Raw genomic sequence first — 288,358 nt, forward strand, 5'->3', positions numbered from 1 at the left:
TCAACAAAGAAAACATTTGAGGATGACTTTCGTTTTTCGCCTGATCCTCTCCTACATCACATCACTTGATTATCAGAACATTTCTCGTCAATATTGCTACTGATCTTGTGGCTTTGATCTTTCTTGGCTCATTAGTGAACCTATGAATTCATCAGCAAGTGTCTGACCAAGGCAACATCAGTGGAAACCACCACTTTTTTTTTTTTTTGTAGAAATGAGTTAGAGAAACCGTTTTAGTGACTTTCCAAAGCTCCACAGAAAGATAAAATGAGAGGTTGGTGCGTTGTTTATGATGATATGGGAGTGTTACTGGGACACTGAAATCACCATCTGCTGCTAGTGAAAGTTAATTCTCACTGGGCACATGGTGGAGGCTTGCTGCTGAGGCCCCAGCAGTCCACGTCCCTCAGCTGTTCGTGTAATGTGATGAACAGTGTGTGTGTGTGTGCTTGAAAAACAGTCCTCTGCTCTGCAGCAGGGGAGAAAATGCAGCATCAGGGCATTTTCACTAAGTACTGCCACCGTCCCTGACATTAGGGATCCTGGAAACGGCAGGAGAGAAAATGTTTCTGCAGCATAAAATGCACTCATCACCCTGTGCTAAAGTGACTTTGACATCTTGCATAAATCGTGCTCAGGCGTGTGTTTTGACTTTGCTGACCAGAAACAACCATATTAAATCAGAGCTGTCATAAAATTACAGGGAACGAATCACTGCCAATTTCCGGAATTGAATTGCTTCTCAATCACAAGGTCTCACTTTCCTATCGAGAATAAATGTTGATTCAACCAGGGACATTTCAGTTGCTGTAATAGCCATATTACTATTTGTCAAGATATGGATTTGTACAGTTACTTGGCAGCAAAAATATGTAAATACTCCTTTATCTGGCACCTTATTACATCTTAGCAAATACTTGTCAGAGGAGCAAGACAGCTTTTCACCCCCGTGCCAAGTTGAGCTTGTACATTTTTCGTTTTGAAATGAAGTCACGGGCTCTAAAGAGTCATTTCTTGTCAAGCTTATGCACTGAATGCAATTAACTGTAGTGGTAATGTAGTTTACTTGAGACGGTTGCTGATATATACAAGTTAAAAACTGTCTTTCTCCCAATGAACTCTAACTGAAAGCTGTTGGTCGTGATTTAATAAGGTACAGACTAAAGGAGCATTTACAGTTAAGTAATGGAACTAAATCAAATGTGACAAAATCCTAAAGGGGATATTACAGTTACGGTTCCACTTTTGCTTGGTTTTGACAGAAATTCTCAGAACTGAAAACCTTATGTCCAACCTCTCTGGATTCATGAAAGATTTAAAAACAAAAACAGACATCTGCCTTTAGGCTTGACAACGCCTGCAGTGGAGGAGCTCCTGGTTCAGGTTCACTCTTTTGCCGAGGTCAGACTTCACAACTTTTTCTGTCTGTTATAATGGTCACCGTGGCAGAACAGGCGATCACAGAGCCATAAATATGTTCACTGACAGACAGAAGCAGCCAATCATGACGGATACAGTGACGCAGGCAGGACAACGCTGAGACTTCAAAAAGAAACAAATGATGGCATTCAAAGCCCTTTGTGTGATTCTTGTGTTCTCGTGTAGTAATCACGACACAACTCACAGCACTTGATGCTCCCAATCTCACAACCTACTGGCAGCATTCTGTTGTATTGTTGGTCACTATGCACTGCATGGGATAAAAAGAAATCATTTTCATGGCATGGGTGAATGGCCTGAATCTCTATGTGCCAGATCTGGCTATAATTGGGTTAATCATGTGCAGCCTGACCTCCAAATTACACAGCAAGAAGTTGCAAGAATAACAGGGTTACCCACAGATTTGTGGTTATTATTGCAAAATGGATCACGGTTGTTGCCAGTATAACCACTTATGTCAGAGCTACTGGTCTAATAGTGTTTGGATCAGGTGGTTTCTTTCAGACTGGGATAATGGTGGATGGTGGTGGTTTTCCACAGGACATGCAGACTGCATAAATTGGTGAAGACTTATTTACCAAAAAAAAGAAAAAAAAAGGTTGTTGAATCCCATTGCACAGGTCTGGAGCTGCTGACCAGGGATGCCATTCAGACCTGGGGCCTCATCTACCATGTGACACTATTTACTGAAACTTCCGCTCAGAATGTACAAATGCAACATTTCCCATGGTTTGTAGGGAAGTAAAATAAAATCTTGACTTGTTACTAACAAGCATTTAAAAAAAAAATATAACACTTTGAGAAACAGTTTTGTTTCAGCTCCCACTTCCTTGTTTGGAAAACAACAAAGGAAGTGGGTCTGCTGTGTCTTATTGCTCTCACCGACATCTGCTGCATGTGATCACCTTCTGTTTGTTTTTACCAAATCTCTGACCAGCTTTAGAACATAATGCATAGTATGAAGGACTGAGAGACTTGATTTCTGTCTAACAACGACTGCTGTTTACACAGTAGTGCTAATTAAACGGCTTCTCTACCCACGCAGCGCGGCACCAGCTGGTCATCTTACACGTTTAACAGTCAGAGTGACTGATCATCTTGTCTGTATTTAGGATTTATTGTGTGTGTATTGTTGGCTACTCTATATCTGATCATAGCCAAACGTTTAGCCATGTGAATTTCTGATGTGATACAGTATATCGTGTAGCAATTGACTGTAGATGCTCAAAAAGTGTGTTGAGGCAGTGGTTCATCACACTGGAGCCGGCAGCTGATGCATTTACACCCCAAGTGCAAGACCAATGATTATATTTTGGTTCAGACTATGATTTCTTTTTAAATACAGATGGTGCATTTGTTTAAGTAGTGAGTTGTCAGTTAAACACAGTGATGTGTGTGGCTCTTACTGCTAATGAAGCTGCTGATGCAAACGTGTTTCTTCCTTCTACTAAACTCCATGTTTTTGAACTTAAGTAGCATGAATTTGAAGCTACGAGATAACGGACTTTCATCGACAGTCGGCTCTCTGCAGTTTGGTGTTGGGCAGAAAATCCATGACATAAACTAAACATGTGAAAAGGTCAGGCAAAGTCAATTGCACCTCCTTCAGGTTGGAGTGTTACTCCACTGCTATTTACCTGCCATTTACTGCTGGCAATGTATTCTGAGTCATACATTTTTTAAATATCAAGCATTTCATGTAAATATTCATGATGATCGCCCATACCAATAGGACAAGTTTGTGCTCTGTAACATTTAATGATTAACTGAAGCAGCATGAATAATGAACAGCTTGTCCCCTGCCACTTCAGTTTCAGAGGAGATGAGAAGTTGTGCAGGCAGAGACCAGTGTCATTTGGCCATGATAATGTGTAGCTCCAGTGGCCACAGCAGAAAGAGAGACAGCTCTGACCCGAGGAGTAGTCTCTCCACTCTGCCCCTGCTGTGTTAATGGCTCAGTTTAACTGCTCTTCCCTGCACAGGAATTGCTGGCGGATTAGTTGCTTCATTCTCCCTCTGTGGCCCCTATTGTTGCCAGGTTTAATGGCCCCTTTTCGCCCGTCAGATAGATATGGGCTCACCGAGGAGAGACACGATTACCTTTGATTCAGGAAGATGTTTGTGGATAAAAGTCTGGGCTGCCTGCTTGACTTGCTTTTGCTGTGTGCAAAGGCAGAAACCGTGATGATGCAAGTGTCTCGCTTCAAACTCATGAATTCATTTTTTTTCTATTTAATTAAAATATTTAATCTTTATATAAAGGAAAACCTCTGACCCTCTGATTCTTTGGCAGCAGATATTGCTCTTAAGCCACACAGCAAACATGTGTCACGTTGTTCCCATACCTGTTCATATAGTTTCACACCATATAATGTGTTTAGACCGTGTAGCGATGCCAAATTTGAATTTTGTAAGATAAAAAAAAAAAGTGTCACTGCAGGAGCTTAGTGAGCTGTTTTCAAGACCATGTTCCAGGGCAACAAAAGGTTGCAGTGCGGTTGGTTGTTCACACAGACTTCAGCTTATGGTGGCAGTTGCAGAATATGTATCTGGTTAGCATTACTGTAACTACATCCACATCTTTTGCATATTGCCCTAACCCATTATTTTTACCCACATTTCTCAGCTACTTCCCTTTCAGTTCTCCACCATCTTTAAAACACACACAGGCATTTAAACCTGAAAATCCTATGGCTCTACCATCTGTACTGTTCCTGTGCGTATTACTGTACAATGTATAAGGATGAATGATGTTAATCTGTGAGGACATGCACAACCAATGCGTCCAAGTGACACAGGATACATGACGCAGTCTTTACACATACACATATTCATGGTTAACGGCAAGTATATCCTTGGATACTGCGGCGTATTTTAGACTGTAGTCTCTGTTGGGGGGATGGTGGGACAGCTGTTGTTGTCATTCCCTCTGGACAAAGACTCCTGTTCAGACCTGGCATGAACATGTCTCACGTGATCCACTGAAAAGTGGACAGCTTGAATGCACCCGCAGCATATTAAATTGAGATTTCATATACATAAGATCCAATCACAAGGCCTCACTGGGAATGCATGCAGGGAGAGATTCTAATGACAGACATGAACTGACAAACATAAAGCAGTGATTTAGAATTTGTTGAGTGAATTACTGAAAATGCTGCATTTTAAAATTTGCATTTTAAATGCATATAAATAACAAGTCTAAAATGTAAGGGATCGTTGGCAGAAAATGATTGCATTACCTACAGGTTTGATTCTGTAAGTACAAACAAATATCTGTTACCATTGTCTGAGTCCATGCAATGCTGATTAGGCCTATCAGTTCCAGATGACACTCCTGCTGCACACAGGAAGTGATTTGTCCTATGTTAAGACAGAATGGAGGAAACGGCAACATTGTGTGTACAGCAAAATGACTGAGAGTATAAAGAAGTGACTATGAAGTTTTGTAGTTTCAGAAATGAATTCTACTGCACACAACAAATCAGTGATAAATCGTTAACTTCATTATTCACCATCTATTTTTAATAATCATTAATCAGTTTCAGGTTTCTTCTCTCATCTCTTTTTGTTTGTGGAAAACACAGAACATTTGAAGTCATCATCATTTTGGGTTCTCTGAAACACAAATCAGCTTTTTATGGACAAAACAACCTATTAAGTATTCCAGAAAATAATCGGGAGATGAATCTACCTCTTTCAGCTTCTCTCTTTGGGGGCCACCGCAGTGGATGATCTGCCTCCATCTTGCTCTGTCCTTTATGTCGACATACTTGTTACATGAACTGTCCTCATGTCCTCCTTCACAACATCCATGATCCTACTCTGTGGTCTTCTTCTTTTCCTCCTGCCCAGCAGCTCCATCTCCAACGTCCTTTGTCAAATGTGTTGCTGTCTCTTGCATAATGCTCATTACTAATACTATCCATCCTGGTCACTCCCACGAAAATCTCAGCATCTTTAGCTCTGCCACCACCAGCTCCACCTCCTGTCTTTTAGACAGTGCCACTCTCTCCAAGTCATACATCATAGCAGGTCTCACTACTGTCTTGTAGACTGTCCCTTTCAGTTTTGCTGCTATCTGTCTGTCACCTGTCTCCACTCACTCCACCCTATCTGCACTCTCTTCTCTCCTCATCCAAACTCATCCACTTTGGCAACCCTGCTGCTTCTCTGTACAACCTGTCTCCCTGTCATTCACACACAGGTATTCTGTTATGCTCCTGTTAACCTCTTCTTCTCTCCAGTACATACCTCCACCTCTACAGGTTCTCTCCATCCTGCCTCCCCCCCCACCCCCCTTCACTACAGATTACAATATCATCTGCAAACAACGTAGTCCACGAAGACTCCTGCCTGACCTCATCTGTCACCGTGTCCATCACCATTGCAATCAAGAAGGGGCTCAGAGCTGATCCCTGATGTAATCCCACCTTCAGATTGAACCCATCTGTCACTCCAACTGCTCACCTCACCACTGTCCTCGCACATGCCCTCTCTCTCTCTCTCTCTCAAAGACACAGTGCAGCTCCTTCTGGCCTCCTCTACACGTCTCTATCAGTGCTTCCAGAGCAAAAATCACACTCTTTCTTGGCAGAAACCATTGCTGCTCGCCAATCATCACTTCTTGCCTTCACTGAGCTTCAGCAACCTTTTCCCACACAGTATGTTAATATCTGGGTGTTGAGCATTTGTGAAGCGCTTTGTGACATTTACTCTTCAAAGGTGCTAAATAAAATACATAAATACATCGCGGCTTTGTGAGGGCTGTGATATATCTGCTGAGACAACTGTGCAGTATGTGAAATACCTGGGAAGACGTAACAAATGAATCATATGATTTGGCCTCCTGGTGCAGGTTTTCTTTTGCCACGTGTGTCCGAGTGTGTACTCGTGGCCCTGTCTGTGGATTATTCAATGTTAATCATAGTTTAATATATGTCTTGTCTGTTGATTATGTCCGTATACATTTGTGGGTGTGAAATTTACCAGAAGGTCTTGACTCACATCCCCCACAAGACATAGCATCAAGTTTTCATGCCTTTTTTTCCTATTGGTTGACCTTTGCATATGTACTATGCAATAAATACAGTGTATTAAGAACCTTTTTAACCTTTTTTTTAAGTACATAAAAAAAGGTTAAAACAATAATTTAGCTATATTTTTTCAGCATACGCTTAACAAGAATTGAATCCACATGCCAGTCATTTAACTTCCGAAAGTTTAATTACATTGAACTAGAGGCTATACTTTCATTTTTGTGTCCCGCTATTTAACATAAAGTTGTAAATGATTTTATTTTTTTCCCACCCATAATGCACCTCAATCTGTTATCGCGACACATTTTACCTTCTGCAGCTGGTGTGAAACGCTGCCTTGACAAAGATGCTGCATGTACAGTGAGATACTGTATCTTTCATCTTAAAGCTGACCCAGCAAAATAAATAAATATTTCCAACATGACTGTGTATAAAACAAATGAGGTTCAGGCCGAGAAGCTGCACGTTCAGTAGATTTCATTCCACATCGACGAAACACTGCTCTTCTGCTATGAGGCATGTCCTTCAAATAAATGTGTTCCTGCTGCCAAGTGTGATTATGTTGCTCTCTCTTCAGACACATGGACAGAATGCTGTGTTATTTCTGGCAGTGACGGATGTGTGGCTGCAGGTGGACGGGATTTAAAGGCTGGTGACATTCGCTTGTCCCCTTTAAAACAGAAGGTCTCCCTGTGTAAAGGCACATTACACTTTTTATTTTAGATCTGACTTTGTTCTGCAGTGTTATAATCTGCGACAAGCACAGTCGGTACAATCTGCTATTTGCCTTGGAAATAATTACCTTAAAACTAACCTTCAACAACTGAAATGATAGAAATGACACTTTCCAATTGACCCTCTGACATTCTGTTCTTCAGCACTGCAGACTGTGCACAGCCACTATGTTGCAGCAGCTGTGCTGAACACAAGCATTGTATAATTACGTGAAATTGATTGATAGCACAGGTTATAAGGCTGGGTTGACTTCGTCAGACGTCTCCAAGTTAACTAGTAACCATGTTGTGCAGGCATTTTGTAAGGGAACTGTTTATCTGTAACAAATTATTTATGGAAACCTCAGAAATATGCAAAAATTAATATTCAGCTATTGTTGAAGTGTGGCTGTATGAGGTCATGTCATATCAACACATTCTTCAGTGAGTGTGCCACCACCAAAAGCCCATAGAGATTTTAACATCATGGTGCACAGGTGTTAGACCACTGTTGTATCCATCAGTGAGTTCAGTATGTTAAAATCCTTGGTTCAGATTTACTTAAGAGGTAAAACCTCACCAAACAAGTCAGTAAACCAGCATCCTCCTAGGCCTGTGAGTTTTAAAAAAAAATTAAACCCCATGGGGTTCAAATGTAACCCCAACCTTAACTTAACCACAATTCATATTTTACATGCAACCTTAACCAATATCTAAGAAATGAGGTTTGGACTCATTTGGTCTCTATGTCTGTCCAAGGTCAGTGTTTATTCATGAAAAGGACTTTGTCTCTCTGATGATTTCTTGTCATGCACCTGTCACATTTATAATGATTCCAGAAGTAGGTGTGTGTATAGTGAACCATGCAGCTCTGTTTAAATGCTCTATGTTGTGTCTGCTCTTAATAATGGTGTCTATGAATAGCAGGTGCAGAGCCCCGCCCTCAAGTTGAACTGTTACCTCTGAACTTTTTGGACTTTTTTATATTTGAAGGATTTGTGTTGTATTTTCATGGACTTTGGTTTTTCAGTGGTTCTGATTCTGTTGGTTTCTTGCTTTACTTTGTTGGTTATTTCCTTGTGTGTCCATTTTACTGGCTGTATTTTGTCTGATTCCCTCCTCTGTGATTGTCTGTCCCGCGCTGATGTGTTTCACCTGTATCCAATCCTCCTTGCCTTCCTCATGTATTTAGTCTCTGTGCTCCCACTCTCCACTGTCAGACTGTCTGCTTTAGTTCACATCTTTTACCCCCCTTGTGTTTTGCTGTTTTGAAATTTGGATATTGCTGTGCACCTCACCAGGTTTTGAACTACGTTTCTGAGTAAGTTTATTAAAGTCTCTACCAAAGTAAATAGGCATTTGAGTTTGAGTTCAAGTTGAGTTCAATATTCAATCAAATACATTTAAAACATTATGTAGCATTAAAGCTCCAGTGTATAATGCATGTTGCCAAAACACTGCTAGTGTTGCTACCCTCCCAGAATTACACCGTATTCACACTGTTCTCTTTCAACATTTGTTTTGGTATCTTACCACCTCGCTCATGTCTCAAAGAACCGGGGTCAATTCCATACTGCCTCACTTCACTAGGATAATATCTGTTATGCTTCAGCCTTGCCGCCGTCTATTGTGATTGTGAAAAGGAACACTCACACAGTCATCACAGACACAAACACAACAGAAACACAAGAGAGTTGTGTGAACACCATGGAGTGAACAAACAAAGGCATCGAGTGGCCGTCGTATCAGTACTGTGACGCGGTGTCTGTCTTGGTGGTGTATTCAGTCTTTGAATGATAATTTAGGTGCATGTAACGTTATCCCATCAGGTGTTTTATGTAATCATCTTACTCTGTGACTGTCTTAAGAAAAAAATATTAATAACACACCAATATTTCAGTCTGAAAATATAATTTTCCTTTAAATAATCACATTTTGAAACAAGTAGGTCACAGACTTGTGGCTGAGGAACATGGTGAGCTTTACTGGCTCACGATGTAGACAATGTAATTTAAACAGCCTGGGTCAGACTCGCTGCATAATGTATAACCTGATATGCAGCTTTTGCAATTTGCATGGGTTCGGGCTAAAGCCCGGCAATAAAGTAATAACAATAATTATTGCAATATAATTTTTGTAACGGTAACATACAAAGGTCACTATCAATATTTGAGCACTCTGAGAAAAAATACAGCATGACTGTAAATGTTTTACCTCAGATGTGTTAAATTTGTTTTCTGTCCAAAAAAAAGAGAAATAAATAAACCAGTTTCTTCAACGTTTGCAAAAATGTTATAATAAATATAGATAATCCATCTTTAATTTCCATCGGAGCTGTCACACAATGACAAATCTTCCATGTGAATGGACAATATAGTGCAATCTTCTTGTTGCAGATGTCATATTGTGATTGGAAAAAAACATTAACAGATGTTCTGTGTTGCTGTGTATTTTCACAAATGGCAGATTTGTGGACATCAGTGCTTCATCGGGCTAGTGAAGGTGGTTGAACAAGGGATGATAAGCACCTCAAACAACTAACCCACACCAAGTCTCAGTAACTTGTTAAGACTTAACTAACTCATTAGCTGTAAGGCAGGTCATAAGAATTGTCGGATGATTAATGTTTACAAGGGGAATTTTGAAGCCATGAAAAAGGTGAAAGGAAAAAAAGCGGGAACATTAAACAAGCTGTCTGTTCTTTGTGAGTTTCACAAATAATATTACACAATATTACAAAAAATAAAACGACACTTTTTAACTTTACTTTTAAGGACTTATTTCAACTCTAAATTGTTCCACTTTTCACTGTGAATCTATGGCATCAATCTAATCTTTCTTCCTTTCCTCTGAAGACTCTTTGTTGGTAATTAAGTGTTTGCAAGCTGTGCTTTCTGCTTCTGAGGGGATTTGGATGAATGACGAAGGTTTTCACTTTTTCAAGCAATGGAAATTAACAGCACATGCTTGTTCACCTCAGAAACTAACAAAATATGGAAGTCCTGGTTCTCCATTCACCATGAAATGAGTGTCACCCACCCGAAGCAGCCATACTCCCATCAGAAAGGCTTTTCCGGAGTGGGGATTTTTTTTTATATTAATGTCAGTGAGAGCCCTGAGCTGGAACGGTGAGGTTTCCCGGTCAAAAAGTCAAACATCAACAAATCCTCCTGTACATTTTTAATGCTGATCCATTTTCTGTGGAACTCTCAAATGATCAGTGACAATTTGTAATGTTCTACGCTTAATAACGCATAAAATCTTCCAGTTTTCTTCCCTTATTGCTATCCATACTGATCATGAGAATGAAATGGAAATTGGTGCTGAATTTCATGGCAGTGTTGTTAGTGTTGTGCATTCCTTGCTGTGCATATTCTCTTCACATTACCCTCGTAAGATTAAACGGAGTGAATCTGCAGCTGTCAATATTAATTCCATTCACAATCAGTTTATTTTGAGTCTGACCTTGTTTCACTCAGTTAAAGTGCTCTTTGTCTCCTTTGTCCTGCATGCACGTCAAACATGGCTCAGCCAAGCTGTCAAACTTATGACGGCTTGGCTGTAGCGAGTGAAAAACACCACAACAAGATTCTGATCAGGGATTTATGATTTGAATATTTATGATCATAAAGGACGTGATTGGGTGGTGTTATTATGGAGACAACTATGCAATCCTCAGGGTGAGCCTGTTCTAGTTTGCAAAGTCACTTGATGATAAATTACTATTGTGTGCACATTTGTTTTTACCTTTAAAGGAAACTTTGATTTTACTGCACAAACTTAACTCTGTTCCTTCACTTTCTTTACTTTCTTATGTGGTTGACATCTGTGATTTAGAATGAAATGTCTCGAGGCTAGGCTCAGTCTTGGAATTACGTTCTCTCATTTGTCATGGTGCATCATTAGGTCACATTTCCAACAACTTCAGGACTTTGGCTCATGTTCAATTGGCTTTAGGGCATGGCTATGATGTGATTGATGTTGGATGTCACACACGGTGACCTGCTGCTCTTTGGACTCTCAAGATCGGTCGGTCCCTTGCGTCTTTTCCTCAGTTCTACAATCCAAAATGAATATGGTCTCTTCTGGTTTTTAAAAATGCTGTTGCTGGTGAAACTGTAAATACCTAAAGAATACCCACTCTTTTAGCTTCATTGAAATTGTTTGTTCTAGTCTGGTCAAGAGGAAAACAAGTAACACTGGACCATTTTCACTGCGGTGTGAACATGGCCACAGAGCAGAAAGAGGGGGGAAAGTGACTGAACCCTGTTCACCAAGTGGTAGCATGGCCAGACTGTGTGCAGTGGTTCTTGAGTCAGTGAAACACAATTGAAAATGTGATTTGAGGTTAAGTTTAATTATCTCTACATTCAGGTTGGTTACCAAATTAATAATAATACTATCTTTGCACATAAAACCATGTCTACTGAAGTTTCAATGAGGAATACTGCTCCAGTTTATTGTCCAAAAGATGTTTCTCCAAATACCCCATCCAAAGAGACAGGCCTGCACTGCTACAATAACTTTATGAAGAGCAACTGGGGCAATCTATCCGTTGTTCCGAACGGGAAATGCATTCAGCTCAGCTGCATGTCTAATAGAAGCAGCCATGACACAGTCGCTTATTAAGACAAATAAGCCTCAGTACTGGAGCAGAGGTGCAGAGGAGCCTTATTGTGAGGCTGCAGCTAGAAGGCAAGAGCTCCTCAGCCGCTCAAGCTGCTCTCTTCTGATCTGAAGGGAATGGATAAATCTGTCACTGTGCTGTGTACTACTTGTTCTAGAAGCCACTAATTATTATCTCACACACTTCTGGCTGCTTGCTTAAAGGAGTGAACAAAGAGAAGAGTGCAACGTTAGTGAAGGGCCCATGTGTAACACTCACATGTACACATAGTCCCAGCACCACAAGGCCTTTTCCAAGGGGCCTACCCTCCTCAGTTGTACTTATTGTCGCCTCTATTTAAAGTGATAGTCCAGGATTTTTTAAGTGAGGTTGTATGAAGTAAAGACACGTGGTCAACACTACTGTGCATGCGTGCCTGAGACTTAGAGACTTGCTCTCACTGACACCATGGCTGCCATCTGCCACTTTAGCAACAGAACAAAGGGTTAAAAACTATACTGTGTAACTTTTAACTGTAAGAAAAATCTGATGGATTCAAACCATTGTCAAATGAGTCCACACCATGCTGATTAAGCAGGACACGGTTCGTTTTAGCGACAGATGGAACCGGTTGGAGTATGACTGAAAACCATGTAAGTGGTCACTGTCACTGTATGCACACAAGCGCTCCTTCAGTTAGGTGAAATGAAGGACGCAGCATACAAATGTTACATCATTTTTGTTCACAAAGACCAAACAGAGGAATAATGGCAATCAGCAACTGAAGGGTATGCGCTAGCACTTTTAGATGTAGTGGGTTTAAGATGGCAAAATGATATAGATGGTATTAGCTGAACCTTTGGCAAGGGGCTAAAATGTTTTGTTAGCATCCCCAGTGGCAGCCATGTTTCTCTGAGCCAAAGCCAGATCGTTGCCTATAATGGTAGCACACAAAGAGTGCATGTACAGCACAGTCACTTTTCCTTTAATGTATGTAAATAGACCTCATGTTGTAATGCCAGTCCATGGCTTTCTCATACAGAGGAGTTGAATCACTGAACAAAAGTGTGAAAAGGACAACAAATGTGTTGCTGAGATGAAACACCCTGTTTAGAGGCTTGCACTGACACAGTGAGTCATTCCTCAGTGGTGGGGGCGCAGCTGCAAGGCTGGACAACCACTGGAGGGATGTGGAGCACCTTGGCTGCAAAAGGCTGAGAACACCCAGAGGCATCCGGTGCGTTTTAAGTAGCCAGAGGAAAAGTGGAAGAATGACTCAGAACGGGCTGACAGAGGGCTGCTGATGCAACACTGTCAAACCAATGTGTGCTGAGTCAAAGCAGGGAGGCAGACACATCCGAGGCAGGAAGGATGCAGATTTCCAAGAATAGGCTTACAGACTAGATGAAAAGTTGCACATCACAGAGCGGAAAACATTCAACAATTCCGCCCGAACCCCCCTAAAAGGCCACCGCCTATACTCATGCATGATTCATGAGTGTTCCTTCATCTTTTTATGCAGACTTGGCTATTTTCAAAGAGCAAACATGTTGATGAGCAGGTCACTGCATTACTAATCTCTGTATGAGACTGATTCATTTACAGTGGGCTGCCTTCAGTTTTGTTTCGTTTGACAGGAAATCACCCCAACCCAATAAATATGAGATGGATTCAAACATTTTCAGGTGTTCAGTTTATGTTATGGACTTTACGCTAGATAAAAACATGGGTTATACTGTAGTTAGAATGCTCACCATACAAAGAACAGACCGTTATACTTTTAAAGGAAGACACAAACTTGCACTGCTTTGCCACATTAAAACCTTTACTGGTTAACTCCTGCAACTCCTCCACCCCATTTATCTGCTGTGCCCAGGTGGCACTCATCCCATCACTCCCAACATTGCATAGCACTATGGGATGGTAGTCGTCATGATGGAATCAATGTCAGAGCCTTCTAGAGCCTTTTTCTGTGCACATACATGGCAATACAAACATATCTGTTCTCTCAGTCTTCTCCTGATTGAACTTCTTTGAAATTGAGCCATTTAAAAAGTCGATTTGACCTGATATTTTCCCCAGTGTCACATAATTATTTGTTTAGATGCCTAGTTAAAAATAGAGACTGGAAATTGGCAGTGTATAATGTTTTTTCCAGGTACAAAACAACTTTTTTCATAAACATAACATTTTTCAAAAATGAATTCTACAATAAAGAAGAATTCCAAATATCACTACTCTATCCTGTATATAGAACATATATATTTATAATGATAATGCTGCATTTTTTTGCATTTGTCTCTTGAAAATCAACTATTTTACAATGATACAGAAAAATACTTCCTGGCAGAGTGCTTCAGAGTTACAGTTGAAAAAAATGGTATTGATTTAAGCGTGACTTATAATCAAACATGTATCTGTTGAAAATATCTCCTTAAATGATTCCAAAATAGTGTGAAAACTGGCAGTAAAAAACAGCCGGCTACATTATATTATGCACGTTTTACTCTACTTGTAATTTATGTCATGAATTTGTTGTGTTAGATTGTCATCTTTTAGTTTAGGAAAGGCTACATGAAGGTGTTTTATTTATAACTAGAATATGCTCAAATCACAGAGGAGGGGTCTATCTGCAGCCGCTCCTTTGGAAAACCACACTCACTGGGAATTGTAATGTTGACCAGAACACTGTTTTAGTCTCTTCTATGACTTCTTCTGTAGTTCTTGAAGTCCCACCCCCTGCTTCTAGATTTGCCCCCTCTTCCAGTTTGCAGATATGCTGTGGTGGCCTTTACATACCAGAAGGATGTAAATACTCTTTCACAACTCTCTCCACTCTCCCACTATTTCTGCCATTTCCTTTTTCTTCTTTGTGGGTTTATTCATCAGGTTTACATGGGCGAAGCCGAATAATACAGTATATGAAATACCCCAAACTAACTGCTAACACTGCAGCTTTAACAAGACAATGTCATGGGCCACTAAAATCAAACAATTTTTATGCTTATCATAAATACTATTACTTTATCTAATTTCTTTTATAATAATGTAATATCTTTATTCACCTAACACTGTTAACACTGGTGAAATGAATGGGATTCAAAAACGTCCTGAAACGTGTGAGAGATTTAATAAAACACACACACACACATACACAAAACACTTCCCCCCCCTTGACACTGTGGTGTGATTTCACTCTGGGTTATTATGATGTAGAAAATGAACACAGCCTCTGGTTTGTCCCACACATTTGAGCTCAATTTACCGCGTGTGTTCCATTGGCCAACACTAGGAGCTGTCCGTGGTGCTGGAAGCACGGCGGCGGAGGCTCATATGATCTCAGAGCAGCAGCAGCAGCAGCTCTCTCTCTCTCTCTCTCTCTCTCTCAGCCTTTCTCCCTCTCTCGCAGCCTTCACTCAGCAGAGTCTGTAGTCTGTGGTCGTGGTAGCGGACCGAAACTAAAAGCTCCCCTTGTCTCAGTGAATGAGTAAATTCACACGGCTGAAGTCCGCTTTGTGAAGAGCGCCCAGTGTGCGCGCCTGTGTGCTCGCTGATCGGCGGAGCTCAGTCAGTCTTTCAGTTCTGCTAAAGAAGAAGAAGAAAAAGAAGAAGAAAAAAGTGTTGATTCCTCGGACGTGCGTTCACACCGTGCCAACAACTAGAGAAGCGTAAACAGGAGCGAAAACATGAAGAACGCGATGAGAGATTGTTTTCCTCTCCTGCTGCTTGTTGTGGTGACGGTGCTGACGGATCCGGGCGCTGAAGGTAAGAATCGCGCCCACCAAAAAAACATTTTCTCGCCTTCAAAAAAACCCCCAAAAAACAACCCCGCAATCATTTATTGTAACATATTTATAAATATCATTGTGTCTGTTTTAAATTCTCCTCCTCGTGCGAAACGTGCTTGTAAGGAAACGCGAGTGCTGTTGCGAGCTTTTCCACCCTCGCTGCTCCTAAATGAGATGTTTTCTCTTGTGGATCTTTGTCTTCTCTTTCCGTTTCCCCCGGTGTTGGTCTCTCCATGTGTTCACACAGCTCTATTGATCCCCCCCCCACACACACACACACACACACCTCAATGTAACAAACACATGGTCCGGTGTCTGGTCACATTTCATACGGGATGTTTTTATCTCATGTTACACTTTATACAGCACACAGCGTCAAAACCCCTTAAAGTTAAGGCTCATTCACAGTTGCCTCAGGAAGTGTTCGGACCCCCTTCCACTTTCCCCCACACAACTGATTGATTGCTGTACATTTAGTTTTTGCTCTGTAAATCAATGATGTGTAATGACGAAGTGTTTCACAGATGCTCTGTGGGGTTTGAGTGTGGGCTTTGGTGGGGGTCACTCTTACTCTTAAAAACATGTTTGCCTCAGGTCATTGTCCTGCGTAAAATCACCTCAGTATCAGTTTTTTTCTCTGTATGTTGTTGCATTTATCACTTGTTTCATATAGATAATTAATCATTTTAGAATTCACAATTTAAATCAAATCAAACTGCAATTAATTCTATTTTAAATTGACTGATTATTTCTTCTGGCCAAATGGTCAATGGCCAATTATAATTCAATTAATTAGCAGATTACTTATTTATGTTCTCTAATAAATGTTAAGCAACTTTGTGGATCACATATCAGCTATAAAACGGTATGAGTCGTATTTCGACCATGGGTTGCACTGATTTCTGTGCTGTGTATACGAGTTAAACAAGCAATATGTGCAGTAATGGAAAGTTCTCATGCCGATGCCATTGGGCATCGAGGGGCTTATAGTTTGATGGAGTCATGTGACAAATCTTATCCATTATGTTTGAAATCTGTTACACAATGAACGGAAGGTTGATGCAAAAAAAAATTTGCAAATCCGATCACAATAGAAATTGCAAGTAGGCATTTTCCCCAAATCCTTCCAACCTAATAAATAGGTAGATAAATGAATGGTTAGTTGGAGAGTAGTATTTTATTGATTCCAAAATTGGGAAATTCTCATGACCCATACTGTGAAGTATGGGTCCTCCAACCAATCATATCGATCCATTGATATGAAGTGGGTTTCATTCTCAATCCTTTGCATGTCGAACTGAACGTAGTTCCTCTGTTCATTCATATTTTCAGTTTTAGTTCTTATTTTTTTAGCTTTATTAGATAAGATAAAGTTGCCGTGAAATGGGAGGGTGTGTGTGGTATGAAATGATCCCTGACTCTGACCTCTCTGGGTGCCTGTTCAAACAGGTCAGCCAGCCGGTGAGCTTTGTTCATCCTTACTGCTCGGTTCCTCATGAATCAAAAGTCCCTCTTGTCTGGTTTTTCAGTTGGGTCTGATGACCAAGCCTTTGCAGAGTTTTGGTGCTTCTTCTGGGGCCTTTTTGCTCCTCTGAAGACTCAGAAGCTTTAGTAGTGGGTTAAACTCTCCTCCTGATCAGTACTCCACCACAGTTTTCTTGGGGGAAGTCTGCAGAGAGCTCTTTGGTCATCACTGTTTTGGTTATTGTGCCGATGTGCAATGTGATTTGTGCGACAATGGTGGAACGGACTATAACTACTCAGGAACATGGTGGGTTTATTCATAAAGTTAAATCCACAAATTAATTAAATGTGCAAAAAGTGAATGGGCCAGAACACAGCACATAACAAAAGCAAGAGAAAACACTGTCCAATCGTACATCTTCTTATGTGTCAATAGTTTCCTTATCAGGTCTTAGTGTAACATTTTGAGAATAAAAGGATAAAGCTCGAGTCGGGGGGAAAAAAGGCTGATAAAAATGTCATTTTCAGGCCCTACAATAAATGAATAAATAAATGAATAAATAAATAAATAAATGTGTGCCAAATGAATGCAGCCTATCTTCTGGTCCTCTTGTCAAAGTAGTGGAATGGCTGATAGTGTTTTTGCAGCCTGCTTGCATTATTCATATCCCCTGACAAAATAGAGTTGGCTAGAAAACATGGCCGATGTCAGAGAGAGATGTCTCCCTGGATAGTTGAAGCGATTTGAACAGTCACTCAATATTTTCCTCGTCCTTGCACCACAAATTAAGTCCCTGGGATTTATTAATAAATCTGTTGTCATACTGTTAAGTCTGTGAATAAAAAACAATCCACACCAATGCCTCTCTGTATTGATACGAGAAATGGAGCTGGCTGAAAACAAACTCAGGATCGGTCTCTGCGTAGATGCCGTTCACTCACAATCTTGATATTTTTGTTTATTTGTCAAACATCCCTGAAGCTATTAGCATGAATTTTGGTGGAAGGATGAGGCGAAGGCCAGGTAAAAACCCATTATATCAAGTCAAGGATATTAACGGGTTTCACTTTGATGAACACTTCACATCAAGTTCTTAAAGTTATTTGGATGTCGAGGTAAAATTGTAGCATTCACTGTGCAGAGTTCTGTGAGTTTATTGTTTGGTGTAGATTATATTTCTGTTTGGACGATGCGTGTGTGTGTGTGTGTGTGTGTGTGTGTGTGCGTGCGTGCATACTGTGGCTGCTGACATGATCAGTGGTCATGTCAATTATATTGAGCTGTTTTTATTCCTAATGATTTGGATGATTTTTTTGGATTCTTCAGAAGCATATCAAACATAACAACACAAAAATAATATTAAACACCCTCAGGGGATTTAAAAGTAAGCAAATTAAATTCAAAACACTCTCCAGGACTAAGACACAACAAAACAAATAATAATTACTAGGGAAAAGTTTTTTTTGTTGCCACCAATAATGATTGTAAATTGGAAGTCATTTGAGCAGTGATGTTTTATTCTGTCGTGTGATGCAGGAGGATATGATGATTAAGTCAAATCTGTCTGTCATCATTAATTTTGTTTCCAGAGTAGAATTATGTTGACTTCAGATGACTGTGTTTGCATTTTAAAGCCAGGGTTCGTAATTAAAATCCAGTGTTTTTTGGGAGTGAGGGTTGACAAACAGCCTTGACAGTCGGGGATTGAGAAGTATTAGTCGTATTTTATGAAAGTGTAACATGCCACTGGTTGCGTAGTCTTGTAAAGTAAGGTCTGTAAGATAAGCTAGACTCTACTTAATTAAGGCCTGTATGCTAAGTAAGGGTCTAGCGAAATGGGTTCTGGAAGCTAAGCTCTTGTGGGGGTTTTGTCATCTCCTGACGATTCTTGTTTATTTAATTAATGTGGATGCATTGGTTGTGTGTGTGTGTGTGTGGTTAGTATTTGTGTGGAGAATAAACACACACCAATGTGAGTTTGTTATGTATTTCTGCACACTCTATAATTCCATACTGCGCTGCTATGTCTGTGTGTCCAACAGGGCCGATATAATATTTCCCTTAACAGAAGCCTTTTGTTTCTAAACCTAACCACATTCGTCAGCCAGAGAATTTTTTTTTATCATCAACCACATTTCTTCATTTGTGTGAAAAGAACCACAGCAGTTAAAAAACTATCACTCTAACGACACTTAGTTTCCGAAAATGTTACTTATGAAATGTAATTGAAAATGCCGTTTTCTGAACTCTCACACATAGACATTGTACGGCTTTGCATATACAGTATGTCTTTCAAGCCTTTCTAAACTGTCCACCCATCTTGCTCTAATAGTATCACTGACACAAAGTGGTACTTCACATTTACATCAGCCAACCTTCACCCTGCTGCCCGATTAGTCTGTGTGCAGCAGTGCCAAGACCCTACGGCCTCTTTTTCTGCCTGCCACTTCATGCTATGATACTGATTGAAAGCTCCTCACTGTCACTGATGCACACTACAGTGTTATTTGAGAGATTCACTCATAATAAAATGAAAAGGAACGCTTGAAATAAACGTACCATGCTTTAAATAGCTGTTTCCAGTTGCAGAGAGAAAAAAACAAACACTTATTATATATTATTTTACATCATAATTATGCCGGCTAGAGTTGATTATCAGTAGATGACCTTGAAACTTGACCTTGCCGAAAGGAAGAAAGTGTCCCTCCACATATGACAATGAATTTAGACGCAGTCCAGTGGTGCATGTTTTATCCCATTCACTGCAAAATTACACGACCGTGACATCATTTAAAGCATTTCCAGACCATAACTCCAAAGACATAAAGGCAAACACTCGCTGTGTGTGGATGTCATAACCAGAACCTATAAAGCAAATTCATTAGCAAACAAAAATACAAATCCGGGACTTGTCTGGAACTGGAATTCTACCAGTGGTGAATGAAGCTGAGAAACACACACACACACACACGTACATACTGTATTTATAAGGTCAATTCTCATTGAGGTGAGATACAGATCAAGACATGGGCATAAAACCTTTCCTTTTTCATTTGAATAGAAAGAACAAGATGTCCATAAATGTCCATAAATGTCCATAGATTCTAGATACTGCCACCAAATGCCACCAAATGTTAGCTCTCACCAGTAGAAATACAATATATAAGTAAAAACCAAATAATGGGTCTGGTCTGTTCATTAAGATTCTAAAAGTATAATCTTGTTTTTGTGAAGCTCAGTTCATTTTTATTGATTATTACATTACATCTTCTCATAGTCATTTATTCAAAGGCAGTAATTGTGTGTGATTCCTTTCCACATTTTATTATTAGAAAAGTATTCTCTTGATTTCAGGACGAGAAGAGTTCAGCATTAAATCTAAATCTAAAACGATAGCGGGGAGGATGTACTGACAATTTAGCAAGTTTTTTTTAGTTGTAACTCCATAGCAACTTGCACTGAAATCAGCTTGTTACAAGACAAACTGCACGACTGAAACCACAGACTGTCTGCTGCAGCAGTCGTGAGGGAAAAGTAAGAAAAGATTTCCATAGGTTCCCATCACACCAACCAGAATGTGTGTTGATGACATTCCAAATATTCAAATGCATGAAGCAAACACTCCCAGTTGGGACTTTTCAACACAAACTTGCAGCTTCAGTCAGATAGACATCTTTAAGTAAATCCTTAGTAGGTCCAATGGTAAAGTTTATCCATCTCTGTTTTTTGAATGTTCATTCTAGAGGTGCATTTTTTTTTAGTCCTTATTGTTCATTCTCTTATTGTCTTTGGACTTAATATGAATATATATAATTTGAACATCAGTCAAAATAATTGTCTGTGAATTACTTGCACTTTTGTGCCACTTATTCACATTATTCTAAGTGTGGAATAAAGGATGTAGCCACTGCTAGCGGTTGCTTTCATTAACCATTTTATTACCTAATTATTGCTTTCTGATGTGATTGTTGTTGACATGGCTTTCTAATTGAATGTGTGATGCTGCTACCTGACCCTGTCATGGCGAGGTCTGTTTTGCAAAGTGGTTTTAAATGTTAATAGTACATCAGTAACTGAAATATAACACAAAATACAAGAGCCCCGAAAGTAATTGTACATGTATGCTCAGCATCTACTCATACACTGTTTTATCGAAGAGCTTTAGAACATCTCAGCCTATAAACAAGTTATATATAGCACTTGTAAGCACTGCCAATGTACTAGCTATTAGACTGATGAAGTATCTGCGCAGTGCAGTAAATCACGGTGCAGACAGAGTCACTCGTGAGGTGACAGTGTTGCTGTTTCAGCTTTGGGCCGATTTCAGCTCCATGAGTGATCAGCCCTGTGTCTCCTTAATGGTTTACCCTCGCTGCTACGCTCACTGCTGATTGCTGCTCTGCTATTCATCAGCACCGCTCTCTCGTTCTCTCTCTGGTTTGTGAGAGAAGGCGTTCAGCGAGCAACGCTGGACCTGAAATCGCAGCGGTGTTGATGATGCCCTTGAGGTTTTGGGGTCACCATTTCTGTCCTCTTTCCTTCAGATTACAGCCCAGATAAATATGTTGGCCCCGACTGACCTATAGCGAGCGATGCCCCCAGAGTCCCACCCCATGGGCTTTGCTTGCGTTGCTGCTGCCTGTCATCACTGTCAGTGCTCTCTTAGGAGAGCAGCCTCAAACTAATGGCTGCTGCAAGGCCAACAACATTAACGGCTCAGTGCCCCCAAACAGACATCCCAGCAGTGATGGGGCTCAGGAAGCAGATGCTCAGTCCAGTTTGAACACCCACCATGTGCACACACACCGTTTTGCACAGCCATTCTTTTAAAGACACTCCACTGACGTTCATTCATTTGTAAAGCTAAAACCTCACGCCTGACCCATAGATCTTCTAGTTGATCACGCATGGCACATATGGGTGGACACCAATGTCACTGATAACTGGTATCGTTCAATAGAAGCCTGCGCTGTAGGTGACATCTGTGACTTATTGGTTGCAAAACCACAACGTGGTACTGGTTGGGAGTCCACGTTCTTACTAGTCACAACTGGTTTTCACTTGGCCTGACCTGAACCATGGCCAGTTCATACCTAAAATATAACCATAACCCAATTCACACCTTAGCTCTAACCTTACCCAGAGCCTTGGAAATGATGTCCTGGCCCCATTAAGACTCTTAAAGTCAGTCTTTAAACATCCTGAAGAGGTACCAAACATGTACACACACTGCTGGTTTTTTCACTTTTGCCTCAGCACTCCCAAGTCTTTCAAACTCACAACTCTGATGTGATGTTTTTTTTTTTTTCTCTGAGAGGAAACGCGTGTAGGTTTTTTAAAGTGTGGGAGTTTAGTTACCCACACACAAGTGAAGGTGCAAGGTCTGTGTCAACTGAACACCAACTGTGGTCGACTATTTCACTGACAAAATACAAATATTAGTTTTGGAATTGATGAAACTCTCATGCAAGGATGGAGCAAGGACAACTACAACCACCCACAGGCCACTGTCCTTCACAAGCTGCAGATTACTCATGCAGCAAATACATGGTATTTTACACTCAAACATAACATCAACTGAAAATATAAGGGACTGGCGTTCTGTTCTACTTACACCTCACTTCCCCCCATATGTCTGACTTTCACCATACTTTCTTGTTTTGGTTTTTTCTTGAGATCTTGTGGAAGAAATGCATTGTTTTTTTGTTCTTGAATAAGTTTCCTTCAAATCAAACTATAGCCAAACTAAGACTGAAAAAGTTGGCGCTTACTATGCTACACTCCCAGCAGATACAGATGAAGAACGTTTGAATATGTTCCTCAATATGTTTCCTTTCTAAGGTGTCTGGAGATTCTCATTCATCCATGTTCTCGTCATTACAGGTGTTAAAAAAATTTAATACCACAGAGAACAGGGTGAATTAGAAGACCAGTTCTGACCTCTCCTGATGAGGAATGTTGATGTCAGTCATCGGTGACAATACTGAGATGTGACCTCTGTGTCCTAACTGGTGTCTGTGGCCCTGAGGTTAATGCAGCCAATGTTTTCATTGAATTATTATTATTAGGACCTTTGCACCAAATGCATTGATAGTCATCATCATAATCACGCTGGTCGTCATCGCTGTGGCAAAATGGCTAAACAATTTTGAGAAGCATTATAGATTCATATTACTGGACATGATATATACTATGCCTTTGTTTTATACTTGTGATGTGCCATTCTCCATGGAGTTTGCATGTTCTCCCCGTGTGTGCGTGGGGTGTCTCCGGGTCTTCCAGTTTCCTCCCACAGTCCAAAAACTTGCAATATTGGGATTAGGTAAAATGGACACTCTAAATTGACCATAGGTGTGAGTGTGAATGGTTGTTTGTCTCCATGTGGCCCAGTAATGGACTGGCGATCTGTCCAGGGTGTGACCCCACCTATCGCCCTATGTCAGCTGAGATTGGCACATGTGGAGGATAAAGTGGTAGAAAATGAATGGATGGACACTTGTGATGCGTTCCTCCTCACAGGTTGAGGGGATGATCAATCTCATATTTAATGAGATACTGTACGTCATCAGACCTTGTTGAGGCTATGCTGCAAAAACTGTGGGTTACCGTCACATGGCATGACCAATTTTGAGGTTTTGCCATGAAACAGGAAGTTGCTGTAAGTCGTGTTTGATAAGAGTCCTGATCTGAAGACACCCACATGTCAATATTGTGACATAAATATGGAGCCACAGCTCCATCATCATCTCATCTCATTTGCTACACACGCATGCAATAAATGATATCTTCCTCATCTATGTATTTTTCTTTTTTGCATTTGTGGCAGTGCATAGCTGTGTGAGATTGAATCCTGAAGCATCAGCATAAACCTGCTTTTGAACATAAATAATCCAAGGGAGAACCAGACCTCTGTTCTATCATATATCATATATGATGATGGGCAGATATCAGATACAGGAGCCTCTGGGAACTTTACCAGCTCTTTGCTCCTCCTGGGTTTTTTAAGTTATAGACCAGTTCAGTCATTATTTCTCTTGTCTGTGTGATTTAGAGTCACGGCTCAAAGGACGACAGTTGGTCCATCACTTTTGTCCAAACTGAAATATCTTGACAACTATTTAATGGCTTTCTGTGGGAAATTTGTCCACTTCTCAGCTGAGGCATCTGACTGACTTTGGTCTGATGTAAAATGTGGTACCTTGATGATTCTGAGCTTTTTGGTTTTTGATGTTATATTAGTTTCTTTTTCACTCTTTTGTTGTGCCGTGCTCTGTGTTGTGTTGTAATGGAGCTGCCACGGGATTCAAAATTACAAAGACGTTGTAATGTATCGTATCACATCAGTGTTGTGTGTGTGTGTGTGTGTGTGTGTGTGTGTATATATAGCAGCACTATTTATAGAGTTTAGGTTGTCTAGTTGTCTACAGTAGTTTTATTCTTCATACATCACACAACATCTACTCTGTGACTAAATAAAAAAAAGAAGTTAAATTCCTGATTCACAGCTACACAGCTGCTTTTTGTGAACAAATCACGGCATGACTTGAATTTTGGAAAAGAAAGGATTACGTGATCAAGTTCACTCTTAAATGTTCTTTTTTTTAAGTAAAATATATTGGTTTATTTACATCCAAAGACTTGTTTGTTGGTGGATTTCACACATTACTAGTGAGAATGACTGGAGACAAACTGTGATGGTTGCTTGGCAGAAACTGGTGTTTTGCGGACGGCTCCGATTTCCACTCCAACATCACAAAACAAACACATTTCCTTTTAAGTCCTTATTTTTACAATGTAATCATAGCGATATGGGGAACAGCCTGTTTTCATAGCTGAAGGGCAAATGGTGACATCATTCTAATCTTCTTTTAATGGCATGTCATTTCCATGTACTTTGTGTGTGTGTGTGTGTGTGTGAGAGAGAAAGAGATATGCAGGCCTGCAAGAGATTAATCAAAAGATTTATTTTGTTCAGATTAAAAATAAAGCAACTTGAAATCTTTTTTTGTGACTTGAGAAGATGATTTTCACACAACACATTTTTGCATCATCTTCAGTTTTAAGTCACCATTGTGCCTCTCCTGTGATAAGCAACACTCTCTTCCTATCACCCCCACCGACACACACACACACACACACACACAGCCTGCTCCCACACCCTTCATCATCCCTGCCACGGCAGAAAAGCAATTTGCTCTCGGTGTCACTGATCTGATGCAATCAGCGCTGCTTCATGCTTTTGAATAAGGAAGAGACAGCCGAGAAGGACACTGTGTTTAATTAAATGACGCACTTTTGTGAATGTAATGATCATATAATTTGGGTGGTGGAGGATTGTGAGGTTCCGTGTTCCACACCTGCTGTACGATTATGACTGATTAACCTATCCAAACTCGCCTGTTGATCTCAACAAGGGCTATCCAGGCTAATTGTCTCCAAGCCTTTTCCTCTTTTGAAGCGCTCTGTTGGAAATGAGTGTTATCAAAATTCAGCACTACTCCCTCTCACAGGAAATGGGGGCACTGGGTTCTCTACACAAAGCTCCTGACACCTCCTGAGAGGAGCTGAGGAGGCCTAGGGGTGGAGTACTTTCATTTTCCCTTTTCTCCATCTATCACCCCTCTTTGCATAACAGCCACTCTGAAGCGAGCAGTGCGCTTGTGAAGTGTTTACCCTCATCTCTGTCAGTCAAGGCTGGTTTCCTGAAGGCTGCGTTCATGTGCTTTACAATATCTCTGTCTCCTCCCCAGTTTGAGATTCCATGCGACAGAGCCTCTCTGACTTAAATTAGAGACGTTGCAAGCGGGATGTGATGTGCTTTGAACCGCACCTGCTTTATGTGTCAGCGTCACATCCCACATTCTGTCATTTTTGAACATCGCTTCAGCTCTCTGGTGTATTTGTCTTTGAAAATCGCAGCGCGGCGCGGATAGACGCACAATGAGCTGAATGTCTCTCATTTGGCTGTAGCTCTGACAAGAGAACATTCTCCAAATCCAATTCCGCTCACAGATACACTTAATTCCACGTTAAGTCTCGGAGTAATTCCCCAGCTTCCCAGCTGCTGCAATACTTAACATGATCTAATTGATTGCTGTCATGCTGTGGCTGCCACTCAACGTCACGCCCCCAGCAAATAGGGATATTTCTTGCAAATCAATGGCCGGTTTGAGTGATGCTTGTGTTGACGTCTTGCCTCGGCCTAAAGAGCTAGCAGCACTCTCTGCCTCTTTCAGAATAATATCAATGAATCATGCAGCTCATATGGCCTATAACTGCCACAGACTGACACAAGCCGCTGCGGATTTAATGGACGGTGATCAGCAAGCAGGAGGCAACAAAATATTCACTATATATCACATGGTACACTAAATTTAATAACGCCTCACTTGAGCCCCCTCTTGTTTCAAAAGACAGTCGGTTAATTAGCTGCTATTTTAGCAGGCAACGCTGGATTATCTATACTCCAAAGGCCTGAGCTTATCTGTGTGGCATTTACTCGTGGTAATTTGATGCGAGGTACAATCTTACTTGCTAAAATACATGTAATAACACTAAAGGCTGCATTTATGGGAGCAGATGGTCTGGAAAAAAAAAATGCTCTGAAAAAATTGATTGTAGTGTATCATCTCGAGGTCAGTAGGCTCTGTGTTTTGAGCTCCTTGTCAGATGAGGATGGACAGATGCACGCGCTTTATATGTGATAGATGAGCAAAGGTGTCCATACTGTGTTTTTGAAAACTCTGTGGATGCAGAAACCTTTGGAAAATAATGACGCTGTTCCCGCATTCACTACATGATTGGACTGGATTCGCAGCGATTATTTTCTGTGACCAAAATCTCTTTTAGAGACCTCAGAGGAGAGGTTGTTGAAAAATTAACCTTATTTGGTCAAATTTGGACCTTGGCATCATTTCAGCCAACTAAAAGCCCACTGAAGCGTTCCTTCTCTCTCCCTGAACAACCCTGTGATTGGTCAAACTCTGGAAACAGAGCCCAGAGGAGGTGCAGAAATCAAGTTCTCTCTCAGATCACTTGATTTACATTATACTATTATGGAATAATTATTATTGTAACAACAAGAGTTCCTTCCCATCCCCAGCTTTAACAGCGCTGTGTCTTCATTTATAGCGGGTGTGTTTTTGGGTGTAAACACATCAGAGTGTCATGTTGTTGTCAGATTGCTGCAATCTTGTTCGATAGTGTTATAATAACGGCAAGAAAAGAAAATGATGTAATAGTGCCTCATATAAGTCCATGTGACTGTGTAGTTTGGTTGAAATTTGTATCTTTGCCCTTATTGAAACAGTTGGAAACTGAGCAGAAGTTTGCATTACATCTATTTTCTTTTTGGAGAGGACTTAATAGTTGCATAACGATGATTAATCACAATACGTGATATTAGGAAGTTAACGGCGCTGTACCGTGGCTCTGTGTATTCACACATGCAGATTGGCATCACGTCTCTTCACCGTCAAAATGCTACAAGAGGAAATAACAACAGGCTTTGACAAGATGTCTTTGTGATCGGCATCAATCTCTCGTTGCCTCCTTTGTCATCGAATCATACTGTATGCCCTTCTCGGACTCATTGCCCACTGCACGGCCTCCTGGTCCAGCTCTCTGAGCCCGAGAGCTGCATTGATCTGGCAGCAGCGGCGCAGAACCGGTGTTTGTGCAGAGAATAGGGCCTGTCCGCTCTCCCCTCATGCACTAGCACACTGTATACACCTGTCTAATTGGTGCTGGCGTCTGCTGTGCATACACAGCCAAGGTTCTCTCCCCAACGATTAGGACTCTGACAGGCTGGGCTCTCGCTCCCTCTCTCTCTCTGACTGCTGCTCCACATCGGGCTAAAGAGAGAAAAGTCATAGTTTGATCCTCATTGTCAAAGGCAAAAGACTTATGCCTCCATACATGTACAGTGAGAGTGTTTGGTGGGGAAAAAAAGAAGAAGAAAGAAACAGGCACTGTCTGTAAAAGCCAGATTTTTGTTTTGGAAGGAAGAGCCCAACAAGTGAGAAGAGAAGTGAACAAGCAAGGCCACCGCACTGCTTATATTGTAATAACATGTTTCTTGTTGCTCATTCCTGACGACGTCGTTGTCGTTCAGTGGAAACAAGCAACACACAAAAAACTCCAGTGAAGTTTTAGTCTGTGTTGTGGTTAAACTGTCGCACTCAAAGTCCAGACGGGAAGTCTGTGAAATATCAGTGTGCATGCATCTTGCAGCAGAGCAAAACAAGAGAGACACAACTATACACTGCTGACAACGTGTAAGTTGTAGTTTCTAAAAGAGTGACAAGTGCAAACCATTTGCCCACGATCATATGCCATTATCCATTTCTGCAAAAACACTTTCTGTTGTGCAGGAAAACGTTACCATTTTTTTTTTTTTTATTACATTTTCATATAAACACATTTTAACCACTTTTGGCTGCAGTTAGAAAATAAGGGTGTAAGAGTGAATAAGGGTTAAGACAGCAGATTGGTTTTAGCACAGCAGGAACCTGGTTAGGGCAAAGAAAAGATCATTTTCTTTTCTTAAAGCATCAACATCCTCTCTCTTTAATAAACTGTAGCGTCCTCTTAACAGCGGCTCTACGGATGTCTCACCATGTTTTTCTACACTACTGACATGTCCTTTGACCAGTGAGACTTTTGTCTTGAATACCTTGTACGGCCTGTTCAAATATCTAGCAGTCCAATAAAGTGTTGCTGGGAGAATGAGAAGTACTTAAGTTCATTTAATGAGTTGAAAACTGATTTTTTATTTTCCTTATATTAGAAAATTAGTCATTGTTGTTCTTTAACCGTCTGCTTAGAGGTGTTTTTTTTCTCATGTGGCTGTTCAGGGCCTGCGTAGCTGTGTTTCTCAGACTGATGTTCAGTTCCTCAATTGTGCAGCATGCTCTTCCACTTGGGTTTCTATACTAGGGTAGATTTTAAAATATGTTGAGACTTGTACATAATCCTGATGCTGCAGACAAATCATCAGCAGTGTTGACATGACTGCACCAATTGAATATAGGGGTGAAAACACATTTAGTTTACTGTATATAGAGAGATTCACTCATTTTACATGACTAATGTGTAATATTTGAGCATCACAGTTAAGCATGCATGCCTGTTCTATAGCCAGTCACTAATTAAACACATATTAAAATAATGAAATATGACATAAGGTATTCATAACTTATTAGTCCAGGGACTAGAATGACTTTGGTGAAATGCCAGACCAAAATGAACCCTTGTCTTTTTTATATCCTATAATAAAAATGTGTACTTTCTTAAAAGTAAAACTGGAGACGCATCTTTAGCTGGACGCCTCAAACTGCTTTCTGCCATCTTGTTTTCTCTGTTACTACTCAACAGCATGTTACATGTCATGTAATGTCATGTCATGTCATGAACTTGTAATTCAATTTCTAGTTTGGTCTGGGTGGGTCGGTCAAAAGAAGGCAAATATGACACCATTGTAGTATTTCAGTAAACTATGAACAACTTGTTGTCTGTTTGGTTTCCACAATATTCTCCTCTCTCTTCCTTCATCTTTCTCTCTCTCACACACACTTACACAACACACAACGTGTTGTTATGTCTTAGTGAGGACACCTCATAGATATAATGTATTCCCTAGCCCCTTACCCTAAACTTAACCATCACAACTTAGTGCCTAACCTTAACCCTTACCCTTATTGTAATCTAAACCCAATCCTAAACTATGTCTTAACCTTAGAAAAAGCCCTTTAAAGTTGTGGGACCCAGACAGAATGTCCCCACAAAGATAGGTTTGTATGTCTTTCTGGACCTCACAAAAATACAGGTACACACACATGGAGTGAGACTTCACCTATATTTTATTTTTTTTGCAAAAAAAACAAAACAATTACAAAACCAAAATCTTTCTGGAGGGATCCCTGTTCTATATAGGCAACCTTCTCCTCATGCTGACCGAGCAGTGTTGTGTTTTCCAGCAATCAGTGCCTCAAGCCAGCGGCACTCAGCTCAGCTGGTTGCAGGTAGGAACATGCTAAATCCTGGAACTGAACTCCTATTCCTTTTTTTGCAAAAGTGCATTTGTGATGATTTCTTTTGCGAGAGTAAATTACAGTAAGTTAATCAATGACGAACATGATGTGGAATGCTCAAACGTCGTCTCACGAACACTGTAAACGATCCCGTTGGCACCAACCTAGAGCCACGATAACAACACACAGAGGAGTGTGACATCACTCTGATGAAGACATTAATAGTATTGATGTTTGATATGTGACGTCACACTCTTGAGTGAAAGGATTTTTCAGTTGTTGCTCATCTTCCAGGGAAGAGTTTAGTTTTCAGTGTTCAGGGTTCATCACGCCGTCGCAACAAACAGCTCAATCATTGTAGACTTCACAGGTTTGGGCAATGGCTCAAGAAATGTTCCAGTTGAAGGAACATTGATTGGATCTTTTTAGATTGCTTACTTTGCTTTGGGATAAAGACCGGGCGCAAGAAGAATTTGGAGTACTTTCTACTGATTGTTTAAACAAAACTAAAGCCTTTAATGGACATGAAACTATCCTGTTTGAACATTATAGTGCTTTAGTAATGAAGTGATTGAGGACGCGGGCTATAGCTATAGATTATAAGATACAAAGCCCTTAGATCAAATATTTACATAAGTTGTCTAAAGATGAGCGATTATTAACTAATACATATAAATGTATTGTGAATTTACACACTTCTACATTTAGAAACCACAGACTGAATGGGAGCAACACAGGACATACACAGATGAGTCCAAGCAAATAATGATGTTGCTTTGTATTTGCTGATAGAACACATGTTTGTGCACATGCTGGCAGCAGTTATATATGGTGATTCTATACAAAAGTAATATTCAGCTTGTTGTGGTTTATACGCATATTTTGCAGCAGCTGCAGCTCAGGAAGCTCAGTCTGTGTGGAATAGTGATGGACAGAAATTGTCTGAAATATGCATTTATACATAAATGCTCTGTGAATGTGTATATGAAGAGGTCAATGTAAAAGGCTATATAAATATAGTCCATCGTATAGAAGTAATATAAATATTAAACATTTTGGAGAAACGACAAAAGGGCCACAAATAAAGTTATTTACATTTTTATTTACATTTTAGATTTTAGACATATAGCAATCAGTCTGATGTGAGATGTTTGTGCATTGTAAATATATTACAAAAAGGATTAAAGGCACCACCAGGGAATATAATCTCCTACACCACTTAGATTATGTTTTTGACTGCATTTGTCGGTTTACGAGCAGCATAACTCCAAAAGTAAAAAGACACATTTGGATGAGAATTTCTGGTTATGGCTCAAGAAAGAAATAGTGAGATGTTGCTGGTGATTTGGATCCAGATTTAGGATTTTATTTAAAATAATTTCATCCTTGCCACATACAGTAGGTGGGTGGAAGGGCACTGTGGGGAAATGAGCGGCCTTACTTAAGGTTTACAATCTCTGACTGCGTTCTCTTATTTCTGAGATTATTTAAAAAAATAAACACCGACAATTAAGTCTGAAGAATTAATTGTTTTCAAATCAAAATAGGACTTTGGAACTATGCAATTAGCAAATCTCGAAAGGCTGCAATTTATTCCTTATGTTTTTGTTTGTTCTATGCCGGATAACAATTACTGTTGCTAGTCAACAACAGTAATACAAATGTGTTGGAAAGAATTCATATCTTTGAGTTCTCGTCATTGCATTGAAATACAGTAGGTAATATGTTAAGGGTCTCATTTGGTAATTCTCTACCTAGTTTAAAACAGTAACCGTAACAGGTGGATAAGTGATACAGTGGAACATCCTTCACATGGAAGGTTGTGGGTTAAATCCCCGGCTTCATTAGTCTGCCTGGGAAAGACAATGAACCACTGGTGTGCCCGCAGTGTATGAATGGGTATGATGATAGATGTGTAGATACTGTACGTGTTGTATGTATGTGTGAGTGTAAAGCCGCCTTAGTTAATAGTCATGGAGACTAGAAAAGTCCCATAAATACAAACCATTACATGTGAACTAAAGTTTTACTTTGTTTTGAAGCTTTACCAAAACAAATTAAATCAGAAATGAAAAGAATTTGACCAAAATCATTCCGCCTTAAACCTTAACTGTAACTACTACTACTGGTCTAACCCTAACCTTAATCGAACCATAACCTCATCCGAACCATTCAACAGGTTTTCACCTTGAAACATAATAATATACATTATGGGGACTTGATTTTTATCCCCATAATGTAACAGATTTACGTCCCTACAACATGAGTAATATCACACACACATACATGTACATGTACATGTACATACTGGTTGCTTGTAGACCAAAACAGATACAGTACAAGTACAAACTGTGCAGATGGTCCAAAATGAATAAGAGAAAAATATAACCACATACAAATGCACCTCAATAAATATCTAACTAATTCATTTTTTATAAAGAAACAAACTGTTATAAGCTCCTTTAACTTTCTCTGCACTTGTCTTGTGGACACAGATTTAGTTTCCCTTTATTACTCATTCACTAAGTACCATTTTATATTACTCTGGTGTTTGTGTTAAAACTGTACGGACACTTGCTTTTTTATAATAACACTTTGACCATAAAATGTGAAGTCCATTAGACGCATAGCTTTTATTAGATGGAGGCTCCAAGCTGCAGAGGAGACACTGAACGTCCCATAGATTTGATTAATATGGTTGAGCAGAGATATTCTTTGTAAAGCAGTGAGGAGGCTGATCAGAGTTGTTCTGTTGATTACAGCACAGTGCATGTGGAATGGTGACATCTGTGAGGCCCGGGGGCTGTAATGCTCTCTTTAGTACAGTAGCACTGCAGATAATCACAGCCATGCTGTTGCTTGTTAACACTGAGCCAAGCCATTTGCTTTAAACTGAGGACGATATGAAAGCTGGGACTCGCACAAGCTGCTTGTTGCAAAAACAGTGGCGAGGATGAAGTAAAAAAATGGAGACGAGCAGAAGCTGCTCTGAGGTGCAACCTGGTTCTGCGCTCCCATTCTGCCCCTTCAGCTGTTTGTGTCTCTTCACGGATATTAGACTGATTATTCATTCAGCGGAATGTGTATGTGTGTTCGCGGTATCAATTTATATATTATGCTGTAAACATTAAGTCAGAGCCCTTGTGACACGACTGAAGTAAGAGATGTATTTCCCCTTAATGTCTGTTTTTGCATTTTAAAATACAGCTGCTCATAAATTTGTATTAATCACTTCAGGGTGCCATTAGAGCCGAATACAGTTCACGTAATGAACCAACAGTAAAATGCCACTGACAGTATAACCCCCGGCTTTCAGCCTTGCCATAATAAACATAAAGCATGTAAGAACAGAGACACAGAATCATGTCAGAAGAAATCAGCCACATCATTATTTACCTTCCGAGTTGTGCGACAGGCTGCAGAGCAGCATCTCGAGCTAAAATAAATGGCTGCCAAAAGCTCAGAGTTGCAAATCCCCATAAGTAACACAACTGCCCGGCTTTTGTGTCGAGTTTTCCTGAAAGCAACTTGCAGTGTAGTGAAGCGGGGCAATTGGGAATTTGTGAATAGCCCGGTGAAAGAACTGAAAATATTATCCAGTATTCTTTAATAAAAACGGGTGAATGTGCAGTCTGAAAGTTAGGAGGACTCACTCCTGACTGCTCCTCTCGCCATCCAAAATTGTCACCTGCTTCCATTGAAAAACATCTTCCTGACAGTGAGTGCTGTAAATTACACATTGTACAGTATAATCAGCAGAAGGGAGGAGGGAACACGGAGGCATAAAATGACTGAATGCAACAACGGGCTGCTGATAATTTGTGTGTCATTGGGGAGAAAACTTCCACATGATAATGAGGCATTCAATTTTCTGGCTCTTATTTATAATTATTGGTTACCATGGCGTTGGATTATAAAGGCACTGCATCAGGGGCTGTATCGGGTTTTAAACTGACACTGGCTAACATCTGTCTTCTACAATGGGAATAGACTTATTATTAATTCCTGGGTCAAATGACTCTGCGACACAGGCAATTTTTATAGGCTCAGATTCCAATAACACAATCGTTTAATGAGGTTATTTTACCATCTTCTACTTTATTTTCCAGCATGACATTGTGATGCCCACCAATCAGGCAGCAAACTGGAATTATACAAAAGGGGCTACATTGATATTGTATTGGTTATTCATTTATTCATTTATTTATTTATCAATATCAGTGTCACTCTCTCTGGATTTCAGACTCCTGATTACACTTTATTATACAAACACCATCCTCTTTTGTCTCTTTGCTCTTCCAGATATTTGAAAAACTCAGAATCTCAACTCAAAGTCCACACATTCATGTCATGTCACCGCTAAACTAAAAGGTGCAGAGGTTTCTCTTCAGTGTATAATTACCATACATTTAGAAGCACTATGCTTTTGTTGCGTTAGAATGAGTCCTTCATATTGGGTGCATGTCATGATGCACTGCCTTTCTCTCTCTTTCTGCAGAAACCAGACCCTGTCCATACAGAGGAGTTGTTACCAGAGTTGGAAGTAATGAATTACATTAACTCACTAAGTAATTTTTTAATTATAAATCCATTTATTGTTTGCTTAACTGCCAGCATTTATATTTAGCGTATGTGATAGGTCGGTTTCGTGTAAAACTCAGGCGAAAAAATCCACTCTGGATGTAAACAACACCAACATTTGCAGAGATTAGGAATCACAGAAGGTCTAAACATGGAAAAACGACCCACCCTGACAATAAAGTCCGGTCACGTTGGCTCCTCTCAGGAGTGTCATCCCTGTAAATACGGCTGACAGCAGCCAAGAAACCATCATTAACACAAACAATGCAGCGAGGTCGACGGCCCGAATGAAAGCGAGACGATTCCTTCTAGACAACCGCGTTGCTTTTGAACACCTACTCACTTGACTGCTGCCGCCATCATGAGTTATTCTGTCTCATTCATTCCACAGAGATACTGGCTTTTCATAGATTGATTGAAAGCCTCATTCTTAAAGGAGCTGTGCTGTGCAGCTGACAGCACCATATCCAGTAATGGCTTCTGGGCCACACTGCAGATAGAGTTGCTTTCGGTGTCATTCTTCTCAGCCCCTGAATGTAACCCCCTAAAAATTACACTAAGGATCTGAGCCAATGTTTTCTATTCATTTTCACTACACGGCCAACCTGTGGCTTGTCTTTCGGCCGATGCAGGATTGAAATCTTCAGTGGTGAATGGAGTACAAGGCCAATCATCACTTTATTCCTGAAAATGTATTGAATAGATGAATACAAGTTTCCTGCCCACAGACCGGTGCTCTCTGAAGTCCCTTGTTGCAGTTTGTGACATGTTTACCTTTCCTCGTGTGGTGCAGTGCAAAGAGGTAAACACTCCCCGCGCAACCTCGCCAGAATGTAAATGCATGTCAGCCAGGTGTCTCTCGGCGCTGCTGTCTCTTCAACCTTCTTTTTCTTTAGTGTTCGTGGTTGCTGGAGCAGGGAAACAGTTGCATGGAGAGGTACGATAAAATATTTAACACCGTAGACCTGATTCTGTTAGTTTCAAAGTAAATGTAGAGAGCACTGGTGGGAGAGCTGCACCGGTCCACAGAGGAAACAACAAGGTTTCACTCAGCTCTGCCTCATTTCTAATAGATCATTGTATAATATATGGTTATACCTGCAAGAACAGGAGGTTACAACACACTACAACAATCCTCACTTTGTAGGTGTCTTATTAAACTGGAGACGTCTTCCGTTGACATTCTGAAGTAAACTTATTATTTTATTTTATCTCTCAGAATTTCTTAAAGGGGAAATCTGATCCTCGAGCGATGCCGTTGGAGAGTCTCGGTCAGGGTGTGAATCTCAGTCTCTGCTGTGTCGGCATTGATAACATCCTTCATTTAAAACAGGGAAAGGGTCCAAGTTATCTTTTTTTTTTAATCATGTGACCTGGAGCAGTGTGGAATGTCTATGAGTAAAGAGACATGAACAATTACCTAATCATTGTGCTTTGTATTATGGATTGAATACAGTGTACTATACTATCCTGGTTACTAATGACTGCAATCTAATGTAAAGTATGTAATGATGTGTCCTAAAAATCATTTTCAGTCATTAATCATATGGTGGGATGATACACATCGAGTGGTTTCAGAGTGGAGATTATAGAATGCATTCAAATAACATAATACACATATTCAATGAACAGTACAATTATAAATATTCAATTAGTAATAATATGATCTTTAATAATGTGTATTTAGTATCATAGTTGGCCCTCGGCCTCACAGAAACAGAGTTCCCAGTTTGAAGCATGTTCTTCCCATGTGCATGCGTGTTTTCCACCTATCACAATCCAAACACATGCATATTGATGTTATTAATGTTGTTTATCCAAATTATCTGAAGGTAAAAACAAAAATGAGCTTATCAGAAACGCTCAATTGCAGGGGGAAATGAAAATAAATGTTCAGTGATGTTTCTGTTGTACACTGTTCTGGAAGAGACAGTCGACGTGTCACAAAAGATAAAAGAGGCGAGCGGAATTCAATCCAACCCATTGTCACAAAGGTTGTAATGGTGATGAGTCAGCATAGTGGATATGTTAAATGGCCTTGCATGGGCTTCTTTGAGTCTCACATCCACTTCCCTCACCCTATTCCTCACAGCGTGACCTTCCCACCTTTCTCAGGTGTCTCAATGGGGGTGAATCTCCAAGGAAAGGCAATTTAGAACAGCATTAACTGCAGCGTGACCTCTGACCCCACACTACAGATGTAAGCTTCCTACACAATGGACACATTCACATGGTCAGCTGGACACACACGCGCGCGCACACACACACCCCGGGGACTCCTTCACCCACTGACCTCTCAGCAAAAAGACGATTAGCGCAGGCGGTGCCGCGAATGCTCGGGATTTTTGTTGTTGACCTTGCAACAAAACTGCGTCGTGCTTGAGACGCTTTCATAATAATCAGTGCATATTGTGGGGGAGAGTTCAGTCAGACATGAGTGAGTGCGGTTCACTGTGTACATAACATTTGAGTCATTTTGGGATTAATATGTATATTTTTTAATGAGTCTCATCTCAGATAGATGGATTGATGGATGGAAGGAAAGGTTTGAGATGAGATAATGCTTTATTTTTCATTCACACTGAAATATGCCTTGCATCACATACGTCAACAATCAGTGGAGTCGCCCCCTGATGGCAATTCAAGAGAATACAGGTTTCATGCATTCCCACATTAGCTTTACATTCTGGTCCTGGGGACTTTGTCCATTTTCTAAACACTGATGGCAACATCCGACCACGAGACAGCACCAATATTTAAAATTTAAATCTTTACCGTACCATTTTGTTTTTCAATGATGGTGGTGGAGAAGCGATTAACATGCGTGTGCAATATACATTATTTACATTGTCATCAAGCTGTTCATTGACCCCTGCTGACCTGCAGTATATAGATATGTGCTGCATCTTCCTGGAAGAGGCCCCTCCCATCAGGGGTTGACATGGTTCATCACAGGATAAAAGTGATCACTCCGAACAACTTTGTATTGATTTGCAGCGACCCTTTGCTCTCAGTTGACAAATGGATCCAAATCATGGCAGTAAATTAGCCGCCACAGTATAGTAGAGTCACAGGATCCCCTCTGATAATAGGGGTCAAGCATTTAGGCCTCACTAGTCTCTCGGTGTACACCTCATTTGACCAGAGCAGTTTTTTGCACTATTTTCCACATCGCTGTGGAATAGTATCTATAGTCATAATGCCACTGAACTCTGAGATGAGTGTTCATCTTTGTAATCAGGGCTTCATGCACCGGAGCGCCACTAAAACATCCCTCTCTGTGTAACTGTGGACGGGTTGTTCTCGCTGATGCGGAGTTATCACATCCTGCATGGACATTCTCAGTCACATGAGGAAAGGTCGCTCCTCAGTTTCTCCTTACATTCTGCTCTAATGCAACAGCAGTGTCAACAAATGTGCACCGTCGAGCACAATTTCAGACCTTATTTACTGATGACGTGCACATAAATCCAGATGCGGATGTCACATGACACCACTCGGTTTAAAAGAATAAACGTGACAGAAGCTTCGGTGATTCTTTATTTGACGCTGACATGGTTTGTTTCTCCATTATGTTTTAATCTTATCCCGTTCCATACATGGTTGAAAAAGTCAGTAACAAAATAAGAATTTGGTGTCACAATTTAATCCAAAATGTCCTTTATTTTCCCAAGTTAGTCTGTGTAAGACAGACAGATTGACAATGATTCATCCATTTCAATTTTTTTATTTTTAGACTTTTTATTCGTATAATCACAGTTTTAACAGTCAAAAGAAAACAAGGTTTCACATTATTTGAAGAAACCAATCACCAAGCAGGAGTTAGTAGGCACACCGTCATAACAACAACAACAATGATACACAATGAAAATTGGGAAGAAAATAGTTTAAAGATGTATAAATACAATTACGAATAAATCCTAATTTGGATTTTAAATGTAGCATGATGTGCACCTGTGTGGAAGCGTCTGATGTTATTTAGCTCGTTCCCTTCATGCTTTGTCTTAAATATGTCACTGGTCCTCGTCTCAAACATCCACAAAAACTCATTCATACCCAATGCCATAAACATCTTAAATAAACAATGAACAATGGACAAATGAAACCTGATGAACAGTCACTGCACAGGTATCCACAGCTTTATCTTATATTCTATTCTTATAGTTTTTATACTTGTTCTTAAGATCTATACACACTGAGTGTTGCATTACTGCTTATTGTCCTGTCTGTATGCTGAGCCATTTGAGAAGTTTTTTCTGACTCTACAGTCCTGGTGCAGGAGGGAAACCGCTCCCTGAACGCTGCACACGCCTGTGTTTCTGTTCCACATACAGCCATCATGTCCTGTGTCTTTCACACGGCCAGATGTTAAAAACAGTTTACTCACGTGTCCTCACAGGCTGCAATAACAGCGACTCCGAGCTCCAGTTTCCCTGAAATGAGCATAGTGTGAATTGCAGTCGGCTGCACACTGCCTGGTGTTGTTGAGTGCAAACCAAATGCACCTGTAGCAGTTTTGTGCGCATGGTCATCTGGTGCATCTGAGTTCAGAGGGATCAGATTTGAGGAGCTTGAAAAGATTTTTATTTTTCCGGTAAGTTGCAAAATGAAGACTCAGCAGTTCAAACATGCCACCAGAACACAATGTCTGCTTTAGGAGTTTGGCAGTTGGAAGAGATGTTACAGAGACAGTTATTGAATTGAACTTTTCACTGTGTGTGCGCCCAGAAATAGAGCCCTCACAAAGTGCACTCTGGGGAAAGTGACAGCTTGTACTAAAATGCCATAATATGAGAGAAAAAAAAAACCCCTCACTTTCATGTTTCACTCACTTTCCACATCATTATTTACATCAGACATTTGGATATAGAAGCAGAAGCACAGAAGCTCTTTCAGCTACTCTTTAAGGTCCTGGTGGTTTTCATTTTAAATATGAACAGAGGCATCATGAATAATATGAGCAGCACAAACAAATGCTCTTGCACAGTAAGAGCTAATCAAGGCAAATTGAAGTTGCAGTTTGCAATTACCAAAGGCTGCAGTTTAATTGTCCAATATCTGATTGTATTATGTTCTCTACACATTTACAAAACATGATAAACACATGTTGGAAACAATTGATATCTGAATGAATTTTGGGATATCTATCAACAGAGATTGGATACAATATTTAAAATGATGATCGATGATCACCTGAGAAATTAGAATTGATGTTTTTTTTTTTATTATCTTCCTCTTCCATTGAGTCTGCCATGTTGTACCGGAATTCACTTACTTGCAATATACAACTTCACCTTAAGTTGCTTCAATGATATGTGCCACACAATCAATATTGAATTGCAGCTAAATTTAAAATCAAACAACAAAGTCACAAATCAAGTAACAACTGCAACACCTGTTTGAAAAAGTGGTCATTCAGGTGGTAGTTTATCACGGACACATACAGAACATTTAAAGAGTAAAAAAATGCACACAGAAAATGACCTTTTTCTTATTTTTTCTTATCAACGACTGAACGTGTTTAGCTTGCAGTCTCCTCAAGTTCACTCCCTTTTTTTTTCTAATTAAATAATTATTCAGAAATATTCAAAACTGAAACACATAGTAGATCTCATCCTCAATTATCACAGTCTAATTATTTAAAATATACTCAAATCAAAAAAATCATTTTGCAACATAACCACATTTGTTTCAAGCATGCCAAAATGGCACATTAAATGTTTGGGTTACAAAATTCAGTACATTACTTTTTATTTGGCTTTAGTGCTTCAAACAAGTTATTTTCCAGCATTTATGTTAGATATACAGTAAATATGAAACGTTAAATTCCCCTAACCTTTTCCCCTTGGGATGAAAAGTATGCCCCAAAATGAAACGAAAACACAAGAATAATCATGGACTTTTTGCATGAAACATTTTTCTTGTACAGCAGTTTAAATTATCTTTTTTTTTCCAGTACAACTATGTGTTTATGTAATAGTTGTAAAACACGTAGTAAACTTTAATCTTTGCATCAGTGCACACAGCCTGCTGCACAATATAAAACCTCAACCCGGAGCAAAAGTACCTCCCACGGAGGGTTGAGCAGAACAATAACTGTTTTCACACACAGCCTTTATGAAGCAGCAATTAGCTTGTTTCTCATGGCTCATTGACCTCACACTGAACCCACTGAGGTCTGTCTGCAGAAGCCCCCATTAGTTTCCCATTAAAATGTCATCAGAGCCAAGCCACTGCTCTGTCTCACCTAGGTCACTATTGCGAATCATTGCAGACAGCAGAATATGTAATACACCAAATGCTGTGTTACTTTTCACGACTGTAGAGTTTTATTTCTGTTCCGCCAGTTAACATAGCACGGTGGTATTAGCGCTGTCGTCGTTACAGCGCAAATAGTATAGTTCTACCAGGTTATTCAAAAACATGAAGAAAAAGAGAGAAAATCAAAGAGAAAAGCTTGTCCCTGTACTTGTCTGTTTAGGTTGTATGTCTGGTTTGCACGAGAATAAACTGACATACTGTGTGTAGCATGCGAGCTAGTTTAATACACAGCAAAGTAGATCGCAGATACAATTTTTAGTAAAGTTAAAATGGAAAGCTAAAACTGGGCTGGAATTTTGTTTTGTTTGAAAAATGCAATCGCAGTAAGAAGAGCAAAGGACCTATAAGACGATCCTGGGAACACCATAACAACCTGAACGCCTGTCTCTGCTATTGTCTATGGTGTTTTGGCATTTTTCTGTCGTAATCCTGGTTGCCCAGACTACTGTTTGTAAAAGTCTCCAAATATAATTCACTCTCTGTTTGAGTTTGACAGAACTAGACGACTTAAATTTGTTCTAAAGTTTCCACTTTTCCTTCATCGATGTCACTATGGGTCCGCTGTGACACAATTTCTCATAGCTTCTTGATTAAATTACAGTTATTCGCATAGATATGCAGTCTGAGTACCATTTACCTTAACCGTGCTTTCTTTACGGTGTGAATAATGTATTACAAATGCAAATGTTAACATATTTGAATCGTGTATACTCGTGTGTTGAGCTATGAGCCTGACACCTGGGCTATTGTGTGTACGTGACTGATGTATGTGCTGTGTTACGTGTTTGCAATGCTGTTACTGGCAAACAGTGAAGTAAAGTTCAGTGGGTGGGATTAGACTGTATTTGAAATTCATGCATTCTGATTAGTTTTAGAATAGATATTTTATCTTTTTGTGTTTATCTCCACCAGTAGCATTCTGATCTGAGTTGACGTTAGCTAAATAAAAAAAAAAGAGAGCAGAGAGGTTGAAGGTCATTTCTTTTTCACAGCAGAGGTTAACAGACTCCACTGCTTGCACTGCTGCCTTAACCTCGCGCATGGTGTCTTTGTTGTCGGACTTTTTGTGTTAGCTCATCTTTATAACATGAAGTAAAGAAAACCTAAAACTATATGAAGGATCAGAAAGGGCAAAAGGGTGAAAATGGAGCACAACGTGGGTAGCTGTTTGAAAAAAAGATGCAGATCCACCAATTTACAATCCTGAAAATACCATGGAAAACAGCAGCTGAATCACACCCGGTGAGTGTGTTTTTATTTGAATGCAGAGTGCTTTCTGTTGTTAACCAACACTGGGGTTTGTTTATGCAGGATTGCAGATGTTAATCAGCACCGTCTTGATTGTGATTGGTGGGGCTGTGGGTAATGCCGCCACAATCACCATTAGACATTTGCTTTATCATTACCAAGAGGCTTCGAATAGCTTCCCTGCAGGATGCCTGGGGAAAACATCATCAGCCCTGATGGATGACTTGTTTTACTCTACCCCGATCCAAAGCAAAAACTCTCATCAAGATCTACAACATTACAGCTGCAGAGACGGCCCTTCCATCTACATCTTGAATATAATTCACAGCCGGCATTATCCAGACTTTTATTTCCCTCTAGATTTGAACCGGAGTCTATAATGGCCGGAAGCATTAGATATATATTAAACAGACTCTTCCTGGAGATGTCTGCTTTGCTCATATTAATAGTGAGGGGACCTCTCTTTGCTCCAGGCAGTTACACTCCTGTCCGCTTCACAGTCATTTCGAGAGCTTCTTTTCTTAGCCCACATATACTGTACATCACTATTGATTGGTTGAGTCAAGCATATTAGCAGTGATGGATTGCCGTCTCAGTGCGCCACCTGTCACTGAAAACGAGGCAGTTGTCAGTAAGCAGGAGAGAGAGGCTGCAGTGTCAGCTGCTGGTGCTGTGGGTCACCTTTGGATAACTCTGAGCCACCTTTACTCCACGGACTTTTGAGTTTTAAAGAACTGAAGGCAGGACACACGCTGTGACATATAACCCCGTACTCCCACTGGCCAAACACCCATGTAAACATTAGATGGGTGTTTTTGGTAAGTGGGAGTAATTCGATTAATCCGCATTCAATTCCATGATCAAATGAGTCTGCAAGGCAAGCTGGTTTTTAATAGCTTGGGAATTAGTGGGAAGTAAACATGCTTTTTCATTGTCGTCGACTGCAAATTTGTCATTTCGACGCATTTATCCGAACTTTTATGTTTGGTTTATTATAACAATGCTTCTTGGCAATCAATTGTTACAAAGCATGTTTATTTCCCTTACACAGAACCACACATAGAACCATACACAGCCACAACAGCCTGGCACGTCGTCCTCATGCTGGTCACCAAGATGACAAAGCTGGGACATCACAGAGCGAGGTTTATCAGATTTTTCCACTACCCAGTTCCAGCACGGCTCAACTCGGCATGTTTTTTTTTTTCTTTGCATTTCCATTAGTGATAGCACCTGGTACTGGTACCTGGTTTGGCATAGGCGACATCTGACACAAGAATCAAACCAAACAATGCTGAACTGTAGTTCTGTACGTAAAAAACATTTAACATTTAACAAATAAGTCTGGTGTATTTAGTGACTGCACTGCTGAAAGTGGCAATCGCGAGCAGTGAGCCGCATCACAACCTCTTCCGCCATATTTCAGCTCAGTGACTGTGTCAGATGGAGTCTGTGCTCCAGTAAGGCAGGAAGTACTGAATGATTCTGTGAACAAATCTTTTTAATTAACTGAGTCTAATGATTCAGTTCACCAAAACAGCTGCTTTACAAGTCACTTGTTTGCGTGTGTCGCGTATGAAACAAACATCACGGCAGTTTCACAATTCCCGCCCATGTTGAGGCGGTAAAATAGTGATGGAAAACGATACCAAACCGAGGAGAATTGAGGTGTTCTGTGCTGTGCCGAGTCGTGCCGGAACCGTATAGTGGAAAAGCACCAAGAGCCTACCACCAGAATTTGGGAGTGAAGAGGATGAAATGGCCTGCCTGCAGTACTGACCTCAACCCCATTGGATGGCATCAGCTTGTGCATGCCATCCATGCCAGAGTGACTAACACAACCACTTTGGCTGACTTGTGACTAATGATGGTTGAAGAATGGGATGCCATCCCACAGCAGTGTGTGAGCAGCATGAGGCAAAGGTGCCAGGCTGTTGTGGCTGCGTATGGCTCTTCCACATCCTACTCAGGCCCGTGTTTGTTAAATTAATAAATTGTTAAATTGCCAATATGTCTTGTTTCTTCAGACTTCAATCGTCCAATCCGATAAACAACACCAAACAAGATGCAATAGCAGAATAAGCTGTTTGGCATTGACAGAGAAGATTTGGCACTTTAGCTAACCTTACTTTTTTACAACTTTGGACAATGCTCCGTATTTTGTTTTTTAAATTGACTTCTCTGTATTTGCTTTTATTAGCGCCATAAAATTGTTCACTCGCCATAAAGTTTGAATGAGGAAACAAAGTAAAATGTACCAAATAATAGCGTCTGTAACGTTGTGTAGTTGTTTTGTCTTTCCTCCGACTCATTATGTTTCTGTCTCATCAGAGCAGAGCAACCACCGGAAATGGGGTTCATTGCAGGTTAAAAACTAAGCTAATTTTAGTGTAAAAGAGGCAGTGTTATTCCAGAATGAGAGATAACAACAAAACACTCATAACACTGTGTATCTCTATTTGGATTAAAATGTCACATTCTAGTTTTGAAAATGACCAGAAAGGATAAAGTTAAGGCTGCTCTGTAATTTAAATACAGACTGTTTATCATTCACCAATTATTATATTAGTTACTTGTGAGTTTACTTTTTCCTTTTTTCTGTGACACTTCCTTGTGTACACACTGATGTTGTTTGTACTTTGAAGCCCATAGATGCAAATTTGACTCGTTATTATTCATCATCTGACCAACAGGAGAATGTGCACATTTCTCACACACCTCAGACCAGACAAATATGTGCATTTCAATCCAGAGGAGTGAAATGATTAATAGAAATCTTCTATAAATATTAAAAGAAAATCTAGTGATGTGTAAAAAAAAAAAAGGCTAATAATCTCTTATGTGTGATCAACCTCAGTCTTTTTAATAGCTTTTCATAACACTTCTTCTTATTTTTAATGTATTGTTTATGATGAGGCAGTGCATCTCGTTTGATATGAGAGCGTCACAATAAATCACAGATTACTGTTTTCAAGTTTGATTATCAAGATTTCACTGGATGGTGGCGCCAGGTATTTGTGTTTAATTACTTAATGGGACACGATAAATAACCTTCTGTAATGACAGTAACTGTGACAGCGCTGTAATGTAGAACCTCATCAGTGTGAGGCATTTAGTAAAAATGGTCTGTAAGCTCTGCTGTTGTTTTAATTAAAATACTGTTGGAGTGGGTGGGAGCGTTAACATACAAATAGCTTTAAGTGAGTAACTGTGGGAGTGAAAGTATCTTGATTCTCACAAAATACAAACAACTAAATAAATCCAACCTACAGCTGGTGTACACATGTTTTTTTTTTTTTTTTAAGTTATTGATGAACAATTCCCCAATAATCTATCAGCTAAATATAAATCAAGTGGTTTGAGAGTGAACTACACTTCTGCATCTCCTCCAGGCTTGTACTGGGTCACAGGTCAGGTTCAGGGATAGAAGATGCTCCAATGGGTTGCTCCACCAAGCAGCTGTCTGTACACGCCCATTCATTTAGTGGAAAGGTCACTATTACAGCAGTGGTAGCTTCCTTCATTGAAAAGTGAAAAGAGTCAAAAAGAGAGTTGGATAATAGAACAATTTGTCAGCGTGGGTGGAGCATTTCTGTGATGAAAACATTGCATCAGTTTCAGAGGCACAAGCATATGTCCATGCTGGTCTGGTGGGAGGGGCTCAGGATGGACCATCCTTTCCAAACCTGAAGATGAGACTCAAAATCATCCGTTTTTCCCAAAATACAGTGGATCCACCAGACTCACGAACACTGGCTGAGTAACAAAAATATGAAAGGGTTAATGACAACACGGTGAACACATTCCTTTGACTCACTCTGTTTGCTTCATGTCTTTCAGTCACCTGACTTTCACTGCAGGATTAATTAATACAGAAAACAAGGAGTTAAACATTGTAGGAATTCCACATTCACAAAGCCAAAGACTTTGAATATTTATTGATTTCATTTATAATAGATGCAGAGTCCATCAAATGTGTAAATACAAAACAAAGCCCCCTTATGACTGTAGACCTCTTCAAACTTAATTGTTTTTATTTAATTATTTCTATTTCTGCTTTAAATATGCTAAAACTTAAACGTTGCCACGATGCCTCGTTATTTGTGTTGTAAAAAAAAATGGATTGAACAGAACAAATGACCATTTTTGTGGTTGTGTGTTTAATCTGTCGTCTCAGAACATGACATTTCCTGCTTTAGTCAAGATGTTGGATGAATTGATTTCTCATCTGTATGATTTGAAAACAGTGTTTGTTGTGTATTTTATGTCACCATTCCCTAGTTGTTGTAAAATGTAGGCGTTTTGCATGCACATGTATCATGTCTTATAAGACATTTTCAGACTTTTATTCTGAAAGAATTGGGTGCAGGCATTCTCCAGGGTTTGTTTACATTATGATGAACGCACCAGGAGATCACAGGCACATTCACAAAAACACAAAAGCAGGAGAATTTCTTGAACATCCAGACGCGGTGGCGGAACCTGCCGTGAGCACGTAGGAGGCAGGACATTTGCCTACTCACTTACGGTTAATCATCCGGAGCTTTTCCTCCCGCGTTCTGACGTTGGCTCACAAATTTGACTGAGAAGCTGGCGACAGAAATTCTGGGAAATGTCAGACTTTTTTGTCTCACATACAGTTAATACAATTTCAGGAAAACATCCAGAATCCAGTGCACACAATCATAGTCGTGTCTGTGTGTGGCTGCAGACATTGTATCACCCTGTGCGTGAGAGCAGGAGAGGAGGCTCTGCACCTCGTTCCCACAGTGTCTGGGTTTTATTAATCTAAATAGGAGGCACCTCACACCAAGCCATTTCTCAGCCGGCTCTCTGGAAGCTTTCCATTAGCAAGGTGAAATCCCCTCTCGGCCCTCGGCTGACATATTACTTCAGTCTACTCTCCCAAGGTCACAGCATTTCACCAGAGAGACCGTGTGACAGGTGCAGCCTCTCTGGAGGCCTCCCAGACTGAGTGAGTGACACTTCGGTTGGGGTGAAGGAGGCGATAATATCTGGTGTTTATCCATCACCTCAAGGCTAACGACTTGTATGCTTAGTAAATCTCCCATTTGGCGTTATGTCTCTGTGCAGAGCCTGCACTTCTGTCTCTCACACTCAACATGTGGTGACAGCAGCAGTGAAGGGAACTGTTCAGATGTCTCAGACCAGGAGAATCTTCCATGGTGCACCTCACACTCTTCTTCTGAGACAGTGTGTTAATTCCTCACTTGACTTTAATATTACTCATAGAGTCAGTGCGGTTATTCCCATAGACCGAGTCAAAAATTGTTTACTGTATTTTTCCAGCCTTTTAATCGAGATTTATTAAATGCTGTATGAATAAAATGAAGTTGTGATTAATTATAGTCAGAATTGTTATTGTGCACATAGTTGCTCTTGTTATGATTATGTATTGTAAATGGGTCACTACGGTTTGAATCCAGAGTGTTTTTTCAGTGGCATGGGTTTCTCAGTCACAGGGTTTCTGAATACATTTGCGAGAAATGTTTCTTGTATTTTACTTTTTGCTCCAATCAGGAGCCAGAACACCACAAAGAGGTGGTCCTCTCTGCTCTCCTGTCCCTTCTGCGCCACAGTCACCTAATCTTAAATCACTCCTGGCTGTTGTGCCTGCAGTGTGTGTGAATGAGTGTGAATAATGTGTGACAGAAAAAGCCCTGGTCACAAAGTGTGTTTTTTTTAAACTTCTTAGATGGGATGTGCATGTGATTTACATAAAATGTTTTTGCTTTGATTGTATAAAGGACCGTATTTTATTTAAAAATACATCCTGATCGGGGAACAAGCGCCTTTCTGCATGGAGTTTGCATGTTCTCCTCGTGTGTGCGTGGGTTTTCTCCCTCAGTCTAAAAACATGCAGAGGTTAATTGGACACTCGTAATGGACCACAGGTGTGAGTGAATGGTTATTTGTGTTGGCCCTGTGATGGACTGGTGAACTGTTCATGGTGTGACCCCGCCTTTCACCCTGTGTCAGCTGGGATTGGCTCCAGTGCCTCAACCTGCAACCCTCATGATAAAGCAGTAGAAGATGAATGAATGAAAATGCCTGATCAACCCTGATGTATATACATATGTATATATATGTGTATATATATATATATATATATATATATATATATATATATATATATATATATACACATACATGCATATATATATATATATATATATATATATAACACATTGATTCACTAACATTTGCATGTTCAGTATGACATTGTAAGGAAAATGTCTTATATCTCCAAAGTATAAAAGTCCTTTGCTGTCATGTCTGATTGTATGTATGTGGTGGCAAAATGTACAATATTCATATTAAATGAAAAATGGAAGTATACACACACCATTCATCTGTAAAAGCCAAGGAACACATCTACTATTTTAAAAGGAGTTCATTGTCCTATAGACTCCCGCGACATCTTTGTTGATCCTTCAGGTCCTCGACACGTAACGTGTTAGTGAGACTGACTCTGTCTTTTACAGGGTGTAACTGTTTTGGCACTGAGGTGTCAGATATGTTTTACATCAGGTCGGGTTTTTTGTTGGACTTGAAACAAAGCCCCCCTAGATCAGACCTGCTATGATTCTTCCTGCCGCTATGACATCAAAGTAGATGAGTTAACCTCTGACCTCAGTGAAGGGGACTTGACAGCAGAACAGATAGAGCAGATAACAAAGACGAGGCAATAGAAATAGACACAAGACTACATAGCCGTGGTGGTACGTTGATGCTTTGTTGAGTGGGAGGCCTGTGTTTGCCTGTGAAATGTACATCCGGAGAAAATCAAGCAGAACTCTGCTCTCGATGCCCACTAAAACAACTGCTCACTGTCATCATTTGTTGTGTTGTTTAACGCCCTCACTCCGTATTATTTCTTTTAATTTCATTCATCAATGGCATTAGATGGAGTTGTAAATACTGAAAGTTGCAACTGTAAATGTACGCAATTGGAATATGCTGTATTTTGTGTGATATTACAAGATGTTTGATGTTTTATCGTCTTTGGCAAAAACTGTGTGGTTTGTCTCTTGTGATGTGATTGGCTGATAACAGTCCAGGGTGTAACTCACCTCTTGGTCAAATAATTGCCACCAGCTCTCCTTTTTTTTACAGAGGTGATTCTGCATATTTTTTTCAGCAAACACATTCATGTGTGTATTCAGTTCTACCTATTAACACAAGCTGTCAAGTAATTGGAAAAGCAAGATGTTAGAAAGCAGCGCCATGTTCCACCACGGTGATTTACAGACGCTTTAGCAGCAATGCTGACTGACAACTTAAGGATATGTATCACTTCCATATCTTTCTTTCTTGATACGTATATTTTTTGCCTTTAATCATTAGGACAGAGTAATTGTGAAATGGGATGAGAGAGTTGTAGACAAGTAGCAAATGGCCGCAAGCCAGAATTCAAACTGGATCCCTTCAGAAACAGCTGTCCTAGATGATCCATCTGGTACCCACAACATAAATATTCTAATATGAAATTTAAATAAACATCTGTAGATCAGCGGAGAATCTTCAAATACACTGTTAGTTGGAGCAACCTTTAACCTTTTATAGCAACAACATATGTATTCAAATATGCCAAAGAAGGTAGGTGCAGTAAAGCAATAAACACGGGACTAGACCACATAATGCTGTACCACAATGTTCCATTGATGATTCCTTACAATAGTCTGTTTAGAGCTCCCAGTTATTTTAAAATATGCATAAAAAATGTTTTTTCAGTGGTTGTGGCAGGCACTATACATTTGGATCCATTCAGAACTGGTCGCCATCATTCATTGGAGGTGGTCTCAGAACTCTTAGAATTAAACTAGATTCATCTTATGGTACGTCCTAGTTTGTACTAGATTAATCTTTTGCAGTGGCAGCATCCTTGTCTTTTCCACCATGCAGAAAGGAAACGCGAGCATCAGTTTTGTCTAAGTCGCTCCTCAAACTGTACGTCTTCATCAATGTTACCTGAAAGGGTATAAACGCAGACAGTATCTTGTGATTTAATGGAGCAGGAATTGGAGCGGAGAAGGGCTCTGCCTCTCGCTGAAGAATTTAGGTTCAGCGTTCGTAGAGGGAATACCGGTTGGTCCAAATCCTGCGCCGGTCCCTCGGGGCGCTGCTATTGAACAGGCTGGGCTGGATTAATGATCTTTAAAGCTGATCTTCGACTTCTGGCAGTGTTTGACTTTTTGAGCAGAGTGTGACCAGTGGACTTTCCTCTGAGACCCCGAGTCAGCCCAGCACACTCTTTAATTAACGGAAGTCATTGCACAGGAGAGCAATCCGTGGGCTTTACTTAATACCTTAAACACAGCTCAATAATACCAGCTGGATTTCAAACAGAGCTCCTGATAGGGCTCCATGGAAAGTCTCTTGGTCGGACCAACGGTGTAACCACATACATTTCTATATAAACACATAAAAAAAAGGCCCAAATCCAAGCTTATTTTAGGACAATTGTATCATAAAGAATTAGACTCATTTAAAGTAACAACTTTAAGTTATGTTTTTGAAGCATTCACTCATTCTTTATTATCATTTAATTGTCAGTTTCTCAAATTAATAGACTGAGCTTCATGCTGCTGCCAGTATTTTGTCTCTCCTCTCCATTAAAGCAGAAATAGCACCATTTATGTCAATGGAAATGTTAAAACTATTTGCACAGTGTAAGTGCGACAGAAAGGAGACACCACTTTGATATTTGTCCCCTTTTCTTTTACCACGTTATGTCTCAAACACCTGGACTTATTTTCACCACCTAAAAAAAGACGACTGATTTCACAGCAAAAAGAAAATGCATTAGGACTGCGACCAAAACAAGGAGGAGTGCTTTCCATGGTATCTGTCCACAATGAGGGAAATAGCAGATGGTGGATGAGTTGAATTGGCAAACACAACTCAACCTCACAAGAGAAAAACCATTCTGTCGATGGAAGGTGAAGGAAGCGAGTGATTGGAAAAGAGAAATGTGCTACATCATTCTGACTCCCACAGTTTTACAAAGTATAAATATTACTCCAACTGTAATTACCAGGCAGTATGTTTTACTAATCAACAACTTCAATCTTTTAGTAAACAGCTTCCTCCTGAGTCTTTACCTTCACCAAAAAATCCATCCCCTTTCTGGGAACGTGCATTTGTGACAACAAGGGGGACCTATAATTCACAGAATATATATATATATATATAACGAAATAAGAAAGATAATTATTGCACCTGCAAATAATGCATTACCATGTGGGCAAGACCGGACATTAAAAGCTAAAACACTGTACAAACAAATTAATCTCATTCCTTCTTGAGTAGTGTGATAGACATTGGGATAAATGAGAGCTTGATACAGTTGTTTTCTAATTTGCTTGCTCTATAGTGTCTGCCTGAAGGTAATGGATTAGTCATTTATAATCATTTTACTTCTCAAATGATTTTATCCACAGGAGTTTTCCGTTGTTGCGCTTCAGATCAAGACCATATTTATGAACATGTGTGTTTATATGCCACAAAGGCCACAGAAGCAAATCTTCAAAGAGAAGGATATGAGGAGTAATTATGCCTGTGCTCATCTGAGGGGTGAACCTCAGGACAGATAATTGCAATCTCTAAATGTGACTAATTCAATAACCTGCAATGAAATCTCTCAGCAATCATCTACCTTTTTAGCAGTACTTCCTGCTGCAGCTTTAATTATTCATGTTGGATGACAATTCCACGTTGGCTTTCATAAAATCCCTGGTGCGATTGTGCTGCAGTGTGTGAACCAGTTTTGGGGCCAGAATGTCCCAACCTCTGCCACATTTCACTCAAGTGACACTATGATTGCCACAGCAAAAGCTATTTTCCCCTGACATGAGCTGGAGCTCCAGCGGCTGACTTGAATCTTGGGTCAGTGACTTGTGACAGGCAGAGGGAGGAGGGTAAGTCTGTTTTAAGTAGCTGCAGCAGAGTATTGTGCCATAACTCAGCAGCCCCTCCAGACGTGGCCCGGCTCTTTTAATCCCAGTACAGGAAAGAAATGCCATTATACGTACAGAGCTTTGATCTAAGCAACCTGACAGTGCAGATACTCTACTGCTCTCCAAATCCCCACAACATAGCCTTTTAGCAAGCGCATGTTTATATAAGCTCATGAACTGCAGTCTCGTCCAATCTGGCATCGACAAAGATGTCATTCTTTTATATTTTCATAGCACTTCAGGTGAATTTAACTTCTTTTTTTTTTTTCAATTGATTCTCATTTTCAGGTTGCTAAAATGTGTTTTGCAGTGGAGGCCGTCTGTCTTGGGCCCATCCTACCAGATAAGCATGGACAGATGCACATGCTCCATGCTCAACGTGACAGATGACCGAAGGCAATCTCTCCCTCTCTGAAAGGATCACTATTTTCAAATCATGATCAAAAGCTCCACCATGCAGTTCCCTGCTCAGTGTTCACAGCAGCTGTGTTTGTCATAAGATATTTGGCTTCTGACCAGATCTGGAGATTGTTTTATCTGCTACCTTTGCTACCTTGTTTCCATTGATATTCTCCACCTGTACACTGGGATGTGTGGAAGATTTGCTACCTAGCCTTGGAGGATAATCGTGAAATCCCATTAAGCCTCTTGTGTTTACTGAGACAAAACAGCAGCCTTATTTAATGCCTCCCCTGTTTGGAGTCCTGGGTTTTCCTGTATAACTTGTGAAAAGATGGGGATGTGTTGATTACTTGCCGGCTACATGGCTCTGCTCCTCCATGAGAGAGAAATCAAATTGAATTTGTACATTTCTCCTCACAACCACAGGAACATCACTATGTACATTAATGCATCCTATAGGTATTAATAAGAAATGCCACATGCGTGATCAAGGTGTGCACTTGCCATGCTGTGATGTGTCAGCACATTCTTAAGCAAGGCCATTAACCACTGTGCGAGTGCCCTCTTAATGTAAGTCCCTATGTAATGCATTGTAAATGAAGTCTTCATAGAAGCCTCTTACCAAATAGTCCCAGTGCAGGAAACAAGACTGACTGTGGACGTGGAGGTGTTTGGAGCGATGTGTACACTTATTTTTTGGCTCCGCGAGGTTCAATTATACAATTCTTTTTTTAATTTTTGCGAGAACAGGGTGTGTTGTGAGAGGAAAACTTTAACCCTGATGTTTACAAAGATACACCCAGGAATACTAAAGCACCTTTAACAGGAATACTTTTGGATTTTGGAAGTGAGTTTACACTAATTGCTTGTCCTCTTCTGCCTCCATTAGTAAGTCACTTACGTTACCTTGTGACTTTGTCGTCTTTCTTTCAGTAGCAGAAACATATATATATATATATATATATATATATATATATATATATATATATATATATATATATATATATATATATACATACACTAACACTAAGGTGGATGTAGTGCTATGGTATAGTGTTGCAAAACCAACTCAACTATTGCAATTTGACTTATACGGTACCTTGTCAGATATTCATTCCCCATCAACGTCTACTAAAATAGACTCGCCCAGCAAAGCAGAAGGCTAAATGTCTAGTCTATCAAACAAACTATATATCAAATGGTAATGATCTAAAATGTGTTGTGTGTAAAATGATGTCTTCAAAAGAGGCTAAGAGGACATTCTAACAGTTGTCGTAATCTGTAATGTCTCAGGAGTCGCAGAAGAGCTGTGTGTGTGTGTGTGTGTGGTGCCAAGCCAAAGTGTAGATGTCTGAATCCTGTCATTCAGGTAACTAATGAAGCTCCAAGCACAGATAGTGGCACTGAGCCCGGCTGATGAAATGGGATGATATTGGATAAGTACGACAGAGAAGTAGATGGTTTAAAGCTGCTGTGGAGCAGCACCTCTCCTGGATACACAGTAGCCAAGGAGTCACAATAGTTGTATAGTGTTTTTCCGTTTTCTCCTCCTCACTGTCCCGGTGTTGCTGAGGTGTGGTGAGCAAATAAAAATGTCGTGGAGACAGGCAGGTGATAGAGTGGGGCAGTCCGGTGTGGCCCATCACTCACAGTAATGCCTCCATTACCTCAGAGTGAGTGCTGTGTGTATGTGAACATATAGTGAGTATAAAGCTGTAAGTTTGTCCCATCCTAAAACAGACACTCTGCACACAGCCAGGGACGTAGCAAGACCTTTTAACTCCATTTCTACTAACCGTGCATCCCTCGGTGGCAGTTAGACTTAGCTTTAATTAGAAGTAAAGCGCTGACACATAGGAAATACATGTATATTTGAAAATCTTTTTAAATTGTGTATGTTATGTGTGACATTTCTGCAGTATATGTAATGGTCAGACAGTCATAGCAATCATGACTTTTCTTTTGGCGTTTCTTCACCTGAGCATGAAACATTGGCAATAAACCATTTTGAACACTGACTCTCTTGGGTTCTGTAGTTTTCCCATCGTGTGTTAGCATCGCGTGTGTCCGGCAGCTATACTCTGTGGTGCCAGATGACAGTTTTTGGCATCCATTATGTACCTTTTTGACCTTTAACTCTCAATGCCATTTAGTACACTTAAGGGGGGGATCTCACATGGATATGATGCGAGTGGTGCAGCCACTTCAAAATGACCTTGACACAGCCACAGAGACCTGCAGTAGCTGGGCTGTGCGCAGAAGTGGCTGATCAAATGTACATGTGAAAAGTAAGCAGGTAAGCAAGCAAACATAAGCAGGTGCTGAGCTTTTGCCTTTGCTCCCCGATGGGAATGAAAGTCCATCACTAGCAGAGGATTAGGGCTGTAAACCTCCACTAAAAACTCCTGAAGCATTGTTATCTACCATGGTTCCTCAATGTGAGCTTTAGCTTCTCTAAAATAAACCAATCTCTTCCTTTACTTTCAGATTATTTCCAAATCTCTACTTACTGTTTCTAGCTGGAGCAAAAATAACCCCTACTATTTTCCAAAATTAGCAAGCATATGTAAATATAAACACATGTAAACTTGCTATTAATAGGCAAATAACTCCTTTTCTATTGTCTATTTTATAATTTTTTTCCATCAAGTGAATCATATTTAACGTCAGAAATATGCTGTCACAGACAATTAATCAGTCCTGCAGCAGAGCAACACACAACAGAGGAAGGTACAATGCCGAGAGACACTTCAATGTCTTTCATTTCAGACCCTCTTTCAAAATAAATGGTTTGCTGCTTAAGCTGCAGAGTCCAGAGCTGGACTGCCAAAACAAGCTGGATGAGGAAATTAGTGCATTTACTTGGATGTCATGTTTCCACTAGCCTAGTGCCAATCAGAGCCAGAGCTGATAAAATCCTGTGTCTGTTGCGGAGTCATTTTGTCCTGGGAGTGAATGCCAATTGTATCTATTCCCATCACAAACTCGAGATGATGAGCAGATGTTAGCGGGTGTTTGTGTCTTTACTGACCGGTGGAAGAGGGGCTTTAATGTTTCTATCTGGCTCATTTGCCAGATGAGCAAAGCTCATTCAGTAGGTGTCAGTTTCCATAAAACATTTAAGAGTCAGCACAAGCAGCTCTTGGTATTAAATGTTGTTGAATTGGGTTAATATTGCAGTCTGTAGCAAAGTGTCTATCAAAGATGCCAGTGGGTTGTTTTTATTAATTAAAGAATGCACTAGAGCCTCAGAGTGTGCTCTGTGTCTTGCAGAACAGTTAGGGAGCATCGAGCAAAGTCAAGAAGCTGAGGTTTTTGTGTAAGCAGGTCAACATGAGACTTAAATATAGCTGACTGTCTGAATGAGATGTTTCACACTGTGTTAAAAGCTGCTGTTGTTCTCTGTTGATCGGTGACCTCTCAGTCAAGTTCTCCTCAAATCAATCAGATGCTGAGCACATGTCCCCTCCCGCTATTTAAACTGAGCGATTTCACTACAAAGTGTCACGAGAGAATATTTTGGTACAACTCTCACAGTCCATTTGGTGCATCTGTGACCTAATTTTGACTTTGCGTACGATCCATCTTTTCTTTCTCTAAACTCATTTTTGACAGATGAATATAAATTATTAAACAATAAAAGAAAAATCCCTCCATTGAAACAAACTTTTTTTCCCCTTGAACAAAGGAGACGGAGCTGTTTTTCTTCACAGGTGTCACCTTGTCTTCTGAGGCTTCATAAAAATCTGCTTTGCTGATGCTGCACTCTGAATTATTTATTCAGCCTGCAAGTAATCTATTGTTCTTGCACACTGTGATGTGCCTCTGCCCTTTTCCTGTGACTTGTCATTGAGGAAGATTGTTTTCATACCTTTCATTACACATTCAGTGCTGTGGAGACACGGACGGCATGAGGTGTGAGGATTTAATGCTTAAGTCAGCAATGTTTGGCCTAGATTTGTTGCTCCATATGATGGTGGTGTAGACGGGAGCATTTGCTCTGTCGATGGCTGAGTGAATGTAGTGGTTGACGTGTTGTTTGTTGGCTTATAGGTTCATTTAAGCTCAACGTTGGATTCAGGAAACGTTGATTAGTGATATAAACAGCACTGTGCAAAGTCTCAGAGCGCCACCAGCTTTCTTGGTTTGTGATCACTGGCCTTTGGATTGGAATGATAAAGTTGGTCTCATATATATTGTACAACATGTGCATGCAATGCTCAAACATGTCTAGAATAAACCTGGTAGAGCAGACCCTTTTCACGGCAGAAGCTGTTTTCTGCACACATTTCCCTTATTCAATGAACGTGTTCCAATAAAAACAACAACAATATTATACTGCATGGTCATAGCATTATATAACATAAGTATAACATCGCCATAACGGAGCTCTCAGATATATTGTGAGTTTTGTATCTGAAATTGTCTCGCTTCTGTAACTATTTGTAATATCTACGCTGCTGATCTGGACCAGGACTCTCTGAAAGAAGAGATCTTGTATCTCAATGGGACCTTTCTGGCTAAATTAAGGATTAATAAAAAAATAAAGCACTTTTCACCAAACACATTTTAATGACTGCTGTATATAAATTCACAGTGTCATAGGCCCATCTTGAAACACCACTTTTGGAAAAGTTTCCTCAGGAAAGTTCTCTGGGGAAAGTGAAACATATAACTATTCTAGTGCGTATACCCTGTGAGAAAGGAACCATGACAAAATCCATCAGTTTAAGGTCAACCATCTGTGATGATCCCTCAGTGTCATTTCTCACCATCTCAGGTGTTGTATTATACCCTGACTTTCTCTCATGAAATCCATCTCTGTAATGTTGGCAGTCACAATCGCTTCAGGTTCTGTCAGCTACAGCATTAGCTGTGTCGAAATTGTCATAGCATTGACACATTATTGCTTGAAATCTGCTCTTTTCTTTGTCTAATGAGTGTATGCAATTTTAAATATTTTGAACAATTGTGTATGCACAATTTCATATGATATAATATGGCTAAAGTGAAGTCGTGGAACATATAGGAAACAGTCGTCATGGTTTAGTGGAAGCCAATAAAAATGAATAAGGCCACTACACCCAAACCCCGACCAAGCTTTCTGCCCATTAATCTGGTTTTGTAGAACCTCTATAACGGATATGATGTCAGCAGTTAAATAATTGCCAACAGTGTTATATTCTCAGTTACAACAATAAAATACACAGTTCTAATTTATACCTCTTATGTTATTTTTCTGCTGACTGAAGGCCACTGTTTCTCATGTGAACCCATAATAATCAGCATCATCCATCATGCCCAAGTGATGGGGAAACATTGTCTCACGGCCACCAGAGGATGGTCAAATGAAAATTGGAATGTATTGTTGGAAAATTGAAGTTGAGACTTTTGCCACTTGAACACAGTTTCTTGTAAATCAAACAAACATAATACTAATTAAAGTAATATCATATTTTGTCTAACTTTTTGTTACAGTTATTGAGCTGATGAGTCATTTGTTTTTTGTTTTAAATAGATATAACCTTAATAGAACCACAGGTGTGAGTGTGTGTACATGGTGGTTTGTGTATGTGGCCCTGTGATGGACTGGCAATCTGTCCATGTTCTATGTCGGCTGAGATTGGCACAGCTCCCCCGCGACCTTTATGTGGCGGATAAAGCAGTAGAAGATGGATGGATGGATAATGTCGGTTGGAAAGATATGACATCATGGTATCAGAATACTGAAGTACTGGAAACCACACTTGAGTAAAAGTACTTCACCGTTACTTTCAATTATCTTTTATTTCTCCCTCTCTAGGGTTTGCCACAGCAGATGATCCGCGTGTTTGATTTGGTAGGAATTTTAACGTCCCTTACATTAGTTCAGGCTTAATTTAGAGTGTCTAATTAACAATGGGCAATGGGGAGTGGGTATCCCCCATTTATTGAATTATGAACTGTATTAAACACCTTACATTTGGACCATAAATGTAAAAGGTAAATGTCATCAAAGCCTTAACAATTCAAAACATAATTACCAAAACCAGAGTCTTTTGGTGATGCCTGTTTGGACTGTTTCAAATGTCCATGTTGCACTACTAAAACCATGTAAGGGAGGCATTGTATTGAAGTAAAAGTATGCAACCTATTTAGGACATATAGAGTTGAGTTAAAAGTGAAATTAGTTTTTTGAAATTTAAAAGCTCAAGGGAAACTGCTCCCCAACAATATCTAAACCACTGCCTCAGTGTCTCAGAGGCTGTCTGTAAAAGTCAGGATTATGAAGATTAGGAGGAAACCTTTCATGGATCCTGGAGGCAGGCAGTGACGTCATGACATCAGGCTGTCTCAGTTCCTCCGGTGAGACCGCAGACAACTTTAGGTTACAACCATTTTGCAGCCGTCTCACAGAGTGTCATATGAGCTTAATCATCAATGTAATTGACATTTGTTCATATTTATTTAAAAGCTTTAAGTTCTGTAAAAAGAAACTTCATAATATCATCATCATTATCAACATTAATATTGAATTTCACAATCTCTTTTATAATATAAAAACATAATATGGTGCTGTCTACAGGAGGACAAACATCAGGGCCTCATTGTCTTTTGCTCACTGCTGCCTGCGGGTCACACACACACATCCCACAGTAAAGCTGCTGCTCCCTCAGACTGAGTGTCCATCCCCGTTAGTGTATCCAACAATCCTTTTTGTCAGTCAGATAGGAAACAAAGGCCAAGGACCTGCACCTGCACATCCTGCCAACTGCCAATCAGCTGCCGCAAGCCAGCGCTTTGCACAAACAAGCTTATTGAATTAATGTTAAAAAGCAAAGCGGGCCCTGAGCTCAGTAATTATAAATCAAGAGTAATCAGCGGAACATAATTGATTTGGTAATTGTGTTTGCTTTCTTGAGCTAGGCCCAAAACTTTGTTGGCATGAATTAAGGATGCTGTGATTGCTGCTGAAGCACTGCGGCGTTATTGCATCCTGCTGTTCATTTGTTTCAGCCAACGGTTACACAACAAGGAGAATTTTGTTCATTCGTCATTCAAAGTCTGACTGAAACTTCACATGTCCAGAACATCTAATTGTGATTCACATACTGTAAGATCAGAATTCTTTAAAAACACGGTCAAATATAATACAACTGCCATTGTACTGGCTCTAGCGTGCAAAATGCAGACATTGGAGGTCAAGCAAGATACTATAAAGAGAGTAACACATTTAAAGACACACCTATTTTTCATTAAATTTTTCTTTTTTATTACCTAAAAACAATGATATTGGAAAATGATACGACTCCTGTGTATGTGCACACTGAAATAACGTGAGTTTGTATCACGGAAAACAAAGTGCATGCATGGATGAATTGACTGGGTAAATAGAAAGTGTGATGGATGGTACACAGAGTGGATTTCTCCACTTCCGTCTGTGTAAAGGCTTGAGTTGTTTTAGTTTGGAAGTGAGCTACAACTAAATATTCTTATTTTCAGTGACAGATTATCCTGAGGCTGATAACATTTGCATATAAATATCACTTGGACTGTGTTTACTTTCTTCTCTGACACACAGAGGAGAATGAGTCAGACTGAATCAGTCAAAGCCCAACTTCGGGGAGAGAAGAGAAGAGAAGTGAGATGTGATGAGGAGATGAGAGAAAATAAGAGAGAAGGTGAGAGAGGAACAGCAGCTATTCCCAAATGCCAAGCGTGCTTTAGTTGAAATACCTTTCATGTTTGAACAGTTCACTTTTAGAGAGCAACATTTTACTTGTTTTAAATTTTTTATCGAGTGACATTTAATGCTGGCAGAGGGTTTCCCCTCATATTTCTGTAATATGTCTTCAATTGTATGGCTTTTTTAATGTTTTGAAAACTAGGATTTTGATTGGGATTAACCTCAACCACACAAACAAAATAACATTCATTCATTTGAAATTAATGTTCTTTTATTTGACACGATGCTCAACTAAACTTCACGCATTACTGCTCGAAAAATAATATACAATAATTCATAATTCTCGATATTATTTTATTATTTTTTTGGGGTGGATGTACCCCTGAAACTTCATACCAAGGTCAGCTTTTGAACCAGTATCCATGCAGTCCCACAATACCTACTTATATCAGAGACACTCACTGGAGCACAGTGTATGTGAGTGTGTTGAGATGCACATTAGGCTGGTTTTCAAAAAAATGGACATGGCAGATGAGACGTGTGTGGACTATTACAATAATAGATGGGAAATAGCCAAATGTGACCACAACAGCTTCAGAAGCAAATTGCAGTCTCTATTGGATGATTCCTGTCTTATTCTCAATCTGCCAATATGTACTATATATATATATATATATATATGTTCAACTCTTCAACTTCAAAATAAAAACAGCAACATCAGTTGCTCCTAGACAAATTTAACACACAGAATCTTTCAAAATAGCATATAAGCAAAATAAAAAATGGTAGGGATGTGATACCAGAAATATTTGAATTTTAAAAACCACATAGGCAGCAGCTCTGACTGTGCATGTTGTGTTTATTTTGACACTATATTTGTACAAGTTGTCAGTGCCGGTGTAGCAGTGACACCAGCGCGCTATTCTCCATCCTCCCTATCTTCTCGCAGCTTTTTGTTTCATCTGTACCTCTTCAATGTCTAATGATTAAACTGCATACAGTGGCTGAGAGAAACATATCCAGGAAGGCTTCAGCAGGGTTTCTCTGACACTGCTTTTCCGTCTTGTTATCTCCATCCTGTGTAGCTGCCTGTTGCAGCGAGATGAGGGACTCGAGGGGGGCAAGATTGCGTGCCCATCTCCGATTGAATCAGCGGTTGTCTGTTGTCAGTTATCTCGCGTCTTGGGGAAATCATCAGGTAGTGCTGCTCAGGTTTTGTCTGACACCTCGATAAGACAGACGGAAAGCCTCGCACTTGAACCTTACAATGATGGCTTACTCTTAGACAAAAAAAGACTAACGAAGCCTCCCTACCGCAGCTTCTCTGCTCCTGGTAATTCAAAAACAATGTCCACATGCTGCCCACTTCTTGTATCTAGCTACTTCAGATATTTTAATTATTCTGGTAGCTGCACTGATGTGAAGGTTGTTCAGTCGGAGAGTATTTTAATAGCGCCACAGTGAGATACATCTTTGCAATCTTTTGTAATTGTTTTAGGGTTTGATTTCATGGTTAAATTCACCCATAAACATACAACTGGCTTGTTTGTTTTTCTCTTAGATTTGTCCCTGCGGCTATCCTTTTCTCACGCTTCAGTAATTAAAAATTGCATTTGGGAAATCAAGGATTGCCTCCATTCTGGTGAAACAAAACTAGAACCTTGTAAAACAGCAGTGCACTGTATGGCTTATTTTCCTGTTGACTGCCCTCACTGCCGCCAGTGTCCCTTCCTGTCTAAGTTCAAGGGTCTGCACAATGTCAGCGTTTCATCTGTGCTCCCTTTGGTCTCTCACTCACTTGAATGTTGACAGTTTTCTCCTTTCCAGTCCACTGACTTCACTCAGATGTCACAGACACACGTACACACACACACCAGGCCGCCTGGTTCCTCAAACAGCTACATGAACATCTCAGTGTATTCCCTGCTGGCCCTCTTTGTGTTTGATCCACTGAAGTGATAGCTTGAAGTCTGAATTACTATTCTGGCATCAATAAGCGTGGTCCGGTCACAACTTTACAGCAATGTCACACATGGTAGTAAAGTGAATCTCAAGTGAAGTAAGAGGATCTCACTTCCTTGCTTTGCTAACACGAACATCGTTTTCGCTCGCAAAGACCACATGTCCTTAAAGGAATATTGCACCGATGGAAAGATGAATGTCTATTAAAACTGAGTCATCTATGTCGTAGAAATGTGAAATCAAATTTGAAGTGAAGTGCCTTCTTGGCCGAGAAAGGTAAAAATTTTGACTCATGTAGATGAACGACAACAACTCCCAGCATGCACTGCACAAAGATGGTGGACACCGTGTTTACATTCTGGATATGAGGGGACTGACACGGTTCGCGTCATTTGACTCAGTGTAGGGCAAAATTGGAAAGGGAAAAACTCAGTGGAAAACTGAGGGAGGGAAGCACAATTTTTTAAAATGACTACTGCTATTCTAAAAGTTAGTTTTTATTAATCCCCTTAGGGAAAGTATTCCTCTGCATTTTGACCCATCCTAGAATTAGGAGCAGTGGGCTGCCACACTGAGTGGCGCCCGGGGAGCATTGGGGGGATGGGTACCTTGCTCAGGGGTACCCCAGCCCTTTTTGGCCGGGTGGGGATTTGAACCGGCAACCTTCTGGTTACAAGTCAAGTTCCCTTTCCACTTGGCCACAGGCTGCCCCTAGCAAAACAAAGCCACATGTGAATCAGTGAACTTGAATGAAAGCACTTGAACTATATTTCATCCATCCGTGCATCCATCCTTTGTTCCAAAAAATTAAGGGGACACTTTATCATCACAGCCTTTCATTTTCTGTATGACTTTGAATCCAGCCCTCAAGGGTTTGGTGATTATGCTTTCCATTGATGGATGTCACGTTCTTTTGTGTCAAGCAATTATATACAATCTATATCAGCTCAAATATTTTGTTCAGCACGTTTTTATGTGTGATTTAGTTCAGCCCTTCATTTCTGAGTAGTACATATCCCTAATCGTTTGATGGACGCACAAGAGGACGCGTCTATGCCAAAAACAATTCATCAATATACCAGTATACAAATTCCTCAAAGAGGATTTAACATTGAGATCAAGTGCAAGACTTAATGGCAAGTGACCCCCACACAGGAGACAGTTACAGTCTTAATATCCACACGGAAACACACATACATTATTTCCCTGTCTTTCTCCTGGCTCGGTTCATTCTGTATATTCATTTTATTTTATTTACTTTATTTCATATATGGTCCTGCACAGATTTGGATTCATTAGGTCACATGAACTAAATGAGACCGCGGTAGTTAAGAGCGATGGCGTCGGACATTGAACAAGCCGTGATTGTGCAGCTATCACTGGGTGGAAACGGAGGAGGGTGCCGCTACATCTGGAGGGAAAGACGGTTGAATATCCAACCTGAAACTATTTTTTTATTTTACTAACTATTACTAATTTAATAATTCTACCTTGTTCATCTCGGCGCTAGATTTGAATGTATGCGCAGTGTGTGAAACTGATGAAACTTCTACTCAATGCACAATGCCTGGGGCCCCTGTGATTTTTGAGAGTTATGTGACGGCTGCAGATTCTGTGGATTTGTATTTTTTTTTAAGGCGTAACTTTTTGTGGATTCGCATTCATAGACTGTTATCTTACCCCTTACCTTTCACCCTCATTTCCTCATTTCTGCCAAAAGCACAAAAAAGTGGATACAGCACGATTACACTGATAACATCATTTTCATCTGTAGATCTGTTGTTAATATATGATAAATAAAACTATGTTCATGGTAGGTGATGGAGGAGGTGATGACAAGGATTGTCACCATGGTAAACAGGTTGTCAGTATCCACCACCAACATCACTATCAAACCCCTATTCCCTCCCCCCTTTTCTCCACCTTCCTATCACCTGTTCCCCTCATCATCCCCTCCATCCAGCCTTCTGCCACTTTGCAATGGCTCTTCTCTCAACCTGTCGGAGTGGAGAGGCCCATCTATGGGCTTATCTTGCTCCGCCGGAGAGCAGTAAACACTCATTTTTGTGGCTGTCAGTTTGGTGAAGGCGGGCAGTCGAGTGGAACACAACGCAGCATCACCAGCATTCCCAGCAGTGGAAACAAGGTCTGTGTTGAGACTGTGAAAGCCACTCTTTTCCTATTTTCTCATCCCTCCCAGCATCGCATTATTCTTTCTAAACCTGCCCCATAATGATTCAGAGGTTTTGTTTGGTGTAATTTGCTCTTTCTCTCTTCTTTTAGAGAGCATGTATCTCTAGATGTTATTTTCATGTGGAAAAACATTTTGATTTTCACATTGTTCAGACAAACAAACAATATTGAGCATAGTTCAAGGCATCACAGCACATCTATATAAACCAAATGAAAGGGAATTGCCTGGGTTTTTATTTAAAATACATTTGGATAAAATAATAAATAAAGCAAAAATCTGTTTTTTATGAGATAGAATGCATTGCATTCGCACGACCATGTGAGTGGGATAAAACTATGCAACATATTTGACATGGAAATAAAGCAATGTGCATGTTTGAAACTGTTTAAATTGATTTAATTCTCAGGAAATATAGAAATGAAGTGAATGCTCGAAGTTGCCAGGTGGTATAGGGACTATTATGTATTTGCTGCACCTTTGAAGAAAACATATGTACATTTATATAATATATGATATATAGACAGTAATTGAGAGGAAGCACACTTTATCTGTTACATAATAATATATGGAGAAGCGGTGGGAGCTATTAAGTTATACGTATATCTCAAGTATGCAATTTTATTAATTTGTTCTGTATATTTTTTGAATATGTGTCTGCCATTTCCTTGTGGTACTTGCTTTGTTATCTTATGGTCTGTATTTATATAGCTTGATGACCACTCAAAGCTGCTTTACACTACAGTTTAGCCATTCACCCATTCACACCCATTCACCCACACTTTCACACAGCGCATCCATGTGCAGCACATTTTCTATCACTCATCTTTCATACCCATTCAAACGCTGCCGGCACAGCAGTCAGGAACAACATGAGACGAGCAGAGCTGGGAATCGAACATGCAACCTTCGAGTTGAAAGACAACCACAGGTCAGTCTCTGAGCTTCTATGTAATGTGAACTAAGTTTAAAGCTGAGCATTTCATCCTACATTTATTGGACCAAATTTAACTTGTGTGAGCTGCTAATGCATGCTCACACAATACAATGAAGCTTTGTATTAGTTCATGCAGGAAATGGTCGCCCTAGTCCAGCTGTAACTGGCTGACAGCCACCTGATTAGTCTATCAATCACAGCTATTGTCACATGAAGGCAATCCATTTAGATGACATTCCTTCTTCACTCATCCCTTGCTACACTAATGCTGCCTAAACTCTGTCGCCTCCACATTTCGAGGTCAGAGTCAAACAGGCGCAGAAGGATGCTCCAGCGCCCTCTTCTATAGGGGTTTCCTGCATTGTACGTCTTAGCATCTTAGAGTGGAGGGTCCCTGAGTGTGTTAACAAGGTGGTTTTACCAAAGTTCCGGACTGGTTCTTCTGTTTTTATTTTATTAATCCCCTTAGGGAAAGTATTCCTCTGCATTTGACCCATCCTAGAATTAGGAGCAGTAGGGGTTGGGTACCTTGCTCAGGGGTACCCCAGCCCTTTTTGGCCGGGTGGGGATTTGAACCGGCGACCCTCTGGGTTTCTACCAACTATTGACCGTTTCCCTGATGACGAGACAAAAATGTTTTACTCTCCTCAGAAATCCTTTTATCATCTGCTTGAGTGGACAGTGAGAATAGCGATCCATTCCTCTGCCGATGTGTACATCCAGTACAGCCTGCTCATTAGTTTTCAACCAGATCATGAGCAGAAAACACTCATGCAGGTGAAATCAGCCACTAACATATGGGCTTTGATGATTCTGGGCCCACAGGTCCTCTGAGGGACCCCATTTCAGCTGCTAATGGTACAGAGAAATGGGTTTCAGGCATAGCAGATAGTATCTTTGTGTTTTTGTCTGGGGGAGATGAAAGGAGGCCAGGCTCCATGTATGTGCCTGTGAATATCGGGACTCGCTGCCTTTCTCATCTTCGCTCCTTTCCACAGAATTAATGACAGCAGCTCTATCATGCTATGGACTGGAGGGTGCACAGTGGGGGCTGTGAGTGAAAGGAGGGGGATTACAGTGTTCAATCCCCAAATGGAATTATTTTCTGGTTTTCTTTGAAATAAGTGTGGGGTTAAGCTCACTGTACACAGCCATGTCCTTCTCTTTTCTCTGGTTCTCTGTTTCCAAACTCTCCACCTTCCAATCATTTTATATTTGTCCTGTAGATTGTTTATTGTATTTGTTTGTATCCATGTTTGCTGCTGATGTGATGCACTGTGAACCTGAGAGCTCTGAAAGAGTGACAAAATGTCCTGGCATTAACATGGGTGTTCATTTGTTAGGGCATTAAAATGTTGGGTTGGGTGAGTTAACTGGTACCTGTACCAAACAATCACTTTTTCTGTATTAATGAAAATGTAGATACATTTGTGAAAAACAAGACCAAATTTGTCAATTTCAACACATTTAACAAGGGCTGCAATATGCAATAACATGGTTGTGTATTGCACTGATGTGACATATAATCACTTACATAAAAAATAAAATAAAATAAAAGCTTGTGTCTTCAATATGTATTATAGTAAATGACACACAAATAAGCCACATTTAGGATGAAAGATAAATATAACAAAAAAAAAATAATAATACTGAATTAAATTTAAATTCAATAGTAATCTCACATTCATTCTGAGATATAATGCTCTGTTCATGCATATTGGTAATTGTTTTTATTTGATGGAGACATTGTGGGTTTACCGTTTTATTTATCTTTGCACCAAACCGTAACTAAATCTGTGCCATAGAGTCGGGAGGAGGATTTCCTCTCTGACAGCTCAGACCATGGCTCAGACTGGTCAAAGCAATGTTTGCATGATGACCAGCACACCAGGATGTCCCCACAACAGCAGGGTTTCAGCTCTGCAGCCACAAAGACATGTACACATTCAAATGCTGATATTTCAGCCTGATAGTCATTAGAGAAGCACTTAACTCACCATGTTTTACTTTACTCACCTAATGTTAGAGACCAGAAAAGGGACAGGGAAACTCTCACTGAATGTAGATGTATTACTCCAAATGAATGGTCGAAGAAAGGCCGTGTGGCACATGTTGCTGGGGCACTAGATGTGGCTTCTTCACGTAGCTGTGGTCTCAGGTACATTTTGGTACTCCTAGGTAACAACGGATTAACACTGACCTTGTCAAGTCCAATATAGTCCTCAAAGGCCCTAAAGCCTGGTCCTAATGAAGCAACATCTAAATTCTGAGGCTCTGATTAAGGTTTATAGACTGTGTCCATGTTAAGTTTAGGGTAAGGTATTAACTGTGTATGGCATAGTTTGGGGTTAAGGTTTGGTTAGGCTGTCCAAATGAATAGCGGTTGATGCAGTGCAAGTACAAACGTGTACATCAGTTCTAAGTGTCCTGCTCTAAATGCAAATAAACACATATGTCATTTTTTTTTCTTGAAGGCCAAATGTTTTCTTTCAGCAGTCGGACTGAGGCAGATGGCTCTGTTATCAGAGTGTGTGTTTGTGAGCTTGTAATGAAGATTTTACCAATTAGAAATATAAATTTAAACATCAGGTGGGAGGTTTGGATAAAAGCCTAATAAATGGCTTTCGGATAGAGAGAGAGAATTCACTGCAGAATACACGGTCCAGAACTTTCCCACGCACACACAGAGCAGCCAATTATTAAAATAACAACAAAATCACAACAATGTTTTATTTCAATTTAAAATGAAAAGGCATAACAGTTTCACTGACCACAATTACTTGCGCCAACAATTACGATCACCCAGCAGTAAAGTAACTGTATCCATTTTGAATATGAAAATGTATGGCTTGTACTTCACTATGACAGTGAAGTTAATCCAAACCAAAGTCACAAGATAATGAATTTGACTTCATTAGTCTGCAGTGTAACAACAACTCCTGTGTGACGTACAATTCACACTGACTTTCATGGGCTTTGGTACAAGGAGTGAGCATTTTTTGTCTCCAGTAGAGAAAGGCTGTTTCAAAGCTAGAAGAGGTGGTAAACATATGGCTCAAATTCTCCCTTTGATGGCAGCTATGTTATGAATGAGAACAAGTGTCCAGATCCCAGACCTTGACCCTCCCAAGACCTGAACTATCTCTAAGAGTTGTGACTGTATCAAACTGACAGTTCCTTTCAGTTCACCTGATTTTGATAAACCGCGTGCAGCGTATGTGGGGAGTGTTTTGGATAGATAATGGACCTGTCCTGATGCTAATTTGGAGTTACTGGACCTTTTTGCAGAATTGTTGTAATTACAGGCTTTGTGTAGCATTAACCTCCTGCCAATGGAATGATAATCTTTTATTTCTTAGTGGCTTTGCTATTTGATTCATCCTTCTAAAAAATAAGGAAATTTCAATTTAAAAAATGTTGTATGAATGTGAGGCAGAGTTTTTCTTGTATTTTTACTAAAGCACCCTTGAATGTTTTTTAATGAGTTTGAGAAAACAATCTAATCTCTCCAGCCTCCATTGGTGCTTTTCTGTGGTGCTTCTCCTTCCCACTCGTGGAGCGGGGGAATACTTTTGCGTAATTTTCCCACTATTGCATGCACTCACACGTATGCTTTATTCTTGCTTAATAATGGTCATGCCTGATGCAGTGTCACGGCAAACTTTGGCAAACAAAGAGTTACTAAAGCAGTCGTTATGTGTTTGCTGAGTGCACTATTGAGCTTCAACTCATGAATGCACTTCTAATTGGATAGTATGTGTGCCATAAATATTTGCATACAATAAGATGTGATTGAGGAAGTTGATTCTCTCTTCTGCAGTTCTTTGCTTCGTCAGAGAGTATTACTAACAAGAAACATCAAATGTGGAAAAGTCTAAACAAGCATTCATTTTTGACTGACTGACGGTGAGGTCAGCCTGAAATTGAAAGTATGTGTCTTAATGTTCATAGCTGATGTCATGGCTGATATAAGGCCCACGCAGGAAGTGAATCTAAGTAACTATATAATTGTCTCCAAAGGTTTTCTTTTTTTGCTTGTCTATGCTAAAATGCAGAGTTTTTAAACATCTCGATAAAACACTAGGATATCCAGGGCCGAATTTATAAAGAAAATAGAATTATACGGATGTAGCCTAAGCCTTGTTCTCTCTGTCCTTGTCCTAAATTAATGACTTTCTATTTTTGCAATATTATGAGTCTATATTTTCCATATAAGTGTGTCTAACCCCCACTTTTTTTACCCTTTACCACCAGTGTTAATATAGTCTTGCTATATTGAGTTGAAGAGTAGCCTAGCCCGCTGTCAAGACATTAAAGTATATTAGCAAATGTTTACTGACCAACACGCTAGGAAAACATATCCTCTATGGCCTTTGATGAGTACCTGTGTGTGTGTGTGTGTGTGTGCGTGTGTGTGTGTGTCGGATGATCCATCACATGGCGGCAGAAAGCAGCCACGGTGGTGAGGTGCTTGATCTTCCCCCAAAGCTGCCGGCCGCTGATAGGTCCCACATCTCACCACCCCTCATATTTCTTCATCTAATTGGATTGCAGCTTGTCAGCATTTCATTTATATACAACCACCTCCTCCTCCACGTTTACGTCGTTCTGCTGCTGATTACTTAGCTCGGGGCTTCCCGACACTGCCTAAGTAATGACTCTGCTTCCTAATTTCCCCTATACATTCATATTTGTCTGCTCCTTGCGTTGTCCTCCAGCTGACTCTCATCGTCCCTCTCTGTCTCTCTCTTTGTCCGTGTTTTCCCTTTTTCGGATACGAGTGGGTTATTTCCTTTGACGTCAATCATTTTTTTTGTTTGCAACTTTCTGATGCAGTTAAAGGGTATTTGTCTGGATCTTGGAATTGACAGAGACAGCAAGTGAACAGATCGTATGTGACAGCTGCTGGACATTGACAGTGCAGCTGAGGCACAGTAAGTGAGGGCATGAAGTTTGACTGAGATTGAACAAACTGCAAACCTATAGGTGGTGTTTTTACTTGCACTACATGCAGTAAAATGGCTACCACCTCTTCACTGTTCCAGTATATGGAAATCAAATAGAGTACAATGGAGAAAACACAATAACTGCATCTAGCTTCCTATGACATGTCATTTATCTTTTATTTTGTTTTTTCTATCCAGCCATGTTGATTTGCAACAAATCTGTCTTTTAAATATCTACTTTTGGAGTTAAATCTTAGGTAGGCAACATATTTTTGATGATATTGATTAGTATTCCATAACAACGTTTCAGACATCCACACCTCGTTTAGGATCTGTTTCCAGCATTGGGAAAATCTGTCATATTATCTAATATTATGTCAAAATCTCATCATATTACGACTTCATTCTTGTAATTTTTCAACTTTATTCTTTAAATATATATATACATTATTTTCTCTTCAGTTTGGCCTGATTTACCCCATCATATTTTGGAGCTGGAGTTTGCTTGGGAAAAAGGAGCCTCTGCTTTGTGATGTTCAAGAAATATCCACACATTTCAAAAACAGGAGAACTTGTCATTGCAGATTTCTTTAAGGGCAGCATTTATGGGTAGCATATGTTTTATATCAAACATAATTTGAACACAATGAATTATTGGACCCCTAGGCCTTGTTCTACAGCACACAGTTCTCTGTGATAAACACTAACAACTGTTCTACTCTGTTTGAAAGTCCCAGTGATTCATTTCATTATTTACACCTGTGCTTTTCTTACTTTCACATGTCAAGTTGTCTAAATCACATAATGTGGCCTTATGGCAGGATTTAATAAGCACTCATAAAAGGGGCACAAGCTCCTACTGGAGCAATTTAAGCTACTTTAATTAAATTGCTCCATCTCAGATAAGAAGCTGTGACGTCTGACACAATTGATCCCCGTTCTCTACTTCAAAGGAACATGCAGGCAACAACTGGGTCCAAATGAAAGGTAATTTATAAGAATCAACTCGCCCACTGGCATGTGCATACAGGCAAGTCGTTTTACTGTGGTTTTCCATTACTTTATGACATAAAATAAAATAAAAATAGACAGAAAAAGTACACCAAAAGTGAACAAACAAGTTAAAAAATAACAACGGTCCACATAGGTTAAGGTGCAGGACACGGATGAATGCATAGATGAATAGATAGATAGATTTGTGCAGTGTTTCCTGCATGTTGTTGCTTGTGTTTCATAGCACGTCACATAATATCACATTGCACCGTTGTCAGTCAAACCTGTCACTTACCTTGATGAGCAGATAAAGGTTTTCTGAAGACGGAAGAATAGAATATTCTTCCTCTCTGCATTTAATCTGTGCACGGAGACAATGACAATGGCATCCTCACTGGTTGACAGTGTACCACAGTGTGCTCACGACAGCATCCAGTTATCAACCAGTTATTATTCAGACCCATATCTGTGGGTCTGAATGAATTTATGCTTGGTCAGACATATCCAGCATAAAGAGCATTGCATCGTGATGTTGCAGCGAGTACTTGCCCTCTAAATCACAATTCCTGGCATTGTTAAAGTGTGAGCCTGCCAAAATATTTCCATCACCCATTATTTGATAGGTGGATCCAGGTTCCTCTTCAGTTTTTTTTTATTTATTTATTTATTTGATTCACTAATGTGCTTGCCATCCATAGATGGAAACGTGACAGGTGCCAGAACCTGAGCTGTGTCTGAATCCTCTCTGATGCACTTAGAGGAAGAGCAGGGTCCCTGTCTCTCAATGTGTTTTTCTTTTTTTCCTTTTTTTTTTTTGGCACAAGCAGCGTGCAAAATCAAATGCAATAAAAGCATGTCTGGATTAGAGCTTTTTAAGCAAGAGAAGAACCTTTAATTGCTCAGGCTTTGTGTAGCCTCACAAAGAGCTGGCATTGCTAATCTGTAGCTCCAGGGTTGTGAGGAAGTAAGCAAAAGATGCAACGCGTGGTGAAGATGGGAGAAAGGCATTTTAAGGAGGTGAACGGGGTGACTGACAACGATACAGACGGCTTCATTTAGCTGCCGGCTGATTGTCTCTGTGTTTCCATCATAACATGAGCACACAACACACACACACAATATTAAGATTTGTGGCTTTAATTCAAGTGTTAACAGTGGTTCAAGTGCAGAATATGAATGTATAATACAAGCAAACAATATAAACTCTCTCTATGTCTTCATTATTAATGGGTTGCTGGTGGACCAACTTACACTTTCTCATTGTGGGAAATCAATAAACACTTAGAATAATGACGTCATTTGAAGAAGTAAAATGTTTAAAGAACAATGAGGAATATTAGGTACAGGTTAAAGTGAGAAATCACAGTATTTAGTTATATGATTCTACATAATTTCAGTGTCATATACATTCAGGGCACAGGCTTTACAGTACTGTGTTATACTGTAGGGATTTATTGAGTGGATGCTTGCTGCAGATATTCACATGTGCCACTGCTCCTCTCATCTGCTGCTAGAAAAACAGGCCAGGCCATCTCTCTCTCTCTCTCTCTCTCTCTGCACAGTGCATCTAACGTCTTCCCTCTAAGCCACAGATCAATGCATCTGCACTGATATGGGCTGGAGCTGCTTATTGATCCACTCTGCCTCGTCCTTGTCCTCGGTCATTATGGGGATGAGAGGGTGACCTTTTCCAGAGGTGTCAAAGTGGAAAGGAGAGTTTTCTTAACATCTTTCAGCAAAAGCAGACCCTCAGGAACCGATACTCTGCTTCACACTACTGGTTCCAGAGATTTCCCGTGAAGCATGACTGTCATATATTCACTGCTTTCTTTAAGAATATGCCATCATTTCAGTGCGAGGCTAATCTCTGCTTCATTATTTCTCCATAAGATTTGGCTTACAGGAATCAAAGTAGTTGAAGCGGTAGAAGCTTTATGTAACAGTAGCAGTGGCGGTAATGATAGCAGTTACTGAGATGACGGCAGAGTAATAGCTGTGGTTGTAGCCGTCTCACTGTCATATGTATATAGCATGTAGTGTTTAGCAGCTGTATTATAATGTGTGCACGTAACTCGCAGTGAAATTTTAGGGCCAAACTACCTACAATAACATATGCAGTAGCCAGACTCTGAATGATGTACATACATGTATGTATGAATTATGATTATGAATGACTGTGGAGTGCTGAATAAACAAAAGAGGTGCTACAATGACTGAAAACAGGAGGATACCTCTGCATTACAATTTGACCAAAACACAGACACAACCGCTACATGGGTGTGATTTTATTTATTTATTTATTTAACATGGGGACCAGGCATACTAGACATTTTCATGTAAATCTACAAGATTATAAATGGCTATAATATCCATCTTCAGTCCCTTGGCAGGTCAATGGTAACGCAAAACAGCAATGTAAAATAACAGAGACGACAGCAACAAATAAGACAGGGGAGACGAAACGGATCTCCCGTTTCCAAGGTGCTCGTAATATTGCACATGGTTTTAAAGTGAATGGGTAGATTGCATTGCAAGACCACTTTTGGATCTCAGTGTGAAAACTGGAGAGAGCAATGGGAGTTGGGCACCTTGCTCAGGGGCATCTGTCTGGGGATTTGTCGACCCTCTGGTTACAAGCCCAATTCCCTTCACAACACCCAATGGGATTTGAGGTCCCATAATCAAAACTGAGCTTTAGAAACATGACCAATCACATGTAATCCAGAATCGGGATATGTAAAATTGTAGGAAAACAGCAACAGATCAGAGTTACACAGCATCATCATTTTGAAAAAGCATGTTTAATTATCCAAGTACAAAACATGAGTCTAATATGGTTTGGTTTAAGGCTTTTTCTTTTTTCTTTTTTTTTAACAAACCACACGCTGTTACCAATCAATGTTTTCTTTCATTTTTTTCTGATTTACTGCAGATTAGTTTTCAGGAAAGTTTTCCCATGGTCTGATATGTCTCTGGACGGTATATTTTGAACTTTCACGTTTGAACTTTCCTCCTCACTTTCAAACGAATACCGAAATGTCTTATAAAATGTGACAGGCCTTGCATTTAGATGAAAGAGATTCAATAATGTCTATTAAAGCAGAGAGCAAGTGTTGGTTGTGACTCCTGTGATGTTTCTGGTAAGATTGGATCCTGCGAGACTTGTGTCTGGATGGATATAATGGCTGGGGCCTATAATAACTGCTAGGATTGTATGAATGAGTGTCTATTGCTGTGGGTGTTAGGAGCAGGATCGATAATGAGGCAACATTTAAAGTGGGTAACATTTTGCCACAGGCAACGGTGGATTAACAGTTGGTCTTATACGCAGGAAGAGCGAGATAGAGGTCTGTACAATCAATTCTGCCTCATAAAAGTACCCATTGTGCTCCAAATATGCTGTGTATAAACATAAGCTGGGTGTTCTCTGCTCAGATCTTAATTTCCAAATGTAATTTAAAACATTTATTGATTGGATTGACAGCTTCTAAAGTATAGATTTCAAAGGCTTTGATAAGAAGGGACGGCAGTCACACTGTAACTCGGGACATGTGCATGTGACCCTTGATAATGATAATGCAATTCTGCGATAATCAGTGTATTGGAAGAAAATGATGCATCTTGGTATTTGTCGAACTGAAGAATTCAAAATACCTCTGAAAAGGTAAAAACAAAAACAAAAAAACAGGATTTGGATGAGTTTTTTTTTAACCACTGTCCCTCATGTTACCCTCATTCCAATAATATCAGCACCACCACAGGGAGACATGAAGGAGTGATGCTTGTGAGAGAAATTAGCATGGGAAATCTGTCAAAAGCACTTTTTTTTTTTTAAATCAAATCTTCAATAATTGATGCCAGCATATCAGCAGTACAGTCAGGATGACGAATGGGTGCACAGGTACAGCTAATGCATGCTTGGATTGTATTAGAGTCGTTCATTCACATATTTCCAAATGTATTTCTCAAAAGGAATAGTCTGTGGAAAAAGAAAATGAGAGACTTTGTTTTTGATGTCAGGAAGATCTGAAGCCGAGACAGACGGATAAAGATGTGATCCGTTTCCAGGCTGGTTTTTGGCTGTTGTCAATGAAACTCAACACATGATTCACCCGTGCCTCCTGTTTGAAAACCTGCCAGTTTATAACCCCAACGATGTACTAAACTATTCTGTTTCATACAATATTCTTCAGTCTGCGTTATCTTTAGGAATACAAACCTGCACATCAGTGCGCGCGCACGCACACACACACAATTGGCCCTTTCTGCACCACAGATACAGTTTATCACCACATGTCCTTTCACTACATTGCTGTCCACTTATTAAGTGGCCAGTCAGTCTAGCTGCAAATTTTGTAACCAAGTAATTCCCATTAAAAGGCACAGAGGGCCTTCTTTTCATGTCTGTTTGTACTTCTCTCAGCAAGACAACTGCTTGATCCAGCAGCTCCTTGCCACATAGAGACTGAATAAGTGCTCCATGTGTTTAACTCAGAAGACAGATAAAAGTGAATATTCTGGAGGAGGGAGAATCCCCTGTGCATTGATGTTGGTTGCTAAAATATTGATGTGTATGCAAAGAGAACATCCAGATTCTCGAGTCCTCTTCGGAGCACATACACACACCTCTTGTACAATAGGCGTGCAAGCTGATTAAGGGGTTTTATTCACTGTATTTGAATGACTGTGGATCCATAGAGAGAGTTTCAAAATAATCCAGTGATCAGACATTGGACCAGGATGACAGATTTCTTTCTTTGTGGCTTATTTCTCTCCTACTGCAAACTTATCTGAACTTTAATGTTGGGATTTGTAATAGACTCATGGGAGGCTTAAATTCTGTTGTGGCTGTTTGACAGCCCAAGAGAAATCATCAAAGTGTCCTTGAAAGTGCTTTGCCACTATTTTCACCCTCTCCTTTTTCCTGCATCACCAACACCAGGAGGTTGCCGCTGAAGTGACAAATGAAGAAAATAAACAAACGACACAGTCTTTTGTGGAGATCCTTTACCATAGGCTTGAACTTGAACACTGTCTCATTGAACCATCAAATATTTTTTGAAACTTCAAGCAGGCCTTTTGGCATCCTAGCTCAGCAGCTTACAGGATTAGTATTTTAATTATAATAGTGTGAACAATGTATGTCCCTTTTCTTTGACTCCATGTTGACTCATCGTGTTAGAGAGTGTGTAGACAGGATGGGCAAGTGTCGTGTGTTGTGATGACAATTTTGTTTGAGGATGAAGCAATATGGGTGTTATGTTGGTGCAGTGGTTAACACTTACTGTGTTACAATCCTGGTTCAACCACAGTATTCTCCTCGCGTGTGTGTTTGCATGCATTATTCCAGGATCCCAGTCTGCTTTTTTTTTTTTGGATGAAGACTGTGTACCATCTTGGAGGTTATACTGATAGAGGGAAGAGGAAACAAGGCAAGGAAATAAAACCCCTTTATCATTTGTGACTGCAATGATGATTTTTATCAGATCTGGTTTCGATCTGCACTAATATTAAAACGACAAACAGGTGAACATGGCAGTTTTGTGACCTGCTGCTTTATTTTTGGCAGTCTTGAAGCAGAGTCTGCACTATAATCGGCACCTTTAACAGTGTGACAATATGCATTGTTTAAATAGTGATCTAAAACTCAGAAATCGGAATTTGAGAGAGAGAGAGAGAGAGACCAAAGTGAAGTCTTCTCCTGTGTGTTGCACATTTGTGGAGTTGAACATGATTCAGTGGAGAAAAAAAACCCCGCATGGACAAAGTCCTCTACTGGCAAAGAGAAAATATAAGGTATAAGGGGGCCTCTCACATGCAGAATCAACAAAAAGCTTGGCAGAAGCTAGAGGCACTTCTGGGTTTGGGCTTCTGTTGCACCTGTCATTATCAGGCAAGAGATGTCTGGAGTGGCTGCAGTAAGAAAAAAATAATAAAATGAAACCAAAAACAATGGATTACCAGTGCCACTTTCCCTCACCCAAGCTTTGTTGTTCAATTCCTGGATGGAGAAAAAAAGAAAACAATTTCTTTGTCCAGGCCCATCCTACCCTTCACCAACTTCAGGAGCTTCGGGTGGAAGAAAAACTTATTTCAGAGCGAACAAAGACTAGTTTGACCAACTATTCTGGCCCAAGTATTAAATGACACGTTGAAAGCGCTTCATCTTGGTGCGACAGGTACATGCCCAGAAAAACAAGACGCTGCAATGAATGTGCATCGCAACCACATTGCTCTTGTTTGTGTGAGCGTCTGAAGTCTGTCTCTGTTGAAAGTAATGTGTCTCCTTAAGTCACTCTTTCCACCCTGAACGCAATTTACTGATCACCAGCACAGTGACTGAATGTCTTAGAACTTGTGAGGTTGTTTACTCTGTTTCATTTCTAAGCCGCAATTTCCTGATACAATCAACTGTGATTTTGATTGTAGCTGGTAGACGTTCCCCTATCCCGAAGGTTCAGTGATCAGGTATGTGTCTCATCCTTCATATGCCACAATGAAAGGCTGATTGTATCATAGCATCATGACTTGGCTGTCCCATTTGAAAGGCTCCTCCAAATGCAGCGGACAAAATGAATGTCCTTCCATCCCAAGAAACAAACAGATCCAGATAACAAAAAAGACAAACAGTTCTAATCTTAGCATTAATGTTTACATTCCACAATGATCTGTTGACAGGTTACACTTTACAAGGAAGCAGTAAATATGATCAGAGATAATCCCACAAGTTCTGAGCTAGCGCGGCTCCTGAGCAAGGCCAGCAAACCTTCAGCCTTCATGGTGCACATTTTACACTGTTTTTGTAACTTGGGATCAAATCCTATGGCTAACAGCTGCATTTAGCCAGGGGCTAACAGAACAAAACGCCTAAGGCCACTGTGGAACTTTTCTCCCCTTTGAGAACTGTGTTTACACGTGTTAACTAATATCATTTATAATGAGCACACGTCAGAGCAGCTGAAACCAGCTCTTGCCATGCTTGGACTTCAAATAGTATTTCATCAATTAGGACCACATGTTTAATGTTATGACAAAAACCCTGTATGGAAAAAAAGTTTTTTTTTAATGTAACATATTGGTATTGCAAGTTGACAAGTCTGTTTCATTATGCATGGGCACTTCATTAACGCCGTTTTATTAGACAAAACTCGGCAAACGAAACTGAGCAAGCAAAAATTGATTTTAATTTAGTTAAAGGGCCACTTCACCAAAAGAATATATCATATTTTATTAATTTCCAGCGATAAATGTGTAATTTGATCATTAGACTGTGGATCTAAGACTCATGTTTTATTCCCAACAGAGGAACAACAGGGGAAGTTGGGATTGAATAAAATAGAATAAAATTGACAAAAAGTCAACGTCAAAGTCACTTCCTTTAAACAAAATAAAAGCCCTTCACTGCTCTTTACAGTGTTTCTATTAAGTTTTATGAGTAAAAGAAAATGGTCAAATGTAACCCAACTCTGAGTTAAAAGTGGGTGAAACAGCCCTTTAAATTGTAGTTATAAAATCTGAAATCCAACCTCATTTGGAACAGTAGCAATTGTTATTATTGTTCCAAATAATCACATGTCTATCACAGTTGAATTCTTGAATTGTCTAGTTTTAGCCAAGCTGCAGTCTGATGACATTAAATCATTCAAATATATTTTAAAGGTGACATTGAATGCTTGTATCACACATATATGTTAGTTATGGAGGTCTACTTACATATATGAACTTGTTTTCATGGTTATAAACCTACTAGTCGCTGCAAACGAGCCGATCAAAATATCTCCTCACTGACGCTCTTGTCAGCCGCGCTGTTTCAGACCAAAACCACACCCCCAGAATGTGGACTGTTTTGTGATTGGCCAGCCAACGAGAGCTTTCCCACTGTCCTGTGATTGGCCAGGTACCTGGAAGTGACGTAATAGATAGGCCAGCTCTCAGATACACAGCTCCCCCTCTGGCACGGTGGATGCTCTGCATCTTAGCAGCTACAACGAGAGTAGTTCTTCTTCTTCTGCGGTTGAATGTACGCAACCGGATGTGCCCGGACTAGTGCCCGCACGGGGAGGCGCTACGGTGGTGAGAGGAGTGGTGAGGATTTCTGATGACGACATCAAATTAAGGAAGTGCCGATCCGCTTCGCAGAGCCCAGGAAAACAATACAACACTATTTTCTCAGCAGTGGCTGAACTGTTTGTTCTGAAACTTTAGCGTTTCATAAACGAGGTAATGACGCAGATACACACACAAACGCAGCGTTAATTGGAGCTTCCGGTCTATGTGGGCTTTAAATAAGTGACATTACAGATCCATTCAACCAAAATATTTTTGGTTTAAAATATTTATTTTTTACAATGTAGACTGTGCTGTATGCACTGACTATATTCAGGTTTGGTCATGTGGGCTGGGCTAACTACTTATAGATACAACACTGGTGGATCTCAGGTTATATATAGGCTATGTTATTTACAATGACAACATTTGTGTGCAGCAACTAAGCTGTTTGATAAATTGTAGTTAGTGCAAATTCACATAACATGAACAAGGCTATAGGAATGTGTATAAATGCACACGTCTTTTTTGTTTACCCAGCGCCTCATTCCTGAAAACAATAAACAGAAAACCTGTATTGTGGATATGTTGCACAAGCTGTCTCCACCAATAGCATCTGTCATATTTCATGCACACATCAGATTTACTTCAATCCAATGGAACTGACTAACACACTGCTGACCCTGAATGTGCACATTACTTTCACATATTTTCGCAGCAACGTGGAGACAGATCTCCAATCAGTCATTTTGGCGTTCTGCTTCACATTTATTGTTTTCCTTTGTAACTGTACCTGTCGATAAGTCTAGTTCTGTGAAAAGAGCTGTGTCTGTGTGTGTGTGTGCGTGTGTTCGAGAAACGAAGTGCTGGGTTTAAGTGGCGCAGCCACAATAAACCCTGATTGTTTGAAGCAGATAGCTATTAGCCGGCAGAGAGTGGGAGCTATTATGGTGGAAATGAAGCATTGTTAAAGAAACATAAGACTTTCCTCAGCGGATGATAGCCTCCTGAAGGGGCCTCAGATTAGATCTCACAGGTGCACTTGGGGAGGGAAGCACTGATCATTACACCAGGTGAATTATAGCGGCTCATCAAATCTCCTCAGGAATGAATATTAAGTCTTATTACGAGGTGGATAGGGAGGGAAGAAACCACTGATGTGAGCAATTTGCAAGAATTGTTTGGATTGTACCGTTTGGCGTCTTACAAGAGCTTTTCAGTGTGACAATTGACACAGTGGTGGAACAGCACTAATACACTGCCCATAAAGAACTGTTGAAAGAAATATGGCTAAAATGTAGCTGTGAATGATGGAAAGACTTTGTTTCATGGAATGAATCAATGTCCTGTCACCATCCAGAAAATGAAATGACTCTCAGCTTTATGTCAGGCGGAAGCTCAGTGAAGCAGAGCAGTGCAAAGAGAGGGAGATTAAGAGTGTGAATGAATTTCAGATTCATTCTGCGGTCATGAAGTTGTACTTTCTACTGTCAAAGTCACTACAGAGTTGTAAAAATAAAGCTGAAATGTCAAGGCTGATAAGCCAATGGAATATATATATATATATATATATATATATATTTAAATATTTGCATTTCAAATGTTTTTTTTAAGAAGAGAAAGGTTATTGTACAGTACATGCACATCATACACCGACAATGTACATGACTTTCATGCACAAAATCCATTGGCATTGTTGAAATAAACACTAAACAATGACTAATTATTGCAGAACATCTACATGTCGGATGTCTTCAGCCAAAGAGGCAGTCAATAATCCATCCTGGGCATTTGTATTATTTACATGTGAAAACTGTAGCCACATGCATCCCAGACCATGCACCTCTAAATGTAGTTGTTGGACACAGTTTGAGTTCTTCTCATTCAACCTAGAGAGGCTTACTTGTGATTGGATCACAAAAGGATGGATTATAATACCAGGTCTGAACAAGTTCCATGTCATACAGTATGGGTCAGTTCCCTCTGAAGTGGCTGCTGGTTAACAATAAAGATGTGAGAAGGTGAATACTGCAGAATGTTTTACCATGCGCAGAACCAACTAACGTTGAAACGTGAATACTTTTAAATCTAATTTAATCTAATCAGACAGAGTCTGTGCTCCGGTCATGGAGGAAGTACTGAAACAAATATTTTTGTGTCGCATGTAAAATAATGTCACAGCAGTTTCATGCAGCCGTGCTCTGATGACTCCGCCCACGTTGAGTAGTGTACTAGTTTGTACCTATGGTCCACAGCTGGTACCACAGCTTTAGTCTCTCTCTTTCCACAGACTGTGTCTATCCACGTTATACTGGCGCATTCTTCAGATCTCTGTGATGAAATTATAGGAATCATATCTGCTGCTGTTGTTCCATCTCTTCCTCACCTCCATTAGCAAACGGTTCAACTGCGGCTTCAGCTGGGAATTAGAATAACCAGCAAAGATAATAAGTGTCGCCTTGAACATAAAACAGCAATTATTTGTGAGGTAGCTGCACATAATGTGAGATTGTGCACACCTGCCTCATCACTTCTGGTACTTCAAACCTGACTTTGGCTCTCAAGCTTTGCTTTGTTTAAACACTGCTTTTTAGCTCTAAATTTATTTAGTTTTCTTTTAATTCTTCATACTGTCTCTCCTGTTTTTTTTACTTTCATGCCCACATTGCTCATTGCCCTACCAGGTCGACCAACGGGGAATCCCCCCTCCCACTTCGGAAAAAATAGGGGTAGAAGTAGCATAAAATAAAACAAATGTATTATTATTATTATTATTTATAAGTGCATGGTAAACATATTACCAGTGGGGATTTCTTTCTTTCTTTCTTTCTTTTTTTTTTTTATCAGTGGAAATGGTGTAAGTCTAAGTCAACAATGACTGCAGCAGGAATTTAAATTAAAATCACTGATCAAAAAAAAAGCAAAACCAAACATAATGCTTGTCAAAGCTGTTGAAAGTTGGGGGAATAAGATTGCATTTGGCACTTGTATTTTCGGGCTTGCCATCCTCTTGGTAGCACTGTTCTCCGTCATTATCCCATTGCAAACGGGATTGGCAGAGTGCTCAATAGCTGTGGAAGGAGGTTTGGAGCCAGAGCAGAGAACGGGAGAGTGAAGCCAGAAATCTCTGTGTTTGCTTGGCCAAGTAATTATTGAGTCTGTGTTATGAATCAATATTCTTCCAAAAATACCTATTCTTCTCTTTCATCTTTGCAGCCTCTGTCTCCGAGGATGTCCAATCCATCACCCCGGGGGGCCCTCCAGAGAACAAAGCCAGCTTGTACTCCACTACCCACGATGCAGACAGGAGACTCCCTGTGGTTACCACCGCCCCGCCTCTCACTATCTTAAACCATCATCCACTCTACAGAAACCACCCCCAGCACACGCCACCATTCGGCCCTCATGGTCAACCAAACTCCTTTGAAGACAGTGGTGGATCCAGCTCCATTCGCTCCACCTCACCCGCTGTGCCATCAGAGACTCCTCTGGATAATGCCGATAGAAAGGCTTCAGATGAGAGCAATGATGATTCCAACATACAGCCAACCCATCTTACACACACAGTAGCAGCCACGTCTCTCTCCATCACCCCCGTTCCAGCCACTCGAGTGGTTTTAAAGGATCCAGATGATATTTCCACCATTTCATCTGCGACTGCTGCGAGGGAGAACGATGTAGTAAGGTCAGATCAGTCTGAACTGAAGCAGAATGTCAGACCAGGCAGTGATGAAGAGGAGACAACCACCACCACTATCACTACTACTACCACCATCATAACCACAATGCAGAGCCCGGGTAAGAACACAGAATTATTATACAACCAAAAAACCGAGTTCTCCCTGATCTTCACTGAGATGATTTTGTGCCTCTGTCACTCCCAAACCATAACACACACATCACATGTTTATTATTATTTTCATGGCAACAAGGAGCTGGTATTTCTTGAGCCCCAATAGGTTGCATTATTGTCGTTTAGGGCTGGGACACTTTGACACTTGAGGTGAAGGCAGATGTCAGAAGTTACCGGTGTGTGTCATGGCTGACTTTGTAGCAAGAGTTGCTAAAGTAAAGTGGTTTCTGTTTAACTCCATTAAAACTAGTGCTGGGCCGTTAACGGCGTTAACGTGCTGCGTTAACGCGAGACTCTTATCGCGCGATAAGAAAATTATCGCCGTTAATCTATTCTCAAAGTTGGGTCTGGGACCTGGGTCCACATAGTGAGCAAGCTATGAATTTCACTTTGATATGTTAGCGCGGATGTATACCTGGCTGAGCGCGGATGTAGGTAACGTTACGTTATGTGATTTATTGTCATTTTTTGTTTTATAACGGTCTATGTAATTTACCACGGTGAAAATGGTTTCAGGTTGGATATCCAACCGTCGCGTCCGACAACTGTCTGAATGAATATCCAACCTGAAACTAACTTCACGCGGTATAGCTTTAGCTAACGTTATCAACGTTTTGCTGATTAGTTGCTGATAGTTGCCTACTACTACTAGCAATCTTACTCTGATATACTTTTTCTGTCCTACTCCTAATGTTAGGTGTGATGAAAACAGAGGAGCGCCACTTAGCAGAAGAAGAATTCAAATGAGCCATTTTAATCTAGATTAATCTAGATTAACTCCAAGATTGCAGTGAGATTAATCTAGATTAAAAAAATTAATCTATGCCCAGCTCTAATTAAAACACACGTACGTTCTTGTCTGTACTGGAATATTCGCGTAGCTTGAATGTGTTGTTGTTGTTGTTGCTTGGTTTGAGAGGCTGGTGTTTTCATAATGGCATGGGAGAATGAGCTTCGCTTGCCTTCACACATTGACACACATAGCACAAGCCAAGCGAGTGCAGACTATCCATCCATTCCTCTTTTACCACTTTATCCTCCACACGAGGGTTGCGCTGTGCCAATCTCAGCTGCAGGGTGATAGGCGGGTTACACCCTGGACAGGTCGCTAGTCCATCACAGGGCCACACAGAGACAAACAACCATCCACTCTCACACCTATGGTCAATTTAGTGTCCATTTTACCTAATCCCCATACTGCATGTTTTTGAACTGTGGGAGGAAACCGGGGGAACCCGAAGAAAACCCACAGGACTTCTTGCTGCCAAACATGTGCCCCGTGATTCAAACTATAAGATTATAAGATCTCTGTTATAAATTGTGTAAAAGGAAAGGTACAAAAGCTTGTAAACCGAAGCAACACAATATGCACCGGCCAGTGTGTTCTCAGTCAATTCCTATTGTTTTGTCATTTGTTTTTGCTTAATTTAACCATTACCATAAAAGTTAAACCATAAAGTGTCCTGTGAGTAAGTGCTTTTGCCCATTTTTTACCAGAATAACATTCACTATCTGGCAGTTATTTACTGTTTACTGCATGTTAAAATAGTTTATTAACAATTTAAAATGAAGAAAAACAAAACGTTTTATTGAGGAATTGTAATTGTACATGAACAGATTTGAACAGTGGAAACATAGTTAAAGTAACATCTCAATGTCCAAAAACAGGCCAAAAAAATGGATATTGCATACAGCCGTTTGTCCAACTCTCTCCTCTCTGTTGACAAAGATGCTGATTTGCTGGCTTCCTGCAAAAGCGCAAGTGAAATGAAAACAAACGTGCAATATGTGCAGTGATATAGGGTTAAACATGGATGCAGCAATACATTTTACATTTCTCTTAAAAAAATGTCACTTTGTTCAAAACATATTTTATAAATACCATCCAATGCATTCAGTCTTTCATTTTGTAACCCCATACAATTTCATCTTCCAAATGTTTATCCTTAAGAAACCATCAAACCTGAGACATATCCAAAGAGTCTCTCTGATCAACACCCACCACAGCAGTCCTCTCCTGAGCTTTCATCAAAGGATGTTTTTCTCTTTTGAGTGCACCCATGCTGTCTTCACACAACTCAAGTAATATCTTATCTATTTGCATTTCTCACCATCACACTGCCGTGGGACTCAAATAAATTACAACACCACTGCTGCATCACTAACCCTTAATCAAGAGGACCAAGCAGGGACCTCAGCATAACACCCTGAAATGAAGAGATTGGATGGGGAAAGTACACATCAGTGTGTGTGAGGAGCAAGATGGGAGTAGCTTAATTAATCAGCTCATCTGTGTGCAGGGTGATGACATGTCAAAGTACAGTCAGACAATGCTGTGTGCAAAATCCAAATGAAGTTATAGGCCAATGTTTGTGGGAAAAAACTCCTCTCTCATAGTTTGCCTTGTCCCTGATTATACTGTATAATACTGCACGCCTTCTTTCCCACATGGAAATAAAACCAGGAAATAAAGACTCGGATGTCTACTCACAAATGTATACGCCAATGGCATTTTATAATCAATGATTTCAGTGCAGTATAGTTTAATTACAGGGTAATTTCTGAAAGAACATCCTGGAACCTTTGAACACCATTGAGTTCCTCTTTGACACGACTGCTCTCATACAGAGCTGAGAGGTTATGGGTTACAACTGCCTTAGCAGTATCACACTAAATGATTTACAGACAAATCCATATTGAAATACACGTGGTGGATTGTTAATGTTTATAATTGGTTTTAAAGGAATATTTAAAACAAAGGTTTTATTGTTTTACCAATATTTGGAGCGACTTGGGACACTTGAAACCAGAGAAGTCCTGGACAAGCCAGGATAACATAACTGTACTACTTGTTACTGAAATATGCAATATTTGATAAATACACAAACATGAGAATTTATGATTCTTGTTTATCACAGAAAATGTGTGTGTTAAGAGGTATTTATATTATTTTTCTTATTATCAATTAAAATGAGGACCACCCCTCCATTGCTCGACATTGACTACATATGTTTGTTAAATTGTTATAATTTGCTTGCTTAATCCCATCATGCAAATGAGGGTGCATCAACATTTACCGCCATATTATTAGCAATTTATGCCATTTATGTGTTAAGAGTAACTGCAGAGTAACTGGAGAATCATCTATCATTAGACATCCTTTATAATCTTCCATGATATAATGAGTACAAGTACAAGAACCTTCCATATTGTACTAGATTGCCTAGTCTTCTTTTTACCACATCACATGTGTACCATATGTACCATGAAGGCTTTGTCAATCTTTTATTCACTCTTACTGTGTTGACTGACATAATTAATGATTGTCATTTGAACATTATGTGTTTATCAATGTTTCTATATATACTGTATGTAGTGTTTTTTTTTGTTTTTTAAATGTGACCAACAGGTAACTGAGGTTCTTTGATAACACGCAGGTTATCCTGGATTAGTGCCTCTGCTCCCAGAACAGGAAGTATCTGATTTTTCTGTGTTACAGTTATAATTACACGCATATCCACCTGCTTGAGCTAATCATTCAGTGGATGACCTTTGCAATGACACTGTGCAATCAGGATGCAGCATCAAAAACACTCAACTTCACAAATGTGTGACTCATAATTTGATGTATTATCCACTGCGGCTATGTTTTTGTTGAGAAGGCAGTGATCACGGACAACGATCCTGTGTTGGACCTCGACAATCTTCAGGAAATATAAGGTGTAAATATAAATCCTGGTCTTAAGTTCAAGGTCTTGCAACCTCAGCTGAACCCCACCAGCACTCACCCACTCACTCACTGTTTTTGAAAGGAAAGCACTCAGCCATCATGTTTCTTCTCACCTCATTTTCGTAGGCTTCCACCAAATATAGTCTTGTGCTTGTTTGTCCATCTCAGCGGCTGTCAGCTTCTTTTCAAGACAGCAGTTTGAAATCTTTCAAGCGAGCAGCCACACGGACTCGCCAGTAGGCCTCCTCACAGGGAGGAGGACTGAGAGGTTTCTCAGATCAAAAGCAATTCAGTATGTTGGAGAAAGGATCTCCATTCTCTCAGAGCCTGCACTTTATTTATCTCAAGCACCTGCACTCTTATTCGTTTCTCAATCATATTTTTTTCTTTAAAACAAATCAGTTCCACTTTCATGGCTCTTTCCATGTTTCTATCTCCACTATTGCATCCTATTGCCGTGACCTCCTCTTTCCTCATTCCTCCATTCACTCTATGAAAACGGCCTGACAGAACATTACACATTATTCACACCAACACCGTGTTAATTGAGGTAGATGTGGATTCATAACGTAATGTAGGCGGCTGTGGTATTTACAGTCTACCTTCTTAAGTCTTGGGTAACACGAGTGGATGCGTGGTTGTCTGTCTCATTATGCAGAAATGCTGCTTTTGCTTGTGCTGATTAAAATGGACATTGACCTTGTATTAACATCTGTCCTGAGTGAGCTGATCGTGGGTAGACGGCGCTAAGTTCACGTCTGAATGCTATCAATCCATCCTGATTGTGTCCTCAGATCTAATCACACCGAGGTGGTTTGAGGACCCATTTGTTCACATTCCTAAGCTGCATTAGAGACTGACTCCTCAGCTGAGGTCATCTGATGTCCACTGCAGTTGCTTTTTTCTTTTCACACTAACCAGTGCTCATGTATTAACTTATTTGCAGCCACCACCACATTATTAAAATTGATCATCATATGATTGTTTGTATACAAATGGTTTGTTTCAGTCAACTCTTCTCTCTCTGTCTGTGTCACATGCACACACACACACACATACTGACACACACGTTGACAGTGGACACATCTGTACAGTGAGACTCATTAAAAACACCATTTTGTGTTTGTAAACAGTCACGTCGTCAGTCAATATTTGAATAAGTTGTGATCATATCAGAACACCCATCCAAGAGGTAGTTTAAAGCCAGGTGTGAGCAGTTGTGCTATCCACATGTGATGGGATTAGTGAAGACAGATGTTTACATCAGGTCTGAATCGCCCAATATGAATATACTGTCGACAATGATCTGTGTATATACATGTGTGCACACTTGTTTCACCACCGTGATTTCTATCCTGCTGTGTTTGTCCCTGCAGTCCCATGCCAGCTGAACCTGACCGGACCAGAAGGATACATTGAGGCTCCACCACTGTCCAGCTCTGCCTTTCATTCTACGATAGACTGCAGCTACATCATCACTGCATACATGGGCTATGGAGTGGAGGTTCAGGTAAGAACATCCATCCATCCATCATGTTGTTGTCCTGACTCCCATCAGCCAAAAGTACACTTGAATTACACTTGCACATTTTCATTACAAATCTTTACAGTGATATTAACAGTGTAATTGTACCATTTTGTAATAATGGTGTACCCTGTCAATATAGCTGGAATTGTGGAATATAGCAAAGTTAAGTAATAAGGAAGTAACAATGTGGGAACTTCAGTTTTTTTTTTTTTTTATAATCTACTGTATAATTTATTGATTCTACGTGGTAACCAGCCTTCTATTAGCTTGTTATTTATATTATATTTTTGCATTTTCTTCCTTTGGTTTGCAGTTGATTTGATGAATGTTACCTATAGAGAAAAAGAAAAGATGGGCAAAGAAAGGAAAATAGGAAAATGAGTTGGGCAGTTGCTTCCATTAAAGCAAACAAAACAACAATGGAACAACATCCAAAGGGAATTTGTTTTGGACTAAGAAATGCTCGACATAGATTAGGAGATGCACTTTCAATTATTTTCATATTTGCAATTGAACACATTTGGTATGTATTAAAGAAAATTTTGGGGCAACATGATTTGATCATGTCACAAACCCCAACTGTGCACTTGTGTCAGAGTGGCGACAGGATTGTTTGATGCATGTCTTGGTTTGAATGCTATAAAACAGATGATTGGCCTCTGGGAAGAAGAGGAGTGGTGTGTCATATGTTGTCACAGAGGTGTCTGCTCAGTGTCTCTGGTAGAGTGTAATGAGCCTTAGTTTAACTTTTAATACATGGCTCATTTTCATTTCATGAAACTAGAACACACACACAGCAGCACATAGCAGTAATTGTTGCATGAGTCTGGCTTTTACAGCAGGACAGGGATCCATCAGAGCTGCTGCTCTTGTGAACATTCACGGCTCTGTGCTGCCACATGTTCAATGTTCATGATGGTTCAACCTGCCACGCTGTGTGACCATGGCAACCACAGAAACTGCAGACAGGAAAATGTCACAAAAGTACTGAGTTGTTTGAATGTCATAAGTCCTTACCAGCAGGAACAGTACAGCTTCAGTCTGATTAAATGAGACAGAAAACAGAAAAAAATAAGTTTATGATCAGTTGATCAGATTTAGCATTGTCAAAACTGAATTTTTTAGGGTTAAATTATATTAAAAAACAACATTATTTTACACATTGGCATTGCTGAAACACACATTGCTTGCAAAAAGTGCCTACATATGGTATCATGGGTTAGGGTATTTATTATGCAGAGTGGTTTGCAGTAAAATAAAAATGGTTTAACATCTAGCAAACAACTGTTTGCAGAAATGTGAGTCTGCATTAAAATAATTAATAAGTAAAGTAAAAGATAGTTTTGGAAATGTTTAAATATTCTGTAAAAAAATATAATGTTATACTGTACAACTGTAATTAAATGCAAATGCATTCAATTAGTTCTGATACCATGAGTGTTCAGCGTTCACTGGAACTGTTCGGAACCACCAATTGGCCATTCAGCCACTGCAACAGTGCATTGGCAACAAAGGCTTTGGTCAGTGTCACTGATTGAAAAGTTCCCTGCAGAGATGGTTGGACTTGTTTATCTCATCAGCACTCCACCAAGCCAGTACAAGGGAGTGAAAGGGCACATAAAGGGACAGCCTGCTTAGTGTTTGTCATTACAGTATTTATAAAAAGATCGTCTGTGGTCTGATGAGACAAAAATCCTTTAGGCAGAAGTCCAAACACTATGTCTTATGACCACCAGGTCTGCCATATTACCTTATTTCTGAAGACCAAATGATTTGACTTAAGAAAACTGCCATTTTATTTTGATGATATGTGCCTGGGTGTGTCACATAAACCTAACTCACAGTGTCTTTATTCTCAAAGTGTGCCTATGTAAGAACAATAACAAGAATGTCAAAACAAAATTATATTCTTAATTGTGAATCTGTGGGGGCCTGCGATGGACTGGCGAACTGTCCAGGGTGTAATCCTGCCTATCACCCTATGTCAACTGAGATTGGCACAGCACCCCCCCCGCGACCCTCTGGTGGAGGATAAAGCGGTAGATGATGGATGGATGGATGGTGAATCTGTGGTGTGTAATTTTCATCATTAAATTAAATGATCTATTCCCTAGTCTTTAATGAAATATCCATTTGAAGGTAAGGACTAGATGGACTAGAATTATTCTGCTTAAACTCCTATCAAATTGTACCTTTACATAACAAAAGTATCTTCGCTGAATCATATCATATTCCTGCACACATACTCACCTCTTCCCTGATGAGCTGTTAGTATTGACCCCTTTTCTTCTCATTCTCTGCCAGCTTGTCTAATGCACTTTCCAAGCTGGAGCCTTCCAGCCCCCTGACTGACTTTGCCTGTTCTTACCTGCCTGCGTTGAACTACCTGCTCATTTTTTGAATTTTGCCTTATATCTCCATGTCTGTTACCGGCTGCTGCCCACGTCTTGAGTTCTTTTACTCTTTGCCCTTGCCTGCTTCTGCCTGCTGATCTTTAATAAAACTGCACCATTTTGAACTTTTACTGGCTTCTTTGAGACGTGCTATGGAGTCCTCAGAAACCTGAACATGACACATTGCCCTCTCAAATTCCTGCTGCTGTTTTCAACTTGTCTAACACTTTTATTGTGGTTTAATTGTTGAAAACAAAATATGGCTTTGAAAACAGTGAATGAGTACCAAGGAATGGCACTTTTTGGTGCAAAAATGTATGATGTAGGTGTTCACTGTCACCTCCACAAATGTTGTTTGGCCTGCAGACAATGGCAGCCGCTCCAAATGATTACAGCCACTCTATCCACTCTTGGGCATTCAGTGTCATTCTCAGAGTGTCTGACCTTTTTGGGACACTTATGGGATGATTTAAGTAGCGCCCTTGTCTGCACCTGAAAACCCCCTCATTCACATGATTAACTCCAAGAGATTTGCTTCCTGCTGCTCATAAAATATACAATGGCCATTACACCGCTGAACCTCCAGATGCCTGGCCCAATATATTTAGGATAAAAAATGAATATGTGGTTACAAATCATCATCAATGATACCTCCCCAGCTGCTTCTTGTCACTGGTGTGGTGAGAAAGGGAAAGGGAAAGAGAGAAGGGGAAGAACAAGAGTCAGAAGAAGATAATGGGGACAAGAGGGGATAGGTTCATTCTGAAAAAACTTGAAAAGAAAGGAGTAGAAATTAAGTTGTGACTCATTTTGTCCAGAGGATTAAGCACTGGTAGCATTGTGTCCTGTTCAACATCCATGTTCATACATCACTTACTGTATATATTTGAAGATTTTGACCAGTCTCAGGCACTTCCTGTCAGGCTGCATATGACCCAACCAAACATTGTCACTCAATTTATTTGGAGCCTGACAGATGGAATCTGGGGAACAAGAGTGCTGCCAAAGCCTTCCACCGTGCACATGGTACAAACAGAGAGCAACCATGGTGGAATTATTAGCATTACATCTTTTGAGTAGTCAGTCAGAGATACTGTCAGAGTATTTCAGAGAGTGAAACCAGAGTGAGAGAGTAACACTTCAAATTTGATTAGTTATTCCAATGAATCAGGTGGAGAAACAATCCATTAACTCTTGTGTTATTGGTGAAATTAGGATCATGGCGCCATGATCTTTGTACAGCCACCTACGTATAACACTACATCCATGATAAAACAGGAACAGTTAAACAGCAACTTATTCACTGGTCAAAAGACATTATATTTAATGTGCTTTGTTTTTATTTAGAGTTCACCTAAATGATTTAGTCAAATATTAACCTTAAAATAACCAAAATAACCTTAAAATATATTTAATAATCCTCTAATAATCAAACATAGCCCGGTCAAGGAAGGCTACTAATGAAGAGATACATATCATTAGTCTAATAGCAGGGTCCAGCATCCTGCTGCGAAAGGACAACTCACAGCTGTTGATTGTCCATCATTGTCAGTCATGGTCTCAACAAATGAGTTCCTCACTACCTGCAGAACACCAATACCAGTGCTTGTGCCTTCTTCCTCTTTCCCACTCTCTCTTTTCCCCCCTCTGGTGTCTTTGTACTCAGTGAGTCAACTCTGTAATAGTTAAAGAAGTGAAGTGCAGGACACCTTCCACACCAGATGGCAGATGGTGTGGAAGGTGAATTTATCAATCAAAAGACAGTCTTTAGAAGGTAGGCCAAGAAAAAAGTCCAAACAAACAAACTCAAGGCAGGGAGTCTGTTACCACTGCCGATACAAACGGACTGCACCAACAAATCAACAAAGGATGGGGGAGCATACATTAGACACAGGCACAGATAATGGAACATAGGTGAACAATTGAAATATAATATGGACAACAACCAAGTCAACAATTATGACCATCAATGGGTCAAATGTTCATATGATCAACTGGCAGACATGATAGAATTACTTATCTTTGCAGAATTGTCAATTATCATTCATTATCATATCAGTTCGGTGACTGGGTTATGCAGTCTTGTGTATGTGAATATGTAGAATCTTTAATTGAGGGACAGACTTTTAGGTCCAGGCGCCCTCTGGTCTCCTTTTCTTGGTTGACCAGTCACATTTTGGCAGTCTTTGGTTTCCCACAGGTCAATAATCTGTGTGGAGAACAAAAGAGTTGGAATTTGCAATTGGCTTTTTGATTGTTCTGCATTGTTATATGCAGATAGCTCTTAATAAAGATAATTGTTGGATTAAAGATATCTCTTTAATCCAACAAAAATTTGTAAGTTATAATGCTAGTTTGAGTGAAACAGCGTACAGCAAACAGAATACAGAATGTTGGCTCAGATATACTGTTTATTTGTCTGTGGTACATCCACTCTAGAGGCTACTTTGTTCTCGGACCATGTAGCTGACAGTTTCTCAAACTGGTGCGGTCATGACTCATCACAGCTTGTGGAGGCAGGAAGTGAAAACTAAAGTTGCTGCTGATTGATTTGGGCAAAACAAAACAGGGAATGGTTCATTATTGGCATTGCGTCGGACTAAATGAATAAGGTCAAACCAAATTGGATCCATTGGATATGATGACCACAAGACCCCCTCGTTTCCTAGTGACACCCATGGGAAACATAATGAGTGGAAATGGGTTAAAGGAGATGAGTGGAAATTCAGCAGAGGACTGTTGAAGACTGGCAGTGTGAGAGGAAATGCAACGAAAAAGAACAAGATCAGAAGAGGTGCAGAGAAAAGCAACGTGAACATTAGGAGACAATGAGGAGGAAAGAGAGGACGGATAGAACAAGGAGGAAAGAAAAGATGAAGAAAGTGTAGGGGAAGAGAAAAGAGAAGGATACAGAATAAATTGAGTTCTCTCTCATCCGCTGTTTACTTTCATTAAGTGACTCTAGCATTTGGATGCAGTGGTGTAATTAATTGCCCATGGATTTTCTGTCGCCTTCTTTTGTTTGTGTGCGGACATTTTAAATGTGCTATGCTTGAAATGTCTCTCAGCGTCTATTACCTACATTGAAAAAGTTACCTCCCTGGATTTATAGAATTTGAATAATGTTTAAAGCTTTGTTAGCTTTTTTTTTCTTTAAAAAATATGAGACAGCTTCTAATTTGCCTTATCCAGAAATCACAGTCCTTAATCTACTGCAGAGGTGTTCATTAGCGTTGCTAAATCCCAGGTACCTAATTTGGTTGTCTTTTCAAACAAGATAAGTCAGATTTTACTGTGATGCAGGAGGCGATAAGGAGGATTACTGGGTTGAGTTAAGACCTTTTTACCATTAAACAGAACCTGAAGCTGCACACTCTAAAGTCCAAATAGCTCCATTATCGCAAGATTAACGTTCTTTTTGGCCTAGCTAACTAGAACCCCTAGTCAAAAACTACAACACCACATCGGATCTAGCTAGACCGGAAACAAAACAACACACTTGTTATGCTGTGCGCTTCTCCGTATCCAACGCAGCCTGGATCATTTCTTGACGCACTCCCCACATCCAAGTAATGATGCATGCAGTGTTACCAACCAAGCTGGCAGACCCCCAAACCGTAGTAAGGAGACCACCGAAGACCGCTAGCTCCTTTAGATCCGATTAGCTCATTATGGCAACAACACATTAAACCACGGGACTCTGTCTGCTTTGAAGAACGGCATTTTATTCACAGCACTTATTATTGTGCGGAGGAATAAGTCAAAATATGCAGGATGACAGAGATATTGTCTCAATAAAAAAAAATAAAAAATGCACAAAGCAAGCCAATCCACTTTTCTTTGATGATAAGAGCATTAAAATTAGAAAAAAATATTGGGACAAAAAGAAATCAAGGGACATTTAGAATGGATAAAAATGTGCGATTCATTGCGATTTATTTAATATTTTAATCGTTTGAAAGCACTGGTCATAACACAACAAACAAGTGGTATTAATGCTATCTTCAATCAGTAGTTTTTGACATAAATGACATAAATGCAGCTTTACTACAGCTACAGCTTTAAGACTGAGCATAGACATACACTCTGCCATACATTTGACTCAGTGACCTGTTTGTGGATAGTGTTTTATTTCAAATATTTAAACATATCATTCTCCTAAATCATTGTTGTCTTGGCGTGAAACATCTCAGCAGTCGAGCTGCTCTTTATCTTATTCTTTTCATTGACTTTCACTGAACCAGTTATTGCTGCTATAGCTGACAGTTATGAAGAGTGATATTTTAGAACAACTGATGCAGTGCCATGTTTCTGGATGCACACATGTATACACGCTAATGCACATCCCACAGGATATTTATCAGGGAGTCTATTTTAGTGCACTGTATAAGTTCACATTTCAACATGGAAGACGTTAATGCAGCATTTCTGTTGCCAAGTACCTTACACAGAAAAGTGTACATCTCCTGAAGTTCATTAGAACAAACTGACTAACTCATCATCAGCTAAACCTGGGGTGTCAAACTTATTGTACATCAGGGGAGTAAACAAAAAAATAGCATAATGACCTATAAACAACAAGAACTCCATTGTATTCCCTTTGTTTTACATTTAATTAATCTTTTCATGAAACATATTATGAAAAACCGGAAAATGTTATGCTTAAATTTACCATTTATACATGTGCATACAGTTTTCTGATCACAGTGGATCTACAGAGGTGCAAAACATGTAGTCACATTTTATCTGAAACTAAAAATTCTAGTATTTCACGTATGATTAGAACATGTCAAGATCTACAAATGATTTCACTACACATCTGTGTAGTATTCCAAAAACTATAATGGGAGCTAATAAAAATGTGACCCCAGGGAACAAATTAGGAATTACTGTCTGTACTACATGAATGTAGCTGATTATCTTCAATGTATTGTTAACTTGTTAACACTGGTCAGTGGACGGTCCAGATTGGACCATAAAGTAGTTATAAAACCCTGATTTCTGGTGGACCGGTTCGGGCCCGCAGGCCATACGTTTGACACCCCTGATGGCACTGTAAGTCTCTATTCCTATTTGACTCGAACACTAACAACATCCCATGTGCAATCGAGAGCATGGATAGATGACCCAAGCCTGTCAGGACCCTGATGGGTTGTGCAGGGTTAGGACGTAAATCATGAAATTGTAATTGGGCTCAGATTTGTTCACACAGACAATTATTTATCGAAGATCAGTTGATGCTGAAGCTAAACAAAAAATAAAAAATAAAAATTGTGTTACTAGTAGTGATGTTGCATTCTTATCAATAATATGGTGATCAAGAATGTCGAGTCAGAGCTGCTGCTGCTGCTGCTGTGAAGGCAAAAGCTCAAGCAAACATTCTGTCAGGTCAGAAGAGGTAATAATAAAAAATAAATAAGAATGCACTGATGTTGCCTGCAGAGGCAGAAACAGTCTCCATATTTATTTATTTATTTTGCGAATTAGAGTTCCCTCTGCTCCCAAGCACATTCACACCTCAGCAGACAAAGCTTTGTAAGAAAGAAAGAAAGAAAGAAAGAAAGAAAGAAAGAAAGGTCAATTCATCATGTGCATGGCTTTTGAAAGTTGCACTTAGTCTCATAATTATTCATGGGTTATGGGGTTGGGAGTAACAAATTAGAATGGTATTTACTATTACCTTCAAAATATAAGGTGAGCTTGAACTTTGGCGGATTGCCCTTATAATGGAGGCTTTGCCAGTAGTAAGAAAGGAGCCTTTGCAAAAGAGGCAGTTTCACTTTGTGCACAAGCTGACCATCTGCATGCGTAACAAGCAGAATGCAGGGCCAATGTGCATACACTTATACAGGCAATCTTAAAATGACATTGAAATTCTGCACCACTGAATTCAGACCAGGTTTTTGTTGATCAATCACTTTGCACTACCTGGAAAACACTAGCGAACCTGACCACACCTCATTTAACATGTGTATGGATGTGCATTTGCCATTAAAGAGCACTGGCTGGGAAAATGACAACCATCTGAAACTGTCTCAGTTGTGTGTTGCTTTGCAGTTTCGTGTTGGAGCTTTTTGTGTGACTGCACTGCAGCCACTTGCCTAACATTAGGCTCCTATGGGCCATTGGGAGGGGGGAAAAAAATAGTCATCCCAACTTCAAAATGAGTATACTGTCAAGGTTTTTATGAATTTAGAACAAAGTCACAGCCATTTGTTCTTTGTTCGAGACGTGAGCCATTAATTGCACAGCTACTACAGCTGTAGTCAGGGACACTTAGACCTTGGTTGTTAAGGTGTTTGGCCAAACAACTTGCCCAGTAGAAACCATAACTTATTATTGAAATAATGACATGCATTCAATGTGTTACCAGTTTCCTGTTGTGTTTTTTTTTTTTGTAAACAAAACATATTGTGTATTAATAGCGAGGAATCAAGTGGACTCATTACCTCCCTCTTCTTGATCGTCCAATTGGATCCAGTGGTTTATGTTTGTGTCAGCTCTGCTGATCTGAATTGGCCATCTGATGAAATGCATTAGCCACCGGGCAATTCTCTATTCCATCCAATTCTATTGTGAATGCAGTGCCAGGAAATAAAAAAAAAAAAAAAACTTTTCACTGTGCAGTTCCTAAGGGTTCTTAAGTCAGCACATGAATCTGGGACTGCACACAGAATGTGAGGCAAGTGCTGTGGGCAAAGGAGAAAAGAGAGTTCATCACCCCGGCGAGGCAGCCTTGGGTTGAGCTTTGTTCAATCTCCTCTCCTTTACCTGGCTGCACCACATCCCCCCCTGTAATGTGGAGGAGCTCTGGGGTCACAGAGAATATCTAAGGAATTAATAAGACCTTTTAGCAACAAAGAGCTGGCATTAATTTGGATAGTTGTTGCATACGCTGGTACCGTGACAGACCATTATTTCTGCAGCTCTGGTTATCATTGCACTAACTTATTAGCGATACGGTAAAGATTGGGAGGTAATGGATGTTTGTTTTTTTTCATGGAAGAATTATTGTATGGGCCTTAATGTATTTACACAGTATGTAACTGTACATATGATGGTGTTATTTAAGCATATTAATCAACAACCAGCCTATGCGTCCGTTAAATGCCAAGCATGTGATCTGGTACATTATTCTTTTTGAACCAAGTTGCACAGTTGTTTCCAGCCCTCGTTCCACTAGTCCCTGTCCTTTAGAATCAGTTTTTTGGTGTCAAAGGATCACATACGTTTTTTATACAACAAGAATCAAACAAGAATGTAATAACATTCTTGTGAGTGAGTGATTGTATTATTGTAAAGAAGCCAGAGGCGGTGTACACTATGTGGCATGGGTCTCCTATGTCTCCTAGTCATTTAGATATCTTTTTTTATGGCTTATGCTGCCTTTATGTATGTACTGTATATCATCCATTTCAGATGGATGTAATTCGCATGGTTGTTTAGCATTTACACATTTACCCGAGGGCAGCACAAGTTCCTGACAGCAGGCTACATGGTGACTGTGGAGGACAATGTGATAATGTACCACTTGGGGAAAAGGCATAAGCAGTAACATTGTTGTTGGTCAGTTTCTTATCAGCTTCCATAGTGTCTTCTTACTCCTCAAGCTCTGGCACTGTTGAGAGGGTGCTGCAATGTAAGTTTTGCTCTTGGCATTTTTTGACAAGCCAGCAATACCGGTGAACTCTGAAGCAGGACCTCTAATGTACAAACAACCATGTCTTCAGACCAGGTACCTATGTTATAAGTTGCCTATGTACATTCTATACAAATATGACTACATTGGCTGTGATGCACGCCATAAAGTAGAATGATGAAGTTTCACAGACCCCAGAACTAGAAGTTACATCGAGGTGCTGTTCACCTGGTCGCAAGACAGCTTAAATTTAAGTAAATTAAATTTTTGCTTTGTGGAGTTAGGAGTTAGAATATTGTAAAGGATTTCACTGACATTTTAATTGCGGATATATGTTAATTTCACCCTAATTTCTCCCCCTTTGTAAAATGCACATGTGTGGGTTTTAAGTGTGTGCACAGGTCAATTGGCTCCGGTATTGATGCAGCCGTGAGCTGTGTCCCTGTGTTGTGATTACTCTGACAGTCCTCTTGTTTAATGAGAACCGTCCCGTTGTGTGCCAGCCCGTGCTCGAATCCCAGCTGACCGCATAAAGACGAGAGCCAAGGCCAAATAGCAATCTCCCCGAAGAGAGCTCGAAACAGATACAAACAACAGTCAGCAAAGGCTTGGCCATGCAGAGTGCAGGGTATTGACTGACGGATCAATACCCTCAACTGCTTTAGCTGAGCCAGACTCCACCTCAGTTCAATAAAGCACAGTTCTATCTTCAGTTCCTGTCTGGGTTGATGGCAGAGATTGATTAGAGGGCATTTATCAATGCTGAGATAGTTTCCAAGAGGAATAGGTAACATCCACATCCTGTGGAAGTAGTTGCTACATCACTTTTAGCCCTTTTCCCTGCTCATGCAGCTTTTCTCCCAGGTTATATTTGTCTGATTAGTGTTTAATAATGAGCCCTCCTCGTGTATTAAGAATGGGTGAGCTTGTGTGCTATAAAACCATTGAACCATGTTTGCATGCCAAGGCCTGTAGGTTCATTGTACAGTACTGTCGCCTGGACTAATCATCCCATGCATGCTAAATGACAGCGGCGCCGAGAAACAAGTCATGAAATGACATACTTGTGAAGGACACCTGAAGGAGAGGATAATTAATTCAACCTGCTCTGCACACCACTCTACACCGCACCGTGCTACATTATGCATAGACGTCATTACCATAAACATGTGTGTCTTTACCCTTTGGCTTGTTCATTACTCTGTGCACCGTCACAGGAGGAGAGGTTGACTTTTCTTTCCTTTTAAGAGTTAAGGGCCATGGTTACACTTTGAAAGAATAGCAGAGCTAAATTTCACAACACTGTAGCCACAGGCTAAACTTTGCACAGCAAACTAAAGAGGCTCACTTAATTTCCTCATTTATTCTGCCGCTGTGTGTGTACAGCAGAGCATCCAGTTGTGAAAAGAAAAGCTGTTAAGTCATTGGAAGCTATTAGTGGCTTGCCAGTTTCAGGATTTTTTTTTTTTTTAACTCCCACCAATACCATTAGAATCTCAACCTTATCTTCTACAAACTATGAGATATTTACAGGAAATGACAATGCTCTGTAGCAGTGATCATAACCTGTGTGCAACACAGTGAAAAAGTAAAAGTTTTGGGCATGGCCATGAGCATTCTGCATTTGTGTCACACCTCAAAGTCAGTGTTGATATTTTCATTATTTACCCATGGCCAGTATTTTCCCATAACCTTAACCTCGGGGTTATATTACAGCACCTCATCTGAAATCATTTCCACAGGAGGTCAAGTTTCCCTTTGAGGGCGAACACACAGAGACGTGAGAGCCAGTGGTGTCCCTGTAACACTTAACTGCACAAACAAAATTGAACAACACTTTTAAATATCTGAAATAACTGGTTTTTGGCTGATCTGTAATTTGCTGAACTCATTGCAATGTTGTTCCTGTCAACTCAAGTTGAAATATCTGTGATGTAGAAATCTCACGTGTAGTTTACTTCGCCACGACATGTGAGATTTCTGCTATTTTTAATTTTTTTTGTTAGGGGTGGAAGCCAATATAAAGCAGTGTTTTGGAAAGTAAAGCTCATCTATTTCTTTAAGTGTGACACTGCTGTGATTTGACACCTTCAGTAAAATGCAAATTATACTAGAGCTGTTATATGCACATAAATCCACTGGGAAAATGTGTTTCTAGCCACGTGTGTAACACAAATGTTTTCAGACAGGCAAGTTGCAAATTACATTTAACTTTTCATTAAGCATGACCATGAGCTTTACTGCAATATGTTACCTGTGGTTTATTTATTTTTCTTTTCACCTAACACCTAAACCAATGTGTGCCCTCATTGTCATTCCCTAATTCATAATGGATTTGACTTAATTGACTAAAAAGAAAGGGAAGACTGGATTGTTTAATTAAAGCAAAATAAAATGTGCTATTTCTAATTGAATTACACTCTGCATAATGTACAGTAAAGACAATACATTATTTTACACAACATATCAATGAAAGATAGAGGAAATGGGAGGCTGGACAGCATAAAGGGTAATGATTAATGATTGGCTTTCATTTGGAGCTGCCACTACTAGACGTTAGACAGAAATGAAATATACTGTTTTCATTGCAAATCTTTGAGAATGCATCTTCTGCAACGTTTGGACTGGCAGAAATGGGTTTTTACTAATCCTGAATGAGTCCATTACGAGCCAACAGTCAACATTAATCACAAAGGACCCTCTTGTTAGAGAACATGTTACATTTTGTCCGTCAGTATGAGTTAGGTGGATAGATGCAGTAGTTGTGGTTATCCGTCTGCAGTGATACCATAAGAGCAAGGTCACAGCACTCCCCTCTTCTCCATTGTCCCTCCACTGCCCTTGTGCCTGTGCCATCCAGAGTGCTTCCCATCATTCAAAGATGACAATCTAATGAAAGGTCCTTGTACTGAGCTCATGGTGCCTTCAAACGCATTCCGCCAAAGAGCTATTTAAATGCCCTACACTGTGTGATTGCCTTTCAGAGAGGAGGAAATTGGAGAAGGAAATAGATTGGGTCGCGGGATTAAAAACAGTGGAGAAGTTGATTAGATTGCAGCAGTCTGTCAAGATCTCATTGATTAGAGGAAAGGATACAGTGTGAGGCAGCAGCCCAGTGGCTTCGCTGAGCCCACTGTATGAATATTTTCATTTCATCATTCACACATTTCCAGCCTCTTTCTCACTTATCAGTGAAGGTTGCCAATTCTACTTTTAATGTGCCGCATTAGCATAGTATGCATCAAACTCTGTCCTTCAATATATTACCCTGTACACATTATTTATATGTTAGGATCACAATACCAGCATTGGAAGATTTGCAGATATTGCAGAACATGGCAACATGGTATTTTTTGGTTGTTTTGTCTTTGGTGAAAAAGAAGGGTTTCCTAAAAAACTTATATTTATATTTCCACACTGGAAAGTCCCTCAAATAAAACAGCAATGTGTATTCTATTCATGACTTCAGTTTCCAGGACTGACACTTATTTTGCCATAACAAATTTCAATTTATTCCTGAAGGTATTTAATTTTGAAGTTGCTCTTCGCTATTGTTCCATGCTTTTATTGTGAAAGTGCTCATGTACATGACAGCAGCTAATGCTCATGTAATACTTTTTGCTATTATGCTATTTGTTTAATTTTGGGCTGTACAAAATTTGGTAATGGAAGACATGACTGTGTTGGCTTGATGTTGATTTTTATTATTTTTCTCTCTTGGTTATAGGCTCATGTGCTTGAGTCTACATCTGTTTTTATATTCACAACCGGATAGTCTCCAGTAAACATTTTTATTTTTATTTTTTTTAACATTAAAATGTATCTCCTGCAGTAGATTGGCTCAAGAAAGATGGCGGCACAAGGCCACAGGGGGAGGGAGCCTTTGGGTGCAGTTTGAACAACACATTTCTTAGCACATCTCTGTGTATAAAGAATGTACCATCTTTTGAAACTCAGAGGTTTTCCCATTTTTCTCAGCCCTTGCCAAAAAAGCTGCCCTTGGCATGAATGCACCTGCACTGTGCAGAGACATTAATTAGATAATGACTTTTGAGAATTTACTGCATTTTGTTGCAGTTCTTTTTTTAAAAAGAAGGAACCATTTGAATTCCTACATGACATAAGCATGGAGTATTGTAGAACGTCAACAGAATAAAATTACTGTAGATCAATTGATTTCCTACATGTCAAAATTTAAACCACTCTGATCAGCACTTAGCAGCAACAGTGTTTCCTTTCACCAAAGTTACCACATCATCAGTTACCTGACAGTTTCCCAGCCCCCTGGTTTGAGAGTCACTGCAGGAAAATACTGTTGTATCTGTTCAAACTCCCATGATGCGGAGCCCGCACTAAACCAGGCCAATCTTCCTTTCATCTGTGGAAAAGCTGCTTCTGCCTCTCCCTCATGACTCTTGAGTGTACACTCAGATAGTGAGCAGCTCAATGAACAGCAGTCAAACTGCTTCATAGACGGCACCGTTCAATAAAACTACCCGTGCACTCCTCCACCACTGCCCTGGAACAAGTCTATTATAGTGCAAGACCCATCCCTCTGTGACTGTCCCAACCTGTATGTCCCTTTGCTCAATTTACCTTTAAGATGTTGCTGTTTTTTTCCTTTCATCACTTCATTTTAAAATTCTATATTTGACAATGTGGAAATATCTGAAACCTGCATTCTCTTGGATGAATGTCTTTATTATAACATCAGTAAACCTTGTCTCGAGGAGTTAAAGCTTCACTAGTTTGTTCATATCTTTAATACAGCATGATGTGAGTTGAATCGACGGTAAAGCGCAGCATATGTTGTGGCTGAGTGTAGCCACCATGTGACTGACACCTGTAAAGCTGCATGGTTGTGGGTGCAGGTTGACGTGCAGTGGATTATTCCAAATATTTCTGCTTTCAAAATCCACAGAGCTTTAGAAACCTATTTCATTCGAATAGATCTTTGATATAATGATGTTCTAATGAAATTCTAATAGAAATAGAAATTCAACGAGTTATCACATGATGTTAACTTCAGCTAATCCACATCTTCTGCTGTTCTCTTAAATTCAAGACTTGGTGTCTTGACTGTTAGACGAGCCAGGAACACACTGACTGAAATTAACAATTTATTACAGCCATAGCCGTTGTTCAACTCCCAAGATATTTACAGTCAATATATACAAAAGAAGCACTGAACACCTCTCCCTGGATTTGTTATTTATTAAAGCGGATAAAAAAGAGTGTTTTGAGCCACAAACTCGTCATGTGGCTGCACACTAAGGGATGTGCGAGAAACAAACTTCTGCACAACAGTGACACAAAGAAAATGTGTCTGATTATGATTCCATAGTGAATAAACGCAATGTAATGCATCATGTGTCAATGAATACAAGCATGAATAACAATGTATAATGTATAATTATAAAGAAAACACAGAATCTGAGGAAATTAAAAAGGCTCTGTGAAGGCAAACACCCTATGTTTTGCCACAGTAAGTAAGTGAAAACTAAATTTCTCTGAATATTTATCTGGATCGACTCCAAAATTAAATGGGTTCTTTCTTGGCGCACATCCCAACCCATACACTCGGAGAATTTACATTACTCACACAGTCGCGTTTTCTTTTTTCTGACGCACTCCATCTCTCTTTCTCTTGTAGCCACGTCTCTTATTATTTCCTCGAAATTAAATTATTGTTTGTAGTCGTGTAGTCTGTTTGCCATTATCCACTCTGTCGCTGTAACATGATGATGCTCTCTCTTTCGCATTAAGAATTAAGTACGAATTAAATCTCGTCTTCTCCAGGGAGAAGAGAGATCAGTGACGAATACTCTCCTCCCTGACAATATTTCTCTCTCCTCTCTGGCTGTTATGTTGTCATCAGAAAAACCAGCAAGGACTTGAAAGAGGCTCAATTATAGGATTTTCATGTGGAGCCTCACTTAACATCACTGCAGGGGAGCAGAGAAACATGGAGTTGCACTTAATTTGGCAACGGGGGAGTTGTGACTGTATCATGTGGCTGTGATGGTTCCGAGTAGCGTCATCCTGGGTGATGGTTTGAAACAAGCAGTCACACTGACTGGGATTTGTTCTCCAACCTGAATTGTGCTGCTCTCCACAAAAAGCAAGTGGAGCGAGAGCGTGGCTGTTTCTTATAACTTCCATTTCTACATTTTTCAAGTTTCCATAAAACAAAAAGAAGAAAAAAAAAACTAATAAACAAGGTTAAAGAAAGCACATAGAGAGCACAAACCTACACCATGGCCACTCAGTGGTAAAGAAATCCTAACTCTGGATCTGTATGGAAAAAGTTCTTGGCCTCATATCACAGTAGAAAGATTGTTCTTGCAGTTTTCTTCAATATAGTCTCCTTAAACACCAATGTACCTGGTCCCCTAGAACAAAGAATAGTAATAACTATTGCTGTTCTTTCCTGGAAGAGGGTCACGTCTTGAGCCTCCAGCATGGAGGATCTCTTCCATACATGAAATTTGCAACCGCGCAAGTGTTGATATAAGTTTGGGAAATGGATGAAGGTCAGACACCAGGTCTATTAATTAAGGTGCATGGGGCAACAGTTTAAGGGGCTGTTTACACGCTGCCCTTGTTGGGTTGTGCTTTTGTCCTTCATTACTAAGATGACTGAAGTTGATACAGCTTCACCGTATTAATTGACATATTAAAAAACCCTACCCCAGCTTTCCTGTGTGTGGAGAAACTTTGTTGTGTCTTCATGCATCCTCTTCATCACCAAATGATTGAGGAGCTTTGTCTGCATGATTCAAAACTTATATCAGCATGGACATAGACTGATTTGATGTGTAAAACACACTCACTGCATTCCAATGTATTATTCTTTTATCATTTTGGTGCAGCGTTTATGCACCCAGAGGAACAGGCATATCGCATTGATTTTATTTTCCTCTTACCAAATGTTTTTGTTTTTTTTTTAAAAGGACATCAAATGAATCACCTAAAAGTGAGACTCAAGCTTGTCTTTACATTGTGATTCAAACACACCCAACAACCAGGTTGGCAGAAGTGAACCTATGTAACTTGACAGATGAGTTCTGTTACTCCTCACAGCATGAATGACTGGAGAGTGAAGGACACGGCCATATTCTACCCTTCTCTCTCCCGTGAGGCCCTTTGCCTCCGCTTATTGTAAGTGCTCATTGTTGGCTGAGGATTTGAGGCATTTTTTCGCAGATGTAGTAGGCCTTTTTAGATGTGCACAGTGCAGCACTGCACTTTAGAAATCTTCTCCACTGGGTGTTTTTCTGATGTGGCAAGGTTTTTTTTTAGGTGAGCCACGCTTGATGGGTCAGCTATCAGCTCTTTGCAGCCTTGCACGTAAGGCTTTTGATTCCCCACTTGAAGACACACACATGCACAGACACACACACACACACACACACACACCCATATGCATGTATACTGTATACAGTACATGCACAGCCAACTTCCTTTTTGCCTTTGAATGTTTCATATTGTGTTTTTATACACTTCTGTTTTGTCAGCCTTTAGTTAAACTTCCCCTAATAAAAATACAGACTATTATGATGTTTTCTTCCTTGGTGACAGAATGATCATTAATGCCATGAGGAAAGGTTTTTCTTAACAGAGCCAAAGTGAAACAGAGTTTGAGGGATGGCTACAGCGTTTGCGGCTGTCAGACGTCAGGACCGAAGTGAATGCACAGTGTAAATAAAGCTACCTGTGGGCTCCTTTCTGCTCCCAGTTGTTCAGTCGATTAGAACTCAGCTTGTGTTAACATTTTATTGACACAAGAGAAAGATATGGCAGCTCTGCTTACCTCACACTGAGGAGAATGGGGAAAAAAGTGCAGAATGAATTCAAGTCCCTCAGTAAAAGCTACTGTCAATGTATGGGTTTGGGGTGAATACAGAAAACGAAGCAGGACATTATTCTCCCATTTGTCAGGACATGCATCCACAATTAGGCACAGAGTGCTTTTAAATGCCTCCCCCCTTTTTTGTTTTCACAGATTTTTTGCCGGTCAAGATCATGGTGCTTTACAGGGATGTTTCTTTGCCAAACATGAATCTAACCACACCATGAAGCCTCTTTTCTGGAGTCTCAAATCAAAGTATCTCCTCTTCATAGACAATCATGCAATTTAAGGGGCTTCTCACAAAATTGTTGTTGCCATGAACTAATTCAGCGTGGACGTTCTATCACTCTCCGTGGACTTCTGGAGTAATTACTAAAATACTGCCAGTATCACATGACCTATCCTTTCTCTCTCTCTCCTCACTCTCATTTCCACATGCTTGTGTGTTCCACTTCCAGTCTTAGTAGATTACAACAATGAGGCCAAGTGTGTTTGTCTGTTGGTAGAATAGAAACCTGCTTATTTTCCAAATGAGCAAAATATTGGTGTTTCTTGTTGCCTTTGGTTTGATTGTTCCTACATGAAAGAGTGCTGGATCAACACATGTACTGCTTTTAGCTTTGAGTTTCACTTGCAAAAAAACATTTGTTTGTTATACCACCATAAGGGAGAGGGCTGTCTTTGAGAGAAAGGCAAGCCATTTTGAAACAGAAATAGAAAAAAAAATCTATCAGAGCCATTTCACAAATACTGGCCATTGCCAAGACAACAATTTAGAATGTTCTGAAAAAGAGGCATATTACTGAGCAGACACTCAAAAGCTTCTGATGAGAAAAAGGCTGTGAAAGCTGTGAAGAAAATGCCAAAAACAGCAATCATTGATGTCACTACTACCTTCCACAATAATCTGCCATTTAAGCAAACTGTTCAAGAACAGATATACAAAGGCCAGAGTACAAGATATGAACTACTTAAGCAGAAAGAAGCTTGAAGACATTGGATTCAGCAAAGAAGCGAAAGCTCCAGATTTAAGTTTACTGGGCTAAGGAAACCAAGTTGAAACTCTTTTACCAAGATGTGGCCATGAGATCAGATCACGAAAACCTGTCTATGAAGCTCAGTGGAGGTGATGTCACAGCCGCCTCTGGAACAAGCTCATTATACGGGCAGTTAAACAAAACCACAGCAGTAAAAAGCAAAACTATGCGCTGAGTTATTGCAGCACTCTATATAGAGCTGATGGGGAGTGAATTCATTTACATATCCTAATCCACAAAATCATGCATAACATTTACAGTTTTAAATGTAGAAAATGTAGAATGTGGGTATCCAATAGAAAGAGATACAAAATATCCATCTTTTTTTAAAAAAAATAAATAAGTCTTCTTTTTGTGGTAGTTGGTAAACTCACTGATATTATTATAAATAAAAGTCAACCCATGTTTCATCCATGTAATGCTTTTCATGTAAAGATGCTGCAATAAGAACAGAAACCTCTATATATGTCACCTATAATATAGCACACCTCTCAATGCATGTCCATGAGTAATCAGCATGCATGCTCAGGTTTTTGATGCTGCCTTTTATTGCTTTTTAGAGGGCATTTGTATTCCTTTTGAGGAGTCAGGGGACAGATAAAGCTGGTCTGTGGGCCAGATATGGTCCTGGGGCCACATGTTGTCCATGACCATTCTATCTGAGACAAACAATAAATAGCCAATCGGAAAGATAGTAATCAGTGCTTGGTTTACTTTGAAAATTGCTTGCGCTTACTCTGTCGTCTTAGCATTCCCATTTTTCTCATATTTTTTTCTGGAGTCCAATTTCTGCATGCCACTTCCCTGGGGGAAAAATAAATATTTTATTTCTCTCTGTGTGATTTATTCTCCTCAGGGCCATTTCCAATGATAAACAGGCATGAGAATTTGAATTCCACCCTGCTTTTGTCCATACATCCAGTAGATTGTGTGTGCGCGCGTGTGTGTTTTTTGTCACACCTTCATCATACTTGCCCATCATTTGCTTTCCCTGCTTGTGCATTTTCTTCCCTCTTTTTCTCAGCCATGTAGTGACTGGTTATAATGAAACAGCAATTGCCAAGGTGACTGTTAAAACAAGATAAGTGCTAAGCCAAAGTAAGTGCCTGTTCGGTTGGAAATGAGCATTTGATTCAGTGGGTGAATGGAGTATGTTGAAGCAGAATGCACTTGTATAAAGGAGACATGCTGTATTTAAATGTATATGAATGGTTTTCCATCCCTGCAGTCACAACAGTCCTTTGCTTTTTGAGCAGTTGTGATTTCAGAGCCTTTTGAGGGCATTTTAAGACACTTATTTAGGTCTGTTTCTCTTAGTATATGATTTTAACACATCTAACACATTTTTTTCAGTAATAGGAGACATAAAAAACGTTTTATACTTTTATACACAGAAGAACAGTATTTCAGATTTTCCTCCAAGTACCACTAGAGGAAGCTTGCGTACACACACCACAGTTTGAGAACCGAGGTTCTGGGGGCTTCACATCTGCGTACTGTAAAAGCCACTGAAGTTCAAGGAATTCATTATGGTGGTGGCAGTAGCCATTAGAAGAGGAGATGCTTCTCTGCTCACCACAGTTGTGGTTATCTGTTTTACTGCAGTTTATCTGTCAGCTTTAACCAGTCCGTTAGACTATTTTCATACAGTTAGGTATAAAGTTACCCTACCTTTGAATCCCCATCTGTATGTGTGTATGGATGGTCATACGTACACTACGTAAACATATAACATTAAGCTTGGTTTGTGCTCATTTGGGCTCAGGCCAGATTTGAGCTCATGATTGTAACCTGCTCTGTGCTCATTTAAATGCAAATTGACTTGTTTTTTTTTTACAGCCAGTGAAGTGACCCCCAATGGCCATTCCAGAGAAAACAGGTTTCAGGCACTTCTGTATTGGCTTTCTGAACCCACGAGTTACATCCATTATTTATTTGTGTGACTGCAAAGCTACCACATCAATTTAGAGTTAGTGTTGTAAATACAGAAGACCCAGGTTTACCTGACAGCTGTCCCTGCTCCTGTTCCTCTTATGGATTTGTTCTCTCCTCATTGCTGTGTCTTTATATAATGGAAAACTTGAGTCAATGACACTCACTATGGCAGGGGTGTCAAACATACGGCCCGGGGGCCAGAACCGGCCCGCCAGAGGGTCCAATCCAGCCCACGGGATGAATTTGTTGAAATTTCACACTACGATTACAATCTAAACGTAATATCCAATGCAATATTTTTCACTTCCAGATACCTGTGACTAAATGTTTGTACCTTTATAGATCCAGTGTGATAAATAGTAAATTTAGGCATGATATTGTTGAAATTGCACTTATATTTCTCAAGAAATGTCATGTTTTGTAAAAATGAAGTTCTTGTTGGTCATAGGTTGTTATGCTATTATTTTACTGGTCCGGCCCACTTGAGATCAAATTGTGCTGTATGTGGCCCCTGAACAAAAATGAGTTTGACACCCCTGCACTAAGGGATATGGGTGTGGGTTTGCAAGATACGAGATATGCAAACTGACTTAAAATGAAGGGCCACTTCTATTCCTGCTCTGTATCTGCGGGATTTCATGCAGTGCACTGCAGCAGAATAAGCAGGAGTAATCACAATTCTTCGCAACTTTTATTTCAACTTTATTTTACTACGAGTTCACACTAAGATTAGAATATTTTTGCAAGTGAGACCTTCTTCCAATGCATGTTTTTGTACAAGTGTACAATAGGGTGCAGTTATTATGGCTTCAGGTATAATACTTATTGTATAAAGGATATTTATGTCCTGAAAATCTCACAAACTATGAAAAAGAAGTTTTCTTTTCTTTTCAATGTTTCCTTCTTTATCCATGCAGCAAAACAAGGTTGCCGTTGTCTTTGTGAAAGCAGACGTTACAAGCCTGACCTTCAATGGGCCGCTCGTCTGTTCAGATGACCAACATGCTCATCTGCATTCATGTCGTCCATGAAACTATGATTACCTCGCTGTCCTGGGGGTAAAGGAATAAAACCGAGAGAGAGTGCGACAGAAAGAGAGAGGAAAAAACCCATCTTTTCTGGTTGCTGTGTCACGATGTTCAATTTCCTTTCAAACAGCCAGAGTAATCTCGAGCCACTCTCTTTTGTGTTTGTAGCTGGAGTTCTTGTGTGAGAGGAACTTGTGCAGCAAAGACATCAGGGCGACCCAAGGACAGGGAGAGATATCGGTTTTTATACACAAAGAGAAAAAAAACATGTTGCTCTAATGTTGACTGTGTTAATACTCCATTAGCATTCATGCTGCCTGCAGAAATACTTGTTCAACAACAAAACTAGTGCATAAACCAGAGATGCTGTCCTTGTTTAATGACTCACCAGATTTCAGTCTCCGCTGTGTGACATCACCATCACTTCACTGGTTATGTAATACACTATAGTACCATTACAAGTGGCTGTGATTAAAACCCATCTCATACACACTTGTTGCTTGTATCCGATGGGTCGTAATAACCCTGTTTTTGAATTTTCTTTGCTTACTAATCACGTATGTGATTTTGGGCTGCTGTATACCATATAGACAACTGTATAGTATAGAAGGCTATGGACATGATTTACTGTGATTGGCTGGGCTGTTTTTAGGGTGATGAGACGAGCAAAATAAGTTGGTGAGCGCACCAACCATGCCCTGCCATCTATATTCCACTGTATAAAAGTCACACCTTTTGTATAAATAGTAAATTAATTCATAAACAAAATGGTTCAGAAAATGTTTTGCTTAGATCGAAAGGAAAAGTAAAGGTAAATAATCTGATATGGGTAAATTATGTCATAGCGATTCTTCTTCTGACAGATGTTGTGACTGCAATTTGAATTGCGTTAAGTCAAGGATTACTTCAGTATTTAACATGTAACTATGATTACTATTAGATTATTGTTTCCAACATGTTTGGGTTACATGTGTGGATTTGCACAGAAGAAGGAAGTGTCCAATTGCAACCTTTGCATTATTTCAAGTTCTGACTTTGATTTGAAAGTGTGTAACTACTGTCAGCACACCAAACACAGCAAAAACAAAAAGAAACTGAGCTGCAAGGAAGACACAGTTTCTCCTGCTGCAGCTGTGTGACACACACACACAGGTTTTATTCTGCATTGACTTCCAATTATTTGGATAGCCTAAACAAAGTGTTTTCCCTAACCTTAATTATAAGTTTTTTAAACTGTAACAAAGTTTCATGGTACCAGCAGCTGACACAGCTGGTAAGTGATGTAACAAACAGCTTATCATTTTAATCAAGTCCACAATTTCAGTCTTGCTATTGTTGGCTTTGCAAATATGACTTAAATATGACTATTTTTTTGCCTGCTCATACTGTCATATAAGAACTTTATTGAATAAAAATAAAATTAAACAAGGTCCATCCAACCAAACATCTTCTCCGACGTAAGGGTCGCTGGGGCAGCAGCTTGAACAGAGAACCCCAGACTTCCCTCTCCCGGGGTACTTCGTCCAGCTCCTCCGGGGGAATCCTGAGGCATTCCAAGGCTGAGACGACACAAGATGAGACTCAGGCCAGCTAAGATGTCTCGATTGGCCAGCAAATTTTTGATCCTCTCTCGGGACTCCTCCCAGTGTGATGTACCCAGAACTCCTCACCAAGGAGGCGTCCAGGGGACATCCTAACCATGTGCCTGAGCCACCTCATCTGGCTTCTGTTGATGTGGAGGAGCAGTGGCTCGACTGTGAGCCTTCCAGGGTGACCAAGCTTCTCACTCTATCCCTAAGGGAGAGCCCAACCTGCTTCCAAGTGTCCAAGACATGTGGCTGCAGGTCAGATGATACGACTACAAAGTCGATCAACAACTGGCCAAGGGTATCAAGGTACCAAGTGCACATATGGACACCCTTATGTTTGAACATGGTGTTTGCTATGGACAACCCGTGATGAGCGCAGATGTCCAACAACAAAGCACCCCTTCACTGCCATTGCCCATGTGAGCATTGAAGCATTGAATCCCCAGCAGGACCTTTTTAGCACCCCCTCCAAAGGGTGGGCACTCAGAACAGCTGGTCAGTGCATATAGCACAACCAACAGTTAGGAGAGGCAATAAGTGTGCACCTGCCCGGCAGCTCTCTCTAGATGCAACTCAACTGGTTCCAGACCCCAAGCTGTGTGTCGAGTCTGAACCTCTCTACCTCACCCGACCTCCTTGGCCCCTCCCACAGATGGTGAGCCCATAGGAAGGGGGACCCACGTTGCCTCTTTGGGCTGTGACAGGCCATGGGGCCCGGCCACCATGGGTGCTCACATCCTGCCCCACCCCCATAACTGGTTCCAGAGGGAAGCCCCAGTTACCCGCGTCCTGGCGAGGAAGAGTGGGGTAAATTTCTGAAATTCTTCATTAGAGCTCTTTTTAACCGCTCTTTGTCCAGTCCCTCACCTAGGACCTGTTTGCCTTGGGTAACCCTACCAGAGGCATAAAGCCCTCACACCCTCCACCCACCATGATAAGGTGGCAGCTCCAGGAGGTCAAAGCGCATAAATACGTATTGTCTGTCATCATGTCGTCTATAATGGTCTCTGTGCATAAGTATTGTCAATAAATTAGTGTAAATTTAACGGTGCAGGTTAATCATGCCTAGTTGTTTCTGCCGACTGCTGTCGACCTTTGCGCACCAATGTGAGAGAGAAGTTTTCCATGGTTGAGAAACAGGGGTGCAATCTATTGCATCAATCATTCAGGAAAATGATGAAAGAATTCCACTGCACTTAGTATGAAACTATGGTCCAGAATAGTGGTCATTCATTATTGAGAATACTGGAAGTGCACCAATGTGTATGCTTCTTGTTAGTTGATAAACTAGCCTTTTTATCCTGCCTTTTCGGCCTGAGAATGGTCAATTTTTATGTATATGTGATAAATTAAATATGTTGTTCTGCTCTCTCAGGACCTGTGGATATTTGTCTTTATAATTGCCTCATTTATCTGAATGCTGAATTTATTGTACAGGCCCAAGTACTTTTATTGATTAATTAATTAATGTATTTGTTATTATATCATTCAGTGTACATTTGAAGAGAGGTTGTTTCAATTCATAGATTATTCTTTGTATTTTTCTTTTTAATGATTATTATGTGTTTTTATCTTATCTCTACTATTATAAACATAAGTATCAACCCATTGTATAAGTACCAATCTCGGAACCCACTGGCTATGAGGCAGCACAGTAGCCATTTTGGAATTTACAGCGTGACCAGCATGTGACAATGAAGTTGTAGCTGAAATATGACAAATTTATTTTTTTCAATGTAAAAACAGGTTTTTGGTTAATCTTTATTATTATGTATATAATTTGACTTGATTAATTTTAGTCAATGTAGAAAGAGAAATCAAAAATGATTTGCCCCAAAATATTTTTCTTCTTCAACACACTCTATATATTCAAATGCAGAAGCTGTATATGGAGACTACAGCAGAATTGATTATTTGGTCAAAAACCCCAAAAAGACCAAATTCAACAATATCAGTGATTTCATTCTAGCTGTATTGTATGTCTGATGTTGAACTTGTTTTTTATACGTGGGCGGTTGGTGATGATGGATGTCTTCCAAGAGCTTCAGCCATAATAGCTGAAACAATGTGAAGAACAAGAGGTTATAATGTATCCTGTATCCTGAGTTGTGATTTAAACTTGTCCACAGCGACTGGATGCTACAGTGATTGGCTATTGGAAAAGAGAAAATGTATCTAAAGCTGAGTTTGGGACCAGGCTGACTACATTTAGCTACTAGGAAAATAAGTGAAAGGCATGAAAGCAAAACAAGCAAACATTTGCCTCACTTCTTATAGATTGTTAAGTAAACAGTTGTTAATATTAACAATGGCTTTGCATGCAATCTAGAAAAAGCAAGAATAGACAGCAAACCTCTGCTAATGCCACTCAGTTTCAATATAGTTAGTAAAACAAACATCCTAAATCCTTATGCATCTCTGGATTTCACCAAGGCTTAATTTGGGATATAAATGTCTCTTAAAATCTGTCCTTTTCCTTTTGATTTATCTTTGCATAATGAGCTCTGTCTATGTGTAGTAGAAGGAAATGGTGCATTTGTCATCAGTTATTTTCAGCACATGTAATACTCTAATTACTCATGACAAGCATATGGGTGTTACAGTGTCTATGGGATTTATTATTCACAGTTATTTAATATCCATCCATCCTAGCCTCAAGATACTCATCCTTGAGTGCTATGTGTCGGCTGGAGCCAAACCCAATAACTGACTGTAGGCGAGAGGCAGGCTACATCCTGAACAGAGCTGACCCATAGAGAGACGATCAACCATTCACATAGGAGTTATGCTGTTGTTTTATTGCATCTATCTTAATATTAGACGTGCATGACAGCCGATGGTCAGAACTGTCCTCGTTAATTTCACTGAGTAATGGAAATGTAGTCTGAAATACTGTATCTGCATTGGTTACCTCAGTTACTGTTTCCATCCGCCTGTGTTGATGAAACATGTGCGCATGTGCAGAAGAAATTGGGAATTAATTTAGGATTCAAATATTATAACTTTCTTATACACACTTTCTTATGCACACTAAAAAAAAGTAAACAAAAGAACAATATATAATCAAAGTAAAAACACAGTAAAAGTGCTGGGTTGACTGAACAAAATGTGATTTTTTTTTGTTGTTGTTGCATAAATGTTAATTAAAGGTATCAGTCTTCTAATGTGAAGTGGAAATACACTGATCAGTTGGCATGGGAGGTCGATAGCTTGAACTGTGTGGCTTGATGGAAGGTCTAATTTATGGCACTTCACTCTTCAAAAGTGGCTCTGGTCAATCAGTGACGGTGAACTTGAACTTGCTCTGAAATCAACGACCTGCTAGAACTGCTTTGTTTATGGGGCTATGCGTTGGGTCACCGCAGCAACCTTTTTAGCTTGGGCTGTGGCATTATGTAAGTTTTGGACGCTGTCCAAAGACAATGTGCGTCATGCATCTGACATTTTTGTGTTTCGTCTTTGGGGTTGTCAGTGTATCTTTAGTGATACTGATCCATATTTCCAATAAGTCACTAATAATAATAATATTAATGTAAATCAAGTGATCTGAGAGAGTTGGACTTAAGACTTATAAACTTAACATGTCAGTGCAGAGTTTCAGAGAAGAGAATAATTAATTAAGAGAGTTGATGGAATAGTCAGACCTACGCTTTAAAAATGTGGAAAAAGTTGGATGGAAAACCCAGTTATTGAAAGACAGTTCAGAAAGTCAATGAGGAGAAAGAGAACCTGAATTTCCATCATTAGTGGCCTTTGCTGTTTCCTCTCCACTGTGACCCACTTCTCCTGCTGGAACAGATGCTCCCTCGACAGCAACATCATTTACTCACCTCCCTCTTAATTACCGTAGTTAATTAGCACACACAAACGCTCATACACTCGGCCCCCATTAGTGAACGCACATGAATTATGCTCTATGTTAATGTATTGACAGGGGCAGTGATATTAACCCCATGTTTAAAACTCACATGGAGACTCGCATGTAAGATTCAATTTCAACAGTTTCCTTGTGGATGAAGGGAGGTGTGATGCTTTGAAGTAGGCGAGCAATTAGAGGTAAATGGTTCTTTCTTTTTCTGGAGGATGTGTGTGTTACATAAAAGAACAACTTCAACAAGAGTGTGGAGAACATGAGGGAATAAATACGACATTCATTATGATTTTACATTACTCCTGTTCATTCCTCTCCATGTTGTTTGTCCTATATGTGTTTACTCCTATATATGCTTTTATACCTTAGTCAACACCATATCCCAGGGTTCCATCTGTCCCTGTTTTGCTCTCATCCTCCATGCCGACCCCCAGTTGTCAGCTTATACTTAATAAGGGAAATGTCAGTTGAATTATTCAGCTGTCATTTGTTGCTTTTATGAAGTAAATGGATGTCAGAGACTTTCCTCTTCACACAACAGCACTCACTGTTTTATACACTGCATGAGACAGGAGGGGTTTTTAGAACGTAAATATAGATCAGTTATGTAACAGTGTCAAAAGGACGGACTATATGTCAATATTTTGCATTCTAGATGTGCACAACCTATTAGAAAAAAAAAACAATTAAATTGTAGAATTGCTGTTAGTTTTTGTCTGGAATTGGCGAATTATACACAGCACAAAGAAGTGCTTCATATTATGCCAAGACAGTTGGAGGCAGCAGAGTAAGTAAACTGAGACAGTTGCAAACAGGTCAGAGTGTGACTGAAAACACAAACAAAAAAATGGCCCATGAACAGTTTCGCAAGTGAATTCTACTGCTTTCTTAAATCATTTCTATTCAAGAACAGGCATAACAATAACATCATCAGCGAGGTTTTTGTGATTTGGTGTCTTGTGTGTCTGACCTGTGATTTACCTTTATGTTTATTTATGTTTTTGAACTTTGGGAGTTAAACTGGGGTAGCATAGAAAACCCAGGCACATGGAAACTCCATGCAGAAAGGCTCTCAATCAGAGTGCAGGAATGCTCCGACTGGCTTGTCTTCTCATGAACTGTGCAAACACGTCCGCTCGTTTGAAAAATTGCTACTCTATCTTTTTATCCTTGCTATTCTATCCAGCACCTGCAAAAACTGCCTGTTGCTACAAATCAACTGAAATTAGAAGTTGGTAACCCAATCATTTCACCTCACAAAACAAAATATCACAATTGGACATAATGATGGGGTGGAATTAGAATGTCAGTTCTAAGATTGTTATAAAATAGTTGTTTTCCTCATAGTACTCTGGTACGGGGGAGTGACTGATTTAAAAGTGAAAACAACAATCAACAGTAAAGGTGAAGTGCCAATTTTATTCTTCAGGTACACATACAGTAAACTAATGTGGTTGAGAAGTGGTGGATTAAAATCTATTTCCGTAGTTGCTGCCATGTTTTTACAGAGCTTGCACCCACTCAACAACCCTCCTTTTAAGTACAGGGAATGTAATCAGAAAAACATTATATTTAAGTACATAATACTTATAATAAGTCTAATAATTTTGCTTTCTCTCACTCACAAAATCTGTGTGATAAAATTAAAAACAATGATTTTGTTTCATACACGTAAAGTCTACATTACACAATTCATTTTAGGCTCAGGTTAAGATGTACAACACTGTGTTTAGTCGTGGGGATGTGCATTAGCGAGGAAAGCACACAAATCATTGTTCAAATTCATCAATCTATTTCATTATCATATGTCACGTAATACTCACATATTGTGTCTTAAGTCAGTGCTTCCAGGGATTCAGATTTCAAAGTGTATTACAATCCATTACACAGCCCGGGTTATAACTCAGTCTCCAGACAGGGTGAACAGCTCTCATGGTTGTGTTTGTGAGGTACAGTCACAAAGAAGCTGGGCTGGTGCCAGTGCAAATTGGATTATGTCTCCCAATGTTCCCTCAAGTGTTTTATTATCCCTGAGCTGAAGGCATAATGTGATTACTTGGCGATGCCCTTTGTTCAGCTATTCGCTATTATCCTGATGCTGCGTCTATGAGTTCATTAACGACACATTATAACTTGTTATACACAAGCCAGTGCGGTGCAGTGTGAGTCACTGTGTTCAGGCTGGCTAGGCTCCTTTACGTGGGCTGCAAGTAAAGTTGCACTTTAAGTGCCTTGTAATTGAATAATGGGCAGTAAATACAGCATATTATGGTACCAGTATTATCCTCCCTCATTTTGCACTTGTTACACAGTCCCTGACTCCCTGCCTATAGCATGAGTCATGATGTTTTGAAATGGGGATGACTACATGTAGAAAATGTGACAATGACGTTTAACAACATAATCTCTTAACCATCTATTTATCTTTATCAGCGGTTCAACTTGGCTCAGTTCTCACTGGCATTGCTCATCTATTATCGTGTGTGACATGAGCATCGAACTTGGAAGTCCTTGTCTCTGTTTAAAAATGCTCCAAGTGTCTTATAGAAGAGAACAGCTCAGTTTGGAAAAATAGATCATTTACACAGTGGCCATTTTGACAAGATACAGTCCGTGCAGTTGTAAATAATCAAATAAATGATGGCTGAGTTCCCATTAGCTACCTCTGAATCAGGGAGCATGCTGGGTCACTGTCACACTGTCCTGACCGATGCAAAAGGAACAAAGCAAAGCAAAAATATGCCAGAACGGCTTCTGTGCAAAGGGCCCATTAGTCTCCTTACATCGTTTTTCTCTGCTTTATAGGATAACATTAATGTTTAGATAAAAGAAAACTAGAAATCACATCTGTATGGAGTTTGCATGTTCTCCCCATGTGTTTTCCCACAGTCTACAAAGCATGCCGATGTTAACTGGCCACTGAATTGCCCGCAGGTTTGAGTGTGAGGGTGAATGGTTGTTTGTCTATATGTTCAAATTCACTTTTTTTGACTAACTCACTGACTTCTGCTTCTGCCTATCTGTGTATGGCTCGTCAGCTGGTTGCAAAGACACACAGAGAGCATGTGCACGGTAGGCTATGTGCAGGTTAGGCAGCGCGGTTTTCTACCGACAGATATGCCAGCTGATTATTCCATTTGGTCTGAATAAAGTAACTACTTGTGTTTATTACAGTGTTGAAATGACCAGATGGATGGATGTACTTCATTGATCCCCGACTGGGAAACTGTTGGCAACACACAAACACTGGCTCTTTTTCTCTTTTTTCAGACAACTTAATATATTGATGGCTATCGTGACCTTTCGAGGTTTGCAACAAACAAGGTTCCAGCTTCAGAGCAACAGCTCATCCTCACAACAGATCATTTCTGCGCTTTGCCAGTTACAAGGACATCTTTTGCTCATGCTCCTGTGTAGGCACGATGGTAGCTGCAATGTAAATGTGCCAGACAGTAAGGCTTATGGAAGTCATGCACAGTCAGTGCACATGTCTGCTGAAACATGTTGTTCATTGGAATAGCTGCTAAGCTAAATTAAAGGTCCAGTGTGGAACATTTAGTGACATCTAATGGTGTGACTAGCAATATTGTGGTGCAAGGTGGTGGCCTCCATAAAGCCCAGACTCTTTTCTAAAGGCTTCCAAAAAAGAAAAAAAATCAATGTTTTGGCCAATTAGCCCTCCTAAATGTTACACCTATAAGCCACCAGCTCTGAACTTAACACACAGAGGTGAGAGTGGTATCTAGATTCACATCTCACTTGGACAGAAAGCAAATAAGGTGAAGAACCATTAGGGGATGTTGAACCACCTTATCGACATGACAGTAAGTCAATTACTTTAAATGAAACAGCATAGTAGAGGTCATTCCTTACCCTGATTATGCACGTTTGGTATTCACCTGAACTGTGATCAATGTCTGCAGTAGTTTGTTCTATGTTTAAAGACAAAAATGCTAATGTTTTCTGTTTTAATACAGAAAAATGCTCAATATCTAACTGGCTAAAGCCTAAATTACCTAACTCACTTTTTATAAACACTCTCAATCTCTCACCACATCAAGACACCCCTCTTTGTATCAAACACATTAACATTCTGATCCTTGTGTGTTAAAGTAGGTGTGAGAGCTACAGATACCTGCTTTATCGCTCTTATAAACTTGATTTATTTATGCTCTCAGGACATGAAAAGCATTAGGATAAGGGTTTGCTTGTTTGTTTGACGAGCAAAGTCAAAGCTAAGAGGTGAGTAGAGATAATGCTTTTGTTAATTATCATTATTATTATTATTATTAATTAACAAATCCAGCTAACAATTTTTGTGCTACTCCATCTAGTGACACCAGGATTACTGCGATGGCCAGTCACGGTGATTCATGGCTTTCTGCTGTCGGTGACATCAGACAGCATCAGGATAACATTGATGATATTGACGTTATTGATGAAGATTCCTTATGAATGGAGATCATGGCGATCATAATGCTATTCAAATACAGAAAAAACAAAGACCATTTCAAGCCTGACACATTTGAATAAATGAAGTTGTGTGTAACATACTGACAAGACTGTAACTCATTAGCATTCTAACGGGAGCTATTATGAGTTACATCATATTACAATGCATTAAAAACATGTTTTGTGCATAGTACACACAGACAGTATACACTGTCACACAATTTTTATTACTACAACTTGAAGCAGTTAAGAACAGCGCAGGTTCTTCCTGACCTGCCTGAGGGAATGAGGCTGAGTCTGCGTCAGTGTCTTCATTTAAGTCTCGCTTAAAAACTCATTTTCATCAGGAAGCCCTCTCCAATTTTCTGTGATCTTATCTTGCAGCCCTGGCCTCTTGCAAGAGTCGTATCTAATCAGTTTTAATTGTTACCAGTTTGAGTCATCTGTGTTGTGCCTGTTTTTCCATGATTTTACTCTTTTATATTTTGTCAAGGACTTTGTGATGTTGCGCTGTGAAGCACTCTGTACATTGTTTTCAGTGCCCTAAAAATAAAGTTTATTATTATTAGAATCATGATTGTTACTGCTGTTGTTGTAGCAAATAAACACAAAGACGGGTCAAAGACTTGTTTTTCTACATGCCATTTTTAGGAACAGAGCTGTTTTTTAGGTTTTCAGTAATGCTAGCGGAGGAACTTTATGCAGTATTTATTACTAAGAATACTTTTAATACTTGTACTGTATATTCACAGTGTTCTGTCCCAACAACAATCTGATGTCTAGTTTGTATGTTTGCATACTGTGAAGTGTCACAAACAAACACCCTGTGCAGGGAATTGTAGATTTATCTCTCAGCTTGGTGAGGTAGGACACACTTGATATGATCTATAGAGAAATATGTGAAGACAAGATGCCTCACTCCTTTTAACGCTTGAATAAAGAAGCACCTGCTGTGATAAAAGCTGATAAAAGCAACGCTCTCCACCAGACACAGTGACAAAGACAAGCTGACGGTTATCACGCCTATCACTGAGCTCCACATTGTCCTTTGGCTTTTTCCATATTTCATATTTGTGATTTGTACAAGGACGACTTCCCATGTGGCACTGCACACCGAGTTGGAGCCATTGAGTTTGAGGTCACTGTCTCAATCTCTGATGTCAACACTCTTCACTTCATTTGAGCACCTTTCTTTTTTTCACTAAAAGTGCAAACCAGCCCCTGAACTGTGCATGCAAATAATAGGTACATCAAGTGCAAATAGCATCAGATAGAAATTTAATCCGTGAAGGTTGGCACTTATGTGCCCCACAGCTCTTTCATAAGAGAAGTATTTCATTATCTGTTGTGAAATTAGAAAACTCTCTTTGCCGTCTGACTGGATGATGACAGTGCTCGCTGTGGCAACAATGACGGCTGCCACTCTGAATGGAGAAGCTGTGCATAGCTTTTAATGCGGCTTTTGAAATGACCCAGAATAATGTGGGAGGCTGCTATTGCCGTGTGTCAGTGGGTTGGGAGCAATTTCTCCATGAATGGTTGTGACTACAAATACATATCATATAAATAGAAATATTTACATTATGCACATATGCATGGTTGTGGCAGACACTGTTATCCTGACCAGGCTTTATTCTCATTTCATTTGTTCATTTATTATCTACCACTTTATCTTCCACATTAGGGACACGTGGCCACTGGGGCCAATCCCAGCTGACGTCAAACATACTGTATTGAAATGAACAACCATTCACTCTCACATCCATCATTTCGGAGTGTCCGATTAACCTCTGTATTTGGACCCAGAGGAAAGCCACACGCACATGGGGAAGACATGCAAGCCTTCAGTGTGCTTTGTTGTCTCTAATTTAGAAAAAATATAATTGTTAACACAGTTGACTGGATTTTTTTTCCCACTTTGATTGGCCCCACACTGCCTATTCTACTACTGTTCTTTTATAACTAGCAGTCTCAGTTAAAGCAGTGGTATTTCAGATTTGGTCATTTCAAAAGTATTTTTTTTCTGTATCAGGATGAGCCAATCCTGTGTTTTTTGTTTTTTTTTAAAAAGACAAGACAAAGGGGAGATGGATTAAGCGATTTGGGAAGGCAAAATGAAAGGTTTCCATACATGACTAATTTCCGCCAAACTGAAGGAGAATTTCTGATTCTCCCTCAGTTTATTTAATGTATTAGTCTGTTCAAGCATTATTTTCTCCTCAGCTCATGCAGTTTGTTTTGTTTAAATTGAATTGGTTGCACAATCTATCCTGCACTTATAATTACGCTTTAAAAGAAAGCACTGTATATCTCTGCTCTGAAGTGTTAAACACTGAATCATCATGCTCCTGTGCAAGGCCGAAAATCCTCAGCTGAGAAAGGATAAAGTTGAACTTGTTTCTTGAATCTTGATCTGTTCTTGTTGCGTTTCTGTTTCATAGATAAATGAACAAATGCCTATGTTCGGTTTCCCATCAGGTGATGAATGTGAATCTATCTGAGGGAGACAAGGTGGTGTTTGAAGATGTGGGCTACGGGGAGAACACCATGCTGGCCAACGAGTCCATTCTGATGAGAGGGTTGGTGGTACGGAGCCACAGCAACCAGATCTCTATCCGGATGCACAGCCCCAAGGCCCACGGTGGATCAGTGCTGCTCAGATACCAATGTAAGTTTAAAACACAGAATAAAACCCATCTGCATGCATGCATACATGCTCACAGAGACACATAGCATTAATAGTTTTCCCAAAACAGGAAATAAGTACAACAAACTCAGGATATGAGATGCCATGACTTTTATATTTTTACTATTAAACATTAAATAGGATCAGGGAATGATTTGCTCTCTTACACTGATGTATATGTATTACACAAATATACATAAATAGTGTAGGGTCAGGGTTAACCTTAACCTCATCTTAACCACACAACATGTCTTTATGTATACATTAGCATTATAGGGACTTGCTTTTTGTCCCCATAATACCTCAAATGCACCCACACACACACCATGTCTTAATTAGATCTTACAAAATGTGAATAAGGCCATATTTAGAATAGAAAAATGGAATAAGCTTTAACCCATATAAAATATGCTGCATTGTGCAGTCTGCCCTGAAGAAGTAGTTTTTTAGAGGGTGCATTATAACCTCCTGCCTTGCCAGTGTTGACTATAGCTCTTGGCCTGCTACCATCACCACATGCTCCTGACAAGTAAGTTGAGCAGCAGAGAAATAGCATATAGCGCCTTTAAGTAATTGGTAGTGTGCTTTTTAGCTCATCCTTTCTCAGCTCCTCTCAGCCTCCTTTACTGGGTGCATTTGCATTGGTTTGTCTGCAGGCACACATATACAAGTTAAAGTTCCTTCACCTTGAGCTAAAACTGTCCACACATATGGTGTACTCCCCAGAAAATACTCCATTCTGTGCATCATCATTCAAAAAGCCCTTGCAGGAGCTTGCTTTCCCTGCCTGGGTTTTTGTCTGGAATACAGAAACAAAGGTTACTCATCAATACACTCAGTGTTTACTGCTTTAGCGGTGAAGGAGTGCATGTGTTGCCTGAGATAGGATTCATCACATTGAGTTGCTGGTGCCACTTATTGTTCCCAGGCAGAGAAAGGAAAGTGTGGGCCAGGCAGAAAGTGGAGGAGAATGAGAGACAGGCAATACGGACATTTGATTGTGTTCGACGTTGAACATGCGATATGAAATATCTGACATGCATACGACAGTACCCCTCCGCCACCAGAAATCCTAAACATATCCCTATTCCTACCCCTTTAGGAAGCCACTTATATCAAGGCAGGCCACGGTATAGCTTCATTTGTGTGAGTGTGTGAGATGATTTACAATACTTAAGTCTTTTTTTCCATCGCAAAAAAACAAAATACCAAAACAAAACAAACCAACTTTCTATTTTATTAGTGAGTGGCCTATCGTATCCTAATTGGGGCTGTCAGTGATATTGTGTTAATCATGATTAATTAAAGGGCCATGCTTAAACCTATCACATTATTTGTGTGCAGTCTGTGTGCATGTGTGTGGGGGGAGGATTGGTGTCAGACTATTAAAAATAGCTGATGGTCGCCATGATGACAAGACCGCTCAAATGATCCATCGCGTAGTCAGGATGTGAAATAAACGAATAGAGGAAGCTGCAACGCTGCTGAGAAACAATGACAAATAATTGTGTTGCGTCTCTGTGTCACTCAATCACTCTGCCTATATCGTTATAGACGATTTGCATTATGTTTTAACACTTCCCAACGTCCCATGCCCAAACCTAATAGAGAGCCTGCATGAAATGGACAATGCAACTAAACTGCAAATTATTAGTGTTGTTGCATTAACTTAGTAGACATTGTGTTATCTCAGGCTTATTGCACAAAAGAAAAAATCAAGTAAATCTAGTTAATTAGGTAACTTTCTTTGCATTTGATTCCCAATCACAATACACTAGTAAAGGTTGCAATATCAACTTTGAAACAGCTTTGAATCGCAAATCAATGCAATGTAATCATGCGATTACAAAATGCAATTAATCACATTTAGCATCTGAATTTCAGCGATGAATCATCATTAAGAGAAAAGTGTTTGACAGCCCTAGTACCAACAATATATAGTTTAGTGGTCATGCTGATAAAGATTTGAGTAAAAGAGAACATGTGTTACATCTTCATCAGTTCTCCTGTAATCTTCTGTGTGTTTGTGATTGTAACCATGACAACAAAAGTCTCTTCAGTTTCTACCTAAAACAACCAAGTTATTTTTGTGTCTGAAGCTGATTAATTATTTACCATAGCATTGTTGCGTGATGAAAGGATGAGCCGTTGTTTTATATGTTTTAGATTTTTAACAATCAATCCGTAGTATATCTTCTATAAATTGATTCCTTAGACTTGAGGCTCTTGCAGAAACCTTTGGTTTATATAATAAAGATACTATTGAGGACCGCTTTAGACATCTGCTGCTTTATTCCATGTCATACGATACAATATAATCCCCCCAAAAAACACAGTGTTTTGAATCAGATGTTGGCATTGAGTAGCAGTAATTGGCTCTGGTGTCTATGTCTCTGTTTCAGACCCTTGTGAGAATCCACATTACAATACATGTGAAGCGGATGATGGGAAATGAAGAACTGTATGCTTCATCTAATACCTTGATTGAAAACAATGATTGTAATCCTCCATTTGATTCATGCATCACTGTTGAGGTGCCACGATACTGACTTACATGCTGAGCAATTGAGGGGCTCCCGAAGTCTCCATTCTACAATAATTATAAACCATTAACTAGCTAGCATATTAAATATAAAAGGCCGTGCATCTAATATTCTTTAAGTCATGATAAAAATGTAATTACAACGTTAATTAATTATGGTGACATTTCAAATAGTCCCCTCACCCACACACACACACACACACACACACACACATTAAATTATTGCCGTATGAGCAATTAGCATGAATCACAGCACACACAAATAGGCGAGTCTGTCAAGCATGAAAAAACACGGAGTAATCTCTTTATTGTTCAGCTGCACAGGAAAGAAAACAAACACGTCTGTACCACGCTACAGAAGTTCTCCTCTTGTTGCAGCCTTTACATTTAGTCAGCAAATTCTTGCCCTCACAGGTGTAGCTGTGTCTGAACCTGTGGGGAAGTGGGGAATGGGGCTTGCACAGCTGAAGGGTATAACTTGGCACAATGGAGGCTGTAAACTGGAACGTCCAGTCAGCCTGATAATCCAATTCACCATGGTCATTGACTAAAGATCAGGAGAAAGCCCTCGGGAACTGACAAGACATTAGGTGGAACAGCTGATTCAGGGAAAGGGAAAAGGTGTTGGCTGGGGGTGGAAATGCAGGAGGACCCATTGACTTGAACTTCCATGGAGAAGTCTCAGGACTTGCAATTTGTCAGATGTCATTTGAGTTTTTTTGAACTTGATTTTCATAGACATCACCTGCAGGCACTTATTGGACAGTAGTAGTCAGTCTCATATGTGCTGTGCTTAATTGTCTGTTTTCCTCTTAAAGACAATATCATTTAAAAATCCATCATCAATTGATTGAAATGATTGAAACCATTAACTTGAAATGTCAGCTTATTCCATTCAAAATAAGCTATGTTTGCAACCTGTCGTATTGCCCCTAGTGGCTATTAAATAAGTGGGTACTTCCTGGTGAGACTCACTCTGTAAATCTGAGGACAAGAAAGGACACAGGTTTCAACTTGGCATCTAACTAGGTGTTAAGGTATTGGGTAGTTGAGTAATGGGAAGCTTTGAGTTACTGGGAGTCTCTGTGGTGTTGGTTCTGTGGGTAGTTTGGTGCATCAATCTCTCCATAATCCATACTTTCCTTTTGGGCAGTGCTTCCCAATATTCTGGGCATGGCCTACTGGTGGGCTTGGATGTAGTGCAGACTGGGCTATAACAAGTAAATTATTTCTTCTTTTGAAGCAACTCTAAATTAAAATACAGGCACAGATGTCCGAATAAAATATGATGTCTCACTTTGGTATTCAAATTGAATGAAACATAATTATTTATCAACACAAAAGTGGGCTTTTCCATCATGGCCAAGATGGCAATGACAATTACGTTGTTTTCTATTGAGCTTTATCATCATAATTGGTATTTGAGACATTTCAATGTCAGTGCTACCTGTTTGCCTTAGAAGCTTGCTAAATCTCTGCTATGGTGCCAGACAGTCTGAATTAGGGGTGTTATAAAGTCCTTCAGGCACTTAAATCACAACTTTTTGGATGCTTTCTTGTGTGCAACCCTCATACAAGGATACAACACAAATCATAAAGTTCATTCTCATTCAAAATGTCTGCCCAGAATATACTGTCACATCCAAGTTCAAGGGAAAAGGTCCCTAATGTAGATCTCATCTCTGCGGTAAACCAAGGTTCACAAAATAGTGATACAGGCAAAACAGGACAACTATAATCCAGCCAATGTCCAAATGAAAGCAACAATCACAAGGACACGAAGCACAGTGAAGGACCAGTGTGTTGGAGTTAAGGTCATCTACTAGTACATTTGGCATATTTTAGTAGGAGAAACACATGAAGTGCTGTGTTCAGTTCGTGTGTCAGCAAACATGCAGGCACCATAAAACAGAGTGAGCTTAATGGAAGTCTTCTATTATTAACATGATTGTATTCACCTGACAGTTCCTTCTGTGACCTGTCAAAATGGCTGCTGTGCAAAGGGCCCATTGTTGCATTGTACATTCAAACCACTGAGAGGTCTGTCATGTTGAATTTGTGTTTCTTCAGTAACTCAGACAAACCAACCACTAGTTCTATTGTGTTTGTGTTTCCTCAAAACTACAGTAGAATCTCTTGTATGCTTGGACATACAATAATTATACTGTTTGTTGTTTTTTTTTTTTTTTAATGTGTACAATCACCTAAATGTATAAATTGTTTCTTTTCATTCCTTTAACAACAATGTGGCAACAAAAAGCCGGAACACATTCACACTAATTGTATAAAAGGATTTGGTCACACAGAAAGGTGGCTGGAAAAAAAAAAAATAAAAGACAGATAAAGTGGAATCATTCCTCCAAAAATAAAATGTTGATATATGTAGTTTCCAGGCCAGAAAATCAAAGGAATTAGTTTAAAACAACAATGCCAGTAAAAATAGTCCACCAAAACAACAACCAGAACAAAAGTAGTAGTTTCACTGAGTGTCATTTTGAGGTGGAACTGTTTTTTGATCTCTAATTAGATGGTAGGAAACAATGAGAGAAGAGGTGACAGCAGTCACGGAGCTGCTGTTATTAATAGGCTCTTTGTTTCAGCAGAATGCTGATGAGGTGAGTGATTTCCATAGAAACGGACTTGTTTTTTCACCTGAAACAGCACAGCCACTCTGTTTGTATTATGTTGCCATTTAATGAACAAATAACTAGATTATGATGATTGTGAAGTTTTAAACTTTGCAACAAAGAATTTGTAAATAAAAAATATATTTTACTCACAGATCCTCTGAGGCAAAAATGCATTAATACACAACCAAAGTACATTCTCAATAATGCTTTGCAAGGAGCATATTTTCTGAACCAAAATGATATTTCTTATACGGGCTTATGAACTTGATAGTGTCTAATCGGACCTTATCGCTCTAAAGCTCTTAAAGTTGTCAAGTACACCTATAAAATTTCATTCTAATCTATTTTGACTTTTACTTTGCACATTCCATCTTATGGTAAAACCTTTGTTTAAGGTTAGACGGTTGTTTTCAGTCATCTGGATTCACCTTACATTTCAGATGTTAAGTGAAAAGCCATAAAATATAAGATGAATGTTTCCCTCCTGTCTTGGCATTGAGTATTGTGTCTGACACCAATCTCCTTCCTGTCCGTACAGACTCCATTTTTAAAAAAATCTAGCCCCATGTGATGCAGCCAAGGTTACAGCATTGGGTGAAATTGAGTCTCATCGCTTAAGGATATTTCCCACCCACACTGTTCTGTCCTGTACAAGCCTATCACACGCTATTATTCCCAATGAGCTTCGCTGAGCGAGGCGTAAATGAATCCCCCTGTCAGTTTCTGTATTGATATTCAGACATGGAGAGAGATGTATCTATTTTCCATGAGTCAGTGTAAAATACAAGACAGCTAATAGGCCATTTGTCTCTGTTAGCAAAATGACGTTTCACAGCTTCATAAAATGGAACATGTGGAGGGCGGTTTGGACAGCAAAGACCATTGGGTTCAATAATGGGCTCCTTGTCAAGAACTACCACATGAAGGACACAAATGTGGCATTGCACAATTGAGTATTTTAATACAACAAACCAAATGCAAAAAGGCAAAAATAATACTAATAATAATAATAGCGACAGCGAAATATTGTATGAAGTAAAACATGAAAACAGGAGCTGAAATTCTGGTCCACTTTCCTTTCTCCAGGAGGCTGCCAACTTCATCACATGGTCTTCATCAAACAGATGGTGTCTGTTCACTATGTTACAACACAAATGCTTTAAGTGGATTCATCTCCATGCATGGCAGCTGAAGAAACTCTGTCCATATGGTTAAAACTTAATAAGGAGCAGGTAATTTACCAAGGTATTGTAGTTAGGGGTTGTAGTAGTTGAGAGGTTCACCTCCAGGTTTCAACCACACAGTTTGTCAAAAGCTGAAGAATTAGCAATGTGCGGATCTAAGAGCATTAGCTGTCAATCACACCAGTGCCATGTCATTACCCATCTTATTTTATGACTCTTAAGCTTCTTTCACGCTGAGATTAATGGGTATATGCAGCAGTTATGAACGCAGGTAAACTCGCTACAAAAAGACTCGGGAGTATTGTTTGAGACCACAACCTTCTTAAAAATGTTTATTGATGTAATAAATCAAGATATGGCAATGACTGAATTGCACAATAGTATTTTTTTTAAACTGATTATAAGTCATATATTTGAACAGAGATTGTATTTATTTATTATGGAATGACTGATCTATCTATGACTGATTCACTAAGAGGTGCAGCGCTCCCAGTTTCATTGTATGCTACTGAGCTTAATTTAATTATTGCAGTTTTGATACAGTTTGATACACCTGTATACCATGTACACCATGATGAGTTGCCCTTTGTGTTTAGTGATAGCAAATGCCAGAATACAGAATGGGGCAAAATGTGACAATAGCGTGAAGGCAGTGAGTAATTTTGATGAACTATCAGACAATCATCACCTGAACCTGCAGCTTCCCTCGGCTTTATTGAGCTTTACTGTGATTTCACTCTTACTGCTCTCATTTTCTACCACAGCAGGTACTTATTTTTTTTCCGCAAAACATCTCTAAACTATCCGCTACCTGCTTAGCAACTAACAATGGACATCATAAATTCAAGCAGCAGGACGGTCAGGAAAAAAAAGATGTGGAAACTAGCACTTTACATCTACTGTGTCTTGGTGGCTCTTTAGCAGCATTTAATAGTCTCCTCTCTCCTGCTGTGCTGAAGTGGTTCTCATTGTCGTATAGTTATTAATGGAATGTTGGTGATAAGAAAGACCAAAATTTGCAATCTCTCGTTCTTTCTCTCTGACCCCCATCTTCCTCACAGACCCAATTTCCTCTCATTCAGCAAGTATGAATTAGCTCCAGTAGCCATTGATGCAAACATGCATATCGTTTCCTTTGTCACAACCCACATACATTTGTATGTTCTGTATTTTAGTGGCACTGCCTCACAGCTGAAAGAGCGTAGTTTCAAAGTCCCTCTGTACCTCATCCGAATGACCTTTGAAAAGGAAAGAATGAAGGTCAAAGAATGTCCAGAGTTAATTTTAACAGATAATGTATGTGTCCTGCACTGTAATAAACACAACAAATTATTTCATTCAGACCCAAGTGGCAATCAGTAGTGATGTGACCCTTGTGACCTCCCTTTTGGAGGCCATGAGACTGGCTCTTTGGCCAGTGCTATGTTGAGGTTTTGCAACCAGGAACTCACAGAAGTCACCTGCAACTAGACTCCTATTAAATTATGTCAACAAAATGGACTCAATTGATGTCATCTTCCACGGAAGAAGACCAAAAACATCCTGGTTACCAGGTTAGCATCAACCTCCAATTTGGAAGTCTATGTGTCCACCTTTTATATATTTTCAGACCAAACAGAATGATTGGCTGGTGCACCTGTGTAAGAAATGTTTTAGTTGTTGCAACACACGCTTATGTGTGACCAAAAGTGGACTATGTCTCAGTTGTTCTACCGATGAAGGTTATTGTAAAGGTGTGAAGATCTTCTGCATCCACTATGTCACAGTGGACAGTCATTAGCGCCAAGTGGGTGATGCGGTGGGAACCGCACAGATAAAGATCTGACAGAGCTTGAATCCTTAATGCATGTTAAAGGAAAGGCAGGAGTGCTGGAGTCATCCATGTTGACCAACATGGTTACCTTTACACACCCTGCCTGTGCTCTCCCAGTGTGTGACAGGAGTCTTCACAACACTGCTGAAGTCGAGGTGATAGAAGCTAGTTAGCAAGTTAGGAAAAATGATCATGAAAAATGCATAAAAAAATTTACATTTACGCACCACAACCAGGGCCGTGATATTCATGGACAGGATCTCGAGGCGCAGCCATAGTGTTGTAGTGTGGACATGATGGCATCATCAGTCTGTGATCTACAGCGCTCACTGGATCCGTTCGCAGCTGGCCATGGTTTTCAGTAGGAAAACGATGGATTGCCTACTCCCGGTGGGGAATGAGTCTTTACCCCCAAGTGAATGAGTTTAAGTATCGTGGGGTCTTGTTCAGGAGTGAGGAAACAATGGAGCGTGAGATTGGCTGGAGAATCTGAGCAGTGGGAGCGGTATTGTGTGCTCTACCCCACCGTGACTAAAAGGGAGCTGAGCCATAAGGCAAAGCCTGGTCGATCTTCGTTCCTACCCTCACCCGTGGTCATGAGCGATGGTTCATGGCGAAAAGAACGAGATCGTGGGTACAAGTGGCCAAAATGGATTTTCTCAGAAGGGTGGCTGGGGTCTCCCTTAGAGTTAGGGTGAGAAGTTCAGCCATCCGGGAGGGACCCAGAGAGCCGCTGCTCCTTTGCATGGAAAGGAGTCGAGGTGGTGAAGTGGTTCAGGCAGACTAGGACTAGGTGGAGGTATTATATCTCTTTACTGGCCCTGGGAGCATCCCCAATCATTGTGGCCAGGGAGAGGGAAGTCTGGGGCCCCCTGTGAGAGATAATCTCAGATAAGCAGTTGACGATGAATGGATTGACGGACACTACAGACAATGACTCTTTGATGAACTTTGTGAGATATGTTGCTGTAAACCAAAGTGCTACAACAACATTTAGTACTGATGTCTTCATTCCCATGCTCGCAGGCACCAAGGGAACATAATATACTACGCTGTACAACCGCAATACAAAATATTGCCCATTAGAGATCTGCATGGAACATAAGTGTAGATTCACAATGGTGGGCTGCATCAAAGATGTGAACATCATCTGCCAGTGGTTTACCTCAAGAGAGCCTTCCTGTCCCTGCCATTACAAACCCCACATGGTCTACAGAGCAGCTGGCCATCGGAGGACGAGAGCACTGGCTGCTCCTGGGTGATTTAGTTCTGAGTGGGAGGCCCAGTGCTCCATACCATGATCTGCTAATTGAAAAACAAACGGCAGGGTGACTTTTGCTATAACAACATGTACATGTCCCTCAGCCACAGGCACCCGCTGAGCTGGGAGTCTGCTGCAATAAAGCATAAATAAAATGGATTGCAGGGGCGGAGGGTGGGTCTGTGGGCTGCACAGTGTGTCAGAAGTTCCCCTCCTTGGCTCATTGACTCCCAGTGAGCAGGGAGAATAAAGAGGAGAATTGCATTTCCATTGCAACACAGCAGATTACACCAGTCTGCCAGCAATTTGTTTCTTCCCTCTTTCATTTTTTCTATCCAGCTCATCTGTGGTCCTCTGCTTTATGTATGATCTCCATGTGGGTGTTTGTGCGCCTTCATCCTCTTTCCTGCTGGCTATTTATCATAGTTGATGGCCTTTTGAGGGTGGAGAGAGGAGGGGTGCAGCCCCAGTGGATTCTCCTCTGGGCAGCTATTGTCGGTCTTCTCCAACTTTCTGTTTGTTTTTCTCTGCCGCCCTCTTTGTCAAAACTCTCTCCCAGTAGATCTCGGTGAAATTAGGACAAAGCTGAAAATACAGTAAAACGGCGCAACAGAATAGAAGCAGAGCATCATCTTTGTTTAAAGTCACCTCTGATATCATGTTAGCATTTCCATTAGGCAAGGCAAGGCAGCTTTATTTGTGTAAAACATTTAATACACAGGGGTAACTCAATTAATACATTAATTTGCTCTATCTGTATTAATATAATTACTTTTGATATCACATTATGTCAGTACAGAGAAATGAACAGAACATAGATTGTTAGAGTAGAAGAAATAGATTAATACTTGACAATTTTTGTCAATTGCTTGATCACGATGTCAGTTGTTCATCCATTCCACTTGATCAAACATTACACTTAAAGCCATAGCTGAGGATTTGTATATGCCATAGTAATTCTTAAGCTTGCTGTCAGAGATATTTTTGATAGGAAACTATTTTAAGTTACATGTCTTCCTAAAATGTCCCTCAATGCATTTACACGCACAATTAAGTCGACCGTGTTGTAGCTTGACTTTGCTCTTTAGTTGGACTACTGTCCTTGTCCCAGTACAGCTAACTGGAACGGAATCGAATCATTGAATGAAGTCTGTTTGCCTCTGCTATGCACGGTGGTGATACTTTCAGCTTCTTAGTATCGTAGGATTTCTGGTCTAGCCGGAATTCTTTTTACCTTTTTAAACAACTAAGCTATGAATAACACAGTTGTGCTGATGCCTAACTTGTCATTTTCGAAAACACAAAGCTCCAACTGTGTTACAAATATGTTGCTTCCATAGAGACAGAAATTAACATCCCACAACATGACTGTTCAATTGCTAAGAGTCTTTTTATTTCATAATTTTAAACCATTTTTATTTTCCTTTTCTTTTTCCTTAAAATAAGTCAGTGCAGCCATGGCAGACATGTGCAGCCTATGTTAACATGATAGTACTAACCATGGCAAATTTATATAATATTTGGTGTTAATTGCTAACATTGGATTTGGCTTGTCTGTCTGACCAGTGTCAGACTGATATCCTCTGTACACACCAAGTATCAGATCTGCTCATCCCTGATTGACTGAGTGAACATGATTGACTAAATTCATTCCTCTAAGGCAGGAACGTGTGGAACAGTTATAATCTCTACACAAAGTGATTGTGCGTCTTTTGTGACCCTTTTAGACAATCATACTGTAGCTTGTGTGCCATAAATAAAGCATGACACACTCAGAAAAAAAAACTTGGTGTTTTTTTTTTTTTTGCCCTCAAACTCTGCATCACAGCTGGTCCAGAGAGTGCAGAGACGGAGCGGCGAGATGCATTAATCTCTGCAGACTTTGTCAGCTCCACGCCATAATGCGAGGCCAATGGTCAGCAGATATAAATGCTCTGAGGGACCAAATGAGATTAGAGACAAAGTTTGATGCTCGAACTGCCGTTCCACATGAAAGCCCTGTCACAATGTGAGCACAAAATAAATAAATTCAATTTACATCAGCCAGCTACAGGGGAACATTAAACATCTCAAATTATTGCTCTTCCCTTGTGATCTACACTTTGGCCATGAGGCTCGATTAGATACGGTGGAGGCCAACATTTTCTCTCAGCAGCTGTGTAGAGCCGCTTATGGCCAGTCTGGGGCTTGTATTGGTTAAGCAGCTCAGCAGCAGCAGAGGACACAGAAACACATCATCGTACTCAAAATATGAGCAGTGATGATAAGAGTGCATTGTAAGAGCAGCCGTAGAATTACTCATGCGGAAATCTACATACTAAGTCAAAACCAAAAGTCTTAATATAAAGCAGGGGTGTCAAACATACGGCCCGGGGGCCAGAACTGGCCCGCCACAGGTTCCAATCCAGTCCACAGGATGAATTTGTTAAATTTTCACAATTACTATCTAAATCTCTTCCAGATACCTGTGACTAAATGTGTATGCCTTTATAGAGCCAGTCTGATGTGTAAATAGCACATTTAGGCATGATATTGTTGAAATTGCACTTATATTTCTCAAGAAACTTCATGTTTTGTCATTAAATGTAAAACAAAGGAGAAAAAAAGCAAGGAGTTCTTGTTGTTCATGGGTTATTATGCTATTATTTTACTATTTTTACAGGTCCGGCCCACTTGATATCAAATTGTGCTGTATGTGGCCCTTGAACAAAAATGAGTTTGACACCCCTGATATAAAGTATTATTTTATAGTTTCATCTTCAGACACAGTAAAAGCAATGTGTATGCCAGGTTCTGAGTGAGATTTTTTAAAAAAACAAAAAAACAGTTTGGGTGTTTTTAAAGTTTGTTCAGCTTTACAGCAAACTAGATATTTAATTACGGAAGTGTTGCAAATTTTATGGATAATTAACTGCATCAGGACACGTCAAATGGTCGAACGCCACAGACGAGGTAATTAACGAGAAATGCTGTTTATAAATCAAGCAACACACCATAACAACACAATTAAGGAGATTCAGACAGTGGTGCTGACTGTGGGTCAGAAAAATGATGAGCATTATAGTAATAAAGTGTCTTCTAAATATTGTATTTTTAATGTTTGGAGATTTACACAAATAATGTCTTCATGGAAATCTGGACCATGTGTCTTTGGAGATGAGAGATCTCCACGGTCGGCTTTATCTCAGCAGAGAGACAGTTGATGTGTCTTTTACTGCACTGTCAGTCACTCTTTTTCCCAGGTTGTAAAAGTCTATTTATGGATCAGAGAGTGAGCAATGCTTGTTTTGCCATGGGAAATCACTAGAACCCAGCTGGGCTGTTGAGGCCAAACTTCCCAGGAAGGGAGGCCATTTACGTCCATGCTGACATCAGCAGCTCAGTTGGGCAAGAAGAATCAATTCTACAGTCAGTGTAGCAACAACAATAAAAGCACTCACTTTGTCTTTAATGTACAGTATACTAAGAAAAAAACTAAATTAAATATAGACTATACTTTCTCTGTTATAGCTTATATGTTTTCTTATTGAATTTTGGTTTGTATACATATAAAAACCCACAAGGGCAGTGATTTTGATCATCTCTCCAGGTAAACAGGTATTTATTAGAATATATTTAGTTTCACCTTGCATCCCTTAATAGTGGCCACATAGTTGAGTGGAACTCTACATTTCCAGTGCACTGAAATTCTTTCAATTCCTCCTGCACTTATGCACATATGAATACGTGGAGAAAATATAGTGTGAAAGGAAAAGACCACATGGTTATCCTCAGACAGGGCACTTTTACTTTTTTATTTCATAATGTCACTGACTGAATGACAGGAAACACCCTATAAATCTTGAAATTGACTCATTATATCGTCTAGAAGAATGTATAATCTCACATTCTTATGTTTTCAAATTGTTAAATATGATTGCTGCAGTTGTTTCCCTCTGCAAAAATAAATGGGATTTAATTTGTGTAACTCAACAACAAATGACGTATGTACAAAAAACCAATACATGTCATCGAAATGTCTCCACACACTGTACCGCAGCTCTTTTAATGTGCAGCACAACAGCAAGCCGACCTACACTAACCTCCAATGTAATGTTAATGATGTGTGCATGAGTGAGATGAACCACTATGACTGATATTATAATTGGCTCTTTAGATATTTGCGTGCACTCTTTGTGGTTCAGTCACTCAAAGTAAAATGTTTCCTCTGAGTTTCTAGTGCTAACACCATGGAGTCTGATGATGGACTACAATACGATACTTCAAGGATTGGGTCCAATGGAAGAGAATAATATATGCTGAGCTGAGAGTTGTGGTGATTTGCCTTCATCAATACAAAAAATTAAGGAGGATCATCGCAGAAATGTTAGCATGCCATAATGCAGATGTGTAATTATCCTTCAACTAAAACCATCCAAGAGATAACAACATGATACATATCGTGAAAGCAATGTCAGTTTTATTTATGAGCCAAATTTAAAACCAGACCTAACCAAAGTATAATAACATATTATAGAGACAAATAAAATAGCACAAGAATATGGATACAAATAAGAAAAACAAGTTCTAAAGTGTTGATGACTAAAAAATAAAAGTAAAGAACAAAACCTTTAGGACAAACGTTGATCTTCAGTTCAGCTTTGAACAGTTCACAAGTACATTGAACGCACCACTGCCCTTGAACTGTCTGAGGATCCAACATGTGGAGTGGAAAGAAAGAAAAAGGACTTCAGGTATATGGCAACACGTAGCAGGGCTGAATGATTTGGGTAAAATTCATCAGTTCTGTAATGGATTTGAAATGGGATAGATCATTACCAGACCATGGAAATATTAACGAACATATTATAATTTAATGAGGAAACCATAAGGATATGGATAAGGATATTTAACATATATTACATTATATATTGCCTTTGTCTTTCATAATAATTCTTTGGACATGTGACACTTGTGGTGTCACTTACATTATGGTTACAGTTTGGTTTATAATCCATCCTCTAAGAAAATGAACTTGATACACTGGTGATGTTGACGTTGTTTCTGTGAACAGAAATCATGTAACATTATTTCAATGCTGCGTCCTACATCTGAAAATGGCCTATGTCAAGCAAAATTGTCAGACCTGAACGAGGAAGCGTTTGTGTGCACACAAGCTGCGGCACAGGGGTGAGCGGGGGCAAGAAGCATTTGTCCAACTGCTGAAGGAGCAGGTTTTTTAAAGCAGAAGAATTCACTCGAATTCACTGTTTTCAGTCATACACCAAGCTGTTTGCCGCTGTCTTGAAATTAATCATTTCCCGTGTGCAGCATGGGAATGCGGCTGAATGAAACACAGACACTGAGTCCTGCTGAGCTTCATCAGCAGTGTGTGAACTCATTTGACAGTGGTTTGAATGTAACATTTTCTTCATATTCCAAAGTTTGACGACGGTTTGAATCGTTTGTCTCTCACTCCTATTAAACAACTGTGAAGAACACAAACAGCCCGTGTAAATAACCTCCCATGTGAGGATTGTTGCAAGTGTCTGGCAGACAAACAACAACACCAATTAGTTAAAATGTTATTCCAACACTTGAGTTCCATTTGCAGCTTTCTGCACTTATGTTTCATCTTCCTTTTCGTGACGTCACAGTGGGAAGGTCAACTGCCCTCTAGTATGAAAGAAAAAGAAATAAAAGCAGCGGTTATCAATAAACTTTTATTAAAACCAAAACATGATAAATGGCCATAAAATCTAAGTAGACAAGACAAAGTGATGTAGCATATTGCAGATTTTTTTTTTTTCCACTCCGAGACAATTTGTCTGTGCTCCCTGTTAGCACCAGTGTTATGATACTACAATGCAACCATGATGGCTCTTTTATCTCTTTTCTACTCTCCAGCGAGTCTGTGAGCTCCACAGATTTTTGGTTGGACTGGATATTAATAGCTACAGCGGACCGTGGTAATGACTAGCTCAGGGAGTGATGGGACACAGCTCCAGCAGCTGCTGTTGCGATGGCAGCAACAGTCTGGGATGATGCTCCTAATGAGAAATACTATAAAGACCAACACTGCTTTTCTTATCTCTGTTTCTGTGAGATGCTGCACCTCCAGCATCATCCCTCAGCACTAACAGAGTGTTAGAAGTGGGGGAGGTCATAGGTTGTCATTTATTGGCCTTTTTTTAATCTCCCTACATATTTCCTATCCTGAGGCACAGCGCTGTCCCCAGCAGACAGAATCAATAGCAGCGCTACTGCCAAGCAGTCTGAGGGCTAACAATGAAAGCAGGACAATTACATTGAGATGGATCAGAGACTTTAGTAGAAATATATTATGACTTTGTTTGGCTGTTCACCAGGAGGCTGGGGGAAGACAGGTCTAACACAAAGCCAGTTAGTTAACTGGTTGCCTGAGAGCCAGTGTTGACAGTGATGTGCGAGGCCTGTGTGTGTGTGGTCCAGGTATTACTGGACTATTGTTGTGGGGATCTGTTTGTTTGTGGACACAAATCAAGTCCCCATAATGTAAATCACTACATTTTAAAGTGAAGATGTGTTTTATGGTTAGCCTGAGGTTAGAGTTAGGTTATGGTTAGGGTCAAGATTAGGATTAGGCCAGTAGAAATTATGGCTAAATCTCCTGGAAATTAGTCAATAAGTCAATGAAGGCTTGAAGTGTGGTTAGGGTTAGGCATTAACCTGTTAGATTAAGGTTTGTTTAGTCCAAATGTGAGTCCTGTCTGGCCCTCATGAGACAGAACCTGATTTCTGTGGATCTGGCTTGGACTGAGATGTGGATTGTGGTAAGGTAAGGATTAGAGTAAGGCATTTACTGGATGTGGTAAATCAGAAAAGAACAGTGCCAACGATCAAATGGCTCTTATCTAATAACAGTATAATTACAGTAATTAACAAAAGATGTATTTACAAAATGTACAATAATTGGACATCTCCATGAAACACACGTTCCTGCTGCTCGGGTTCTCTCATTCAATACAATAACAAAAGACCTTGTTGGATAACATCTAGAAGCAGCGTGGGATTATAGGAATTGTCGTGTTGTCATCTCTCGCGGTTCCCCGGCACGTTTGTGCTTTACAGGGAGAGGTTCCAAGGCAGAACACACAGCAAATGGCCATGAGTAGTCATGATCCATTAGTGACAAATACACACAATAAAATGAAAAGAAAGATGACACACAGGGTTTGTCTCAAATGTTATAGCAGAGACGGTAAGGCGGTGAAATAAACCGGTCTGTTACCTCTAATAGAAATACAGATTTATGTAGATTGGAAACATTTTTTTGGCCAATATAATTTCTCTCATTGTTTTAGATATTTTTTAATGCAGACATGTTACATTCATATGTTACATATTAAAGCATGGGGGCATTTCAAGAGACTTTGGGGGGCCTAAGGCAAAAGCAATCAAAGGGCCCGAGAGTGAACCAAACCAAAGAAAACTAGCAGCATGGGGCCTCATTAGCAGGTTTCTCCTGCTGTCTCCTGAACACTAAAGATTAGGGGGCTTCTAACCAAATTGCCATCGCCACAGCTTTTCTCCAGGGGCCCCTCCTCAGCTCGAGGCCCCAGGCCATTTTCTACTTTCCCTAAGCTACTACAGCACCCCTTGCAGTCTGCCTCATCAGTACGTGAACCACCACTTTTGCTGCTTTCTTATCAGTCCCCTGCAATGATTCATGGGATCTTCGAGTGTTCATGAATGCAGACGTCGTATCTACTGTACCACTTTTCTTCCTCTGCCCTCCCTTCAACGGAAACAGACATATATTTGCAGATAGAATGTGATTATTGCTGCACAATCACACAGTGTCAATGCATTTTAAAAAGTTATTAGACCCTATCAAACATTTATTTTTAAACTTTTTTGTGTTCATGAATTATTAACTGTCAGGCAGTTTGAGCGGAGCTTACGTAATAGAGTGTGATCTAACATGAAGTTAAGAGCAGCCTGGACATCTAATGAAAAAAGAAATGACAAAGCAAATTAATTAGTGAATAAAACGAGTAAAATAAAACTTGTTTTATTCTGCTACTGAAGCAGCAGTAGCAGAGTGACTTGAGTATGTCCACTGTTTCCACCTTTACTGAATTAACCAGCAGAGCTAATGTTGTCAGTGATTGTTTGGTTATTCTTTGAGACTTTAATACCATTCAGTACTATTGTGTTGTGGGATTCTAATTTCTTTCTCTCCACTATCCCACTGAACAAACCAGATCTAGATCAGTTATCCAATCCAATTTATTTATAAAGCACATTTGAAAAACAACTGCAGTTGACCAGTGTTGTACAGTAGTAGTAACTAAAAGGATGTAGGAACAAAAAAAACTAATAAATATAAACATAAAAGGCATAAAATGCAGGACAGACACACACTGTCTCAAATGCAACAGAGATCACATGAGTCTTGAAAAGAGATTTAAAATTTGACAGTTATATGTAATGGAACCTGCGAAAGCTCCGCCCCCTCTGTAATTTAGACACTAAGATCAGCTGATCTTAGACCACAGAGGCACATATGGCTGCAGCAAGTCAGACCATTTAAACATTTATACACAAATAAAAGGATTGTAAAATCTATCCTGTAATGCACTGGGAGCCAATGGAGGGAGGTCAGAATGGGGGAGACGTGCTCACATCTGTGTGTCCCTGTTCTAGGCGAGCGGCAGCATTCTGGACAAGCTGAAGGCGGGAAACGGAGACCTGGCTAACCCCATCATAAAGAGCATTGGGCTGTAATAAAAGCAGCAAGTTTTTCAAAGTCCCCACAAAGACAGAACAGACCTCATTTAAGCCATTTGCCTCAACTAATAAAAGCTGTTTTTTAGAACAGAGCAGATCCCCCTGTCAAGTTTTAACTCGCAGTCTATTTTTACCCCGAGGTCGGTGACAGTGTTTTTTACAGAAGGAGCCAAAAAGCCAAGGTCAATAAGTTGGGTGTCCGGAGCACCACTCGGACTGAACAATATAGCTTTCTTTTTTTTTGTCATTGAACCTCAGGAATTTTTAACGTCATCCATGCTATTTTACCAGTGAGTGGACAGAGTGAGAGTGATTTCTTGTTAGAGGTACATACATTTGACAGGTATCTGCATAGTGGAAACAAATGCCATTATTTCCTCAAAATAAGGAAACAAGTACAATGAAAAGAGAAGCGGTACGAGAATCGAACCCTGCGGTACCCCACGGTGGAGGGGTTCTGTAGAGGACACAAAGTTGTTAAGGCTAAGACAAAAACTTCTCTCCATCAGGTAGAAACAAAACTGTTTCATTTCAAAGACAGCAGCTGTAAATGTCCAATCAAACAAGTTTCAAAGGCATAACAGAACCAAAAGCTCTGCTTTTATTGCATCTTCACAGTTGGGTGAATCTCTAACATTGTGTCATTGATGTACTCAGAAACCAAGCCATGGAAATCTGTATCAGCATCTGCTTTTACACAATGTCAATCACATTGTATTTGTTTAGCCCATAGTCATAAAGTCACAGTCAATAGTGCAACAACCTCTGTCCATAACCCTCATCAAGGGTGAGAAAAGACAACCACCACGAAAAGAGAGGGGAAGTTGCATTAAAGTTTCAGGTGCTGTTGCCTAACTCGAAGAACATTTTATCATTGAGCCACGTTGAGCAGTACAGACTTTGGCAGGAAGCTCTTTGGTTTAATGCAAGCCACCAGCTTTAACTAACTCCCAACTTTTCTTTATGCTTTAAGAACGTAAAGCCTCACCTCCTGCAGAAATTTCACTCTGCTTCAACCCAGTTCTGTCTCCCTCTGTATCTCTCTGTCCTTCAGCATCTTTGGTGTGTTTCGCTCTTGTCCTCTTTGAATTTGTTTCATTTGTGTCTCTCTCTCTGTGTCTCTGCAGTCTTCGTGCTGAGCTGTGTCTTCCCCAAGCGCCCGATGTACGGTGATGTAACAGTGAGCAGTCTCCATTCTGGAGGAGAGGCTTTCTTCTCCTGCCTGACTGGCTATCAGCTGCAAGGCCCCAGTGTGCTGACCTGCCGCAATGCCAGCACCCCCTACTGGAGTGGCAAGGAACCACACTGCCTTGGTAGGTTCACCACAGCCGGAGGGGAAAACCGTCAAAATAATGGAACTGAAATGTCCCTAAGTTTTACTACACAGTATTGATTATTGTTTTCCACTTTTTGTTATGAATCAAAGTTTTACCTTCTACAGTTGAATTTCCTTGACGATAGTTAGTAATCAACATACTAAAATACACAATAAGTGTAATAATAAGTAATATTTTATTCCAATAATAGAAATGATTACATTTTATGGTAAAACATTTATAGTCATAAAAAAATGTAAAAACATTACTTTTTGTAAATTGAATTTATAATAAATAAACCAAACCACTATTACTTTAGTAGCAGTACTCATAATAATGATTATAATAATAATGTAATGCCTAAATCAGTGTATGTCTGCTTTTTTAACATTTGTATTTCCTCTGTTTTATCACATGCACTAGTATTATTAATATTTGTATTACTATTATGATTATTAGTTGTATGTAGCAACACTTCACCTCGTCCTGAAGTCAAGTATAGATGACTACTTGACCTTAAACATGACAGAAATGAATGACATAAACCAATACCTATAGATTTAAAACAGCTAGTACAAATATTGCTAACACTGCAAATTGTTAAACCTAACACAGTAAAAAAAGTTTGGTTTGTAGGAATGGCTTTATCATCAATTATTGAGAACATTTACATGAATAATATAATTATCAAGATATTGCATAAATGCACTCAGAAACAGACCTTAAAATAATGGTAATAGGCAGAGTGATTGTTATGTAGCACGGCGTATCCTGACTGGCAGTAAACCGCATGGACCTTGGACATTTGTTTTCGCTCTGATTTAATGGGCTTTTACTGTTACTCTCAGTATTGGTTTTCTCATTTACAGTGTTTTCTGTGATTCAGCCCTTTGATGCCAGCTTTTTACACCATTCCCATTAACAGTTTGTTTTTTTTCTTTTCTTTTTTGTAGCTAACGCTTATCTATTGGACCGTCTAGTCATTTTGTATAGAGGCCATAGAGATAGACAGATCTGGACTCCCACAGGAGAGTGTGTGGATGATGGATATTTTTTTTTTCTTTATCTGCTCGGTTGGGGCTGGCTGAGGAATAATAAGTGACAATTTTGCTCCTGACCATTCAGATCAACTCTGATACACAGCACAGGGAATAAAGCCTCTGAGAGCAATTTCTAAGAGGGAGTTTGTGTGGCTGTGCATCTGTATCTCTGCTATCTTGATTGTGTGTGTGTGTGTGTGTGTGTGTGTGTGTGTGTGCTAGAGCATAAAGCAGGTGTATTGCGATGTGATTACTGAAGTCTGGGCAGGATGCCACTGGGTTTACTCTTCTTGCTCTGCTTTAATTAAGCTTTGTGTGCATGAGTAACCTTGACCTGATCAGCTGGGACACACACACACACACACACACACACACACACGTATTCCTATAGCTGCAAATACATTTTCTGTATGTGTTAAAAACCTAATTGTATGCCTCACTTCTCCATCCCATCCAGATATGTTATAATTATGTTTGCCCTTTATCTCTTAAACGCCAAAGTTTAAGTCAAATCACTTGTTTTCATATTATGTAACATATGTGTATGTGATTATAGTACATTAGAGATGTGCAAGAGTGACAGCGCGACATGTGATGTGATGTCAATTCGAGCAAACAAATCACCTGCTCAAGGCAAATTTGTCCATGTCATATGCAACCACTTGGCTACAGGAACTAGGCATGGGACATTATTTTGGGGTCAGAACCCCTGTGGTTCATAGTTTGACTTTAACATGTTTAAGCTGGCTTTGGTTGCAGGAAAACAGTCTTTGTGGAGAACAAAAGAGGTGGAACACTTCTTGTTAAAAGGTCTACTGGACACATCTCTCAAATGCAGCCCCAGTGTCCTGTTTCACATTGTAAACACGGTATAGTGATGAACAGAGCATGAAAGTCTTGGCCCAGATATCTGCTGTGTACATGAGAAGGCCCATATCAGTTGTTGGCCAATGGCTAATGGTTTCAGTTGATATGCTGGTTAATTTGTCTAAGAATTGCAGTTTGAAAGTGAAGAGTATTCCTTCTTTCTCTCTCAGCGGCCTGTGGAGGTTTGATGAAGAACGTCACAGTTGGTCGGATCACCTCTCCTGGTTTTCCCAGCAACTACAGCAACAACCTGACATGCCACTGGCTCCTGGAGGCTCCCGAGGGCCAAAAGCTTCACATTCACTTTGAGAAAGTGGCATTGGCCGAGGATGATGATCGGTAAGCAGCACGTCCAGCTTCTGCATGAGGATGGTCAGACATTTTGTTTACAACTTGAACTAATTAACTGTCCTAGTTAACAGTATAGAAACATAATGAGTGATGAACAAGCAGGAGACGAATAAAAGCTCTGGGAAAATAATCTGCGGTGAAAGGCTTCAGTGGGGAGTTTTAATGGCAACTGGCTGTGAGCTCATAGCGATGACAGAAGTGTCACTTTAACAGCACGGGGCTGTCATAAGAGAGAGAGAGGACTGAAAAGAGGTGCCACAGGGGGGAAATTAGCTGAATAATCCATTTTGCACAGCAGCCAATTGCTGCTCCTGCTACAAATATGCATAGATATAAAGAGACATCGGGACAGCTCTGAGGAAATTGAAAAGATTAGGAAGTGGAGATGATGGCTTGAAGACAGAGATTTGGCATGGGTGTGAAAGGTGGTCTTGTAATGAGCTCGGCTGGCTCCTTTAAGTCTTTGGGTTTTCTATACATACTGCAAGTCATGTGAATTTTGATATAAACATAGCTGGAGAATCATAAAAAAATGATCAGCGTCTTTGATGGAATCTCTGGCTCTATACCGATAAAATGTACTGTACTTATCATATGACCTGTCATCAAGTATGTGTATTTTTTCACACTGGATCAGGTTTTTCTAATCTGTTCTTCAGTCAAATCATTTTTGGGCACATTATTGTTTTAGGTTAGCAGGTTCAGTGTCCATCTTCTTGTGCTCTATACGCAAAGCAAAGCAAAGCAAACCTCATTCACTGGTTTTACTGTATATAACATTCCCCCTTCATCCTCAGCATGGATGAGTGTACCTTGACAGTTTTTGTACTTAAAGGGATTTTTATTGTTGTTTTCTGCTTTGGACAGGAGCCAGGCTTCTGGCTTTTTCTACTGCTGCAAGAATACACATTTGTGTTGTATGCATTGAGGTGCTTTCCATAAATTATTACACAACACTGGTAGCTACTGCTGAGTCTTTAGAATAGTAACCAGACTTTGTATACGTGGAACCAGAAAGGGGCATGAAAGTTGCTGTAGCCTGTTTAAAGCACCAGTTTGTATTTGGTTTCCAAAACACTTTTGTTTTTTGCATAGAAATCACACTTTCAGAAGCTGTATATAACTCAAAATGTCTCTCAGGAGACTTGCTCCTGGTTGTTCTTGTCTGCAGTCTCCTATACATAGCATTAACTGGTCCACCAGTATTCCCAGATGTTGAGAGGGTGTCCCATTTTGTTGGGGTAGATCAAAATGAGTCATGCTTTGAGCATAGTAATCAAAATATTATATAAAAATAAAATAAAAATAGTTCCAGTAAGTATTTTGGAGTGAGAAACTGCAGACTGATGATTTGGGGGATCTGGGAAGAGGACATGTGATAGGTGTGTGGTGTGGCAGTGGCCAACATGAACAGAGCAGACACTGTGATCATGTCAGGAAGAATGCTGCTGATGAGTCGTTGCTCTTTTTCTTCCAGGCTGCTGATCAAGAACGGTAACAGCATCGATGCAGCGGTCCTCTACGATTCATACGCAGTGGAGTATCTGCCCAATGAAGGTTTACTCAGCTCGTCCAGGCATCTGTTCATTGAGCTGACTACAGATGCTACAGGCACATCGACTGGTGTTGCCATCAGGTACCAAGGTAAGGTACAGTATAGACCTATTGTGGACTATAACTTCATTTATTAAAAGATTTTAGCGCCTCTATTTTTTTTTTTCTTCTTAAGGCCATGAACACTTTAGTGTAAGTCACACACACTGGCTTGCAGTAAATTGTCAGTGAAGTGTAGTTTCAAGCTACAATGAAGACTTTCAGCAGGATGTAACGTAAAAGCATACAGCACTGAATGACGGGGTTCAGAAGTTCCTGTGATATTTAATTTACTTAATCAAGGTCACTACAACCATCAAGTGTGCTGCACTGTGGCAGTGAGAGGGGCCTTTCAAACAGTCAAAAGATAAATGAAGGGTATGAAGAGCTACTCCATTCAGTGATAATAATAATAATAATAATAGTACAATTCTGAATCTGTGAAATACAAAATATTAGTCAAGGTATTTCACTCTGTACCACTGTAAATTGGAGAAAAGGTCAGTGGAACATCTTAACCAGTAGGATTTATTATCTTGGTTGAAACAATGTTTGCATTACCAATTCATGAATCGTCAAAACAATATATGTTGAGATATTTCATTCTGAGTAAAATCAAGCTAACAGACAGACTAGCATGTGTTATAATCCTAATTTGGTCCAGGGGAAGTAATCCAGCGTGAGGTTGAGGAGGACGAAACAACCACCACAGCTCATTGTGATAAAAAGGGAGAAAAAAACTGCTGCCATGAAACATAACTCTCTATAAACTTTTATATCCCAAAATGGAATTTGCTGCAGGAGAGCGAGTGAAAAAACATATGAAATTCTTTATCGATATTTAAACGAAATGTTTCACTTTCATTACAGGTAATAACTTTGGCAATAAATGTTATGTTTGCATTTAAATGCTTCCTTAGCCGTTACCTCTTGTTATTGCCTTTTTCCTTTATTACTGTTCGTTTTGTATCAGTTCAAAGGACTTTGTGAATGAAAGAATCATGGACAGTCTTTTGGGAAAATCTGACAGTGTAATTATATGCACAAGAATCCAAATGATGTACAGTAAATTACAGTGAGGGTCCAACAACATTGTCAGGAGGAGAAAACCACACAGATTCAGCTTTGTTCACGCGTTTGTCTCAGCACTCGTCATCAGATTAGTGACTTGTGTCTCTTGTCCGGAGGGGACCACTTGGAAATACAATCAGTGTAATCTAATTAGGCCTCCTCTTCACTGCCACAAATGGGATTATGCCCAAAGGGAGAAGCTCTCATATTACCAACAGACCTCATAATGGCCATTTACAGGATGTAATGCTGTTTAGTTTGTCTCTAACAGATTTGATAGTTCCCATTCATTCCTCTTTTTTATCAATCATTCACACTCTGGTAAACACATAACTTCACTTATGAGCATTTAGCCATGCCTAGCTGCAGCTTGGGTTCTGGATTTATTGTTTCATCTTACTACTGCACTGCTTGGTTGAATATTTGATTCTGATTGGACACATATGATGTTCTATAGTGTGTTTTTTTTTTTTCCTCTGTATAACAAACCACTGCATTATAGTATGTTGTGCTGTACTGTAACAGACAGTTGTTAAAGATACTGTTCTAATCATACAATGAACATCCATCAATCCATCAAAACCATGTGGAGCAGGACCCTAAAATATTGTGAACATTTTTTCTCGTATCATTTTTAATATAACACTGGATTTGTACAAGTACCTCAAATATTTATGGTCCATATTGACTGCACCATGATAAAACATTCAATAAACTATCAGACGCTATCATTTATCAAGTACAATATACATCCTATAGCCTGGAGATATGCTTAACTCACCTGAGTTTAATCTTCCTCTGCTGAAAATATACTAAAACTTCCCTCCACAGCTTTTGCAGCAGGCCACTGCTACGAGCCCTTCGTGAAGTATGGCAACCTGACCAGCAGCGATAACACGTGGGCAGTGGGAGCTGTGGTGGAGTTTGCCTGCGACCCTGGCTATACTCTGGAGCAGGGATCTGTCACCATTGAATGCATGGATCCCAACAATCCCCAGTGGAATGACACAGAGCCTGCCTGCAGAGGTCTGTATTCCCATGTGACTACAACTAAGTACATCCTGTTTTAACTGCTCATCAAACGCTGTAACTGTCCAAATTTGGCTTGAAAGGTCCAGGGTGTAAGAATTAGTGACATCTAATGATGGGGATGCAGATTGTAACAGGATTCCTCACTGCTCACCCCCTTTCCTCATGGAACTATGATGGCCTCTGCATAAAAAAAATGATGTCATTCTTCTTTTTTTCCATATTAACCTTCTGCTCTGGTTGGTTTGCCCGTTTGGGGCTCCTGTAGAAACATGGTAGCACAAAAACCATGGCCTCCATAAAGCACGATACTAATTTAAATCAATTATACACTCATACAAAGGTAGTACAGTACATTCCATCCACAAATAAACTTTCTATATGCACATGTACTTCCTACAGCAGCCCATTTGGTATGGTTTCAACAGCATAACATATAATGGGCTGTCAGAGGTACCTAATGCCACATTCCCATTGTTTGCAGTTGTCCAAGGTTTTTCACTCCTTAAAACTGAGCAGTTTGAAAAGTTTGGCTTGCACCTAATTGTCCAGAGGGGCTGTAAGTGAGAATGCAAATGTCTGCAGAACTCACTCTTGACATTTTCTAAGATCAAGCTCTGAATAATTCACAGCGAGCTCGTGTCAGGCCCCACCCCTCACCTGGATGCTCCAGACGTTCTGCTGTTGTGAACACATCTGACCCAGAGATTCTCATGCTGCATTCGTAATATGTAAAAATAAATCTCTGGGAACTGTTTGAGTCTACTTAAGAGATAATTTCCCTAGCTTATTTCCAAAACTACTTTTAGAAGATGCAAACTGTTTGACACCGTTTGCAGCTTATATTCTTTGATCAGTTGATGACTGGGGGCTGGATTATACTTTAGTGTCTATGGAAGAGGGTCGCTTCCCATATGTGTTCCCAGCTGTGGGTGATGTTCATTCTAAAATGAGAGACAGTGTCAGTCTAGTGTTTTTTCACATGCATACTCAGTCTCATATTTCATTCCACTAGTGGTGATCTCTGATCATTGGTTCACTCGAATTTGCACGCAGAATGTAGGACCTGCACCGCAAATACAATCCGGCCTGTTTAGACTATATTTTAAAATAGTGTGAAAAACTTGAGGCTTTGTTAACCCCATGATTATGTTTACACATACAGTGTATACAGTGGCTATAAGAATGTACAATATAAAGCCTTATATCCTTTTTTTTTAGCATAGGCAATCTGATGAAAAACTGTATAAACACCAACTGTATAAACACACCTGAGCAAAACTTACTCAAAATGTTTGAAATCAGATTGAATTTGTGAAATTTGCAAATATGTCAAAGTTTAAAGTTTATTTGGTTAATTTTTTTGAACAAAAAGAAAAGAAAAACCTATTTTGTGACTTCTAAAAAAGATGAAATTTTACTCAACTACATAAAACATAAAGCCTGACTATGTGACCTATAAACACACACAGGCCAGGATGTCCATATAAGGAGTTGTGCATTGTTCCCACAGCAAATTACCATGGGTGCACTGAAAAAGAATATATACAAGAAAATAAAGAGTAAATAAAAATAAAGAATTGGACCAGAAAGCCCTGTTGCACTTCATGTCCTTTAACGTGAAGTACTCATCATCCATGGTTGTGCATGTGTTTGTTTGTTCCAGCTGTGTGCAGTGGTGAGATCACAGATTCAGCTGGAGTGGTGCTCTCTCCCAACTGGCCTGAAGCCTACGATAAAGGGCAGGACTGCATCTGGGGAATCCATGTGGAGGAGGACAAGAGGATCATGTTGGACATCCAAGTGTAAGTATCCACCGTCCAATGTGTGTATTTTGATCCACCTCCTTTGAAAGCAACATTAGTGCAATCCTTCTTCTTGGCATCTCTTGAACCTAATCAAAACAAAACGCTCTTCATCTTCCTGGGATGATGCACACACACCAGTCTTCTGCTGCTTCAAGCAGAGCCATCGAAGCTGTTTGAAGATTACAAAGCGCTACCTCACCGTGACTGGTAATAAATATAAAAAATAAAAATAAAAAAAAACTCAGTGTGCTGCTAATGAAAGAGTGCTTGTCATGTGAATATGATATGTAAGTGCCATGCAAAGGTTAATTAGGTGCAGCAGAGAAAACTAATTATATCAGGATGGTTGTGTTTGGGAGTCCTTCCCCTGCACATGTAATAGCTGCTGTGAGGAGTCGAGAGTGTGTTTCCTGCGATCACAGTGTCAAGGTGAAGACACCGAACAACACAGCATGCCGTGTCAGAGCCTGATAAGTCAGTCAGCCATCGAAAATCATTTGCCATTTGCAAGCGAATTAAGGAGTGCTCATTTGCATGTGTTGCGTCTTAAGCTTCTCTGTCTCTCTCCCTGTCTCTCTCTCTCTGTCTAAGCACCACCTGTGCTCCTGTTGTATGTTGAGAAGCACTGATTAATGGCCTCCACTGGGTTTTGAAAGGAAGTCTGTCAACATAAGTAATTGCTGCTGTTCATTTTGCAGAGCAGGTGATTGGAGGTGAAGGTAACTGGAAACATTTAGACAAAGCATCAACCACAACATTTGGGACCCCACATCGCAAAGACATGACGTGCTACGCGTGTCTTTTTGGAAAATATCATTTTAACAGGAAGTAACATTATGTCCGTCACAATAGCAGCGTCAAGTGTTTATTGAATCTGTTGAGCAGTTTTAAACAGTCTTCATGTACGGACAACAAAGCATGTCATCTTCAACTGAATGAACAGCAAACTGTTTTCTTTCAGTTAGAAAATCAATTAATAAATATGATGATTTATATATTTTTGTATAGGTCGCAAATATCCGGTGGTGTCTCAGTGGATTGAGAAACCATTATGGGTAGCACAACAGCCATTTTTTTTTTTATATATAGCTCTCGGATATTTATCATTTCTGTCATATATTTGTTTAGTTAAAATGTGTTAACCCTTTAACACCTTAGCCTCAAAATGTCTGACTTATTTTAACCATAGCAGGGCCAGAAAATGTCCTGTGATTAAGTGCTTTTGCCCATTCTTCCAGAATAACTTTTAATATTTGGCAGTTATTTACAATTTACTGCATGTTAAAATAGTGTATTAACATTTTAAAATGAAGAAAAACATTTTTGTTGAGGAGAAAACACTGTCGGTGTACATCAGCACCAGATTTTGGGTGTTCAATTAGAAATTTGAACAGTATAAAGCATATTTAAAATAACATACTGAGTGATTGAGTCTTTGTCTCAATGTCCAAAAACAGGCCAAAAAATTGAAACAATGAACAGGCGTTTTTTCAACTCTCTCCTCTCTGGTAAGCAAGCTGATCAATAACCTTTATAACCATTAACGCCATAACATCGGCTTTGACGTGCAACTTGTCAGCTTTCAGAAACTGTTGGTATTTTCCGATAGCACAAACTGCTGTGACTGCTGATCTGGAGTGTTTGCTTAGTGATGTGTGTCTCTGAGTCCCAGACTTTGAATGGAGAAACTTTCCCAGTTGACACTCCATCCAATCAGGAGCCAGAACTCCACAGAGAGGCAGTCCTCTCTCCTTGTGAGCTCTGATTGTTTTTTGGATTAAACATGTCCTTGGGTTGACGAACAGCACGAACAAACATGAAATTCGCCAAAAGATACTTTAGAAAGCTTTAAAAAGAACCCCTGACATTTTTGTGAACCATCACTTCTTTGCTTAATTTGTGATTAAGTGCAATCATGTGATCAACATTTAAATCTCAACACCACTGGAGTAGAAGCTCTGACAAAAGTAAACCCATTAGTCTGTTTCTTTTATGTCTGCTCATGCTATTTAATAAACTAAATGGTCTTCCGGGACTTGTACTACAGATATTTCACTGTACTTTGTTCGTGACCATTTGTGTGTACAAGGAAAAGCCTTGAAAAGTCTCAACTAAACTTGAAGTGTCAGCACACTGTGGTCCAGTTTCCCAGCGAGTGCTCATGGGAGTGAAGCAAAACAGACATTTCCGTGGAGAGAAACATCTAATCTAGAACAAGGCCTCCTCACCGTCTGAGCATATGCCGGTGTCTGAGCGTTCGCAGGAAGCTTATCAGACGCAGCTGTTCTCCCTGGACTCTGTGTGTTAGACGGTGTATGCAGATATATGAGGCCTTTAACAAGATCCCTGGGAAAAGGCTTCCTCACATTCCATGTGGACACCTGTGCACAGGTGGATATATACACATCTCTTGTTCCATCTGTGTCATGGCAGGAAGAGACATTGTCACTGGGGTGTAGCATAACTTTCATAGGTGGACTTTGAACGAAAGTAAAATTAATGAAATCTCACACGTTAAAGACTTATGCCAATTGATAATTAGTGACTTAAGGGCTTTGAGGGCACTACAGATAACACAAATAAAGGTTTGGTGGTTCCATTTCAAATAACTTTCCTCACCAAACTGTTACTTTCATGTGGATTACCTCTATGGACAATGTCTACATATTTTATAAAACCCTTTGTTTTGTACCACTGAAATAAAACTTGCTAAATGTAAGAACTTCAGTGTGACCAAATCTTAAATAAATTCAACAAGTAGACACCATAGTTATACTGTATTTTCTCACCTTTTTCAGGGTTTTTTGAAATGAGTTAAATCAGCCAGATTCCAAGTGTTATTGTCTGCCTCATTATGATATAAATAATATATAATTTAAGGTTTTATTCTGAAAGCAGGACATTTTCAGTGTTAAAAATGGGCTGTGACATTCTGGTCAATTTCAAATAGACAATACATAATTTATGAAACCATTTCCTGATGGATACATACACGGGTGAATTCTGTGATTCATAATTTCTGTTGTGTTCGATATTAATCATTCGCTCTTGATGTCCTGTACCTCCGAGGAGAACAATCCTTTGTTTTTCGATAAGTGGAGCAACAAAGCGAATGTGAAAGCCTGTGTAAGTGGTAGGGCAGGGAGTTTTCATTCTCAATTAACTCTGATTCTTCAAGGTCATGTATTTCTGTTTCTTTTCTTTTCCATTCCTATCCAATTAATGTGCAGTGTGCAACAAGCTATAAAGCTCTCTATACAAGAATGGCCGTAGACAGTATGTAATTAATGAATGACATATTCTCTAGGTCTGGTTAGAAACCTGAATTCTCTGGATGACCTTAATTGGGAGATTCCACTGTTTTCAAGAAGACAATAGTTTATTTTATGACCGTGACATTTAATCCACGACAGAACATCTGGTCCTTGCTTATCTCCAGTTTCTGTAGCAGGGGCCATTTCTACTCAACCCTCGATGGAATGCTAATCCACTATATACAGTATTAGCCTCTTCTGTCTCTCCCTTTACGTTAAGTGGTAAGAAAAGAGGCTTTTTGACCCACTATCCAAGTCTTTGGTGTGATTTTTGTTGACCGACCACTAGGCCGTCTGGTTGGTAAACCATGCGTTTATTGATTTAAAATGTGAGTAAACATTTTCATAAAGAAGCTGTTAATCAGTCCAACTTCATTAGTGCAGCATGTCTTCCCAAGAGCAGGAGTCATAAAGCTTGAGACTGAAGAGGGTGACGTGACATGGTTTTACTATCACTTCCAATAAAGACAGTCACTCAGAGAAGTGTGTTAATAGTGCCTAACATTTTCTTCCTATAGTTCAGACTTCTGGAGTGATGGAAATAGCAGATGATGAAGTGAATAGTTGAGGTGTAATGTGTTGGCAGCTGGTCCTGTTAGCCAGGCCAACCTCAGCCCTGTTTTTACAAATTGAACTAAATCAAATTAGCGTCACGGAATGGAGGCCGGGATTGATTTTTTCTCAGCAGATGTGCCACAGAGCCACATAAGGCCTTGTTTAACTTAATCACAACAAATTTGACACCAGCCAAAAATATTTATCAATCTGTCCCACTCTCTGAGCAAGTACGAGGCTTCATCCATTAGCAATCAAATATTAAACATGGAATAAGGTTAAGGTAGACTCTGCTGTTTGGGTGCTTTATTATTAGTGCTTTATTATTAGTTTTGATTTCCAGAGACAGATATACATTTGAACATCAACAATGCACTCAGCCATTGCTGAAAAACAAGCAATTTGGAAGGAAGGCACATTCTCTCTCAGCAAATGTATTGATAGACTCAGACCTTATGTATTCAAATAATGATATATTGTAGTTCTTGGCCATTCAAGTACTAGATGGCGATTTAAAAAACGTGCCAAGTCATTTATCTCATAGTTTATCAGTTTTTTTTCAGAAATAGTTTCACTACTTTTTAATAAAGAAAGTTGATATAATACATTTTGACAGTGCCATAGCAAAGGTCCACAAACAAAGCTGTCAATATAACATTTCCACAAAACCTTTTCCCCTTTTAACAATCCATCTGTGCAGTAGCTCTTGCATGCAACCACAAGTCCACAATAGATATTTAATGAAACTTGCAATCGAAAGCCCATTCACAGTTTCCATGTGTGCAGAGGTCTGCTGCAGTTTCAGTGTTCAAAATAACTGCATGGTCCCCTATGGGGAAGTCCCTGTGCAGCCTAATATGTGTGACCATAGATCCGATGTGTACTGTGGAAGTATGGAGAGGCTAATTCACACCTGCTGGGACTTCCTTAAAGGACAACTCTGCATTCCCCCAGGACATGAGTGATGTCTGCTGCAGGAAAACTTGATTAAATGCATTAACTCCTAAGGCAGAATTTGGAAAAGTAATAATTAGAACAACTTCTTCTCCATTGAGGGGTACATTCTGGCCCTGGTTTGCATTTGGGTCAAGTTTTATTGAGTTAATACGGTCAAACTTAGCATTTAAGGTCCTTACAAATGAAGGAATACGAGTTTGTGAGTGCGTGTGTGTGGCGCCCACAGCTGACAGAAGACAAATGGCTCTGCTTGGGGAAAGACAAACACTCCAGCTCTCGTCTGTTCACGGCTCCACTCACATTAGCGTAATTTATTCCACTTTTTGTTAAAATAAATAAATAAATAGCACAAAAAAAGATGGACTTACCATTCCATCTCGTCAGGCTTTGCCATGTGTCAATTTTCTCCATGCCTCTTGAATCTTTGATTTTCCAGCTTCCCCATAGTTGATTAATAGCTCAGTCTCAGACTGGCTAATGAGTTTTATCAGGAGCTGCTGGTGATTAATTAGCAACAGCAAAAGGCATGTCAGTGTTTTATACTGGCTTAGCCATTTTTTCCTGGTTATAAATCTGGTCTGTATGAAGAGATAGCTCAGCCCCAGGTGACATATTAAACAGAGTTACAGCTCTCCAGGCTGTGGTCAAGGCAGCACTCATACATGGCACTTTGACAATTACACTGTATCAGTGGGTGTGGTTACTCAGCCTTACATCACTTATGGAGGGAAATGTTGGTGCTAATCACACTTAGCATCGTGACTTGTGCCCCCTGTCAATCTAAATCAGCTTCAAATTAGTGTTCTTGTAAAGATAACAATAATAATAATAATAATAATAAAAAAAAGAGCCCATAGCTCATCATCTTATTGTGGCACACATTTTTTTTTACCGTCCTCCGTTGATCTCAGTAAATATAACAGGAAAAGAAGAAGTCAAGAGGTATATTATAAAGAGCTGCCATCATTATTGTTATTATTATTATTATTATTATTATTATTATTATTATTACTACATTGTAGCTATTATTGTATTTTATAATTATATTTAAGTGACAGTTTAGGCTCATTAAAGTGGAGTTGTATGGGATATTTCAAATGGGTATCACTGCACAAGTATGCACAAGAACTTCAGGAAAAACAGATTTCAGCCACTTAAAAAAATGCTCACCTAATAAAATTTGTGTCAGCTTAAGTGTATGTTATTTCAAAAGAAGAAGAAGTGATTATAGCTTTATATTATCATCGAAAACTAGTTTGTGTTGCTTTTTACTGAACCACGCACCTTCCTTGTGCCAAAATCAAAGTAAAAGCAACAAAATGGCTGGAAAATGATTTCTTGTGTACGCATTAATAGAAGCTTTGTGATAAGATAAAAAAAAAAGCCTAAGGAGCTGCCACTATCAATCAGTCGAACCTTTTCAAACTATTTAAATGCAACTAAAATAGCTGTACAGGTGATCGACTGTGTACAATCGAAATTTAATAACTATGACTTCCAGATGAGTTGCACTCACTAGAGAGAACTGCACTGAAAGAATGAGATATTAAAAGCTATGAAGAGGTAAAATAGTAATAATATTAAGGTAGAGAGAAATAAAGATAGAATAAAATGACAATAATCTAATAAATAAAAATGTCAACACATACTCGACATTTTCGTCGACAGAGTATGAAATAAATAGAAGTGACTGAAAAACCATACACTTATAAAACACTACATTACATGCAGCAGAAAGCAGAAATATGTTAATATGCTTATTGAATATGTCATTATTGAAAACAGTTTTCAGGCTATTTTAAGGTGCTGACATTTCATAGGCATTTGTGCAAAGCTAAATATGCTATTATATAAAATAATAAATGCCAGATTGGCCATTTGTAGTTCTACAAAATCTGTAAGATGATGTGAACCATAAGCTTGCACATTGTCAATTGTCACATGAATATCCTTAGTCTTCATCACTGATATCATAGTCTTCCTCTAATGTAATGTGTAACCTTGCTTTGACCTCTTTGTGCAATTACTGTTAAAATGCAACAGCACATAATGAGTTGTACCATTAACACCATGTTCTGTCAGACCTGCAGTATCTTATGGCTGAGAGAGAGTTATGTTTGCATGTGCAGAGATGGTTTTTGAATGTGCAGGGTTTGACCAGTTAATCCACAGCAAGACAGAGATCAAAAGCATGAGAAATCCAGTTGGCAGGATGTTGCAATAGTTTCTGCAAACCACAGATATGTATGAGCTGACATTTCTGAATTGAAATTACTTATTTAAATTTCAACAGATCAAAATGTTTTATGTACTTGTGGGGCTTTTGGCAGAAATCTGGACATGAGGGTGATGATAACCATGCCATGGTTCTAAATGTGGATAAGCACAGAGCTATAGGAAATAAAACAACAATCCATCACAGAGTACAAGCTAAATATGTGAAGATATGAATATGTGAATGCATTTGTAGTTTTATTTAAATCCTCATAAATCCTAAATACCTCATTACTTTTTATTTTCTGAGCATAATGTTATTACTGCATGCAGCTTTTTAGAACTAAACCCGGTCACACATTTGTAGGCAATGGCCAGTTTAGACGAGGCTCTGACCCTAGTGTTTTGTTTTTTTTAAACTGTTGGTTATTGATTGATTGATTGATTGATTGAATGATTGATTTTTGTTTTTTGGTTGGTTGTTGGTTTTGGTTGGTTTCGGTTGGTTGGTTGGTTTGGTTAGTTGGTTTTGATTGATTGATTGATAGGTTGTGGTTGGGTTGGTTGCTTGCTTGCTTGGTTGTTTGTTTGATTGATTGTTTTTTGGTTGGTTGTTTTGTTGGTTTTCATTGGTTAGTTGGTTGGTTGGTTGATTGATTGGTAGGTTGTAGTTGGTTGGTTGTGATTGGTATGTTGTAGTTGGTTGGTTGTGATTGTGGTTTGGGTTGGTTGTGGTTTTGGTTGGTTGTTTAATTGATTGATTTTTTTGGTTGGTTGGTTTTGAAAGTTGGTCAGTTGATTGGTTTTTGTTACTTGGTTTTGATTGATTGATTGATTGGTTGGTTGGTTGGTTGATTGATTGATTGATTGATTGATTGATTTGATTTGATTGGTTGATTGATTGATTGATTGATTGACTGACTGACTGACTGACTGACTGACAAGTTTTAACAAAATGTCACTTTTTAACTGTAACACATTAGAGTAAATTTCCATCTGCAGATTGGAACACATACAGTACATAGTACAGTGACATATAATGCTGACACAGAATATAAATTCTAGTACACAACAAATAAAATAAAATTAATTACGGGCCAGCTTGCATTTCTGAACCGATATTACTTATTTAAATGTCTACAGATAATGTTGATGTTACAGTCTTTTAAATAATTGTGGGGCTTCGGGCAAAATAAGGAAGTGATGCTGATAATAATCATTTCCTGGTTATTAATGTGGTTAGGTTCATGCAAGACACATGGTTAGAGCTGTAGGGGAAACAAACCAAAGCATTACAGGGTTAAATGGAAAGTACAAGTCCTTATAACATTAATAAATCTACGAGATCACGCTGTGCTTCAGCAAAAGAACACACTGTAATGTCTTCATAGCACAATATTTGAAAAATGACTTGACCTGGTCTAAACTGTGGTCTGCTGCTGCAAGCACTGCAAGCCCCTTGCTCAAAAACAGCAATTCATAAATATTGATATGACACATTTTGGAACGATAACACATTCTTTTTTTTCTGTACAGAATGTGCAGATGCTTTGAGTTTTGAGTTCTCCATAGTTTGCAGAAAAGTCAAATTCCTGCAGACAGGGAAGAAAATTTTTATCACCTAAATAGAAAGAAGAAAAATATTTAAAAAAAAATCACTACTTCTAAAGCTGGTTTAGGGAGAAAATTGTGAGTACAAACTCTGATCTGTGCGCTTGTCTTGTTTCAGGTTGAACATCGGGAAAAATGACCTGCTGACGTTTTATGATGGAGATGACCTCACTGCCAAGGTTTTGGGTCAGTACGGAGGCTCGAAGTCTCACTTTAAACTCTACACCTCCACTGCGGACGTCACCATCCAGTTCCAGTCTGATCCTGCCACAAATGTCTACGGCTATGGCAATGGCTTCGTAGTGCACTTCTTCGGTAAGCGAACAGAGATGAGCTTCTCATCAGGGAGCTGAATAAATTGTTATCACACAGTATTACCAAATTTAACATCTTTACGTTTCAACAAAAGCTATTCAACCATCCATACATGTCAGCCACTATTACAACTGGAAAAATGCTGTTGCTCATCAGTGTATTATCAGGGGGCAATGCAGCGGGTTGCAAAAATAACTATTTTGAATGGACATCTTTAAAAAAAGCACTCACTTTCTTAGTTATTTACAATGTCAGGGGAGTTTCTTCAAAAGAACATGATGTCAGTATTGCAAATGTAGTTTCCATTCAGAGGAAATTGTTGCAAAACTGCAGCATGGTGCCAGTCAAATGGCCAATCTCAAGGTTTCAAGACAGGAGTTCAGATAACAAACAACATATGTGTTCATCTGTAGAGTCAGTCTTAAACCACTACATAATTCAGCCACTTTTTATTTTCTGCCTTTCTCATGGTTTTGTGACTGTATGTAGCTTATATTACTATATTATTATATTATTGTAGTAGAAATATTACACAGTTTTATAAAAAGGTTATTATTAAAGCCTGGCACAAACGATCTAAGGCCAAGTTACTCCAGCATCTACATTAAAGCATAATTCTCCCCCTTAATCTGAAATTAACTCCACTCAATGCCTGATTATGTAAAATGTCAATGAGTGGGCAGGGAGCTGTAAGTGAGAGGGGTGGAGAAGGAGCGGCGTGGTAGCACAGCAGGGGCTGTGGTCATCTGTACAAAGAGGCGACAGCTTGTGTGCCTTCAGCTCTCATTTATAGCCATTTTGAGCGCGATAGCAATGAGCTATTAGTGATGACTCCCGTCACAGCGGCACGGATACTTTTGCAACGGAGAGGTTGTTCAATGTCGAGGACTATTCTACCCCCGCTATTCCACCCAACCTTCACTCACTCACTCTATTCTCCGGTTAGTGATGAAAGAGCAGTGTACACTCGCCAATGGCAAAATTCAAATGCAATAGCCAGTGTCTGGTCTGATAGACAATACTCATAATTCAAATACTTTAACTACCCATATACATTAGTATACACTTTGTAAAGGAGGACATGAGGACAGTTGGGGTAAGGACAACATGGAGGCAGACGATCCACTGTTATGTCCCCTTAAGGTAGAATCTAGCAGAAGAAGAAGATACATTGGTTTTTACCTTGTTACACTTTAAGTATTATTTTACTACCTTTCATGATAAAAACTAATTACGTTATGTATCACTGGGATAATGTCTTATTTGCAGAATTCAGGCAAATTCGTTTCCAACCAGTGGTTGTCCAATAGAGAGGTAGCCAAGACATTGAAAACCCAAAGCTTAGAGGGTCATCAAGGAAAAAGGGAAGTCAAAAATTATTCATTTTTGTTGGTATAGGACCAAAAAAGTGAAAACAATGCAAGTCCGTCTCTTGTGTTGGCAGCTGTTGTCCTCAGTGTGGCAAAGTGCCGTCGGCAGCTCACTGTATCTGATTAGACTTAATGAATTCTGGGGCAAAGAAAAGCCACAGAATACTGATCAACAAAGGGTGATAAAGGGAAAGAAAAGTAAATACAAGACAGAAGTGTCGGCTGGTGTTGGATCATTTTTGCTTGTTTAGTGCTCAGGTGCAATTACTTTGGTGTTTGTCCAAATTAGACTTGTAAACAGAGTACAAACCTACAGCTGTGTGAGTGGGTATGAGCAGAGCACAACCAGCAAAATCCTGGCTCGGTGATTTCTTGGCCGAAATTGAACTTTGGGTCAAGTGTGCAAAGGTTTGGAGATACAAAATGCCTAATGGGTGTTTCATCAGTCTGTACCCAACAGGTGATAAGATAAGATGAGTATGGTGGTGCAGTTAACTCCTCCCACCAGATGAGCACAGACAGATGTAGGAGCTTTATTCATGACAGATGATCTGATGCAATCTCACTATCTCTGCTGATATTGCCATGTTTTATGTTTATTGTCCCACAAAAAGACACAAACACACAGCTGCTTATTCGAACAACTGGTGGGTTGGTTAAAGTCCCTCATTTCTCCAAGCCTGGAACCAAAGCCTATAGATTGAAAACCTCACTCTCTGTGGTGAAAGCTCACACTGATGCATCATTTAGAATTGTTGTTGTTTTTTTTAAAAAAAAAAGTGCTTGTTTCAGCCCGTAACTCATAAAAAAACGCACATGTGTGTCATTTCCCTTTGTTCACCCCTCTGCCCTGACTTCTGCAGAGGTGGCCCGCAATGACACCTGTCCTGAGCTTCCAGAGATCACCAATGGATGGAAGAGTACATCGCACCCTGAGCTAGTTCAGGGCACCGTGGTGACGTACCAGTGTTACCCAGGCTTTCAGGTGGTGGGTGCTGAACTGCTCATGTGCCAGTGGGACCTCACCTGGAGTGGTGACCTACCAAGCTGTGAAAGAGGTGAGTGCACTCCTACTGCCACCTGAGATGCTGTAATGTAATGTAATGTTGTTTTTCTTACAGTAAACAATAATACATTAACCTTGTATAAAACAATGACAGATACATTGTACAATGGTTTAGCAAAACTGCTTTTCTTTCTACATGTAGTCCCTGGCGAGGTAGGAGGGACACATGTTCAGTCTGTGTCTGAACATGTGACAACAAGAGAATGAATCAAAGCTCAAACTCAGTGATCAGTGTTAACATTATGGCAGTGGCCACAAGTTAATGAATGTGTGAGCCAATGATTAGTAAAACAAACACTGATTGGATGAGCTCGGGAGGCGGCCTCTATTCCATCCTTAGGATGTGTGTTCCTGCAGCACAGGTTTCTGTGACTGGATCTGAATGTTCAGACCTGTACTTGGCGCAATGTGGCTGTGATCAAATCACCAAGGACAGATGTTAATATCAGGTGTGGGTCTTTAGTGTCCTATCCCTCATCCTTCACCTTTGTCTATAGAGAACAATCTGATTTAACTTTGACCCTTAATATCATGATGCTCTCAAATATCCACCTTGTGTGAGAGAAGGTGGCACTGACCAGGAAACGTGCTCACAGAGAAAGGTTAATAACAGAAAAATTATTCTTATAAGTGCATGTAAATCCAATGCAGATTTTTCTATCCTACTTCTCCTTGGAAATTAAGTATGGGAGGCAAGGTTTAGATTGTATGATCACGTGCAGAAGAGGAATGAATGATTATACCCCAACACTCAATGAACTGCTCCTGTCAGCCTGTGTAGACAACTATTACAATTATATTTACATCCCAACCCACACTATTTAACCACACCATATGATTGTGGTGGTGTAGTGGTTAGCACTCTCTCCTTGCAGCGAGAAGACCCGGGTTCGAGCCCCGGTTGGAACAAGGGCCTTTCTGCATGGAGTTTGCATGTTCTCCCCGTGTGTGCATGGGTTCTCTCCGGGTTCTCCAGCTTCCTCCCACAGTCCAAAAACATGCAATGTGGGGATTAGGTGAATTGGACACTCTAAATTGACCATAGGAGTGAGTGTGAGAGTGAATGGTTGTTTGTCTCTAGCTGTGTGTGGCCCTGCGATGGACTGGCGAACTGTCCAGGGTGTACACCGCCTATCGCCCGATGTAGCTGTCCCTCTGGTGGAGGATAAAGCGGTTAGATGATGACTGACTGACTGACTTTAGAATTATTCAATAATAATGTGCATAAAATTAAGTTATGATTCGTTTATCAAACACCTATGTCTTGGTAATGATTTTTCTACTGATTCAAAATGATATAAGGTGTTTGCAGTAGAACTTGTCAGAAGTATTTTATTTTGCACATATTTATCTTGTCACAAGTAACATTGTCCCTATATATAAAGCTTGGGCAATGACAGGATTAGTGAACATAAGCGTGAAATGAACAAGAAAAGTTTACCAACTAACCAAACCTTTTTCTTTGTTTGGTCTCCATCCAGTGGTGTCTTGTGCAGACCCTGGGCAGGTGGATCATAGCAGGCGAGTGCTATCAGGTCCTCATTTCACTGTGGGTTCTACCATCCAGTACATCTGCAACAAGGGCTTCACTCTGTCTGGAAACAGCCTGCTCACCTGCTTCAACCGAGGCTCCTCGGGCCCCAAGTGGAACCAGAAGCTGCCTAGATGTCTACGTATGTACCAGTTTTTGTTGGGGTTTTTTAACCCATTTTCCTCCAAGCAGTACAGTAGGATTACAAATACTGAGAAGGGTACTAAAGAACCAACCATCCCAGTTTTTAGCACCCTTCTGTTGGGGTTCCAACATTCTCGCAAACAAAGATTGTTTTCTTCTTACGTTTGTTTAATATGTCACACTCTTCTTCTTCTTCGTGGAATATACTGGCGGGCTACATTGTGTTGCGCTGGTATAATGTCACACTATTTATGTAAGTGACGCAGCTATCACTATCTATATCGCCACCAGGGGCTACCTTCTAACACCCAAACTGTATTTAAATCACAAGCACCTCACTGTCTGCCATAATAGTGCTTTCACGCTTGTTCACACCCTCACTTTGACGTGCTTGGGTGATCTGATTTCAAGTGGACAGCTTGACATGCAAGTGTCACAGCAGTGACAATGCTCTGAGGACACGCTGGGATCTGATCACTCAGACCACGGAGAAGGTAGTGTGAGCTGCATCCAAGCACATTCTTCATGCACTGAAGGACTTCTCTACTCCACCAGTGTCTTCTGGAAGTACCTGCTAACAAAAGGTACGGGCACAGGCAGAAACTCATCCAGCTACATCCCAAACGTGTATTTCATTTAAATATTTTCAGACTGCAGATAAAATTGATTTCTTTCTCAAATTTCAACCTATCTGCATGGATTTGGTAACACCATAGGTGACACAAGTGTCTTAAAAATGGAGGTGCATCATCTTTGTCTGCAAACAATCACCCCGTCAAGTCTCAAAGTGTGGAAACCCTCAGTTGCAGAAAAAGGAAAAACTCACTGTCAGGGGGAGACTGTGTACACGTGTCACAATGTTCCGACTTTGCTGTGCAGCGAGGGGTTCGGCACGTCCATCACCGACTTTGACGGTGTATGTTGCATCAAGAAGGAGTCAAAGGACAAGTTGAAATCCACTTTGAACAGGCAGAGCATTCAGCCCGAGACACACGTGTTGAAAAGTGATTTGAATCACTTTTCAAACCACCTCTAAATGTGAAAAAAGTGAGGATAAACTCTAGATATGCAAAACAATCTGATTAGACCCAGTACTGTTTATAAAGTCTTGCCACTGGTGATCAGTACGTATTTCCTCTCCAACAATGACAGTCTACAACTGGACATGGAACAAATACATCAATTATGTGAGCTGACTTCATCCACATTGAACCACATTACGGGGGACTTGTTTTGACCGGAACATGCTAAGGAATAGACCTTTTCACAATACTCAAGTGTGCAAGTATGTACGTGCATACTTGGGAAGTACGTACAAACGACGGGAGTACACAAGTACGGACAAGTATGGATGTTGAGGAGGCCAATTTCTTCTTCTTACTGTAATTTGCAGCAGACAAAGCACAGGAAGTGCATTTCTGACCCCTGCTGGTAAGAGACAGCCAAGCAGTTTGTGCTGACTGAGGGGAATTAAGATGTGTTTACTCAAAACACATTGAGATGTCAGGTGCCTGGTTTTTATCGGGATCACTTGTTAATGCAGGCGCTAACAGAGCCATCATTTTCCAATCAGACCATGTTCAGTTTTTTATGCCGTGTTTCAAATTCCCTTTTTCTGCTTCATGCATTTGTTTTGTCTCGCTTAAAAACTAAGAACACCATAATCACGGAATCATTTATAACTTAGTCAGCACTGACATGTTCACAGAGGCAGTTAGCACTTAGCGTCTTTGTGTAACCTCTGTGGTAATATTTTTTTTTAACCACCAGCAGACTGAAATGTTTCTTGAACAAAATGTACTGCATCAGTTCTAAATGTTGACCCTGAGCTGAACCCATGAATGAAACCTTAACCTGTTTGGATGTTTCATGGCTTTTCCCTCAAATAAATCCCTTTCATAAAAGCTTATAAAACGTATATTAGCTTTTGCTTCAGTTCTTCCCGTTCAGTCCTTTTCAACTAGGGTATGCCTTAACACTGTGTCCTCTGGAGGTTTCGACTTAATTCTGGTTCAAGCACTAGATCGCACAGTTTTTTTGTAACATTAACATTAAAAGACTTTAATTAGCCTGGTTTTGATTTGACTGTTAGTGTCCCATGATGACCTAAATTGTTGTTAAACAAAAGAACAAACTGTTTTATCCAGAGGGTGAAGCGGTACAGATATCTTATGTTGTTCACAACTTCATGCATCTGTAAAAGGATTTGTGAACAAAATACGAATACTTATTTTATAAGTTACACTTTACAGTGACATGTTCCCAACTTATGAGGTACAACTTTTGGAAGTATTACATTTTATTTAATTAATGAATAATTAAATAAATCATTCAATCCTTCCCTGATGAATGGAATCATGAACATCTGCCTTGACCTCCTGCCATTCCATTTTTTCTCTCTGACAGAGCTGGCAAGCTAGAAGTGAGTCAGTCCGATTAAAGTATAATTAATATAATTCCCCCTGGCCTTGAAGCCATTAATCTCATTTGCATGAACATCTCATTCTCTGCTTTACCTACTTCCTAGGTGGAGACATAATGTATGATGGTAGTGACTTGTAATTAATTTCACCGGACAACCAGAGACAAGCCAGGTCATTGTTATGTATGAGATCCGGAGATGTGTTCAAAAAAAAAAGAATAATTTTCTTCTGGGAATTCTTTTCAGCTTCAGCAGTGATGGACCGCAGAGAAACATGCATCAAGACGTGAATGTGGAATCATCTTGTAGACAAAACAGGCATATTTTCAGCCCTAATGCAGTTTTACTTTACCGTGCCACCAGACTCAACCATGTGACATTCCTGTATTTACTTGGTGTTGTAGTCTAAGATGAGATGACATGTCGATGGTTTCCATAATAACATTTTAACATACTGTAAATCAAGTGATCTGAGAGAAAACTAGTCTTCATCACCAGAGCCGGCCCATGGCATAAGCGTACTAAGCGGCTGCTTGGGGCCCCCTGATGAAGAAAAATAAAACATTTTAACATATTAAAGAAATCTAGATATATTTAGATATTTAACAGTGTTGAGCTTAGGTGATTTGTTTTATTTTGGAGTTGAAGATTCATCATCTAGTGCACATTTGCATCACCACACTAGGCCACTTTTTTGATTTTACTGCCCTCTAAGGTTAAACAAACCAAGAGTGACACTGGTTTGGTTTAAATAACACAACTATAATTCATGCAATTTAAAGTATTACATTGGTATTAATAAAAGTCAAGCACCAGCTACTCCAGGGTGGTCAAATTCAGCTTAGGACCCCATTAAGGCTTGGGCCAGCCCTGTTCATCACCACCTCTAGTCTCTGTTTAAAGTCTTAGGCAACACACACACATGCCATAATTGAAAATTCCCGTTATGGCAACAACAGCCTATGCTGCCAAGTGACCTGAAACAGGTAAACAGTCTAAAAGAGATCGTCTCAGATGATTTGTCACAAACAAAGTGCACACTTTGGTCAGTGCTCATCTGGTGCGAGTCGCCATTCCAACAAAGGCTGATATGGAACCATAGACTGATATTGCAAGTTAAAGCAAAGAGAACCAGTTAAAAATCATGCTGATGGCTCACTGACTTGTAAAAGTGGAGCCTTGTTCATTCCCACTCTGCACCTGAATCTCTGGCCCTGCACTGTGTGAGCTTGGTGAGTGCAAAGGAAAACTCAGAAACATTTCCATGCCCGGTTAAGTTGAGCTATGGTTCCAGCTTGATTACGCTGTTTGATTGGACCACTGTCCTTACAAGCACTAGCGGTGAGTTGATTTATTGTAGAAATGTGACTTTTTTAGGTGCCAATATGCCCCTGTTTCAGCTTGTTAATATTAGGTGTGTGCAAAAATCTGAATTATGTCATGTTTTGTTGGACTAACACAATAATTAAAACATTTCTGATGTCATATAACCCCTAACCCAAACCGGCACTGACTGTAGTGTGTTGCTTAATGATAGTTGGAGACTCAAATTGCAAGAATCAGGCCACGCAAGTCCAGGAAAACTGAGGCCATTTAAAAATGATTATTAATCATTAAACACCTGTTTTTATTGTGACGTGTTTGCTACGTCGTCCACATGTCCTGTAAAAGTTACTTAGCGTTGCAACATTTACAGATGCTTATTTTATCCCAGACTCCTCAGAGGAGTGTGTTCAGCACATTTCATCGCTGTTGCTGATATAAAAAGCAATGATATTAAAAACAGAAAGGAGGATGGAGTCATTCTTGGCTGTTTAAGATAATTCAAGATCCATTTTTTTTGTCTTGACATTTTCCCACAGCTGAGACCTTTGAGCCCTGCACTCACCCAGGAACCCCCACCTATGGGATCCCCAACTCCAACAAGGTCCACTTCCAGGCTGGAGACACTTTACACTACTCCTGCCTGACTGGCCACCAGCTCCTGGGCGAGCCTGTTCTCCACTGCGTCCCTGGTCACCCGTCCCAGTGGAGTGGGCTGCCACCTGTCTGCAAAGGTATGGAACTACATGTATTTTCCACATTATCAGGTCAACATCAGTTCTACACGGTGCCTGAGGGGTTTGTTAAAGCCAAATTTAAAAAATAGTGAAACCAAAAAAGATATAAAGTGAAGGTTCCATGATTCAGTATTTGTTATTGCTATACTTAGCTGATTAAATCTTATGGTACTGGCTGAAGTTGATTGGTTTAAGAGAATAAAAGCATGTAATACAATTAAATAAAAACTGCAGAATGTTGTATGTTGGAGTGTAAATTTATTTAAATATATGGTTGCTCTGGAGTTTTAGCATTAAAAAAACTTCTGTGTCTGGGTCTTATCATGTCAAAATGACAAAAGTCAAATACTAAACAGACTTTTACTTCTACAGTATTTACAGTATTTATACTATCCTCATATTGACATGCATTGTTATATCATCTGAGAATTATATAGTGTTTTGGCTTTTTGGCGTTAACCCAATAAAGGCTATAGATTTAATGATATTAAATTTTTAACACAGAGTTGTCACATTTCTATAAATACTCATTTTATTTGTCTGAAATAGCCATTCTTTGTGTCCATTGTCTACGGCTTTATCCTCCACATGAGTTTCGTGGGGCCACTGGTGCCAATCCCAGCTGACACGGGCTAAAAGGCAGGGTTACATCCTCGACAGATCGCCAGTCCATCACAGGGCCAACACATAGAGACAAACAACCATTCACTCTCAGTACGGTCAATTGACCTGTATGTTTTTTGGACTGTGGGAAAACGTGTGTGTAACACTGCACAGACCTGAAAATACACACCCTTATCTCACAGGGTAAACAAATAATTAAAAAAAGAATTCTCTTGAATCCAGCATCCTATCTGGATCGTCACCAAAATCCTTTTCCTTCTTCAGCCACAAATGATGTTCCTAGAAAGTGTGATTTATATACGTCCTTTACTGTCTGAAAAACAAATGACCATCTTGGTGGTCAATAATTCAATTACAATATGTGTGCAGTTCACATCGTCAGGAAAAAAATTAATAAAATAATAATAGAACGGAGTCACATTCAAAAAAACTACATTTTACAAATAACAAAAAATAAATAAATAAATCTGAATTTGGGCCACTTTAGTTTGTAGTTAATGTCTTTGAATGTTTTACCTCCGATGTGTGAAGTGTCTTTTTTTGTCTGTCCATAAAGAATCCATTAATTGTTTTGCTTTAAATGATCTGACTTTTATATTCAATATTTACTGATTTGAATTGTGTGTCTGTATGTGTGTGCACAATAATCTTTTTAGCCTTATCACCTAGCACTTAAAATGACATTTCATAATACTGCTTTGAGTTCCATGATTCATTTTCACATTTGATATTCATTTCTGTTCATTTAAATTCCTCTGTTTTCATTATGTGACACTTAAACCTTTGAATGGAAATGGTGAAGTGTTGAAGGTCTGTCTGGATCAACCTGCTCCACAGCTCTGGGTCACTTTGTCTGCTCTGTCCTTGGCTGAATGAATTCAGATTGAACATTTCATCATAGTCAGCATGGCCAGTGTCTTTATCCCACTCTGTCCCCTTTTACCCTGCATGTTGCGCTCAGACTGTTGATGCACAGCAGTGCACTTCTCCATGTCAGCATTTTGTGACAGACTATTTATTTTATTTGACTGTTTTTCTTTTATGAAGGGTCCTGCTCTCAGGGTTGCCCGAACTAAGTCCTTGTTTAGACTCGGATTTTAAAGCATATCCAGATTGTTTCTGGCTTGATTTGTTGGCAGTCTGGACAGCTCAACAACACACAAGATCAGATTTTTCCAAAGCTGATTCAAAACACATAGTGGAGCTGGTTTCCAAGTGGATTTTCACAGATCTGTATCAATCTGAACGCCCCAGTCACTCAGATATGTGTCTTCTGCGTCGCTGGAAAGACAAAAACAACAATGACGTAGATCCGGAGAGGCAGAAGTTAATTGGAGGCGCGTAAAACAATCAACACAGTGGAAGACAACTGTTTTAAAACCAGAAGAAAGTGGCTCACCCACTGTGATGAGAAACCAGCTTTACAGCACAAGCTATTAGTTTCACAATGTAAGAGTAGAGCCTTTTTTTTTTTTTTGCTAAAATTTACATTTCATATAACTTTTGTTCTCTTTAATCTTCCCTCAAAACCTTTCATGCAACACTTATTTTTGCTCCCATTTACACGAGTTGGAGTGAAAGATCCAAGACAGCAATTCCTTTAGTGTGCTCTGTTGCCTCTAGTGGGCTGTGCAGGTACTGCAAGTGGGCCTTGAGAAAGGAAGAACGTTATCAGTTTTGTCAATTACCTCCAAATAAAAGTACGCTAAATATTTATGAGCCGTTTAAAAAGTAAAGTAGCTTTCAGGTGGAAAAAAGGAAATTGTGTGTGTGTAGATTAGACTTTAGATTAAAGACTAATCAAGATTTTTACACAGGCTTTGGACTGGTGACAGTAAAAGGCTAAAATACTCTCACATTTTGATGTGATTAAAACAAAAGAGATTTGTTTATATTTAAAGCCGCATAGAGTTTGTTGTCATTAGTTTTTTAGCATCAGCACCCGTGCATATTTTAGTACTGTAAACATGTCCAATGCATTTATGTGCAGAATCGTCTTAAACCGTGGCATTGGTGTTGCGTCATCCCCGAAATCTCCATCTCCAAAGATCCTGACACACTGAAAGACAAGTGAACAAAACGAGAAACGAGTTTAACACGGAAGATCGAGCACATTTCAAAAAAGCGGGGAAAACACATCTATCACGGTGAAAGGCCAGAGAAGAAAAGTGTTTGTGGGTTTATTCTTTCGGGGGTTTTTTTTCTCAATGGTTGTGGGTTTTGTTGTCCTGACACTTATAAGATGGTTGTTCCACGCTAGAGGCTGGCACGACAAAAAAGAGTGGCCTTTAGTTTGGAGTGTGCACCTTGTCCTGAGCACCTAAAGGAGACACAGCAGACAAACACATTTCTCTGAGCCCTAAAGCCTTGAACTGACTCTAACCGATGACTTATTTTAGAGACGATGGTTTTGTGCGAAGAAAATATTGAACAGTAATAATCGTAATCTTTATTCATTAGAAAGTGGTGTTTTCTTAACTATGCAGGCAGAGTGTTGCACTGGTTTTACTCCGTTTTCACAGCTATCCTTGGTCTCCTGCCCTCGATGTCACGGAGTCAGTGCAGTCGTAAATCCTCCCTTGCAAAACATCTCCACTCTTTCCATTCCTTCAGTCCACAGTGAAGAAGAAACAAAATGCCTTTTACTGAAGTCACCAGCGCAGAAAATATAATATTATTTCCTGCTCTTTTCTGACACAGAGCAACCAAGTTGTTTTTTTTCTGATCTGTTTATTTTTTTCGTGATTTTACGCTTTACAGAATAAGTTGAAATTCACTCGGTAGAGGGTGCAGGGCATCATGATGAAGTGGTTAATTGACAGTCGAGCCGAAGTGAGCAGAAGTCTTCTTGGAGTTTGCCTTACCATAAAGCGTCATTTAATGAACGTTATGTAACTGAAACTATTTATTACCAGTATTCACTTGTGTGAATAGCAGCGAATGAGTCCCTTGGTAATACTTTTTCTGAAAAATGTATTCCATTTTTTTTCTATTCATCTTGAGAATTGTATTTTCTTGAGCTGAAAAGATCCCAACTCCCACTCAGAAGTGAGAAATAAAAGTTTTATTGAGTTAAAAAAGTTTTGTTTTTTTCTGTTACTTAATTAAACCCTTGTTTAACGCTCCTCTCCAACGTATTCTCCTCAGCTCACCCTGAAGGTTACCATGAACGCAGATTAGATGGTAAGTTTTGCTGAAAAATATCATTTTACTTGCACATCTTGTTTCTTAAAAAAAAAAAAGTCCCTGAAGGAATTATTTGGGTTGATAATATTTCATTTGTGGCTTCTAAAGGAAAGCTAGGAAAAAACGTCTAATACATCGGATTTCCTTACTTTAGTCTGCTGAGAGATATGTAACAGCATAAGCACAGTTTGCTTTGAAAATAAGACGTTCTTTTCTTTCACAGTGTCTACTGCTGATGTCAGACTGGAGGGAGCCCAGGTGGCATTTGCCGTCTTCATCCCCGTCATCCTCCTCCTCATCCTCATCATTGGGATGTACCTCTACTTCTCAAAGTGTGTTCAAATTTATTATTTATTATATTATTTCCAGTACACGACGTTATTAGTTTCCATCTCAAAGTTTAGATTTTAGTTCAAGTGCGGGGACTATTCAGTATTTCTCAGATGGAATCCAATTCCTAATGTCGAGTCGGTGGTACACTTCAAGGTCAAAACTTAATTATACGTTAGAAGAAATAATAACATACCTTCGAAAGAAATCAAAAGTATTCAATGACCGTGGAAAAAGTCAACAAAAGAGTTGTGAATAGAACATAAAAACATTATAAATTGGATCACACTCAATAACACTTACAAGCAGAGCAAAAAAGAGTGTTGTGAATATTATACATTTCTTGATAATTGAGTACCATTTTGGCAGCAATTACAGCTTTGGAGTCCAAAGATGGTCAACTCTAAACTGTAATCTCAATCATTTGAATAATTTCAATCTAATTAGGAATGGCTCTCTGATAATGTCAAAGAAGTTACTGAATCATTTCATTGTTACTGCTGATATTTACACGTTTCCGGCACAGAATCATGGCAAAGTCACATTAAAGTGATGCATTCATTTTTCTTAGTACTGAATAAGCAAGTGTTGGCAATGACAGTGGAAATTTAAGAGTGTGCACTGATACAACAGATGTGATAAGTATAAGTATAAGACAAAAAGGAAAAAGAACCCCTTCAGAGAAATAAGAATTCATTAATTAGAAATCCTATTCTACTGTCTCCAGAGATGCATGTGTGTGAACCTTTTTTCCTCTTTTTTCGCTCCAAAGAGCTTCTATCTGAATGGCATCAGTTCAAACTGAGGCAATTACACCTATTTTTAGCCAAGACTATTTTCAAAATAACTGTCCCAGGATTAGGATCAAGGGCTTCAGCACACAACAATGAAAAGCAGCAGTGTTTCGATTCTCTAAGACTCTAAATCTGTAACGTCATGTTGTGTTTTGGTCTATAATCATATAAACTTTAGTGTCGTGTGTGTGACGCTGTTCTCTCTGTGTTGGTGATCAGGGTTCAGCAGAAGTCACTACATGTGTCACTGTCCTCCAAGCCACCGTACAAAAGCATCTCTGGAGAATCTGCGACTGACAGCTCTGTGTATGAAACAACGGTGAGACCACACCTTTGCCAAACGCTGCACTATAATAAATACTCTGACGCTTTACAGTGTTGTGTATTATGACATTCAGCTGGTTTCACTCCGATTTTTAGCATTCACTTGTTTTTTCTTGGGGTTTATTTGCGCTGGTTTGATCGTCATTCAAGGTGATCGTGCATTCGCATTCATTGTTTTGTCAGTCTTATCACTTCTCCTATAAAGTGTTGTATTTTTTTTGTTTCATGTTGTGTCCATTGCCATTGTCCATTTCTTCCACGTGAGATTATAGAGTTTGATGATAGTGACATGTTAGACAGAGCAGCAGGCATCTCACGTGCAAAAGTCAAAGACAAACGTCAAGGCTCTTTTCAACGGATAAAATGCCTTACATGGAGAGGCACGGTCATGTTCAATTATGTTATGATTAATTGTGAATTCTTCGTGAGATTTTAAACCCTTGAACCTCTCTGCGTTACATTTGTACAGTTGTTGCAATGATTGCATTTATCACATCCCTTTGGTTGGGGTCACACGGTGGTGTAGTGGTTAGCACTCTCGCCTTGCAGCGAGAAGACCCGGGTTCGAAGGGCCTTTCTGCATGGAGTTTGCATGTTCTCCCCGTGTGTGGGTTCTCTCCGGGTACTCGGCTTCCCACAGTCCAAAAACATGCAATGTGGGGATTAGGTAAATTGGACACTCTAAATTGACCATAGGAGTGAGTGTGAGAGTGAATGGTTGTTTGTCTCTAGCTGTGTGTGGCCCTGCGATGGACTGGCGAACTGTCCAGGGTGTACCCCGCCTATCGCCCGATGTAGCTGAGATTGGCACAGCACCCCCCGCGACCCTCTGGTGGAGGATAAAGCGGTTAGATGATGACTGACTGACTGACATCCCTTTGGTTATGGCTTTGTTTGCTGGAATTTCATGTGCTTCGACTCTGATTGATACCCTGATGAACGCTCAAGGCGGAAAAGCATGTGTTAAGGTCTTTTGAACCACTGAACATGACCATGCCACTACATTCAAAGTATTTTAATAGTTCGCAGTGCCTTGCTTTCATTATGTTTATCATCCAAAGAACTGCTCCTACCTCATGACTTCTCTCCTTCCATGTGTTTGGACATAATGTAAGTTGTGACATGACAGAGGCTGATGAAGTATTAAGGAGCGACAGACAGTGTATAGTACTATGTAACATGGCAGCACAAATGTGAAATACCATAGGTACAATAGATTACCATAGCAATACCACAGCGACTTTCCTCGGGGTCTCAAAGATCAAACTATTAAGGTTGGAAATGGCCGTCTAATGGAAAGCAGTGAACATAAGCCTAGAATAGCATCCACTTAACCTGACAGGTTTTATTAGCTGAGCTGTTTGTTAACGGCTAAACTGTGTTTGGTTGTTTATTTTTCCTGCTGCTCCCAGCGACAACTGGGCTGCGTTATCAAGGGCTGAGCAATTGATCATTTTCAAATCGAAAATCTCAGTTTGAAACGGCGCAATCGACAAATCACAGCAGCCACAATTTCTTTCTTTTTAGTTTATGATCGTTCTATCGTCAACGCAAATGTAACGTGTGAAACACACGTGTTGGGAAAAACAGTCCGTGTCTTTAAATGATCGTCTTTGTAAATATTTTTGATTGTGTCGTGTCTCGGTAAAAGTGAATGAAAAATATGTATATACATATATATATATGTATATATATACATATACACCTTCCAGTCATGAGCCCGGTTCCTTTCCTTTTGGCCATGATGCAGGGATAGAATAACATATACACATTATAAATAAAACATTCATACACACATATCCATACATATGGATACACATTCCTAAACTCATATTTGCGCTATTCCATACTGTACAATTAAAACTAATCTCCGAAATCTTATCAGTAATATTTGCTTTTTATGAAGAAGAAAGTGACTCTGTGTTACCTTTAAACATTATTTGCATTATTTTGTGAATAATATGCAAATTGTTTTAAATCGGCAAACAATTGGAAATTATAAACCACAGATTTGTCGTAACGAACATCCTTGTGAGTCTTTTCTGTTGTAAAACTACTGGGTTAATTGTTGATTCCCATAATTCCAAAGCATAAAAAACATGGTGAAGTACTGTATATAGTATATGCAAAGCCTTATCATTCAGTATTTATTGATCTATACAGAATTGTTGAAATTCTTCTTTTGCTATAATATTTATAATGTGTTGGTTTCTTGTTCATTTATCGTCAATCACAACACCCAGGAATTTAGTCTCAAATAATCCGTCAATATTTACTTCAATTTCAGTTTAATATTCTCATCCGTTTACCACTTACTAAAAGTGGTAATATTTGAATATTTAGAGACAACTTATTCACCGCAAGCAATGTTTTTATTATCTTTAACTCTCAACATCACCCAAGAGCTCCAAGAAAATTCCCCCCAGAGCAAAATAAATTTGTATCATCTGCAAAAATAACAAAATGCAGCAGCTTGGTAAGATGACAGAAATCATTAATATGGAGCGGAAAACATTATTACCACTTTTGAACTGAAGCTTGACTGAAAAACAGATATTTTCTCTCAAATCATTCCGTTTCATATGAATTTATCAGGACAGTTTGTGGCACCAGTTGGTCACATAGAAACAGTTTCACCTTCTTTCAGTGGGTTGATGCTGCACGTGGTTCAACATGTGATCAAGGAAATTACCATAGTAACGGTCCCTTATACTCGGCAGGCAGTTACACATGACAGACAGGAGAACGCCGTGATTGACCAATCAGACAAGTATTCAATCAAGACGTGTAACAAGCGAGGGATAATGTGGAGTGAGCTGGTCGTTATTGTGAAAATAACTCAAAGTGCACCTGCCTGTGCCGTCTTCTTGTCCTCGTTTTCTTTTTTTAACAGAGGAAATGTTGACCATTCAAGGTTTAATTATCCGTAAATGTTGAAAGAAACATGACTAAAATATTCCATGCTGATTGAGGACTCTGATTCAGGCAGATTTGGTTTGGATTTTTCAGGTGAGGATAACATGACGTGCTGTATGACTGCACGTGTTCCTCTATTCAACTACATAATACCAACAGCTGTTTCCATGATAAAACTAGTTTTTACTAGGTTGTACAAGTATATATTGAAAAAAAGTACCTTTCTATTTACTGTGTATTATCATTGATAAGGTGCAGCATTATCTGATCAGCTCACATGCTTTTATTCTTTGTGATGAGTTACCCTTTCTTCTTCTTCCTCCTCCATGTTTGCAATCGTGAAGAACAATGAGGTAAGGTAACTGCACACGTAGACTTGAATGGCTAAAATCATGTCTTCATTCATTTATTATTACCTGAAAATGATGAACTGTTGGGTTTCATTACTTTAGAATGAGCCATTTAATAAAGCAGGGCATCTTTGCGTCATGTTGTTACCCTTAGATGCCACTAAATCCTATACCTTTCAGAAATATGTCAATATCATATATTTTCTCATGTCGCTTGCAACCTCTGAAGCCACCTTCTACTCAGGTTTTAGACACATCCAAATCAGCTTTTTATTTCCGTTTTTTGCAGATTTGGATCAGGCACATTGTTGCTAACCTGTTGGGATTTTTTTTTGTTTCACTATATTTTATGGCCACATTATCGTCAAATAAGTTGCACCTACACTCGCTAATTTAAAACTCACAAGTGGATTTCTTTAATACATTCACACAATGTGCTTTACTTACTTAGATACCTCGTTCAGATTAGATCATTTGTTTAGATATTGGTTTGCTTTGCTGAGGTTAAACTACTTTTATCATTATTATTATTATTTCTGATGTCAAACATTACACCCTGGTCATCAGTATGGTCCATAACATAACTGTTGATGATATTGACCTTTTTTTGCAAAATCATATGATTATCATCACAATGTCTAATAGCAATGGGCGGATTTAGTGCAATATGGGTTCAAATATTTGTTTCGTCAACTGTCAAGAACTGTCATGACTTTCAAATCCAGGAAGGCATTCACATTGAACTGTAGATACAAAATAAAGAAGAATAAATGCAAGTAAAAAAAACAAAACAATACGGCCAGATATAATAAAGATTTAGATACACGTTTCAAATGATTCTTATTCACTTACACTCGTGGAAATGCTTATCATTATCCACTGGTGTGATTGGTTGAGTGGTGTCACATGATGATTTACAATGCATGCAACTGCTTTGCATTTTACTCACCTCTAACCAGTTAAAATAATGCTGTCAAAATGTTTTTTTTCTGGACGACATGTGCGCCTCGTGCAGCCTTTAGTGATTTCATTTGGGTTTAGTTGTGATGGTAAATGTCAGTCTGTGATATAACGTGCTGATTCTTTTTTTTGCAGGAAACAAGAGAGTATGAGGTTTCGATCTGAAGATGCCAGTGTGTGTCTCAGTATGGACAGATAAGGAGTCCACTGGCCTTTTCAACGTCCATCAGACTTGCACCTTTGGTGAATCATTTGATGCCTCCACTGTTCTCTGTACACTGAAATATGAGCCTCCCTTTATTTACCCAACAGAGGACAGACACCTCACCACCCCCGGAAAGGCTGGGCCACTGGATTATTTTTCTAGCTCTTCAACAGTAAGAGTCCAGCAGCAGTTTGTACAGTTTTTAATCCCGTGCTTGCATCCTGAGGACTTTCAGCGCGAGTGCAGAAGGGATCAACGTGACGCTATAGTGCCACCAAGTACATACACAGTACATATACAGTATAACCACATATGTTGGGTTGTGATATGTCTTCTGTCAACAATAAAAGAACAATGTTTATGTGTTTAAGGGTTGTCTATTAATAGGCTCTGTCACTAAAACAAATGCATTTGCTTTTTATCATACATTTTGCCAAAAGAATTGTTCTTTACATTTATGTCAGACACAGAGATAGGAAATGAGAATATCCTCAAATAAAAGGCCCTTAAAGGAACAGCTTTGTTCAACAGAAGAGAAGATTGAGTTTGAGTACAGAGCTTGAGATAAGACACGATAAAACTAGCCTCAAACGTTGAGTAGAATAGCTATCATCTGGAAAAGAATTAGCCTCAAGAGAAATGGGCATCATGTCCACATGTAAACAGTTGATATCCAGGCTTAGATTTCAGTTTTCCATTTGCTGCACACTTTATAAGGTCTGATAAATAAGGGACAACATACATAATCAGAATTGTTTTAATTACAAACATTTGGGCTAATTTCTATTAACAGCTCTCCGTGTATGAATGTGGAAAATTTAAAATCTGATCCCCGATACATTTCAGCCAAGGTGTTTCATCTCTGACTGGTGAGACGGGACCAAACCAAATGGCTTAAAAACCTGTCGTTGCTGTCCTCCTGCATATATACATGCATAATATGCTTATAGAGATTAACTTAACCGAGCATCAAGTTGGGAGGCAAAAGGAAATATTTTAGTCTCAATTCACCTGTAAATATTTTATTTGTTATCGGTTACTTGGATAGAAACGTTGTGTCCCCAGTTTGCCCTTGCAAAATAGGCTGCGCCTAAAGGCCCACATGCATCAAGTGAACTTCAGCAACAAAAAGCTATTGTGTCAGCTCACATCACCTCTGTGTCAGTGGGTTTTGCGCTGATTTCAGACTTTCTGTACATGCATAAGATGGAGAAATTCTCCAGCTCAGCAGGAGGCAGCAGTTCACATTTGTCACGGGGAAACTAGAAAACCTACAGTAAAACGTTGCTTAACAGTGTTTGTCCACCACGCACCACTCGTTAATGTTGGTTGCTGGTTTTTGGACATTTTTGACGGTAATGTAGGCTTTTGTTTGGTCCATCACTTATGATTCTGCTTCTTGTGTGCTAATGTGCTCGGCTGACAGCCAATCACAGTGATTTCCATTTCACTGGCCTCTGCCACTGATTCTGAACATGCTGCTTTGACCAAAAGCCACTGATGTGCAGGACACACCTCAGTAATGAGGCACATTGATGCTGCTTGACACTAATTGATGGCCTGATGGCCGACTGTTTGCTTGGTGTAGCCCAGCCTTAACTCACAGACATGAACTTGGTATCAGTCCCCCTGTTTTATTCTAAGAAAGAAAGTACAATAGCATATTTACCCGATTGTTGAACCATATCTAAACTCCATGGCATTAAAAGTTGACATCCATCTTCCCTGGGACTCATGGAAATTTCAATTTATAATTTTATCGTTCATACTGTGTGTAACATGTAGACTTAACAGCCCTTAAAGACATTTTGATTTCACTGTTCGTTTGTGTTGAAAATGGAGGTGAAACATTTTCACAGCCATATCCCACATGTTTAAGTGTCTCTGAAGCAAAAATAAATCTCACACCAAGGTTAGCTGTTGTTTATATTGCCATTGCTTGTCTGGATGTTATGTCTAAATTTAGACCATTGCAGTTGTTCAAACATACAGTATACAGTATATTGTTCTAGGAATACAGTATGTATTCATGCAAGCTGGTGTGACGACAATGATAATAACCTATTTTTGATTTAATGCGCATTAAGTTCTGATCAATCAAACTTCACAAACATCTTCAATAAAAGCTATTGTTCAGAAAAACAACGTTGCCACTGTGTCTCATTTGCGGAATCTTCTTTTTTGCATTGAGCGATGCTATGGGTTTGATTTATTGCTAGAATTAAAATTTGTAAATCCACTAGCTGTGTCCCAGTCTAGGCAATGAGACCTAGGCCATGTAGAATATGTGAAGGCCAAATCGAACGGTGGATTCATCTTATCTGGTCCACCATTGCTGCTGTTGAAGAGCAGGTGAGGCTGGACATGGTACAGTTCAGGTCAGTTCATAGTTTCTACCAAGGTCTGTGTGACGTCATCATCCACAGATGACCATGACCGTATGCGTGGACCCTATTTAGGGCCCAGAATTTGTGGTCATGTGAATCGCATGCATCTACTACACATCCTGTCGGTGAGACAGTATATGGACAATGATGGTCCACCAGGTCTGGTGGTCTGACCAGATTTTGATATGAATAAAAACAGGCATGAGTGACTGGACTGCTTAAACAACTCTCTATCAATCATCAAATCATGCCAATGATCCATTTATTCAGTTTAATATATGCCATCACACCTTATTTGGCCCATATGGTAATGTAGGCACCTTTATGCACTCTGTATGGATCTGTCCAGAGGTTTTCTCTTTCTGGACTAAAGTAATCAATACAATATCTAAGCTCTACACCTTATGCTTCATGACTCAAAGTTCCCCATTACTGAGAAAATGCATCAGTGGTGGTTGGCAGGTATGACTGCAGCCAAGAAATTGGTAGTTCAGAGATGGCTTCCAGCTAATGATTTCTCAGTCAGATATTGGTTATACACACAATTAGACATTTTGTAGCAAGAATAAACCATGCTAAGGCATCAGTGAAAGTTACTTTCTAATTATATTTAAAGGGAAATTTACTGATGTATTTCATAGTGTTGTGTGTGTTTCCCTTTGTTTGAATTTCAATTAACACTGCATTATAAAAAAGTAATGAAGGAGCTATCAAATAGAGTCTTCATTGCTCAGGATGGAAGGACACATTTGTTGATAGGATTATGCCTATAGTTGCAGGGGAGCCTCAGCCCCTGAATTGGAATACCAAGTTCTCTGGTCCTGTGTGCTGTGTGTGTGATTGCCTTGCAGGTGTGTAGCTGAATAAACTGTAAAAATATCTGGCCAGTCTTCCCAATCACTTAAAGCTCCCTGATCAAGACACCAGTGTTGCTGCCTCATGATCTCCATTCTGCAGCAGCATTCTCTTGTTTTTTCCTATGTCATTTTCACACGTGCATTCACGGCACATTGATCATTGCACTCATGCATTTTCACAAAGCACTGAGTCTGACTGCCACACCTCATCCAGATTCTTGTTATTCATTGTAATATGTTTGAGTTTGTTCTCAGTACTACTTATGGTGTGGTATTTCTCCCATTAAGACCAGAGATGTTTACCATCTCTATCATAAAGAGTGAATGATCTGGTTTTTATTGAATGCAAACTGTACATTCTTCAACAGAGTGTTGCCTCCCTCTGCTGGCAAAAGCCACATATTACCCATCATCCACAAGTCAGTAAGGATGACTTGTCTTCATCTCCTGGATTGTTTTTGTAGGAGAAACGTTGCACAAGGTGCACCAACACTGCTCTAATAGAGTTCAATAAAAAAAATAAAACATTAAGCACATATGACATATATCATTATAACATTAGTACACTGTACGTCAGGACTGCAGCTACAGTGGGAAAATAAATGTCTCCGATTGACTACAGAAGACTTGCCTGATTTAAACAGGGCACTTATTGAATTGAATTTGGTTTGAAAAGTCATAAATCAAACAAGCAAATGCTAATATATCTTTATTGTCAATGTTCAGTGACAGTAACATTTAATAAACATTTCTACAGTGTTGACTAAAGCACAGATCGAAATGGTGTCACATTTACAAAATGTTAGCAGATCAAAGACAATAGTGTTTATTATTCCTCAGCATTCACGCAGCATTTTCTGCCTGCAGCAAATTCTCTAGTTATTCTTGGTTATTTCCTCTTACAGTTATGTTTGTGTACACGTTTTATGATTGTAGCCTGAGGGCTGAGTTGTGTGAACGCCCTATTGTTTTTTTCCTCCTTTTTCTTCATGAATTATGAAAAACGAGGCGAAAAGTCACGATAATCAAAGCAAAAAACAATTGGGCCATCACAGTACTCAGCCCTTGGGCACTAACTAACAAAACTCCAACGTGTCGGTCAGAGAGTTTAATGCTGGTGATCTTGCACACATACACGTCCTTGTGATAGTTTGACATCTGAAAGGCTGTGATTATGAACTTCACTCTGCGGAGGGCAGCATTACACCTCTCAGTGTACAGCCTGCCAGAACTTATTGGACAAAGGTTGAAAATGTAGGGGACAATGGGAAAATGGGACATAACCAAGAATAAGAATAAATAAATACAAACAAGAAATGCAATAGTGTGGATGTCGATTACTGGCATGATGACCAGGTGGGTTGGATGGCAGTGTGGACTTTAAGCAATTCATGAAAACTAGAATTAATGTCATTGTACTTCTTCATTAGATGTCTGTAATCATTTTGCAGGTTCAGCAGAGCCTTTGTTTTCTCATCTAAAGCCAATTTCTGCTCCTTGAGCTTGACCTCAGTGTCACTGATGCATCTTTCCTGAAAATGTGATTGAGCCTGATACTTTGCCTGCAGACAGTTATAGCTGTCCTGAGCTTTCTGGAGCGCCTCGGCAAGTTGCTGACATTCCGTCACAGTTTTCATCTGTTTTTGGAAAACCTCCCTGAGGTCAGCATTACACTGCTCACATGTGGCCCTTTCTTTTTCAAGAGCAGACTCAGTTCGACCAGCTTTTTTCTGTAAGATGACACTTTCAGACTTTTCCTGTGTCCTGTTGCAGGGATGTTCGTCCAGACTTATTTTGCCCATTAATCCTGCAGATTTATCTACCATAATCTCAGGTTTAGCAGTGGTACCTTGATACTTAGTGGTGGTATTCTGTGACATCACATCTCTATGATGATGAGTGAGGTGGAGGCGATCATCCACTATTCTGTTAAATTTGGTCTCCATAGCCTTGTATTTAGTCCTTATGAGTGTCTGCATGCCATATGCCATGCCCCCTGATTCTGTAGAGGCGTCATCTTCCATCTCTTCAATTTTATATGCTGCCAAGAAGTAGTCCAAATTAAGTTCCCTCTCAATCTGGCTCTCTTTCAGGGTACGCTCAATTTTTCTTTGTGTCAGATATTGAGATTTATCTGCATCCTGCTGCTGGAACACCACTTTTCGGGCATCCTTAAGCTCAATTTGCAGCCTTCTGTTCTCAGAAACCAGACGTTGGCTTTCATGAGTCAGATGTTTGAGTTTATCTACATCTCCCTGCCGCTGGATCACCCTTTTTTGGGCATCGTCAAGCTTTACTTGTAGCCTCTTGTTCTCAGAGGTCAGTTGTTGGTTTTCACGAGTCAGATGTGCTATTTTGTTTGTGTCTTTCTGCGGCAGGAACTCTCTTTTTTGTGCATCCTCAACATTTTTATCTTGTAGCCTCTTGTTTTCAGAGGTCAATTGTTGGTTTTCTTGAGTCAGATGTTCGAGTTTATCTGCATCTTTCTGCTGTTGGAACTTGTTTTTTGTTGCATCCTCAAGTTTATCTTGCAGCCTCTTGTACTCAGAAATCAGTTGTTGGTTTTCACAAGTGAGAAGCGCCAGTTTCTTTGAATCTTTCTCCTGCAGGAACACTCTTTTCTGGGCATCCTCAAAGTTTTTATCTTGCAACCTCTTGTTCTCAGAAGTCAATTGTTGGTTTTCATGAGTCAGGTGTTCCACTTCATTGACAACCTGCTGATGCTCAGACACCCTTTTTTGGGTCTCCTCAAGCTTATTTTGCAACCTCTTATACCCAGAAGCCAGTTGTTGTTTTTCATTAGTCAGATGTGCTACTTTATCTATAACCCTCTGATGCTGGGACACCCTTTTTCGAGAATCCTCAACTTTACTTTGCAGCTTCTTGTTCTCAGATGCCAATTGTTGGATTCTATGAGTCAGATGTTCCAATTTATCTATATCTTGCTGCTGCTGTGATACCCTTTTTCGGGCATCCTCCAGTTTACCTTGCACTCTGTTATTCTCAGAAGCTAGATGTTGATTTTCATAAGTCAGATGTTCAAGTTTATCTTCAACACGTTGATGCTGGCACATCCTTTTTCGGGCATCCTCTAATTTACCTTGCAGCCTTTTGTTCTCAGAGGCCAGATGTTGGTTTTCATGTGTCAGATGTGACAATTTGTCTACATTATTCTGCTGCTGCTGGGAATCCCTTTTTCGGGCATCCTCTAATTTACTTTGGAGCCTCTTGTTCTCAGAAGCCAGTTTTTGGTTTTCATGAGTCAGAAGTGCCAGTTTATCTGCATCCTGCTGCTGGAACACCCTTGTCTGGCCATCATCAAGTTGACTCTGCAACCTCTTGTTTCCAGAGGACAGTTCATTTTCAAAGTTCAAATGTTCCAGTATATCTGCATGGTGTTGCTGGGGCACCCTCTTCTGGGCATCAAGTTTTTCTCGCAGCATCTTGTTCTCAGAAACCATATGTTCATTTTCATGAGTCAGATGTTTAAGTGTATCTGCATGTTTCTGCTGCTGGAACAATGCAGCCTCATGATCACTCCGAAGGTTGTAGTTTTTTGCTTGTTCCTCAAATAGGTCTAAAGCCCATTGGTTATCTTTCTCTTGCAGCAAGGAAACAGTTTTGTCCTTGGCCTCTATATCACTCTGAAGTTTATGAATTTTAAGGTGAAGGATCTGAATTTCATTATTTTTTTCAAGATTTTCCTGCTGTTGCACAGTGAGATCATCTGTTAGTTCCTTTATTTTGACCTGGTTCCCCTTGAGATCATCTTTGAGTTTCTGGATCTCTTTTTTGTCTTTAAGACAAAAAGGGGCTGATGTTTTGCTGCTTTTCTTTTGAAGCATTGCATATCTGTACTGCTCTTTCTGTGAATGCTCAAAATTACGTACTTGTGCCCTTTTGAGCTTCTTCCTCCTTTAATGCCTTTGCAAGACTGTGGTTGTCGTCCCATTCCAGCCTCAGAGCTAGCTGGTTTTTAACTAGATCACTAATTCTTCTTTGGTAGAACAGTGGATTAGTCTGTATTTTCCTGTCTTCATTGGTTTTTGTTGTAGATTTGTTTTGAATTTAGTTTGATTAAAACCACACTTCCTCCACAGTGAAAGTCACCATAAACGTATAAATCAATGCCATTTTCAACTGCATGAATCACCATGATGATTTTATAATGCTTAAATATGAACCATCCACATTATTGTTTTCAGATCAAAGGCTTTCAAGTCATTGTAATTGTTGACTTTGATGTGATTCAAACCTGGCCTTAACATCCATACTGAGTGATCACACATTTACAGTGCAACAGATGCATCCTGAATGTGTCATCATGACTGATTGCTGTTGGAATCAAAGATTGTCATATTTATTCTGTATCTTAATTTTCTTCCTCTTCCAAAATCCTGCTGCAAACCTCAAACTGCAGTTTTGATTAAAAATTAAGGGCCACCTGCCCTCTGTGCATCCCCTGCTTTGAGAACAAGTGTAAAACAGGGAGGTTCGCGTTGGGATTTGAAAGAAAAAAGATATATTTTAGCCACTTAACAAATGCTTATATCTACACTTGGTCAAGTATACATTCTGTTTGTTCGCCACTTTACCTTGCAGCCAGCCTTTGTACAGACCATTTATCAAAACACTAATGGTTTAATTAGATAGGATACTGTATTTATAATTACATATATATATATATATATATATATATATATATATATATATATATATACACACACACAGACACATATATATATATTTTTTTTTTTTTAAATCCAAAGACCTCTGATGGAACTTAAAGATAGTCATCTGTCCATCTTCTACCACTTTATCCTTCACATCAGGGTCGTGGGAGGTGCTGTGCCAATCTCAGCTGATATAGGGCAATAGGCAGAGTCCAACCTGGACAGATCGCCAGTCCATCATACCTACCTTCATTGTAAGCTATCTTTCTTGGACACTTGTATCACTTTAATCACTATTTATTTACTTTTCTTTAGCTTCTGCATGCATGATGTATATGTTTTGTGTTTTAATGTCTCACATTATGAGGGTCACACAACAGTTAAGAAACACAAATGTAAAAAAAAACACTGAGTCAAAAGAAAGACACAAAATCACATTTATTTCTAATCAATCAAGTTAAATTCTGAGAGGAAAACATTTTTTTTATAAGTTTAAGGGTATAAGGTGTAGGTTAGATTACAGTAGAACAACCAGTCTCCAAAAGAGTGAATCTGTGACTGTAAAATTGGAAATGGACATGTCTAGTTTAGTTTCTTTGTGTGTATATGTGTGTGTGTGTGTGTGTGTGTGAGACGGTGGTAGTGGAGCAGGACTCCACTCTCATGGGAACCATACTTTCTAGCAGCGCCCCTGGGGTAGGAGCTGTCGCCTTATTATTTATGACTTAGCAGTTGATACAGAGGAAGCGCATTAGTAGCGGCTTGTTTTAGAAGCAGACATTAACATTATGGGCCGTAGTGGACTTTACAGCACAATACACAGTTGTTACTGGTTTAACAATATCAGCGAATAGCTAAAATTACAATAGGTAATAGCACGGTTACCGACAAAAGCAGCAGTTACTTCAGAAGGACTTGATACAGTAGTGCGGGTGTGAGTAGTTATGGCTCGTATAACATGTAGCCTGTGTAGTAATATCTACCAGTCCCATATTAGCGTGAAATTATTGGATTTAATATACTCAAACTCCTCGCTCGTAATTCCTCTGTACCCTCGCAATGCTCTATTTCCGTTCGACTGCGCATGCGCATCCGGCTGTTCGCGGTTGCGCCAATTGGTAGAGGATGTTGCTAGCAGCCAGTGTAGATGCACAGGCTTTTCACAACAATAACACCAACAAAATTTGCATCTCTGCGACTCTGATTTGAGGATTATAGGTTCCGAGGGTTTTCGGAAACGGTGCATTGGACTGCGTGACGCCGAAACCCCCTTCTGCGTTTTTGGCTACGTCTTCTGTTGACAATGGGAGCGGAGGGGTTTGCAAATCTACAAGGCTCCTTCTTGCCGGGGCAGGAACAAGAATCATGGCTGGCCAGCTAGGCCGCAGTTGGGTTTTGTAGCTAGCAGCAACAGCCCGTAGACATTAAAATACTGTGTACAGGCTTGGCACTTGCACATACAGACTTTTGCTTAGGAGCCGGTTTTTAATCGCACAACTATTGTTCATTTTCCGTTTCTTGAGGGTAGCTGGTGAACCCGCTAACTTCAACCTTGACTGGCTGACGTCTTGCCTTCGTAGCTATTTAGCCGGCTAACGATAGCTAGCAACGCTTCGTCAACCATCCACTGGACAAAATCATCAAGACCAACACATACATTGTGGGATTTACTGTCATTGTTGGCCGCCACTTCGGCATTTGCACTGCAATTTCCCCGTGTAGCGACCGCCTCTGGATGAATGTGGGACAAAATGGAGACCCCGACGATTGTGTACGATTTGGATACCTCTGGGGGCTTAATGGAGGTGAGTTTGCTCTACTCGAAGGCCGTGATTAAATAAACACGTTCACATATTGGTAATGTTTCAATGTCTTTCCCACCATTATGGTACAGTTACAATCAGACCAGCATTGCATGTTGTCAAAGCATTTCTGTGCGAGCTAACCGTAGTTTGTGTTGCCAATGGAGGCCACACGTTAACATTACCGCCCCCACCACCCCGATTTCAGCATAAAATGGTACAGGCAGCACAGAGTTGCATTTTCAAACCCTTTAGGCTTACAGTCGTACTGTGCAGCCGAGATCTCATCTCACAGAGCTGAACAACTTTTAACAGCAAATCCAAACATTACTGGCGCCGCCGAAGTCAGAGGAAGTCGAGAAGAGGAGTCGGAAGTTGGTGAGAGACGTCCGAAGGAGCGGCAGGGCCACCAACCACGACACCTGCGATAGCTGCCGGGAGGGGGGAGATCTACTATGCTGTGACCACTGCCCCGCAGCCTTCCACCTCCAGTGCTGGTAAGGTTACATGCTGCTTGCGCCCGACTAATGCATGCTAAAAACAGACTAGGGTAAAGCAGACTCACCGTTAGGTGCACGTATAAATGTGTGATGCTTGTCACCATGATTAGGTAGCGCTTTGCTGGTTTTGGTGCTGCAGGAAATGAGCAGGAGACATGTAAGTAAGTCTGTAGACGAGATTCTGTTCCTGCAGCGTTGAATGAAATATGCAGTTGCTGTAGCTCAGCACGAATGGCGCTTCTGCTAAAAGAGTCGAGGTCATCATTTATATTAGTGATTAAATATTCAAACAACCGTGGTTGCACAACATATTAACAATGTTTCCCACGCCTCAGAAAATTTAGTTTGATGCACTTACATTTAGTAGAGCTTCTTGGGACCTGGTAGGTATATTAACATGGTTGCAGCACAGCAGTGAACAGATAATACGATCCCATATATAAATTAGTAATCATAAACAATAAGTTTTTTAATATTCATTGATTTGAATGAAATAATACCCACACTTCGAGAGGCACTGGTGTATGGGAACAGAAGAGGGCGACAGTGAGCCTCGTGGAGCAATTAATTAACGTGGTATTGTAGTCCAGAGTTTCCTGTGGAGTTGTTTATATGCCGAAATTACCGTTACTCATTACGGCATTAAATGATGTGCCTAAATCGCACGTTTTCCATGTTTGGTGCAGCTAAAGGAACATTTAACTTAACGGATTTTGGTAGGTATCTGCTAATTTGATATAAGCTGGTGTCGGCTAACTTTAATGAAGCTAACCGTTGTTTCTTGGTTTCTGGTTAACGTTTACCGTTATGTGACGCGCGGTCAATAGCACTAAATCGTTTGTTATTGACTCTGGAAAGGCTGTTTTCATCTGAAGCGCGGAGGCTACCATAAGCGTGTGTACGCCGCAAAGCGGCTGGACTCTGCTTATACTCGGTCCTCCCCTCCTGTCGTGGCTGCAGCCAGCGGAGCTATTGCTGCTAAAAATGGAGTCTGTTTACAATATGGCGACCTCCCTGCTCTTTTTTTCCTTTCCACCGCCATCTTATCAGGCCTTTAAATGAAGCTTTGTGAATACGAGGTTGATTGTTAATAATTTGCACAATATGTCTTGTTATTTTACCGGTTTGGGATTGCGGTGCGATAGTGTTGGATGTGGACAGTGCCTGAGGAGGCGCCCGCAATTCATAGCGTTTTCCCCGGTGCTGCTCTACATGGTTCTCCGTGAGCTTACTATTGCTTACTCGATGAGTAAGCAATGTTTGTTTGGCTCTAAAATAGGACAATGTATGACTGTATTTATATGGACACATTATTCCGAATCAGACCCTGCCATGCAAGCAGCCTTTTCTGATTATTATCTTAACCGGAATATGCCCATATTACAAAAAAATATGTTTTTGTTGACAAATATGCATCTGGAATTATATTATATCAGGGAAGTTTTCACACTGGTGTACCACAATATAGATGTTTATCACAATCAGACCGTGTAACAAATACACAGGAATATGAATAGAGTATTCTACCAGTAAGTCATGTAAACATCATCAGAACCTTTTTTCAAATCAAGGTAGTCTATTATTGTTCATGTTAACACAGTCTGCTATGTACATCACTTCTGGCTTCAGCTGTGGTCTGCTGGTTGTGCATCAGTTATGTTGTCCTCCTTTACTTATTGTTTTCCTGTCCCTTTCTACAGTTCGACTATATTCTATGATGGAAGTTACTGTTGATGATTGGTCCCCTGTGCATAAGTGTATTCAATAATCATAGTTTATTTTGAAATGTATTTGGAGTGGATGACCAATTGTTAAAGTATAATGTATTTATTTTCTTGAATTATTTTTTAGCTTGGTTGCTTATGATTGTTTTTTAATTTTTTAACACAGTAATCCACCTTTGAGTGAAGAAATGCTTCCTCCGGGGGAATGGATGTGTCACCGCTGCAATATACGGAAAAAGGTAAGAGGCAGAGCTTTTCTGTTACTACTACATTCCCTCATCAATGTTAGTCATTTTGCAGCTGTTGAATGACAAGAAGCATCTGTATGACAAGTACACAGGTTTATCAGTATTATTGTCTTTGTTTTCCAACATCAGAAGCGCGAGCAGAAGCCAGATCAGACCAACGGTCTGCCAGAGAGGTCCTTGACTAAACGCGCTGCTTCCCCAGCCATGGAGCTGGAGCTCAATGCCGGTCCCCTGCGGCTTGATGGTCTGCCTCCGGGAGCAGGAGCTGCAGGACCAGGTTTACGTGTGGCCCAGGTGCGGCTTTTGGAGCGCAGGTCAAGCAGTAGGCCAAGCAGCCGGCCCGGGACGCCGACCTCGAACACTTCGTCCACCCCGACCCCCTCAGAGGAGCAGAATGACGTAGAGGAGGAGGTTGTAGAACCTGAGGATGAAGTTCAGGGTGCAGAGCTTGAAGGTGCTATACTATCTGCTCCATCCCCACGCCTCCTCAAGAGGCCTTTCCAGCTGCTAATAGCAGCAGCTATGGAGAGAAACCCCACACAGTTCCAGCTGCCCACTGAGCTTACATGCACTACTGCACTGCCAGGTCAGTCTGACATCTTGATAACATATGTCACACTTCATATTGGTTTTTGGTGCATTTCTTGTCTTGTGCTTTTCAAAAGTAAATATAGCAATAGATATTTGGCATTTTAAAAACTCAAAGTACATTGATGTTTAGTTGAGGCCAGTTATTTTGGTTATTTTGGTACTATTCCTAATGGAAACGCTAAAAAAATTATGTATTAGAATTATGAACTGAACTGTTCCGCTTGGTGGAACACAGCTTTAGTTAACATTCTTTTTTTGATGGCGTAACAACAGGTGAAAAATAAAGTGCCGCACACTGGTTGTACAGTGAAACAACATTCAGTGTCACAAACTTGAAGCTGTGGAAAGTGAAATCACTGACCTTTTTTAAAATATATTTTTCTAATCACGCTCTTGGATTTTTAGGCAGCAGTAAACGGAGGAGAAAAGAGGAGCTACTGGGGAAGCCATTTAGGCGGCCGCAGCATGAACTGGATCCCAATGGCCTGGTTCCACTGCCAGTCAAAATTTGTTTCTCATGCAACCGGTTAGTATGACCAAGTTACGTTATGTGCTTACACACAATGCTGTGTTTCAAATTTTTTAACTAATTTTCTTGTGCTTCCTCTCACAGGAGTTGCAGGTTGGCTCCATTGATCCAGTGTGATTACTGCCCCCTTCTGTTCCACATGGACTGTCTGGATCCCCCACTCACAGCTTTACCTGCTGGAAAATGGATGTGTCCGAACCACGTCGAGCACTTAGTGGTAGAAAGCATGGTCTTATCAGAGTGAAACATGGATATTTTTTTTCCTCAGCTGAAAATTAGTGTTCCATCTCAAATGTTTTGTCTCATGTCCAGCTGAATCAGAAGACCCTGAGCTTGTCCAGCCGCTGTCAGCTCTTCGACCAGTTCCAGGACAGGATGTCCCAGCATGCTGTCAAATTGGACTTCCTGCGCAGAGTCCATCGGCAAAATGCACCCATCAGGCGCACCACCATCCAGCACAACAGGAAGACTATCAAGGTAGACTAAGTCTCTTGTTTACTGTCTTTCTGTCCAACTTTATTCATAAAGACTTTGAATATGTGTTAAAAAAAATTTGGAGGCCTGAGATGATCATATTAACAGGAGATTTCTCATTCAAAAAACATATGTCTTTGGTAGAGGTGCATTAACTAACGATTTAATCATTGTGAGGTATCCAAACACAATAAACACACAAGTCCCACCATTCATACTGAGACACAAGAAGGTGTTAAAGCGATCCAGTTGTGTTTAACGATCAGTGTTTCTTCTCAGGTGCCAGATTCCATTAAGTCCCAATACCAGAATCCTCCTCCCATGCTGTTTCCTGCGGGAGTGCATCAGCTGGAGCTGGTTTGTAGTGGTGTTCCTGAGCGTCAGCCCTCAAGGCACCTCACCACGGAGGCTGAACAAAAGGAGGTAGGAAGAGCAAATGCTTTTAGAAACTGCACACTATTATTTTGCACCATACACAAATATTTTTTGTCCCCCACAAAAGTCTAGCTGGCATTTTCTCTAATTTGAAGGTTGATTTCAAATGTGATGGTGAATGGGATTTGGCTGTGATTACTCCTTGAATGAGGAAACAACTCTAACAAGTATTGTTAAGTCACACAGATCATGTCTATCACAGACCTGTTGTGTGATCTGATTTTTAAATATGTACCTTGATTATTTTTAGGAAATTTAAAAATTGTGTTGAACAGCACTAGCATTTAACTTAGACTTCTGATTGTATTTGGATCTGAATTAGAAGAATAAAGTGTCCCATAAGTCATACTAGGGTTAAGTTAAGTAAAAGTAGTAGTTATTTATATGTATGATAGGACAGGCTTCTCTTGAGGATTGGTGTATGATTCTTGTGTAATTAATCACTGTTTTGCTATGTTTAACAGTGGCTGCAGGATGTCATCGCCCTTCAGTGCAGCATCATGCGACACTTATCCATCAAGCAGAAGACTTCATCCACAGCGACCACACCGTCGCTAACATCAGCAAAGACTGAGTCTGAGCAGAAAGTTGGTACTAAAACATGTGAAATGTCCGAAGACATGAAAACTCGAGCGTCTTCAGGAAGGACTTCTTCCTCTGAGCCCTGCTCTAAACCCTGCAGCACACCTGATGACCAACATGGGGCCTCTCTTTCACGGGACACACCAGCAGAGCTGAGTGTTTGTAAATGCAGCATGACAACATGTCAGAACTGTAGGAAACCTAACGGACCTCTAGAACAGGAATGTCAACCTCCCAAGGCCAACGGACCTGTAGACTGTAACAGTTCCTCAGAGTCTTGCAGACAAGTGGAGCTGCAGGGCAGAATGAAGCCCAGTGCAGTACCTGCAGCCCCTGCACCTACCTCTGTTCTGGTGAACCACATAGGCGCACAAACGGTTAAAAAGGAGCCGGAAAGCACGACAGAGGCTTGCTCTCAGAAAATCTGCCCCACTGCCCCAACGATATGGCCCCACAGTGGCCAACAAATCCACAGGAACCAGACGGTGTGTCAGGAGCAGTCGATGACCAGCAACGAAAAACACTTCTCCTCCGTCACCAGCAGTGCCCGATCTGACACACCAATTAAAGGCAATCAGGAGCATGACTCAAGCAAGCTGGGATCATCTACACCCACTCCAGGTAAACACCCATGGGGCAATAAACCTTAAGTTCTATTACTGGGTACTTTAGAGGTTCTGTAAGAATTGTATGAGACGCTAACACTATAGCAGCCGGTGTTTACATTAATGGCTGCTAATGCTGCTGCATAATAATACTTGACTTCATTGATGCATATTTCTCCATCATTATTTAGATTACGACATGTAAGGAAAATTAAAATTGCCTACCAAAAGTAATTTTCTTGTCACATTGAAGGGAAGTTTATATTAGTTGCATAGCAGTTACTGTATATAAGAAGTGATTGTGCCGTTGTTGCCAGTAGCTATCTTGAACAACATTTTTCAACACCAGACACATAATGCGGTTTCTCTTCCCTGTCTTACAAATCGTGCAAAACACAGAAACACACACATAAAAAAAACCTGGAGACATTGTTTATTATTTAGCCAAATAATAATTTTTGCTTGATATCTAAAGAACAGGAATTGAAGAATGATAAACATATGTCACCCCTGATCCTCAGTCAGTTTCTATCCAGCCTATGTATATCAGTATGTGTGTCTATGTTGCCTACTATGCAATTGAGTTAAATATTTGCTTTCGGGTCATTAAAACATTGTTAATTTACATGTAAAAAGTTTATATTAGGAAATTTCTACGCAAAAAACACTTGGGAGAGGTAAATAATATTCTTCCAGGTAACACAGCAGCATTAAATTTGACTTTTAACACACAGTGTATTGTATATTAAACAAGAGAAAATGCTAAAAATTTTCATAAAACAAGATAAGATAAGATAGTCCTTTATTTTCTGCAGTGGGGAAATTTGCATTGTCACAGCAGCAAGACAGTAAAGATAAAGATAATAAGTAATAAACATGCATTACCAAATGCACTATAAACAACTAACGCAGCAGAATAGAGGTGCAACAGACAATCGAAGATGCGCGGTGTTACACCTGTTTATCTTTCACCTCAGTCCTTTCAAACTCTGAAAGCAACTGAATGCTTTTAGATTACTGCTTGAGCAGCACACATCACAACATTTGCAGGAAAGGGATGGGATTAGTGCTGACTTGTAATTAAAATGTTCTATTGAGACAAGATCAGTGTCTGTGCAGCCCTACAAACCTTGTTGGGTTCTGTTACTGCAATCCTGCAACAAATGAAACTTGACATTTTGAAGGACGTCTGATCAATTCTGGCGACGTGTTGGCAGTTGTTAGGCACTGACACAAAGCAGCACTTAATTGCAGACTGTAGCCTAACAGCTCCCTCTTGTGGTCACTGACCACAATGTTCCTGTTCAAAAAAAGTAAAAACAAAACACATTTAACAAGTATATATTTTAATACATGTTCACATGTATAAATTAATAAACAGAGTTCCGATCCACTTATGTCTCCCTTCCATGACCATGTTGTCCCCTGCATGTGTCTTCTCTACAGAGGTAAAAGCTGGACCTGGAATGGATTCATTGGTGCCCAACAGTCTCCCTTCAGTCGCTGACCTGTCAAGCTGCATGAAGGGTGGAGAGGGCGATGAAGGAGGTATGTGTGCTAACTCAGTGGTGAGATGAGACAAAACTGAGTCATTAAAGCTGCTTACTGACATTGAACTTGAGGCACTGAGGCATTTGTCTAAAACTGTCCAGATTTGGCTTATAGTAAACTGTCTGTAATGAAGCAAACAACATGGTATGATTACTAATATTGGGTCTGTGTGTCTGTGTCTGTGTCTGTAGGCATCATGCTGGACAAACTGGATGCAGAGATGATCAAGCTCCTGGCCTGGCAGAGGATCCAGCAACTTTTCCCTCCCAAAGCACCCAAGTCTTTGCTTCCCCCAGTGACCAGCGATACCACCAAAACCCCACCCCCCCACCCCGACAGTAAGACACTTGTGCCTCCTTTACCCCAAAATTACAGAATATTCAGGGATTTAAAAAAAAAAAAACGCTTCTGTATTGCTAGTACAGGAGTTTGCCTATTTAATTTCCTCCTCTAGTGACTTGTGATCAACATCACAAATATCTTGTCATTACCCAACGTGCAACACACAAGACCACCATTGTCGTGGTGGTGCTACTTCTTTAACTTAAGTTATTATTTTTCAAACTGTGCAGCAACTTAACAATTTTAAATGGCTGTATCAGCGGTGCACATCATAACACTTGAAACGGTGCAGATGAGTGTAGACTCCAACACTAGACAGTGTATCTACAATAAATATGTAGATATTTACAATACTGTTAATTGGAGCGAGTTAAAAACATGAGTCTCCTGTACTCAGTAAATGCAGGCTGTAATTGTTGGTTTAATCTACATGTTGATGATATATTATTATTTTTTTATCTAAACCTCTGACAATGTTATGAAGTGTTACACACTCTGTTTTTTAAAATGTTTTGCTCTAAGGTTTTAACACTGAAATGCTTGCTAAACGTTAAACTCTGAATGTCCTTGTTCCAGGTCAGAAGAAGGTGCAGGCTCGAGCTGTCTTCTACCCTCTGACAGGGAAAGGCGGAGCTGTCAGTATGTGCTATAGGACATTATACATAGGATCGGGTAAGACATCATAAGGACAGCAAAAACTTGTGCTTCTGTATTGATGCTGTTTAGTGGTTTCACGATCAGTATGATTTGTAAACCCCTCGGATGTGTGTTTCAACAATAATAGGAAATGATGGAGTCTGCTCCGAAATGCTTGATTGCCTTAACGTGTTTCTTATTTTAAATCATTAGTTCAAATGTAAGCAAAGTTCTTTTGGAGCTGTTTGTGGAGCATTGTTTGGCTTGTGACTGGGGGTGGGTGGAAATCACAGGGTACCTCACGATACATGGTCCGTGATACCAATAATATCACAATACAACGATTCTGTGATAATCAATATATTGCAAGACCAACATATAGCGAAGTTAAGAGTTAAAAGTTAAAAGTGCAGGATTTCTCTGTGGCTTTCTCCGCCATTATCCCGCTGTAAACTCCCTCTAACTTCCGCCCAAGTTTGCACAGTGCTGTTGTGGAGGAGACATGAAGTAGGGATGCCGGGAAAGTGAAACTGGCGGGGACTGTTAACTTTAGAGCGCCTTAATTTGTTAAGTAAATTATATTTGCCCTGGTGTATCAACCATTGTTCGTAACTTGCAACACAGCTCATCTTTGTCAACTTTCCAGTATTCCAGTAGTCCAGTATTTATGGGCACATGTGCCATTAGATGTAACAGGGGCATGGGATTTTCTGCAATGTATGCACATACACACAGTAAATATACACCAGAGGTTCAGTGACAGGTTGACTAGAGGGTGGAAGAGATGTTCCAAAGTGGTCCAAATCTTTTATTTGATCTGTAGTCAGATCAGTCAGTTTTTTTTTGAATGTGCATTTTAGAGATTTGCCGTACTTGTGGATTACAACCTTTGTTCATGTTTTTTTAAAGGTGCTGACATGGACGTGTGCCTTACAAACTATGGTCATTGCAACTATATTTCGGGGAAACACGCCTGTATTTTCTATGATGAGGTATGTACTTTTTCCTTTATCGCCAAACCGCACCCCAATTCTGAAGTTATTTTAAGTCACGGTCATGATTTTTGTGTTCTGTCCTCTTTAGAATACCAAGCACTATGAGCTGCTCAACTACAGTGAGCACGGCACCACGGTGGACAATGTCCTCTACTCGTGTGACTTTTCTGAAAAGGTCTCGCCATCTGCACCCAGCGGCCTGGTGGCCAAAGTCCAAGGCATCATCCGTAAGAGCAAATTACACACAAACTCATAAAAACACACTTCAAAATTGCTATAATTCTGAAACATTGGATTTTGGTCTGATTAACACTGATTTATCGTGATAATAGTCCGGCCCTATCTGAGTTATGATCATTAATGGTCATGTATGCTATGTGTCTTTTATGAAAGTGATTGTAACCTGATTGTGACCACATCTAAATCCTGAAAACATGCATTCATCTCCAACAGTTAGCAAGGGCATTTCTAAAATCTCAATATTTAACACAGGAGTCTGGTGTATTTTGTGACTGCACTGCTGAAAGCCGGCGATCGTGAGCCGCTTCACAGCCCCTTCTGCAGTATTTCTGCAGAGGATGCACTATGGAGTAATAGAAAATGATGTGCCTGATATCCAAACTGAAATAGAGTAGAGCTGAGTTGTGCTATCACTGTAGAGTGGAAAAGCGCTAAAAGTCTCTGATGCATTAGAAAACCTGTGCTTCTGTATTTATTTTTTTATTTTTTACTGTTGTTGGTTCCATCTTCCATTCTAATTTGCTGTATTATTCACATATGCCTGCATGTCTGGTTACTGGATTCTTAACAAATGTCTCCCGATGTTGTCTGTGTAGGACGGAGTAAGAAGCGCGAGGAGGGCGAGGCTTCCAGCTCTGTGGTGGGTCTGCTGCCACCTGACGGAGTGATGAGCAGCCAGTCTCAGGGCGGCTCCGAGCTGTCCTGCACCTGCAAGGCGAGCAGCTCCAGCTTGATCGGAGGCAGTGGTGCGGGGTGGGAGGGCACGGCCCTCCTTCACCATGGGAGCTACATTAAGCTGGGCTGCCTCCAGTTTGTCTTTAGCATCACTGAGTTTGCAAGTAAGCAGCCCAAAGAGGAGCAGGCGGCCACGTCTGCTGCTGGTTGCACCGGCACCGGCAGCACCACCAGCAGCAGTAACGCAGCCAGTGCCACTACCAACCCCACCCCCCCTACACCACTACCACCACTGCCCAACACTGCCACAGTGAGCAGCCCCTCCAGCCAGGACGAGGCTGACGCTGAGAGTGTCCCTCCCCACCAAGTGCCCGTATTGCACTCCAGCTCTGTTCCATAACCCGCACAGGAAGTCCCGCCCTCCCTCCTTTTTTGTTTTGCACCTTTGCAGTTGCAATGAAGGGAAATAAATCTGCACAGCTGGTTGGTCAACAGGGAAAAGTTGATTTTTTTTTCCTATTTTCTTTTTTTTTAATGGTTTATATCTTTGCATGAACTTGAAGTATTATTGACAATCTGTTCTGTTTTTGAATGACTGACGGTAACCCTCTGTTCACTTCGACCATTAGGAGTTTGAGCAACATTATTTACCTATGCTCAGTTTTTTTGGTTGGTTTTTTTTCTTTGTTTTTTTTTGCCAGTATATGTTATGTATGTATGGTGTAACATTATTCTGTCAGTCATCCCATTTAGCACAAACTGTTTATTTTGTAGTAGTGAATTCCATACATTCTAATTTCTTTTGCTGCTTTTGCACCACAGGTAGCTATATATGTATGAAAACATACATGCTTATACACTATGATATGTATATATAATGTAAATATATACAATTTGGTGCCTCTCAATTGGAGAAGTGCTGGATTTCATGTAGATTTACCATTTTTTGGTTTTTAACTGTACAGTTCATGAAATTTGTGATACCATGTGGAGTACCAGAAGTTTTGTGATAAAACTTGTTCCTAGTCTGTATTTTCCGCTGTAGTCCATCTGTAAATACCACAATGTTTTAGCACTCATTTTAACAACATGTGCTGCTCTGTATATAAGCACTCTGTCTGTATCTGCTTGTCTGTTCAAACCTGTAAATACAGAAAGATTTTCTAAGAACAAACTCGGTGGAAGTGTTTTGTTATAGTCAGTTTTTAGATTTTAGACCCAGATTACAGTGCTGGTGAAATATTGAGTCAGTAAGAAGTGACATGACAACATATTCCATGTACACCTTGCAACATGAAGAGGGTCACAGCAACAGCAGTACAGCACATTATCCTAAGGTGTACTGTACAATAACCACTTAAATGGAGCTCCAACCATAGTCTTCATTATCAATGTATGCCAACTAGTTTTGTAGTTAAGAAGAGTGGAAGAGCATTATATTGAACCATAATTTAAATTTTGCTCTACTTAATTTCTCTATTAGTACAAACAGCACCACACAGTGTATGAACGAGTCGCTTAAAAATCTGATTAATCTCTTGAAAGTTCACCAGATATCGATGAACATGTCAACGCCATCACAATGACAAGTCTGTTTACAAACATTGTTTAGCCATACTAATACAGCAATGTAAACTATGACTGGACACTTGATCATGGTCATGGCATCCTGTACAGTGTATCAGTATAAACTTGTGTGGGGTTTAAAGCAAGAAACTGGACATATTTTACTCATTCATACTTATATACTCTGTAATATGAGGCATTACAGTAAGTATTCAGTATTACAGCACAGTGTACTTTGTTGAAGTAGGTACCTTTTTCCATTTTAACAAAATGTTGAGAAGAGAAGTCTTTGCCTCCAAGAAAAGTAAATTAGTGGGAGTTTCTTATTTATTTATTATTAGTGAAAATCGAGATTCAACAGATGGAAGTTTATCAGTTCACGTTACGTTTACCAAATAACCAATAAATAGAATATTATGTTTGTTATTATTATTATTATTAATAATAATAATAATAATAATAATGATAATAATGATAATAATGATAATAATAATAATAATAATAATAATAATAATAATAATAATAGTAGTCGTAATAATAATAGTGATGATGATGATAATAATAATAATAATAATAATAATAATAACAATACAATGCTTAAATGTTCTTGGAGCAGATGAAACATAAACAAAATAAATTATAAGTAAGATGAAAAAAACTCAAAAACGTGTCTAATCTTTTTTCTAAACAAAACACATTTTACTTATGTAGTATTTGTCATTAAAGTGTTTATCATTGACATTACTGGTGATTGGGCACCACAGAATATTTTAGTATCTGTATGGAAAAACTCTAACGTCAGTGACTGTCAAAAGCCCAGACTGTGGTTTTGTGGAAACAGTGCAGCATGTCATTTTCTCAAGTATACAAGTGCAACTGTTGTTCAAGGACCTTTCAGATATTGGACTTTATGTTTTATTTTCCTTTTTGGTTCAGAGGAGAATATTGAATCGGTTGGGAGAGCAGTTATTACAGTTTTACATACTATTGGTCTATTAGAATACAGGGTAATGCCTACCTTGACCTGCGGAGGGCAGCATCACGCTATCTTGCGTACAGCCTGTCGAAACCCTATTAGAAGAAGAAGACATCCCTCGCACTACTTCCGTTCCGTACTGTCGATATGTCGGCGTGTGTTTACTTCGTAGCGGGAGCTGTTCTCCTCTATCTGATAGTTTACTACAATGTGTTCAGAGGAGTGCGGGGCTCGACCTCAGTGAGGCTGGAGGGGAAGACAGTCATTGTCACTGGTAACTACCACTGGTAACCTGTTAGCCTTTGTGAACACTTAGCGTCAAGTAGAATGTACACACACGCGCGTACACACACACACACCAATGAGTGACTGTGAACTTCTACTTCTGCATTTAACCAATATTTATTACGCGCTAGTAGTGAACACCAGTGATGGAGAAATGAAGCTTTTGTGAAGCACTGAACCACTTGTCAGTTGTTTAGAAAATGGGTTCATTACTCGAAGCTTCCTATAGAGCGACCTCTCCTGGCGAAGTGCAAGGCTGCAGTCAAATTAGGCAGGCTAGTAAGTGTACAGGAGGCTTGTAATTGCACACACACCTCAATGAGCAGTGTTGGAGAAACTGCTTTACTTTTGTAGAAAATACCTTTTGTTCCGAAGCATCTTTGCTTTGAAAATGATTTGATGCACACACACTAAGACTTAATATTATGTTATAATTACAAATACAAATTGATGAATGTGTATATTGTGTTAATAAGAAGAGAGTGCTGGGAAAATATGCCATAGGTTGGGTGTTCGTCTATGGCAGGGGGTGATTATATTGCCTGCTGTGCAATGGGTGTTGGGTACCTTGCTCAGGGACACCTCAGCCATTGAACTGTCCCAGGATTTGAACCAGTAACCATCCTGTTATAAGCCCAAGCCCCTTCCAATTGGTCCTGTTATTTTTTCAGCTCACACTGTGGTCACTTTCACTTGTCCACCAACAAACACATATGAATTTATAGTCTGACACACGAGGCAGAGACCAATTTATAGTTTGTGTAATGGCATGGCTGTATTGGTGACCTTTAGTTATTCTTTCCATAGATCGTCTTTCCCATTAAACACACAGTAAAGCACTGCATATTAGGACAATGTCAAACATTGCTGTCACAGTTATCCTGACCATTATTTGCTATTCCTGGCATTGCACCATTGATTTGTATCTAATACCTGTGAGTGGGATATTCATCATTCAGTCACAGAGCTGGTACAAATGGGATTGTACTAGTAAAGCAACATATAGTTTACACAATTTTGTTTCCTTTTGTCAGTTTCTTTTTAAAATGTATTTGTTTTTAGTTTAATACATGTGGCTCACTTTCCTGCACAGGAGCCAACACTGGCATTGGTAAGGCCACAGCTCTGCTGCTGGCAAAGCGAGGAGCCAGGGTGATTCTTGCCTGCCGCAACAAGGAGAAAGCTGAGGTGGCTGTCTACGACATCCGCAAGGTAAGTACACTGACGGATGCTTTTCAGACATTAGTAGATCAATACATGCAGATATTGTGGCAACAGAGAGTGTAGTTCAGCAAGTTTTTATAATGGATTTTCTCTCTTTGTATTTATGCTATACTGGGTTCCGGCCTGTGCAGGTGGACTTGTTCATGTGTGTGTGACAGCCAGCATGTTGGTTTTTCAGGAGAGTGGGAACAATCAGGTGGTTTTCATGCAGCTGGATTTGGCGAGTCTAAAGTCTGTGCACAGTTTTGCTGAAACATTCCTTAAGACTGAACCAAGACTGGACATCCTCATCAATAATGCAGGTGAAGCTTATTATTGTCATTTTTAAAAATGTGCCTTTTTGTTTTTGTATTCAACACTAGTGTACATTGTTGTGAAACTGAAGTACAGTAGTTGACTGACTGCCCAATTCCCATGTGGTGTTTCAGGTGTGATGGGTCCAGGATACACTGAGGAAGGCTTTGGCGCAGCATTTGGGGTGAACCACCTCGGTCACTTCCTTCTCACAAACCTCCTTCTGGACCGACTGCAGCGGTGCGGCCACAGCCGGGTGCTTACCGTGGCTGCACTCCTGCACCGCTTCGGAAGCATCGACTTCCCTCTGCTGGCTTCCAAGAAAGATTTAGTGTCCAGTCAGTCCACCTGGCACAACTTCCAGGCCTACTGCAACAGCAAGCTGTGTAACGTCCTCTTCACCAGAGAGTTGGCCAACCGGCTGGAAGGAACTAGCGTCACCTGCTACAGTCTGCACCCAGGTCAGCACAATCTATAATTAGAATTTTTGGTGCAGCTCTTTTGTGGGTAAAGACCAAGCTGGAAATGTTTTTTTTTTCTGTCATCTCTAAACACGGGTTTAAGGTAAATGCAGAATTAAATTTTGGGCTACTTTATATTGCCAGTGTAGTTGTGCAGCGTGCACTTTATCCAGCTTATATGTGATGCTTAAACAGGGAATCTTGTGTTGTATGAGTTGCTGTAGCTTTACATTAAAGTCTCTCTTTTTTTAACAGGCGTCGTCTACACAGAACTGTGTCGCAGTATGAGTCTGTGGCAGCAGCTCCTCATTATGCCCTTTGCCAAGCTCTTCCTCATGGATCCAGAGATGGGATCACAGACGACCCTACACTGTGCCCTGCAGGAGGGCATCGAGCCTCTCAGCGGACGCTACTTCTCTAACTGTGCAGTGCAGCAAGTGGGCGCCAAAGGACGAGATGATGCCCTGGCAAAGAAATTATGGGAGGTGAGTGAGAGGTTAACCGGGTTATTATAATTGACTGAAACCTAATCTAGAAGCTCCGAAGACTTTATGGATACTCGGCATTTCACACATAGACCTCAGTGGGCGTCCAGTGTTTTTGGCTTGTTCCTAATCTCTATAACTCAAAGAGCTACTTTTATACTGTGTGTTTAATCGTGGGTCATGTTTGTTATATTTCTGTTCTTCTCTAAGCACTGTGCCTCCAATTTGTTAAATGACAGTTTTTCACATGTTGTAATTACTTTATTTATGGATTTCTTAAAGCACTTCTGGAAATATCCTTCAAACTTGATTACTCTCAGTTGAGGGCGAGTGAGCTTACAATGATGTCACCATATTCCAGGGAAATTTGTGATATTATGAATGATAAAAAAAACAAAAATTATTTTTTTTATTAATGATTTACAAGGGCAAAAAGTGTATACCCACAATTTCCCAGTATGCCTATTTACAGTAGTAGTGAATCTAGCACCGCAAGATGGCCACAGCATCATGGTTCAGTCGTGACATAGCATAAATAATAATAATGATGTGTCGTGCACTACACAAAAAAGTGTAGTGCAATACTTTAACTTCAGGAATGTGCACAACTTTGTCATCACCTGATGATAAATAATACAATTGACCTCAATTTTTATTGCGTGCAGCAACAAATGGGAGCAGTCCAAACAGCCGTTCTGTCAAACTGTAAGCAGTCACTGCTTATAAAATGCTTTCATAACTTGGGGGATGGTTTGGGATTTTTGACAGTACAGTACTCTCACTGTGATGCTGTGCAGACACAGGCTCAGTGAAACACTGCTGTGACTGGGCCAAAACAGAATGGTCACCTAGTGAAATCAACATGTGTGCACTATCTTAAGAATACATTCCATTACACAGCCTTCTCTGACTGGAAACTGGTTTGTGTTGCGTTGTCAACTAATCGTCCCATCACAAAAGAGTGAATCATGGCAATTTTCTCACATTTCGAGCAGCTTGTTTTGGACTTTAACTCATTGGGATCCGTGTTGAATGACTGGTGAGCTACAGACAGTGGGTTAATTGAGCTGCACTGGACTCTGCTTTCACTGTTGTCAGGTCAGGTATTACATTACATTACATTACATAGGTATTAGTTACAAGGCAGCAGCATTAGGTAAATCAGTGGCCATATGTTATCTAAAGGAAAGTCTTTTTAAGAGCAGAAAATTGCACAGCAGAATGAGTTCTGGTTAATGTAATGGTGACGTAGCATTTGTGTTTACTTGACAATATATTTACACAGTTGGTTCAAGAGAAAGCTTTACACGTGTGCGTCACAGCCGTCTGCAAACCTTGTCTCGTCTCTCCTGTGGAACAGCTTACATTAGAACAAAACAAGGTTAAATAAATGCATGTTGGACTCTCTCTGTATGTGGCGTGTGTGTGTCAGAGGACTAATTAGTAGTTATAGGGGTCTCATTTGTCTACTTGTTAAGTATTTAATTAAACAAAATTAAAAGACTAATGTCTCTCTGGTTTTCTGTGGTAAGAGATGCTCTTGATTCACAAATGTATAGAATTATGCCTGAGATCACACCTTATGCCATATAACCATAGCTTATGATGTTGCTGTTATGAGATACTATATATTGGCTTATAGTATTTGCCAAGTTCGCATCAGTGCTGCTTCTGGATGTCTCCACCCATTTTATCCAGGTCCCAAAACAACAGATCACTCAGACACAACTATTAAATATAACTTTAGAAATCTGCCAAAACTACCAATGACTCTGAAGATGAGCTAAATGTAATATAGTTTTATATTGTCAACTTATCTAAGTCTGCACATGAACTACAACTGGAGACTGTACGGCAAGTTGAGGATGGGATTGTAGTGATAATTATACACAGGATATTAGTTTGTTCTGAAATGTGTTTGGTGTACAAATAAAGAAATGTATTTCAGCTGTCATGGGGGCGGGGGATCAAGGTCAGTGTTAAAGTAGACATGTTCCAATATCAATATCAAGATTGGTCATTGGTGAGTACGCGAATGTATGCATTGATCTGACGCCACCACATCTTTAGCCAGAATTAGTCACCATGTCAGGAGTTTGGCAGTATTTCACGTTGGAAAGTTCATACAGTAAAACATGTATTATTGTTTATTCCTACATTTATGTAGTGTTAAAATGTCTGTTATAGAATCATTTTCTACTCGTATACATACGTGTCTTAGTTGTTTGCCCCTGTTGTCATCACACTATGTGCTTTACTCGTAACCAAAAACAAATATATAACAGGCACACAATAATGACTTGTAGTATTAATAATTTATATGATAGAAACATTAATGTTCACGATACAAGGAGGAGGAGTTGGATGAGTATTGTGTTGAAAGGTGCAAGCGGTAATAAAAGCAAAATCTTCCCTGTAAATATATTTATTTGTTATTATGTGTGTACGACCTGAGATCTTTGCAGTGGCTCCTTCCAGACGTTGCCACTCATTTCACTTCCATGACCATCCATCTTCTACCACTTTGTCCTCCACATGAGGGTCACAGGCGCGGGGATACATGACCCTCCTACGAGACAAAAATGTTGAATCCCACTTCTGATTGCAAGTGTTCACTTTGTCCACCAGGGGGCAGTAGCGCAGCATCACTCTTAACAACAGAAGCCCCAGCGTCACATCCTTCTGTTCCTCGGCTGTTGTTGCTCGGAGCAAGGTTGTTGAGGACCATAACCCAGCAGACCTATGGATTCTGTTCATTATGAGCACTGATTATTAACACAGGTAGGCATGAAAGCCAGGTCAGTTGGGTGTGTTAAGAGATGTGCTCTTGTAATTACTCAGTAGGACATTCTTCTGTGCAGGCTTTTCCTTTGACCCCCAGTGTTGGTGGGGAGATACACACATCCACAATCGATTCCTATCTCCTCCTGCAACCATACCTCTGTCCCCTTCCTTCACCCTCCTGCTGTGTCTGCTGTGTTTGTGAAGGACCTGTGTGGTCAACTTTCTTTTGCAGCTTTCATGACAGCCTTTTTTTTTTTTTAACACCATGCTGCATCTCACTTGTTCCAGCAAACACTGGGGAAGCAGTCACTGGCAAGAGGTCGTTAAGTTCGCTGTCGTCAGTCCTAACACCCAAGCAGTTCCAGTCGAGCTAAATCTGTATATTACACTGAAAACACTGACAAATCTCACTGACCTCAACTGTATTGGCACTGAAGCCGAAATCTCAGACATCTCAATGAGTGGAATGGTGGTGGTATGAGCCCAGCTCCTTGTTCCACTGCTGAAGCACAGTTCATCCACAGCGAGCTCTATAGATTGCGCTCTCTTTTTAGTAATATGTTGAGCCAAGTCCCATTACCAAGCTCATTGTGGCTACCTGTTCCATCACCGGTCTATTCCAGGTCTTTTTAAGCCTTCCAGCTTTTCTTTTATCTAGAACAGTTTATCTTATCTTGTAGATGTGATGATGATGACCCAGTCATGGCCACAGTCACCTGTTTGCCCTTGTTTTTTTTCGACTTATTCGCTTGGCACATACAGTATGTCAGCACTCTCTGCCTTCTCCTGTATTCTGTGATTGGTGTGGAGGAAAGTTAGGTGAAGTCTCCAAGCTATTAGAGTCGGGTTCATTGAGTACCTCTAGTTTTATTTGCTGAAGTTCTGTGCATGTTCCATTTGATGGGGAGATAAGGGGGGATTGAAGGGAGAAGACCATGGGGGGCAAATAGGGGGTGGCAGTCAGGGATGATTTACCCCATGAAGACACATCAGATCCTTCTCAGGCCAACCAATCCTAGAAATTGTCATGGGTCAATGACAAAATGTGTGCAAAGCTTAATCTCAATTTACTCTCAATTTCCTGGGTTTTCTTTGTTAAACTGTGTATATGCAGATATTGATATGGTGATAAACTTACCCAACTTGCAGCCACACTTAATAAAATTATATAAGCAAAAATGAAGGAGCTCCTGCACTTCAGCTCATGAAGACTCAGCAGATGAGACAGCTGTGTTGTTTCAGGCTAAAGGTTTGCAGCTCACGAGTGCACACCTCTCCTCCTTGATCTATAGTTCATAGATGTTCTGTCAGTCCTGCTCCACTCTCTTGTTTGAGAAGCAGCTTGCTGACGACTTGTGGACTGTGTTTGCTTTGGGCAGACTTCACAGCGCGGCAGTACTTAGTGACTGGATTAGTCCATTAATTAGGCTGCTGTCGGATGCATAGAGCTGCGCAAATTGATTTGGATGCCGTTTGAGCCATGTGCCGCTTGTTTATATGTGGACAATATCAACACATCTGAGTGGTGAAAAGGAAAAAAAAAAATTAGATTTCACTTACGCTGTATAATAAGCCTGTTTGACATAGTTAGGTGCAATGAAGTCACACAAATTACAGGCAGGTCTTCAAATCACAGCAAATGAACAAGAAGTATATGAACAATGTGGCCAGTCTTTACTACTGGGACTTTTGCCGAATTGACATACAATATATTGGGTCTGCAGTGGTATGTACAGCCTCTGGGAAGTGGCTTGTAAATGCTTAGGAGCCAAAGATCAACATCTGTCAGTCATATAAATGGAAGCATTACAAGTGGAAAAGTTTAAGTTCAGGTGTGAATGCAACCTGAATGCATCCTGAATGGGTCTCCTGATCCGATTACTCACACTACATTCACAGGTAGTCTGGGATCATTTAGTATTTCAGGACCACCTCCACAAAACATGAACAGACACTATACTTTTTCTGATGTTTCTCTTTAACTCTGCCTCTCACTTGACCCTGATTAACACAAGCACATCGAACACATCTGTTCAGGCGTACTGGTTATTGGTCTTTATAAATGAAAATGACATCCTTTTGTATGTAGTGGGAAAGTGAGATCTGATTTAAGGAGATGCAGTCAGACAAACTCTGTCCACTGGTGTCTGAATGAGACAGAAGTGCGACAAACCCGTACCACTAATATCTCCATCTTCAACAGTGAATTGCAATGAGATGATTTCCATTAATTGTAGCCGTAATTGTTATGAATGTTAAAAAAAACCAAACAAAAACATTCTTTCTCCACATGATCTCTATTTATATAGTGCTTTTCTAGTCTTGATGACCCCTCAAAGCTGCTTTACACTAGTTTTGACATTCACACAGCTGTATGTACAGGGCGTTTGCTAACCTATCATACCCATTCACACACTGTCAGAAGGGATGCAGGGTTCAGTGTCTTCCCCAAGGGCACATTGGCATAGACTAGTGGAGCCGGGAATCAAACCCGCAACCCTCAAGGTACCACTTACCACTGAGCTACAGTTGCCCCCAATTTTGGTACATTCATGTACTAGAGCTATGTATAACATAACAAATGCCTTGATGTTTCACTTCATGATCCAATAACAATTGAGAAGCCTAGAATGCTATTGACTGTGGGTCAGCAAGAAGTCTTTCTTGCCCAGTCAGTGAGATAGAGAATATGAGTTCTATAAAGACCCCATCTTAGTTGACACTGGTCAAGAGGTAGGGTAAACTACAGTGAAGTCACCAGCCTATCGCAGGGCCAACAAGCAATTTATAGTCTACAGTTAACCTTATCCCAATCTGCTTGAAATAAACCAATACGAAGAGCATGTAAATACAATTTAGGCTGATATCATATCTAAAAATAAAATCAACGAGGCATTTCTTGAAACGTCACATGTCTCCCTGAAGAATGTTTTTGCCATCAGTCATTAACCAGATCTTGTAAAGTTTTCATGAAGTTGAAATTCGAGTTTGCCTGTTTGGCTTGTAACTTGGGTTGAACGTGTGTGGGCGCGTGTTCAAAGATTGAGGGAGATGCGCTTGGGAGACATCCAGAGAACAAAGTGTTAGTAAGCTCATATCCAATGTTAAATCCCCCACCACCACCACCACCTCTTTCCTCCAGACACTCCTCACTTTTCAGTGTGAACACACACACACACCACCCGTCCAGCCCTTATCAGTAACAGTGCGGGTGCCGATAAATGGAAGCATCCTCTGGGTCTTGTTATTTCCTCCGCTGCAATTAACATTCCCATCTGCTAACCTGTGATTAACGGTGTTTACCGATATGCTGCGGCATGTTCGACTGCTTGAGTCACAGTACACACCTTCCTCTCTCTTTTCCAAGCCCTCCCATATGCTGCTCAGGCTGTCAAGAGTGAATACAACTGAACACTTCGCCTGTTGCTTTGGCCTCAGTGGCAGAAAGTTGGTAAGTTACGACAGTGCCATATTGTCAGTATGTCTGACTGATAGCGACCCTTGAATCAAGCTTAAGCATCACTTTCTATGGGTCTCCCTCCTACCTTTGTCTGTGATCGTCACCCATGGCTTTCTGAAACAATGTTGGAAGGTTCTGATCTGGCTTTGTCACTCACTGTGATCTTGGTGAGTGAGAGGCTGCAGCTCAGGAGTCTCTTAGAGATAACGTTAAAACTGGGGTAGGCATCGTATTCTTGGCATTATTAGTCAATACTTATATAATAATCTCTCAGCATAATGTAAATCAAGTGATGTAAGTGATGCACAAATTGGGTCCATGACGGGAGACCAATCACAGGGTACTTCAGAGAGGGAGAGGCCGTTCTACAAAACAGCTGCGTTTAAGCCTCCCCTTGGTGGAAACATTGCTGTTCCATCATTGCCAATGACGGCCTGTGCTCCAAAGCAACCTCCAAATCACAACGACTCATAATCTGAAGTTACAGTTAAACACCTTCTCTCACTTAACATCGTAAGGTCAAGACCTTAAAGTGGACATAAGGCAAAAGCAGAGTTTCTCCTATTCACAGTCTTTGTTCGATAATAGTGGCTGAGAACATGTGACAACATTGTTCTGTTCCAAAATCTTTATGGCATGAGGCTGGGTGACCCACAGACATACGTTTAGTTAGCATAACTCTCCCTCAAACGCTGCAACGATATCAAAAACCCTCAGCAGTTGTTTCTTTAAGCTCCAACTAAATATTCTATATTCTATAATATCTATTAAGCTGCAGTAGCTTCATCCATTTTGGGTTGTCCAGTGCTCTGTTCCCTTGTAGGTCTACAATTTGCCAAGATGGTGTGACACTAAAACACAGTTCAACTTTACATGAAATAATCGTGCAGATTATTTCATTATTTTCTCTATATTGCTTGTAAAGTGAAATTCAACCTCAGGATTCAGGATTTTTGCTTTAGCTTTAGATATGAGTTGGCTCTGAAGTACAGATTTCACCAGTTGGGAGATGGAGCGAGGTAAACTTTTTCTGCTTTGAATGGTTGCAGTAATGCAGTGGCACTGGCACATATACACACACACGCACACATGCTTTGGCTGCTCAGACTGAGAGGAAGTTCCTCTGGTGCACAAAGATCAGTTTCACATTTTGTGGTGAATCACTGCGTGAAACCATCAGGCTCAGTGTGCAGGTGTTAATAGGAGTTTAAATCATCATCTCCTTTCATTTGTTTTGCGCATGTTTTAATTACGCTGCCTGTTGCCTACTGTGCCTGGAAACGGTATGAATGAGACATGGAGAGAAAGCAAACCTCCAGCATTTTAAAAGCCTCTTACATATACCTTCTGTGGCACTTAGCTAAATGAGCCCTTGCTCATGCTTTTTGCAATTTGCAATAATCTAATGAGAAAATGCTGCTTGCTGAGCAGAGACGGTTAAACAGAAACATTTTAGAGAGGTTACTGCTGTAAAAAAACATTCATTAGATTGAAATTGCAGTTTTGTTGGTTGTGATGACAACAAATTGCCCATTAGCTGCACAGAAAAAAAATATTTTTAATTTATTTTTTTCTCACACCTATCCATCCCCTCACAATTGGTTTTCTACCTGAGGACTCGTGCTTCTTTACTGTTAAAATGAAGTGACATTTTGTGACATTAGTAAAATTGCATGTCATTGTGTCCATGTCATTAATAAAAGTAACATTTGGCTCGTCACAATGGTTTATCAACACATCTCACATGTACAGTAAGCTGCATGATGAACCCTGTGGGAAAAATTGCATAAAAAAATTTAACTTATTGGTGAAATTACCAGTTAAACCTCTGAAACTTCCCAACTGTTACGAAAACAAATATCCTAAAAATTACATATAATTTTCAGTTAAAATGTGCTGATGTATGGAAGCAAAACATATTCATAATAGGTGCACGCGATGTTGGCCAAGGTCAAGTCCAGTTTAACAAAATTTGTGGTGGATTGTTGCACTGCTGTAAGGATATTCAAGATTTTCTTATGGAAAGTTGTCATATATTTTATCATCACCCTGATTTTGAAATTTCTTCGGTCAAGTGCTACAAATAGAAAAAACATTATGTAAATGTAGACGTCTGGAGCAGTGGTGATTGCTCTAAGATAGCAAGGGAAGCTCAGCTTCCTCAAAATATCGTCAAGTATGTTCTATGTTGCATTCACATACAGCTGTTTATCTCAGATGATGGTTCGTCTTATCTGATTTCCATATTCCCGTGGCAGCCTCCGTATTAAAACCAGTTTTTCTTTCACTGTGGTGAGCTTGGCGGTGATTAGACAAATGCTGCAAAAATGTTACTTCCAGGGAACCTCAGCTTCTCTGGGAGTCAAGGGAGCGGTGATTCTGCATGATGATTGGAGGAACTGTCTGAAAGGCGGAACGAGCTTTTAAACACCGACAGATGTTTTCATTTCCCACATGTCACCTATTGTAGATTCATATTTATATTTCTCCTAACAATAGTAAAATATTATGTTTTTTTTGTCTTATTGTATCATAAAGAGTAAAAAGGATCATATTGTTATTTTGCTGTCCAATCCAAACTGTCAAATCCAAGTCCCTTTTATTCTGAAGTGTTTAAGATATTTCTAAGAATGTGAAGAGCACTTGTGTCCCCTTAAGATTTGTATCAAAACAAGACAAAACATTACTACTAACCACTTTAAAAAGAAAATAAACTTGCAGCTTGTTGACATTTGAAAAAAGTAGACGTAATGATGAAACCAACACAGACTCCTCAAGGCTAAAGGTTTTCTCTGCTTTTCATTGGGAACTGATTGAGGAATTCTGCAAGAGCACCGTTATTGATTAAACGCTGATTGTGGTGGCTGAGAAAAATCACAACTTGAAGACAAACATCTGCGCAATTAACACAGCACTAGACACAAAATAGGCTGCATGAAAACATATCCTTTCACTGGGGTTGGGCTGGAATCTGTCTTTTGTAAGGTGTTTACACAGCACACAGCTGTTATTTATTTGACTTAAAAGAAGACAAATGGCTGCCTTGAAAATCCACTTTTGGAATGAAATTGTTGTTCTGAGTTGGTTAAGGACAGATCGTCAAACTTGGACACACAAACAAGCACACTAGCCTGGCTGTGTGTGCAGTGGCCTCAAGCTCCACCTCATCCATCGCTGTGTCCTACACTTCCATGTAGGAGACTACTCAACAACAGATTTTGGATCCACCCAGTCATCAGGATTATCTGTTGCACTTAAGCATTGGGGTGGTATGAGATTCTAAGTATGATAACCTTATCAAATATATCATGGTATTGCTTTTGAGCTCTAAAATGTACCTCCTTCGGCCATCAGAACAGAATGACAGAACAATTTACCTTAACATTCAAATACTGCATTATAACTTGAAAACTGTAGTTTTTTTTTTACATATTTACATGTGTATACATGCATGTAAACAAATGCATGTATAACTGACAACTGTGCTGCCACCATTAGCTGGGAATGGACGTACGATGAGGAAGAGTCAGCACCATCAGTCAGTAGCTATTGATTACCTCATTGAGGAGGATGGGCATTGTGAATGTGTGTGTGGCAGTGGGAACAGAGGGGGGGAGGGAGAGCTGGGTTTATTCAGGTTCACAGGCTTACCCAGCTGTCTCCCGCCAGGGCCTTTAATGGAAACATGCCGCTGATGTCGATACTTTAGGGACTTGGGTCATTTGGTAGCTGTCAGTCAAAATTAGGCCTCCAGTCTGGGCCTGATGCCATGAGGCTGCACCGTTAGTAAGCCAGGCCCGTTTGTGTCATATACGCTAGAGATACAGTACCAATTGTAGAGATACTGCTAGGGATTAAAATAGTATTTTAAATATATTGTATAATATATATTTATTTACTATATAAGTATATATATATTTATGTTTATTTACTATTGTATATAATATAATATAATATAATAGTAAATAAAAGTCTTGATTTTCCTCGAAGAGTCTGTAACTGTCATGATGTCTCAATAGCTGTAAAATAAAAACATAGGACGAACTGCACGATTTAAGCCCGATTCTCCAGCCAACAAAAGCCGAAAGTCACTATGTGGTATCTCAACAAAGACATGGTTTGATGTTTGCCGATGTGTCACAGGAGTTGTCTCTGCAAAGCCTGTGACAAGTCCAGCCAATCAGAGACCAAGAGGGACCATAGACATATGCATACCTGATCTCCCTCTTGGTTCCATTTAAATAAACTGTCCTACCTGCAGCATAAACAGCAGAGTTGTGCGGAATCATGTTTTTGGCCTGCACACAGATGTCCACAATAGGGTCCATGTTTACTATCATGGACATGGCTGGATGGCGACTTTTATGTCACACAGTTGGACATGGCAACTATGAATTGTCCTCTATTAAGACACATGGTCCAAGCAAGTAAATGAGGGAAGAAGAAGAAAAATGAGTAGAGACCAAGAACCAATTAAGAGAAGAAGAAGAATTAAGAAGTAATGGATGACTGAATACAGAAGAAGGCAGTAATGCATTAAACACCACTAACTGATTGACTCACCGACCAAAAACTGAGAAGAAATGTAGACATTTGAAAACACTGAGGAAGTTACATGTGCTCACCTCTTGATTGGTTCTTATCGACAACAACTCGACAATCCAACGAACAATTGAACGACAATCAAACGAACAACGACAATTTTAAACGAAAAGTTCAAACTGATTTTCAGTTTCCCCTCACTATCGGTTGCTTTTTTCGTTACTTTGCTCTATTGTTGTTTCTTGTCAGTTATACATCAAAATGAGCAAACAAACCCGTAGAAGAAAATTAGCGTCCTGTTCAACCCAGAACGCACATACCCAGTGTACCTGAATGTTCACAAGAATCACAAGACAGCAGGTTGTGGAGTGTGAACTACACAGCGATCCTACGATTTGAAAGTTGTGTAGTGCGATGTCGGCTTTTTTGTCCTTTGTGCTGACATTCGGTGATTTGATTTGACACAAAATAATAAATGCCACATGAAAGAGCTTCAGTTTTTCAGCTAAGTTTCAGTTTGAATTAGATTTACAGATTTACATTAATATAATGTAATATAATGAAGTGAGACTTTGTTGCACCACTGTTCAAATGTAATTGAACATCTGGCCACAAAAAGTTTCTTATGTAGCTGTACGTCATTTGTGTCACTCCCTCCACCAACTTCGCACATGATTCAGAGTTAAGTCAGAAAGTTTTCATTTCTATCAATGCGAGGTATTACAGATAATAATGAAGTTTAAAAAGCAAAAATCAATCAGAAAGATATCAAAGGCAGATGCCAACCTTATAGATTGAGTGGTGCAAATCTTGTGGAGGAATTTATGACTGCACGGCAGGTCATGAACACTCTCCAGGTTGTAGACGGACATATTTCCTTGTCAACCATCAAGACATCGTGACATTAATCTCAGAAAATTGACCCCAAGATAAAGTCGTGGTAAACTGAAAAAAACAGAACGCCAGAAAGACTACAGTTCCCATCAACAACACAGAAAATTAAATGGCTAGAAGTCTGGAAGAACTTTAGCCCCTAGAGGCACTGTGCTCTTAAGATCAGTGTACCCGTGTTAAGCAAAAAAGTTCATTTTAATGTGTTGTCCACGATGTTAAATTAGCCACTGATTCAACCATGAAATACAGATCTTATAAGAGTTAGAACAGGGAACTGTCTCTTTCATATAGATGCAAACCTGTTGAAATAAAGCAAATACTCTTTGATGTAAAGTAATGTAGGTGTTTGTGTTTGTGCCATGCTGTTTTGTACAGTTCCCTTTGGTTTGTGAACTACCTACAGTATATTATGGTTTATGTGGAGTCGTGCATAATTGTATTGGTTGTGGCACTGGAAATGGAAACAAACTTGCAGAGTGCACACCTTTACCAAAACCATTTAATTCACCAAATTGTTGATACACTGTAAGGTTGATTGGATTTCAGTGGTTGCTTGTCCTTGAATCCACTTTGAGATTTTCTGTCACTCATGTTGTAGTTGAGGGAGGAGAGTGAGTTGACCCACCTAGCCCCGCACCAACATACCTTTCACATCCACCAACGTGCAAGGATGAGCCTGTGTTGCTCAGGAAAACCCCAGCATTACATATCAGTTCAAACATACATAACTTTGGAGATAAGTCCCTTACAACAGACGTTTTAAGTTATGCTGCCCATAGTCGGACAAAGTGGTGGTGTAGGCCAACATACAGACATTTTTGTCCCTAGAGCCACAGATGGAACAACTTGGTTGTTGATCTACTGTCTAGCACTTGGCTGCTTTTTCTTTGGCTCTTTTCACTAAAGCCAGAGTGAGGGGAAAGTGCTGATTCCTCAGCTGCAGCTCAGTGAAAACATGTCCAGGTCAAGCGTGTCACTTGTAAACTTGAGGGCTTTTGATTTTGTTGATCCAAGCAGAATGTGTAATATTAGAGCAGTGAGATCCCACAGCTCTCATGCTTGTTTCTCAAGACAAGTGCACACACACACACACACACAGAGGCAAACTCACTTTAGTCTCTTTTTCACTTTTCAGAAAACCCACAAACAGCCAATAACATCTGGCTTTTGTCTGCAATGGGAATAGATACAATTGGCATTCACTCCTGACAAAATGAACGGTTACTGTTTACTTGTCTGAGTAACCTGCAAGCATTATCCTTTACAAACATCATATAATTATATTACATCATATTACTGTTGTGATTATAAAGAAATCCTCAGCATATACAGGCTAACTATGTCTATATGGCTAACTTAAATAAGATGGTAGGTGATATACTGTCAGAGAAATAACATCAATTCAACTGTTAATAAGGTATTATAACCTTTTTTTTAATATGTGAAATGATAAATAAAACATACAGTGCTGGACAGTAAGAAAAGTAGCAGCTGCGGGGAACTTAGTAGAAAAAGGAAAACATAATGCTATTGGAACATTAAAGAACATTTGAAAAATAAAACAACACTGTAATAGAAAAATGGACAGTGGCAACATGCACCCTGTCATACTACAAAGGTGGCAAGATGGGATGTCCTCGGATGACCATGGACAAAAGCATGTCCTTTGTTAACAGATAGTGGGTTGTCTTTGTTTGAGCAAGTGACGTTGCAACAATCATTGTATCCTACATACACATACACATACACATATACACATATACACATACATATACACACACACATACACATACACACACACACACACACAGAGTGTAGATTTCAGTTACTCTGCAGCTGTGGGAGCCAACCTGCCTCCCTGTGCCAACAGTCAGTGTCACAGAGCAGCAGCAGCTTTGCTTTGTTTTGAATTAAAACTGTGGCTCGGGGCACTTTGTTAACTTATTATGGAGAACAGAGGCTCTCACCAGTAACCCCCTCTCCACACACACACACACACACACACACACACACTCACACACACACACCCTGCCTTTTGATAAAGCTTGTACCCTTGTCAACAAGCACACATTTTAATTAGTGTTGATTGTTGTTGGCATGTTCAATAGTTATTAATTAGAGCGGGGAGGGGCCCCAGTCTTGATTGCATGCCCAAAGCTGCAATCACACACCAGAATAACAGGGATGCTGAGAAAAATCTGGTCAGGAGGGGAGGAGTGGAGGCAGACGGGTTATAACCCCTTTGCTAAATAACCTTCTTGCTAAAAACATGTGTGTCATGATAATGTGTAAAAAGAACAGTCACTGGGATCATATGGTGCTGGAAATGCATGCGCTCATGTCTTACTTGCATGTCTAAATGCATATCAGTGTCCCTAAATCCCACACACTGGTCCCTTGAGACAGTAGTGATGAATGAGGTCTATTGTTCTTACTCTCTCTGACTTATAAGGTAGTCTGTTCTAGTGGCTTTTAGACCTAGATCTCTATTTTTCTTAAATTGATGCGATTACATAAATATGTTATCGTGTTCCTACGTCATGCCTTACTGTGTGCTGCACACAGGATGTGATGACCAGCGGAGGCAACACCAACATTAGGCCAGTGAAGCTAGATGGCCACAAACTGCTGCTGTATACACACAAACGCTCCCTCAGTCAGGTCTGATAGTATTACTTGACAGCCCATTTTTAGATGAGGGATGCATTATAAAAAATAATGTTGCATCAATTCTCTTCACAAAGATCAAACAGAATCAGAACAACAAAATTACCAAATGTCTGCAGCTTTAATAAAGAGATGAAAACGGTGCAAAAAAATACTTAAAGAAAAGAGGAATACATCCTGTCGCTGTGACCTCTGTTTTTAAGTGGAACCTGTTTGACCTGCCTCTCTGTGCTCCGGGGCTCACACTTCATCTAGTGGCCCAGTGAGAGAACCAGCCGCCCCTCAACCCCCCCCCGCCCCTCTCTGCCTGCTCTTCCTCTCCGTCCTGCTCCTTGATGCGCCTTTTGTTTGGTGCCTAATGACAGCTGTGATGGAACCGTCATGGTCTGCGATCACACAGGCCCACAGCGAGGCCTTTTCTCTGCTGCTGCTGCTGCCACCACCTCTCTGCTCCATCTCTCCTCTGTCTCTATCCACTCCCTGCACCAGAGCTCACTCTGCTGCCTCACCTCATCTCCACTGATCTAACATGGCACCATATCAAATCTCATTTCAGAGAAGCTTTTTGTAAAATATGCATGCATGTGTGTGTAATTTTTATATGTATGTATTTATACACACACACATATATGTATATATATATATATATATATATATGCTATACGATCCAGACAGGGGGGCCCAGTGGCTAAAAATATCATTTTCCCTGGCCTAGAAATTGTCTGGAGGGTTCATTGGAAGCGTGCAGCTGGGTGCGTTTCCTGCTGTTTGCCTGAACACATACCCTCATTCGGAGACGGTGAGCAGCTCTGCCTATTAAAATGTAAATTCCTTCTCGGTGCAGTGGTGGCGGCGGCGGCGGCGGCGGTGGAGACGGCGGCAGCAGCAGTTGTGACGGCAAGCCCAGACTGTGATGCAGCGGGCAGGGGAAGGTGAAGATGGTGGGGGTGAGAGGTGTGCATGCTATAGGCAGGAGCTGTCTGCAGCAGCTCCTGTGATATAGGCGGTGTACTGTATATGTGGCTGCATAATACGCTCCAGTGGCCTGGCCCTTCAGCCGGTTTTAGGCTGGAAACAAGAGGGTGACTGAGCCATTCCTCTGATACAAACTCACTATAACAAACCTCATTCAGTGTGTTTTCTGCTCATGTCAGTTATAATACTTTTCCCTTCACATACAGTATACTGTAGGCTCTATGTCATTAATCAGTATTTAAAATCATATCCTATCATATTAAATCAATTTAACAGACATTGATCAGCCACCACATTAAAACCATTCATCTGTTTTAATGTTGCAGCTGATCTGCTGCATGTCTTACTTTTCTCTCTGCATGTTGTATTTCATATTTATAAATATGTATATATATATATATTTTTATTTCTACATGGAATGTATTACAACCAGACAGAAAGATAGTACATTTCAACACCTTTGTGTCAAAAGTCTCATATGAAAAAGTCTCATGACTCATGTTCTCATGTTCTATACCAGAGCTGAAAATAATAACCACATCCTCCTATATATGGAAGCATGTTGCATGGCAAGGATAATTAACATGCACTCAGAGTTTGGTCAAGGTTTAGGCACAAAAATGACCTAATTTATTGTATTTACCTCCCAAAGTGTGAGCTTTTTCTTCCCTTAATTGCCCACTAGAAATGTTCTAATAATAAAACCTTTGCATGTGTCACAATAAGCGGTTTACACAGTGAAACGCTGTCTGACATTATGTCATTTTAAGGTTACACACAAATACTGTAGTACCTGTATGACAATGAACACACCGTCATGGACAATGTATACACACATATATGCTCTATGTTTTACTTTCTTGTGGAATCTGTTAAAAATATTAGCTTAAATAAGATAAGGATTGATGCATTTTTTGCATGTGCTATATAACCACGTGTGTTGCTGTAAAACAAACTGAGATTGAAAATAACCAGTCAAGTATTTATTGTGTATGATTATATTCAAGAATCTGAAAAAGCCGAAGAACCACCCGGGAACTCAATTAAACGGAATATAAAAATAGAATAATTATATCATTGTTGCATTGAAGTTTAAAAAAAACCCAAAACAAAGTCCTTATATATTGAAGGTGATAGCATTAGTGATGATTATGTTTATTTTTAAGTCTCCGGCAAATATAAAAGGATTGCACATGATGCAGTTCACAAAATGTATGTACATATATTCATTATTTTCTTTTCTTTAAAAATATATACATTCATTTTTCCCTTTCTTTGATGTTATTCATCAACATAAATGAACACTGAATTGATGAAAATGTCAAATCTAATACTTACCCTAGATTAAAATCAATATTCAGTATGAACACAATATCACACAAACATGTAGTTTTTTTGTTTTTTTGTCCTGTTGCTGAACGGATCATATTCTCCTGTTTGTCTGGAGACTTATTTGAAATGAAAGATAGATTAAGAACTAATGTAAAATCTGTCTGAGCGTCACCTTGCATCATAATGTGTGACGTTCCACTTGTGGTCCACTAGATGGAGCTGTGATCATGCTACAGGCAGCTCACTCACTCACTCACTGACACGCTGCAGAGGCTACTCTCTCTCGCAACCTCCACCCTCGTGTCCCTTATGTGCTGAACACCAGAGATACAGCTGACTGCACCTATACTGCACGTCGGCCTCTGTGCATAATGACTCTGCAGCTCATATTGTGTTTCTTGTGTATGCTTTGTGTTATTGTGGAAGAAACATTTCAAGAAAGTGAAGGACAAACATACAAAATATCATTTCCAGGAAACTATGTGTTACAGAGACTTTGAGTCCAGAGCTTAGATGGGGCTGAGTCTTGGTTTGGAAGTTCATTATTCCTTAAAAATCTGAAAAACTGTGGTGGAATTCACGTGATGCTCTGATAATTGATGCTGCTGATAACGGGCAGAATTGATTTAGCCGTTACAGTCTGATTTAAATGGGAGCAAATGACAGTCTAATGTCTGCTTTCGCTGCCTCTGGAGTTAGTCAAACATGATATTTCTGTCATCTGTCGGAGGCTGTGTCACTGCATGTTGTGAGTTAACGAGTCAAATACCAGACCCAACAATACAAGCGTCCCAACAACAAATAGATTCTGTATAAATTCTATTGCACTAAATTCTGAAATGGCGTTTTGGAAGCATAGAACAGAACAATTCAAGTTAAAATATCGACAATCACAAATCAAGCTAAAGTATTCATAAACGCTTGGACAAAGAGTTTTAAAAGACCTTGTTTGATCTTAATATGTAAACTGTTTCACAGTCACCAGCTGTGAATAACCAGTAAAGCTCCATCTACAGGTCTGAGGGTGTAGTACTGACCTGATTGTCCAAACATAAGGTACATATAATGTTTTACTCAATAAATACTGTACGTAAAAACAATAACGTAGTTTAACGTAGAGCCAGTTTTTCTCCTCGTGATTGTGGAATTACTTTTGTATTTTGAAAGATCATCATTTTTATCTAAGATAAAAGATTTCAGACAAGAAAAGATAATCATTTATTCACCGTTCACACTGACATCCGTCCTGCATCACATGGTTCGACAATCTTAATCAACGGTATTTAATCAAAACAACATGATACAACAACACAGCCTCTATGTCACAAGAACATGCACCGCAGTCAGCATTAAATGCGTCAGTACCTAATCCAACCACCTTCAGAAGACCACTTAATAGATGCAGAATATGGAATCTATTCTTACTATTAATAAAGTCGGTGGAACCTATTCTACTTTAGAACATCTGATCATGACCTTCCCGCTGTTCCTAGTCACCTGAATCCCTCCACCCATTCTACTCATCTGCTTCTTCCTCTGTCTGACAACCTGGCTGTGCGTGAGTCTTGTGAGTCAGTCTTTTGCATCGCCCCCCCCTTTTTTTGGTCTGTTAGCTTGTTAACGCTGGCTTCCCGTTGCTGACCCATGCCTGACCATGAACGTGGCATCTCCCCTTTGCTCGGTTTTGTCTGCCAACTTTAAGTAAAGATGAACAGTTTAAACCTTTGTCTGAGCCTCAGGGTCGTGCATATGAGTCCTGTTTTACTGAGCCGTGACAGGTCAATCTGGTGTGGATGGAGTGACTCTCCATTCTCCATTTTCTTATTCAGCACACACCAATCCTTGACTTCCAGCCTTTTTCTTCAGAACACTATCTATCTATCTATCTATCTATCTATCTATCTATCTATCTATATCTCTATCTCTATCTCTATCTCTATCTCTATCTCTATCTCTATCTCTCTCTCTCTCTCTCTCTATCTATCTATCTATCTATCTATCTATCTATAGCTATCTCTCTCTCTATAGCTATCTCTCTCTCTCTCTCTCTCTCTCTCTCTCGCTCTGTCAGAAAAAGTTTGAAAACCTCTTTCATTGGTGTTTCCCTAAGAGAAGAGATGATGTTGTCAAATGTCTTGTTTTGTCCCCAAACCAAAATATTTCAATGATTTCTTTGTCAAATGTAACAGTCAAACCAGAGCGTATTCACATTTAAGAAGCTCAAAAATACAAAAAATCGGAAAACAAATTTAGTAATCGATCAGTAATCAATTAATCAAATAATTGTTGCAGCCCTATAAAAAAATAAATTGACACATCTCTGTGTCCTGAAGCTGAAGCCAATGCAGAAGTGCCTTAAACCTAGGGGGCAACTACGCTGGTTTGCATGTATTGTAAGTCTATGAGAAAATGTGCCTATGTCTGATGATTTAGAAACATCAGTACACATTTTCCTGAAGTGTTTATGCTCTTCTTCAATAAAAACTCAAACCTATAGACAATGGTTAATCTATAGAGCAGAACCCACTTTCTCCACATGAAAAAAACAAACAAACTCAGATTCGATAAAGCATTGTTTTTGGCTGCAAAATGCATGTAGGTCATTTTAACCATCGGCGCACTTGTTTTTCCCTGCCTATCAAAATATAGTGTATAACTTTGTATTCATTTAGTAGCTGCAAAAGTAGACATGAGGAGACTCCACTGGACCTGAACAGTATTGTGCCTTGAATTCAACTTAAATGCAACTTCAGTGCTGTGTTTTTGTCAGTGGACCTTGAAGAACTAGTCACCTGCGCGAAGCTGTCAATTCAGCCCGTAAACGCTCCTCTTCATGGTGAAATGAGAGTTTTAAGAGTTGAAAATTGTCCATCTGCCGTTTCCAGTGAAAATGAATTCCCAGGTCGAACCAATTGTCAGCCTTTGTGTAATTTAGGGGACTGCTCCAAATATCTTTTAAGTAATGAGAAGTCATTTCAGTGGCTGTTGTTATAGTGTACCGCACAAAGGCTTCCATTCTGTCAGAAATGGCACAGTTAGCCGCAATGAGTGGGTCAAAAGGAGAACACCAAAGACTGAATGACTCTCCGGCCTTTTGAACCCTTAAGTCAAATATCATTGTGTGAAGCCCTCCCCTGAGTGGTCGTCACTAAATACTGCTGTTAGTAGTGATTGAAAATCCTTGAGGACTTTTTTGAAAGCAGCAGAGTGCCCTTGAAAAAATGATATAAAAAACATCTCTGGCCTTGCTATCAAAATGTTGTGTCTGACTTCACTCCCAGCTCAGTGTTTTCACCTGTAAAAAAAGAAAAGGGACTTTTATTTGAAATGGCTGTGACCACAACAGTTACAATAGACTGTTAGAAGCAATCAGAGGTCTGGAAGTATCAACGTTGGCCTCTCCTCAATCTGCTCTGCCACTTTGTTTGTTAAGAGTCATACTGTACCATCCACAGAGAATTCATTACTTGGCCTTTAAAGTGATTAATTTCCATCAAATGATTATCTTTTTCCCATTCATTTTAGTCATGATGCCCTTGAAGCATAAATACAGCTAATGCTAAGCTCCTCCAAAGGCCGACGCAAAACAACCTTTGTACCTTAAATAAGCCATAGACTATATGACAATCCAGTCCATTCAGGCTGTTTATTTGGTCATTGTTTGTGATTTCAGGTCTTTAGTACAGCACGCTATCCAATTTCCTCATATTTAATCCCATTTGGAGTCAAATTGACCATAAAACACTGCATGTAGTGCACAGTGGATACCGTGTGATTGACAATTATAGCCGTACAATAGGTGCGTGGTTGCAGGTGCTCAGTCAGGCCCACCTCTGCTCTTCTAAATTCATTTACTTCTGGCTTAAAAAAAAAACCCAAAACAAAATGGGTAAAATACTTCCTGTGAAGATGCTCCCCTATGAATGAGCGGTGCAGTGAATCAAAAACACTCCTGGTATTTTCCAGATAGTTTGTCAGCAGTTGACCTCAAGCTCATAAATCCCTATCTTCAAGAGCGCATGGGTGTTTCTTTGCATTTTTAGCCAATGAGGTGGGCAATGAACGCGAAAACCTCAGGTGAACGTGAAGATCATTTGGACCGTTTGCTGCCTTCTCCCTTCACTAGAATAGCTGTTACCAGGGTTCCCATTGGTCCTTGCAATCCTTGAAACCTTGTCAATTTAAAAAAAAACAAAAAACAAGCCCCTTGAAATATCACCCAAAATAGACATAGGTCATTGAAAGTGTGAAGTTGATATTCAGGTACATTTGTTACGACGACTCCTACTGTTTCATGACCTGCATTACTTGATGTACGTAGACTAGACCTGCACAGAACAAATGTCGAGTTGCAATTACAAACATTAGCAGCCGTGTGATTAACTGAGTTGAGAACTTTTGCAGTTGTTTTATTTGATTTGTCGTTGACTCACATTAATATGCCTCAGTTGGACCTGTGGCATTGTTACAGAATAATCCTGGCTCCCATTATGAAACAGGCATAAGTGTGCCTCCTCCCTCCTTCCTTACAGTTGATGCATGCATATGAATCCGTCATTAGCCCCTTTGTTCTTCAAGGGGTGAAAAAAGATGGAGAAGGATGAAACGATGAGGCGAGCCACCACACATGAAGCACAGTTAAACACCTTGTGATTTATGGAGCTTTAATTTGGTCGAGGCCCATCCATTGTTTTGCAGCTTGCGGTGCGGCAGGCTGCCCCGCTGACAGTAATTTCCCGCTATAGTTGGGGAGGATTGTGTATCATGAGCTAATGGTATCGTCTTACCCCCTGACTCTTGAGGAGGAATTAGGCGTGCCAGGGTGTGAGGGGCTGGAAATGAGAGTTTGTGTTTGAAATCAAGTCAGGAGATATTTGAGTTGGAGTTGGAGACAAGCAGACGCTTATGCCGAGGTGTATTGAAATACGTAGACCAGGCTCACAAGGCTGTCTGTGGCTGGAAGAGGGTCAGGGCCGACAGTTATGGAATTGATGCTTTATCTTTGCCCTCCCCTCCCCCAGCACACCCTCACCTCACTATAACTTCTCATCCTGATGGAGGTAGACAATTGAGCCTGAATCTGTTCGATTGCTATCTTACGTGTTTACTATGTGGCTGCTTCCTGCACCCATCTTACCACCTCATAGAGTTCAAAAGGTGCAACCTGCTCTCAATCTGTTAGGCTCCAGTGCACTGTTTCTACATCATCTCCTTTTCTATTACGTCTTTCTTTTTTTAAATGATGTCTTCTTCCTTTCATTTTTTTTTTTTTAAATAATTACCTCTTAAAGCTCCACTCCATTTAGGAGGATTATTGTCATAAATGTAATATACTACCCACATGTGTTTGTGTAAGTGTATATATTGCCTTAAAATTATAATAATTTAAAACATTTTTGTAGCCTTAGAATAAACCTTTTATAGGCACAAGAGTGTTTACATTGTTTTTGGTGTGCGAAACGCCACCATATAGAGATGTTGCAGTCTGCAGTCTCACCATTAGATGTCTCTATTTCTTACACACTGGACCTTTAAGAGTGTAAGATGTTCTGCTCGTGGCCTTACCACATTCTGTGTCTGTGGAAAGTTCCGTGCGCATTCCGTTCACATGTACACGCATGGTCACATTTCCATACGTACTGAGATCTGTGTTCTATTCCATTCCCGTTAAATTGCCCTGCACGCAGCATGCGCAGGGCTGCACGCAAGATGTCTGCAGTCACAGTGGTGTGTTTGTACCGTCATGGACATGGATGGATGACAACATTTACATCAGGCAGACCATAGCAGACAAACTCATGGACACACAGACTATGAAATGGCCTTTATGGTGAATAATAGCATTGACAAATAGGGCCCATGGTGGCCTTTTGTCCTGTCCCATCCAAATGGGTATGTAGCACTATATTTGAGAAGGTTTGTTTTCTTACAACAAAATAGATTGACCAATAGATTCCTGTATTTAACTCATCCACACCCCATACCTTTTCACCAGCTTTTACAGTGTTACTATACTGTATAAAGAACATAGCTTTCCACACTGGTACTGTATTGGTGCTGTATGTTAACAGTGAAGTACAGATTTCTGTATTTACAGATAAGTCTATCATCTTTCAGCCACTTTAGGCCCGGCCAAAATATCTGGATACTTAACACTATTTTATTGGAAATTAATTAAAGATTTCAATACATCTCAATAAATGCATGCATGATGACAATCGTGGTTGTAGCATAATCAAGCATAGAAGAACATTTATTTTGTTTAATGCAGAGGTCCTTATCAGTTTTTTTATGGAATATTATGACGACTGAACAAAAGTCAATCAATAATGACGTCACATTCTCTTACGTCGGCTGGAGAACAAACATACCTTCCCTCGTCTGGATACGGTGAACACAAAAGTTAACATTTGATCGTGACCTTGTATCAACACAATGAGGTGGAGCTGAATGAAATTGTGTTTTCCATGATGGTTTCGCGAGTGTGTCTGCTTCCATACCTTTCACCTCAGGAGCTGAGCTCTGGATGTCTCTGGCGTCCATATTACCTCATAAAAAGCACTTTGTTATTAACAGGTTAGATGAACATTCAAGGGCAAATGACTCTGAAATGGGGAACGGGATATTTTTTTATATATATATATATATATATATAAATATATATGTTTCCTCTCCTCACGCCACATATTTGATTTAGCTACCTCTCAATAGTAATTCACTTTGATATGCTTTTCCACATAAACAAAGCTATGTGGCTGGAAGCAAGCTGCTGGCCGATGGACTGTGTCGGCCATAAGAATCCATATCACCACAGCTACAGAGCAGTGTCTCCACCAAAATGGAAACAGTGTCATCAGCATTAAGGGAAGGGACATGCCCCGCGCTGATAGCTCTTGCTGCGTGTGTGTAAGGGAAAGTGATGGGGGAGGGAATGATTGTCTGTGTTTATTGAACTGTGTGTTTGTGTGAATCTGTGTGTGCATTCATGCTGGCTAGTCTCATGATAGCTTGGCTGTGCGGTGTGGACTGGTGCTCAAAGTGCACTCCACTAGATGGGCGACAGTGTGTGCGACTCGCGTTTCACCTTTAGGCTGCGGCAATAGTCAGTCTGTCATTTTGTGTGTGTGTGTGTGTGTGTGTTGTATTTGTGGAGAGACACGGGTTTAAGGGTTAGAGGAAAGAAAGGAATACAATGCAGCACACTGGTTTATTTATATACCCACTAATAGTGTTAAAATAGCACATAACTTTGTAATAATTAAGAAATGATCTCATAGTAAAACAATGCTGTACATTTACTTAATCACACAACATCCTGTGTATGACAATACACCAGCATGGGGTGATTTTCTTCAACAACAACACATCATTTCGATGAAACGTTTTGCTTCGGATGTGTAAAATGTTTCTGTTTCACAAACATTTGTTGTTTCCTGCCCATAAATAATTTTAAAGCCACAGTGGTTTCTTTCACTCAGGAGCAACATCTACAAATGTCACTTTTATTGTAATAATCACTGATATTGACTGTATTGAAACATTTTTATCATGATGTTAGTGTCCTTATCTCCCGGTTATTATAGACATGGTCTGTCAGAGAGTTCATTAGGTTTTACTGTCACATTGTCCCTGTGTGTTGGACTTGCGTCTTGTGTTTTGTGTATTTTTTATTAGCTGTTGTGTATTTTATAGTTTTTATTTTTTGGTAATGTTCCAAAGATGAAGATGTTTTCTTGATTTTAGCCTAGAAGACGAAATATTACATTAATGGTTCCGTGTCACATTTTAACAACGCAACATATTATATTTTCTCATTGCGTGTTGGGGGTGGAGCTAATCTCACAGGACACTGGAGGATTAATGGGAACAGCATACATTTCTCCAGAGCTCAGTCCCAGGTCTTACAAACATTCAATGTCACACTCACACTTACGGCCGATTGAGAGTCGTGAATCAAACTTAGCCACATTTCTGAAAAGAAAGCCCGGAGCACCTGAGGGAAAACCACTGACACAGGAGGAGTGTTCAACCATTATAGTTTCAAACGTTATATTTTATATGAAAAATACACTCATTATCTACAACACTGAAACAGCTAAGTGGCCTGTTCTGAACCATCAGTAATATGATTTAAATTCCCTAGATTTGGTTATTTTGTATGACTTCAGTGACTTGACCAAGCCAATTAATGAATAAATGAATGAATGATAAACTTGACTATGATGTCCATTATAAAGCATGTTAACTGGGCAGCTCTGTATACGTGTTACAAACGGAATTTCAAATTAAAAGATCTCTTGACATGAGCAGACATTTAAATTTCAAAAGATTTTCAAAACGCCTGCCTGCCTGCCTGAGATCCTCCTGTCGGGAGTTCCATATTGGCAGGTACAATTTAGCAGCACCTTGACATTGGCTGAGATTGGTTCATGTCCCTGCCACTGAATACTTAAGGCAATGCCATTGCTACACTCCAAAACGTATGGCCACTCCGTCAACTTGACTCAATAGAAAGTCATAGCTATTGTACCTTCTATAATGCAACTATTGATTTGAAGAGCTGCTGTAGTGAAGGAGAAATAGAAGGGCTTTTTCTACATTGTACAGCATAAGGTTCCTCAGGGCAATAAACTCTGTACATCCAGGCTTATCAGGCTTCATCCAGTCATCCAGAGTCCTCAGTTGGTGTGCAGGTCCAGAGAGGGTCTGTGACTGCAGCTGGCTTCTTCACTCTTCCTGTTGTAAATGGGCACAGTGAGACATGCCAGAGAAAAACCACTTAACAACTGTACTCCATACACTGTGTTCGGTGTGGTGGATATATACAGTACTAGCATAGCAGAGCCCGCAGCCAACAAGGTGATAAAACTCTTAACATTTGGAAACCTCAGTGAAAATTGTGGGTTTTGAGGAGGGTTGTGCAGAAGACGCCATAATGCCCTTATCACTTTGTACATGTATGCTATTATGTCTTATAACGCTATTTTAAGTTGCATTAGCAACTCCAGCAGCCCCTTCAGCCCCACAAAAGGCAAAGCTTCAATGGAAAGGCCCAACCCACCGTTTATAAAAGCATCCGAGAAAGCCCCAATCTTTTTTTTTTTTTTTTTTAGTGCCACCTCCAAGCGCACAGTAAGCACTGATCCCAGCTGTGTGTGTTTGCAAGGCCTCCAGAATTAATCCTGAGCAATTTTTCTGCACCACTTGTGCCTGTGATAAAGGAAGCCTGAGCATTCAAATGGGCTGGGTCCCTGGTGGCATTAAGTTCTTACCATATTGGGCTGCAGTCAGGCCTGCAGTGTGTAGAGGGGACTGGCGCTAACCACTGAGCCTTGCTAGGCTTAAAACTCAATACTGCGATATCTCTCCCTCCCTCTCACTCTTTCTCTTTTGTAACCAATCTTGCCATCTCATAGATAAGACAACACACTTGCCATGTGAGGAGGGAAGGTACTTTCCTCTCTTTCAATCAATACCAGCGTAAAATTGTTTACGTAATTGTGCTGTCCGCGCCTTGATACGTCCACTAAACTAATTAAAGCTGAGTTAGTTCAAGTGGTATAATCTTCTGAGACTCTTTAAAGGCTTTTTGTTACTTGGTTGCCCCTATTTCAATTTCACAGCTTACCTCACAAATTTGAAGCTGCATTGCATTTAGCATGGCTATATTTTTAACCTTTTCAAGCCCAGTGATCCACTTACTGGCCCAGTCGTTATTCACCCATACTGTACAGCCATACCCACTGATACTAAAAACTATATGTCTACACTGTGTTCTTGGTTGATTATTATCAAAGGATAATGGCGGCCTGGGGACACACGGTGGTGTAGTGGTTAGCACTCTCGCCTTGCAGCGAGAAGACCCGGGTTCGAGCCCTGGTTGGAACAAGGGCCTTTCTGCATGGAGTTTGCATGCAGAAAGGTTCTCTCCATGTGTGCGTGGGTTCTCTCCGGGTTCTCCGGCTTCCTCCCACGGTCCAAAAACATGCAATGTGGGGTTTAGGTAAATTGGACACTCTAAATTGACCATAGGAGTGAGTGTGAGAGTGAATGGTTGTTTGTCTCTAGCTGTGTGTGGCCCTGCGATGGACTGGCAAACTGTCCAGGGTGTACCCCGCCTATCGCCCGATGTAGCTGAGATTGGCACAGCACCCCCCGCGACCCTCTGGTGGAGGATAAAGCGGTTGTATTTGACTTAACAATCAAATACAACAACAAATTAATTTCCAGCACTGCAAATCTCTCCCCGCACTTACCATTGTCGCACAAAAGTCCCGAGCTGATTACATTCGTGTCACATGACTTGCAGTGCTCTCATTACATACGGAAAAAAAAAAAAATCGTTTTGTTTCCTGTCAGTGTGTCGTGGACACTCCCACACATTTGTTGTGTGTTAAAATTGCATATATTTGCTTTTTTGTAATTAAATAAAACAGCAACATATCCCTACCACGGTAGCAACATGCCTCTCAGTTTCTTTCTACATGTCACACTGTTGTATATGAGCAGAGTTATTGAGCAGGACATGCAGGACATCCACGGTGTCTCCTGCTCAGCCAGAACTAAACACCTCAGTCATGTCCCGTCTTATTGTAACATATGGAAGGACTGCTGACAAGCAGAGAGCATTCTGGGAGTGAAACCCTTAAACAATAAACATGAACCCATCGGACACTTCGCCTGATAGGGAATTATCTGGGGGCAACACCTAATACTCTGTAGACCACAGAAATCCAGGACGAGACTTCAATTTTCCGTTCTTTATACAATGCTAGAGAGTTTCGAGCTAATTAACATTAGCAGCTGCCTGCAAATGACTGCAGATAAAGTGAAATAAACTACACCCAAAGGATTTCTGTCAATATTCTCCACCTGTTCTCCGACATGCTAAAACACGACATGATCAACTCGAGATGAAACCAGAAGGGCCCTCCCTTCCCTATGGCCTATGCATTATCACATGCAGGATCCTTTTAGAGATGGACATCCTTGATGTCATGATAATCATGAGAGCAGATGAAACAGGAGGTGTCAACAGTTAATCGGCGCGTGAATATCAGGTTTTTAATGAAATGTGTTTAAAAATGACATTTCAGACATTTCCAGAGTCCATGGATTGAGGACTGTGTTCAGCTCAGACGTCATAACAGTTAGTGACAGGCTGGAACTGTCATGGAGATGATTTTCCTCGACCTAAAATCTACTTAAAAGGAACATAAAATGAGCAAACTGCATCTAAAGGGGTTAAAGAGGAGTTGTGGTGTGGTGTGGAGGTAGAAATTGTGCAGTCAAGGCTTCAGTGTGTGTGTATTTCTGTGTATGGTGGGGACTTTGGACTCGATGCTTCCTATGGTAGATCTAAAATGTAATCACAGCAGCCCTCGCATATGCCTCAGCTCTATAAGCCACAGTTTCCACAGATAGTTGATCGAAGGCCGGAGAGCCGGTGAAAGATTGAGTCTTGGCTTGGCTTTGATAGATAGAGCTCTTTATTCAGACGGGAAGAAAGGGGAGAGTAGGGGGTGGGGGCCGTGCTGAAAATCAGCAGAGGCCAGAGAGGACAGAAGAGGCGGCATTGCAGCTGAGGTGAAGGGTTTTTGGAGAGTGGGCACAATAGCCTATCACAGACAACCTGCCGGTGCAACAATCACACTAGTGGAGAATGGAGAGATGCAATGGCGCTCAACCAGACAGAAACGTATAAAACTCTCCAGCCAGCCCTATTATACCCACTGTAATAAAGCCCAATAGTCTGATAGCGCCTCTCCTCTCACTTTCAAGCAATAAAAGTCACCGCTGAATGCTGCAACCGCTGCAGGAAATTTATGTCACGCTGTTTATTTGTCCTTCCACACACTTGCTAAAGAAATGGCTCCCTTTTAATGCTGTTTGAGTGTGGGGTTGGTTACAGACAGAGGATGATTTTTATTCTGTTGTTTGCAAAAAAGAAACTGTCCTCGTCTCGTGTCATGTCGCTAGAATGAGTCAGAATCTTACAATAATTCTTATTGTGCAGTGAATCAATGTGAAATCCAGCTATTTACTGTGCCGTGAAAAAAAAGAAAAAATACTGACCAAACCAAGATGTGTCAAGTCATTTTACCTGCAGTATAAATTAGAACTTGAATTCTATAGAACAGAATTGGACATAAATGGTGTAAAGCTTTGTCTTTAAGTTGTCTTTAACCATTTAATCACTTTTCTAGAGCGAATAAAGACAAAGATAACTTGACTCCACTCATCTAGACTTCACCTATGGTAGAAACACACTCCAAACTCATTTCACTTCTATCTCCATGTAAGAGTAAACGTTTGAGGTAGCAGCAAATGATTTTTGTCTCATAAATTGTTCCGTCATGTTTACACTTTCATTCGCGCCATGGGATCACTGCTTTTTTGGCACACCATCAACCGCTGACGTCATCGGGCAGCTGACCCAAGCATCGACTTCTTCGCTGACCATTTTCGCGCTGTTTATTTGTCCTTTTTGTTTTTGTCGCAGTACATACAGCAACATGTGTTGTCGAGCACTGGGTGCCCACACACAGAAATTATGATTTTCGCCTCCATTTTGAACAGAGTCCGGTCACCGGCGAGTACGTGACATCATCCGGAGAATCTGAAAGCTGATTGGTCAAAATTGGCAACTTGAGCAATGGAGCAATTGACGTGCTGCGTGTGAAATTCGACTTTGTATGTAAACTTTTCCAGTGTGGTAGTACAAAACTCCACATTTGAATGGGAGCATCTTCTTTTTTTGGGCATATTCCTCAAATACTTTGAGAAAGCTAACGCTGTCTGCTCTGTCATCTTGCCGGCTGAGCTGCACACATTTCCACTGACACAACTGCAGGCAGGAATGCTGCGAGGGGTGTGCAAAGCCTCACAAGAACCTGATGTGCTCACTTATGAATCATGGTTTTTAGATCATATAAAAAAGTATTTTAACTTTTTACCTCAAGGCACAAAGTTGCATAACTGGTCAGTGAGGTGAGCTTGTTTACCAGTCACATCATTCCTGTTGTTGTCCATGTTAGTTTATATAGTGTCTACACAGTATAATAGCTCCCATTGCTAAGACCGTCAAATATTAAAGAGCAGTCAAAAATTGTGTATAAGTATGTCTGTTAAATGGAAATGGGTCAAATTTGGATTTGATGCGGATTTTATTCTTTTGTGGCAAAAAATACATGAATAAATGCTAAATATTATAAAAGGGTATTCTTTGCAGATGGACTTAGTACTTGGTTTATTATTAATAGTTTAATAACTAATGTGCCAATAATGAACCCTATCTGAAATTTAAACAGAAAACAAGACATGCTATTCTATTGCAACTTTTATCTATTATTATAAATGATTAAGCTTAAACTATTGATTATCTGTTCAATTCAGATACTAAAAAATAATGCAAAGGAATTTGCAGTCCAGCCACACAAATTTCAGGGGAATAATATTCCTCCATATTAATTGATGTGAGCTAATATGGATCATGCACTACGTCAACCAACATTTTTTGCACATGTCAGCTGCCACTGTGGACAAAAGCAGGAGAGGGACTCGGCATCTACATGAGAAAAGATTGCTGCTGCTGCTGCTGCTGCTGCTGCACCTCCTCCTCACCCATGTTCCCCCACTGCTCTCCGCCCCAGACCCCCTCCCCTCCCTGTTGGTTGATAGAGGACTCCACCTGAATGACATTTACAAATTACCCGGCCCAGAGTGCTTGGTCCCCTGACCCATGAGCCTCTGCTCAGCACCCGGTGAGACTTGCCGGCGTTTTGTCATATAATTACTGCAAATCCTCTGAAAGTAGTCCCCCTATACCTACCCCCCAACACACACACGCACATACACACCCCCCCACACACACACACCTAGATATATGCAGGCAGATGCATGAAGGTGCATATGAACAAACTGGCAGAGTTGAATGTTAATATGTGACGAGCTGCTATCTGAGCGTCCGTCATCCTGACAGACTGTGGGTCTGAAACGCTGTCAGCTGCAAATAAAGTAGAGAAGTAAAAAGACCAGAATCCAGTTTGATGGACCGTGACATTTAGTATACACACATTAAGTGTTTAAAATGATTCGAGCTTAGTCTTTTCCTGATTACCACACTTAGGTAACAGATTATTTTGTGTTTTGCTTGGGACGATGTGTTCACATAGAGATTTGTGTCGCTATTAAAAGGTATCAAGTAAAGCTATAGCTGTTTCTTGCATCCTAGATCAGAGTCCGGTTTATTATTTTGCTATTAATAAACTCAGTCAGGAAAATACCCCAGTATGCTTGGTTATATTGGTAGCAGTGGATTACCCTCAAAACATCCACTTTCAACAAATGCATACACAAATGAGAATTAGTAGTACTAGTAATAATAACAAAGCTATGAAGTACAAAACACAAATAGAAATACAGTAAAAAAAAATAACATCTCGACACAAGCATGACCAACCACAACAAATAACAAAAAAAAAACTAGTGATAGGTTTCGAGTTTTGATTTGAAGTAAGATACCGACTCTGCCGGAAGGGAGTTCCAGAGTTTTCTCTCAAACAGCATCATTTCTTTGTGTCATTGATTCCACAGGATGTTGAAACCTTCTATTTGAATCATGTCACAGTCAATGAAATCACATTCTATTTGTCTACATTCTGATGTTGGGTGTGAGCATTAAAGCCGCAGTACAGGACATAAAAACGCCAGCATTTTGGGATCCGTGCTGAGTTTTGTGACAGATGACGGTGAGGCAGTCCGTCTCTGAAACTCTCGGCCTATATTTACACTCACATTGCATTTATTGTCCAACACTTTTAGACCTTTTCCTTTTTTTAGCTTCCTCTGTGGTGTAGGCAGTTGTTACCCGCACTGGAGTCACAGTTCCACCAAAGATACCTGTACATAGAGAATGGCAACAAAAAGAGAAGAAGTGTCATTCTCTCTCAAATCATTACCCTGGAGGGTATTATGGAATTTCTCCTCTATGCATTGGGGAGAACCAATCTAACAGATTCTGGTTGGGGAAGGATGATCTCCATCCTAGCATCCATGCCGATAGTAAAACTGTATTTGGGAAATGACGGCTGGTATCCAGCGACTGCTGCATTTGTTAAACTCTCCCTCCCTTACTGAATGTGTGTGTGTGTTCACTGCTGGTTCTTTGTACATGTCCCCCGGTGCACACAAATACAAAAATGAAAAGGATAATCTAATTGAACAACTTTAAAGCATGTAACAGATTTCATGTAGTCCACTGGAACGGCCTTCATTTCGCTGCTGTTGCCCAGCCGAGCGTGAAGGTCAGCTGTCTGCCATCGACAACATGCACAAAATGTAAAATCGGGCTCTCCCTCTCCCTCTCCCTCTCCTCTTCCCTCCCTCACATCTTTCTTCTCTTCTTGAGCATTGATCCCAGCTCAAACACACCCACAGATGGATGTGTGTGCGTGTGTTTCAGCCGAAAATCACGTCTGATATTCAAATATATCTGATGTCTTGAAATTGGTTTTTGACCCCATATGCGCACGTTTGTGCACCTCTAAACTATCTACGGTGGCCTGGAAGTGTGAATTCATGACACAACAGCAAAACACAAAGGCAAATAACATATAACCATGACTAGGAAGTGGAACGATATTTGGGTTGAGGTGCAACGTCCTCTGCAACAACAACAACACAGTGCACATGATGTGTTTGTTGTCACGATAGAAATAACAATTCTTCACATTCTGTTCGTCTGTGAACTTTAAATTGTGTATTTTATTAAAAAAAAAGAAACCAACACATGTAGCAAATAGACAAATATTAGCGTTTCATTGAATGGAATAAAACATACAGCTTAAATAGCAATTTGTGACATTTGCCACTGTTCGGAAACACAACGACACGATGGCGCTCATGAACTTAACTTGCGTGAAATGTGTTGATTCAGAGGCCGCGAACAATCCACGTATTAATATTTGATTTGATGCATTCATGGTTTAGGGTAGTACTGAGCACATAATAGGTTTGGCTTGCCAGGATCCACACTAGTAACGTGAATTTATGCTTTTCTGACAGTGTCTTCAAATCATTACAGAAAAAGCCCTATTTTTTATATCATATTTATTTCCCTGAACAGAGACTTCAAGGACTAACTGGTTAAAGAGCAGCAGGTGCTTTGTTAAAACTTATCTATGACCCTATATCTCATATCTGTGAACATCAAAGCAAATTATTACAAAGAGAAGTGTGTTTGAAAAGGGCTGAGAAAATAGATGTTAAAACAATTGAACGTCTTTCATAATATACATCTGGGACTAGTGTATTCACCACAGTATGTAGAACAAGTTTAGTTTAAAGCTAGGATTGTTGAGACTGGAAGAGCTAATAGCAGTTACATCCCACCACCTCCTGTGGGAGGAGTCTTATTAAATCTCTGCTTAAGCGCTGCATTATGGGCAGAGTCTAAGGCTGAATGATTGAGGGAAAATATCTAATAGCAAGTTTTCTGACAGATAATTCAATTGCAACTAAATGTTTTAAGTCAAGCTTTAGGTCAGTATTCAATGCTTAGCAGATTTAAAACTAGTTGGCACATTATACCATCGCAATATTGATATTGCTCTGTATTTTAATGCAACAATGAGTACACAACAAAGTAATAATGCAAAATAAAACAACTCGAAGAGTTTGATTGAAATAGGTAGATAAAAAAAAAAATCCACTGACAATTGATGTGCTATATTATTACACTTAATAGCAGCCTTTGCAATTTGCTTATTGTGTTGTTTCAAATTGCTGTTTCGATTGAGAACGATTACTTGTTTAGCCCTAGCAGTACGTGCACAGGTCAGTCAGTGAAGGAATGAGCTGAATGAAATGATTGGTTGGTTAAATGATTGGTTGCGTTTAGTTGTGTAGCAACTTTGAGGAACCCAAGGCTATTTCTTCTCTTCTTTCGGGTCCAAATGTACGATAGTAAGGCATTTGCAGATACTTTTGAGTATTCATCTTGCTCTCCCATTTTGCCTCCCATCCCCTCTCCCCTTGTCCGTCTCAGTGTGCGTCATGGTGCTTCACCTACCCTTTTGCACCTCTAGTATTTAAGTCTATTCACTCTCCCTCTGAATGAGATCTCCCGCCAGAGAGAGAGAGAGAGAGAGAGTAAACAATGCCTGGCAGAGAGACAGAGGGGCATACAGAAAGGAGGATTCACTCGCCTCTATTAGCATCTTGTCTGTCTCAGAGGGGAATAGAGAGCACCAGAGTGGAGGATGCTGGGATAGCCTGCCTCAGCTGACAACCCTCTCCTCCACCGCGAGCTGCAGGGTGCAGGGTCTGGAGTCCGTCTTCTTCTCCCCTTGCATTTCAACTTGTCACCCAAAACAGGAACATGCCCCTCCCAGTGAAGCATTGAGAAAAGTATATTTCTATTTCTCTCAAGTGTAAGAAACTTCAGATCAGGAGTTTACAACAGCCCGAGTGCTCTCCAGCTCACAGAAATGACTCTATGGATCTCATGGATGTGTGCGAACTCACCGTTATCTGGAGCGTGTTTCATTTCACAATACTTTTTGAATGTGTTTTTCTCATTTTTAAAAAGAGATTTGAGTACGCCTTTGATCTATTTATGTTCTCACTCCTCGCTCTGAAAGATGAAATACTTGGAAACTCCATTATTTGTTTTACATCAAAAGTTTCATTAATTATTCCATTAGCTGCGAGGCAGTGGCTGCTGGGAGAATAAGACAGGAACACAGAGGGTGTAAGAGAAGATTTGGATGGGGGAAATGAGCTGACTGCCTTCTTTTCTGGAGGAGGGTTAAAGGTGAGCCGCAGTGGGAGAAACTACAGTTTCACTTATATCTGATATGTAGTACAGAAATGACGCTCTGTACAATTTCCTTTTTTCCGACAATACATAAGATTACTGGTCACACGACTCTACTCTGCAGGATCTTTGGTTGCCATTGTATGTTTCTACAGATGTTCACGACAATGTAATAGTGTGTAATAGTGGAGAAATGTAAAAAGCACCTGGTTAGGGTCAGGAAAAGATTGATGTTTTTCCCTAAATCCTGTCAACATCCTCTCTATGTCCTGATACATTTGCAACAACCTGCAGCAAAATCTTCCTTCATTCCCCAACATTTCCTCTCCCTCTCAGTTTAAATTGTGCCTCATATTTTGCCGTAACCCACAAGATTACTAGTTTTGGCTCCTCTTCAATGGCACATGGTGTCAGTTTTGTAAATTGTGCTCCAATTTAGGGGGAAATGGATGACAAAGATAGCACAGCACATAAGAGTGGACACCATGTCTGATTGGAGGTGACGCCTGTGAACTTCCGGGTTCAAAAATTGACATGGCACCTGTCAAATCACGAAATCTCAAGGCTTCACAATCACAACAGGAGTTTGTTTTGCAACTGCAAGACTGTGTCCATTATTATATGATAAAGCCTATGATAACAACCTTTGTGGAATGACATCAAGATGTGTTGCTTTAGTTAAAGGCAGCCAGTTCAGATAAACTCTATCAGTAACCACTTAAGTGAAGTCATATCTCTTAGTCGTCTTTATTTGCAAATATTGACAATATTGGCATCATAAGTAAACTGGTATTTGACTGAAGGAGAGCAGTTGGGATTCAGGGGAGGATATAGGAAAGAAAAATAGGGCAGTGACTGGAGAGGTCGAGCAGAGGAGGAAAATCTAATATGAAAATGAAAATGTAAATGTGCTGAGGGAGGGGGAGGGTGAGGGTGTTCAGGGGGAGGAGGAGGAGGGAGGGGTAGTGGTTAGCAGTTTTTCAAGCCAACTCTAATCCTCCCTCTGCAGGGTCCAGATAGCGATCGCTAACAGGAGGCCCGACACCGCAGCTCCTTTGAAATGCAGAGTGGCTCTGTGTGTAAATTAGGAGGTGCACCAATGCTGCCAGCAGATGACACGTGGCACTGGTGACCCTCAGTGCCCGTCCAGGGGCTGCAGCGCCACAAAAGTAAATCTTGCACATCAGACAATTTAATTTTCGGCACAGGGGACAGAAGTCGCACAATGAAAGCGATGCGTGATGCCCCCCCTCAGAGGTGGATCATCATTTAGACTTTCATAGTCTGATCATGTGAACTCAGGCCTGATGAACAACAGTTAGACACAAGTTGTTTCTCTGGAAGCACTTTCAGGTTTAACGTGCACTGCGGATCCGACACATATTCCCCATTAAATAAACACTTCCTTATGTTAAAAAATAACACGCACATAAAAAGAGAAGAAAGAATTTCAGCTTATCAATTGATTTTGAATGCACAATGTACAACTGACAACATTTATTTTGGCAATTGCAATTTGTATATTCAATATGACAATTTCATTTTCTATGTATCTAGTAATACAGTAGCCTACATGTATACGTTGGGGTTATACGATATATTTTCCTGCCTTTTGTCTTAAAATTAGTCGTAATATACTGTGTAAGTGGACAGTAAGTACTTGATGATGATATTGATCTGAATTTTTTTGTTGCATTACCGTTCCTTCTTTGCAACAGTGCATCCAATTCTGATGAAAGACAAAGGGATCGTGTGTATCTCTTGATTGATGGTAACAGTTTGTAACTTTGTGTCGCCCACCAATACATGAAATGAAGAAGAACCCAACTAAGTAAACACCTTGGCCTTGAATTTTATCACTCTATGCATGGTATGATTTTCTATCAAATGAATCGACAGACTGCAGTGAAGCTTGATAGTTAATGGACCACTGTGCATGCTACCCCAACAGAAGGGAAGCAAAAAGTGGTTATGTTGGTTTCCTACACAACTGTTTCCAATCAGGATACAAATAATTGCATTATGTATCAAACTCGTCCATTTTATAGAATGAAAAAATGTGACACAAAGGCCATCTGTACACCTGTGATCAGATAGTGATCGGATAGTACTTCACCACATTCATTTAGACCTGGTATTAGGTCTAGGTCAAGATCCATTTGCTCCCCCTCCCCCTCTGTGCGCTGCCATATCAACAAAAACAACAACGTTAGCCACACGTGAAGTCGCACTTTTGTATGGACTCCTCTTCGCTTTTCGATGAAGGCAGAGGAGACTGAACAGTTTTGGACATATTTCTGCTCACATAGTTGTTGTGGGTGGAGCAGAGACACATCAGAGACTCGCTGCATTTGCACGTCTGTTCAATGTGATCATCAATGCGTCTCCAACCACCTCCTGTTTGGCAGATCAGACAGCAATCTGTCCTTGGGTGTATTTACACCTGTACTTACAAGTGGTCAGGTGCTATCCCCCTCAATCCTAATTCCTAATCCTAGTTACCATGTGTAAAAGGGGCCAAAGAAAGAGAAGTTGGGCCCAGGGATTTTTATTGTTGCTATTTTTGGTTGTTTTTCGCTCTGTATTTTCTCATTGTTTCATTTTCCGGTTGCTGATGCTTTCTGACAAAATGCTCTCTAAAGAGGAAGTAAAAAAGCACTAGTGTTCTCAAACATTTCCACGCCATCAGCGAGCGATAATCCACGGCCCACTCCCACTCAGTCTCCTTTCATCCACCACGCTGCCGGCCCTGCTGTGGCTAGCTGTCACTGTAGACGAGGACGGACCGTGGCCGTTCTGCTAACTTACCAAACCAAGCCTCTCTTCCCGTGTTCCTTCACTCTCAACCTCCTTCTTAATCACTCTATTACATGGCAGCTCATGTTCCAACACAAGTTCCCAGGCTTTTCCACATCTCATTGTATTTCACACTGGCTTACGCTGGCGAAGTCGCGCCACACTAACAGTCATGAAGCGGCCTCATATTGCGCAGGTCCATGAAAATAATATCTGGTTATTTTCCCTCTCTTGGCTTATGTAATTGGTTCACTCACCATGTGGAACAGATGGTGATGGATGCTCTAATCTACCACTGGAGAGTGAAGGGAGAGAATCCTTTTCTGGAAGAGAGGCCCATGTAGCATGAGAGCTAATAGCATTACAACTCAAATTACAGTGAAATCAAAGGCAAATCTGTCTTTTAATGAAACCAACACACAAACGGCTGCAAAGAAAAAGCACAACTGCTGGCAGTAAAATGAACACACATTTTAGCTAGGTTACTAACATGACTGGCAGCATCATGAAGCCAAGTATGCTAACAGGGTAACATGTAGCTTGGACCTGAGCCCCCCTCCCACACCTTCACCATTCCCTGTTCCAACACTACCACTTGCCCACAGCCCCTAACATATAGATGGAAAGTGACACCGTGATTGTGTGTGGGGCCCAGCCACGCTCAGATGAGGGTGTCACTTCTGCCTAGCTTGATTGCCACATTCGGCGAGCACAGCGGCAAAGAGTTAAATTGAGGGAGAAAAGGTCGGGAGCCAGTGGTCATCTGCTCTCCCTCTTTCTCCCCCAAATTACTTGTCCTGCAGGAGAGGAATGAAAACAGACAGGGCCCGAGCCGGGGCACCTGGAGCCTATAGGAGATGATCTGCAGGGCCGGCACAGGCCCTGGGGGAAGAAAGTGAACGACGGATGTGGGGAGAAAATAAAAGTTAGGGGGGTTGGGGGCATTGGTGTTATTTGGATCAGGTATGTGCATGAATGAGAAAAACAGTAGCTGGTAGAGGTGTCAGACTCAAGCGAGTGTGCAAAGCAGGCAAAGCTGTTGTTGGAAAGGACAGAGGGTCAAGGAAAGAGTGGGGTCCCATTTCAGTGTGTGCGTGTATGTATGGCAGAACATACACATTTGCATCCACAGATACTGTATGATACGGTCCTGAGGACAGATTCTATACAACAATAGGTGCTCTGCCATGGCCATGAACAGGAAAGACAGAAGAAACGCTCTGTATTTATATAGCACTTGTCTTGATGACCACTCAAAGCTGCTTTACACTACAGTTTTGCCAGTCACCCATTGACACCCATTCACTCACACTCTCATACTATGTGCAGTGTATTCTTTCTATCATACATCTTTCATACCCATTCATATTTTGCCGGCACAACTGTCAGGAGCAACGTGGGGTTAAGTGTCTTGCCCAGGGACACATCGGCATGTAGTCTTGCAGAGCCGGGAATCGAATCCACAACCTTCCAGTTCAAGGATGACTCACCCTACCACTGAGCTGCTGTTATAAAACAAATTTAGATACAAACTAATGTAAAATTTTAAATAAAATATAAGTAAATGTGATTACCACCCTATGATTGGAGGATAGTGGTTAGTCTCTAACAAGGTTAGTCTACTGGTGTGTTCACTGCGGACACAAAGCAATTTCTTTGCAATGCTTTACTTTGCATTGCTGGATTATTTCATTAATCCCATGCCCACAGAGAGCTAAAGCCAGCAGGTGACTGCCACAGCAGAATTGCCGATGCTTGACCGGGCCGATGAGTCACCACACCCCCTTTGCAGGCCAAAGGTGGAGCTGCTTTAGTGGATTAACTTTTGAGTTTGTAAGTAAACACAACTGGCGACTACTGCCCGCTACTAATGCTTTAATAGTATAGTGTGACTAACAGCTGGAATCAAGTGACAGGGAGAGAGTCCAACTTCTGCTCCACTGTCTTTCTATGTCTGGTCTCAGTCACTCGGGCTGTGGACCCACAGCAACTGTCCTTCAAATGACACGCATGCTCTCGCATGTTTGCATTGAATGTATGTGCATACTTATCACGTGCGTGAGGCCCAAAAGACTGCAGCACAAACTGCTGAAAGTTAAGTTGTTGCTGATGCTTACGTCACAAACACAAGGTGCAAAACTGGCAGGGATGTTCTGATGCAACACAGCCATTATATTGTTCTTGAATTAAGGGTCTCATATACACCGCTCGGTCTACCATAGAAATACAAACGATTTATCTGCTGAGATCTCACAAGTAATCACTACCTACCCCCTCCAGTGTTACCATGTTTTTTTATTTAAAAAATGCAAATTCAATAGTTCTATACAGTCTCCCAAGTGGGGACACATGGGAGACTACTAACAAGTGTCGTACTCTCATGTGCGCGACAATTGCGACTATGTCCACAACACATCTCTACACAAATCCATGAATGAAACGGAAGTCTACGTTCAGCCTTAATAATTCTTATTTTCATTTTGTGATACATTTAGCTGGAGATTTAGTATTAGTAATTTTATCATTTTACATTCAAAACATACATTTACCTTACGAGTATACAATATTAAGCTTGGATAAACAACCCAAGAATAGCCACAAATCATTCTGCATATTCTTTCTCTTCTGATACAGCATAATGTGCATCATGGTGGTTCAATAATACATATGCATACACATATTAACAATGATGCACAGGCAGAACAAATATTATCTGGTGGTGGTCGGTCAAAGGACCAAAAAGGTGAAGCACATAATATCTGTTAATGTCAAATTATTATCTGTTTTTTTATTTATGACTAATTTGAAAAAAAACAAAACAAAAAATGAACAAGGTCTTTCTAATTATACAGTTCAAATATATGGCACTTTTACTTAAATGAAGGATGCAAGTTCTTCTCAATTGATGAATAGCAGATTAATCAGCAAATGACCGATTTTCTTGTTGAATAATTACAACATATAAACAGATGACAAACCTGATCCAGAAATAGTCCATTGCAACTTCATCAACTTAGCCAAACTCAAACACGCAATGGAGTTATTACGTGCAGATTACCTGACCATCCTGCAGATGCTGTACCCCCCTGCCTCCATTAGGTGATGCTGTGGGACAGCTCCACTGTCTAAAACCATCCCATGATGATGTGCCTCACATCATATACAGTATGACACAGCTGACAGCCTCTGGCAGCATGTGGTGATGGTGAGAGCCCATGGGGCCTCATGCGGAACTTGGGGGCTTACTGTACAGGGTGGCTAACAATTAAATGACCGTCCAATTTTTCTTCTGCACTGGGGCAATTAACCTGCTAATAATACAATGAGCATCCCCCTCCTCACACACACACACACCTTCTACCTTTCTCCCTCCCTAAACTCATAGACACCAGGCCATCAGAGAGCCATTGGATTAGAGGATTCTAGCAGCGATAGTTTAACGTAATGAACCATCAAGATGACGACTATTAAAAATGATTTGCAGTGTTCCAGTGCAGAGAGGAGACGGGAACAGTGACCTGAGTTTGGCAGATTGATCGTGTTGGGAAGATAAAGAAGAAAGTGATGAGCGAAGGAAGTTGATTTACATAGTTTTGAATGTTGGGGGGGTGGGGGTGGGTTTCAGTGATATGGCACATTAGGCCACTAACCAGTATTCTCAGGATTTATTTAGGAGAGATGCCAATGCCAGGAAATAATCAAGTTCAGGAAGACGGGAGCAAATGTAGGATGAAATTCCACATGGGATTGTTGTGAAGCCAAAATACACAGACACTTCAATGCTTCAATTCAGTTTGCTTTTGTGTCACTTATACAGCATTTAGTCAGTAACGTGAATATATGTATAGCAAATGGACAAACCCTCTAAGGTTGGGCATTCTCTCTGATGTTCTATTATTGGTTTGAAAGGCATCAGTCATATTTGTGTGGGGTGACCACAGATTGAACCCTGATATAATGAAATTTATCAGCTACTCTGAGTTAATGACAGACAGTTGCAAGAGACTAGACAACCATACCCCTCCTTTGAAAGTCAACACGTGTGAATCTGCACGGCAGAAGGTTGAGTTTTATTCTAGCATCTCCGTCGTCATCTTTATTGCATTTCAACGTGCGTTTCACAAATACACTGCAGCTCCACTCCAAAGTTTTAGAATCAGTCCAAAATCAGTGTTTTAGGCTGATTTTGCCAAATGACTATGATCTTCAACAGTGCAGGAAATAAAGCTAAGGTATGTACTTTATACGTGTAGAAACTAACAATAGCGGAACAACCTATGGCCATGGTTCTCAAACTGTGGCATGTGTACCACCAGTGGTTCTTGGAGGGAAATCTGTTCTACTGAATATACCAGGGTATGTGGAGTGGAGCAGAGGAAATTGGACTAGAGTGCTTGGAAAATGAAACAAATGACTCACTCACCTTCTACCGCCTTATCCTACACATGGGGGTCACATGAGAGACATCCAATTTGCCTAAACCCCAAATCTGCATGTTTTTGGACTGTGGGAGAAAAACGGGAGAAAACCCACAGACACATGGGAAGAACATGCTATCTCACATGCAGAAAGGCCCCTTGTTCCGACCGGGTCGCAAACCCAGGTCTTCTTGCTGCAAAGGCAAGACTGCTAACCGCTACACCACCTTATCTCTCGCTCCATCTTGATTTAATTTCACTACACCAGTGTCTGAAGTATATGTGAGGAAGAAGAGGATGATGAGAATGCAAATGATCTTATTTGGGATAAATAAATCTTCCTCCTGTGCAAAGTCTGTAGCTCAGTCTATTTACACCACTGTATTTTAATGGTGGTGATAATGGTGTTACTCCGAGAGCTCAATATTTTCTTAGGTGGTGCTTGGTATAAAAGTTTGAGAACCACTGGTCTATGGAATGCTTCTAAACCTCCCACCCCTTCCATCCACCCTCCAAGTACTGTAACTGCCACCAAAACTTAGTTAGGCGCCAACTTTTATATATATTTATACATATATGTATATATATATATATATATATATATATATATGTATATATATATATATGTATATATATATGTATATATATATATATATATGTATATATAAATATCTATACATATAGCATATACACTAACCACACACACACACACCACATATATCCTGTATTAAGTGCAGTGTATGTGCTGTAGTAAACCTGCCACAGGTTCCCGCCGTGTGTGCTGTTGTGATGCAAACCGTGTCTCTCAGCTGTTATTTACCATCGAGCGACACGGGCATGAATGTAAAGAAGGAGTGGAGCCCCTCACCACCATCTGCAGACCTCACTCAATTTCTCAACATCTCTGCAAGCACAGGACCAGATTGAATTTTTCTCTCAAGTCTCCCAGGATGAGACTGGACGTCACTGGAGGATACTTCCCTTTTTATGCCTCCTGCGGTCCTATAGATGCTCGCCTCAGATATTTCTCCCCAGATGTGAGTGAAGGCGTCAGGTGTACCGTGGGAATGCTCTGGATTCGCTTTAGATTTTAAATCTAGTCAACAGTGGGAATTCGCTGATAAACACAGGTCTGGTCCATCTGGCATGAAAGGCAGCATCCTCAGAGAGCAGGAGCATGTTTTCTAGATTGGAGCTCGTATAGCTGATCCCCAGCATAGTGATAGTCACACAAAAGGAACAAAGCGCCCAATGTTTGCCTCTACATTCTTTGATAATTTCAGAGCTAATTTTCCCCTTTGTCATTTCAGCTACCACTGTGGCCTATCAGTTTGGGTGTGTGTTTGTATTAGCATGTGTGTGTTCTGTAAGCAGGATAGGAGAATAAATATTTACCATCTGTGTTTTTTTTCCCCTTCTCTCTCTCTCCCTCTACCATGCAAGATTCCAGGCCTATTTTTTTTTTTTTTTATCAGCGCCGGAGTTCAGCCATGGGCCTTTTTAATTTTCTGCTTTTGTGTTTTTAGCTGAGATTGACAGGCTGCTCTCTCCCTGGAGCATTGTTCTATTAATCTGTTTAATATGCTACAGAAACATTCGAGTGCCGGAACAGGCAGCTGGGGTAATGGAATCACAGCAGGTAAAGGCGGGCTTGCATATCTGACGACTAGCGAGGGGGCACGAGAGGCGCAATAGACAGCCTGGCATGGTGCAGCAATGGTAGCTGAAACTTCTCCCTGCCCCTGCACCCCATGACCTCGTGCGGATAGACAGGCGGAAGGACAGTGCCACGTGTCCCCTCATGTATTATTGCTCAACATCAAAACAGCTCACCATTGTCCATCAGCCGCTGCTTCGCGTACCAGTGCAGATTCCTCACAAGACGCACAGTTAAAAACAAGCCTCACTGACTTCTAGAATACCAACTATGAGCACTGAACCTCAGCAGCATGGGGGTAAGAGTGAAGCATGTGCATTGAGAAGTGACCGCTGGCAGAGCACTATACGTTGAGAATGGTAGGTAAATGGCAACGTATAATTGTACGACCCCAGTCCCCCACCCCCCGCACCCCGCTCTCGCTTTTTCCTCCTCCTGCCCCCTCCTGCTGAGGCAATGAGTTGTGGTTTAATTAACTCTGCCTTAATGGGTGCACAGCAAGACAGAGGGGGGTTGGAGGTTGCAGGTTTGTGGCATATGGCACAACGCCGCTGTCCTCACGAGATAAGCGAGAAACTGTTCACATTCCCCGTGACAAAAAGGCTCTCCTTCCGACATCCTGCCCTGTTCTAAAGACTTGGGCAGTGTGTGGAGACGATGACGGTCCACCTCGTAGGCTGAGGAGAGAATAGACAGAGCAGAGCGCTAATGACATGCGAGCGAGATAAGTACGCACATGAATTCTCAAAGTCTTTACAGCCTCCCAGACAAGGTCTAACCTCGTTTTATCCTTCATGTAATGTGGCGAGTGTAATGTGCTGATACTCTTACTGGGGTTAAGCTTTTGATCAGGCTGTTATCCCAAACTGGCCTGGGGATGAAAAACAAAGGAGTCACAACTGGATTTTTTGCGAGAAAGCACGATGACACTGCGAGCAAAGACATTCTGCGGGAGGATTTGTTTTGCTTTTCCCTGAACTGACAGAAATGACCTGAAAAAAAAATCCAAAACCAATGAATCCGTTAAGCACCATTGCCCGTCATTCTTTAAAAATATAATGCTCTTATTACTCATGTGATTCATGCTAGTCCAGTAATGTGATTGATTTTAAAGGCAGATGAAAAAAGCTCCTACTCTTATAATCAACAGTGGCTTCTAATTCTAACTTTTAATGAGGTGAAACTGTTAATCCACTCTCCATCCCCTTTCTCTCACTCCTGAGAGAAAGTTCTTGTCATAACCGTGTCCAACTCTGGGCTTCTGGGGAAAATGCTGCTGCCTGATATATCCCGCACCGCTGTTTGCTTCTATTTGCACCCCCACCACCACCACCACCACACACACACACACACGCACACACACTGCAACTGAACCTGTATATCCACCATTACAAAAAAGGTGCCAAAAAGAAATTAGACAACCTGATGAAAAGCGATCGGAAAGGAAAGTTGTGAAGCAGCAAAAGGCCTCAGATCAAAGTGAGCCACCGGTAATTAGAATACATGCTGAAGTGGAGCAGACGTCGGCAGAAATCAGGATTTTAGCTGGAAAATTACCTGTTGAGCCATTCAAATAATAAACGAGAGCCACGTCTCGGTGAAGTGGTGAGACTAAGACGCAGAGCTTTGCAAAGTCAGACTCACCGGTCGCCTTGCTTTCTTTCCCAAGGCAGTGTGACAGATGTTCGGGGGAGGAAATAATCTCACCTATTTTCAGTTTTCCCCTCTGTATTTCAAACCCTTTTCTTCTCATTCTCACCCTTTTCTGCAAGGACAATTGATCTATTATGAATTTACTCACATTTTGAGCACATTTGGTTGCCATCTGCTTTTCTGGTGTTGCATATATACTCACAATGCATAGCTTTCTCATATGATCTGTCATGGAATACTTTTATTACTCAGTGTAATGTAGAATTTGATTGTTTGTTAAAATTAAGCCCGCAATTCTGATCCTTCAGTAAAAAAAAAAAAAAATCCTTCAGTTTTTCCCTCATTTAATCATCAGCCATTGCCACAAACATCAAATATTTAGCTTTGTGCTGGTAAAACAGTGCACTCTGATGTGGGAAGATCAGTGTGGAGCTTGAATCGGCTCAGGATTAACCTAGCTTAGTATACAGATTGGGGGGGGAAAACAACTGCTAAAACTCTGCCCAAAATAAAAAAAACAAACACAATTATAACCCAATATTCCATTGTGATATCGCAATTAAGATATTCATGACAATAACTCACATCATTTCAAAGCAAAAGTGCATGTTTTAATGTGTAATGATGTTTACTTCACAATAAAAACACATTAATGACACAAAATCTAGTAATATCAAAAAGAGAGAAATGCATCAATAACTAAATCTAAAATTAAGTAAATAATAGCGTGGGCAACTGTAATTAAAAAACTCCGAAACAGCTTATAAAGGTCTCTTAATGTTGAATACATTATAATAATAACCAAATGTCTTATTACAATTATAAAACATTTCTATATAGCATTTTATTGTCTATACTCTGTACCTTGGCCACATACAGTATGCTGTATTTAAAAGATGAGGATGTAGCAGGCCATGTTTTCAATATGACATGATATTTCGTGGCGGGCCACATTTAATCGATTGGGGGTCGCCAGTTTGACACCTCTAACACTTTCTAACACTGTTTATGCTCTGATAAGAAATGTGAGGTGCATGTGCTATCATACATACATGCATAAAAATGCAACACACTTAAATCCATGTGTTTGTTTGCTCTCCACACAAATTATTCAGTACTGAGTTCTGGGCCACCTCAAAAATAAATGTTTCCTGTTTGAATGTACGTGTATAAATGTACATACTGTACAACGTGATTCTGTTTTGGATTAGGTTTTCTTTCTTTCTTTCATACATTTTTCTCTAAATAACAAAACATACCAAGAGACTCTTGTACCTACACAAGAATCACATGAATTTGTTGTTGGAGTGGAAATAAGCGCGGGTGCTGCTGTTTCAGACTTGGCATTGCGGGTACAAGTGTGTATACGTATGTACATTAACTGTGTTCTGTTTTTGCAGTGGCAGTCTGAGACCCCGGCGTGCTGTAAATGTCACCCGTCGTCAGGCGTTTGTGCAGCACATGCCCTTGGAGGAAGGAGGGAGAGTGCCGATGTTGCAGATCCCAGCCTTTGATTTAGACACGAAAGGCAGACCGGCAGCGAACGCACCGAGGCATGAAGGTAAATTCCTATAATTCACAGCTGAAAGGTTAGCCAGTGGTGCGCTCTGCTCCTCCCTCATGTTAGCCGCTAACAAATGTCACCTAATTGAAATAAGCCCAGTTCTACATTTTGTGTGTGTGTGTGTGACAGCGTGTGTGTGTGTGCGTTTGCCGCTGCAGCCCCTCTAAAACTGATATACAGTGTTTTGTCATACAGAGTAAATCTGCAGTGCTGGTCTGCATCAGCACACCTTCACTCAGCCACTTCATGAACACTACAAGGGCAGCAGCTCCACTCATACGTGTTCTCCACTGATATGAAGGGGGTGGATCATTTACACTGAACAACTCTACTCATTAATGACTATTAGGGCTAATATTGTCACTTTTTAATATGGACACACCTTTGAATAAACAGCAGTAGATCATTACACAAAATCCCACTCTTGTTTCTGCACATTTTTCTGTTTTCGTTTTGAGCGTGACTGTTGTTCAATGACCAGCCAAACATGTGACATTGTGTGCAGTAAGTAATACAGGAAGTATCTACAGGTGAAGCATTTGAGGATCAGATTTAACCGACAGATCAGATTTCAGACCTTCACAGACCTTGAGCTATCTATGCTATGTACAGGGTCGACGCTAATTGAAAGTGATCAATCAAATTTTGCGCGTAGACGTAGACAAACCCGCGTTTGTGGCGCAGTTTTCGGGTGCAGGAGAAATGGAGGCGCATCGCGTCGCTCTGTCAAGCAGCGGCGCAGATTTCAACAGAGCATCGGAGGAGACTGTTGTGTGTTGCAATGGCTTCACTGTCCTCTGCAGCATGGGTGAATACTTCTGGCATTTAAGAATGCAAAAGACTCAATGGATTAGAGCCGCAGTGTTCAACTTTTGTTTTGTTGATGTTATTTTTCTGTCTCCTTTTGGTTTCGTGAACTGAAGTCCTACATCTGAAAATGAGGCCTGCCAAGCAATACTACCAGACCTGACTGAGGGAGCATTTATCCTATCAAACTGCTGAATAACTGGGTTTTTTTGAGCAGTAGAATTAACTTTCCGTGGGTGCTTCCTTCTGTCGTGTTGCTTTATGAGCTGAATGCTCCTGTTGCCTCCCTCCTGTTGTCTTAACTTACAACAAATGATCTTACTGTTTGTAGCAACATGGGATTTCATGTTGAGCTGATAGTCTTAATCAGCATTGTGTGGACTCATTTGACACTGGTGTGGATGTAATAGATATTTGTTTATATTTAAAAGTTGTGCACTACAGTTTTATGTCTTACAAGTGCGTAGAAATGTGGAAAAAAGTGGAGCCGCGTAGTTTAAAAGAACAGAAGCGTGCCAAAAAAAATGGGATGGTTCCAATTGATTATTTTGGTACAGTTTTGACAACTGAACTGTACATCTGAACTGGGCTATATTTTCCCTCGCTGGAAGCCTATACATGATACCACAATATCCAAATATTATCATTACCATTTAAATTCACCCCAGGTTTGGTTCATTACAGTGTGAGACAAAGGGGAGACTTGGAGGTCTTTACATATACGAAAATGTCTCTGATGATTAGTTGACTTCCTATGGAGTAATATGCATAAAGGCAAGAGCAGTTTTCCTTTTATTCCTCCTGCTTGCCTCCTCCCATTCTCTCCTGGTGTTAAATGAATATCCACAATCCCAATACACACACACACACACATAGACACACACAATTGAGAGTATGGCATAAATTTTACATGACAGCCCCCTGGTTCATTACAGCCCATGAGTTATTAGCTAATTTGCGGCCGTGAAATTTCTAACCACTATGAGTGAACTGAGGTGTCAAGAGTTCGCTAAATGTGGTGTGTGGAATTTGATGTTTGATGGGCACCTTCTGGAGAGGACTGTGTGTGTGTGTGAGAGAGTGAGAGTGTGATGGGAGATATGCAGGCATGTAGTTTAAGTGTCTTTTTATTTGCAACATTACAGTAAGGCACATTTGTAAAGTGACATAAATCTGACAGTACATTCATGCCACTGGTGAGGGTTCAGAAGTTTTATCTGTGCACACAAAATGCTGTCCTTGCATACAGTAAGTACAGAATATTAAAGCATGAGTCAGTGCTCATTTATTACCCCTAATGTTGCAATGTCACAATGAGTGTGTCACAGTAGATTATACTATGCTTTTATATTTGCTTTTCCCATGCATTACACTACATTCTATTAATTATTATGTCATAAGTTATAACATAATCATATCAATAACAGTAATCGTTGGGAAATGTCAGATCCTTTCTTAACGCATTCTTTAAATTACCTATATTAACAAAGTTCCAAGTTTACATCTGTATTATATATACTGATGTTAATAATATCATATCATATAATAATTACTATTCTCTTTTTTTAAAAAAAACATGAAATAAATAGAAAGCTGGATGTATAGTAGTTATCACACCATTTTTATCTCACAATGATGTTCTCACTTAATCCACAGGTTAGTACTGTTAGTGATGCCTCTCCCATTAAACACACACAAAAAGAAAACATAGAAAGAGAGACACTATGAGTTTGTGTGTTGGCTTGCGTGCCTGAGAACCCCCAAAAAAAAAACAATAAAAATAGTACAAGTGAGATGAGGTAAATACCCTCCCCGTCTTTCTGAAGTGAGGAACAAAAGGAACAGTGCTCGGTGTCGACCCAGTGTCCCACTGTGGGAAAAGCTTAGCAGCAGCTCGGGTCAGCGAGGTGAGGTCTGTTTGGCTCGGCTGCAGCTCCACACTGACCTCACTGCTGCCAGCCTTCCAGGAAATTACAGCAGGGACTGAGACGCAGCTCTCACTCCCACAGCAACACACACACACACACACACACACACACACACATACACACACAGATTCGCTCAGCTATTCTTTTAAGCACAGATATTGACATTTACTCATTTGGGCAGCCTTATCCCTTACCTTAAATTAACCACGATGTAAATCGTATCCTAGTTCCTTAGAAATGAGTTTCTGCCCCATTAGGACCAGGTTTGGGTCTCCATCAGGTCTACTAGTCCTGATATGGTCACACACACACACAGACACACACAAACACACACACACACACACGGTCTGTTCTGATCAGGATGTGCACAAATCGCATACCAATGTATTTTCTCTGACGTGCTTCATACCCTTGTAGTAACTCATTGTATTTGTAATGCATTTCTAATGGTAACCATTGTAAATTAATTTAAAGAGGCAATTGACAAGGACACATTATTTTGCTGTTTCTTTTTATGGTCAGAGTCATAAAAACAGTAGCAGGATGACGGTAAAGATGCTGGTGTATCTCCTCAGAGCTGATGTTGTGTCATATTAAACACGTCTCTGTGTTCAAGAGTATAATGTAGTAAAAGCAAGAGTCACAGGACCAGTATAAACACACATGTGTCTCTTTTCTATCAGCAATTACACTGGGCAACCAGTTTTAACGTCATACGGACGTCTGAACAGTCCCTTGCAACCTCTTTTCTCAACTTTTCTTTTTTTTTTTTAAACATTTGACATTACATATGTCACTGTTTCTTCTTCTTTCATCATTTAAACCCTGAGACAAAAATTGACAGACCACGTTACACACCTATACTTATAAACACCTATAAATATAGGCAAGAGGCTATGAAACATATCATTTCAAACACATTTAACTCTGTAAACTCTGTAAGGCTGTAAACTCCTAGTCGACTGGTTGATGGCTCGACCGAAATTGTGATTGCTCGATTTTTTGCCAGGGTAATTTCATCAGGAGGAGAAAGTACCAAGTGCTAATGGGGGTGTTTTCAGAGCACCCCTGTTTCACAGGTAACAGTGTGTCCGCAGAGAACACCCCCCTTGTTTTTTTACTATTTTGCATTAGCCCAACCGTTCAACGTCCGGTGGTTTTATTTAATTTTGAGCTTTTCATTTTAGGCTACTCTACTCTAACACCCATGTTAAAGATATTGGCAGTGTGGCAGCCTTTTACAAAAATAGATAACGGGAAAAAAGTCAAATAGCACACATAGCAGGAGCAAAGGGAGAGGTGGAATAGTGAGGATGGGAGAAAGAACCAAGGGAGGGCGGGAGAAGGCAAACGGGAAAGGGAGGTACACATACATATGGATGAAATGAAAAGGAAAAATGTTCACTAATACATTATAAACTGGAATTTAGCATGGTGTCCTATTTGTCAAAAAAGTCAAATGCAAAATCTGCATGTCACAGCTTGACTACAAACATGGCATATCATATAAAAACTTGTCTGCGTTCAAGTGTTTATCCATTCATTTGTCATTCATTTTTGATCATTTTGTTATTTTTGTTAAGAGGTAATTGGAGCTTGTTGGTAAGGTTGTTACATGAATCAGTGTGATTTAGTTCCTCCATAGACAAACTTTGCAAACTGATCATTTACCATAGTGTTATGTTCACTGCCATCAAGACTTCACAGGAAACACAACTTGTTTGCCAGTTAATTTATTATTTACCTCCGTCATTTATTTTCAAAGACATCCACTGATCAGGACGTTGGTCAATTTTTTCGACAGTAGCACAGTCCGTAACATGTCAGGGGGCCAGCGGATCAGTCAGGAGCAGCCACAGCGAGCTGTTAGATGAAGAGCTGCGGGCGCCGGCTGCACACCTTCAAATTCTCAGCCAGGTAACCAGCTCCTCTCACTCTGCCCTGCTGTTCGCAGCCTCACACCGTGTGCAGCATAGAATGAGATCACAGTTTTTCACAGAATGATGGAAAAAAGGCCAATTATTGTCTGACCTCTTTTGTAGTTTGTTTTGCTGCCTGCCTCCTGAATTCTGAGTCCTGCTGAATGGAGCTGCATTTGTTGTCACAATCAGTGACTTCAAGGGGCATTGACATTTCCCCTTGAAGTCATTTTCCATATACAGTAGTAGCTCAACAAGTTATAACTCATGTGCTGCGGTTGGTTATGACAGCCATTTGTTTATTAAACAGCTTTTTGTTTTCTGTGTTTTAGTCCTGAGAGACCAGCCTTCTCCATGCATCATATACTTATAACTATACTTAACATTTTAGCATTTATGTTTTCAAACATTATGGTTAGGTTTGTAGGAAGCAACAGCTTGTTTACTTTTGTCTGTCACAATGTTCCTCTAAATGTGATAATTTTTGTCTGTAATTGCTCCTCTTCAGTGATTTTAAACTTTTTGGATGACGATTATTTTCTGTTTAAATTTGTCATAAAGTACACTTACTGTATCTCAGTGATGGGTACGAGACTGCCTATGCCGAGTCCGAGTCAAGACTGAGTCTTTGGAGGGTCAAGACCGAGTCCGTGGGTTTTCAAATACAGTCGAGTCTGAGTCAAGACCGAGTCCTTTAGGAGTCGATACCGATACAACCGAAAACAAAAACACACGCTGAAGCAAAAGCACGACACGAGTCCCAAAATACATGCAGGACAGAAGACACACACAAACCCCCAAACACATGCAGGGCAGAAGACACACACAAACCCCAAAACACATGCAGGACAGAAGACACACACAAACCCCAAAACACATGCAGGACAGAAACACACAAACCCCAAAACACATGCAGGACAGAAGACACACACAAACCCCAAAACACATGCGGGACAGAAGACACACACAAATCCCAAAACACATGCGGGACAGAAGACACACACAAACCCCAAAACACACGCAGAAACAAAAACACCAGGATATTCAGAAACGGAAGTGGTTCTCTTACTTTATTAAGAGACCTTAAGAGGTTATCTGACTGCGGTCAAGCTATCCGACATTCTTTCTTTCTCCGTAGTCAAACTATCTGACGCTGAATGTTAACGCCTGAATTACAGAGGGATTTACTGTAAACCACAGACTCACTTTCGTTTCTGAATATGCTGGTGTTTAGGTTTCTGCTTGTGTTTTGGGACTTGAGTGTATTTTCGCTTCTGTGTGTGTTTACGCTTCTGCGTGTGTTTACGCTTCTGCATATGTTTTTGTTGTTGTTTGTTTTTTTTGAATCTGCAAAAAGCAGTGCGTTTGCCCCCGTCGGCCACCGTTTAAATGTGCCTTTGTGACGTTCATTTGTACGTGTAAGAGGATGCCTTTTAGGACCCAGGGGGAGTAGGGGAATCTTTGTTTTAGGATACAAGAAACAAGCAGATAAATTGCTCATTTGTTCATTTCTTGTATCTTATATGTATTTCTATGTTTCTCTTTGGCAGAGGATTGAAACAACATCCTGCTGTCATTTTACATTCATGGGTAATGGTCAGGAATAAGGAAGAAGTTTGTATTGGGGGCTAAGGTTTGTGTTCTGCATGCTAAATAACAATCCTAAGCTTTTCTGCCATGTACACACCATTCACACTGGGGCCATCACTGCAAATGGAAATATCCTTCAATCATGTGTAAAACTTTTCATATGGCTGCCTTTATTTCTTGGCCCTGGAATGTGGCCACAACTATAGCTCGCTCCTCTTTTCTGTTTCCACTGTTAGTTTGCACAGCACCTGTAGAGAAGACATGAGGGAGATGCCAAGTGGTTGATATTGAGCCCTTTACCCAGCATTTGAAAGCAGCTGAATTGTCACCTTATAGGCACACTGAAATCACAGCTCTAGTCGACTGCTGTCGGGGCTGGATGTAGCTTGGTGTGGATGAAAAAAGGGTTGTTTTTAAAGCTCCGGTGCTGGACTTCTGTCGCCCCCCTGAGGAATTTTGTGCAATTACCAAAACACAGCCAGTGTCTCTACATGCCATTTCTCGCACCACTCCCACCCGTCACTGACCCAGTTGCAACAAGTGTTTATTCCATTAAAATGGAGAACGTCCAGGGGCTTTTTTAGCAGAAGAATTCACTTGGGAAAGTTTTTGTGGGAGCTATTTGGCTTTTTTGTCTCGCTTTACTAGTGCAGTACTGCAACTGTGCTTCCACCTCGCCTCCTTGAGTTCAGTTGTAACATAAAATGAATCCGTTCCTGTGTGCAGAGCATTGATGTCGCTGGGGTGACACAGGGAATAAACACTGCCACACAGAGAAACACAAAGGGAGTCGTGTAGAGATGATAGGCTTAATCTTGAGTTTGCTTGACAGCACATTAGATTACATTAGATTAGACTTTATTGATCCCACACTGGGGAAATTCACATGTGATTGATAAAGGTGGGTGTAGCTTTAAAGTGTGAGGAGTGGTTTCCTGCAATGTTTCATCCAGCTTTATTTCCAGAACTCCACAGTAGTGCTGGATGACATGCTACAAAAGTTGTGAAAACATGTTCAATTCACTGGATATGTATAAATATAATGATTAATGTCAGAGGATTTAAAATGGCTTTTTACTCTTGAGCGAAAGTTGAATAAACCTGTTTAGTTGTGGTTTTAAATGTTTATAGGGACAGAAAAACAGTTGAAACATATTTTTATTACACATCTAAGGTAAAACATTTACCTTATCTTAGTTATTACATATGTTATACCTCAATGTGTGTTTATAAAATACATAAACATGATATTTTAGTGTATGTACATAAAGCAAGTTGTATTGAGACAATTATAATAATTATTTTTACTGAAATATAGTTCACTGAATATACATACCTCCCCACAAGGCAACCAGTGACTGTGTAGATTGCAGGATAGATTGGAAGATTAGTGTTCTTTCAGTGTGTGTGTGTGTGTGTGTGTGTGTGTATTCATATACAGTAACTGTCTTTTTTTAGGCTGTGCGCCAAAGTCCTGTGACGCTCTTTTTATCCCTTTGTTTCTGCGTCTGGAAAACTTTCCCCTGGCAAAGTCACACTCTCACTCTGACTCTCTTTGCTCTGCTCCACAATCCCATTTCTTATCTATGTCTCCCATGTTCAAGAGGACGCTGGCAGCTCAGCTCAATCCTTTGAAAAGCCTGATATTAAAAGAGAGAGATGCTGTGAAGAAAGACAGTGATGGGGTCCAACTTACTCCCTCCATTTACTCTGTTTGAACCCTCTGTCCTGTTTGCAGGTGTGTGTGTGTGTGTGTGTGTTTCTCCTTCAACCAACCATATACACACACTGTGCCATACGTACACAGATACATGCAATTGCGAAAGTGCTATTAAAATCATTTCCCATTGTTCTGTTTTGTGAGCATGTGCACACACACACATACACACACACGCACACGCACACACGCTGAAAGAACATTAATCCTCCAATCTACACAGTCACTGGTTGCCTCGGGGCTCGTGGGGAGGTTGGGTGGGTGGAGAGGACGGCTCTCCAACGTGCCGTGTGATCTCACATTGTTTTGTGAAAATTGCAGCTTCTGATGATGGGAATTTCATTTAGGCAGCGCACACATAGCAGGAGCAAAGGGAGGGGTGGAATAGTGCGGATGGGAGAAAGAACCAAGGGAGGGTGGGAGAAGGCAAACGGGAAAGGCAGGTACATATACATACATATGGATGAAATTGTAGAAAAGGAAACATTTTCACTAATACACTATAAACTGGAATTTAGCATGGTGTCCTATTTGACTACTTTTAGTATGTGGGTAAAAAACATTTTGTCTTATAATGCTTGAAAGCATGACAGAAAAAAAAAAAAGCTAACCAACCAACTAACTTAAATGGATAGAATTTAAGTTTAACAGTGGCACCAAAATCAAACTTGTTTTTTGGTGTTGTAAGGCAACAGGCATCCATTACGTTGCATTCCTTTCATCTTCTATCATCCAGTACTTCTCTTTCCTTTCCATCTCGTACCAAATTGCCTCTTCCTTCTTCTTGACTTTTGTCTTCTTTCACCTTTCTAGGAATTGTTTTTGTTTCCTCAGGATGAGTCCTTCATATTACACAGGATGTATTTCATGGAGTCCACCATGTTCTACTCTTTGTACAGTATTTTCTCATATACACTTGAATGGGGAGTGTGAGGCGAAAGGTTTAGCCTGATACCTCTACCAAAAGTGTTAATTTGTTTCTGTTTGTGAGCAGAATCATTTAAAAAAGTAAATAATGTATAATATTATGGAGATTTGATATTAATAATTGTTCAACAAAATCAAAATAATTGATAACCTTCAAGATAGGTGAGTGTATTGTACTATGATGTGGTTGTTGCCTGACCTGGGCTTTTTTCTATTCAGCTTTAGTAAGTTCTCATATTGTGGTCATTTTGTATTGTATCACTCTTTATGTTCTAGACCAATCCAAATCGTCATTTTTACAATCACCACTAAAAAAAGATAACAATTATTGCTTTCTATGTTATTCGTTTTTATTTCCCAAGCATTTTTCACATGATAGAAAAACATCTGGACAAAATGTGAATAGGCTATTACTTACAGTAATTTAAACTATGAAGGTAAAAAAAACAAACCACAATAGCTCATTGAAAATAAAACAGAACAAAAAAGGTGAGATGGATAAAGTGTTGAGAAGGTCCAGGATAGAATATCTTTGTCAATTCAGCTTTGTGCAGCGATTTGCGTGTCAGCACCATGGATTGCATCATGAGCTGAGGAGGAGAGAACTGAGACGGAGAGAAAGACGCTGTCCGTGGTGCTGACACTGACAGCTCACTACACAAAGCAGTGCTGACCAAGATATATGCTCATTCCAGGACTTAGAGCCATTCTCTCTTTTCTACATCACTGTGTCATGATTATTTCTGTTCTACTGTACTTCTCGTGTTATTTTCCATTTTCCAGCTCCAGCTTTTCCTGCACCATCTGTCTTTTATTTGTTCATTTGCCTGTCTTCTGGTGGCGCTTCACATCAATTCATTAAAACTTAGCCTTTGTACATACATTTACCACTAAATGTAATATTACTTAAAATAAATGTGAATATACTTAGAATGCAATTAGGTGCTGTGTATGAAAATTAAGATAATTTAAATTCAATCTCAAAAGTGATTGCATTGTCATGGTGATGTGTATTGTGTTGTATTGTGGCTACATTAAATATACACAGCTTTATATAAACATGGGCTCTTAAATTAAAGTGCATGTGTCACTTATGATTATTATTTTGTGTCAGCAGAGATGTTTTGTATTTCAATTTTCTCGACTGTAAGCAGTAGTAATTTATTTTAGTTCAGCACTTCTGAACAAACGCCTTATTTATTTATTTATTAATTAATGTATTTATTTATTTATTTGTTTAATATTATGCAAGCTTCTTAAACTGTTATTGCTGACAAAACTAAATCAGGTCAAATTATGTCACAAAACTGTGAAGGCCCCCAAAAGATTCATATGGCTTCCTTCCTTCCTTCCTTCCTTCCCTCCTTCCTTCCTTTAGCATTTTACTTAAACGTGCCAATAGCCAGAGGTAAATGACTGGGGGAATGGTTTCCTCTGGCTGACTTACATGGAAAGAGCGATACACAGTGTTGTTGATCCACATGCAAGCAAATATTATGCTAAAGTGATTGGCTCTCATCGGGTCCTAACACTGCAATGATGCTGGAAAACAGCAGAAGAAGGACAGCAAGCCTCATCTCTTTACTCCCCTCCCCTAATTTGCATTGCATACTGAAATGCATGAACCAGGCCCATTAACTGAGGGGCCGTGCTGTGTTTTGGTTGTAGGCAAGGGGAGGGGGGCTGTCATATCTTTTGATTTGCTTGATATGAAAACAGTGGTGGTTTGCAATCAATGGAACCTGTGGTTTATTTGGGGTGAAATGAGATTTTTTATTGGGATGTTTGCATCTCGATGCAATTTGCAAGCTTTATTGTGGCCGACCCGGGAGCATCCTTGCTTGATTTTACAGTAAATTTGTCATGGGGCCAATACAAGAGTTGAAAGTGAATATGGTTATTTATTTACATGCACAAAACAGGCACACTTTGTGAGACGCTTGTGATGATTGCCTGAATGGAGATCCCAGCTGGCTGCATGTGCTGGAGCCTGGTGTGAAGGCAGCCTGAGAGAACAATGAGGCGGAGGGAGGGAAGGCCTGTACCAGCTGCTGTGCATGTCACTACATGGGGGAATACAATTTGAGATTGAGAAGAAACCTGAAAGATTTATGTCACTTTGGCTTCCATAGTGAACTTTATGTGAAGTGGTGCTATACGCAGTGAAGTTTGTACTCGACTTTGACAAGTGATCATAAGAAAATGTTGTTTAATAGAGCTTAAGTCTTCATCTTAAAAAAACACATCTGTCCATTAGTCAGCTCTTTTCAAAATGGAAACTGAATTTCTGTGTTACTTTGTACACCACTCACTCTCCTGCACTGATATCCCTATAATCAACATTTCTAGTTTGCAGGGACATGGGATTTGTTGGTTTTCATAAGTGTGTGCCACATAGAAAAATCAAAATTAAGAATTTAAAACACACACATTCACAAAATAGCAACTTTTTAACTCACCAGTGGAGACAGTTGTGGATCAACAACGTCTGTTTCCCTTGATGTAAAATCGCTGGTTTTCTTTGGACTTGACAACTTTGGTGTTCCATGATGTAGAACTGCCACAACTTGGCAAATCTTGTATAGTTTGCATGTTGGTGTGCCAGTGAGCAAAAAGAAAAAAAAGGTAAGTAAACAAATCTCCCTAGAGAAAGCTTATTTAGCATGCCTGTAACTGCTCCATTAAAAAAAAAAAAAAAAGTTTGATAGCATTTTCTTTATTACACAACTCTCAGTGAAAACACACAGACAAATAATGGGGGGAGAGGGATTTAACAATCTGTAAAAAAAGAGGTTTATTTCAAAGCTAAGATGCTCGTACAGTACCGTAGCCAAATCAGACCTTGTAGAATTCTGCCCTTGCAGCCTCTGTAGCCTCCAATCTGAAGGTCTCTCCCATTACAGATTCATTTCCACATACCTTTGCAAATCACGTTCAAACTGTTTATCCACTGCAATACAACTGATGCTGTTCTGCTTTTATTTATTCATTTATTTATTTTCCATTACAAATTGTTTAAAAGAGACAAATAACTGGTTTATTATAAAACAGGGATTGTAAAAGTGGCCCGTTAGGCTGCTCGAGAAATTAAGCACATCATGCATGACAACATAAACTCAAACTAATGACTCTGCGATAAAGGGGTAATTCACTTTAGTCATACAAAACAAATGCATCCCCTACCTCATTCCAGCCACAGCTCCCTTCCTCTTCATGCTTTCAACAAAGTGTTGCTTTTATAGTCCATGGCTCCTGCAAAGCCCAATAAAAGCACACAGCCAAAAGCGATTTTTAACGCTTAAAAAAACAAACAAACAGTCCAACTAGCGGTTATACAAACTAGTTAAATTGATGATTCGAGTCTCATCCACAGGTTGGGGCTCTCGTCATTGTCAAGTGTTGGTTCTTCAAAACAATGTTTTGTGGGTCCCTCTGCGATTCCAGGGCACTGAACACATTGGACTGCCTAGACTGGGTCATCTGGATTGAAAGTGATGTCAAAGAGCTTTTCTGGAGCCACACATAAATCCACGCAGCCCACAGGCCTGAAGGATTTTGATATGAGTGTTGTTATGCTACAATCTAGGAGTTTTGACAGTGGCAAATTTGGAAGCAGTGGTATATGATGGTCTTTGCTTGTTACCCTTCCATATCTCCTTCTTCTATTGGTTTTACTGGACTTTTTTGTCTTCAAAGTTCAGGATTTGTTCCTTATAGACAGTAATCACTCTCGGTTGGTTGTTTTGAAAGAGGTGTTGAAGCTTGAACAAGTCTCTTCTTTCTGGTGCATCTTCACCTTGGCATGCTGTGACACCTTTGCACCACAACTACAAGTACGGACAGTACAAAATATCACAGTAAATTTGTAAGGGACATGGCATAAAAAGACGAATGAGTGCATAATGACAATTATGCGACTTTACAAGTTTAATAAATGGTAGGGTTTGCTTAAACTTCAGTCTACACTCCCACACTGAACTTGGCTGCAGGGGAACCACAAATAAACATGTATACAATATAACTTATCAACTAATCCACTGAACATGTCAGACTTTAATATGTACAGTTTAATCTAACATCGGATGGATTATTTCACACTTGTTTTGGCCCGACATGCTGGCCTGAAGTTTATAAAATGCAGAATCCTTGTAACACTATCATTCATTTCCACTATTGCTGTGTCAAGATGACACCTCGCCTGTGTTTTTCTTTAAAAGTCGTCTCATTTGCCTTCTGTTCATGTCACAATATCTTACGAGAGAAGTTTCAAATACTTGATTTGAGCCACTGAGTCGGGCGTATTATACAGAAGCTCACTGCATGTGCACCTAATTATTCACGTGTCACATGCATCATGCGAGCTATCGTCTGACTTGAATAAATAAATTAGCCCGGCTAATTGCAGCTAATCATTGTCCTCACTATCAGTGTGAAACATGGTGTCAGTGCTTTGGTTATATTATTATTGATCGCTAAATCAACCATGTATTTCTGCTGCGTACTGGGACAGAAACGATGTTCTCAGTGTAAACTGGAAATTAAGTGGTGGTGGTACATAAACACATGGTATTTATTTGTTATAACTGTCATTTTGTACGAGCAGAAATGAATAAATAAGGAAGTTAAATATATATATTTTTAAAACACAGGGGTGAAAGTTTCGTCGATATGATCCTTTACTGTTCTGCCGAGAAACTGAGGTCATTTTGTTTGATGAGCGGCAAATGGTGGGGTTCATTTTGCCTTCATTTTGCCTGTAAGTGCTGGAGTAATACTGATATTTTTAACAGTAGACAGATAGAGACTGTATTCTGCACAGTGCGACATATATTCATTTTAGCACTGCCTGTGTAAATACTGCTATCCACCCACTTGACATGAACAAAAAAACAAAAAACATTTGACAGATGATCTGAGAGACATCATCAGCTCATTCAGTAACAGACTGATCGCTGAATGCAATATTCAGGATCCTATTTACGCTTTCCTATTTAGCGTTTTTGATCATTTGATGCAATGCCTTATTCTGAGATAATTATTTTCATGGCCAGCCTGTAACAGACAGGTCAGTGTGTGTGTGTACATTCTGACTATGTGGTACGAACATTATTCAACATCAGTTTACGTGCCCAAGACAATGGACAAACAAACTAATCAGTACAGAAAATAATGACAGGAATCCCATTCTTCTCACTGGCCATGACTAAAGGCTACAATAAGACACCAATTTTACACACAAAAAAGATACAATTACAGCAGGTTGCTGTTTGCATTGCAGGTATTTTTGTTTTATTTTTTTCATTGTTGCTGTATGGGTTTTTGTTCTGCATGAGGATCAGCAGGTTGATACATTACAGCACCAACCAGGCTTTTACTGAACCACATATTCCCCAGCAATGATTGATGAATCCACAACATCGCAAAACCACCATATTGCATGCATGTTTGTGTGATTCCAACCGATTCACTGTGACCTTGATGAAAAATCATTACACTTTCATGCACATTAGACACCACACATGTCCAATCCATCTTTTGGCTAATCTTAATCTATTTCTGTTAGCCCAGACTTGTTTCCAATTAGAAAAGATATATATCACACATCCAGTTTTCAGTGGGTACCTGCAGAGAGAAGGAAGGAGCACTGAGGCAAATGCGTGAAGGTACAGCAGGGAGTGAAATAGACAGAAATCGAGACGGAGGGAGGGAGGTGAGGAGGCAATGTAAGAAAGCCGGCTATTTTTCACCGGGGTCCATAGTGAAGTTGTCTGGCGGGAGTGTATGTGAGCCCGCCAGATGATAATGTGGCATGACACTTCTGAAATGAGAATCAGGTTGCCATGGCAAAAAGCAGGGAGGGACAGTCTCTCCAGGGGCCCAAATAAAACAAGCTGTAAATTATGTTTGATTAGGATTTAGATCATGGAACTGTTCAGGATGGCCCTTTTGTTTGGCTGTTCGCTCACGCCTCAGAGGCTTTTTGTTATGTTTGTTTCCGAGCTCCGCCATGTGTATTATGTGCGTGTATGTGTGCTGTCTGAGTCTGCTGAAATAGAGGGTGCTGTCTAGTGCTGGCCCCAAAATGAGCGACTAATGGTGTATCTTTAAGTTGACATGGAATCACGTTTTCACTGGTACATTGTGCCTTCGATAAAAAGCCATATTCCTACACAGTAAGTCCAACGCTGCAACCCTATGCCAACATAGTCTGTATAGTCTTCCGGTTTCTTTGCTGAAGCAAACCTGGAAATAGCAGCGCATTGAATAGCCACAAGGGGGAGACTCCACTCGTTGCAAAGATAAGTGTGTTTGAATGGGAAAATGATCCTATTTCTCACTTGATTTACAATGTCAGTAAACATGTAATTGATAAGTTTTAGACCAACATCAGTCCATACAGATCAAATATACATTTTGTTTTTAATGTTTAACCCTTAAATTGCCAAGTTTTGTTTTTTTGTTTGTTTTTTCATTTTATGGTCTTAAAAAACACGATAAATTAATAATTTTCAATAGACTTCCATGCAAACTGGATTGTTTTTGCTTTGATTATTACAACCTGCTTAATGTGAAAGATTAGAAGAAACATTTGTTTATTGCCTCTCTCCATTTGCCAACATCATCGTGATGGAAATCCCTCAGAGCACACATTTAAAGCCTAATGTAGAAGATTCATGTTTTTGGTGGGTCACAATGATCACATTTTGGTGCGTAGGTGCATTAGTGTGAGTATTTTAGTTAGCTTTGTTCACAATGGACTATAGATTTAGTACATGAAACAAGTTCAAACACTCAAATTGCCTGCCATACATTTTTAACAATGTGCATGAAAAAATATGCTAAAAAGTAAACATTAAAAACACCAAAAGGTGTCTAGGTGCATTTAAGGGTTAATAGAGTATGATGTTGATTTTGTGAAGTTTATTGTCCCATTTAGAGGAAAATAAATGGGAAAATATAACCTTCGAGTAAAAGTGGTGCACAGTTTATTTGTCAACAAACGGAACCTGAAGCTGCTGTCGGCGATGTTGTCATTTGGCTAACTTTTTTCTAACTTGCTCTTAGCGACCCGAGTCCTCTTTCTTACAACGAGCAAGATCAGAACATAGAGCTCTTGAACACAGATTTTGACCAACCCTTTTTTCTCGACAGTAGCTTTAAGTTGTTGTTTTGCTATGACACAATTTGCTGTGCAGGAATTGTGTTTCAGTCGCAAACAAAGATCTGGACACAGACAAAACCCACAGTAGTCAAAAACAGACCAATCTTTCACGGACCTAACTTCACCTTGATGACACAAAATATTCTCATTTCCATAATTTGCTTTCGGTCCATCTCCTCTGCTTTGCATACACACATGCACACACACAAACACACTGCTGTGCTGTTTATGGCCCGTCCACTGAACCTTTGTTTCAGGTACACAAAATATATTTTCTTGCACGCACACACACACACACACACAGATTTTGGTAATGTAATCCTTATCACCCTGCGTCTCCTCTCCAGCCACACATCCTGTTCAATAGCCCATAATAGGAGCGAGGCGTTGACGTGAGCCGCCATTGAGAGAACATTATGATGTGTTTCTCCTTTTGTGCAATCTCTGCACTGCCTTGCCTACTGTGAACAGACAGGGGTGAAATTTATTCTCTCCTCTATTGTCTTTTAGTGTCTTCTATTCACGGCAGGGAGAGCACTCCAGTTTTTGTTTCCCCCGTTCATTTCTTTGGGAAGAGCAAAATGAAGATGTTCCTCACTGCAAACGGAACCGTAATGATCATCATCCGCTGTAATCGTTCTTCACTTTTTCTTTCAGTAGCCAGAGTAAAGTGATGCCTCACGGGGGGGGGGACCTTAAATTGGCATCTCGATTGGCTGAAAATGGCTCCTTAACTGTTGTTTTTTTGGGGAAAGTTCATGTGAGATTAACTTTTTTGAGATACTCACTCACAGGCCTAGATCAGACATTTTGTTGAAACTACAAACCATGAATTGTGTATCATTGCAAGGGTTGGAAACAGTTTGAAGTCGAAAGATTCCCTGCAGGTCTATCTGGATTGAAACCACTAATAATTGTTGTATTGTATTATTAGTATACCATGATTGCACCATCTACTTTATCTCCATCTCTCTTCAGACGAAGCAGATTGTTCTTGTCATATCTTGACGCAGATAAAGACCAAATATAAGTCATGGTTGCTCATTGTGTAGATTGATACTGTATTGTCTTGATCTCACTATGTATGTGGCTTAAGATCATGCGTGCTGTATACAAATAAGATTTACTTAAAGTGAAACAGAGGGCAACATAATGGGCAATTTTCATATATAAAATATAGCCTTTATTTCAACCCTAACCCTATTTAAAACATGATTATTTGACTCTTTAAAAAAACTTTACTGTAAACAAATAGCAGCATCCTCTTTGCCACCACTTGGGGTCGCCAAATGTGCCAGAGTGCAGCTGGTACAGCTTTAATTATCAGCCAACGTGCAGATACAGTGATTTTAATGTTTCTGCACATGCCGTATTTCCCTCAGTCTGTTTTCCTCTCTCCTACCATTCCCCTTCAGCCCAGGTTGCTAATGAACTGCTTACCAAGGCTGAACTAATCAAGGCTGACTGCTCTCTGTCAGTGTCAATTATACAGCTCACCCTCCCATCCTGTCGTCCTCTCACTCCTGCTCTTCATCTCCCTTATAAAGGGCTGGCAGGGACCAGACCCTGCTCCTCTGCTATAAATTGAAAAGTAACACATAAGAATGATGGGATAGTGCCAGACACAGGAGTAGTGGAGATGTGTGTGTGTGTGTGTGTGTGTGTGTAGCTCCCATGCACCCACAGCTTTTAACGCACTAGTTCTGAAAAACCTAGAGCTTGCCTCATTTTTTGGAAACTTTATATTAATTACATTAGTAGTGAATGTAGATTGGCACTTGTAATAAAACAGCCCTTTGACTTCATCTGAAATCCACAGTTTCAAATTATTTTGTGCATGTATTATACAATATTATCAATATATATACTGTATATATATATATATTTTTATTTTTATTTTTTTTTTCAGTTGCCAAGCCTGTAGAAGTCCTCTTGTGCTACACTGCCATAGATCTGGTTTAGTGAGACCCAGACAGACACTATGCTCAGAAAATCACATACCTTACTGTTTGGATTTTCCTTTAATGTTTTTTTTTTCATGGACAAAAAAATAAATGATGCAATAAAAACATAGGAAATTGAATGGGCATAAAAATGGGTTCAGGACCTGGACAGAGACAAATAATATATGTATTTTTTGTCATCTTTAAAAATAACATCCATGTTCCATCCATACGTCAGTTAGGACAAAGCAAATATCTTGCACTGTCAAAAGATTGAACAGGACTGTATATGGGAAGTGTCATGTCAATAGTCCAGCTGCCTTGTACAAAGAGAGTCTGCGTCTGTTCTGTTTCTGCTATTAAAGAAGAAATGTGGATCTATGTGTGTCCTTCAGAAGGTGTTTAACACTGCGAGTGGCCTCCTGAACAAAGAGAGCAAGCAAGGGTCATGAAAGCAGAGTGAAAACGAACCACGACAAAGATAAACAAACGTGTAAAAAAACAACCCAGTAATTATGGCAATTTAACAAACTGAAACTGTGTAAATAAAGTTGGATTGGAATGCACTTGGTGGGTTAAAGAACTGAGCCAACGGACACTATACTCAGTTTTCTGCATCGGTGTAACTAACATCATTAAATATCATTCATTCTTTAATGGAGGACATATTCATTTAGTTAAATTAAGTTAAATTTTGATCCATGAGTGAAAAGACCAAACAAGAACAATAATTTATTGCGAAACATAAATAACTAACTAAGTAAATAAATGTGTGTGCAATTCCTCCATTCGTTTGTTGTATCACAATACAAATGAATGGGATGGAAAGAAAAAACAGCTAAAGGAGTTTGTTATATAACAAGTGATTCATTATTGTACTTAATCTTGTGTTATACTGAAGGCTGATCTCATGTTTTATAACGTGTGTTCCCAGTTGCAAACTTAAACTATGTTTCCCAAATGTTTTAGAGCGGGAGCATAAAGCACAATAAAATGGAAATATATTGAAAACAAATTTAAAACACAAGTACCAGAAAATTCCACCAAAGTACAACAGTTAAATAAATGCAGTGCCCACCAGTGGAGACACATCAGTATTTGTAAGACAGTTTCTGAATAATAAGAAAAAAATGTCCCCCTTTTAAAAGACACTTTGCTGACATTATATTATTGCAGAAATGTTTTTCAAGACTCTTCTTTTTTTTTTCCGTGAAGCACCCACATTGTACCACGTTCCGCTGCCACATAATTGTGTTACTGTGTACACAGACTAGCTTTAAAGCACTACCTCCATCTGTATGTATGAGTATGTGTGATGTATACGTGTGTGTGTGTGTGTGTGGGTGTGTTTGTGTGTCCCACTCAGCTCTGTTTGACTAATCGATAACATGCAGCACCGGTTACAGCACCAGTGGCAGATGGAGCAGGAAAGAAGTGAGAAACAAACATACACTCGATTGTCCTCTGACGCTGCAAATGTTTGTAGTTCACACCCTGTTTGTGTGTCTGTCGTTCGATTCAGTGAGTGCGCAGGTCGACTTGTCTTGTACGAGGTGAGTGTGTGATGATGAAGTTTGGAAAAATGCTTCCTGCAAGGGTGCCAGTGTTTCTCACACTTTTTAACGTGTGAAGCTGTGCAAAAATGATTTAGAATAGGTTAACTAGAGATTAATGCTTTTTAAAAGGACAATTTCATTTTCTTAATGTTATTTAAAACATGAACTCATAAAACTTAAGTAAAACGCTAGAAAAAGAAAGCCTCCCTGGACCCATGACCATTTGTAGTATTGATTTCATCAGTTACATACCGTATGATTAATAAATTATATAATATATATCAATGTCATAAAAAATACTTGTTCTGTAAATTTGTGCTCAAGAAAGAAAATCCAGATATGCACCTATGTTGGTGCACAACTTACAAAGAATGTGATAAACTCATTATTCTACACTGCTTTTTTTTTAATTCATTTAATTATTTCCTCTATTTCATTTATTGTCCTGAACCTTTGACCTTTAGTAAAAAGCAGATACAGACCTTTGAGGGAAAACTTTGGCAATCCCTACTAACGCCATGATCAGGAAAAACTCTTATTCTATTTTTAGTGCCATTAAAGGGCTGCTCTTTGGATTAATCTTGTTACACCACAAATCAAATCCTTCTTTGGGATTAGAGCTTGGATGAAGAATTAAGATCAGGATAATTCTTGTGTTAAGAAAGGATACTGTGGTTAAAGTGAGTTAATGGCTAAGGTTAAGGGTTGAGATTAGAATAAAGATTCATTTAAAGTAAGTTTAAGGATTTAAGGAATGATCACAGTCAATGGATGGTCTTTATAAGCATTGTAAAGTGTGTGTGTGTGTGTGTGTGTGTGCCCATTCACCCCTGCCTGACAATATCCTCCAGCAGACAAGCAGGTCCACCTTCTCCACCTGCCCGATGACTGTCCAGAGAATTAAAACACATCTTTTCCTCCATTCGCTCCCAGCCATGTTATTTAAAGTAATTAACCTTAATTTGCCCAAAAAGAGACAAATCTGAATTAGACCACTGCCTCTTAAGTGGAGGCCCAGTAGCAGACCGCCGTCCATCTCCCTTTGCTCCTAATGGGGTCTCGGCTTAATCAAAATTCAGCCATCAGATCTTGATATTGAATCATCTTTTAATTGGGAGCTACATTCTGGTTAATAGTTTTATAATTCACAGGCTCTAATAGTCTCACCACTGGGATCCGCTCCAGTTTCTCCCGCACAGTCGAAGCTGCCACAGCGGTGAGGGCGTTTGCGCTCACACACACACAAATATATGTGTGTACATGTAGAGAATAAATCCTTTTACCCTTCCTCTCAGCCCCACTCCCCCATCCAGTCCTTTCTAGGGTGTCTTTGCTTGTAATTCCACTAATACTGGATCCATAAAATTAGGTCAAATGATCATAAAGAGCTGTCCAGAGCCCCCGAGGCTCAGCCGCTGATGCTCACCTCTAAATTTAGCTGCCGAGTGTACTTCATTCTTATGATGTGTGAAGTAAAGGGGGACTGTAGCTGCATTGATGGTGTGGCTCATCAATATATTTTCAGCTTCTCTGGGATGAGGGTTTCTTTTCAAACCCATCTTTCCATGTCTGAGCAGGATCTACTGGATGGTGCCTGGTTAGATTGTTCTTTTTTTATGGTCATTCTGAACTGATTCATGGCAGGTCTAGAAATAAAAAAAGACAAGGAAAAGGTGCTGATTTCTCTGCGCATGTAGTGCAGCTACACGGTGGTGCAGTGGCTAGCACTGTTACCTCACTGCAAGGAAGTCAGCGGTTCAGATCCCGGTTGAATGGGTTCTCTCTGGGTACTCCAACTTACTCCCACAGTCCAAACACATGCAAAAATTGGAGATTAGGCTAATTGGAACCTATAAATTGAGTGTAAATGGTTGTTCTTCTCTGTATGTCAGTCTTTTGGTGGGAAGACGATTGCAAGACTTCTTTTTTACTGTACTGTCAAGATTTATTTTGTAAAAAGACTGTATTGGACTGATATTTGTATTGGTAGAAACCAACGGCTGCAATATCAGTCATTAACCTTACCCTCCAGAGGGAGGGTTAGGTTAGGTTAGGCAACTTAAATACTTGATTTCAGTTCACATAAAAGCAAATGTTTAAGGTCCAATATACAATACTTGAGAATGACTAGTTGTAGCAGTTACATCAGGGGTGTCAAGTGTAAGGCTCATGGGCCAGAACCGGCCCACCAGAGGGTCGCAAGATGAACTTGTGAAAATGTACATTACAATTAGATCTAAACATAATGTGAAATGCTATAAGTTTCAGTCTCAGAATCAGATACATCCACCGTGTAAATGGTAAATTAAACATAATATTCAATAAATTGCACTTGTTTTTCTAAGGAAATGTCAGGTTGTTCATAATATGTTTTGCACAACAAAGGGAAACATTAGGAGTTCTTGTTTTTTTATACGTTATTATGCTGTTATTTTACTGGTTCGGCCCACTTGAGATGAAATTGTGCCGTATGTGGCCCCAAACTAAAATGAGTTTGACACCCCTGAGTTATATGCATGCACAACAAAGATAAATCATGACTGCTAATGCTGTCCCCATGTCATCGAGCTATCGCTATCACAGAAATGCCACATCATTATCAACAGTGGTCCATTTCAATCCTTGTGTGAAGGCCTTAATATTGTTGTTATTATTATTATTATTATTATTATTATTATCATCATCATTATTATTATTATTATTATTATCATTATTATGTTGAACGATCTACCCCCACTCTCAAAATGCACTTGATACTGCATTGCCTGACTCCCTCATTATCTGACGATTACTATATCCACGAGAACTCATGTTACAATGAAACATAATTATCAACTTATTACCTCCACCAAATGTTTTTTGCTGTGTCTGTCTCTTTGTGAGCAGCCTAACTCATTTTCTGGAGCTACACTGTACATTATGATCCAATGAGGTCATTGTTATATTTTTTTTTATTTTGGTGATCCAAAACCAGGTCCAGTTTTTTTTTTTTCTTGCTATAGATGGAGGAGTGTATTGACACTGTAACTGAGTGGCCATGGCTGAGGTTAGCACTCTTTGAGTACTTTCTCTCAATGACACATGCTTTAAGAAGAATGTTTGCTTGACTTTAGCTGCATATTTGACCCATGAACCATCTTGTCCATTTGCATGGAATGTGAATCTGTCCTTGTTTACCCCACTTAACCCTTCACTATTTAATTATCATTGCCCATTCATTCAGCTGCAAGACAACATTTATTAGGGTCACACACTGTGAACACTCGATTGTGCCTTTTGTATGATTTAACTGAGCAGGATTGTTGTTCGTATTGTTAAAACTTTATTTATTTTTTTCCCATTGTACATTCATTTCCTTGCTCATGGAGAATACATTGCTAAAGAGCATGGTGATATTAAGTGACATCAAATTATGTCCTTGCTCAGCTGCCGCGGCACACAATACTAGAAGGTATGTGCTTGTAAAGTGCTGTTGAATTCAAAAGGGATGACTGTAAATAGCTCTCGAAATTCATGCAATCTACTGAATGCAGATTGGAAAATACAGGAAAATACAGTATATCACAGTTTCTGGGACTGTGTGGAGCAAAATGAGGCATGAGCTCGCATTGTGATTTTAATAAGACTTCTGGGTGGGTCGTGTTGGTTAAAAATGGTTGAAGGGCAGAGGACTACAAACACACTCACACACAGTCAAAAGATGGAGAATAGCAAGTAGCTTTGTGTTTACACAGGATCATTCAGAGAGTTTATTTAGCCTGCACTCGGCCAGGGGTCGATCGAGCAAGGTGAGAGGAGAAAGATGCAGCTGGGTGAAATGGAGAGAGCAGGACACGCCTTTGTTGTTCTTTTCTATTCTTCCTCTGTCCCCTCTCCTGTGGGCTGATTTGCTATTGATTGGCAGGCTGGATTCCAGCTCCAAGGCTCCAGCTCCAAGGCTAAGGCGCAAGGCTGGGCCTCAACAAGTGATCAAAAGTATAATTGTGTACATGTTTATAGAATGTGTGTGAGCACACACACACCTCTGTGACAGTCTCACCTATAAAGTGATAAACTATAGTACAAGTTTCCAGCTATATTTATGAACTATTAGAATTTCATTAATATATACATTATGGATGGAAACACAGGATAATGGCATGAACTTCAAATTTCGTTACTGAAAAAGCTGTCAAAATCGCCTGTGCTCAGGTATATAGTGGTTGGCATCTAGTCACTATAGCAACAGTTTTAGCTCTCATTGAGCACCAGCATTATGTAGATCAAGTGCATAGTTGATGGAAATTTGCTAAATGTCACATTTTCTTTAATCAGAAATCCATCCATTCATCTTCCGCTTTATCCTACACGTGAGGGTCATGGGGGGAGTTGTGCCAATTTCAGCTGACATAGGGCAATAGACAGGGTAGACCCTGGACAGTTTGTCAGTCCATCACAGGGCCAAATAGAGACAAAAAAACAACTGCTCTCACAATCACACCTATGGTAAATTTTTTAGTGTCCAATTTACCTAATCCCCATGTTGCATGTTTTTGGACTGTGGGAGGAAGCTGAAGAACCCGGAGTTAATCAGACATATGTTTTAAAAATTAAAAAAAAAAGTTGGTGGGAGCAAGCTAGTGTCATTGCAGATATATTCAAAATGGGAACATAATTTACAAAACTCACATCACGTTCTACTGTAGAAGACCTGAAACCTGTGATTGAGACCATTAACTCATCAGGAAAGTGTTTACTGATGTGATAAATAAAGTGAGTAGTAGGCTCATTTTCCCCAAGGCTTCTACCGGAGTGGCATCCTCGTGGCTAACTGCTATTTCAGTCCCAATTCTGGGGCTTCACTTTTCAAATCAGTTTCCATGTGCAGTCTGTGGTGCAAACACCTGGATCCTGTAGCAGTGCTGGAGTGACTGCAGTGATGCGGCATCCAGGCCCAATGCAGGAGTGGTGGAACCCACTGTGTCTGTAGCCAGCTCAATTTCTTCAGTCCCTGCAGGTGGATTGTACTGGGTAAGGGTCAGGGAGTTGCATGACTGGGCAGCTGAGAGAGCAAGGGTGGAATTTGTTGAGATTAGGATTGGGCGCAATGGCATATATGTGGAAATAATTGTGGAAATGTGCTTTAGCATCTACGAAAACAAACTGCTTCCTCTTTTTTTTTTCTAACTTCAGGGAATGGATTTCATTTGTTAAAGGTGACATAGAATGCTTGTATCACACATATATGTTAGTTATGGAGGTCTACTTACATATATTAACTTGTTTTCATGGTTAAAAACCTCCTAATCGCTGCAAACGAGCCGATCAGAATATCGCCTCACTAACGCTCTCGTCAGCCGCGCTGTTTCAGACCAAAACCACACCCTCAGAATGTGGACTGTGTTGTGATTGGCCAGCCAACGAGAGCTTTCCCACTGTCCTGTGATTGGCCAGGTACCTGGAAGTGACGTAATTGTTAGGCCAGCTCTCAGATACACAGCTCCCCCTCTGGCACGGTGGATGCTCTGCGTACATTCAACAACATCCGGTGGAATGTACGCAACCGGATGTGCCCGGACTAGTGCCCGCAACAGGAGGCGCTACGATGGTGAGAGGAGTGGTGAGGATTTCTGATGACGACATCAAATTACGGAAGTGCCGATCCGCTTCGCAGAGCCCAGGAAAACAATAGAACACTCTTTTCTCAGCAGTGGCTGAACTGTTTGTTCTGAAACTTTAGGGTTTCATAAACGAGGTAATGACACAGATACACACACAAACGCAGCCTTTAACTGATAAACCAAATTACACAGCCATAAACTCAGACAATAGTGAATGGACAATAAGAAGAATATCATTAAAAACAAGTTCAATTATGATTTTTGAGGCTGAAAACATTAATACAAGTTGCTGAAATCCTCTCTATATAGCTCTATACTCTGATAGCTGTCACTGCTCTGGTCTCAGGTGTAAGAGTTTAGCATTGCTGCCTCACAGCGGGAAGGCCTCCAGGTTGGAATCCAGCTTAGATCTTACTGTAAATTGATACCTATACACCTTGTCACCAGCAGGTGTTTCGACTGAAGGTCTTTCTGTGTGGTGTTGTGCAGGTACTCCATCTTCCTCCTACAGTTTAAAGGCAAGCAACGATCTAGAACTTATAAAGAAGATTCCCATTTCAATGTGACTTCCTATAGTAAAAAAAATGGTTAAAAAATCATACATCAATATATGTACTGAAACATAATATGTAATACTGAACTCTGGGCGTGAAGTATAAATTATGGACATGAATCACCTTGGAGACATGTGGAGACATGGTGTCATTCGTCTATCACAACTTCAGTTTTAAAATTATAATGACACAATGTTGCCAAAAGTATAGTACAAATAGTGCAAACCAAAACAGTATGATAATAACACAGGTATTAACAGTTTGTCACACCCAGCCCTATGGTTTTCATTTTTGTATTGTCATTATTATCTGCTTTATGCTCCTTTTCAATCCTGCATCTCCTCCTCTCTCTCTCTCTCTCTCTTTCTCTCTCTCTCTCTCTCTCTCTCTCTCTCTCCACGCCAAGTACACTGCTCTCTTGCTAAACACACACTTGTACATACTCACATCAGACCGTTGGTTGGTGTGCTGTGGAGTAATCTCTTACACCGAGGCAGAGGGAGTCAGTGGAGGGTGGAAATGAGGTTTTCAGTCCTCCTCCCACCTCTGTTTCCCCCCTCAGCCTTTGTATCCAATGCCCCCTTGCTCATTCACTCTTACTGATGAAATCTGAACTTGCATGTGCAGTGCAAATTAGATGCCGAGCATCATTTGTTTACATGTATAAGCGAGCCCCTCTTTTGTATGGTTAGGTGTAATGTTTTAAAGACAGTGGAGACCCTTGGATGCCCCCTAAAGGTTTAAACAGGCCACCGCAGAGGCCTTCTATATAAACAGTCACATCCGGTTGTTTTTTTCAGAGATGTGCGCCAAGATGGCAGAGGACACAATAGTCTCCCTCTCACCTTCTTTCTCCCTGCCTCCATCCCTCCCCCTCTCAGCTCCTCTGTCCTCCCGGCCAACCCCAATGTCCCATTCATGCATTAGAATAGTTCACAGTGGCGCTCCTCGCTTCACAGGTAATAATAAGTCCCGTTCCGAAGGCTGCCTTTCACATGGAGGTTCCTCTTGAATAGCCAACACAAAGCGAGAATATGTAGCGGGTATGAATGGCCTCTTGGGTGTGCCGTATCATTCGCAGGAAGCCAATCTCTCTGCTGTTCTCTAAAAAGGACCAAAGGTGATATCAAAAAAAAAAAAGACCGGCATGTATCAGTTTTTTTTTTTCCCTATCTCCAAAAGCTCACTGTCAGTTTAAGTTTCTGTTGATAATGACAGGGATAGGAACACAAGGAAATCCTATATCGACTGAATCTGCATTTTTTAAATAGGAAAACTAAACTGATTGTGTATTGACACCATGTGACAGAATTTTTGGCCCCAAATTTCACGTCAGTTGAGCCAAATAATGTGTGATTTGTCTTAGTCCCTCCAGTTGAACTACTTGACTTCAAGCTTTAACGTGAAAGCAAATTGAAGCTGAGATATTGTTCCTATGTGCACTCTGAGCAAGCAAGAGTAAATTAGAAGAGGAAGTTGTACTAACTAGTAAATTCTAAACATTTGAAATGTGTCCATGTCACTTGATTCAAGCTGTTGGTCATACTGTTGTTAGCTGTATCCTGTTGTGTTTACTTCACAGACCATATGTAAAATAGTTAATAGAAGACTTCCTTGTCTCTTCTGAAGCCAACCAGGAAATTAAAATATATTTAATATCCTAGGGGGGTGACTCCACCATAGTAGTTGCAAAAATAACTCATTTTGAATGGAAGTCTATGGGAACATTTGTTTAAAAATGTGTTTTATAAAACTGGTAAATATCTTCTCTAGGAGGTATTATTTTTAATAGAACTCAATTTTATAAATGATCCCCTAGAACACTGACCCTTTAGGCAGCTTTCAGAGTGATTGACAGCTGATATCATCCAATAGGAGCCTGGATGCAGGTGCCGCCTCTGAATGAAAACAAATGGAAATTCTTGGGGCTTTAAAATTGGAGTTAAAAATCAGTGCCAACCAGTTGCAGCTTGGTTTACTCACATTACTGGCACAAGTAACGGCATGCAAAAACATTGCATGCTCCATGTGAATGAATCATAATAATCCTGTGTAGTCTTGCAACAAGGCAGGCTTGGTCCATAGATTAATGCTGTGGATGCACACATGAACTGAGTCTGAATAGAACATGTGACAGTGCAGGTGCAGCAGGAGGTTGTGACAGGAGCACATGAGTCTACCAACATTGGCACAAGAATTTAAAGAGCAGTTCAATTTATTTTGGAAGTGGGGTCATATGAGGTGCTGACACATAGTATGTATTGCACTGTGTGCACCCACATAAGACAGACAACAGGACAAATAGTATTTAACCACTTTACAAAGCGGCTAAGCTATTACTATACTAACTTAAATAGATTTTTTTCAAATAATTACAAACACAGAAATCACAAAATATCACATTTTAACATACTTGATGGAGGCAGGGGTAGATGAACAACTATAAGGAGGTGGAGCTGTGTGATTTCAAACCAGGAAAAAAATATATATATAAAAAAACACAAATAAAAAAACACATGTCCTCCCTTTGGAGGATAATCTTCACACTTGTTTTCCTGTGAAAACATTGGCGCTTAGAGATATAAACACACACACACACATACTGATGTCCACGGGGCTGTGGCATGACAGAAGAGACAAGCACTTTGTCTCCTCTCCTTCATCTCTCTTTCTATCTCCTGTCTGCTGAGTCTCCTCTATCTATTCATTTCCTTCATCAGGCAGCCATCTCTCACTCTGGCCATCTCACCTTCAGCCCGCTCCACCGTTCCCACCTCCTTCTTTCTTTGCCTCTCTCTTCTTTTTATTTGTATCGAGTGGTGAGCACTGACAGCTCTGGCAGAGACAAAGTGCTGATGCTGGGCTTAAAAGTGACCGCCCCTGTCCTGCAGCCACACAGTTGGCGAGCCAGAGATCCATCACCCCGTGACATACATAGAGCCGCATGCAGACAGGAGGAGGACTGATGGAAGGAGGCAGGAGTGAGAGAGCGAGAGGGCAGGTGAGAGGAGAGTAATTGGAAGACTGACAACAACACGTTCTGCAAATCAAGGACTACCTCATCACGGCAGTGTGTCAATGGGAATTTAGTACAGTACATTACCTGCAAAGGAACTGAGAAGTGACCAACATAGAGCTGGACAATTAATTAACATTGATCAAGTGCCGCACTGATGCTTTTTATTTATGTATATGTCAAAGTAAGTGCATTTTTTTTGATTAAATACAAATGCAAATTTGGCAATAAAACTATGTCTGCCGCCCAGATGGATGAACAACGGCCATACATTATCCACATGTCAATATTTAACATTATACTGCATTTACAGTAGGATCATAATTTGTTTATAGTGTTCAAAGGAGACAATGTGATTTTGAAAGTACAAATAAAAAGTACAAGCCAAATAGGAAGTACAAATAGGAAGTTACATTCATAGTAAACTAGACAAAGCACTCAAACCTCACTACATATCAGGATCACTGCATAAATCTGATCTCTTTGGACCACAACTGACATTACCAGAAAATGATGATTTTGTTGCTCTAGACACATGTGGCCAAAAACATAAACTCCTTGCCTGACGGGATAAAGTATAGCATATAAAATACAAGATGATTTTCAGGGATTGAAAAAAAAACATGCCTAAAAAGTTGGGATGGTGCGGAATGGCGAATTTTTTTAAAACTTAAAATAGTTTTTCATCATCTTCTCCATAATAAAGTTTTAAAAAAATGATAGCTCGTCTGGTAAGAACAAACCGCAGACTGCCTGCTACAGAAGCCCAGACATGCAGACAAACTGCACTTCTCCTACTCATACATATTCAGTCATGAGAGGAAAGCTTTGAGCTTTGTGCAAAAACATGTCCATGTTGTGGTAAAACTGACAATGAGAGGAGGATTTTCACAACAGTGATTTACCCATCACTGCAATTCTGCTTTCTTCTTCTGGACAGTGGTGCTCTGTTATGGATAATGTTAATTCTCACTCATTTTCTATACTGCTTTTGTCCTCCAAACACAAACAAATAACCATTCACTCTCACGTTCACACCTAGAGTCACACAGAAAGGCCCTCAGCGGAACCCGGGATTCAATCCATGATCAAAAGTCCAAAGTAGTTTTTATTATTAGCTGCACTATATCCCTGTGACCATTGTTAGTGCCTGTGCTAACCAGTGTTGGGAACGTTACTTTAAAAAAGTAATTAGTTATAGTTACTCACTACTTGTTCCGAAAAGTAACGGAGTTAGTAACTGAATTACTCTATAATAAAAGTAACTCGTTACCAGGGAAAGTAACTATTTGCGTTACTGTTAAAAAAAAAAAAGTTGCTATATGTCAAAGAATTTGGATTTTTTTGTGTAGTTTTCACAAGTCAGTTGAAATGAGTGGAACAGACAGATGTTTGTACGTAACTTTCTATATTTATTGCACGTCGACAGACGGCAAGATGTTTATCCTGCACTTCAAGTATTATCTTTGTAAGAAAAGTAAACAGTTACACCATATTAAAGTGCCATATTTAACTCTAGCAAATGAAATCAAACTCTCTCAACCTGAGACAACGAAAGTAAACTTTTAAACAACAAAAACGTGTGTTTAGCTCTGTGGTCTTATTCTCAATTAAATAAATCAAACTCTCAATAATCGGTGTTTTTGGCAACTAACTTTGTAGATGCGTGTGCCATTGTGAGATGCTTCATTAAATTAGAATTGCTTACAACGGATGTCGACAACGTTTTTATAATGTAGTGTACACATAACATGTACGTTCTTGCCTTTGATCACAATGAAAATGCCAACTTTACGTCGGAGTCCTGACTCGCCATCTCTGCTGCTTCATCGATTCTCTGTTTAGCTGTTGTGTGTGTGTGTGTGTGTGTCTGTGTATGCTGGAATCGCTTACCTCGTTATTAACCCGCCTCCTCACTAGCTGTGAGCCAGGGGTGCGTTGGGATTACACAGTTTATTCAATCAATGCATAGTAACGCACCGCATTTTACGTCCAGTAGCGTTAACGGCGTTGTAACGACGGGAAAAGTAATTAGTTAGATTAACCCGTTACTGAAAAAAAAAACGCTGTTACCTAAACTGGTGCTAACATAATGTGAGACTGCAGATTGTAACAAAAGTAGAGTCTTCTAACATTCCCTTTCCTAATTACCTTAGGGAACTGTGGTGGCCTTCAGGTCATTCTTCATTTGTGTAGTAAGGGTTTTGCTTTGAAATGTGAAACCTGTGGCTGGTTTGTCCGCTCAGGCTTCTGTAGAAACATGGTGGCGAACAAACAATCTTTATTTTAAAGCTGTAGCGTGTAACACAATGCATGGATGAGTGTGCAGTGTGCGACGACTGCATCGCTGAACTCTGCAGCGGTGCATCGTTCCTCCCTGCGAGTATTTCACAATACAGCCTCAGGGAACTGAAACAGTGCAGTGCTTTTACTTTGAAATGACTATGAGTGACAATGACAATGAGACAGACACTTTTCATTGTCTACTTTTGCACACAAGCATCCAGTGTGAACCCACTCTTAGATGAACTTGCAGGCCCAGTAGTAGGAAGTTCAAACTGTTCTCAGAACAAAATGTAAGTAATGAAACTTTGAAGTCAAATCCTGACGCCTCGAGCTGTTTCAATTTTCCACAAGTCAGCTGGCCAGTAAAACCATGGAGCAGCCATTATTTATGCACTAACCTGCCAAAATGGCTTTTGGTTTCAGTCCAGTATTTGAATGGGAGAAATGAGTAAATCTAGTGCAGTGCTGGATTTTTGCGTATTCATTTCACTGCAAATACTCACACAGCACAACAACGTGTGCCACACAAAGTTACCATCAGAGATGGTTGAGGCTTTTACTCGGTGTTGTGCAGCGTCCGTTTAAAAGCAGATGTGGTTAGGGGGTTGGCACTGTACTGTGGAAAGGGAGGTAAAGTTTCAAAGAGGAGAAGAGGAGGTGGTGAAGGAGAGAGAGGGGAGGTGTGTGGGGGTAGACTGAGAGTGTGCTGGCTGGGTTGTCTCCAGGATAGGAGGGGTGGGGCATTAATCATTATTGGCGCACACCTTCGTCCACGACGCACCCTGACGGCCCTTCCACCCCTGACATAAATCATCATTCCCCCACAATAGATCCCCTCTCTTTGCCATACCAGGGAAAAAAAGTGTGCTAGTCGTATTGATTTTTCCTTTTTCTCCCTTTTGCCTTCCCTGTCTCCTCTCCACCTGCTCCCGTCTCCACCCCAACGCTGCCCGCCGCACCTCCTCCCTCCACCGCCTGTCCGCATTGCTGTGTCATTATGAAACATAACTGATCTGAAATTCATAGAATACTAAATAAAGTTTACGAGGGCACTCAACTGTACGTGCCCCCGCCCCCGTCCTCCCTCCCTCAGTCTCGGTGCATGAGAAGTGAGCACGACGAGGGGGGGGGAATAAACGGGAAAGAAAAAAAAAGGAAAAAAAAACCTAATGATATAAAAATTACAAAGCATGCACAGTGTTATTATACTTCTATTGATTTGTTTTTTGAAGCACACCTAGGCTTTGAAGAGTCGCTCGAAGAGATTAGAAATGGCCTAGAAAAGGAGGAGGAAAGAGAGACGGGGTGGGGGTGGTGGGGGGAGGGTAGTTCGATGTTCAAGAGGGAAAAATAATAGGAGAATTTTGGGGATTAGAGGGAGGGGAGGAAGAAGATGATGCCATTCAAAAGGTTCGAGGTTAAAGGAAGTATAAGTACAGAATGAGAGAGACATAATGCCCTCTTAATACGATGGATAACTGAAGTCATGTGATAAGTCATGTAAGTCAGTGATTCCCTGCCCCCTCTCCAATAACGTGTCACAAAATAAATCCGGGGAGCCTTGAGAGGAGAGAAAAAACAATTGCGCTATACAAATCTATCCTTCAAAAAAAACCAAAAACCTTTTCTTCTGTGCGCGTGAAATACTGTGTAGTTGGAGCACAGCTATTTTTGGCAAAGAGTTTTTTTTCTGCTGTTTTGTTTTACGTGTGTAACTAAATCCTGGTGTCAGAAACATGGAGCCCCTGAGCCTTTATACAGATTTCTAAGGAACTTTGAAATATTTTGTGAACCTTTTCAAAAAAAAAAAAAGTACAGTATATAATGTGGCCTGTGAATGCCTGGTCAGAAATAAGTAGGCAAAACAAAAGGAGACCCCCTTTATGACAAAAATGATACATCTTCATGATAATAAAATGCAGTTCATTTATCATTACTTACAGGTCCAGTCTGATGGGACATTTTCCTAGAAGTAAAATTGGAGGGTCTCTCTCAGCTCAATGTATAAACTACTACCTTGTTCTATTGTTGCCAAATCTCTTTTTTGAGAAACACACGTACACTTAAGACGTCATAAAATCATTTAAGTCCAGTTTAAAAATAGCAATTACACTCAAAATCAAATAGAAGCTCGGCAATGATTCCAGTATTATATGTTTCAATGAAATTATAATCCATAAAATAAACGTATTTTTTGAGTTTTTAGTTTTCAGCAAACCATTACGACAGACCATAATGTGTTCACTGAAATTATTCATTGAAAGTTTAAAGTGAATACATAGAGAACAAAATCAGCTGGGTAATAGGTATTTAAACCATATTTGAATCATTTTGAATAAAAGTTGGTATAGAGTGTGATAGACTGATCCCATATTAATGTGAGGATTATAGTATTTAACATTTATACGTACACTATTTATCATTTATCTAGGCAAAAAAAAACAATGTCCCACATACATGGCATACTGTTAATTTGTTGAACACTTCTTAAATACGATTAATAATAATATAATATAATTGGCATCCTTCTTTTGGGACTCCTCAGAAGCTTCAAATCCAAGTCCATGCACGCACACACGGTCTGGACCATAGATTAATCCACTATGGTGATGGAGTCCAGGTGGGCGGCTGACAGGTGGGAGTGGGAGAGAAGGAAGGAGAGACTGACTGGATATTGGTGGCAGAAGTGGGATTCTCAACCTGTCCAGCATTAGAGTCTGGAGTTGAAGGGATATTAATGTAAAACGGAGGGGACAAGTGTGCTCCTGTCCAATTATGCTGCACCCTGTCACTGCCAACCAGGGTACAAACAACAGGAGGAAAGGATTAATTGCCTTGGACTCTGCCCCCACTACAGGCCCAATTATGGCAACATATTGGCTCGCAGTGCTGGTGCAACCACTGCTGTGCAGGGAGATGGTGTGAAATTTTCAGCATGGTCTTCAAAGGTCAGAATGAGAGGAGGTGTTTGGGATGAGGACTTGGACCGTTGATAGAAATTGCTGGAGGAGAGGTGAGCGGTATAAGCTCCTCAATCCTTGTCCAACAAAAAAAAAAAACGGTAAACCTGAGCATTTCAGGAGCACACTTGCTCAGTAAGCCTGAAAATAAAAGCGTGAAACAATGACGTAACTAAATTAAAATGATACGTAAGACAGCTGGCTCATTCACCAATCAGAAAACACGCTTTGATTTGTTTGTTTGTTTGTTCGTTTGCCAGATAAAAATGGCAATTAAGAAGTAAAGTTGTTAGTAGATACATTTTTAAAATGAGTTCAAATAAAATACCAAAAAGCTGCAGTAAAGTAACATTTCACAATGCTGAGAAAATAGTGTATTAACAATTTAAAATGAAGAAAAACAAAAAGGTTTATTTAAAGCTGTACATGAACAGTACAAACATATTTAAAGTAACATTTGAGTTTGTGTCCCACTGTCCAAAAACAGGCCAAAAAATGGAAACTGTGTACAGGCGTTTTCCAACTCTCTCAGCGCGAGTGAAATTAATAATAATAACCACAGGTTGGCTTTGACTTCTCAGCTTTCAGAAACAGTTGTAGTTTTTTCGATGGCACAAACCGTTCTGTAATTACTGTAATGCAAATTTGTGTGTAAAAGGGTTTAAGTTATCCCCAACAGTTAAAGTTTTTCTTTATTTTTAATTGCCCTCACAGAACATATCCATTGTGACTTTTGAACAATTAAATGTTCAAAGGGCCAAAAACAGGGTTTCAGGGCCATTGTGACCTTAACCTTTGGTCAAAGTGTTGTTTGTGCTCTTAAAGCTTTCACAAGGCAAAAGAAAGAGAGAAAGAAAAGGTTTGTGCTGATTTGAGAGGACTCCCTGAATATGTGAGGCAATAAATGTTCCTAAATATAAAACACCAAACCTTTAAGCTGCTATGAATTTGCTATGAAGGTGAGCCTTTTTTTTTTTTTGTCTAGCTAAAATATGGTTTTCCTTGTGTCTCTGCTGGCTGCCACGTTGTTTCGTAAGAGTGTGCCTGTCTGTTCCATACTGGTTCTTCATGCATGTGGCACAGTCAGCAAGGTCAGTGTTTATGCCAGAAAATGTCCTCGTGAGGTAACAGATACAAGTACTTAAGCTGTACAGTTAACAGACTAAACCTGTTGTTCGTGTAATGCCACACATTTCCCATGCAAAGCCTTCTACCTTCATCACATCCCCCTGCTGTGTTATACGTGTCATAGTGGACGCTTAAATGCCAGCTCTGTGTAAGTCAAACTTTGAAGCAGTAGCAGCCTCCAGGAACTCTTAGTGAATATTAAAACCTCAAAACATTAGCTTGCTTAAAAAACGGCACAGGGAATCCTATGGGGGTCCATAAATTGCCCAAGTCAGTTTTCACAACCTTGCAAAACGGGCTGTTTCCAATGGTAGTGTGGAGATATACTCACACACAGAAATGACCTGCATCTGCATCTCAGACACTTGGCCTTTTATTAACACAGTCGTGCATTATCGCGCAATGGGAATCAGAGTGGAGCATATATTGTTTTTTTTTCAGACACACACACACAAGAATGTGCTAAAAGCAGCACTTTGCCGAGAGGAATGAAAGTGAAATGCACAGCTTTACTGATGGCAGGATGAAAATGTGACAGCATGAGAAATCTCAGATACTGGTCTGTCGGGCACGTGTGATGATGTTCCGTGGCCAAACGGAGAGAAGCAATGAGGCCTTTTTGTTGAAATACAGTATTGAGCCAAAGGAAACCACTGAGTATTTTCTAATCAGAGGCAGAAATGGGACTGGAGTTACTGATGGTCTCGTATGCATACAGGCGGCAACCTGAGACCACACAAAGCGCATTGGAGGCGGCACCTTGACGGATGCCCACTTCATGAATTTTGAATTAAATTGGCCCTTGATGAATTTGAAATGTGGTACCTCTCTTCCAAAGCAATAGGAATCCAATAAAATGTCGGTGCCATACAAATAAAGCCATACATTCCCCTAGACCAAGGAATGAGCCTCAGGTGGGGAAAAAAATGACTGCAGCACCAGGAAGCAGCAGCGGAGAGGGATGAGAGAGCGAGGCGAAGGCGAGAGAAGGAGAAGATGGCAAAAGAGCTCCTGATATGAGAGACAGATAGAGAGGCTCCGATATGGAGAAGAAGAAGCAATCGGAGAGCGGGACAGTCCGGCAAGATAGAGAGAGTCTTAAATGAAGGTGGAAGGGGGTTTTGCTGAGGGGTGCCAAGGGGGGCGTCAGGCCTGGGTTCTAGCACATTAGCCCTGTCCTTTTGAGTGGAAGGGAACATATTGGTCGGAGCCAATCCCCACATGGGGCTCGGACTGCCTGGAGCTCATCAGCGAGACATGCCAGGGCCTGGAGTAAATCAGAAAGCCCCACTCCTAAGGCCCGATTTCCCCAGAGGAGGCCAGCCACAGCCACTCAAATCAGCCTGTGTGCCAGGGAGCTGTCTGTAATCTCTTGTTCCTATACCTCTACATCTGCCTCAACACTCCAAAAAGGAGCAATACCTCTCCTCCCATCCTAAGTCAGTGTGGGGGTTGATGGGGCTGATTACAGAAGACAGACTCGTTTTTGATGATTCCTCGCATTGACATGTGTATAGTATGTCGTGGTGTTATAAACAGATCATGGAACATACATGCTCAAGTTACTATTACTTTCTTTTGTGACCGATGATTTTATTTTTTATAAAAACTTGATCAAAGTTTTTGGTTTCTTTCTTCTCTCCCCTCTTCCATCATCATTCTCAGCATCCAACCCCTAAAAATAAAACTCACATGATAAAGAACACTGCAAAACAAACGGGTACAAATAAAACACACAAACATAATACAATAGAATGACGAGTGAACTAAGATACAGTTGAAAAGGAACTCTGTGGGATGACAGGTTTGTTAGAATTTGCGTTGGATCAATCAGGGATAGAGTTAGAGGAATGCTGCTGTCTTTTTCTGCTTTGTGATTAAAACTGAACACAAAAGAGTTTTTACTTTTCTTTTAAAAAGAAAAACAAACAAAAAACTCTCAACTATTATAAACGACGAGTGTCTCGGATACAAAATTCAGAATAACAAAGTAACAAAACAAATTACACAGTATGTGCAAACAGGACATTTACCAGAATCTACCAGAATGTTTGTGATTTTCAGAGCAGAAAAAAAAATTGGTTTCTAATTTGACTCATCGATCGGTGTATTCAAATACAAAAGTGTGTGTTATCAGTGTGGCTGTGGAAATACTTCTACCACGGCATGTCATGTTACCAGGATTTAAACACTGGGAGAGAAAGGATCTTTCAGTTAAGAAATAGATATCTTTTTTTTGACTCGTGCTCGTCAGTGACATAGTGGACAAAGTTTGCTTATATATTTGTCAATGAGACATTATGGCAATAATAACATTGGGCCAGATTAACCTACAAAAACCCTGTATACTGTGTCGTTTTAAAGAAGAACGACATGGAGTTGTACTTTAGTGCTTTGTGTTTTAATCTAAATGGCTTTGATTAAACGTGAAATAATTTTTAAGCCCCCGTTTTAATTGCAAGCCCTATTTGCGCCGGCAGTGCAATGACGAAGCAGCTCCCTCCCTCCTTCAACGCTGGCTCCGCTTCTCTCCCACCAGCATGTGCATACTCTATTATGAATAATGTTTCTCCTCCAAGTCCCCCCTGTAATAAATGGAGTGCCATTTCGCACAATGGCAAAGTCAGGCTTGTATTGATTAACTCTCATCATCGACTCATGACGCCGGCTTCCTTGATTTATGATTGTCTGTTATTTTTACATTAGCTGTCAAATTCATCTTGTCTCCCCACAGCCGGGGTCGGCATCTGCAAACAGTAAACACCATAGCACCCTTTGCTTCTCTAACCTGCCACCACCACCGCCCAAAAAAAAAACCTCGCCCAAGGGACTGGGCCGTGTTTTCTGTTAAGTACAGCTCCACGCAGCAGTTAGAAATGTGTTCAGGCTGGTTTTTACAGCAGCTTCAGGGAAGAGAAGCTCAGCATGGAGCCGCTGGTGAACGACAGCAAAGCAGGAAGAGGTCAAACATTATACACGGCCTATGTATTGGTGTTAACTGTACTGTGTCAGTGGTTACCAACATTTTTAGACTTATCTTTTATCTAAAATCTGAAAGATGATGTTATTGTCAAAATGTGTGGTCCATCACAGGGCCACACAGAGAGACAAACAACCATCCACTCTCACACTCACGGTCAATTCAGTGTCCAATTTGTCTAATCACCAAATCCGCATGTTTTTGGACTGTGGGAGGAAACCAGATTACCTGGGTTTTCTTGGTGCAAAGGCAAGAGTGCTACCCACTACACCAACCGTGTGGCCCATGTACATATCGAAAATAAAAAAAAAAAAATTAAAAATAACAGCAACAAGCAAACATGATTCTTCCAAAAAAATGTACATTTGGAGCGTCGCCCATTGTGGTCAAAGTTCAGAAGATTGATTGCTCTGCTCGTCATTCTCCTCTCATCGTTATCTCTCTCTGTTACATCCATATTGTTATGATTCACTGATGAACTCCTGAGCAGGGCTTTGTGAAGTCTGCAACCCAAGCAATCTGTCTGAAAGTCAATACAAATTCTACTTGAATTTGCCTTGCTAGTTTATTAATTATAGACAAATTGCGAGGTTGCTGGATGGATGGATGGATGGCAGTAGGAATTTCACTTACTCCATTGTTAAAATGTGTGTGTGGACATGTTTGATTGCATATTTGCTGCTTTTGTTGTAATCCAGATGTGATTTAAGATTAGCATCTCACCAGCCACTTAGGTGCACAGCACACCTACCTGGTGAGGTCTTCTGAAAGTTCTATGTGTATTGCATTCTGCACATCTTGGTGGTGACAGGTCATGTAAATCACCTTTCTTCACCTTTAGGACGCTCGCTTTGAACGGGTCGTTTAGATCACGTTTACATGCCTAATGCATTAAGTTGCAAGCAAGTGATTGGCTGATTGGATTGATAGTAGATTTGCGTTGACAAGCAGTTAAAAATAATAAAGTGGTCATAAAAACACACTACTTTCTTAATAGTTAAATAACAATAAGAAGGATAAATTGAATATGATTGAAAACACAAGGCTAGATTTGTAAATTGTTACTTTATAGACTGAAAATGGCCAGAATAGATTATTGCAATCAAACAACTCATATAAGTCAAACAATGTCTTTT

At 40.1% G+C, this 288,358-nt stretch overlaps 4 protein-coding genes across 6 annotated transcripts; 3 read left to right on the forward strand and 1 right to left on the reverse strand.

The window, feature by feature from the left end:
* The first annotated feature begins 15,172 nt into the window (after positions 1 to 15,172).
* sez6b (seizure related 6 homolog b) lies at positions 15,173 to 177,822 on the forward strand. Of its 2 annotated transcripts, XM_044032502.1 has the most exons (18): positions 15,174 to 15,563; positions 82,572 to 83,153; positions 88,315 to 88,448; positions 122,741 to 122,930; positions 142,257 to 142,442; positions 144,523 to 144,691; positions 146,181 to 146,347; positions 148,199 to 148,393; positions 150,063 to 150,201; positions 158,974 to 159,170; positions 161,404 to 161,598; positions 163,088 to 163,279; positions 167,566 to 167,760; positions 171,535 to 171,570; positions 171,797 to 171,905; positions 172,917 to 173,016; positions 176,282 to 176,290; positions 177,383 to 177,822. In XM_044032502.1, exons 1-18 carry the CDS (start codon positions 15,485 to 15,487, stop codon positions 177,410 to 177,412), a joined length of 2,904 nt encoding a protein of 967 aa, XP_043888437.1. In that variant the 5' UTR covers positions 15,174 to 15,484; the 3' UTR covers positions 177,413 to 177,822. The 2 variants fall into 2 exon arrangements, with proteins under 2 accessions (XP_043888438.1, XP_043888437.1); XM_044032503.1 differs by lacking the exon at positions 176,282 to 176,290 and having other exon boundaries at positions 15,173 to 15,563.
* A 4,211-nt stretch (positions 177,823 to 182,033) lies between these two features.
* LOC122773581 (paramyosin-like) lies at positions 182,034 to 184,541 on the reverse strand. Its single transcript, XM_044032352.1, has one exon. It carries the CDS (start codon positions 184,539 to 184,541, stop codon positions 182,034 to 182,036), a length of 2,508 nt encoding a protein of 835 aa, XP_043888287.1.
* Positions 184,542 to 186,112: 1,571 nt separating this feature from the next.
* phf12b (PHD finger protein 12b) lies at positions 186,113 to 198,472 on the forward strand. 2 transcript variants are annotated; one of them, XM_044031833.1, is made up of 15 exons: positions 186,113 to 187,174; positions 187,487 to 187,668; positions 189,562 to 189,634; positions 189,773 to 190,229; positions 190,640 to 190,760; positions 190,848 to 190,980; positions 191,076 to 191,240; positions 191,517 to 191,660; positions 192,137 to 192,875; positions 194,306 to 194,407; positions 194,602 to 194,748; positions 195,329 to 195,424; positions 196,298 to 196,380; positions 196,472 to 196,610; positions 197,220 to 198,472. In XM_044031833.1, the coding sequence occupies exons 1-15, from the start codon at positions 187,109 to 187,111 to the stop codon at positions 197,696 to 197,698; spliced, it is 3,126 nt and encodes a 1,041-aa protein (XP_043887768.1). In that variant the 5' UTR covers positions 186,113 to 187,108; the 3' UTR covers positions 197,699 to 198,472. The 2 variants fall into 2 exon arrangements, with proteins under 2 accessions (XP_043887768.1, XP_043887769.1); XM_044031834.1 differs by lacking the exons at positions 186,113 to 187,174; positions 187,487 to 187,668 and adding an exon at positions 188,255 to 188,387.
* A 1,486-nt stretch (positions 198,473 to 199,958) lies between these two features.
* Positions 199,959 to 204,093, forward strand: dhrs13b.1 (dehydrogenase/reductase (SDR family) member 13b.1). The gene is made up of 5 exons (XM_044031835.1): positions 199,959 to 200,114; positions 201,219 to 201,337; positions 201,528 to 201,651; positions 201,778 to 202,104; positions 202,360 to 204,093. The coding sequence occupies exons 1-5, from the start codon at positions 199,988 to 199,990 to the stop codon at positions 202,617 to 202,619; spliced, it is 957 nt and encodes a 318-aa protein (XP_043887770.1). The 5' UTR covers positions 199,959 to 199,987; the 3' UTR covers positions 202,620 to 204,093.
* The last annotated feature ends 84,265 nt before the right edge of the window (positions 204,094 to 288,358 follow it).

The sequence above is a fragment of the Solea senegalensis genome, linkage group LG8 (assembly GCF_019176455.1).
Source record: "Solea senegalensis isolate Sse05_10M linkage group LG8, IFAPA_SoseM_1, whole genome shotgun sequence".
Lineage (NCBI taxonomy): Eukaryota > Metazoa > Chordata > Actinopteri > Pleuronectiformes > Soleidae > Solea > Solea senegalensis.

Bases quoted from the DNA above. Each gene is read 5' to 3' on its own strand.
- sez6b (XM_044032502.1), top strand. From the start codon at position 15,485: ATGAAGAACGCGATGAGAGATTGTTTTCCTCTCCTGCTGCTTGTTGTG. The intron at 122,931-142,256 runs GTAAGTTTAAAA...GTGTCTCTGCAG, and splicing joins AGTGCTGCTCAGATACCAAT to TCTTCGTGCTGAGCTGTGTC. The intron at 148,394-150,062 runs GTCTGTATTCCC...TGTTTGTTCCAG, and splicing joins CACAGAGCCTGCCTGCAGAG to CTGTGTGCAGTGGTGAGATC.
- LOC122773581 (XM_044032352.1), bottom strand. From the start codon at position 184,541: ATGCTTCAAAAGAAAAGCAGCAAAACATCAGCCCCTTTTTGTCTTAAA.
- phf12b (XM_044031833.1), top strand. From the start codon at position 187,109: ATGTGGGACAAAATGGAGACCCCGACGATTGTGTACGATTTGGATACC. The intron at 187,669-189,561 runs GTAAGGTTACAT...TTTTTAACACAG, and splicing joins GCCTTCCACCTCCAGTGCTG to TAATCCACCTTTGAGTGAAG. The intron at 191,661-192,136 runs GTAGGAAGAGCA...TATGTTTAACAG, and splicing joins CGGAGGCTGAACAAAAGGAG to TGGCTGCAGGATGTCATCGC.
- dhrs13b.1 (XM_044031835.1), top strand. From the start codon at position 199,988: ATGTCGGCGTGTGTTTACTTCGTAGCGGGAGCTGTTCTCCTCTATCTG. The intron at 201,338-201,527 runs GTAAGTACACTG...TTGGTTTTTCAG, and splicing joins CTGTCTACGACATCCGCAAG to GAGAGTGGGAACAATCAGGT. The intron at 201,652-201,777 runs GTGAAGCTTATT...GTGGTGTTTCAG, and splicing joins CATCCTCATCAATAATGCAG to GTGTGATGGGTCCAGGATAC.